The following is a 284,584-nucleotide window of genomic DNA, read 5'->3' as shown; positions in this document are numbered from 1 at the left end:
CCTCCTCCTCCTCCTCCTCCTCCTCCTCTTCTTCTTCTTCTTCTTCTTCTTCTTCTTCTTCTTCTTCTTCTTCTCCTTCTCCTTCTTCTTGATATGCTTTGTGCTGTCTGTTGGACTCCAGTCAGCTGTCACCTGCAGCATGGAGGTATGGTGCATTAACACACTGTTTAGTCAACATTTATTCATGGGGTGTGGGCTGGGGTCACTGATGGATAAATATGTCTTCTGTCATCCTTGGACAGTGTGGTAGTTTGAGAGTAATTGGCCCCCATAAGCTCATAAGAAATGGCATTATTAGGAGGCATGGCCTTGTTGGAGTAGGTGTGGCCTTGTTGGAGAAAGTGTGTCACTGAGGAGGTGGGTTTTGAGGTCTCTTATGCTCAAGCTATACCCAGTGTTTCAGTTCACTTCCTGTTGCCTGTGGATCAAGACATAGAACTTTCAACTACTTTCCCAGCACCATGTCTACCTGCATATGACCATGCTTCCCGCTACGATGATAATGGACTGATCCTCTGAAACTGTAAGTTAGCCCCAACTAAATGCTTTCCTTTGTAAGAGTTACCATGGTCTTGGTGTTTCTTTAAACCAATAGAAACCTTAAGACAGATGGGTTGTGTTGAGAAGATTGCATGGGATGAAGTAATCAGTCGTCTATGGTGCTGATCAGCTCAATTCACAGCCCCCTGGTAGTATTGTTTGTTTTCCATTTACTCCCTATATCTCTTTCTCCAACTCTGTCCTCTCTGTCTCCCATGTTCCCTTGTGATTTTTTTCAATTAAAAACCTTACTCAAACCAGGCATATATATCTTTAATCCTAACACCAGGGAGGCAAAGGAAGGGAAGTCTGTGAGAGTTCATGGCCACTGTGAACTAGGCTAGCCAGGCTATGTAGTGTCTCAAAAATAAAAATAAAAGCCAGCACCCTACTCAGAAGTATTTGTTTCAAACTTTGCTTTCAGGAATACAGAAATTATTTAATCTGGGTCTCAGGTCTTTATCTGTAAAACAGGGCATATTTGTATCTATTTCCAAGATTGGGTTGAATCTCAGATAGTGTGATGATTAACACAGTTGTGAACTTGTTTGGATTGAGAGGTGTCTATATTAGTAAAATCCACTGGTGGATGTGTCACCGGGATATTTCTAAGGACTGTTGGTAGAGAAACTGTCTGAGGGTGGGTGTCGATGAGATAAAGGTAGAAGAAGGAAGAAGCCAGCCAGCTAGTCCAAACCTTACTTTTCTAGAACGATTTCATTGATTATCATGTACCATAGGGAACAAATGCCCCTGGGATTGTTGCAAAGGCTTCCCTAGAAAAGACAGAGTTCTGAGTATCAAATTGACACTGATTCTCAGTTCTCCTCCAAGACCACATCAAATGCAGCACTGAGTTCCACAGACCCTTCCCCGGAAATGTCTCCCACACTTGACCTCCCCTTCCATTCATCTCTCCTTCTTTTTAATATTTATTTTGTGTGTGCGCATGTGCCATGTGCATGGAGGTCAGAAGACAACATCCTGGAGCTGTTGCTCACCTTCCAGCACGTGGGCCCTGGGGACCAAACTCAAGTCATCAGGCTTGGCAGCAGTACCGTTACCCCTGAGTCATCTCAATGGCCCTCACTCACCTTTTATTTTGTCATACCTTAGACTTTCTTCAAACTGTTTTCCTAGAACATCTCTGCTCTGCTCTGCTCCGCATCTGTCTAGTCAGAGTCATCCTTTTATGCAGTTCCTTCCACCTCCTCCCTGTCCTCTTCCTGGAGCTATCTCAGGTCCCTGTTCACCTGTTTCTTCTCTTGCCCTTTTTGTCTCCACTCACAGTACATTCAGAATAACCTCTTCTGAAACTCCTTGCTGGCTTAGGAGATGCCCTTCTTCCTTCTCTAGGACTAGTGCACAAGCATCTGCCTCAGCCAGTGACAGTCCCTTTTCTGAAACTCCATCTTCTTCCAATCCATACTTACAAGTCACCTGCAAATCTTAACAACATGGTTACACAAAGAGAGGGCACCTAGACTCTGTGAAGATAAGAGACAAAGTTTACAAGATAGAGTATCAGGGGAGAGAGTTATTTCTATCTATCTATCTATCTATCTATCTATCTATCTATCTATCTGTGGCTTTTTGAGACGGGGTTTCTCTATGTAACCCTGGATGTCCTGTAACTTGCTCTGTAGACCAGGCTGACCTCATGAGTGCTGGGATTAAAAGCTTCACTGGGGAAAGGGATATATATATATCGTGTGTGTGTGTGTGTGTGTGTGTGTGTGTGTGTGTGTGTGTGTTCCCAGTGTGTGAAAATGTCCATGGAATCCAGTGGGACACTGAAACCCCTGGAGCTGGAAGCTGGAGTTACAGGCAGTTGTGAGCCACCTGACATGGGTTCTGGGAACTGAACGGGCCTCTGGGAGAGCAGTAAGTGCTCTTAACTGCCAAGCCATGTCTGCAGCCCCCACAAAAGAAAGTTTTACAGAGACACTATTCCAGAGATATTCAGAGGGTTTCCCTTGAGTACTTGGCCATATATTGATCAATGTGTGCACCTTAAATAGTTTCCCAAAGCCAGGTGAAGAGCCACTAAAGGGAATAGAGATAACAGTAGCTGGAATTCATGCAGAACTGAGAATAAGGTTTTCCCCCATAGGCTAGGGTGATGAAATTTATGATTCATTAGATCTTGACCAACATACAAGGTGTACCCTCAATGGAAGAACAACTAGCTCTGAAGTCTGCACTGGTCTGGTCTCACCTGACAGATCATGAAAGCAAGGTCCAAAATGTCAAGCTGTTTCCATGGAAAAGCTGCACCCAACAGCAGAGCTTGCTAGCATATAGCATGCTGTGTCCATTAGCCTTTTATCACCCTAACGCACATCTGACACAATCTTACAAAGAGAAAAAAGTTACTTGGCACAAGATTTGGGAGGGTTTCACCAGTGATGGGTTGACTCTGAGCCTGCGATGAGGCAATTCTGCAGCAACATGTGGCAGGAAAAAGCTCATGGCTGGGAAGAAAAGAGACCAGAAGTCAAGGTCAGTGTCTTCCTCTGTTCCTCTCTATCTTATTATTATTTGAGACATAATCTCTTTTGAGGACATATCCCCAATGACCTAAAAACCTTCCACTGGGCTCATCCATTAAAGGACCTACTATCTCCCAATAGCATCACCCTGGGACCAAACCTTTAAGAAACACCCACAGTTAAACACTGAACCCATGGAACCCAGTGACAGAGAGAGAGGAGTGATGAGCAAATTGGCAAAGAATGGGCTGGTGAAACCAGCAGAGAAAGCTGATCTGAACAGGGGAGAGCTCTTGGACCCCAGACCGACAGCTGGGAGGCCAGCATGGGACTGATCCAGACCCCTGAGTGTGAGAGTCAGTGAGGAAGCCTGGGCAACCTATGGGGCCCTGGATAGTACATCAGTATTTATCCCTGGCATACACAAAGAGGGATGCTGTCTCAGCCTGAACTCTTAGGGAAGTGCCTGGATCCTGCCCTGAGCAAAATGACAGACTTTGGATATCCCCTATGTGGAAGGAAGTGGGGATAGAGTGGGAGGCTGAGGGGGATGGTGGGGGGTGGGAGGAGGGGAGGGAGAGGGAACTAGGATTGACATGTGAAGCAAGCTATTTAAAATTAAAGTAATAAAAAATTCTAGAAACGCCAGGTTCAGGAAGATCTTCTGAATTCCTTAGGCATCTGCAGTCACCTGTGAACACACACACACACACACACACACACACACACACACACGGGAAAGAGAGTGTGTTTTAAAAATTAAATTTTAAATAAAGAAGACAAGAATGGAGAAATGTTTTAGAAGCCTTGGTTTAGACAATATTCTCCAACAGCTCCCTAACTCTGAGAAATGAATATAAATATGACATCCAACCTCTGTTTACAGTAGCAGAATGAGGTACCAAACTGAATTTATTGGCCAGATATTTTCAAAACGACTCACTGTTGAGGAGGGAACACATGTTTGAGACTGGAATGTTTTTGATTGAATTTAGCAGATAACTGATTGCTAAGTCACCAGGTGATTGGTAGCTCCTGTGTGTGTGTGTTTTGATGTCTGTGATTATTCTTTTGAGTATTAAAATTCCTGGGATAAAACCCCTACTAGAGCTACAGTTAGTCTTAAATAAAAATCCTATGTATTCTTGCAAAAAAAATTCTAGAAACGGAAAAAAAAAGTAAGGCTTTGAGCCAGGCATTGGTGGTGCACACCTTTAATCCCAGCACTCGGGAGGCAGAGGCAGGAGGATCTCTGTGAGTTTGAGACCAGTCTGGTCTCCAGAGTGAGTTCCAGGACAGCCTCCAAAATAATACTGAGGAACCCTGTCTCGAAAAAAAAAAAAGAAAAAAAAAAGAATGGCTTTGGAAGATACTCATCCAGTCTTAGTGTTGGAAAAGCAGTTGCTGAAGGAAAAGGCTTGAGAGCAGTCAGAAGAAAGAGGTGCGTTACACACAGAAGCACAGTTATAGGACAGCATCAGATTTATTGTAAAAAAATAATTTGATGTGATAACAAGAGCTAGGAGACGGCCCAGTGGGTAAAGCACTTGACAGATAAGCATGAGAACCTGCGTTTGAATCTCCAGAACTCATGTAAAGCTCAGTACAGCAGCAAGTGTCTGAAATCCCTGACCTCCTAAAACAAGATGGGAGGCTGAACTAGGAGGATCCCCAGAAGCCTGCGGACCAGAGAGTCTGGAGTAAGCAGAAGTGTACAACAAAGAGGCCTGTCTCAAAGGGCGAAGAAGGCAAGAACCAACACCCGAGGCTGTTGTCTAACCTCCACATGTACGTCATTATAAGGACATTCTGTGTCATGCATGTACCCAGCCACACAGGTGAAAATGCACATAGGCATGCCGCACAGTAACTCAATACATAAGTGATGTGGGAAGTCCTGTGATTATGTCAATAAAGCACTGTTGGGCCAATAGAAATCTAGATAGGTGGGACTAGGAGTCCAGGAGAACGCTGGGAAGGAGAAACACAGAGAGTCGAGATGTAACGCCATGGGGTAGGAAGCCCGGAAACTTCTCCGGTAAGAGATATACTTAGATGAACAATTATGGGGTAATTACTTAAGTCGGAGCTAGCCAGTAAGAAACAAGCAAGGCCAACAGCTTCATAATTAATACAGCCTCCTGTGTGTTTATTTGGGACTGATGCAGCTCTAGAACCAGGCTGACGGGAAAGCTTTTCTCTCAAAGAAATAGCTTCTCTTTACACATAAGCACGAAAAATAAACAGAAACAAGTATGGGACAATAGCACATGCAGTTTCATAAATTGATTTCTTTCACTTGGAAATGTATTCTAACTTTTCATTTCTGTGTATACCGTAATCTATGCATGGAAACCTCTAATCTTTTTAGATGGACATTTTCAATATTTGAAATTCCAATGGGAATTGCCAACCATCTTTGGTTCTATGACATGATCCCTCAAGTTATCATAACTGATAATCTCCCTAGGAGAACTTCTGTAAAAGATATTTTAACCACAGGGCAGGGGTATTTTAAATATCTTTGGTATAGTCTCCTATTACCCATCAGAGAAGCTACACGGCCCTCACCATCAGTGCATATATTTTTTCTTCAGAGTACACTCCAAAGGGGAGAGCATGAGAACATGTGTATCCTGTGCCCACTTTCTGTCTGTGAGTAGCCAAACGCAATGCAAATGGGGTAGCGCTGTACATTCTAAACTGGAGTTAGGTGTGCAGTTCATGGTAATTCGGTTGAGGCACATGGAATTTATGGAACTGGGGGACAGAAAGCATCCACCTCTGTATAAAATTAGAAGAAACAAAAGGCCTTCTCAAGGAAATAGGAGACAATCAATAGTGTACCCATTTTTGCTAGTCTTGTAAAATTGCTTTTTGAAATACTTTTTTTTTCTCAAAAGGAGCCAATGGTCATTCCAAAGACGGAGGATGACTGTCCCAGGAGGTGACTTGAAGGGTCAAAGTCAGTGGAAAAGAAGTCCCTGGGTGTTCTGAAGGAAATGTTTAAAAATGAAATGTAAACAACTGTTCTGTGAGACCCAGAAAATGACCTGTTGTAGCTGTATTTTTCATTTTGAATGGACAAGTTTATATTAAGTATAAAACAAGCAAAAAGCAAGAGAACAAATATTGATTGTCAATAGAGAGAAGCAGCAGACGGACAGCATAACAACATCAATTCGTGTGCTCACAACATCCAGCAGAGAAGAGTGGAGAAGGAGCACAGAAGGTAACTTCTAGCAGAAATTGACTGTGGCAGTGGAGGCAGTCAGCTGGTGCTCCCGGAGGAAGGAGGTTTGGGCAGAGGGTCCTTTCTGTCCTCTGCATGGGTGAGCTTCCCATGAGCTCTTGGTTTTATATTCTCACTGTCGGCATTTTTATATGATGGGATAAAAATAGTAACCTTGGGTAGAAACTGTTCACTTTGATGTTTTAAGTATCTACAGTTGTTTGCTTACCTTTCTTCTTGCAGAGGAGTTAGGGTTCACCCTGTCTCGGGGCAAGGGGTTTTGGAGACAAGGGAGAGCCTCCTTCTCCCAGGGTTTGCTTTCAACAATTAAATTGACATAGGAAAATTTACAAATATAATGCACATCACTGCTTATATACTCCTTTATAATTTACCTGATATTTTTTATGGTATGAAGGGACATAGTAGGAGTCTGGCGGAAGATGGAATGGGGGCTTCCAAACTACCATTGTACCAATCATCCCTGAACTTCCTGTGGCTCTAAGAACTCTTTGGTTTTGTTTGTGTGTGGGTTGAGACAGGGTCTCACTCTGTAGCCCTGGATGGCCTGGAATTTGCTTTGTACATCAGGCTGGCCTTGAACCCGCAGAGATCCACCTGCCTCTGCCTTCCAAGGGTTATGATTAAAGTGGTGCACCACCACCGCCCAACTGCACTCACAGTTTTTAACCAGTGTAATGAGTTGTCTTTTATAATCGGTTAAGTATGAGCCTAACTTATTCAAACTATGAGAGAGTTCAAGATTCCCGAGAGAAGGGCGTTGTTGAATACTCTGGAACTAGAACGGATCGGCCTCTCAGGAAAAGGCCAGAGTTAGAAAGCATGGAAATGTTGCCATATGGAGTGATGAAGCAGTGAGCAGTGGGAATTGCCCAGGGGGAGTCTAAACACTAAGGAAGAGAAGAGAGCAAGGCAAGAATTCATGCAGGCGGCGTGGATAGAGCTACCAGGACTGGGGAAGCAGAGGAGGCAGAGGGAAAGGCGGGGAAGGGGAGGGGAGAGGAGAGAAAGAGATGTTCATGTTGTTGTTTTATTCTTTTTCTTTTGGCTCTTTTGGGGGCCCACCACCCAGCTCCCGAATAATCACACAGAGACTTATTTTTTCTTTTTCTTTTCTTTCTTTCTCCTTTTTTTTTTGTTTGTTTGTTTGCTTGTCAAAACAGGGTTTCTCTGTATTGTTTTGGAGGCTGTCCTGGAACTCGGTCTGTAGATCAGGCTGGCCTTGAACTCACAGAGATCTGCCTGCTGGGATTAAAGGTGTGCATTACCAACTCCCGGCGGAGGCTTATTCTTTCTTGTGAATACCTGGCCTTAGCTTGGCTTGTTTCTAGCCAGTTTTTCTTAAATTAGCCCATCTACCTTTTGCCTCTGGGCTTTTATCTTTTTCTGTTATTTACACCTGTCTTTACTTCCTACTCCATGGCTTGCTGTGTAGGTGGGTGACTAACTCCTAACGTCCTTCTCTCCTTCACCTCTTGTTCCTTGACCTTCTCTTCCCAGATGTCTCCTCTTATTTATTCTCTCTGCCTGCCAGTCCCGGTTTTCCTTTCTCCTGCCTTGCTATTGGTTGTCCAGTTCTTTATTAGACCAATCAGGTGTTTCAGACAGGCGAAGTAACACAGCTTCACAGAGTTAAACAAATACAACATAAAAGGATGCAACACATCTTTGCATCATTAAAACAAATGTTCCACAGCATAAACAAATGTAAAATAACTTAAATTAATATTCCACAGAGAGAAAGATGGGGGACAGGGAAGAGAGAGAGAGAGAGAGAGAGAGAGAGAGAGAGAATATGACGTGATACCCTGGAAGAAACTGGTAGTGCTTCATGGGCTGAAGCAAGGGAGGAACAAGGAGGCCAGCCACATACAGTGATCACAGAGATGAGGAGTAGGTAGGAGTGCTTTCTGTGAAGCATGAAGACCACAGTTCAAATTCCCAACATGCACATTAAAAACTCAGGCATGTGCTCTTGTGGGCAGAGAGAAGACGATCCCTGGGGCTTGCTGACCACCTAACTCCAGGTCTAGGGAGAGACCCTGTCTCAAAGGAATAAGATGCTGAGTGACAGAGCTGAACACCCATCCTCCTCCTCTGTCCTCTGCATGTGTGTGGGTGTTCATACTTATATATTCAGGCATGTACACATGGTACACATTCAGTCTCTTTCATCACACACACACACACACAAATATGTTTAAAATATTTTTAAACATATTTGAAATTTTCATATAGAAAAGGAATTAAACTTGTTTAATGTAACAAGTATGCGACAGGTATTTCTATAAGAGGCAGAACAAAACACATAGGTGAAGGATGATGTAAAGGGACAGATTTCAGTTCAATGTATTGTTGCCATGTTCTATTTATCAGAACTGGCAAAACACTTGGTTTCCCTGGATGGTGCGCTGGCAGGGAGACAAAGGAAAGAGAAACAAGGGAGGCAGCGGAGGAAAAGGGAGACTGTAATGTATAACTATGTGAGCGACATGGCCGTTGCAGACAGCTGCCACTCTTACTAGAGTGCCAGGTGATGACACTTATGACTGGAAGTGTGTAACATAGTGCGTGAGCGATATCCCTTCCAGTACTTCCCAGGTCTCAAAGAGAATCACACAAGGGTATTGCTAAGATGTGGAACCAGACTCTGTAGTTCTAGGGTGGTGCTAGTCTACAGACCACACTCTGAGTAGCAAGGAATTGCACCAGACCTCCGGTTGCAACTGGACTGCAACATCAGCCTCTTCCCATCTTCCTGGGGCTTCCAAAATGGTACCGACCTTGCAGTGCACAGAGTCCTGGTTGTGAAGGATAGGAAGACGGGGAAGAGGCCCTCTGTCTCCTCAACGGAGAGGAGAAATGGAGCTCCATTTTACCATCAGGTAATCTGTCAGGTCTGTCTTACAAAGAATGCATTTAGCAGCATGAGGCACGAAGAAAAACTAGAGCAATGAGAGTCTCTATCATCAGACAGACTGTCTGAAAAGACTGAATGGAGGCCTTTTGGGGGTTTGAAGGAAAGTGGATGGATGAGATTTTTAGAAGGCAATCCATTTGGCCTAGAAAACCAGCATGCTATTGTCAGGAAAGAGAGAGAGAAAACAAACAAATAAAATGGGCTCTAGATCATTTTGTTAGTTTTTGGTTTTGAGACATGGACTTACTGCGTGGCCCAGGCTATCCCTGAACTTGCAATCCTTTTGCTTCTGCTTCTTGAATGCTAGGATTATAGGTGTATGCCACCATACATGGATGACTCCAGAATTTCTATCCTGGATATTTGTGGAATGATGAGGGGGTTGGTAACCAAGGGAGTCAAGGAGCTTATGCAGGCAGTGAAATCTATGTCAATCATGCTAAGTTTAAAGGATAGCCTTAGATCTGGGAAGAGTCCTGAGCATCTATTTAGACAAGAATTTGAAACTAAATGGGAAAAGAAGTATACTTATTGGGAATCCAGAGAGTACTGGTGTGGTGACCTTCTTAGAAAGAATACAAGGGCCGGTGTTTACTGAATGGGAGAACCCTAAGATGATGGATGGGTGTGGAGAGACCTGTTTTGGTATCATTGAGCATTGTCCTCTTGAAGTTCAGATGAAATATAAAGTGTTTGCTTATAAGTGGAATGCCTTGCTCAGCCTTGATGCAGGAGGGAGGAGCTTGGTCCTGCCTCAACTTAATGTGCCAGGCTTTGTTGACTCCCCATGGGAGGCCTTATCCTCTGAGGAGTGGATGGGGGAAATGGAGGAGGGGTTGAAGGGGAACTGTGGTTGGTATGCAAAATGAACTTTAAAATTAAAAAAGTAGGCATATACATTTGCTTCTGTAACAAAATGGAAAATATTCCGGAAAATCTTTGGAGTGTATGTCTTAAAAAGCCAGTCTGCATCTTGAGGACTGTCTGAAGGTTCTGTCTCAGCTCAGAGGGCCTAGGAGACCTCAGGGTATCCTCCACCTCTGCTTCAGATGCTGGAAATGTTGTATTGACCAGCTTACACAAACTTCTCTGCTGTGATCGACTACACCCTGTTTTATCTACTTTGTAACTAAATACAGGATCTGATACAAGAGTCTCTTATCTGGTGTGTTTTTGGAATGAGACCAATGAGCTCAATGACCCCTTGGACAATCTGATGATTCTTGGGTGGTCACCATATTGATGTTGACTGTTGTGGAATGTTAGTTCAAAGATATGTTTCATTTGTGCATGCTGTGGAATGTTTGTTTGATGATACAAAGATATGTTGCACTCTTTTATGTTGCATCTATTTAACTTTGTGAAGCTGTGCTATTTTGCCTCCCTAAAACACCTGATTGGTCTAATAAAGAACTGTATGGCCAGTAGTTAGGCAAAAGAGGGATAGGTGAGGCTTCCAGGCAGAGAGAATAAATAGAAGGAGAGAGAGAAAAGGATAAGGAAAGGAGGATGCCAGGGGCCAACCACACAGCCAGACACAGAATAAGAAGGAAAGAAAAGATATACAGAAATAGAGAAAGGTAAAGCCCAGAGGCAAAAGGTGAATGGGATAATTTAAGTTAGAAAGGCTAGTTAGAAATAAGCCAAGCTAAGGCCAGTCATTCACAAGTAAGAATAAGTCTCCCTGTGATTATTTGGGAGCTGGGTGGCAGACCTACAAAGAACAAAGAGAGAAAAACCAACTACAGCTGGTCTTCCTGAGAATGCCTGAGGAAGACAGCATATAACTCCTGAACTCAAGCAACCCTCCTACCTCAGTTTTCCAAGCATCTGAGACTGTAGGTATGCCCCACTACGCTGGGCACAGCTGGTATGTTTATGAACACAGCTCGTGAACAAAAGTTTTCCATGTTTCCTTTTAATGTGGCCAAATAATGTATCTTGGTATGTTAAGACTTTTTCTTAGGTTTTGAAGATTTCACCCTTAATTTTATGGGGAAAATTATATGCAAAATGACTTCCTATAGTTGTGTAGCTGTTTTGCCATTTCGTATCTTTGCAGAGTCGCCTTATGTGTTCATTGTGAGGCTGGCTGTCAATCACTGTGTGATCACAGCCACACATGCATCCCCGTTTACTGCCCTCTTTGCAATGTGGCTTAGATGTGCCTTCCATCCAAAGGTGGAGTCCATCGCTTCTGCTCTTGCCTCTCTGTTGGCCTGTGACTGGCTTCGAGCAGCAGCAGTTTTTATATTTACAGTGATTCGGTGTCACCAGCATCGGGTAAAGAAGCTTAGAATTCAGCCAGGAATGTGGCTTGGTTGGTAGACTGCTTCCTTAGTGTTCAAGACGCTCTGGGCTCCATCCCAGTATGGCATAAATGAGGGCTAGTGGAACATGCTTATGATCTCTGCACTCAAATTAGAAGTTCAAAGTCATCCTCTGCTACCCAGGGAGCTTGAGATCAACTCGAGCAGACAGATAAATTGTTGGAAAACAGGAGGAAGAGAGCAGCAGTGGCAGCAGCAGCTTGGACCAGCCTTGTCACCAAGGTAGACATTTAGAGTGAGACAGGCCAGTCCCCCAGACAATACCCAACACGGACAGTCAAGTAGACCTTGCTTCTAGCATCCCATCTGAATTGGCCAGATTGATTAATGCAGTCTAGTGAGCAACCTCAGGCCAGATGACTTAAAAACCACCCATTGAGACCAGATCAAATCAATTGAATTTGATCTGTGATCAGATAAACTGTGATTAAATAAAGTGGTGGTTGTTTCAGGTCACTAAGTTTTAGATAGTTTTTTTTTTCTGTGTAATATAGATTACCTGACACAATTTGGTACCTGATATTTGCATTCTGATTTCCCAATTAACTCTCTTTGTCACAATATTTCAACATTTGACAGGATGAAAGATAATTTTAAAGGACTGTGTTACTTTACCAATGTTTCCTTAAACTTTTCCCAATGATGGTACATTAGGTTTGTGTAGGGAGAGATCTTAGGCACCTGTACCACTGACTATGCTTGTTTTTATGAATAATATTGTTCCAAACATCTTTCTATAACTGGTTTATAAAGCTTTGCTTGTTTTTTTTGTGTGTGTGTGTTTTGTTTTTGTTTTTTAAAGAACATTATGTATGGGGCTGGGAGATGGCTCAGTGGTTGACAGCACTGACTGCTCTTCCAGAGGACCTCGGTTCCATTCCCAGCATCCACATGGTGGCTCACAGCTGTCTGTAACTCCCATTCCAGGGGATCTGATATTGTTACACAGACATACATGCAGAAAAAAACCAACACACATAAAACAAAAGCAAATCATTATAAATATCAAAATAAACATTTTTAAAAAGAAAATTATGTATGTGTACATTTGTGTAGGGTTTTTTTTTGTTGTTGTTTTGTTTTGTTTTTTTTCTCAGTGCTGGGTACTGAGCCTGACACCTCACACACACTACCTCTGAGCTATATCCTCAACACCATCTTAGGAATTTTGCTTACTAAAGGGGAAAAGCTAGGGAAAGGTATCAGATGTTAATTTTTGTTACACATTGCCTGGTGCTTTCCAAAAAGTCATTTTCAATCTGTGCTCAGTCAACAGTGTACACATACCCCCATCTCCACACAGCAACCTTTTTACATTAGCAATGCTAAATCCAGGCACTCTGTGAGCAGAACCTTTGTGCCTATTTTGGGCTGAAAATCTTGACCCCTGGGGCTTATAGAGGAGAGATGACAGACAGACAGAGACCAGAACATTCCTAGCTCCACAGAACTTCTCTTTTTTCTTCTTTTTTAAATTTAATTTTATAAACAATCTTATTTTACATATCAATTCTCCCATTCCCTCACCCTCCCATCCTCCCATGCCTCTCCAACCCACCCCCCACCCACTCCCCAAGGCCCTCCACTGGGATCATTAAAGTCTATCACATCATTTGGGGGAGGGACTAAGCCCTCTTTCCTGTATCTGGTCTTCAATAGTATCCCTCCATAGGGAATGGGCTTCCAAAGTTCATTTGTGCACTAGGGATAAACACAGGCTCCACTGTTACAGTTCCCATAGACTGCCCAGACCTCCTAGCTGGCACCCACATTCAAGGTCCAATGATGGTTCCCTAGCTTTGTGACTAGGGTCTCTGTGCTCTCATTAGGTCAGGTCAACTGTTTCTGTGGGTTTCTCCAGCACAGTCTTGGTTCTTTTGTTCATTCCTCCTTCCTCTGTACAACTGGATTCCAGGAGAATGCCTCAGTGTTTAGCTGTGGGTGACTGCTTCTGCTTCAACCAGCTACTGGGTGAAGGCTCTAGGAATGGCAACCAAGGTAGTCATCAGTCTCATGATAGGGGAAGGGCATCAAAGGCAGCCTCTCCTCTATTGCCTAGATTCTTAGTTGGGGTCATCCCTGTTGATCCCTGAACATTTCCGTAGTGCCAGACCTCTCTCTAAACCTGACTCCCTCTATCAAGGTATCTCCTTTCTTGCTCTCCTCTATTACTCAACTATCTTACTCTTTCTGGTCTCTCTTGTTCTCCTCCCTCCTCCTCTTCTCCCTGTTTCCTTTCCCCCCCCCCTCACAATTTGCTCAGGGGTTCTTGTCCCTTTCCCCTTCTTCAGGGGACCATGTGTTTTTATCCTCTTGGGGTCCTCCTTGTTTCCTAGTTTCTCTGGTGGTGTGGATTGTAGGCTGGTAATCTTTTGTTCTATGTCTAATATCCATGTAAGAGTGAGTACATACCATGCTTGTCTTTTTGTCGTTGGGTTACCTCACTCAGGATGGTTTCTTCCAGTTCCATCCATTTGCCTGTGAATTTCAAGATTTCATTGTTTTTTTTCCACTGAGTATTGTGTAAATGTACCACATTTTCTTTGTCCATTCTTCAATTGAGGGGCATCTAGGTTGCTTCCAAGTTCTGGATATTACAAACAACGTTGCTATGAACATAGTTGAACATAAGTCCTTGTTGTATGAATGTGCATTTTTTGGGTACATGCCCAAAAGTGGAATTGCTGGATCTTGAGGTAGACTGATTCCCATTTTCCTGAGAAACTGCCATGATGATTTTCAAAGTGGCTGTACGAGTTGGCACTCCCACCAGCAGTGGAGAAGTGTTCCCCTCTCTCTACATCCTCTCCAGCATAAATTAATTGTCCTTGGTGTTTTTGATTTTAGCCATTCTGATAGGAGCAAGATGGTATCTCAGTTGTTTTGATTTGCATTTCCCTGATGGCTAAGGATGTTGAGCACTTTCTTAAGTGTCTTTCACCCATTTTAGATTCCTCTATTGAGAATTCTCTATTTAGTTGTGTACCCCACTTTTTAATTGGATTGTTTGGTGTTTTGATGGCTAGCTTCTTGAGTTCATTGTATATTTTGGAAATCAGCCCTCTGTCAGATGTGGGGTTGGTGAATATCTTTTCCCATTCTGTGGGCTGCTGTTTTGTCCTTTGCCTTACAAAAGCTTCTCAGCAGGTGTCGAGAATAGCCGTGGCTGTAATGATGAGAACAAGTGGAATGGGCAGGAGTGACCACTTCATTGGCGTCTCCTTTTCCTGAAGCTGCACTGGCTAGCTAGACTGTGGAGAGCAGCAGCACTGTTGCTCACAGTACCATCAGGCATGGGAACCATGACGACAGTGGCAGTCCTGAGTGGGCCTGCAGACCTGAACTGTTGAGGATAGAAGTCACTGTGGCGGGGCATGGAGGAAGGGTTTGATAGCTGCAGTTCATTCAGCCAAACTGCCACGCCTGACAGCCTTCATCATTTAAAAAGCCGGAAAGTGGGCTAGAGAGATGGCTTGGCAGTTAAGAGTATTGACTGCTTTTGCAGAGGAGCTGGGTTTGGTTACTAGTACCCAAATGGTGGCTCACAACCATCTGTGACACCAGTTCCAAGGGACCCGATGCCCCCTTCTGATCTCCATGGGGCACCAGGCATGAATAAGGCAAGTAAAACACTCGCACACATAAAAATAACTAACTCTTTTTTTAAAGGGGGAGGGGAAAAGCCGATAAGGATGTTTTTAACCAAGATCCATTGCAAAATTAACCTTAACGTGGTTTAACATCTACCCAGATGCCCTGAAGGAGGGTTGGGTCCTTCAATCTGCCTCAGATAGTTTGAGGAGAAGGCTAGAGGCAAATTTTTAGGTAAAAGACTTCAGTGACAGCGCAGGTGAGTTCTGGGGATGGTGGTAGAGACAGATGATATTAGGTAACTAACTTGGTAGACAGACTAACACAAGACATAGGAGTGGGCAGCAGGAGATGGCATCATGGAGAAAATAACAGAGTCACTTTGGAAATTCTCAATCCAAGGTGTCTGTGGCATGACCAGGTAGAGTTCATTCAACCCCTGGATACTTAGTTCTTGAGTTCTGGAAAGTGGTGCTGACTGAGACAAAGATTTGGGAGTTTGCTGGCATATGAATAGAAATGCCTAGAAAGTGGTTAAGGTTAATTAGGGTCCTGCTGAGGAGGGGTAGATGGTTAATGAGAAGGAGGGACAAAGAAGAAAGGAAAAGAGGTCTCAGAGTTACACAGGGATGTTGTGGGCCTTTGAGGAGAGAAAATTTCAGGATGGGGGAGAAAGCAAGGTTGCAGAGAGTTGAAAAAGTGGAAGCAAGTTATTGTACTTTGCTTTTAAGACATGTCAGTAAAAAGTTGGAGAGAGGGCTCAGCGAGTAAGAGCACACACACTGCTCTTGCAGAGAACCTGAGTTTGGTTCCTGGAACCCAGGATGGATGACTCACATATGCCTATACCTCCAGCTCCAGGGTATCTGAGGCCTCTGACCTCTGAGGACACCCACAAACACACACACACACACACACACACACACACACACACACACACAAAGAAACATCACTGAAGACATAAAGATGACGACAGCATCAAGATCAATATTTTGCTCCCTTACTTAAGTGACAGAGATACGAACATGCCCATGTGAAGAACAAGAGACTGAGCAGGTGGGAGAGCGGGGAGCTGGCGGAATGGGTCTCTGAAGTTGAGAGCAGAACATGAGGACAGTGTGTAGCGATGGGGAGGTGGCTGGATAGAAGGCAGGAGGAAAGAAACTCAGTCTGTGCGGGAACAATGTAGTCAGTGTTGTGGTTTGACTTCGAAGCTTTTACAGCCAGGTATGTTTGTATTGTTGGATTCTCTGGCCATTGATCACAAAGATAATTTCTAGTTTTTCAACATTTTAAGTAATAGCAAAAATGTTATACTTTTCATTAAAAACAACAATAGTACAGGTGGATACTGGATTCCACTTCCTCCCCTTCTCCTTTGTTGTATTGAAGTAGCAGTTGTTCATTATCTAGGAAATGAGACGGCACACAGTGATGAGAGCCCAATGATACCAGCATTTAAAATGTGAATGAAATGGCTCAGTGGGTAAAGGCCCCTGCCCACAAGCAAACAGCACAAGTTCGAACTCCAGGATCAACTGGCAAGGTTCTTGGAGTTAAGTGAAACAGAACTTTACCAAAAATAACATTGCCAGAGCAAAGGGTTGTTGTTTGTTGTTTGGTTAGTTTGTTTTTGAGACAGGGTCTCCCTGTGTATTCTTGGCTGGTCTGGAACTCGCTGTGTAGACCAATCTAGCCTCAAACTCACCGAGCTCCAACGGCCTCTTCCTCCCAAATGCTGGGATGAAAGGTATATACCACCACTGCTGCTCATTCCAAAGGAAATCTTGTTGTATGTCCATCGGGACCTTTCTGGATTTGAAGCTAAGAGGTTCTGCATGTCTCAGTGAGATATGTGCATGGAAAACACAGGAGGACTGTGGGAAGATTTATCAGATCATCTGCTCATCCTGAGGAGGTGACACAGACCAGAGGAAGATGTGACACAATCTTACACACAAGGAGGGGTTTACTGATCTGCCTCTATAAATTCTAGAACTTTATGGAAAAAAGAAACTTATTTATGGAAAAGGAATGGACATTTGCAGAGGATTTTACCTTTTTTTTTTTTTTTTTTTTGGTTTTTAGGAGACAGGGTTTCTCTGTATTGTTTTCGAGGCTGTCGGTCCAGCCCAGCCTCAAACTCACAGAGATCCGCCTGCCTCTGCCTCCCGAGTGCTGGGATTAAAGGCATGCGCCACCACTGCCCGGCTAGGATTTTACCTTCTTAAGTGTGTAAATAATCTTTTTGTTTAAGAAGAAATTGCCAGCAGATATGGTGGCACACTCCTCTCAGCATTCCAGAGGCAGAGGTGGATCTCCATAACTTCCAGGCCAGCCTGGTCTACATAGTGAGCTCCAGAACGGCAGGGCTATGTAGAAAGACCTTGTCTCAAAAGAACAAAAAGATAAAATTTAGTTTATCTTTACTTTAGTTAAAGATAAAATTTTTGTTGGACTAGCAAAAACACAACCACGGGCTTCAATGAAGAGATTCTTTCTTTTTTTAGGTTTATTTCTAAAATGACAGTTTTGGGGCTGAAGACATGTCTTAGAAGTTAAGAGCCCTTGTTGCCCTTGCTGAGGCCCTGAGTTCAGTTCCCAGCACCTCCATGGTAGTTCCCAACCATATGTAACTCCAGTTCTAGGAGATCTGATGTTCTCTTCTGACTTCTGTGGGCACCAGGGATGCATGAAGTATACATATATGCAGGCAAAACACTCATACACATAAAATAAAATAGTCGAAAAAGTAAAACACAAAATAGCAGTTTTAATCCACCATATTACTTTGTTTATAGTTTTAATAGCTTTCCTTCCAACAAAATTGCTGACAAATTTTCATCTTGTAAATGACATTAATGAAAGTCGATTGATGAGTTATATAAATTAATCTACCTCCTCCACTTTCAGGAAAGCCAAATCTCACTTTGTCCTAAGAAAGTAATTTAACAAAAAATGTATGTGTTTTTTTTCCTCTAGAGTTTTCACATTTGATGAAAGGCACTAAGGACATTCATTTGATGAAAGGTAAGCTAATTTTAACTAAATAGCAGATGGCTCAGAGACATTTGAATTTTAAATGAGGACGAGAGCTACAGTTGCATACATGCAGTGTGTATCAAGCTCATCAGAGCCTCCTTGCTCTGGATTTGTGATGATGTCTGGATATATGCAGAAGGTTAAAAAAAGTATGATGGGGAGAAGGAACTGTACAAAATTTTAGCTAAAAAGTTAACCAAAATAAAAGATCCTCTGGGGAAAATTCAAAAGAAAATTGGCAATTATTATCGGATTGTTATTATCTACAACTTAATGATTGCCAGGAAGAGTTTTCCTGAGACTTGGAAATTATTTTAGGGATTCTCCAGACAAAGACTATGCTTAGCCCTCATTGTTGGGCTAAAAGTTGCCTGGTGTCACCTGACCTCAAGACCAAGTATTGTATAAGATCCGCCACTAATGGGCCCTTTTCGATTTTGGAGATAGGGTTTCAAGTGCTTCAGACTTACAGTGTGGCTGGGGACGGACCTTGAACTCCTCATCCTCCTGCCTCTAGATCCCAAGTACTCTAAGATTATGGATATGTACCACAGGATGACAGACTTGCCCAGCCATGCCCTTCTAAAACTCAAATCCACCATGCTTATGAATCCTGTTGTAAACACACTGTGGGAGAGCCTGAGTATCACTAAGCTGAAAATCCCCGATGTTCCAAGTCTAGAATGTTTAAAGAACATGCTACTGCAGGTGGAAGATTCCATATCCCTGTGTGATCGTCCCTGTGTGATGCACTGTGTTCAAGACAGTTGCACAGAGCACAGTTTCTTCAGCATCTCCACCCACCCCGGCTTAAAGGGACCATAACTACTTCCTGTTTTTTTCTTCACTCACGGCTATCTCACGGGCAACAGCCTCTGCCACACACTTGGCTGTGATCTACTGTGACACCATAGGTCCCAAGCCATGGGGTTAAGTAACCGTAGACTAATTTCTTAGAAACCACAAAGCAAAAACCTTTCTCCCTTTTCAACCAATTATCCTCAGGTATTTTGTCTCATGGATGCAAATCTGACCAGTACAAAGCAAAATTTAAAACGCTTCCAAGACTAGCCATTTTGGAAGCCAACCTGAATGTTATAATGTAGAAAAGTGATAAACAAATAACAAAAAGTGTAAATGACATTATCAGTCTGTAAACATTACTAAACTTAGGGTTTTTTTATCTTAAGGATATATGTATACATATGTTATTTTAGTAAATTATATATCATATATATTCAGTAAATATTTTGTATACCTTCAGGGATGTATGTACCTACTTTGGAAGTGACAGCTTTAGTCAGAGAATTCCACAGTTGGCACCTCAGTCAATCAACCTCATTTATTGACATTTATATCTCCATATAACAGCATCAGACTGTGTATTCTTTTCAAGTGTCCATGGTAACATTTATCAAAATATAATTTATTCTGGTTCATAAAGCAAGTGTCAATAAAGTAAAATGAACTCGGATCATACAAAGCATGTCTTGTACCAATGCCTGGCAAAAATTTGCTGGAAACCCTCCAAATACCCGGGAACAAAATAATGAGTCAAGAAGAAATCCAAGTGGAGATTGCAAAGCATTTTTGAACTGGAAGAAAATGAAAACACAATCATTGAAATGTCTGGGGTGTGCTGCCAGCAGGACCTACGGGTAATTTAAAAACCAATCCTTAGATTAGAGCAGAACAAAAGCTCTAAAGTCGGTGATGTCAGATGGTACCTTAAAGCACTGGGAAGAGTTTAAACTTAGAGCAAGGAAGGAGATAATAACAATCAACGCCAAGATGCACTCATTTTTTAAAAATTAGAAAATCAAGAGAAAAAATTAAGTTCAAAAGATTTTCCTTTGGAAAAAAATAATCAACCTCCAGCTAGGTTGATACTGCTAAAGCAATGCTGTCTTAGAGAGTTAATGTGAAGCGAGTTATGAAATTGTACACGCAACCCTGATATGCCAAGGGAAAACTAGGTCAGTGTGGTGGTTTCAACGAGAATGGCCCTCATAGATTCAGGTTTGAATGCTGGGTTCCCAGTTAGTGGAACTGTTTGGGAAGGATGAGGAGGTGTGGCCTTGTTGGAGGAGGTGTGTCACTCAGGGGTGGGGGTGGGGGTTTGGGGGTGGCAGGTGAGGGAGTGGGCATTGATGTTGCAGAACCCCACATCAGTCCCAGTTGCTTTCTCTCTCTTCCTGGAACTTGCAGATCAGGATGTAAGCTCTCAGCTATTGTTTAGCACCATGCCTGCTTGCCGGTGGCCATACTCCCCACCGTGATGATTATGAACCATCCTTTTAAAGCTGTACACAGGCCCCCAAATAAATGTTTTCTTTATAAGTTGCCTTGGTCGTGGTGTCTCTTCACATCAAAGTAACCCTAACTAATAGTCAGTAAAAATTGCCAAACTGGCTCCTAACCTAAACAGCCATGGGAAAGTAAAATTAAGTTGAATTTTCCTAAGTAGCTGAATGTAATCTTCTATTTGGTGGGAAATCTCTGAGAAATTCTGGTTCCTGACTGTAAAATAGAGACTTGTATATTTTTATAACATAACTCTGTATTGAGTCTTTCACATCATGCACCCCAATCCCACTCCCCTCCCAGTCCCTCTGTATCTGACCTTCACCCTTGCACCTCCTCCTCCACAAAAAAAGCCCCCACAAGATTAATTAAACACAAACAAAACAGAAGACCCACCTTGCTCCTCTGTCTTAGTGGCGCTGGGAGCTGTGGTGTGTCACATAGTATACCCTTTTATCCAATCGCCCCACCCACAAATGTTCATTACAATGAGTCATCTGTCTGGTTCAAAGCTCCTGGCTTCTGGCACACCATCATCACTGGACCCGCAGTGAAACTCCCTTCAGATACCTGCTGTTGCCCCGAGTCATAGAGATCCTGTGGCTACCATTCTGCAGGACCAGCTCCTCCACACAATACAACAGATCATAGATGGGGTAGATGTTGGAGTAGACCAACCCAAGGGCTAAGATTTGGACCTGAGTGGTAGCTGAGCTTGTCAGAGACTTGTGTATTTTGTATGAAGAAATGACTGAAGAGAAGAGCTGTGTAGAGAAGCATAGCTTACTTCTGGGCCATGGGACAGTCATTTAAAACAGCTCAGCAGTTGAGAGCACTTACAGCCCGTGCAGAGGTCCTGAGTTTAGTTCCCAGCACCCATGTCTGAGAACTCTAACTCCAGGGGATCTAATGCCCTCTTCTGGCTTCCCTAGGCAACTGTACCCACATACACATCGCCCTACATGGACATGCATACACATAAATAAAAATAAATAAATGGTACTAGGAAAGACAGAAACTGCCCACAAAGCAACCTAGCTTAATTTAAAATAAATCCAAGACATTTAAAAAGCATATTGGAAGTAAAAGAAAGATGAAATAAATCCATACATGCCATAGAAAACATACATACATGCATGCTCATATACGTAATAATTGATACACATACTATTTCTAGCAAGATGCTTTGAAACACGAGTTGTAGGTAACTGTTAATTGCATGTGAATCATATGTCTCTTAGTTGTATTCTGGAATTTTAACTTTGCTACAAGGCCGGCAGAAATCCTCTGTTAATGGAGGAAGGGCATTCTCCTGTCCCTGCACCCTTAAACCTCAAAGATGCGCAACGTTGCTTGCCACCATTGGTGACAGTGCACAGGGCTAACTCCCACCCTGTAACCTGCTTCACCTCTACAGGTCTGAACTTGAGAAACAAATATCCCAAGACATTGGACATGGAAAGGTTATAACTAAACTGGTAAGTAAGTTAATAATCCAAAACAAGGGACTGGAGAGATGGCTCAGGGGTTAAGAGCACTGGCTGCTCTTATAGAGGACCCAAGTCCTATTCCCAGTGCCTATACGGCAGCTCACAACTGCCTGAAACTCCAATTCTAAGGGATCTGATGCCCTCATTGCCCTCTGTGGGTACCTGAACATACATGATGCACACACATATAGCTAACACACACACACACACACACACACACACACACACACACACACACACAAACAAACCTTAAGAAAAAGAATAAGCAACAATCTACAAGAGCAATCCATCGGAGGGTTCACGTGATGTGGGAACTCTCTGAGGATCAAGCAGGATTCAAGAGGGTCTCCTAAGGGTAGGAAACAGAGATGGATCAAGATTATGAGCAAAGAACGCAGGGGGTTGGTTTAAGTTAGAACAGGAAGCTTAAGCTAGAAGCCCTTTCCAGAACAGTAGGTCAGTGATGAATGAGAGGGGCAAGGAAGGTTACTGACTTTAATAAATGGGCAGTGCATGGTGACCACTGAAAGTCATATTTTAGGAGAAAGCACCCCATGGGGTAAGAGAACTCAACATACAAACAGGAGGACCTGGGTTCGAATCGACGGCACCCACATAAAAAGCAGAGCATGGCTGTGCACACCTGTGAGCCCATATTTGAGGGCTAAAGGCAAAAGGGTCCCAAGAGCTCACTGACAGGCCTGTATTCCTAAATGGTAAGCTTCCAGCTCAATGAGAGACTGTCTCAAGGCAACAAGGTGGAGAGTGATAGAGGAAGACACCCACGGTCCTGCTGTGGCCCACACATGCATATACAAGAGTATACACACTTACATACACTCACATGCATGTACCACTTCAACACACACACACACATACACACACACACACTTTTTAAAAATAGTACTTACTTCAAAGATGCCACTAGGACTCTCTCCACTGAAGAATTTTCTTATCTTTCTTTTTGTTTTTCAAAAGTAAGAATGGATCTTTGTCTCCAATAAATGAGGTAACTTAAGAACCTCCCCTAATTTAGATAATGTAAGCCTCAAAAACCCTCAGAGTTTTAATGGAGAAGAAACTTTCTGATCCTCTAGGATTGGAGTAAGAAAGAGAATTTGATGATAATACCATCAAAATACAGCCAGTCCTCCATAAATGTGGGTTCTTTACATGAACTCATTATGGAAAATGTTTGAGGAAAGCATCTGTCCTGAATAGGTACAGACATTTCTCCCTGCCACTATTCCCTAAACAATACAGTGCAGCAACATAGTATCTACATTGCATTAGTAATCTTGAGAGATAATGTAAAGTATGCAAGAGGATTGTCAGGTCATATGGAAATATTAAGGCATTTTATACAAGGGATTTGAGCATCACAGGTTTTGGTGTCCTTGGGAGTCCTGAAGTCAATGTCCCATGGATGCTGTTGGACCTGTTGGTTTAGGTTCATTTCCTTTTCATGGAAATGGATGCTGAAAAGGCTATAGGGATGGCTCAGCTGTTATGAGCACGCACTGCTCTTGCAGAAGACTGGGGTTCCGTTCCCAGCACCCACATCCGGCAGTTCACAACCGCCTGTGGCTCCAGCTCCAGAGTATCCAATGTCTTCTTCTGGCTTCTGTGGACACCTGCACTCAAGGACAAGCAGGAACATGCTTGTGCACATGCTTGAAGGTGCACACACATGCGCACACATGCACACATTTAAAAATGAGATAAATCTTTTAAAAAGGAGAAATGCTTGTTGAAGACCCTTGGCCTGGCTCAGTGCCACAGGAATCGACCCTGTGTTATTTATGTCTAAGAAAACCTGTGTCACAAAGAGAGCTAGGGGACAAAAGTGGTCACTGCCCTCCTCTCACTGACAGAACACTGTAGCTGCAGACACTTAACTAGAGATTGGACCTATGCCCTGAAGGTGGTTGGAGAAGGAGAGATCTCCTTCCGTGCAACAATGTTTTTGTTGATTGAATCTCATTGGACAGCTGCAGTCAGGAGTTGAGTTGTGACACAAAACAAAAATGATCCTCATTACTTATTACTTAGTGCCACCAACCAAAGCAGAGTCACAAGGGGTGACTGACTGACATTTAAGTTGTATAATTTACTTTTTCATCTCCTGCTACATCTTCAGATTCAAATCAAATATGGAAATGAAATTAAATGAGAATATTTAAAATCTGGTTATTAAATCCTCCCCAAAAGTATCAGGATATTTGAATTAACAGAGAAAAAAATCTTGATTATGTTTTCATCTCTAGAATTTTGTTCACATAGCTGGCTATGCTGGTGTGAACTCCTACAGTTTTTTTATATACTGAAATCCATTACCCTTTTCTTCTTTTTCAAATCAGTAAGCACAAAGAGGATCACAGTACCAACTATGAACAGGGTTCAGCTATTCACTACAATCGGGTGAAGCGAGGGGAGACTTTGGAAGGCTGTGTGCTGTGTGTGAGACTGCACTGTGAAACCTCAGGGTCAGGAGGCAGACTGCCTTGAGGAAGGCTCCCTGGGACCTGCCAGTCCTCAATCTTGCTCCTGTCTAATTCTCTTACCTGCCTTGTGGCCTAGACCTAGTGACTGGCTTCTGACAGCTGGCATCCCAGCAGGTGAGTCACTTCTGAGATGAGGTGGTAAAAACAGGTTGTTATCTGACTGGCTCACGCCCTACTGTTTGCCCTACTGTTTGCTCACCCCGAGGGAAGCCAGCTGCCATCTCAAGTGCCCTGCAGAGAAGACTGATTCAGAACAAAGGGCAGCCTCTGGAGGAACTGAGGCAGAGCTCAGCCCCTGTGAGTGACCTCAGCCACAGACTCTTCCCCCGCTGATTGGCAGCCTGTGAGTGTCCCATCTAAGTGCTCCCAGATTCCTATCCCACAGAAACGGAGATGGTGTTTGGTAGGGCATCACACTGTGTAATAACTTCGGAATGACTTAATGAGACAAATAGTTTACACCATGAGGCTGATAAAATGACGCTGTTTGGGGAAGTGGTACGGCCTTGTTGGAGGAAGTATGCCACTGGGGGCAGGCTTTGAGAGTTTATAGCTTTGTCCCACTTCCAAGTCCTGCTTCTCTGCTTCACACTTGCTGTTAAAGATGTACCCTGTCAGCTCCGGCTGCCATTCCTGCTGCTCGCTGCTATGCCTCCCTGCCATGACGGACAGTGGACTCTAACCCTCTGAAACCATGAGTCAAAATAAATTCTCTCTTCCTTAAGTTGCCTTTGGCCATGGTGTTTTATCACAGCAATAGGAAAGTAACCGTGCCCTGCCCTCGTGCAGATGGGAGGGCCCATCATGAGTTCGAGAACAGCAACCAAAGTTTTGTACTTAAATACTCTTGCACAAAGTATCCTATTAACTATTTGATAGGGAAATGGGGGGAAACAGAAAAAAAAAAGGAGGATGAAGGAATCAAATGTAGCACAGACTTAATTACTGGAAAAATGAAAGCAGATAACACTAAAAACACAAGTAAGATGCTATCAACACAACAGTTAGGGATATAATGAGTGGTTGCTCTTTCTCTTCCTTGTACTAACTCTTAATATTCTGTATAAAAATGGTTTGAGGACTGGAGAGATATCTCCTCAGTTTAGAGTACACACTTCTTTTACAGAGGACCTGAGTTCAGTTCCCAATACCCATGTCAGGTGATTTACAACCACTTGTAACTCCAATTCCAGGCAATCTGGTGTCCTCTTCTGGCTTTGGGGGGCACCTGCACTCATGTGCACACACACACAATTTAGAATAAAATAAATATTAAAAACTGGTTTGAAATATTTGTATATTTTCATGCATTTTTTAAAATAAAAAATTATTTTGTGTAGTGTGGACATATGGGACAACTTGAGGGACCCAATTCTCTCCTTCTACCTTGTGGGGTTCAGGAACTGAACTTGAGTTGTTATCAGACTCTGAGACAGGCTGTTTGCATGCATTTTAAAGAAATCACTCAAAGAGGCCTGTGTGGTTACTGTAAATGCATGCACATGTGCGGTGTAAGCATGTTCAGCTTGCATATGTACAGGGACTAGAAGCCTTTAATCTCAATTGCTCTCTGTCTTTGCTCATTTGTTTATTTTGTATTTTATATGTAAAAGTGTTTGGCCTGTTTGTATGACTGTGTACCACCCATGTGTCAGTAGAAGTCAGGAGAGGGAATCAGAGCCCCTAAAAGGGGGTAATGGATGGTTGTGAGCCATCACATGGGTCCTGGGAATTGAACCTAGGCCTCTTGTAGAGAAACATGTACTCTTAACCACTGAGTCATCTTTCTAGCTCCTTGACTCCCCTGGATTTTAGAGACATGATCTCTTAGTGAACCTAAAGCTCAATGATTTGGCTAGGCTCCAGGGTGCCCAGCTCCATACCTGCCTCCAGGGCTGGATACAGGAATGTACTATCATTCCTAGCTTTTTACCTGGGATCTGGGGATGCAAACTTGGGTTTGGTGCTTAGACTTTTCCCAACTAAACCATCTCTTTGTCCATGATTTTGATCTCTATGTCCTTACTAATCTTCCTTCCTTCCTTTTTTTCTTTCTTCCTTACTTGCCTTTTGTTTGTTTGTTTGAGACAGAGTTTTTCTTTATAACCCTGGCTGTCCTGGAACTTGCTCTGTAGACCACACTGAACTTGAACTCACAGAGATCCACCTGCCTCTGCCTCTGAGTGCTGGAATTAAAGGTGTGCACCACCAACTGCCCAACTCCTTACTAATTTTCTATCTAGTTGTTAAATAAATTATGGATAGATTGAGAATTATAAATGTATTTGCTTTTTCTTCCTAGTTTTATCAGTTGTTTTTTTTTTTGTGTTTTGTCTAGTACTCACCTATTTTGAATTGCCATGCTTCTCAATGAATTGATCTTTGCCTAATATAAATGCCACCTGTGTCTCTAATACTTTTCTTGGTTCTGAAGATTCTGAAGTAGTATTAACACAGTGATTGTTTTCTTTTTATTAATATTTGCATGATATATCCTTTTACATTCAATAGGCCCTTATCATATTTACCATGAGCACACTGTAGACCCTTATGTAGTTGGTTGTGATTTTCTTTTTTTTTTGGTTTTACGAGACAGGGTTTCTCGGTATTGTTTTGGAGTCTGTCAGGCCAGCCCAGCCTTGAACTCACAGAGATCCGCCTGCCTCTGCCTCCCGAGTGGTGGGGTTAAAGGCGTGCGCCACCACCGCCCAGCAAGTTGGTTGTGATTTTAAATCCACTTTGCCAATTTAATCTCCTTACAGTATTTGTAATGTACACTTACATTTAATGTAATTAGTGATGCAGCTTAAGAATGCCATTTTATATTTTGTTTTCTGTGTTCTATTTTTTGTCATTTAGTTTCTTTTTTGTACCAATCCTTGTGGCTTACTTATGCAACTGTAACCAGGATCTCTTTCTAGAACATTTACTTCATCCAAATAGCAGCTTTGTATCCACTAAAAATAACACTTCCCTTCTCCTTCAGCCTATTTATTAAAGTATCTTTGTGTTGTTGCTGTTGTTTTTGTGGTTTCTCTAGATCACATTATGTGACTCTATCATGGTCCCCTGATGTTATCAATTTACCCATTCAAGATAAATATAGAAACCTCACCTTTCCTGTTAGTTGTTTTTCTTGTTTCTACAACCAACATCTGTCAAGAAGCAACTTAAAAGAGAAAGTGTTTGGGGCTGGGAAGGTGGTTCAGTGGTTAAGATCAGTTGTTAAGAGCACTTACTCCTCTTCCAGGAAACAGGAGTTGGTTGCCAGCATCCGCAATGGATGGCTCACAATTGCCTGTAACTCTAGCGCCAGGAGAATCTGACACTCTCCAACCCCCCCCAAACATACACAGGTGCAATCAAGTTGTCACTCAAAATTAGCTACTACACCTTCCTTTGAATCATCATTCTCTCGGTTTACAACATAACTGTTTTGATAATTTATTCTATACAACTTAGAATAGCATCAGTGTTAAAAAATTATTAACAGTTTAGAATCTTAAGACACCCCCAAAGAGTTTTTCTTTCTTTCTTTGAAACGTGGTCTCAAGGATCCCAGGCAGCTAAGGACAGCTTTGAACTTCTGGTCCTTCTGCCTCCATTGTGCATTAACATGCCTGGTTTATTCAGTGCTGGGGACTGAATCCAGAGCTTTGTGCACATTAAGCAAGTGATCTACCAACCAAGCCACACCCATAGCTGTATGAGGCAGTTTTCCTAATGGTGCTTTCCCTTCCTAACGCCCCTCAGTTCCTTTTCTCATTCTTTTCTGGCTAGAACTGTTCTTTAGTCACTTTCTGGATAGGTTTTCTGGGGGTGAATTTTCTTAGCTAAGATGTCATGATTTCCCTTTGATCACTGAAAGAAATTTTATCTGTTGATGATTCTTTTCTTTTAGTACTTAAAAAAATGTTATAAAAGCCGGACATGGTAGGTAATGCACATCTGTAATCCCAATGTTCTGGAGGCTGAGGCCACAAGTTTGAGGCTATCTTGGGTTACAGTATGAGACCTTGTCTGAGCAGAAAAAAGAAAGAAAAAATACCATTTTCTTCTAGGCCCAGTTTCAGGTACAAACACACACACACACACACACACACACACACACATGCATATGCATGTGAAAAAAATTTGTTGTCACTCACAGTGGCATTTCCTATAAGCAATATCTGCTTCTGCTTTCATTCAATATTTTTTCTTAAGCTTTAGCTTTCAGAAATGAGTGTGTATCTTGGCACAGATTTCTTTGTGTTTGTCTTATTTGATTCAGCTTTTTTAATTTGTAGGTTCAATCTTCTGTCAAATGAGGAGAAAGTTCAGTTCAGTTTTTTTTTTAATACTTCAAGCATCTCCTGGGTCTCCAGCACTGTTTTTTCTCTGCTCAGACTGATTGTATTCTACAGGTATGTCCTTAGAGTCACTGGTTCTGGCCTCGGTGTTTTGAGTCTATACAGCACATTTTGAATTGAATTTTCAGTGCTTTTCAGTTCTATTATCTTCATTTAGTTCATCTCTATTTCTTTGCTGAGGTTTAACATGTTACGATGCTTATTTACTATGTATGTATATATGTATGCATGTATGTATGTATGTATGTATGTATGTATGTATGTATGTATTTGTTGTGTATGTAAGAGACTGAGTACTGCCGAGCATTGGTGGCGCATGGCTATAATTCCAGCACTCAGGATGCAGAGGCAGCAGAGGCAGGTGGATCTCTGTGAGTTCCAGGACAGCCTGGTCAACAGAGTGAGTTCCAGGACAGCCTCTAAAACAATACAGAGAAATCCTGTCTCGAAAGAGAGGGAGGGGGAGAGAGAGAGAGAGAGAGAGAGAGAGAGAGAGAGAGAGAGAGAGAGAGAGAGAGAGAGAGAGAGAGAGAGAGAGAGAGAGAGAGAGAGAGAGAGAGAGAAAGGGAGAGACAGAGACAGAGAGATAGAGAGAAAGAGAGTACTGAATGACTCTCAGAAATTAATTCTCTCATTCTATCATGTGGAGCTCAGGCTATCAGGCTTAGTGGCAAGTGCCTAAGTCCCCAAACCCCAAAGCCAACCCATTAGCCCTCCAATAAATTTTGAACTTTTGATTCAGAAGAATTTCAAATTATTGCTGAAGGCTTTTATTGTTATTTTTAGAAACACTCTTATTTACATACCCATCTCATCATTCCCTCCCCCTCCCATGTTTCCCACCGACCCCACCCACCCACCACCCACTCCCCAGGGATAGTGAGACCCTCCATGGGGGATCATCAAAGTTCATCACATCATGTGGGGAACGGCCCAGGCCCTCCTTTCCGTATCTGTGCTGCAATAGTTTTCCTCCATTGGGAAAGGGCTCCCAAAGTCCTTTTGTGACCTAGGAATAAACCCTGGCTCCACTGTTAGGGGTCCCATAGACTACCTTGACCTCCTAGCTGGCATCCACATTCAGAGGGCTTAGTGTTTGGTCCAAAGGTGGTTTCCCTGGCTTTATGACTAGGGTCTGGGTGCTCTCATTAGGTCAGGTCAGCTGTTTCTGTAGGTATCTCCAGTTCTGTCTTGGTTCATTTGGTCATTTCCCCTCCCTCTCCACAACTGGATTCCGGGAGTATGGCTCAGTGTTCAGCTGTGGGTGCCTGTGTCTGCTTTGATTAGCTACTGGGTCAAGGTTCATGTTTGTCTTTTTGTGACTGGGTTACCTCATTCAGGATGGCTTCTTCTAGTTCCATCCATTTGCCTGCGAATTTCAATATTCCATTGTTTTTCCCACTGAGTAGTACTCCATTGTGTAAATGTACCATGTTTTCTCTATTAATTTTTCAGTTGAAGGGCATCTAGGTTGCTTCCAGGTTCTGGCTATTACAAACAACGCTGCTATGACATAGTGGAACATATATCCTTGTTGTATGAATGTGCAGTCTTTGGGTATATGCCCAGGAGAGGAATTGCTGGATCTTGAGGTAGACTGATTCCCATTTTCCTGAGTAACTGCCATACCGATTTCCAGAGTGGTTGCTGAAGCCTTTTATGATACCTATTTTAGTATCACTTTTAGGTAATTCAACATTCAGTTTATCTCATAACTTAATATGTGTTGATTTGTCTTTTTCATACATTGTTTTCCTGGTTCTTGGATGGTTTTTCTTTCATACCCTGAACGTTTTGGGTGGCTTGTTGTGAGGTTTTGTTCCCTCCTGCTACCTCTGCTCCCTTCTCCTTCCTCCTCTTTTGTGGGAACACCAGACCTTGAGCAGAGACCCACTTCCCCTTCTGCCTGGGAGTAGGCAGCTGTAAGACAATGTTTTTCTCCCTCCCAGAGTAGGTCTTTCTTTCCCCACTTGGGGCCGAATGGCAGCAGCTAACACTTGGCCCTGGATGAAGTTTCCATCAATGTCCCTACAGATCCGGATATAGTCATTTAGACTTTTATTGCGATAGGGGCGAAGGGCTTCCTTACAATACTTATTTGCATTTTCAAATGCCATCTGCTTGATGACTGGCATCGCAGGCCCAATGCCCCCAAATAGTCTTTCTACTACCTGACTGAGACGGTCTACGAAGTCTTGAAAAGGTTCAGAGGGTCCTTGAAGGACTTTGGACAGATGATCCCCTCCTTCCTTGGAAGGCAATGCTTTCCAAGCCCCTTGGGCCGCTGCTGCCACTTGGGCATAGACTGCGATGTCATATTGCATTTGTTGCTGAATGGTGGCATATTGACCACTCCCGGTAAGCATCTCCACATTTCTCTGGGGCTGTCCGGCCTGTGCATTTCTTTGGGCTGTCTGGCTGCATCTTTCCTGAAACTCACCTCTCCAAATCAAATAATCTCCCCCGATAGAGTCGCTCGGCAAAGCTGCTGCCAATCGCCAGGTGTCAAATTAAGAGACGCAAAAGATTCCATTAAGGAAAGTGTAAAGGGAGCCTGTGCTCCATAATTTAAAGTTGCCTCCTTAAGTTGTTTTATATCCTTAAAATTTAAAGGGTTATGATGCCGAATGACCTGTCCAGAATTGTTCGGGTCTGGAACTTCCATTACTGGGGCCACCACCGGGCAGCATTGGACCCCTCCTCTGGGTCTGCCCTCCAGGTCCAAGAAGGACTGGGTTATCTCATAGGAGGAGTCCCTTTTTTCAGAGTATGGGGAAGGGTTTCTCTCCCTGTCCTGTCTTTCCTTAATTCGAATCTTTTTTAGTTCTTTTTTAAGGGCCGCGATCTCAGCAAGTAACCGTTCCTTTTCAGACTGTGACAAGTCTGAATCTGAGCTACTTCCATTTTCTAGGTCTGATAGAGAAGGATATAACCGATTCTGACCGAAGTTCTTCTGTTTGGGTCGCGCCCGGAGATCTCTACCCGTTTTTTGTTGTTACTAAGAGACTCCTCCTCATCCTCACTAACAATGGAGCCTCTAGCTTCAGTCAGGGTCTCTTCAGATGATTCATCATCACTCTCTGCCCCTGAACTCAAGGAGGCTTGAGTCTCAGTCTCTTGTAATTCTAAAAAAGCCTCTTTTGTGTCCTGAACTACCTGGCGGTGACGAACCTTATCTGTCAAAAGTGCTCCCCTCACTAATCTCCATAAGGAGAATGTCGTAGGGGGTAAGGACTCAGATCCCTCTTTTCGTAAAAGTCTATGAAGATCACGGCGAACCTCCTCCCAATCTGGAATATTTAAGTTTCCCCCAGTAATGAACCATGGACTGGCTCGTTCGATCGATTTTAGAAAGCCTTCTAGGGTTTTAGACTTGACTGCAGTCCCATGTTCTTTAAGTAACTTTTTTAGTTGATACTGTAATGATTCTAGCTTCCCGGAACTATTCCCCATAGTTTCTTAACCCCGTCCACTTACCTCGCTTTCACGATCTCGGTAGGACCTCCAATTGTCACGTCTGCTGCGCGGCCTGTGTCCGAGAACTTGCGGAGGGTGTCGGGGATTGACAACACAGAGACTTGTTCAACGATGTAAAGAAAACTTTAAACAGGCTCCAAAAAGGTTCAAGAAAACTTCCTAAGAAAGGCTCCCACCAGAGAAGCTTCTGCTCTCTCCTCTCTCCTGGCTGGTCCTGCTCTGACACCAAAAACTGATCTGGGCGTGGCAGAAGAGGCGGTTAGTCTTTGGACAAGGTCGAGGTCAGGGTGGTTTCTGTGGGCAGGCCTTTTCCAGGAATTTAATGCCCCCAGGCATTGTATTGTTTTTAGTAAACATGTTTTTAGTAAACATTGTCTTACAGCTGCCTACTCCCAGGCAGAAGGGGAAGTGGGTCTCTGCTCAAGGTCTGGTGTTCCCACACTCTTTCCCCTCTTTATTTTAACAACCAGTGGCCCTCTGGGCCATGCTGACACAACTTTGGCAAAACTGGAGGGCCCACGCACCCACCGTATAAATGGTGGTACCATTGTTCAGCTTCACCCTTGCTACTACACTGACCGATTCCCAGCTAAGTGGAATACTAACTCCTACCATCCAGTTGTCTCTGACTTGGGTGTGCGTGTCAGTTTCTACAGCTGACTCTGCCTGTTAGAACTCCCGAGCACTTCCTGTTTCTACTAGGCAGGGAGTGAGAGGTCAGCTCCGAAGACAGGTCTGCCAAAACCACACAGTTGGGAGCTGAAGTGCTGCCTCCCACTGCACGAGTGAAGGGGTCAGGAGGCACTAACTAACACCCACTTGTGCCACTAGGGGAAAACAACATTGGCCTTGCTTTCTGCTACTGGGCCACATTTCTCCATTCTTTGGTGAGGGATCTTTGTTTTGTGACATCTGCTTGTGGAACTGGGATGGAGGTGCCCTGTTAGGATGTGGGAGGAGTAAAGGAACCCATGGAGCTTACCAGCATGCCTCTCCTTAAGTCCTGGGATACCTAGGATACCCAACCTTATATCACCTCTAAAAAAATCATTTATTTTTATGTTTGTGGGTGTTTTCGTGCATGCATGTCTGTGCATGTGCATCCCAGGTGCTCTCAGATGCCAGAACTGGAGTTACAAATGATTGTGAAAAGCCTTGTGGGTGCTTAAAATCTAACCTGGGTCCTCTGGAAGAGCAGCCAGTGCTTTTCGCCTCTAAGTCATGTCTCCAGCCCCTTGCCTCACTTTTTGAAGTCTTGGTACTCTTGTGATGTGTGTGTGTGTTTGTGCACACGCATACACATGAGTGCCTCAAAGGGATGTTTGTTTGTGTATCTGGTCCTGGCTAGCCTGGAACTTTCTATGCATCTTAGATTGGCCTTGAACTTCATGTGACCCTTGGCCTCTTCCTTCCTGTTGGGATTATAGTTGTGTAACACCCTGAGGAGCCCCTCAAGCAATTATAAGGCACTTGTTTAGTTTAGCAACTGGAGTCCTCTGCAGGGTGTCAATACCCATGAATACTTTACTTAAGCAGCACACACCCTAGGCCCCCCTCCACAGAGATGCACACAGAGATGACGGTCAATATAGAGAATCACACAGTACTAGAGAAGATGTGAACAAATGCAAGCCTTTGAGGGAGATAGGCATGGTGGCTCCTGCCCTAGTCCCAGCACTTGGGGGTGGGGTAGGGGTATGGAAGCAGGAGAACCAGGAGTCTTAGGCCAGTCTAGCATACATGAGACCCTGTCTTAAACAAAACAAAGACAAAAAGGAACAAAACAAAATATTACTTTTAAAGGAAACAGGTTTTGACGGGAAAAACGTAAAGTATAATAGAGGAATTGCTGAGACTGTGTTAAAGGTCATCCTCAGCTACAAAGCAAGTTTGAGGACCAGTGTGGGATACATGAAACCCTGTCTCAAAACAAAACAACAACAACAACAAAGCAAAAGAAAGAGTGAAGGGAGTAGAGGCAGGAGAATTGAGAGTTCAAGGTCAGCCTCAGTTACAAGAGGTTCCAGGCTAACCTGAGCTACTTGTAACCTATCTTACAGAAAAAAAAAATAGAGAAATAAACACTTCCTTAAAAAAAATCATCAACTGGGTGGTGGCAGTGCATGCCATTAATCCCAGCACTCGGGAAACAGAGGCAGGTGGATCTTTGTGAGTTCAAGACCAGCCTGGTCTACAAGAGCTAGATCCAGGACAGCCTCCAAAGCCACAGAGAAATCCTACCTCGGAACTCCCCCCCCAAAAAACACCAATAATCATTCCTCGTAATTGTTACTCATATTGGTTTAATAAAATTCTGATTGGCCAGTAGCCAGGCAGGAGATACAGATGGGGCTGCCAGACTAGGAGAATTCTGGGAAGAAAAAGGCACAGACATGGAGTCACCATTCAGATGCAGAGGAAGCAAGATGAGAATTCCTCGTAATTGCCATAAAATGAAGGAACGGAAGGATGGAATGCGTCAGAAATTCGGATGAAAGCAAAGAAAGTCCTTTGTAAGGAATAGGTGGAGATGAGTTAAAATCTTACGTTTCCTACCATTCTTTAAAAGAATGTGTGTATCCCATACATCCCATGTGTATGTGGATGCAGAGACTGTAAGAGAGTGTGCCATCCCAAGGAGCTGCTGTTGTGAGCCGCCTGATCTGGATGCTGGGAGCTGAACTCAGGCCCTTGGGAAATGTTGCAGGTGCTCTTAACAGCAGACAGTCTCTCCAACCCTCACTTACTGCTCTTAACTGACCTAATAGTTAAGAGTTTGCTCAAAATTATAACAACAATAGCAGTCAGTGCTTTAAATATAAATGTCAGCAACCAGAGGAAAGGATTAGGACTATTGTGTTACTATAAAGTACACATTCTACTACGGAAGTGATGGAGTGATATTTGAACATGAACTTGGGTAGGCTGTAAGCTGTATCGAAAACACGAGGGCGATTGGTGTGAAGGAAGGAGAGGATTAGGAGGAGAAACAGAACCTCATTCTATGGGTGTGACGCTGTACAAAGCGTTTACACAGGGAGGGAGAGAAGAGAGAGGCAGAACCAGAGGAAGACAGAGATTACAAACTAGCATAGGGATTTGGAGGTGTGATGTTTGTTCTAATTCAAGCTTCGTTTGCTTATCCTTCTTGCCTAAGGTCCAAAAGCTGGAGTTATAATTGTGAATTTTAGCCTTGTGCTCTTATTACAAGATCATAGAACTTAGGATAAACAATCTCCTATTTACTGGAGAGCACATGCTTCACAGTTAATTATACAAACCTTTGCTTTCTTGAGATAGTCACTTATCTGAAAGACTTGAACTCAAATTCTAGCTTTACTATTTTATCTGCTGTGTAATCTTGTGTGTGTGTGTGTGTGTTCATGTGTCTCAATTTATGTATGTGCAGGTTCACTTGGGAAAAGTTGAAACTGGATGTATTCCTTAATTATTCTCTCTTTTTTGAAACAGGGTCTCTCAGAAAACCTGGAGCTCTCCAGTTTGGTTAGACTAGCTGGCCGGTGGACTCCAGGCATCAGTTTTTAGCCATCCAGTGCTTGGGTTACAGATGCACTTGACTACCCCACATTTTTAAAGGAAATTTTCCATGCAAAGTCTTTTGACCTTGTTTTCCTCTTACCCAATTACCCTAAGATCCTCCCCTGATCTCTACCCACCCAAATTTATGTTCATTGTCTCTCTTTCAAAAAAAAAAAAAGAAAGGAACAAAAACTCCATTGGAGAAAACTGCTTTCCCTTTCCCTGTGGCTATCGATTGTCGATAGCTTCTCAGTTAGGGGTAGGACTCCGGGTCCTTGTCTCAGGGCAGGCACCACATATGGTTTAAATCTGTGAAGGCATTATGCATACTTCTGTAGTCTCTGAGTTATTATGTGCACTAGTCTTGTGTCTGGAAGACACTGTTTCCTCGGAGCCATCCACACCCCTGGCTCTTAACAGTCTTTCCCCTTCCCCTGAGCCTTGAAGGAAGGGGTTTGATGAGCGCATACCATGTAGAACTGAGTGCTCTGTATCACTGTGTGCACATTGTCCAGTTGTGGGTGTCTATGTTAATTGCCATCTACTGCTAGAAGCTTCTTTGAGGGAGGCTGAACGAGGCACCGATCTGTGGGTATAGCACTATGTCATTAGGAGCCAGTTTAACCTTGTGTCCTTTTAGCAGAATCATAGCAGTAGGCTTTCCTTTAGACCTATGACCTAGCTAGTCTCTTGTTCTTGCCCGTGTTAGCAGTGTCAGGTACGGCCTTCATTTCATGGAGTGGACCTTAAATCCAAGCAGAAAGTAGTCGGTGGCTCCTGTAATGTATGTGCCACTATTGCATCAGCATACTTTTACAGGCTTGTCACTGTTGTAATGTGTGGGGTTTGTAGCTGGGTGATATTGATGATTGCATTTCTTCTCAGATAAAACATGCAGCATACTGTCCAGTACCATGACCCTAGGACAGAACTTCTGGCAGGGCTCCAGCTGAACATCTCCAAGTTCAAGGACATAAGTGTTGTCTTCAGCAATAAGGCCTTAGTGCCAGGTTGGGGGAAGTAACCAATAGGTTTGGCAATAATCTGTGAATTTTGGGGGTTTCTGTAGGGTCCCTTTGGCCGACAACTCAACAAGATATAACATCTTTCCTAGAACTGCAGGTTTTACTTGATGGTTTAAGATGTCTAGTTGGGGGCTTTGTCTTCCCTGTTATTTGGTGACTCCGTTTAGACTCCTTCCACATATGTATATATTTTAGGAAACTTCTGCACTAGTGGGTTTCCATATGGTTTTTCAAACCGTCTTTAGCGTTAGTTGTCCCTCCCATATTCTCCCTTTTCTCCCATCCCCCTTCCTGTTTAATGCTCCTATTCTAGTTTCTCCTTTTTCTCTCCATAACACTATATTCTATTATTTCTGTTTTGGGAGATCCTCTTTGGCCCTTTGCTAACAAGTACCTAACCTCTGTGGTTATTTGGATTGTAACACATAAATCATAAGCTTAAAAACTAAAAAACTGAATAAGAGAAAATGTGCACTATTTGACTTATGGTTTCCAATTTCTGGTTATTATGAACAGAGTGACAATGAACTTGGTTGAGCAAGTGTCTCTGTGGCAGGATGTAGAGTCTTTGGGTCTAAGATGCTCAAGGGTGGTGTCTTAGTTAGGTTTTTATTGCTATGAAAAGACATCGTGACCACAGCAACTCATATAAAGGAATCATTTAATTGGGGGTGGTTCGCCTACAGTTTCAGAGGTTCAGTCCATTATCATCATTATGGGGAGCATGGTGGCATGCAGGAAGACGTGGTGCTGAGAGTCCTATCTCTTGCAGGCAACAGGAAGTCAACTGAGACACTGGACAATATCCTCAGCATAGGAAACCTCAAAGCCTACCCCCAAAGTGACACTCTTCCTTCATCAAGGCCACATCTCCTAACAGTGCCGCTCCCTCTGAGATTATGGGGGCCAAGAACATTCAAACTACCACAAGTGGATTTCCAAAGTGAAGGTATAGGTTTGTACTCCCACCAGCAGTGAGTGTTTCTCTTACCTCTACGTCCTCTCCAGTATGAGCCATCATTTGTTTTATTGATCCTGTACATTCTGACTGGTATAATATGAAAAGAAATCTCGGAGTAGTTTTAATTTGCATTTCCACGGTGGCTAAGGCTGTTGAACATTTCTTTGTTTCTCCGTCTTTTGTGTTTCATCTTCTCTTTTGAAAACTTTTTAATTTTTTATATACCCTTTTATATATTCTCTTAGGTATCACTGCTCTGTCTGCATGTATCCCTGCAGGCCAGAAGAGGGTGTCAGATCTCATTACAGATGGTTGTGAGTCACCATGTAGTTGCTGGGAATTAAACTCAGGACCTCTGGATGAGCAGCCAGTGCTCTTAACCTCTGAGTCATCTCTCCAGCTCTTGTGTTTTATCTTTTGAGAACTCTCTGTTTGGGGCTTTGTACACCATTTTTAAATTAGGTTATTTATTTTCTTGATGTTCAGTTTTTTTTTAGTGTTTTACATGTTTTAGATATTATCTCCCTATTGGATGTGTAACTGGTTAAGATCTTTTCCCATTCTGTAACATGCTGCTTTGCCTGAGTGATGACATGCTATGCTGTACAGAAGCGTTTGGCTTCATGGGGTCTCATTTCCTAATTATTGATCTTTGCGATATTTGTGTCTGTTTAGAAAGTCCTTTCCGTGTCAGTGAGTTCGATTCAACCCCCCACTTTCCCTTCCATTAGACTCAGAACACCTGGTTTTATGTGGAGGCTCTGATCCCTTTAGAGTTATATTGAGAAATACAAGTCTGTGTGCACACTTCTGCATGCAGCGATCTAGTTTGACCAAAACTATTTTTAAAGGTGCTGTCTTTTCTCTGGTGTGTATTTTTGGCTGCTTTGTCAAAAATCAGGAGTTCATGCCAGGTGTAGTGGCACGTGCCTTTAATCCCAGCACTCAGGATGCAGAGGAAGGCAGAACTCTGTGAGTTTAAGGTTAACCTGGTTTACAAAGTGAGTTCCAGAATAGCCAGGGATATTATAGAGAGAAAACCTGTCTAGAAAAAAAGCAAAACAAAACAGGAGTTCATAGTTTATGGACGTATGTCTGGGTCTTCAATTTAATTCCATTGAGCAGAGTCTGCTTTTATGGCAATATTATGCTATTTTTATTACCATAGCTCTGAAATCTGGATGATGATACCCCCATAAATTTTTTAGTATCCAGAATTGTGTTTTCTTTCTTCCTTTCTCTCTCTCTCTTCCTTCCTTCTTTCTTCCTTTGGTATGTGTGTTTGTATGTGTTTCCATATGAAAGTGAAAGTCATTTTACTAATTTCTGTGAAGAATTGTGATATAATTTTGATGGTGATCAAATTGAATCTGTAGGTTGCTTTGGGTGATATAACCACTTTCACAGAATTAATAATACAGATCCATAGGCATGGAGATCTTTCCATCTTCTTCAATATTTTTAAGTTTTTATTAAACAAGTCTTTAACTATCTTGAGTTATCTCAAGATTAATCTTTTTTTAAAGCTATTGTGAAAGGTTTTGTTTTCTCGATTTCTTTCTTAGATTGATATATATGTATATGCTTTTGTTTTTGTATGTGTGTGACTATGGTTGTTAATTTTATATCTTGCTACTTTGCTAAAAGTATATACAAGCTATAGAAGTTTCTTGGTAGAGTCTTCAGGGATTTTTATGTATAAATTCTTATCATCTTCCAACAAAGATACTTTGACTTCTCTCTTTGCTGTTTGTGTCTCCTTCAGTTGTCTTATTTCTCTGGTAAGTACTATATTGGACGGTATGGAGAGAATGGACATCATTGTCTTGTTCCTGTACTAGTGGAAATACTTTTAACTTTCTCTTTATTTAGGTTAATGTTGGCTGTGAGCTTGCTGGAAATCACATTTGTTGTTTTGGTTTATGTCCTTGTACCCATAGTATCCAGAACTATTATCCTGAAGAGATGCTGGAATTTGTCAAAAGCCTTTTCTGCATCTAACGAGATGATGATTGTGTGGTTTCTGTCTTTCAGTCTGCTTATATGATGGGTTATGTTTATTGGTCTATGTATGATGAGCCATCCCTGAATCTCTGGGATGACTCCAACTTGATTGTGGTGGATAACCTTTTTGATGTGTTCTTAGATTTGGCTTGCAAATAATTTGAGAATTTTTGCATCTCTATTCATAAGAGATATTGGTCTATAATTTTCTTTTTTGTTCAGTCTGTGTGGTTTTGGTGTCGGGTGATAGTGGTTTCATAAAAAGGACCAGCAACTGTTCCTTCAGTTTCTGTTTTGTGGAAGAAGTTGAGGAGTATTGGCATGAATTCATCCTTGAAGGTCTGATAGTATTCTGAGTTGAACACATCTGGTCCTGGGCTCGTTTTGTTGTGAGATTTGTGATTACTGTTTCTATTTCACTAAAGATTTGTGATTTGTTTTTTTTTTTTGTTTTGTTTTTGTTTTGTTTTGGTTTGGTTTTACGAGACAGGGTTTCTCTGTTTTGGAGGCTGTCCGTCCAGCCTGGCCTCGAACTCACAGAGATCCGCCTGCCTCTGCCTCCTGAGTGCTGGGATTAAAGGCATGCGCCACCAATGCCCGGCGATTTGTGATTTGTTTAAGTTACCTATTTGGTCTTGATTTAACCTTCATATCAACTAATTCACCCATTTATTTTAGTTTTTTCAATTTGTTGGAGTATGGATTTTTGGAGTATGTTAATCTTATGATTCTCTGCATTTCCTTGATGTCTGTGGTATTGTGCCTCTTTTATCTCTAATTTTATTAATTTGGCTTTTCTCTGTGTGCCTTTTGTTAATTTGGCTAAGACTTTGTCACTCTAGTTGATTTTCTCAAAGAAGCAAGTCTTCTTTAAATCACCCATTGTAAGTTTTGTTTGTTTGCCTGTTTAGATTTCATTTGTTTCAACTCTGAGTTTGATTATTTCTTGCCTTACCCTCTTTTTAGGTATTATTTCTTCTTGTCCTAAAGCTTTCATATGTGCTGCTAAGTTACTGAGAAGAGTTTTTTTTTTAATGTAGGAACTCAGTACTATGAACTACTTTCATATTTTTATTCAGTTCCAAAAATTTTAAACTTCATTCTTGATTTTTGTCCTGATCCAGTTTTCATTCAGTTGTCAGTTGTTCAGTTTCCATGAGTTTGTAAACTTTCTGTTATTTCTGTTGTTGATATCCATCTTTAATTGGTGGTGGTCAAATAGAATGTAGGGTGATATTTCAAGGTTTTTTTTTTTTTCATCTGTTGAGACTTGCTTTGTGTCCGTGTATGTTGTCAGTTTTGGAGAAAGTTCCATGAGATGCTGAGAGGAAGTTATATTCTTTAGCATTGGGGTAAAATGTTCTGTAAATGTCTATTAGGCCGATTTGATTTATGACATTATTTAGCGCCAGTGATTCCCTGTTGAGTTTTTGTCTGGATGGCCTGTTTATTGCCAACAATGAGGTATTGAAGTTACCCACTATCACTGTGTGAGGGTTAGTATGTGGTTTAAGCTGTTGCAAGTTTTAAAAAATGAACTTGAGTGCCCTTGTATTTGGTACTTTAATGTTTAGAATCACAATATTTTCTTGGTGTACTTTTCCTTTAATGAATATATAGTGTGCTTCCCTACCTCTTCAGATTAGTTTTGGTTTGAAGTCTATTTTGTCAGATATTAATATAGACACCTGTTTGTTTTGGGGATTTATTTGCTTAATGTATCTTTTTCTATCTTTTTATTCTGAGGTGATGTCTATCCTTGATGGTGAAGTCTTTTTTTTTTTTTTGGATGCACCAGAAAGTTGGATCCTGTTTTCTAATCGAATCTATTGGTCTGTGTCTCTTTATTGGAGGAATAGAGGATATCTGACTTGGGGTGTGGTTACTTGATCTTTTGTGTTTTAAGGAGGTAATGACACTTGTTTGTTCTGTGTATCATGGTAAGGAGTCTTTTGCCCCCCTTTTGATTGGGGTATATAAGAACTTGGAGCAATAAACTTGTGACTGATAACAGTATTCACTGGGCGATGCCCTCCTGACTCTGTCTTCTGTTTCTTTCCTCAGTCCTCACTCCTCCTCTCAAGCACAGGCAGACAAGTCTGCTGGACTGAGCAGTTTTATCTCAGTTTGGCTTTTCTTTAGTGATTCGGTTTCTACTTTCATGTCTTAAAATGCTTTCGTTATTTTATTCCACTGTTTGTATTTTCTTTCTTTTTTAAGTATTTTTTTATTTTTTTAAATTTAAATTAGAAACAAGAGTGTTTTGCATGTCAATCCCAGTTCGCTCTCCCTCCCTTCCTCCCCTGCCCTCCACTGGGTCCCCTATCCCATCCCATTTCTGTTCCCCAGGGAGAGTGAGGTCTTCCATGGGGGATCTTCGAAGTCTGTCATATCATTTGGAACAGGGTCTAGGCCCTCCCCCATGTATCTAGGCTAAGAGAGTATCCCTCTATGTGGAGTGGGCTCCTAAAGTCCATTCATGTACTAGGGATAAATACTTGAGGCGCCTGTGCCACGAGCAAGGCTAAAGTATCGGCGAAAGCTTGGAGATTTAAATAAAAGACAAGATATCTAGCCGTTTGTGCTAAGAGGGAGAGAGAGGGAGAGAGAGAGAGAGAGAGAGAGAGAGAGAGAGAGAGAGAGAGAGAGAGAGAGAGAGAGAGAGAGAGAGAGAGAGAGAGTTTATTGCAAGAAGGGAACAGCCTTATATATAGACTTACAGCACAATGGAAAAATCCCAGGTGAAAGAGTTCGTGTGTTCATAATTAGAGGTTGATGCTAGTGGGGCAAGGCCAGGGCTGTAAACCAGGACTAGAAAACAGGATGCACCTGTGGTTATTGGCTGACAAGCAACTCACAGAGACCCCGTGGAGGCTGGGGCCCAACAATACTGATCCACTACCAGAGGCCCCATAGATTGCCCAGGTCTTGTAATTGACACCACGTTCAGGGGGTCTGGATCGGTCCTTTGCTGGTTTCCCAGCTATCAGTCTGGGGTCCAGGAGCTCCCCTTGTTCAGGTCAGCTGTTTCTGTGGGTTTCTCCCACCTGGTCTTGACCCCTTTGCTCATCACTCCTCCCTCTCTGCAACTGGATTCCAACATATCAGTTCAGTGTTTAGCTGTGGGTGTCTGCTTCTGATTCCATCAGCTACTGGATGAAGGCTCTAGGATGGCATATAAGGTAGTCATCAATCTCATTACTGGGGAAGGACATTTAATGTATCTTCTCCACTATTGCTTAGATTGTAAGTTGGGGTCATCCTTGTAGATCTCTGGACATTTGCCTAGTGTCAGATTTCTCTTTAAACCTATAATGGCTCCTTCTATTATGGTGTCTCTTTTCTTGCTCTCCTCTATTCTTCCCCTGACTCACTCTTCCTGCTCCCTCATATCCTTCTCTCCCCTCCTTTTCTCTCCTTCTCTTTCTCCTAACTCCCTCTGCCTTTCCCTCATGCTCCCAATTAGCTCAGGATATCTTGTCCCTTTCCCCTTCTTCAGGGGACCATGTATGTCTCCTTTAGGATCCTCATTGTTTCCTAGTTTCTCTGGTGGTATGGATTGTAGGCTGGTAATCCTTTGCTCTATGTCTAATATCCATATATGACTGAGTACATACCATGCTTGTCTTTTGGTGATTAGGTTACCTCCTCAGGATGGCTTCTTCTAGTTCCATCCATTTGCCTGTGAATTTCAAGATTCCATTGGGTTTTTTTTTCCGCTGAATAGTACTCCATTGTGCAAATGTACCACATTTTCTCCATCCATTCTTCAGTTGAGGGGCATCAATGTTGCTTCCAGGTTCTGGCTATTATAAACAATGCTGCTATGAACATAGGTGAACATATGTCCTTGTTGTATGAATGTGCATTCTTTGGATTTATGCCCAAGAGTGGAGTTGCTGGATCTTGAGGTAGACTGATTCCCATTTTCCTGAAAAACCACCATACTGATTTCCAAAGTGGTTGTATGAGTTGGCACTCCCACCAGCAGTGAGAAGTGTTCCCCTTCCTCCACATCCTCTTCAGCATAAACTGTCCTTGGTGTTTTTGATTTTAGCCATTCTGATAGGAGCAAGATGGTATCTCAGTTGTTTTGATTTGCATTTCCCTGATGGCTAAGGATGTTGAGCACTTTCTTAAGTGTCTTTCGCCCATTTTAGATTCCTCTATTGAGAATTCTCTATTTAGTTGTGTACCCCACTTTTTAATTGGATTGTTTGGTGTTTTGATGGCTAGCTTCTTGAGTTCATTGTATATTTTGGAAATAGGCCCTCTGTCAGATGTGGGGTTAGTGAATATCTTTTCCCATTCTGTGGGCTGCTGTTTTGTCCTTTGCCTTACAAAAGCTTCTCAGTTTCAGGAGGTCCCATTTATTAATTGTTGATCTCAGTGTCTGTGCTATTGGTGTTATGTTTGGGAAGCGGTCTCCTGTACCAATTCATTCAAGGGTACCTCCCACTTTCTCTCCTAAGAGGTTCAGTGTGACTGGATTTATGTTGGGGTCTTTGATCCATTTGGACTTAAGTTTTGTGCATGGCAATAGATATGAACCTATCTGCAGTCTTCTACATGCCAGCATCCAGTTATGCCGCACCATTTGTTGAAGATGCTTTCTTTTTTCTATTGTACAACTTTTAGCTTCTTTGTAAAAAATCAGGTGTTCATAGGTGTGTGGGTTAATATCAGGGTTTTCAATTCAATTCCATTGGTCTACCTGTCTATTTTTGTGCCAATACCAAGCTGTTTTCAGGGCTATAGCTCTATAATAAAGCTTAAAGTCAGGGATGGTGATGCCTCCAGAAGTTCCTTTATTGTACAGAGTTGTTTTGACTATCCTGGGTGTTTTGTTTTTCCATATAAAGTTTAGTATTATTCTTTCAAGTTCTGTGAAGAATTATGCTGGTATTGTGATGGGGATTGCTTTGAATCTGTAGATTGCTTTTGGCAAGATTGCTATTTTTGCTATGTTGATTCTACCTATCCAAGAGCATGGGAGATCTTTCCATTTTCTGGTATCTTCTTTAATTTCTTTCTTTAAAGACTCAAAGTTCTTTCTATACAGACCTTTCACTTGTTTGGTTAGCATTACCCCAAGTTACTTTATGTTGTTTGTGGCTATCTGTAAAGAGTTATGTTCCTCTGATTTCTTTCTCAGCCCATTTATTGTCTGTATATAGTAGGGTATTGATTTTTTTAAGTTAATCTTGTATCCTGCCACATTACTGACGGTGTTTATCAGCTGTAGGAGTACCTGTGTAGAGTTTTTCGGGTCACTTATGTAAACTATCATACCATCTGCAAATTGTGAAAGTTTGACTTCTTCTTTTCCAATTTGTATCCCCTTGATCTCCTTTTGTTGTCTTATTGCTCTAGCTAGAACTTCAAGTACAATATTGAAGACATATGGAGATAGTGGACAGCTTTGGCTTGTTCCTGATTTTAGAGGAATCGTGTTGAGTTTCTCTCCATTTAGTTTGATGTTGATTGTTGGTTTGCTGTATATTGCCTTCATTATGTTTAGGTATGTTCCTGTTATCCCTGATCTCTCCAAGACCTTTATCATGAAGGGATGTTGGATTTTGTCAAAGGCTTTTTCAGCATCTAGTGAGATGATCATATGGTTTTTCTTGTTCAGTTTGTATGTATGGTGGATTACATTGATGGATTTTCATATGTTGAACCCTCCCTGCCTCTCTGGGATGAAACCTACTTGATTGTGGTGGATGATTTTTCTGATGTGTTCTTGGATTCAATTTGTCAGTATTTTATAGAGTATTTTTGCATCAGTTACTGGTCTGTAGTTCTCTTTCTTAGTTGTGTCTTTGTGTGGCTTGGGTACCAAGGTAATTGTAGCCTCATAAAAAAAGTTTGGCAATGACCCTTCTGCTTATATTGTGTGAAACACTTTGAGGAGAATTGGTATTAGCTGTTCTTTGAATTTCTGGTAGAATTCTGTGCTGAAACCTCTGGCCCTGGGCTTTTTTTGGTTGGGATACTTTTGATGACTGCTTCTATTTCATTAGGGATTATAGGTCTATTTAAATTGCTTATATGCTCTTGATTTAATTTTGATAAGTGATATCTATCCAAAAAATTGTCCATTTCCTTTAAATTTTTGAATTTTTTGGAGTACAGCTTTTCAACTTATGACCTGATGATTCTCTGGATTTCCCCAGTGTCCGTTGTTTTGTTCCCCTTTTCATTTCTGGTTTTGTTGATTTTTATGTTCTCTCTCTTCCTGTTGGTTAGTTTAGATAAAGGTTTGTCTGTCTTGTTGATTTTCTGGAAGAACCAACTCTTCGTTACATTGATTCTTTGTATTGTTTTCCTAGTTTCTACTTTATTGATTTCAGCCCTCAATTTGATTATTTTCTGGCATAGTTTGCTTCTTTTTATTTTAGAGCTTTCATTTGGTCTGTTAATACTCAAGCGTGACTATTCTCCAGTTTCTTCATGTGGGTACTTAGTACTATGAACTTTCCTCTTAGCACTGTTTTCAAAGTGTCCCATAAATTTGGGTATATTGTGTCTTCATTCTCATTGAATTCTAGGAAGTCTTTAGTTTCTTTTATTATTTCTTCCTTGACCCATTGTTCAATTTTCATGAATTTGTAGGGTTTCTGCAATTTGTGTCTTTGTTGAATTCTAACTTTAAAGCATGATGGTCTGAAAAGATACAGGAGGTTATTCCAATTTTTTGTATTTATTGAGGTTTACTATGCTGCCAATTATGTGGTCAATTTTAGAAAAGGTTCCATGTGGCGCTGAGAAGAAGGTATATTCTTTTGTGTTTGGATGGAATGTTCTATAGATGTCTGTTAAACCCAATTGGGTCATAACTTCTGTTAGTTCTTTTGTTTCTTTGTTAAGTTTTGGTCTGATGTTCCTGTCTAGTGGTTAGAGTGGGGTGTTGAAGTCTCCCAATATAAGTGTGTGAGGTTTTTTTTTAATGTGTGATTTGAGTTTTAGCAATGTTTCTTTTATGAATATGGATGCCTTTGTATTGGGGGCATAGATGTTCAGAATTGAGACTTCATCTTGATGGATTTCTCCTGTGATGAGTATGAAATGACCCTCTTCATCTCTTTTGGTTGATTTTAGTTTAAAGTCTAATTTGTTGGATATTAGGATTGCTACACCTGCTTGTTTCTTGGGTCCATTTGATTGGAAAATCTTCTCCCAACCTTTAACTCTGAGGTACCATGTCTGTCTTTGAAGTTGAGGTGTGTTTCTTTTTTTGTTTGTTTGTTTTTATTTTTGGAGACAGGGTTTCTCTGTATTGCTTTGGAGACTGTCCTGGAACTCGCTCTGTAGACCAGGCTGGCCTTGAACTCACAGAGATCCGCTTGCCTCTGCCTCCCGAGTGCTGGAATTAAAGGCATGTGCCACCAACACCCAGCTGAAGGGTGTTTCTTGTATGCAGCAGAATGGATTCTGTCTTTGTATTCATTCGGTTAGCCTGTGTCTTTTTAATAGGCAAGTTAAGACAATTCATATTGAGGGATATTAACGACCATTGATTGTTGATTCTTGTTTGTTTTGGATTTGTTTTTGGTGGTGGTATTGTGTGTGGATTCCCCTTCTCCCTTTTCTTTTGGCTTTTGGTAAAGTGGGACTATTTATTGCCTATGTTTTTGTGAGTGTGGTTAGTTTCCTTGGGTTGGAGTTTTCCTTCCAGAACTTTCTATACTGCTGGATTAGTGGATATGTATTGCTTAAATCTGGTTTTGTCATGGAATATCTTGTTTCCTCTACCTATAGTGATTGAAAGCTTTGCTGGGTATAGTAGTCTGGGCTGGCATCAATGGTCTCTTAGTGTTGGTAGAATAGCTATCTAGGACCTTCTTGCTTTCAGAGTTTCCATGAAGAAGTCAGGTGTAATTCTGATTGGTTTGCCTTTGTCTGTTACTTGACCATTTTTCCTTTGCTGCTCTCAATATTCTTTCTTTATTCTGTATGTTTGGGGTCTTGATTATTATGTAGTGAGGGGACTTTTCTTGTGGTCCAGTCTATTTGGTGTTCTATAAGCTTCTTGTACTTTCATTGGCATGTCTTTCTTTAGGTTGGAAAATTTCCTTTTATGATTTTGTTGAATATATTTTCTGTCCCCTTGAGGTGGTTTTCTTCACCTTCTTCTATACCTATTATTCTTGTTTTTTTTTTTCTTTTCACAGTGTCCTATATTTCCTGGGTATTTTATGTTAGGGATTTGTTGAGCTTAAGATTTTGTTTGGTCAATGAATCTATTTCTCCTAGTGTATCTTCAACACCTGAGAGTCACTCTTCCATCTCTTGTATTCTGTTGGTTATGCTTACATCTGTAGTTTCTGATCATTTACCCAGATTTCTATTTCCAGAATTCCTTCAGACTGTGTTTTTATTTTATTTGTTTTGTTGTGTTTTTTTCTCTATTTCAGCTTTCAAACTTTGCACTGTTTGAATTGTTTCTTGCAATTTTTGGTTTGTCTTTTCCTCCATTTCTTTAATTTTTTTCTTTCATTTCTTTATGGGATTTTCTCATTACCTCTTTTAGAGTCTCTATCATTTTCATGAAGTTGTTTTTAAGGTCGTTCTCTTCTGCTTCATCTGTGTTGGAATGTTCAGGTCTTGCTGGTATGGAATATCTAGACTCTGGTGGTGTCATATTGATCTTTCTGTTGTTGAATGTTTTCTTACGCTGTTGTCTTCCCATCCCTTCTTCCAGTGGATACCGGTAGTGTCTCTCTTTCCTAGTGGTCATGGTATCAAGGTTCTATTCCGGTGGGTACAAGCTGGTCCAATACTCTGATAGCTCTCCTCTTCCCACTGGTGAAGGCGGGACTAATACCTTGATGTTGGCAAACTCTGGATGGGCTATGTTGTGGTCCTCCCCCTACGCTACCGCCCTGTGCATAGGAGTCTCCAAGCAGGGCACCAGAAGGTAGGCAGGAAACAGGCCCATGCTTACCTCCTTCCATGGGAGGAGACTAGGATGCCCCACTGTTTGTATTTTCATTGAGGAATTTATTCATACTCTCTTTAAGGTCCTTTAACATACTGATAATTAGGGGCTGGAGAGATGGCTTAGAGGTTAAGAGTACTATCTGCTCTTTCAGAGGTCCTGAGTTCAATTCCCAGCAACCACATGGTGGTTCACAGCCGTCTATAATGAGATCTGGTGCCCTCTTCTGGTGTGCAGACAGACATGGAGGCAGGCTGTTGTATTCATAATAAATGAATCTTTTAAAAAAACATATTTATAATTGATATTTTAAAGCCCTTGTCTTGTGTGTCAGCTAAACTGCCTTTCTCAGAGCCTATTGCAATAGAATTGCTTTTTTCTAGATGGGACACATTGTCTTGGTTGTGTTTTGGAGTTTGGACCTAGGCATATGGAGTTATAACATTTGTTTGAGGTATCTCTTGTTGTAGATATCTGGTCTTATCTTTTTTAGAGGTAGGTGTTGCAGTCTTTGGATGCTGTTGCCCTCTCTGGATTCTAGGAAATTGTGGTGGCCATGGGGTCCCTGGTAGAGAGTGCTTCTATGGTCTTGGATGACACCAAGGAATTAAGACCTGCTAGTAGGAAAGGCTGAAGGAATCAGTGGAAAGAGCTGGGGGCCGTGGGGCTGCACCAAGAGTGGAAGTCTGCAGGGAGTGAAGGTGGGGTGGGAGGAGGGACTGCAGCAGGATGAGGTGCTAATCCGGAGAGATGTGAATAAGAGAAACATTTTTTATACGGTTTCTGGGCACATGGACCCAAAGCATCATACTATGCATAGCAGGCTGAGTCATCTCTCCCCAGCCCTCAACTTTGTAATGTTGAATAATTCTCTCTAGGCTTCCCTGTATTCTTCATACAAATGGGGCTAAAAACAGAAATACTACTTGCTTTGATTGAGTTAATGAGATAACTGAATATTTTCATTGTATTTATTTGTGTGTGTGTGTGCGTGTGGTGTCTTCATCAGTTTTTGTGTACCACAGGTGCCTGAGGAGGCTAGTGAACATCAGATCTCTTGCAATTAGAATCATATGCAGTTGTAAGCCAACTGATATGAGTGCTGGGAACCACATCCTCTGCAAGAACAGAAAGTGTCCTTAACTGTTGAGTCTTCTCTCTAGGCTGAGACAGTACATATTTAAAACAGAGCACATTTTATATTGCAAGCACTGTGTAAATGGTAGCTGTTATTTGAGACATGCAAAGCCCCCCCCCACACACACTTCAGTACATTCAGGTAAAGAGGAAGTAGTGATTCAAACTCAAACCTTTCAAAACCAGAGAGGATGCGTCTTCCCATTCCTGCTTCATTGTGTAGCACCTCGTGTTACTTACTAAGCGTTGACATTTCTGCCATTCAGAGCTGGCTGAAACGAACATGCGGTTCATCTAAGTTATCCATTTTATAGATAAGGAGACTGAGGCTTGGAGGCGTTGAAAGAATGACTTCAAGGTTACAGACTCAGCACCCTTCCTGTCCTGTTCAGCAAAGCACACAAAGGAGAGGTCAGGAAACTAAGACATCCAGATTATTGAAAGAAAATGAGTCAGACCAATAAAACCTAGACGAACAGTTCCACAAGACGTAAGCAGTGGCCAGGGACCATCCTCACCGGAAGTCTAGAGGAGAGTAGCATTTTTGCTTGGTAGCCAGATTAGAACCACTCTAGCCTGAAAAGTAGTGAAGGCTATGCTGTGAGCGCTCGGCTGCTGTGGAGGGGCTAACTTCTGTGAATGGAGCAGAAAGCAGGGAGATTGGCATAGAAGAAACATGCTAGTTTCTGCACTGCTCACTGACCCTACAGAGTCGGTCACGATGCAAACAAACATCACCCACCTGGCAAATGTCAATGCGCCCCACACCATAGAGTGGATACAAACAGAGCATTCACACTGTCAATAGGTGACACTATACCTTGTGCTTTCATTCACTTCCTAAGCTGGTCTTAGTGGTGATTTCCAGAAATGAATATGATGAAAATTGATATTGTGAAATATTGAAGAGGAATATTTTCCATGATTCAGTATTTCTTAATAGCACATTTGTCAGTTTGCCCTTTCCTTTTTAGCTGTCAGCTATAACAAAAATCAGGCACTTGCTCCAAGATATGGGAAAACCTTGCTGATTTGTTTTCAAAATCGTGATTGTGGTCTTTCTTATCCTTATCTCAAAGTATATTTTGCATAAAAATATTTTTAAGGAAGTAAATTCAAACTATTTCTCAAATCTGGGAGATGAAATTTAAGGTTTTGTGTGTGTGTGTGTGTGTGTGTGTTTCGTTTTGTCTTCTATCTCGTTTCCAGATTCTAAGAATTAATCAATCTGTTGTTTTATGTCCTAGTTTTATTTCTTTTGTTGCATTAAAGATCACGATCAAAAGCAGCTTGGGAAGGAGAGAGTCTATTTCCTCTTAAAACTCTGTCACAGTCCATTGTTGAGGGATGTCAGGATAAGAACTCAAGGCAGAACCCTGAGGTAGGAGCTAAAGCAGAAGCCATGGAGGAATGCTGCTTGCTGGCTTGTTCCCCATGGCTTGTCCAGTCTGCTTTCTTAGACACCCCAGAACCACCTGCCTAGAGGTAGTATCTCCCTCGGTGAGCTATGCTCGACCACCCCAACCAATGGCTAAGAAAATGCCCTACAAAATTGCCTACAGGCAATCAGATAGGCAATTTTCTCAGTCTCTTCCCAGAAAAATCTAGCTTGTGTCAAGCTGACAAAAAAGTGGCATATTTAATTTCCATTTTAAAATGTTGTGTATGATGTGTGTGCTCACGTGTGTAAGGATATGTACACATAATGACTTGTGTAGATTGGGGGACAACCTTGGGTGTCAGTCCTCACCTTCTAACTTGTATGAGGTGGTTTGTCTTGTGGTTTGCCACGGAGTGCACCAGGCTAATTATCCCATGAACTTGTAGGCATTCTCCCATCTCCACCTCCCCAGTCTCTCAGTAAAAGTGCCGGGAGCCCAGACACACATGACTGCATTCAACTTTCGTAGGTTGTAGGCACCCAAACTCTGGCCCTCAAGCTTGGGCAGCAAGTGCCTTACTGAACCTTCTCTCCAGTGTGAAGTAGTTATTTAAAAGAATAAAATTTTGTGGGTTTTTTGTTGTTGTTGTTATGGGACAACAAAAGCATTTTATAAGGTAGTGAAATGGACGCTGGGCGTTGGTGGCACATGCCTTTAATCCCAGCACTCGGGAGGCAGAAGCTGTCGGATCTCTGTGAGTTCGAGACCAGCCTGGTCTACAGAGTGAGTTCCAGGACAGCCTCCAAAACAGTACAGAGAAACCCTGTCTCAAAAAAGAAAAAAAAAAAAGATAGTGAAATGGAATTAGTGATAAAGCTCTGTTGGTACAATGCATAAAACCTTGTACCCCTAGTACCATGTGACACCTGCTATGGTGGCATACACCTGTAATTTCAGAAGTGCCAGCACCAGGGACATAGAGATAGGAGAACAGGAGTTGAAGCTCATCTCTGGGTACATTATGAGCTTGAGTCAGCCTGGAATACATGAGACCTTTTCTCAACGATAAGATAGGAAAGTCGTAAATATAATGAAATCTCTTTGTAAAACTGCACATGGGGGTGTCTGCAGGGAATAACTATGGAAAATCACCTCAAAGCTCTTCTTCCCAACCCTCATCCCAGGCCTTGGGATTTCAAAGGATTTTATTTTTGTTTTCTTATTTGTATTTTCAGTTTTCTTAACATTAACATGGATTTTGATCAATCGACAAAAGCTCCTCACCTCCTTATCAGCTAGCTGCCTTGTTGTATTGTCCAAAGAGATGCAGGGAATGGTGTGTTTTGGCTCAAAAATTAAAGGTACAGCCACATAGTAGCAAAGTCAGCAGCAGGAGTGTGAGGCAGCTGTCACCTTGAAGCCACAGTCCAGAGGCTTCTCCTCTTTGTGCAGTCTGGGGTACGCCTCAAGGAATGGTGCCTGCTTACATTTAAGGTGGTTCTTCCTATGCCACACAACCTAATCCAGATACTCTCTCACAGACATGCACAGAGGCTTGTCTCCAATGACTCTATAGCCTGTCAATGGACATTCAATATTAACAACCATACACCATTCCTTTAATTTAGCTCGGTATAGGGATCAAATATAGGGTCTTATGCACCCCCATGCTTTTCTACTGAGTGACACCCTAGCTCTCATTTACCTTTTAGTTAATGTTTATTTACATGCCCCAGAGAATCAGGTTTAGAGTGGGGGGGGGGCAGAGCAAAGTCCAGAACAACTGCAAAGATTCTCTATACGGAACATCATGTGATCCCAGGAGTCTATTCAACACGGCAATTGCTTTCCTTAGTGTGTGTATATATGTTTGTTCTTACGGTAAAATGTAAAAATCGTAGGAAAAACAATTTGTGGTTGCTCTGGAGACTGAATTCTCTCTCTTCAGGGTTCGTTACTTGCCCTCATCACTGTGACAAAATGCCTGCCACCAACAAAAAAAGCTTTTACTTTGCTGATGGTTTCAGAGGATTCCCTCTGGGCTTGCTCTTCCTCGTGTCCCTAGGAAGAACCCCGCTGTGGTAGAAACATGTAATGGAGGTTCTTCACCTCATAATGGGTAAACAAGTCAAGGAAGGGGTTGGGGACCAACCACAACTTTCAATGACTCAAATTCAGGATCTGTTTCTCCCAAGGAAACTACATATCCTGCCGTTCCCAGAAACTCCCTAAATGCCGCCACCAGAGAGAGGCCAGGTAATCATCACATGAGCCCATGGGGAACACTTCATAGCCAAACCGTAATCCTTTTTTAAAAGTCTCATTTATTTTTATGTCTGTCCTCAACCATGTAAGTTTAGTGTGTGCAGAGGCCGGAAGAGGGAATCAGATTCCCCGGAACAGGAGTTACAGATTGTTGGCTGTCAGCTGCTGGGAACTGAACCCAGGACCTCCCCAAGAGTAGTAAGTGCTCTTAATCACCAGACCATTTCTTCAGCCACTCAGTACTTCTTGCTTCTAAAGATCCTTCTGTGAGAATTCTGTGCTCGGGCTTAACACAGCTATGAACTGGGCGAGAAGACCCATGCAACCGGAACATAAAATCCTCTGACGGTCTGAGTACTATAGGTCCCCACTCAAGCCGGAGGCTCGTTCCACCTAATGTATTACTCTCCTTTAACAAACACTTGAGAGCACTTCTTCTGTTTAACTCAAAGAGGAGGGAAAGAAGTCAGGTCTGATCTTGGACTTACCAATGTGGTTACATAAATGTCTTAGGGCTTTAATTGTGATAAAACACCACAACCAAAAGCACCTGGGGGAGAGGGAGAGTTTATTTCAGCTTGTAACACTCCATGGCTGAGGGAGGGCAGGGACTGAAGCAGAGGCCATGGAAAGATGTTGCTGACTGCCTTGCTCAACCTGTTTTCTTAGACACGGCAGGACCATCTGCCTAGAGGTAGCACTGTGAGCTTGTCTTTCCCACATCAGTCATTAATCGAGAAAATATCCATTAGGCAATCTGATGGAGACATTTTTCTCAGTTGAAGCTCCTCTTCATAGACAACTTTGTCAGGATGGCTATAAATTAGCCAGGCCAGTACACATGGTATGGTCAACTAGAGACTGAGGTAGAAATACAGGGCAATGTACATGTAGGTGTTGGATGAAGTCCTAGTGGTTTTACTGTGGTTAAAGTCTCAATCAGCCCTCCTAGAAACTTCCAAAAGGGAGGAAACTGTTCACTCTCTACTGCTTAGCACAGCAGCCATTAGTCACAGTTTGCTTACTGAGGATCTGAAATGTGGTTATACAGTTAAGGAACTAAATTTTGATTACATCAATTTTAAGTATGGACTGGTATTATATCTGTGCAGGCTCAGGCGTTATCAATAAATAAAATTCCTCCTGGCTCAGGGATGGAGTGGGGGTGGCATGAATGAGCTGTGCTCAGCTCACCAAGAGTGTGACAATACTGGGTAATATGATGGGGCCGTGACAGGTTACACTGGGCACCATTGCAGCTCCCTGGATTTGAAGCTGCAGATAATGAACAGTCATTGTTTATTTCTGATGTGTGGCTAATAATAGCGCTTACCTGCGCCAGGCGTTATGTTGCAGGCCTTCCGTGGATTATATCGTTTAGCTATTCTACCAATAGGAGGGGAAAGAGAAAAAATTAAGGTGACAAGTTGTCAAGGAGATTGTTGAACAAATAGGGGCACAAGTGCGGATCTGTCTGTGCAGTGTGGCAGCGAAAGGGAACCGGCTTCAGGGGTCGCAGGGAGGGTTGCCCACACTTCCGGCTAAGTCAAGTCCACTCCAGTCCCGAAGGAAGAAGGAGGAACCGAAGCATGACGGCCAGGAAGGTCTAGGCAGTTATAGGATGATGCCCAGTGCCCTCCAGCTTGTCTGAGAAAGGAAGAGGGCCTTTTGTTCCTCTGGGTGTCTGAGACTTACCCAAAATGGATGCTAGCTAGAAAGGCTTTTGAGGAGAATGGTAAGGTTGCTGGAGCTAAATGGTTTTTATCTTCGTGAGGCAGGAATCGGGACCATCCGCCAAGAAAGAGGGGGAAAACAAATGGCGCGATAAGGGGTAGAAAGGAGCTCTGGAATACCATCAGCTGGGGCGCCTGAATACCCAGCACCGTCATCCCAGGCCATCATGTATTATCGCTTTAAGGCTAACCACACAGGGAAGCCACCCCCCCCCACACACACTTGCTTCCACATGATGAAAACGGAAATCGAAGTTCAGAAAGGTTGCCACCTTAATTAAAGGAAAACAAAGACTGTCCACTATGGTGCAGGCGTGTTCTAGAAAACAAACAGACCACAACAAAGGGGGTTGCCCTTCAGAGCTTGAGTGGTGCAAGCAAAACAAAATGAAACTCCAAATAACTATTACTTAAGACTTTGACAAATGATGTGGGGGAAAAATGGTGCCATAAGAGATACGGTGGACTGATGGGGAAAATGTGGGGAGGCAGAGGTGACAATCTTGGTGGAAGTGGAGGTGCTACACAGGCAAGCCGGGAACTTCGGGACCTGGAAGGAGGACTCTCTTCAGGCCCAGCCATGGGCAAGCGCGGAAGCTGTGAGGCATGGACCTGGCGAAAGGCTAGTGGGGTGGAAGCCTGGTGAGCGGAGAGGCAGCAGCCAAGGCCGGAACCCGTGGTAAAGCAGGGCAAAGACAAGGTAAGGGCATGGAGCGAGGGCCAGGTGGCCCAGCTCGCCGACGCCTGCTCGTGACCGCTGCCAACACGTCCGGCATGGGGACGAGGAGACAGGAAAGGCCACTCGCAGGCCGAGGCCGGGGGACTGCGGGGAAAGACAGCTTGGCGACGCAGGGCGCCGGCCATCCCTGGAAGAGCCACCACCTTCCACCGGGTGAGCGACCCCACCCGCGCCCTCCGCCCCCAGGCGGCCTGACTGACTGCCTTTCGTCCCGGGAGGCGGGCCTCAGTGCCGGAACTCTGGTCAAGATGCCACGGGGAGAGGACATGAACTGCGATGAGGGTGAGATCCCGTGGAAAAGAGCCCCGCTGGTTTCTGCCTAGCTTCTCCTCGCGGCTTCCCGGTAGGAGAAGCTCCTCGCTTTGCTCTCCCTGCCACCCCCCTCCAACAGCGGCCGCATTGGTTTGGCCCCTCCTCCCGGATTGGCTAAAGCTTTACGCCTCGGCCGGGGATTGGAGGCCGTTCGTCTCTCTCCTAGCCCCCGCGTCCATTGGTCCATCTTCCGCTTCTGGGCGGAGTAGCCGGGGACGGTTTCCACCCTCTTGTTTACCGGCCGCGTCGCTGACGCGATCGCTAAAGTTCCCCGTGGAGCTGCGCCGGCCAATTGCGTCGCTCGCTCCACCCTCGCTGCGCTCCCTCGCCGCCTCCCGCGTGGTACGGCCCACGCCTTCAGAACGCCGGCGCGTCCCTCCGCCCGCGCTGGCCCGCTGCTTCCCCCCACACACCCCGCACCGAGCCGGCGCTTGGTACGGCCCGCGCCGCCTCCTCCGCTCCTGAGGGAGGCTCGACCCCCTCCCGGCCCGCGGCTCTTGGTGCCGCCCGGGAGAACCAGGTCATCGGCCGGTTCCCGTGAAAACAAAAACAATCGGCGGCGCCGCCGGGGGGCAGCCGAACGCGGCGTGTCGGGGGGCCCGGGGCGGGACGCGGCACCGGGTGGGGCGGCCGAGAGAGCGCGAGCGGCGGGGCCGGGGCGCCATGGGGCGGGCGGGCACGGGCTGCGCGGGGTTACCCCGGCGCCGCGGCTAGCGCGCCCGCCTTGCCTTAGCCTCCCGCGCCGCCCGCCGCCTTGGGGGACGAGGAGCAGGACGCGGCCTCGGTGGGGCCCGGGCCGAATCGCTGCGGACCGCCGAGCGCCGGGGAGCCGAGCGCCGCGGTCTCCGGCATGGATCAGTGCGTGACGGTGGAGCGCGAGCTGGAGAAGGTGTTGCACAAGTTCTCGGGCTACGGGCAGCTGTGCGAGCGCGGCCTGGAGGAGCTCATCGACTACACCGGCGGCCTCAAGCACGAGATCCTGCAGAGCCACGGTGAGGGCGACCGCTCGGGGGTCGGGGCCCGTCGCTGCGTCTGCCGGTCCCCAGGCCGCGGCGACTTTCCCTCCTCTCACGGACCCACCCGGAAACGCGGTGGCCTCGGGGAGCAGTCCGCTGCACACGGCTCCGGGGTCTTGTGTGGTGGTGCGGGCCGCAGGTGTGCGAGGGATAACGATGGTCTGTGCTCAGGGCTCTGTCCAATTCCTCGGGCTCGGAGACTTTTCTTCCCCCCCCGGTGGTTCTGGGGTTAGAGAGTTGAATGTTGGTAGCTGTGGGCTTTCTCATCAGCCGCTCCTGCAACTTCAGAGTTGGACTGTTGTGAGCAGGCGGCAGCTTTTCTGAACTCGATTCCTAGGACGCTGGCCGAATCAAACCGTTCAGCTGTAGCTTCACTGGAGACCGATGGGACACTTGTCGACTGGTTAGTTACTTGCCTTAACCTGGTCCAGTTTGTACTTGTTAATCCTCTCAGAAAACGGGTTTTCCGTGGAAAGCGCTTTGTCTGGATTATTTCATTAATTGGCCTACGTCTCGGAGGGCAAATGCCAGGGCTAACTTGAGGAAGGGTTTTGTGTTTTAAAAATAACATTAGAGGTCTGGTACTTGGGAGCCACAATGCTGACTCTTTGAGAGGTAAAGAGACCGAGTCCTTGTCGGTTAGTGGGCTGAACATAAATTAAAGGGATGCTTGCTAGCCGGGGAGAAATGCAGATGTAGCCCGGGAGATGAAGGCAATGTTAGCCTTGCCCCTCTCTCCTCTCCGCCTTCCTTTCCCAGACAGTTCAGTTGAGGGTGACTGTCCCTCCCTGGTAAAGGAGTCTGACAACTTCTGACACAGCTGTCACTCTGGAACTCTGGGAAAGAGCTAAGCTGGAGCCATCGGTTGAAACACTGTTAGGGGACGATGGTGACTATTTTAACTGTAGTAAGGGTTTCTACATAAATATGTGGAAGACATATTGGTGACTGCATGGGAAAAGACATCTGACTGTTTTGGTTGTGATAATACAGTTGATTCGAACAGAATAAGGTGGGGTATGAGGGAATCTGGAGACGACTGGTCAATTTTGATTCGTGAGCTAAAGTTCAAGGGTTTGCTGAAGATACAGCAAAGGTCTTGGGATATATGTGAGACTAAAACTTGTCCTCTTTCGTGTGTGGTGCTTTGAGATAGTCTCACTGTGTGACCCAGGCCAGCTTTGAACTCAGTCCTCCTGTCTTTATCTTCCTAGTGTTTTCCATTACTGGTGTGCTTGCTACCTGTGTTGTCTGATGTTTCTAAGATGGCAGTTGAGATCCGAGGCCCTGAGATAAAAGATCTTAGGCTCAAAACACAACCCAGGTAGAGTAGAAGTGAAAAGGGGAGAGGCAGGAAAAGAGGCTGCCTGTCTGTTCTTGGTCACACCAGATTACTGGAGCTCCCCGGAGGACATCTTTGTGTTTTCTCCAAAAGAAGAAGCCAGTAGGGAAAGAGTGAATATAGGGCTTCTACTTGGAGAGGTGAAGGAATGTTTCCATTTTGGGACCAGACCATAGACTGGGGGGCTAGACAGGGAGGATCTGAGAGAGAAGATGAAACTTAGGGTTCCTAACAGAAGAATGAATACAGTAGAAGATGTGAGTGTCAGGCTTGTTTTAGCAAAATTAGAGCCAGTCTCAGATGGTTAAAATGATTGTAAAGATTGCCAAGGCAGGGATTTTAGGTGTCTTTGCTTGGTAGGGGAACTTTTCACAACTATGGTGTGAGGGTTAGTAGCCACAGTATGCCATGCTGTTAAAACACACAGTTGTGTGTGTTCTCTTGATTTTTTTGCCCCATCTCCCATTTTAAACCTTCCTGTGAACCAAATCCCTGCCAGTCCTCTGTGGCAGCTCTTTTAATTTCCTTTAATAATTGAATAGGATTAAGTGATGAAAGGTAGTGAAAAAAAACATCAAAGAAATACATATACCACAAATCACAAATACTGGGTCTCCCGTTTTTTGTTTTTTGTTGTTGTTTTTTGTTTTACGACGAGACAGGGCTTCTCTGTATTTTGGAGGCTGTTGGACCAGCCGGGCCTAGAACTCACAGAGATCCGCCTGCCTCTGCCTCCCGAGTGCTGGGATTAAAGGTGTGCACCACCACTAGCACCGGGCGGGTCTCGTTTTTTTTTTTTTAAGGTAGCCTTTTTTTGTTTCTCTTGGTGTTCCTTTGGGTGAAGATAAACATGCTTTGGTATCTGGTCACGGTCTCTTTGAAGCAACTAATTTCAAATAAATATTTCATGCAGGTGATAGGTGGTGGATATTACATTGAGTCTTAAGTATGCCCCTTTCATAAGTATGCCTACTCTGTCTGGGCAAGTGTTCTGGTAGGCTATTTACTGTGATCTGAGAGAGGGGCTGCATTGGGGCTCTTTTGTCAGGGTTCTCTGGACCTTATGCTCAGAACTAGAGTGGTAATGTTCTTGAAGAAGAGAATGAGTAAAGCTTCCATTGGGGGCTGTACACACTAGCTGACCAGACCAGATAAAGGACAGATCACTGTACATACTGGCTTCCCCTTTCAGAAGCACTTGTGCCAGTAGTGGGGATTAGTCTAATTTTAAAAAGCTGTAATTTTGTAGGTTTGATCTGAGTCTGTAGTGGGGTGTCTGAGGTAAGACGTATCACAGACAACTGTAATAAATGAGCATAGCTCTGAAGGTTGTGTTGGAAACTGGTTGTTGCTCTTAGATATAGTTAGTAAGCTCTTCACTGTGCTCCAGGTTGTAAACACTACCCAAGGGAACTGGCCTGGAACTAGTCCTACTGTCAACTCTAAATTGCCTCTCTGTAACCTAAAATTGTTTTCTGTGAAATTTCTCTTAGCTATCTCTTTAAAATGTCGCTTTCTTAATGCATATTCTTCAGGAGGATGAGGGTGGTGTGGGATAGTCACTCACATCTGGTGAATTACTTTATGCTCTGCCACTTTATTCATTCCTAGTTTATCAACCTGGAAAGGGGGGTGGCGTGGTGTTTTTTTTTTTGTTGTTGTTGTTTGTTTTTTTGTTTTTTTTTTTGGTGAAGTGTCCAGCTTCTGCTAGAGGAGTATAAGACTCAGAAGGAAATTGAGGCCTTGAGTTTGGGTGGTTCTAGGGCAGCTAGGAGGACAAAGGGGCAGTAGAGGTTAGAGTGAGCTTGGAAAAGTCTGGTTGAGCCTGGCCATTACTTTTCCTGGAGCCTGACTCAAGAGGTTTCTCTTGATGCTTTGGATAGGGCCTGGAGGCAGGAGGATAGGCCACACTTGGGTGCCCAAAGTGAAAGGAATACACATAGTTTTATTCATGACTAATGGAAAACAGGGAGCAGTATGTTGGTCTGGGACAGTAAGACCACTTTAACCTATTTTGTCAGAAGTTCAAAAGTTGCATTGTGCTCTGCTGCTTAGCCTGAATTATTCTGATTGAAGTTCATGAACTTCCTTATCTGACAGGAGAGGAGCACACACCTGCCCTTTAGCTGTGTCCCCTTTCAGTGGCAGTTTTCTCAGAAGGGAGAAATCGGGTCCAGTAGAAGATCATTGTGGCTGATGCCGGCTGGGGATCTTTTCCAGTATGCCCTTGGTTTAATGTGGGTGATGTTTTACTCATACTTGTATGTGCACTTAGTCTTCACATTGGCTTGTAGATACATACGTGGATTTATCCTTAGTGCCAGACGCTGGTACTTGTGAGCTTATAGACTGGATATTAGGTATAATAAAGCAAGGCACATCAAGGTAAAGATGGCTGATCTGAGCTTAAAAGACAGAAACATGGCCAGCATTTCTGCTTTTGTGATCTGGCTTGTGATAATTGTACCATCACCCCCTTTAGCATTTTCCTAGTGGAAAATATATTAATTTTTTCTGGTTAGCATTTTGTGGTAGAATGAAGAACAAAAGAGGCTTGACACAATTTTGGTAACAGTTTGACAAAATGCTTAAAATGTAATTGGGGAATTGCTATATTACTTTTTGGTTATTTCTAGACTATTACTAAAAGGAATTTGGCTGTACTAGGAGTCAAACCCAGGACCTTATGAATGCTAGGCAAGCTCTTGACCACTGAGCTGTGTGTGTATATCCAAAGGAGTTAATTTTGTCTTTTTAAATTTTTATTTATTTTGAGTAGATAATACATGCAGATAGTTTGAATCCAAACAATAAATAGACTTCCTGGGAACGAGCTTCCCTATTACTCTTGTTCTAGAATCTCCTCGTTGCCTAATTGACAGACAACGGAAATGCCAGTTTTCAGAAACGCTAAAAAATTTTTTTTGACCAGGTGGTGGTGGTACACACCTTTAATTCCAGCACTCAGGAGGCAGAGGCAAGAGCTAGTTCCAGGACAGCCTTCTAAACCTCAGAGAAACCCTGTTTCAAAAAAAAAAAGCAAGCAAAGAAAGAAAGAAAACAAAAGGAAAATAAAAGAATTTGGAAATGAGGCTCAGTGGTAAATTGCTTGCCTAACACCTCAAAAAAAATGGGTGCAGTAGGGTAATGTGTTACTTTTTAAAATGGCATTGGCTGTGTAGTTACTTATGATTACATTTTGTGAGTTGCCGCTTAAAGACAATATTGTGTATTGAGGGATGAGCACATAAAAGCATCTTAAGCAGTTTTTTGCATTTATTGTACGAGCGCTCGAGTGTGTCTATTCACGAGTATGGCAGAGTATCACAGAACACAGGTGGCAATCAGGACAACTTGCAGGAGTTGGTTCTCTATTTGTAGCCTGTAGGTCTCAGGAATCAAACTCAGGTCATCAGGTTTGGCAGCAAACCTTTATCTGAGTCCTTTTCCTGGCCCATAGAGTAGCATCTTAAAACTCATTTTGTGTGTATTTGTAATCAGTAAAACTTAAACTATGACTCTGTGATCTTACTGTTGAGTCAGGAAATAGCTGAACATTTGGCTATTAGTGTCAAAAGTTTGAGAGTGATCAGATGCAAAGATAATTAGGCAAGTGAGTATGAAAAACTATGAATGTGACATTTTAAACTCACATTTAGACCATGCAGGTATCATTAGGGCCTGGTAGGCTCATTCAGCCTTACTTTTTAGTTAGTTCAGATTAGATGGCATACCCAGGCTCCATTCGTTGAAATTGTGCTAAATATTAGTAAGATACTCTTGAGAGAAGAATGACTTTTGAGCTTTGAATTGACTACATTGTGGTCTAAACTTCATCTAGAGTGGAAAGTAGCATGTGAATGGGTCATAAATAAAAGTTTGGGTGGATGACTGTACCATTGTTAACCACGGTAAAAGCAGAATAGATGGGTTGCCAAGCTACTCAGGCTATTTTAAGTAGGAAAATAAAAGGTCAGTGTGTGTTTCCAGTTGGGCTTAGAAGTGGATTTAACTTTTGTTAGCCATTCCTGTCCAGACTCACGTAGGAGATAATTCTTTGTTATTTGAAACATTATTCATTTAGATTTGTGTTATCAGTATTCCTTGGGTTTCCAGTGTCGTCATAGTTTTAATTAAAATGGAATTTTTGACATACAACTAAATGGGCCCAGGTTAAGCAAGACTGGCTCCTGAGACACAAAAGATGCCACTAGGAAGTCGTTTCTTCCACCATTTATACTTTCGATAGTTACTTGCGTTTTCAGAGTTTTTCCCACATTGAAGTGAAGATGGCTGATGGAGCTCAAAAGACAGAAACATGGCTAGCATTTCTGCTTTTTGTGTCCTTTCTCAATCAGTAACTGGAGCTGGAGTTTGTGGTCCTGGTCACCTTGAGCTCTGCTCATCCTGTGTCAGAAGCCACATGTGTCTCCATTCTGCAGAAGAACAACTCTGGAAAGGCATATTTGTCCATAACATACGTTGATGAAAGTGGAAGAACTCTGAATTATATCAGCCGTAGTGCTCTCTGAGAAGTGTTGGTGACTAGCCCAACCTTTACTACATCCATATAAACCATGCTGGTGAGTGGTAGAGAAAGGAGTCTGCTTTAGGACAGGGCTCTTCATGCCTGTGGCAGAGTTTTAGTAACACATGGAGATGTGGGAAGCAGGAAGATGGGATGGAGAACCAGGAGAAGAAGGAAGCAAGAACACAAAGGTGCAGAAAAGGAAGGTGGTGAAGGAATGTGGGATAAAAGCATTAAAAATAAATTGGAAGCAGTCTATAAAGTCGTGGACACCAGTGACAGAGAAACGGGAGACACTGACATTGAGTTTTGAGGTGACATTTCAGTAAGGATGGGACAGGATGGGTGTGATTGGAGGCCTGATGCTTGTAGTGCTCAGGTGTAGTTTGATCTGGTGATATGGGCCTCTTTGGGTAGTAGTTGTACAAATGTAAAGAGACTTCCTAAGGGACCTTTGAGAGTGACCAGGACTTGTGCAAGGATGGCGTCTGGCAGAGTGGGTAAAGGTTGGAAAAAATCAAAGATTAATCCAAGGTTTTAAGCAGAGGTAGGTAATTATGGAACCAAGGGAAAAAACAGCAAAGTTTAGAAGAATGGATGGAGAAACCTGAGTCTGAATTTTAAAATATGAAATCTAGATTTAAATGTTACATTGGGTTCAGCCGTTCATTTTCAAGGTACTTAGAAATTAAGTATCTATGTTTTGAATATATGGTCTTTAAAAATAAGGATCGTGTAGCAGACATTTAAAAACGCGTGCCTGCATATTTCTTCGTTTTCTCTGTAGTTCTTGTCTTACGTGCTTTGAAGTCTTCCACTGCCACCCACAACAGCCATTGCCCAGTTCTCTGCTCCAAGAACACTGTTGAGTCTACCATGTAGTGAGCTTTTAGATTCAAACTTTGTTATTTCAATTTTCCTGCTTGCTTTTGATGCTCTAGAATTGTGACCCGATGTAGTCCTTATGTCCCTGGATGAGAACACCCCTCTGTGAATCTACTGCCCTGTTCTAAAAGGTCAGGGCTTGATTCCAGAATGATTTCTTTACAGATTTGCTGATCTTGAGTATACCCATAAAAGTGTGTTTTCAGTGTATCACCTTTAGAAAAAAGATGAAGGAGTTTGTTTCCTTCCTGTTTATTTATTTATTTTTTGGTTTTTATGAGACAGGGTTTCTCTGTTTTGGAGGCTGTCGGTCCAGCCTGGCCTGGAACTCACAGAGATCCGCCTGCCTCTGCCTCCCGAGTGCTGGGATTAAAGGCATGCGCCACCAACGCCCGGCTCCTTCCTGTTTATTGAACCACCTGGAAGCCTGGGTTGCACTCAAGGCCCCAGCTCTCCTTGACCACCATTAGAGTACTAACATGTGAAATAGTCCTTTGTCAATTTTAACATCACCAGGCTTAGCTTTTCAAGTTTCTGTCTTAGTACTTTACAAGGAGAGCCATGTTCACTTTGACAGGTGACTTTTTAAGAGTTAGTTCTATATCCTAATGTCTGTCTTCTGTAGGTTCACATCCTAAAGTTCTTAACCTATTTTAGAAACTAGTACCATGAGGGAATGCACCTTGAACACTGCTGGCCAAGGCTTTGACACTCAGTTGTTAATTGAATCCAAATGTCGTTATTTTCCCTCCTGCTTTTGACATTTGTGGGTTTGTTTGGATTTCATTTTATTTTTAAATATTAGGACTCTCTTAAACTGGGTATTGTGGGGCACACCTTTTAATCCCAGCATTTGGGTGAGTTCGAGGCCATTCTTGTCTACATAGTTAAGTTCCATGACACCCAGAGCTATGTAATAAGACCATGACTTGAAAAACAGAAATAAATAAGCAAAAATAAAAGGTTTCAAAAGAAAAACAAAAGACTCTAAAAAAGTGGGATACCATAAAAATTTCCCTCTAGTATTCTTAAAGATACCTAGTATTCTTTTGCCTTGTTTGAATTTATGCTTTAAAACTTAGTGTGTTTATTTTTGAGACAGTCTCATGTTCTAGGTTGGGCTGGAACTTGCTAGGTAGCCTAGCAAGTTGACCTTGAATTTAGGGAGCACCATGCTTCTTACCCCACTTCCACTCTAGTGCTAGGATTACGGCGAATGCCATCTCCATGCTTGGGATCCAACCTAAGACTCCGTGTAAGCTAGGCAAGTACATCCCAGCCCCTGTGGAGTTGTTTGTTTGAGTGATTTGTTTTAATTTTTAGGAACTGATTTTCATTGAATTCTGGCATACAAATTCACAGGGTCTGAATTTTCATTTAGGTGTAGTTAGGATTATGTTTCCTAAAAGGAGTTCTGTTTCTCTGCATCATAACTTGTATTCTGTTTTGTTTTCTGTTTAATTCTGTTAAGACTCTGTCCATTTTGAGAAAATGCAAATAACTCAGAAGAGCTCACATGAAGTATGTGCAATATTTACAAACTATTTTTTGCCTCAAGCATATTCATAAAAATATATAACTAGGGTCTGTGATTTCTAGAGAATCTGGTAGTTCATTTATGCCAAAATATTTTTGTTTTAGGCAGTAGATTGTAGACTTTTTGAAAGCTGAATCATAAGTATCTTGCCTGTTAGCACCTTCTTGTATTTTTTTTTTTTTTTTTTTTTTGCCTCACAGGTTTTAGAATGTTCTCCACTATAAAGGATCTCATTTCATATGACTACTGGGCGGCCTGTGCTTGCTTGGTATATTGGCACATTTAAGCTTCTTTTTATAAACTTAGAACTTTGTCAGCTGATGGGCAAAACTTTCAATCTTGTGCTTGTGGATGCTGCCCATGCTGCCCACTGTCAACTGTGATTTGTTTTTTTGGTTTTGTTTGTTTGTTTGTTTGTTTGTTTTGAGATACTTTCTCTGTGTAGGTATGTAGACCAGGCTGGAATTTACAAAGATCTGATTGCCTCCGCCTCCCAAGTGCTGGGATTAAAGGCGTGCGCCACCACCACCCGGCTCCCAGCCATGGTTTTAACAGTGGTGTATTTTGTTACCAGCATGTCCTTGTGCAATTGTTTGGCATCACCTCCACCTCGTATGAAAATAAGTGCCAGACAGATTTGAAAGTTGCAGCACTGGGTAGGAATTTAGTTTTCAATTTTACTATCTCTTTGACTTGATTGAATGTAGATGGGTCAAACAGTGAATATTACCATAGTTGGGTACGTGTGTTCCTTAGCTTTGTAATGAGTAAGGGGGAATACAGACCATATAAATGGTAGGAAATGCTAAAAATGCATTGGTAGTTTATCAAAACCAGCATGTAACTAGAAATTTTACAGTTTTTAGCTTTGCGATACACCTCTTTAAGATATTTACTATGTTCTGATAGTAGGATGTACTTTTTTTGACATTCATCTCAATTTCTGTTAAATCAAAGTGCATCCCAGGCTGGTGAGAAGCTAGGTGTGTAAAGGTACTACCTGCCAAGCCTGATTACTTTGACCCCTGCAACCCACATAAAAGTGGGAAAGAACGGATTCCCTAAAGTTGCCCTCTGACCTCAACATATGCACACACACACACACACACACACACACTAATATTTTCTTTTTCAAAAAAGAACATCCTAATATCAACATAGTAGAGTACGTATCTTTTTTTTTTTTTTTTTTTTTTTTTTTTTGGGTTTTATGAGACAGGGTTTCTCTGTATTGTTTTGGAGGCTGTCGGACCAGCCCGGCTTCAAACTCACAAGAGATCTGCCTGCCTCTGCCTCTTGAGTGCTGGGATTAAAGGCGTACGCCACTGCTGCCCGGCTTAGAGTACGTATCTTAAAGAGGTATATCACAAAGCTAAAAATTGTAAAACCCAGATTGGGAAGGGATGCTATGGAAACATGTTTTTCTAACATACTGTTTCTGTGAAATCAGTGGGCATAACTCCTGAAATGGTTAGGCATGGAAGCCCACAGTTAGACCTGGAGCCTTAGCTAGGTGTCACAAAAAACAAATGTCAAGTTGGTGATGTCTAATTTAGTTTGGGTTTTTTAATTATATTTTTATGTCTGGATTTAGAGGAGATATTGCCTTAAATTTCTGTATACTGTAAGTAGTATACTTAATTACTATACTTAAAAATCTGTTTCTGAAATAAAGGTGCTAGTCAGGTATGGTAGCTCATTTCTATAGCAGCACTTGGGAGATTGAAGTGGGAGGGTCCCTGAGTGTGAGACCAGCCTGGGCTGCAGAGTGAGATTTTCCAAAGACTACTGTGACAACAATGACAATGATAGCAAAATAATAATACAGATATTATTATTTTTTTCAAGGTGCTGTTCTGTTACATTTGAAGTAATTTTAGGGCTTTTTTGCTGTACTGGGGGATCCTGAATGACAAGTGCCATCACCACTGAGCTACATCGTATAGTTACAGAATGATTTTTACCTTCCCCATTGTATGTGATGTTGGTTTTAACATGCTAAGTAATGCTCAAGCTCATTTAATCAAGTCGTGTTAGATGTGACTGTACAATGTACATGCCATGTCCATGCTGGCAGGGCCACCTCATGCATGTGGGGTCCAGGCAGTTTATGACATTGAGAGACTTTATTCTACTTCAGTTATGGTGAAGATGCTTTTACTATTTCCATTTTATATCTAAAAAGTAAAACTAATTAAATTTTTTGCACAGGAAGGTTCTAGAAGTTGGTTATGTTTTCATGGAAAGATTAAAAAAATCAATTGTCTCTGTCAGGTCATTTTAGTAGTTTTCAAGCCTGTTTGTACCTTTGGCTGCTTTCCACTGAATCCATTTAAAAATGCATTAGTGGATCCTCTCTGATCAGGGCTTTCCTTCAGCTTATTCTATAATAACTTTGTGGGGCTTCCAGATAGGCAGGCATTGCTTAACTGTAAGAATGTATTCTGAGAAATGCCCTCTTAAGGAGTTTCATTGTTGTATGAACATTGTTATATATACTTAGACACATCTAGATGGCATAGCCTCATACACATCATCATATAGGTGGCCCATTGTTGTTGAAACATCTTTATGTAGTGCATTAATGTCTTCAGGTCTCAGACTCCCCTTGGAGCTCACTGATTCAGTTACTGTTTCTGCCTCCCCAGCACTGCGGTAGTTACAGGTGATGGGGGTCCTCATGCTTGTGCAGTAGGTGCTTTACTCACTAAGCCATCTATCTCCCTATCGTCCCCGACCCCGATTTTTTTATTGAATTATCATGTTTTGTTGAGCTGGAAGTGTGTATTTTTGTTTTATTACTACTCTGCTGTATTGAGGATTGAATGTATAACCTTACACAAGCTAAGCTAATATCCCCTACTGAGTTATTTCCCTGTCTTGATACATTTTATGTGTGTGTTTTCTTGTAAATTTAGCTTTGTTTTATTCTTGAAGTATTAAGAGTATGATTTGCAAATATTTTCTCCCGTTCTGTTTTTTTTTTTTCAATTTCCTGAAACAGTTTCTTGTGGCTAAGGCCAACTTTGAAGTATTGATCTTCTTAATTCTACTTTCCAAGTGCTGTGATGACAGGCACACTGACTCAGAAACTTAATTTTAATGAAATTGAACTTTTTTCCTTTGGTTGCTTATGCTTCTTGATGTCATGTTTAAGAAACCATTGGCTAATCCAAGATCCAGACCCCCCCTTTTTTTTTTTGGTTTTTACGAGACAGGGTTTCTCTGTATTGTTTCCAGAACCCCCTTTTTTTCTTACAAAATTCTAACATTTCAACCTTTAGTTTTGGACCTTTATTCTGTTTGAATTAATTTCTGTATATGATGACTCTTTCGCATGTAGCAATTTTTGTCAAACTGTCTGATTAGCCTCATTGCCTCATTGTGGTGTTTTTGTCTTGCACCAGAAGGTAAGTTGTAGGAGAAGGGTTTTTGATAGCTATTACTATGCCCGTGCTGGATTCATAGTAAATATTTGTTATGATTTTGATCCTGTATCTAAGTGAGTTCATTCACTTAGACATGATAGTATAGTTCACAGTCTGTGGTGATGAGATTGTGGAGGAAGTTTGTTTCCTAGGGAAATTTTAATTTTTTTATTTCTAAGAGTAAACAAATTCAGTTTCTTAGTGTTCGCTTGAAAAATAACATCTGATTTTTCATTGTTTTCTCCCATCTTTCTTTATAGGGTTTGCTTTAGTGAATCACCAATATTTCTTTCTTTTTTAATAGGTCAAGATGCTGAATTATCAGGGACACTTTCACTTGTTTTGACACAGTGCTGCAAAAGAATAAAGGACACTGTTCAAAAGCTGGCCTCTGATCACAAAGACATCCATAGCAGTGTTTCTCGAGTTGGAAAAGCCATTGATAAGGTATGGAATTGAAGGAACCGCTTTTGTTTCTTAAGTTCATTTTAGTTATTGTCTGTGTGTACATGTGTGCATGTCAGAAGACAATTTGGGAGTCGGTTTTGGTTTTCTTTTTCTACCATGTGGGTCTCTGGGATTGAACTCAGGTCATGAAACTGACAGCAAGCTCTCTTACCTTCTGAGCCCCTCACCACCCACAACTGTTTGTATTTCTAACATTCTTCCTTTGCCAGTATTGTGACACCCTTTGCTTTCTCAAATTGCTTTAGGCCATTCCTTCCTTCTTTGCTTCTGATAACTTTTTTTGTTTTTGTTTTTTTGAGACAGGGTTTCTCTGTATTGTTTTGGAGGCTGTCCTGGAACTCACTCTGTAGACCAGGCTGGCCTCTAACTCAAAGAGATCCACCTGCCTCTGCCGCCCGAGTGTTGGGATTAAAGGCGTGTGCCACCAACGCCCGGCTGTTTCTGATAACTTTTAAGGTTCTTGTTTATTGTGTTTCTTAAAAGTTCCCTGTTGCTGTTATTTGAGAAACGGAAATAAAAATAAACCAATACAACTTTCTTTTTATGGCTTTACTGTTTCTCCATTTGCTTATATGATGAGAGCCCTGATGAATAAAGGTGCAGAAACATTTTAAGCCACTCTGTGGGAGTTTGTTTATAGGAATAAGCTTTGCTGCTTCCTGAGTGAGTCCCTGGTGATGACCCTGCCCGTTGTGGGATAATTAGAGTAACACCCTGTATCTGTCTCTCCCACTTTATCCCAAGTCTTTTCTTCCTGTAGGCAGGCTAGTTGTATTTCCTTAGTGTTGTCTTTTGTGCAAGTGAGTGACTTAGTTGTCAGAGAGCCAGGCAAGCCACTTTTGTTGGGTGATTTTTTTCTTTGTTCTTGTGACATTTCTTGATTAAGCCATCTTTGACTTAGTGGTTGACTCATAAGCAGTTCCCATTTTTAGCACTGAAGCCATTTTGTCCACTGGGTACACAATCCTAAGAGAGTTTAAGAGGAGCTTCCCAAGGTTTTATCTGTTCCCTCCACCTATTAGGGAAGACTGTGACTGACCATGGCCATTTCTGTTTATATGTTGTGAACTTTTGAAAGAGGAGGCAGAATGGTGAAGAGCTTTTTGTAGCAAACATACTTCCTGAACATTCCTGAGTACTTAGCTTGTATGTACAATGTTGTTCAATGATGGCAGCATAACATATACAGTAGAATAGCCTGGAGAGTGTGTCCAAGAAACTCATAAATTACCCTGTGGAGTAGAAGTATAAAAAGGCTAGGCTTATTGGTGCCGAAATCTGGACTGCTTTTTAAAGAGGTACATTTGCTGGTTGATAGGTACAGTAGGACTGGAAGTGGCAAGTACTCTAGGGATTATGTGACTTAGGGAAGTTTTAGTGGTCTGTCAGAGAGTGATGGACTTGGGTTAGTGATGGCAGAGGCTGGGCAGATAGCAAAGGCTGGGAATGTAGTGAGTATTCTCTAAATACCTTTGAGATTTGAAGCCTGTTTGGTAACTTGATGCAGGTGAACATGGCTGTGGAAAAGTAGGCTTGACATCATGTCATTGTGGCATTAGAAGCTATTAGTCGTACCTGAAGTGGTTGTTTTTATGTATGTGGAGTGGTGAATACTTGGTGAGACAATTTTAATAATCTACGAATGAGCAACCTTGTGTTTGCTTAAGAAGCTTCACATCTCTTTGGTCAAAGCATCCTGGTGGTTGTGATGGCATAGAGAGAACTCTGGGAGGGTCCTGAGGATGTCTGCTGGACCACCGGGCCTGCTGCTCCCTGTAGTTCATGTTAGGGAGTCATTACCTGTTCAACAGTGAAAGTTAATGCTCAAGAGCCCCTTGCTTGGAGTAGGTGCAAATGGTCTCAGCAGTCACCTCAGATTTGTTTGTATGCTGCTATGGGAGGATACTGTATTTCTGTCTAACTGCCTTCTTTCGGTTGCCCTGCTACAATTATCATCAGAATTCTCTTTGCTCTTCCTTCTTGCAAGTGACTTGATGTGCATGACTTCTTCCATATGCAGCAAGTTTTTACAGACCACTGTGGGTTGTCAAATATTTTGACTAGTCTTTGAACAAAGTAGTAAGATGTACTTGGTGCTAAAAATAGTATCTCTTTGAGAATGGGTGTCTAGGCACCACATTATAGCTAATAATTTACATTCTGACTTGGATTGGGAGAGGATATTTAAAACATGTTTCTTATTAGGTATTTTATTTAGTCTTTCACTTTTGAGAATTTTTTTCATGTATTTGGAAGTTCTAAGGACTTCAAATAACTACAATTCTGAAAGAAACAGAATAGTTCCTTCCGGAAATGTGCTTTTGTTTTTAGGAAGATAGTTTAGATTCTAGGTACATAGATTCTTCTCATCCAATATAGGCAACTATAGCAGTTAGTGAATACTCTACTTGCTGGGTTGTAGTTTTCAGGCATCTCTCAGCACATATTCCCTGCATTTTTGTTGTCTCCTATGTTGCCGGGAGAGGAAGCTGTTTCCCAGCGGATGTTCCTAGATGTGAAGAGGGTTTTTGCATGCATGAAGAATTTGTGTAGGCTGTTATTACATAAGACTCCTGACTTGTTAAATCTTACCCACTTAACTTGAACTTGACAAATGTATACAAGCTTGAGAAGATTGTAATAAAGGTGGAGAACATTCGTGTATTGGTGGTGAGTGAATAGTATAAAGCTGAAACCATTGTGGTTCAAGGATTGTGGGATCAAGACAAGCTGATCTGAGTAATAGATTGGAATGCTGTCTAGCTGCCTGTGAATGCCATTTTATGGGCACATGCTCCTCCCTTGGAAAGCTGACAGACAGTTGGTTCCTTAGGAGCAAGCTAGAGTTGTTTTAAAAATCATATTAACAAAGAACAGTCTGTGAACAGTAATGAGTGTCCAGTTTCTACAGATTCAAAACATAGGATTTTGAAACAACATAGAGGAAAACAAATCCTGGCCTTTCTTAAAGGAAAAGGAACGGTTAAAAGGGCCAACCATGCAGTCATCATCTATTAGATGTGTGTGTATTTGTACAAATGAGACCTAGGACACTCCAGTTTGCAATGGAGCCTTCAGGTTAATCATCATTTCCTATCTCAGAGGACTCTTCGGGGATGGTATCTTAAAGTCACAGGCACACCAGCTGAGGTTAAAAATCCTTTGTTCCACAAGCCTGTTACTTTTTTTTTTTTTTTGGTTTTTCGAGACAGAGTTTCTCTGTGGCTTTGGAGGCTGTCCTGGAACTCACTTGGTAGTCCAGGCTGGTCTCGAACTCAGAGATCCGCCTTCCTCTGCCTCCCGAGTGCTGGGATTAAAGGCGTGCGCCACCAACGCCCGGCTCTTTTTTCCTGTTTTTTTTTTTTTCAAGCCTGTTACTTAAAGTGTGTATTTCTAAACACTTAGGACATTTTTTTGACAAGTGGGTAAAGATGAGTGAGAAATTTTTTGTACATTTTTTTGACAAGTGGGTAAGGATGAGTGAGAAATTTTTTGTATCTTTAAAGTGCTAATTGGTAATTTTTTTCTTTAATGTTTTAAGTGGGTTTTTTGTTTTAGTATTAAATTTTTATTTTCTGAAAATGTTAGCAGAAAAGAACCTTGTATTATCTATGGAATTTTCTTGATTATTGTGAATAATAAAAATAAAAACATTGAATTTTTTTCCTTTAATGTGTTGGCTATTAAAGTTATTTAGCCCTTAAGTTCTGCGATTTTTGCGTGTATGGGGGATTGTTTTTTAATTTTCTACCTCCTACTTCTTAGAAATTATTTCTAGGGCTATGGGGGGGCTAAAATGAATAACAATGAGATTTTAAGCTTCTAAAATGTACATTATAGTTAGCTAAAAATAATACATGTTATTTATATGCTAGGAATCTTATATTGTAAAAAGTGCTAGGTTTTCTGTTTTCTTTTGTTTGTTTTTCAAGACAGGGTTTCTCTGTGTAACGGCTCTGGCTGTCCTGGAACTCACTTTGTAGACCAGGTTGCCTTGGACTCAACCACTTGCCTCTGCCTCCTGAGTGCTAGGATTAAAGGTGTGCTACGTTTTCTTAGTACATAAAATAATACAAAAAGTTCTGAAGCAAGTGTTTATTGAATTGCAAGGGAAAGATTCTACCTTTAGCTAATCTAAGGTTTGCAGAGTTAGTATCTTAAATATGACTTGGAAGAATATGTAGGATTTGGAAGAAGAAAGTGATGAAGTGAGATTTTTCTGTAGGATAGATAACTTTGATAGGGTAGGTTGGGAAAGATTTAAGGATTATGGATTCCATCCTGAATTCTATCCAATAGGTGGTGAAAGCAGGGGGAGGATTAGCTTGATATGGTATGGGATGAAATTAGTGGTAGTCACGGGTAGGGAGATGGTAGCTTTTACTTACCCAGTGGTGACTTATTTCTGATACTGAGCTGAGTGATTTACTTGCATTTATGTGTTCCATGAGGTTAGTATGTTGTTTTCATTGGCTTATGAGCAAACTGAGGTGAAGAGATGTTGACAAGATACCCTGAGTATACATCCTGGAGGGCAGACCAAGGTTTGGAAATGTTTTCAACTGAGAATTTGTTCTTAAGCTTTTCTTGAAAACTTGTGAGGCGTAGCAGGGCTGTTAATGTGGGGGTAAAGTGATGGATAAAAAGTTTTAACTGCATTGCCCAAACTGGTTTTCTGCCACTAGATGGAGCAGCTGACATTGGGGAAGCAAAATTCTGATGGTCTGAATGCTGACAGTATAAAAAGTGAAATAGCTGATATTTTTAAAAATGGTTCCAGTTGGAACTGCCTTTTATGTCAAGTTAACTGGTGTCAAAAATGGAAAGAGGTAATGCAACAATAAGATAATTGTACTTAAAGCAGCGATTGAGATGAGTGAGTGGAGCTGAATATAGATTTGACTTAAAGTTGTCGTACATGATGAATTCGTCCTTCTATAGTAGAGGAGTGTTATTAAGAAGAGAACTAAGGAAATTATAAGACTAGATAATTGTCTCTGATTAATAAGAAAAAGATAGTTGAGTTCTGAAGTACAGATGTGGGATGGAGATATATATATATATATATCTGAAAGGGAAATGGTGATTAAAAAGCAAGGAAGGCATTACCTAAGAATAAAATAAAGCATACCATACTCTTCCCCCACCCCAAAAATGCAGTGTGCCATGGCTGAACTGTATTGAGGTATTTGTTAAGGTGTAATAAAATATCTTGATCTTTGAAAGCTCTTGCTATTGACGTTGCATGATTTCAGTAGGAGCTGCTATTGTCTCTTTTCTGTCCACTTGGGTCAGTCCTTGTTCTGAGGATAACCTTTCCCAGCCTGGTGTGTGCAATGTGTAGTGGAAATTCTCATGTTCTTCCCCAGGTCAGGGGCCTGGGGGATTGTTGTTTTTCATTAGAATCTTAGGAAAGGGAGTGTGTTGGGTGGGTTTATGTCAGGTTGACACATGCTGAAGTCATCTGAGAGGAGGGAACCTCAATTTAGGAAATGCCTTCATAAGATCAAGCTGTAGGCAAGTCTGCTGGGCATTTTCTTAATTAGTGATTAGTGAGGGAGGGTCCAGCCTTAGGTGGGTGGTGCCATTCCTAGCCTGGTGGTCCTGGGTGTTTTAAAAAAAAGCAGGTTGAGCAAGCCTGATAGAGCAAGTTTCCATAGCCTCTGCGTCAGCTCCTGTCTTCAGGTGCCTGCTGTGTTGTGTGTGAGTCCTGACCTGACTGCCTTTGATGATGAACTGTGATGTGGAAGTATAAGCCAAATAAACTCAGCCCTCCCCCAAGTTGCTTTACTCCTGGTGTTTCCTCACAGAAGTAGTAATCCTAATTGGGACAGGGAGTCCGGGAGGTGTTATCGGTCCTGGAAGGAAGCTGGTCTGAGGTAGGAGACAAAACACAGGTGCTGAGAAAGAACAGAGAGCATCTCTGGGGCCGTTATCCCTCAGCCCACTGCTTTTCTTAACCCCACCTTGCTTGGATAAAAAGACGGTCTTTTTCTGAACCAAGCATCCTAAGTAACTGCTCCTTACTCCCTGAGCATCAGCACTGGTGTGGAACCACACTGCCTGTGCCCAGTGGGAAGCTGTGTGTGTGGAGGTAGCTATGAGGCGATATTTTTTTTCCTACTAAAATCCTGTTCCAAACTGAATGAAGAACCGTTTATTGAATTATAGTGCAGGCCACAGAAGAAAGCCTAGGATTCTCACTTTATTTGACCCAGAAGATGAAGATGTAATACTGGGCTTCGTCTATCCCTTGGGAAAAAAAAAACCCACCACCAACAACAACCTTACAGGAAATTGTACAAATGAATCAAGGATGTACTTGGATTTAAGTGGTGTGTGTGTGTGTGTGTGTGTGTGTGTGTGTGTGTGTGTGTGTGTTGGTATTATTTTAAGACAGACAATCTTAGCTACGTAACCTAAGCTCAGGGTCCTTCTGAGATTAGACAAATTTGCTACTACACCCATTTTAAGTGATTTTTTTTTTAAAAGCAAGGAATTTGTTAGCCCGGCGTTGGTGGCGCACGCCTTTAATCCCAGCACTCGGGAGGCAGAGGCAGGCGGATTTCGAGGCCAGCCTGGTCTACAGAGCGAGTTCCAGGACAGCCTCCAAAGCCACAGAGAAACCCTGTCTCGAAAAGCCAAAAAAAAAAAAAAAAAAAAAAAAAAAAGTAAGGAATTTTTTTAATGGTTGTTTGTATTTTCTAATGGCTCACCAGATAAAAGTACAAAGTACACAAGCCTGGTGGCCTGAATTTGATCTCTAGAACTCAGGGTGGAAAGAGAGGACTGATTCTTCCATATATGTGCCATGGCACTCACAAGTCTGTGTACACAAAACACATCATATAGACATAGCAGCAATAATAAAACTCTAAAAATTTGTGTTTTGTAATGAAAGTTATTTTAAATGTGGCATCAGAATTGGTGGCAAGGACTGAGTCAGATTCACCTATTGCATGTTGGATATTTATTGTTGGATGAATACTGGTGGAAGATTTCATGTACATTACTTACATCACCTTGAACAACTGTTTAACTTAATCTGCAACTCAGCAAGTGCCATCCTGAGCGTGAGTGTGAAAACTGAGGCTTATGTTAGAGAAGAAAGCTAAGCCAGAGAGAAGAAAGGCTAAGATTAAAACTTCTCTACTAGAATTCCTTGGGAGAAGTGATCTTTAGTGCCTGGGGAGCACCTGCTGGATGCACAGGCATCTCTCTCCTTGTAGAATGGTGAAAGGTCTTTGGGAGGATAAAACTTCCCCTGTCAGGTGGGGCAGCAGATTGGAGTATGAGATTCCTTGGATAGGGGTGTGACAGACGGGAAGTTTGGAGCATGTTTACCTTTTAAGAGCTCAGTGTGTGGTGGGCTTAGTAAAGTAAAAGCTTACTAGTGTGACTCTCTTTCTCTTAACTTTGAAAATCAAAGCAGAGGTATGAGTGCGAATATTGTACACAAGAAATGGATGTCAAGAAAGATGGTGTCAGCATCCAGAGTTCCTAGTTCAGCCCCAGCCATAGCTTGTGAAACCCTGCTGTCTAGTGTATGCCTGAGCACAGGTTTATTTCCTCATACGTCCTGCACCTTATCATCAGCAACAGGGTGTTGCCGATCTTTCCCTAAGGGGTTTGTATCAGTTTACAGTCCTGCCCAGCATGTTTGACAGTCCTGTTCCCTCATTTCTCTTCACATTTGCTGTTGCCAGCTTTTAACATCTTTAAAGGTTAACCAAATGGGTGTGAAATCTGGTCTTACTCACAGTACCTTTCTTATCTTTTGGGGTGGAGCATTTTCGCTTGTGACCATTAGATGGCCGTGACTGTCTTACCAGTTGGAGGTTTGCTTCCTTCTGTATTCTCCTGAGTAATGTTATCTTTGAGTTGAGTGTGAAGCAGCCATCTTGTCCCAGTCCAGGTCTGCTTCTTCTGTTGAGAGTCTGCTCACTCTTTCTAACCAAATTAACTAGATGTTGAGGAGAAAAACAACAACACAAAAACAGTTCCTTGTAGGTGCAAGCCGTGACCTACAGTGCAACAATTGTTGGGGTCATATACCAAGTTTTTTTCAAAGTAGATGGGAAGCTTAAAAATAACACCGAGAGCCGACACTTAGGATTAAAACAATGCTGTTTTTACCATGAACTGCTCGTAACTATGATTTATGAATTTGGTGAGCAACTAGTGAAAACTAGTCTTTAAATTGATTTGGTTTTATTAATGAGCTTTCCAAAGAGATAGCATAGATGGGTTGTTTAGGTCTTATGACTTACTTCATGTTGTTTTTGTGTTCCTCCACCCTTCAGTCTCCATCCAGATTTCATGTGTTGTGGATTTCTTTTTCCAAGCTTTATTGCATACTGCATAAATGGACATGCCCTTGAACATGCATTTTTTCTGTTGGTCCTTGTTTGAATCCTTTCTCCGTGAGTAAGAGCATCGTGTCAGGCTTCTCTTTGCTTTATTGATTGTTTTTCAAGATAGGGTTTCTCTGTGTAGTCCTGGTTCTCACTTTGTAGATCAGGCTCAGAGATCTACAGGCCTCAGCCTCCTGAGTGCTGGCATTAAAGGTGTGTACCACAATGCCTGGCTTATTGTTTGGTTTTTAGTTTGAGCCAGGGTCTTGCTGTGGAAACTCATGCTGACTCTGAACTCAGGATCCTCTGGTCTTCGCTTCCCAAGTGCTACACATAGGTGGTTCTCGTTGTTTTAAAAATGTGAAAGGAAAAAGCAGGTGATGCTATTAATAGACAGGTGTTTCTTCACATTAGCACCTCTGCTAGTTTACAGTGTTGCTGATTTCCTGGGTAGCATGTAAATGTGTTTGTTCACCTAGTAACAGAAGCTGGAAGGAATGCCAGCTCTGATGCAACAGTGAGTAAGAATCTGTATCTCTTCAGCATCCACTTATAATTTATTATATCCAGCCAGAGCATAAACTGTGAAAGGTTTTCCTGTCTTCCTTGGCTGTTTAAAGTGAAAAGTCAGAGTGATAGAAGGGAGCTTAGAAACATGCATTGTTTTTGCCGACTTTCCAAGATGAGCAACTGTTTACAAAACTTCAGTGTGACTAAAGATATTCCTACTGTAAGGGCTGTTCCATTTTTCTTTCCCATGTGTAGTAACCATAGTAAGCCTCTAGGAAGTAGATGTAAAGGGCATCCTTGTAAAACTCTGTAACATTGTTTAAATACTTGACTGTTTTTAAAGTTTTCTCAGCACTTATTTTTAGTATTTCCAAAAAATGGATTATCCAAATACTTTTATTATGTGAGCAGATACTGTTGGTGATAACTGCTAGATTAATTTTAAAGCAGCTGTAAAGGATAAAAGGTGTAAAGAGAGAGGCTTGCTCTGACCTTAGGTAGGACCATGTTTATTCATGGCAAGGGGCATCTTCTTTGCCCGCATGTGTGAATGGCCAAAATGCTTACAGAGGAAGATGGAATGTGGTCTTTTATAGTGGGCAGAAATCACTTTTGTAGTCCTCAGGAAAAGCTCGGAAGTGTAGTCTGTCAACAGGAAACTGTCAGTGACTATTAAAATTCTGACAGTTTGCTAGGCATGGTGCCTGTATACTTGTAGTCTGCACAAGTCTGCAGGAGGTCATGAGTTCAAGGTCAGCCTTTATTACATAGTGTGTTGGAAGCTAGCCTGGGCTACATGAGAGCCTGTTTCTAAAAACAAGCAAAATGATTAATACATATCAACAAGTAAAAATGTCTTTGAAAGCATATTTATTTTCCATGGTTTTCTTTCTTTCCCGGGAAAATACCTGATGACAAATTTATAGGAGGGTGATAAGATTGAGAAGTAATTATTAGATGAGTTATTATTACCCTGGAGACTGTGTTCACAAATCAGTGAAGTGGTTGATGGTTACATAAGCTTAAGCATGTGGAGAATTATAGGCAGATTCCTGAGTTTGCAGTAAATTGCATCATTAGATACTCATTATTTCATTCATTTGAATGGCCTCTGGAGCAGTAAAATAGCCTCATCATTCTTTGGGTTTCTAGTTGAGTTCAGAAGAAGAGCAAAATACTAGCACTCTTGTGTTTTGGTTATTAGAGACAGCATGAGAAATACAAATGACTTTGTTTAAAAGTGTCAGTGACCTGCCATGAATCAATTCTCAAAGGTAGGCTGGCTCTCTGATAAGCAGAAGTAGAACTCAAACATTATAGGTGATGGTGGTTCGTTAGTAAGTTCATATGTTCATTATTTTAGCATTTAAGTTATTTGTGTTTTTTCCACTGGTTAGGTTAAGTTCTAGTACAAGAGATCCTATTAGAAAACAATGAGGGAGGGCTCCTGAGACCTCAGGTGGACTGAGGAACTTTTGGCAGTTAATTACTGCCAGAGGAAGGGAAATTGTTTTTCTTAACTGTTAAATTACCACACTCCAGTAAATAGCCCCACAGTTGTGTTCATGCATGTAACCCCCAGTTTGACTCCTGAGTTGTTAAAAAAAAAGGCATGAAGTAGGAGGGTACTTATTAGGAAGATTTGTCTAGAAGTACCAATAAATGTATGATACAATATATACATGTATAAAGAATAAATAAAAATTGAAAATTAGGGAAAAGTATTATATTAAAGTTAAGACATAATAATACTGAGGCTTTCATTTTGCCTGAGTGATTCTAGATTTTGATATATTTACTTGGGCTCCTGCATGGACACCTATGCAGGAGCCCAAGTAAATATCACTGTGGAAAAATGTGCTCAGTTTTGGAGAGGAGCACTCTATTGGTCATTGTAAATAGTGCTTGCATTGTGATTGCAGGTTACTTAGAGTCTATTCTTTTATATTCTAAAACAAGTGTCCTGTTGGTTAGGCTAGTTAAGCAGTAGTTGCCTAGAATTGTAATTTCACCTATATCCAGATGATCTTGTCTCATTGATTTGTGTAGTTTTTAAACATTAAGTGGTAGGGCTTACTAAAGTATAATGCTTATGCAAGGCAAAGAAGGCAAAACCAGAAAACTTGGAGACCATGATAGAGATTTGTTCTTTCTTCACTCTTTGAGAATGCTTACTTCATCTTCCTTTCCAAGGGATATTTTTACTGGGAATACTGGTCTTTTCTTTTGCTACTAGAAAAATTCTCTTTTTAACTCCATAGTTTCTGTTGAGAAATCTATAATTACTAAAATCAGAGTCCCTCTGTAAGTAACAGGTCATTTTTCCTTTAAGTCTGTATGCATGCATGCACGCACGCACATGACAACCTCAGCTGTTCTTGCCTTTGACTGTATTTGAGACAGGGTCTCTTGTTCCTGCTGTGTATGCCAGGCTAGCTTGGCCTATGCAGTCCTGGGGACTCTCCTGTTTCTGCTGCCCATCTTGCCTTAGCTCTGGTTACTGTATCCAGCTTTAAATGGGTGCTTGGGATATGAATGAGTCTTAGTCCCACTAAACCATATTTTTAGCCCAAGGGGCCATTTTCTTAGCTGGTTGCCTTGGGCTTTGGTTTATTTTTGTTTTGTTTAGATTTTAGTGGTTTGATACTCTGGAGTAAAATTTCTTTGAACTTGTCCTTTTTTTGGAGTTCCCTCAGCTTCTTGTATCTGAGTGTATGTCTTTGGCAATTCTTTTTCCCATCCTCTGATTTTCTGATGGCAAATTCTAAATCTTTTGTTATTTTCCCAGTTTTTGATACTCTGTTCATTTGTGTTTTGTTTTGAGTCTTGTTTTCCTGTTGTTCAGACTGGATAATATATATACTGACATCTTTGTATCTGCTTTTCTGTGTTTGTAGTGATTTATTTTGGTTACTGTGTCTTCTAATTCTTTACTGTATGTATCCTTGGTGTTTCAAGTGTGTTTGACTTTTGGGGCCTGAGATGGGTGGGGTTCAGCCTGTGAAGACTGCTTCAGAATTTGATGACTGGAGTTCTATCCCTAGGACTCATGTGGTAAAAAGAAAAAAGAGAACAAATTGTTTTCTGTCTTCCATAGGGACTCTGTTTCCTTTTTCCCTTCATAAATACATGCAATAAAGACATTTTAAAGGGTGTTTGCCCTTGTTTTGGAAATATTTTTGTAATGATAGCTTGGAAGTCTTGGGTTTCAGCATTTGTCCTTTGATCTTGGTTCTGTCCCTTCCTCTCCTGTACCAGTTGAACTGTGCTTGGTTACTTGTATGCCAGACACATTTGTGCTGCCCTTCAACCATGCAGAGGGCAGTCTTCTGTGGGTTGCAGCTTCAATGCCCTTCACAGTTGTCTTGAATGTACTATTAAGTAGCCAACCTGCCTAACTTCAGTTTTCAAAGTCTATAGTGTGCTCTGTGGAGTTAGAACTATGTGTCCAAGGCTCAAGTGTAGACCTAGTAATATGTAACCTGCTCTTCTCACCACCTGACCATCCCATCTTTTACTCCCAGCCTCAGAACTGCAGTTGTTGGCCTGCAGCATGGCTTATTATTTAGCAGTCCTGTGTTGATGGAGATGAGTATGTGTGTGTGTTTCTGTCCTTTGCATTACAGGTAGTGCTGTTTTGGGCATACTTTTAACAGATTACTATAGTATGCTCCTAAAAATATTGCTATAGTATAATGCTCAGAAATTGGTTTATTGATTGCTGTTTCACAGAAATCAGTGTTAAATCTATACATTTCCCCAAAGTGTTTCTGAAGTTATTTTTATTTTTCTTAATATATGTGATTATTCCAGCAGTAGTCCCCACGAGTGAACAGAGTTAAAAGAAACTACAAAAATTCCTGCCTGTGGTTGTATAGATTAATTGAATTGGCTACTTAATGATACCAAAGTAAACCTTCGTTTCTTTCTGTTAGGTGGGGTTAAAAAAAAAAAAAGAAAGTCATCTATATATGATTCTTTACTATTTTCCCTGCAGAATTTTGATTCTGACATTAGCAGTGTGGGAATAGATGGCTGCTGGCAGGCAGACAGCCAACGGCTTCTCAATGAGGTGATGGTGGAACACTTCTTCCGACAAGGAATGCTGGATGTAGCTGAGGAGCTCTGCCAGGTAACCACGTGCCAACAAAGCATAGGAAAACAAACAGGGCAATGCTGTGGTGTTTGCATTATATGCAGATGAGAGACTGTGTGTACCTCAAACTATACATAGATTTGCAATCTTTTAATTATTACCATGAACAACTCATTTTGCTAGATTTAAGTTCTTAGAAGTTATAGTGCTCTAATTTAATATCTGAATTACCCTTTCCTTAAGAAATTACACTCTTAAAGCTTAATATCTGAGTTGTTCTTATTCTGAATCTGGTCGTGAGTAGTCAAAGTATCAAAAGTGATGTTTTTCCTATGTGACCCAGGCTGTCCTTGACTCCTCCTATTTCAGCCTCCCCAGTGCTGCAGTTATGAGTATGCACTGTTTACTGCACTCCTATTTCCTCTTTTGATAGGAAATGTTAATATAACAGAAGAGGAACAACACAAAGATATTAATGTTTTTCTGATCTAGTAAAACTGGATCAAATGAATTTCTAACTAAAATTGACTTCAGGTGAGCATTGCTGGTCTTATTTCAGCTAGACAGAAACACCATGAAGTCTTAGCTGCTGTGTTTGTGTTTCCTCCAAGCCACACCCTGCTGCTCCTGTCTATCCCACTGTGGAGTAGCAGTTATTGTTGCTGTTCTACACATGAGAAGTGTGAGGTTTGGAGAATCAAGGAATGTGCCCAGGGCCATTCCAGGAGCCTTTGTGAAGGAACTGGACACTCAGTCCCTTATCCATCTTTTCAAACTTCATTCTGTTGCATTTTCTTGTTGAAAAAAAGGAAGAACTCAAAAGATAAAATAATTGAAAGTGAATCATGGGCCAGTCTACAATCTAAATCTTTTCTATTTGAAACAGTTGGAATAAATGGTACTTGGGTCTTTTCTTTGTACCTTCTGAGGTGTGTGTTGGTGTCCATACAAATCTTACAGTAAATTTTATCATTGAGGATTAGTTTGTTTTCCAGCAACAACCTCAAGACAATAGCTTAACAAAAAGTTTGTTTTTCCTATACAGGAAAGAGAGGTAGTAAGAGAAGCTCATAGCATCTATCCTATGAAAGTTCTTAGACAGTCCTTGTAGCTCTGTAGTTTCCAGTGTTTCCTCCTCTCCTTGTGGCCAGGTCTCCAGCTGAAGCTTGTATCCCAGGAAAGAGTGTGTGCTTACAGTTCACTGGCCTGAATGTGCAGAACCACACAAAGCTTTAGTTATGGTCTTGTGCTCAGCCCAGATGTGTCAGAAGCATAGTGATGGGACAGCTTCTGCCACAGAAGCATATGCTAAAAGGAAATTAGCTTTGACAGCCCTGTATTTTATAACGTAGACCAGCCTTTTCCATTGCAAATGAATATACTAACACGTTATTTTTCTGTTTGTTTTTCTTTTCCTTCCAGGAATCTGGACTGTCAGTGGACCCAAGTCAGAAAGAGCCATTTGTGGAGTTGAATAGAATATTAGAAGCATTAAAAGTCAGAGTCCTGAGACCTGCTCTTGAGTAAGTTACTCTTCTCTTTTAGGTACTGTGAGGGGAACTCTGTAAGAAAATATTTGTAAAACACATGAGACATATTTAGATAGGGTTTTACCTGGGGTAGACATCAGAGGATTTGAGAAAGAACACTTGCCTTTCTTTTAGCCAAGTGAAATATGGACTGTATAATATGAGAACCTGGGCAGCCTGCTTAACCTAACAGTTGATCATGTTCCCAGGAGAGAAGGGTTCCTTGTCTTTGCTGAAACACTAGTTTGAGTAGACCAGCATTATAACTGAAGCACCATTGTTTTGACAATCTTTATGTGATATTTGAGCTTCCATAATCTACTTGGGTGCTGTGCTGCAATTCTGAGAAGTGATTTAGTTGGTTATGAGAACTAAGTGATACTCACGAGCAGAGCAAAAGTTCTGTACAAAAGATCTGTGGTGGGCGTGAGGAGGAAGAGGGAGAACAAGTTATTTGTCCCATGCTAAGTTCGCTGACACCATTCTAAAAATTTTAATGTGAAGATTACCAGAATATTTACAATACATAATATAAAATGGAGATAAAGAATAAGAAAATCAAAGTACAGTCCTAGTGTTTTCAAACTCGGAACATCTGAAATCAGTATTAATGGTGTGGAATAATCCATGTGGTGTTTTAATTATTAAAATAGGTGATTATATATTGAGTTTGGGGTGGAGGTTACTGCATAGTTTTCTACATTTGATTAGTTCTTTTAAAAATTTGCTTATTTCTAGAACTAGCCCAGATCAACAGTTCCAGTGCTAATATGCTTTTACGATTTTTTCTGTACAAAAATTAAAAATATAAGTGATTTGTTTACAACTAAGTTTTTTTTAACTGTGTGTTTGTAAGGTGGATGTTACTTTTGTATAGTGTATATGAGGACTGTTTTTAATTTAGTTTTTGGAGAGAGGGTGTTATTATATATAGCCATGACTGACCTTGAATTTGTGGGTTTTTTTTTTTTTTTTTTTTTTTTTTTGGTCTCTTGGTATCCCAGATCCTGGGATAACATACTTGCCATGTTTTGTGGGGGTTTTGGGTTGGTTTTAGATTGTGACACACCTAGGTGGTGAGTTTAAATATCTGTAACCTTTTACGAAATTAACATCTACTCTTAGATGAAGAGGAGTGAGGGAGCCCAAGTACAGAAGTGTGCTGAGCTTCCCAGTTCTACAGTGGTTAGGATATGTAGCTGGTTGTTCTTCAGGAGATACTTTCTCCAGTTGTTCTTAGGGTGTTGACTGTGTGACTGCTCTGAGTATTTGGACTCCTTTACCTTTAGAAGCACTCACCACTTTTCCTTTTGGAGAAAGAAATGCCAAGTGGTTGAAAACTGTCTTTGGAGTTATTCCAGTAACTACATTCAGAAGCAAAGTGCTGTCTCCAGTGAAGTCTGACGCTTTGCTAAAGCGTCAGAAAGAATATAGATTTGAAACAGTTGGAATCTGACTTTAGCTTTGTGGATTTAGAACAAACATTTTTCTTTTTTAAAAAATCCACTTAAGAAGAGTGCTTTTAGAAGCCTTGAGTTGCCTGTGGCTCTGAGACAGCTCATGGGCAGCTCCAAGTAGAAGGTGGTTTAATGTACACTCCATGGGCATGGAGTCAGCGCAAGAGATTATTGTAGAAAAATTTAATAGTCACAAGTTAAAAATCTTGATGCTGGCCTCCCATCAAAAGCATTACATTGACAGTCAAGTGGGTTTCTGTGAGTTCCAGGCCAGCCTGGTTTATAGAGGGAGTTCCAGGACAGCCAGAGCTGTTATACAGAGAAAACTCTGTTTTGGAAAACAGACAAAACTACATTGTTAATCCTTTATTTTATATGAAACCTTTATATTTAGTTTAGGGTCAACATTAATTATCTAAATAGGTAATACATGGACCAGGTTTTAAAAAAATTAAAAGGTACAGTAAAGTAAAAATATAGTGAGGAATCTCTCTTGCTGCCTGTAAGTCACTCAGTGTCTCACCACATAAGCAGTTACTGTTAACCTTTTCTTGTGCGTCCATCTGGATAAGGAAGTCTTCAATGTGATGATAGGTACTCTGTTGGCGTGCATGCGTGTTTGTTGTACAGATGGTTGCATACTGTTCTATATCTTGTGGGGTTTTTTTTATTTGAAAAAAATTTGAACTGCTTGACTGAAATGGAATAGACAAAAATAATTGTTTTGTTTTCCTGAAGTGGCTTCTTAGTATTTTGAATTTTTGCCTGTTTTTTTTTATTTTATTTTATTTAAATAGTTTTGGCTAAATTTTTGGTTAAACTAAAAGTAGTTAAATAAAATCCAGGTGTATTGATAGATATTTTCTAATAATCAGTACAGCCGTGATTAACTAATACATGCTATTTTTATTGTGCCCTGCTCTGTCTACAGGATGCCTTTGTAGAACATTGGGTAATGTTACATTTAAAATTTGTTTTTTGTTTGTTTTTGCCAAATTTTCCTCTATGCAAGTTGTTCCAAAATGAAATGATGTAAAGAGTTCCTTTGGCTGGCAATAGTGGTACAGCATGGGTGACAGAAGCAGAGAAACCCTGTCTTGGAAAAAAAAAATAATAATAAAAAAAAGTCTTTTGCAAGTTTATAAAATGTATGCTGTAGGAAAGGACAGCTTCACAGTATATTCAGTTTGCATTTATCTTACAAGGAAGTTTTACTTGTGTCTTCTGATAGGCTTATATGTTTATGCTGGCACAGACATAATCTTTTGACTCAGGGGAACATCTTTTTTTTTTTTTTTTTTTTTTTGGTTTTTTCGAGACTGTGGCTTTGGAGGCTGTCCTGGAACGCACTTGGTAGTCCAGCCTGGTCTCGAACTCACAGAGATCCGCCTGCCTCTGCCTCCCGAGTGCTGGGATTAAAGGCGTGCGCCACCAACGCCCGGCTCAGGGGAACATCTTAAGGATAACTGCTGATGATATATGACCATCTGAGACCATAAAAGGATTTCCCTGGACCTGTGAAAACATTCTCCCACTGCCTCTGTTAGTGTAAAACCCTCCATGAGACACCTTGAGGAACCAAAATAACTGAATGGTTGTAAGGAGGAAGAGAGAAAAAAAGAATGTTTTTAGGTGAGATGGGAAAATGGTTTATACTGCACAGAAGGATTTTAGATGGGGCAGGCAGGTTAGACCAGGCAGGTTGCCGAATCTCTAAGGCCAGAAATTTAGTAGGGAAGGAAAGAAAAGTCAGAAGGAAGTGAGATGAGACTGCCCTTGTGGTTTCATGGTATAATGTTTGATTAGTGGTCTTATGGATAAGAAAGTCTTTATTAGACTTAATACAGCTTTTTAATAGAAAACTGGTTAGAAAGCGAAAAATAGAAGAAGCAAATGGAAGTACCTAATGATTGCAGGTTTGAATAACAAACTGATTGTACAGAAATTATAGTTTATTGTTGAGGCTGGAAAGATGGTTTGGGAGTTAAGAACACTCACTGGTTGCTCTTTCAGAGGACCTGGGTTCAATTCTTGGTATCCACATGGTGATTTACAACCGTTTGTAACTCAAGTTCCAGGGGATTTAACTCCTTTTGGCCTCTGTGAAAACCAGGCATGCACATGGTACACAGACATTCATGCAGGCAAAACATCCATGCACAAAATAATTTAAAAATTTTAAATAGTGGTGTCTGGCTGGTGTAAAGAGTTCCTTTCGCTGGCAATGGTGGTACACAACTTTAATCCCAGCACTCAGGAGGTAGAGACAGGCAGATCTATGTGAGTTCAAGGCCAGCCTGGTCTACAAGAGCTAGTGAGAAACCCTGTCTCGAAACAAAAAAACAAAAACAAAACAGTGGTGTCTTTTTCTTGTTCTGCACTTTGAAGCTTCTCGCGGGCGTGCAGCCTTTCACTTCAGTTGGCTCTCAGTAGCCACAGATAGTGTGGAGACAGTGGAGCAGGGCGTCCAAGGTTGAACAAGCTGGATTTTTCCCCCTAGAGTTTGATTTTCTTCTTACCCAATTAATTGGCCTTAATTCTGATAAGACCAAAAAAAAAAAGGATGATCCATTTTAAACTAATTCTTTTTATATGCAAAGCGATGGAGAAAGAACGCATCAATTAAACAAGCTAATTAAAGAGTGGGGTGTGGTGCACACACCTGTAATCCCAGTACTTGGAAGGTGGAGGCAAGAGGATCAGGAATTCAAGGTCATCCTCTGCTACATAGAAGGTTATGGCCAGTCTGGGCCACCTGTCTCAGGAAATGGTGTAATGAGGCGCCAGTGACAAGGTTACAGAAAAGATAGAGCAATGCACCAGGGAGGCTCAAAGAAAGGAAAAACATTTGTGATAATAACATCTTTTTCTGTTTAAATTTGCTACTGATGAAAGTTTATAGGAAATTCCAAGCCTGGTCCTCAGGACAAGATATGCATAATCTAACTCTTGTCCTCACAGAGGGCTTAGCAACATTGGAACAAAGTGAGCCTATATGTCTTGAGAACCTCATTCAAAGTTGAGTTTGTGTGTGTGTGTGTTGCTATTTTGTTTTACTATGTTTTGTTCTTATGAGATAGGGTCTTAGGTAGCTTAGGTTGGTCTCAAATTTCTGTTTGTGCTACCTCTACCTCCCAAGTACTGGGATCAGTGGCCAGTTTGTTTCTGTTATTCACATACTCTAGTCTCCCTCTTCCCCTTGTTTGTTTTTAAAGGAAGTTTCAGAGTAAAATTCATTTTTTGTAGTTGTTTTTTTTTTTAATCTTTATTTTATGTGCATTGGCACTATGACTATGGGTGACGAATCCCCTGGAAATGAAACTACAGACATTGTGTGCTGCCATGTGGGTAGTGGGATTTAAACCTGGGTCCTCTGGAAGACCAGTCAGTGCTCTTAACCACTGAGTCATCTCTCCAGCCTCTCCCCTTGTTCTTTTTGAAGCAAAATTTCACTAATGCTGTATAGCCCATGCTGGCATTGGCCTTCGTAGTACTGGGAATACTGGCATGCACCAGCACATATGACTTCAAGTTCTTTAAGAGAAAGATAATTAGCATTTTATTTATTTTGTGCGTACATGTATAGCTTGCAGAAGTTCTTTCTTTTTCCCATATGCACCCAGGAATTTAATTCAGATTGTCAGTCCTAGTGGCAAGTGTCTTCACTCGCTGAGTAATCTTGCCCCTTTGTATGTTTTTAAATAGTTAACAAAAATGTTGAAGAGATGGCTTAGCTGTTAGAAACATTTACTGCTCTCTGAAAGGACCTAAGTTTGATTCCCAGCACCCACACTGGATGGTTCACAACCATCTGTAACTCTACCTCCAGGGGATCTGACACTCTTCTAGATTGTACTCATGCATACATACCCACACATGGATATAATTTTAGAAATAATAATAAATAATAATAATCTGAAATGAAGAAAACATGAATACTTCTAATGTTAGAGTTAGCTAGTAACCAAGACTTCACTGTTTGAATACCCCCCATTTTTTAAAATTTATTTAACTTTATTTTTTTATAATTTGTGTGAAGGTATCAGATCCCCTGGAACTGGAGTTATGGACAGTTGGGAGTTGCCATGTGGGTGCTAGGAATTGAACTCAGGTCCTCTGGAAGAACAGCCATCTCTCTAGCCCCTGAATAACCCCTTTTATGAAAAAAACACTCATACACTATATATTGGTCATGTTGTTCTTCCTCTCCCAACTCCTCCAATATCTTCCCAACCTCCCTACCCATCCAACATTATGTTCTATTTTTCTTTCTTTCAAGAAAACAAGCAAACAACAAAAAAACAACACAAAAAGTATAAACCCACAAAAACAAAGGAAAATCTAAAAAATAAGCAAAAGCCCAATAAAACAAATGCTAAACAGCCTGGCAGTGGTGGCTCACAACTGTAATCCCAGCACTTGAGTGGCAGAGGCCAGCAGCAGATCTCTGTGAGTTCAAAACCAGCCTGGTCTACAGAGCAAGTTCTAGGACTATATAGAGAGACCCTGTCTTGAAAAACCCAAAAGAAGAAAGAAAAAGCCAAGACAAAGCAAAATGAAACCAAAAAAAAGTCTACAAAAATACCATTGAGTTCATTTGTGTTGGCCAACTACACTTGAGCATGGGGCTTTTATCTCACTGTCTGCACATTGTCTAGTTGAGAATTCCTGTGTTCATTTTCATCTAATGAAAGAACTCTGTCTGATGTGGGTTGAATGAGACAGTCTTCTACAAGTATAACCCTGTGTCATTAGATGTCATTTTAATGCTGTGCTTCTGTAGGTCTCTGGTTCTCGGAAGTGTCAGATATGGGTTCCATCTCATGGAGTGGGCCTTAAATACAATCAGTTGCACCCATAACATTTATGTTATTACAGCGCCAGCATGCCTTGCAGGCATATCGTAAAAATTAACTACAAATAGCTCAAGGACCTTAACATTTGAAGTTAAATTTTGTGCTGGTAATAAACGTGGATCTATTTACACACTTCTATGTGCAGCCATCCATCCAGTTTGACCAGCACCAGTTTTGAAAGTATTGTCTTTTCTCTGGTTTCTTTGCTTTGTCAAAGATACGCAGAATTATGTCTGAGTCTTCAGTTTGAGTCATTGGTCACCATGACTGGTTTTACACCAGTGAAACTTTGTGTGAGCTTCAATATGAAGCTGAGGATTGTTTTTTCAGTTTCTGTGAAGAATTGTGATAATGATAATTTTGATAGTAATAGCATTGAATCTGTAGATTGCTTTTGCTAGTATAGCCTCTTTATTGTACAGGTAAAGTCTTTATTGTACAGGTCTTTAACTTGCTTGACTTATCCCAAGAATTTTTTTTTTGAGGCTAGTTGTGAAAGGTGTTGTTTTCTCCATTTCTTTCTGTTTGTTATTTATATAGAGGAAGGCTTCTATTTTCCTTTTTGTTTTTATTTGTGTGTGGGTGTTAATTTTGTATCCTGCTCCTTTGCTGAAAGTGCAAACCAGCTGTAGAAGTTTCTTGGTGGAGTCTTCAGGTACTTTTATGTATAAACTCCTATCATCTGCCAGCAAAGGTACTTTGACTTCTTTCTTTGCTGCTTATGTTCCCTTGATCTCCTTCAGTTGTCTTATTGCTCTAACTGTACTATATTGGACAGTATGGAGAGAATGGATGCCCTTGTCTTGTTCGGGTACTAGTGGCAATGCTTTAAGATTCTCTCTATTTAGGTTAATGGTGACTTCCTAAATGCTTGTTGGAAATCACCTTTATTGTATTGGGGTCTGTCCTTGTACCCATAGTATCCAGAACTATTATCCTGAAGAGATGCTGGAATTTGTCAAAAGCCTTTTCTGCATCTAACGAGATGATGATTGCGTGGTTTCTGTCTTTCAGTCTGCTTATATGATGGGTTATGTTTATTGGTCTATGTATGGTGAGCCATCCCTGAATCTCTGGGATGACTCCAACTTGATTGTGGTGGATAACCTTTTTGATGTGTTCTTAGATTTGGCTTGCAAGTAATTTGAGAAATCTGTGTTCATAAGAGATATTGGTCTATAATTTTCTTTTTTTTTTTGTACAGTCTGTGTGGTTTTGGTATCGGGTGATTAAAAAGAACCAGCAACTGTTCCTTCAGTTTCTGTTTTGTGGAAGAAGTTGAGGAGTATTGGCATGAATTCATCCTTGAATATCTGATAGTATTCTGAGTTGAACACATCTGGTCCTGGGCTCTTTTGGTTGTGAGACTTGTGATTACTGTTTCTATTTTACTAGGGGTTTGGGATTTGTTTAAGTTACTTATTTGGTTTTGATTTTCATATCAACTAATTCACCCATTTCTTTTAGTTTTTTCAATTTGTTGGAGTACAGATTTTTGCATTTCCTTGATGTCTGATGTCCCTCTTTTTTTTTTTTTTTTTTTTTTTTTTTTTTTTTCCTCGAGACAGGGTTTCTCTTTATTGCTTTGGAGGCTGTCCTGGAACTCACTCTGTAAACCAGGCTGGTCTCGAATGCACAGAGATCCGCCTGCCTCTGCCTCCTGAGTGCTGGGATTGAAGGCGTGCGCCACCAACACTGGGCTCTAATGTCCCTCTTTCGCCTCTAATTTTATTGATTTGGCTCATCTCTGTGTGTCTTTTGGTTAATTTGGCTAAGACTGTTAATCTACTGATTTTTCTGCAAGAAGCAAGTCTTTCTTTTCATTGATTCTTTGTAAGTTTTGCTTATTTGCTTGTTTCTATTTATTTCAACCCTGAGTTTATTTCTTTCCTAGTCTTTGGATATTTCTTCTCGTTTTAAAGATTTCAAGTATGTGCTACTATATGAGAACTATCTTCTCTTTTTAAATGTAGACACTCAGTGCTGTGCACTTGCCTCTTAGAGCTGCCTTTATAGTGTCCAGTAGGGTTACCTATGTTGTGTTTTCCGTTCCAACATTTTAAAATTTTCCTCTTGTTTCGTTTTGTTTTGTTTGTTTTTCGAGACAGGGTTTCTCTGTGGCTTTGGAGGTTAAATTTTCTCTTGATTTCTGTCTTGACCCATTTTTCATTCAGAAATGAGGTCTGTTGAGATTTGTTTTGTGTCCTAGTACGTGTTCAGTATTTGGAGAAAGTTTCTGTAGTTGCTGAGAAGAAAGTATATTTTTTAGTGTTTGGGTGGAATGTTCTGTAAATGTCTGTTGGTCCATGTAATTTATGGTATCATTTAGCTCCTAGATTTCTCTGTTTAGTTTTTGTCCAGATGTCTGTCTTGTTTGCTGCTGAGAGTGGGGTGTTAAAGTCAGCCACTATCATTGGGTGAGGGTCGGTATGTGATTTTATCTGTAGTTGAATATGAACTGGATTGCCCTTGTGTTTGGTGCATAAATGTTTACAATTGCCATATCTAGGCTGGAGAGATAAGATAGCTCAGCCATTAAGAGCACTGGCTGCTCTTCTAGAGGTCCTGAGTTCAATTCCCAGCAACTACATGGTGGCTTACAGCCATCTATAATGAGATCTGGTGCCCTCTTCTGCCTTACAGGCAGAACACTGTATACATAATACATAAATCTTAAGAACAAAAACAAACAGCCGGGCAGTGGTGGCGTACACCTTTAATCCCAGCACTCGGGAGGCGGAGGCAGGCGGATCTCTGTGAGTTCGAGGCCGGGCTGGACCGATAGCCTCCAAAACAATACAGAGAAACCCTGTCTCGTAACCCCCCCCCCAAAAAAAACCAAAAAAACAAACAAAGAATTGCCATATCCTCTTGGTGGATTTCACCCTTTGGTGAGTATATAATGTCTTTCCCTAGCTCTTTGATTAGGTTGAGTTTGAAGTTTGTTTTGTCACATGTTAAACTAGCCACAATTGCTTGCTTCTTGGGTTTATTTGCTTGAAATACTTTTTTCATTCTTTTACCTTGAGGTGATGTCTATTCTTGATGATGTATATTTCTTGGATGCAGCCAAAAAATGAATCCTGGTTTGTTTCATTATTATTATTTAGTTTTATAATTTTATGTAGTTTTGCCTATACATATGCCTGTCACCACGTGCAAACTTAGTGGTGCCTTTGGAAGTCAGAAGAAGGAAGTGAGTCTCCTGGAAGTGGAATTACAGATTGTTGTGAACCACCATGTTCGTTCTGAGAATTGAACCCAGATCCTCTGCAAGAACATCAAGTGCTTTTAGCCACTGAGCAACCAATCTCTCCAACCCTAGATGTTGTTTTCTAATCCATTCTGTGTCTTTTATTGGGGAATTGAGACCATTGATAATGAGAGTTATCAATGAGCAGTGTTTATTGATTCCTGTTATTTGTTGTGACGATGTGGGTTGTTTCCCCATACACACACTTTCTGGTTTACTGTTCTAGGATTATTTATTCATTGTGCCTTCTTGGATATAGTTAACCTTTGCTGACTGAAGTTTTTCTTCTGGTGCCTTCTGTAGATCTGGTTTGATAGGTAGAAATTGCTTCAATTTGGTTTTATTGTAGAGTGTTCATTTTCTTTCTCTGTCAATTGTTAGTGGTAGCTTTGCTGTATATAGTATTCTAGGCCAGCGTCTGTGGTCTCTTAGAGTTTGTAGAACATCCATCCAGGTCCTGGATTTCAGAGTCTCCAAATTCTAATTGGCTGGCTGCCTTTATATGTGACTTGGTCTTATCCCTTAAATCTTTCAACATCCCTTTTGTTGTTGTTCTGTGTGTTTAGTGTTTTGATTTATGTGTCATGGGGAATTTCTTTTCTAGTCCCATCTGTTTGGTGTTTTGTTTGTTTATACTCTGATTGGCAACCTCTTTAGATGGAGGAATTTTCTTCTATGATTTTGTTGAAACATTATTGACTTTGGTTTCTTCTCCTTCCTTGATTCCTATTATTCTTAGATTTGGTCTTTGCATTGTGTCCCAAATTTCCTGGATGTTTTATGCCTGGGTGTTTTTGGATTTAACATTTTCTTTGACCGAATTATCCATTTCTTCTACTTGTCTTCAATGCCTGAGATTTCTCCATGTCTTGTAATCTGTTGGCAAGGCTTATCTATAAATCTTTCTTTTGATCTCCTAAATTTTTCATTTCCAGTTTTATGTCATTTTAGTTTTCTTTAGTGATTCTGTTTGATTTGAATTGTTGATTCCACTGTTTGTGTTTTCATGGTCTTCATTGAGACATTTATTATACCCTCTTTAACATACTCATAATTGGTATTTTGAAGCCCCTCTCTGTGCATTGCTTGAATTGCATTTCTTGGGCCCTATTGCAGTAGGGTTGCTTCTGGGAGGGACACGTTGTTTTGCTGTTTCTATTTGTGTTTGGGCTCTGATGTAGGTATCTGGAGTTAGGATGTTTGAGGTGTTTCTTGTTGTAGATATTGAACTTGTCTTTTTAGGGTAGGTATTCCATTCTTTGGTTGTTGTTGCCCTTTCTGGATCCTATTTAATTGTGATGCCAGATCCCTGGTTGATAGTGCTTTTGTGGTTAGGTTGGCAGGACACAAAGATGGGATAGGAGGAAAGGATGAGAGGGACAGTGAGACCTGGCTCCCTACCCAGAGGGCTGATAATACTGCTGAATGAACTGTTAGTAGTCCATTTCCATAGTGAAGTTACGGGGTTGCTAGCTTTTTTTTTTTCTGGAATTAGATTTTTTTTTTTTTTTTTTTTTTTGGTGTTTGAAATTTGAAGACATTTGGGTTGTGCTATTGATAGCTTCCCATTAAGCTCGTACTTATAGGGCTGAGTATTGTCAGTCATTCCCAAGAAACTAAAAAAGCAGGAGTGGAGAAAGTCTCCCTAAAGAAGACTAGAGTGGGAGGGTGTTTGCAGCCTTTAATGCTAGAAAAGGGTATAGTAGTGCATGTTGTTGGACTTGGCCAGGTGCATTTTTCTTTCCTTGTTACCAGAACTAGACACCCATCCCGAGTGGCAAATTTAGGGGAGGAGAGGGAGCAGCAGAGTAGACTCCTGAGGGAGAGCTAATCGGGCAAGTGGAGTCATGTTATTGTTTGGGGGTGGTGGGAATTAGAAATACAGAGCTCTAAGTGTACCATGCCTTTCACAGGGTAAGCAGAGTATAATGCTGATGTTCTACCAGGTGAGTGTCCGTGTGGGCTCCACTGCTTAGTCACCAAGTGGCATTACTTAGGGGGTCTGTTTATGAAAGAGGCCCAAAAAGTTTCTTCATTTGTAGACCCTGGTGGTCAAAGGGGTGTGACATTTACATGCCATTTGACAACAGCACAGGAAGCTAGGATGAGCCCTCAGCACATAGGAAGCTGTAGTGTAAAGAGAAAACCAAGCAGAGTAGCTGCGGTCTCTTTGAATCTGAATTAGCCATGAGCAGAAAACTGACACAGCCTCAGGCCACCTGTGTCCCAAGACAGCTGAGTGGCCCAACACAAAACTTGTAAACTTACTTACAACCTGAATTCCACTCCTGGGCATATACACAAAGAACCTTGTTTCCTACCACAGAGATACTTGATAGTAAATGGAATGGAAAGGTAGATAGAGTTAGGTGTGTGTGTGTGTGCGTGTGTGTATGCATATTATTCAACAAAATTTTCAGTAAAATGCTTAGACTTAGAATATATAATATTAAGCATGATCAGCCAATCCAGGGGTTGGGGAGGTGACCTCTTGCTGATTCTTGAGCATGAACTTTGAGTATGACAACATCGTGTCACAAAGTCAAAAGGGTAGATGTACCTGGTTGGCACATTTACTTCTGCTTTGGATTAAAAACCTTTGCTTTTATTAAAATTTGAATTTGCCTAACTGGCAGCCCAAATGTTGAAGTAGGTTGAACCATTGGGAGAAGACTCTACTCTCAGGAATCTGGAAGTTTTGGTCATTCATTGATTAGTGTTAGGTGACTTGAGAAAGCTAATGGTGGGGACAAAACTGCTGCCAGGAAATTTATTAGTTAAGGAATAATTGTGTAATAAGAGCTACCCAGATTTTATGTCACGTTATTTTGCCTCTACCCCACCCAGCGGTGCTAGGTGACAAACCAGAGGCCGTGTGTATGCCAGGCAAACACTGCCATTGAAACACAGCCCCATCTCAAGTTACTCACAGTTTATTTTCATGCCTAGCTCAGATTCCAGTGGGCTAGCTGAAACAATGTTCACGTAAAGGTCAGTTAAAGAATAGCTTTTCTAGTTGAATCCTTAGGGAAGTAAAGCTTTCCTATAACATTTATGAACTGTGATTTTGATAGCTGACCTGCGGTACATTTCTGTTATCACACTTGACGTGGCAGTCCTAGTTCACTGAGCTAGTACCTGCTTGTGCTGCTGGTGCCTGCTCACTCATGGTATCTCTGTTTCAAACAGAATGTTGTTCTTTCCCTTGGTGATAGTATATGTGTATGTATGCATGCTGTTTTCTTTCCTTCCTAATAAGACTAAAAGTACTGGGGTGCAGTGGTTAAGAGTACCTCTTACTTTTCCAGAAAAGACCTGGGCTTACTTACCAGCACCCATATGGCAGATCAAAACAGTCTGTAACTCCTGTTCCAGGAGGTCCAGTGCCCTCTTCTGGCCTTCAAGGGCACCTGACATGCACACCGTGCATATATACATGCATGGAGACAAACACATTCACAAGATAAATCTTTAAAAAAAAAAGACAGCATGTACATTGAGAAATATGTTTTCTGGTTTTGTTTTGCATATTTTTGTTGTAATGCTGGGGATTGAACCCAGAGCCCTACTGAATGTGTTAAACAAGCTGTATTCATAGCTAGTTTCTAATACTAAACAGAGTAGCATAAATTCTGAGTGAGGTAGTGCAGCACTTGCACCAAGCCTGGATTCACTGCTCTCTATCCACCTTGGCAGAAGGAAAGACATAACATCATAGGCTGACCTCTGACTTCCACATGGGTTAGGGTGAGTGCCCCCCAATAAGGGATGAATGCAGAAATAAATGGGAGAATGTGATTTAAAAAGTAAGAGGTTCCCCTTAAGGTTCATTTACAGATAGCCTGGTTTAATAGGAAGAAGGGTAGGTCTAAGCAATCTAGGTGTGAATCCCAAGACTCATGCTCCAGAGTGTGGCCCTCTTCATACCAGCACTATTCTTGCTATTAAAAAACCTCATTAAAGAAGTAATTGTTCTCTAACGTAGTATGTTTTCCTTTGTGTTCGCATCTTCTAACGGTTGGTGTTACTATAGCTTCCCACAAGATGGCACCAAGACCCCCTTTTTACATGCTAGAAGTCAACCATTTTTTAAAACACCTTGCTCACGCCCTTGATTACTCTTAAAACCTTTCTGTCTTGCTTTAGGTGGGCAGTATCAAACCGAGAAATGCTCATAGCCCAGAACAGCTCCTTGGAATTTAAGCTACACCGACTGTACTTTATTAGCTTGTTAATGGGTGGAACTACAAATCAGCGGGAAGCCTTACAGTATGCGAAAAATTTCCAGCCATTTGCCCTAAATCATCAAAAAGGTGAGTCTGGAGTCAGACAGCTGCCTTCCTTTGTACTGCAGAATGGGAGCCTGGGCAGGGTAGGGAGTGTACAGGGAATTGAGACAGTTTCTCTGTGTAGTCCAGGCTGGTTTCAAACTTGTGATCCTCCTGTGCCAGCCTCCAGAATGCTGGGAATACAGATGAGCACCACCAGCATGGAGAGTCAGAGACTTTTTAGATTTTAGTGTTTGGAAGGAGCCAGGAGCCACCACTTGTGTCTTATCACACTCATTTGCTAGTGAATGAAATTGTTGGGATAACGGGTAATAGAAACACTGCACACTGACACTAGAACATCAGGACAACATTGAAGACATTGCAGAGTTGGGGGCTTCTTAATGTAAAGAGACAGATGAGACCAAGGTGTGCGTGCTCCTTGGACACTCCTGTACCACCACCACGTGTCAGTGTGTTGAATATGGCTACTTCTTCACCAAATACATGTGACAGTTAAAGACTAGAAATTCCAAGTTCGGTATCTCACTGCTTGCCTTTTCTCATCCTCTCCTATGCTGTGTCCTTAGTTTAGGGGGAGGGACTTTACAAAGAAGCGTAGGGACCGGAATGTTGACCTAATTTTAGAATATCTTGCATAGGATGGAGATGTTCTTAGCTTTCTCACCTGTTGCTCACAAGTCAGTGCTGTTGGAGACATGGCTGTGCACACCTCCGTTTGCTGTGCTCTCTTTTAGACATTCAGGTGTTGATGGGAAGCCTCGTGTACCTGAGACAAGGGATTGAGAACTCACCATATGTTCACCTGCTTGATGCAAACCAGTGGGCTGACATCTGTGACATCTTTACACGGGACGCTTGTGCCCTCCTGGGGCTCTCCGTGGAGTCTCCTCTCAGTGTCAGGTGCAGTAATGGCCCTGCTTGCTCTGAAGTGGGCACTATATTGGGCAACTTTTCCTGTTGCCTTTATGATTAAACAGTAGATTATGTTGTCTTTCTGGAGAAGTGTACAGTGGTTACTTAAACTGTGGTGACACAGTTTTAGGGCAGCTGTTCTCCAAGTGTGGTCTAGGAACCGGGGAGTCCAAAACCCCCTTTCCACTGCTGAATTGACAGCACTACCATGCTGGCTGCATAGGAAATGCTTGTTGAGCTTGCAGTGCCTTGGGTAAGCAGTGCCAACTTGCTTTAAGTTGGCATTTGGGTCTACATCTTTTTAGCATACTGAGCGACACAATGGGGCATTTGCATAAAGCACTTAGTTTCATACCCCAGGGTGATGCTTGAGACAAAACACCTGTATATTGAGTTATGAACTGTCTTGTTATATATGGTTTTTGTTGTGGAATATTACTTTTAACTATGTAAAGGTGCATTATATTTGTTTATGCTGCATTTGTTTAACTGGGTAAAGATGTATTACATTTGTTTCACCTTGCCTGCCTAAAATAAAGCACCTGGTTGATATAATAAAAAGCTGAACAATCCATAGCTAAGCAGTAGAGAAGTAAGTGGAGCTGTCGGACAGAGAGGCTAAATGGAAGAAGGAATCTAGGCTCGAGAGAGAAGAGAGAATGAGGGAGATGCTTGGGCCAGTCAGGCAGCTGCCAGGCAGCCAGACACAGAGGATGCAGCAGAGTAGGACGACAGAATGAAAGAAAGGGAAAAAGCCCCAAGGCAAAATGTAAATAAGGAGAAACAGGTTAAAATGAGTTTTTAGAGCTAGTGAGATAAGCCTAAGCTAAGGCCGAGTACTCATAACTAATAATAAGCATCCATGCCATGATTTGGGAACTGATTGGTGGCCCACAAGAGCTGCTACAGGTTTTTACTTGGAACAATTTGCAACAAACACTCCATTGTGATTTTCAATGAATTAGTATGTTTTAATTTCTAACATTAAGTTACATAATCCACAGAGCCAAAACCACAGTTATTTGCATTTCTGGGTTTGACAGTTATTTTTCCAGGTGACATAATGATAAAGGTTAAAAATTTAGGCTAAAGTTGAAATTTTGAGTATGAGCTTGTAAAGAAAAGCTTTTCAAATGAGTCTGATGATGAGACTGTAGATTTTTTTATATTGTAAACTGGAAGGAAAACTTCGCAAAGTTTAATTCATATATAACCTTACCTTGTCACACTCATAGAGAAGAGACTCAGAAGTGCTCTCTCTTTCCTTTACATGTGGAGGACAGTCTGCTGGGCTTGGGGGAACTCAGTACTGTGCTCTCCTCAGCCCTCCTTTGAACCGATGGGAATCGTGCTGCTCCTAATGGTGGCGCCTCCCTCTCAGCACTGATGCCAGAGCTGCCCCTCTTCTGATAGGGCAGAACCAGCTATTCTTTTTTATAATCGCTGAGGAATTAAATGAAAATTAAACTATCCAGTCAGAAAATGGTCCTTTTAATGTTTGCTCATTTTTCCTTCTGCACCCCCCCCCCCATTTCTCCCATACTGGCTAAGCTTATGCGGTAGCACTAGGGTTTATGCTTTGTTTGCAAAGGGTTTCGTAACTACAGGGAATACAGCTGAGGGCTGGGGGAGGGGAGCGATCAGTTCATTTTTCTTTTAGAAGAAACAGCTGCCAGGTTCTGTCTTTGGGGTTGGCCCTGATGCTTGTCTTTTGTCCTCAGTTTCTCGGCAGGTTGTGTGGCACTGCCTGCACTAATCAACATCAAAGCTGTGATTGAGCAGAGGCAGTGCACTGGAGTCTGGAACCAGAAAGATGAGCTACCTGTGAGTTCTATTGATAGTTTGTTTTCCCTTCCCGTCTTAGAAAATGGTGTTTTGCTAGGTGGTGGTGGCGCACGACAGTGCTTGGGAGGCAGAGGCGGGCCGAGCTCTGTGAGTTCAAGACCAGCCTGGTCTATAAGAGCTAGTTCCAGGACAGGCTCCAAAGCTACATAGGGAAACCAAAAGAAAAAAGAAAGAAAATGGATGTTTTAAGAGTTAAAAGTACTCATCGTGCCATTTAATCAGAAAACACTATTGTTAGCCATTCAATGGGTTTGTTTATATTTGTTCTAATGCACATAACATGAGTAAAAACAAGGTTGGGGGTATAGCTTTGGGTCCAGCACCACTCTAAAAAGGAAACAAACCAGTTAACTAATTAAAACAGACATGAGGGAGTTATGGCACACACTAACCCAGCACTCAGGAAGCAGAGGTAGGCAGATCTTTGAGTCTGAGAGCAGCCTGTCCTACAGAGTGAGTTCCAAGTCATCCAGGGCCTCATAATTGAGATCCTGTCTCCACAACAACAAACAAAACAAGACAACAGAGTGGGACATCGTTCTCGTTTGAAAACACTGGAGGAATGTATCCAAAATTTTGTCTTCAAGTTTCAGTTGCAAGCTGATAATGCAAACCTCTGAAGTGGGGAGAGTTGTGCCTTCTCTCAGCACACAGAGTGCTTTCTAGTGAACTCACTTGTGGACAGTGGTTTGTTTATCTGTAAAAAGAGGGCCTCTTCTCGCTATGGGCTACCAAGCCTAGAGGTGTCAGGACATTATGGCTGTCATGATGGCTATAATATGAGGTACAGTGTTACTGTGTGAATTACGCCTGGCAGTAGACACTGAGGCTTTAACTTCAGTTACCATTTCTGGCACAGTTATGTACCCTGAGGACTAAAGTAAGCTTTGGCATTGGCTTCTTTTCTGCCACACCTCACACAAGTTTGTCTGCAGTTGCCTTTTTCTTCCAGCTGTGAGCCTGTCAGTTGGTTGCATCAACTCTTAAGAACTTGTTGAAGAAGGTTTGTGATTAAAGACACAGGTGCCCTCCCAGTACTCCACGTGGTTGGGACAGAAGCAGCACTTGACTCTGCTGCTGCTGAGCAAATGAAAGAACTCGGTTCCCTGAGCAGGTGCCCAGCTCAGGCAGTTTTATTTACTATCATACTGTGAGCATCTTTGAAATTTGCACACTGAAGTAGAGCAATCAGTAGGATCCAGCTGACAGTATACACTTGGGGCTACGAAAGCAGCAGGAGGTGATGGCTGGTAATCTTTCCTCAGGATTGCTTTAATGTGCTTTTGGCATTTGTCCTCTTCCCCCCCCCCCTTTTTTTTTAAAGATGCTTTTACTATGTGTCCCACTTAGGTTTCCTCTGATTCTCCTGGGTACTGGCTTATAGGTCTGTTCCACCATTTTTGTGGTACTGTAGTTTGGACTCCGATCCCAGTGAATACTAAACCACATCTCCTACCCTTTGTCAGTTTTCCTTAAAGGACCTTATTAATAGGTCTATTTTCTTTTTTTTTTTTTGAGTCAGTGTCTCACTGTGTGTCCCTGGCTGGCATGGGACTCTATGAATAGATCAGGCTGGCCTCAAACTCAAATCCCCCTTCTCTGCTGGGATTAAAGGTGTGTGTCACTACAGCTGGCATCGATGACCTTGTAGAACCATAGCTGTTATAGATTGAGAGGAAGGTAAACAATGTTTGTTGAGGTTCTGGGGTAAAGCAGCTGCTCTGCTATATGGTTTCAAGCTTGTATATGATTAGATATGTTTTGTGGCAAAAATGTAATGGTCACACCATGCCATGAGCTTTAATGTACAAATCACAAAAGATGCTTTTGAGGTTTGGCTTAAGCAGGTATTTGTGGTACAAGCTTGTAATTCCAGGTGCCTGGAAGGCCTGCCTAGACAACTTACTGAGATCCTATCTCAGTAGGAAAAAAAAAGCATGTGCATAAGGGATAGGATGGGGAGCTGACTTCAAGCTGCCTAGCCCCATGCAAAACCTTACGTTGGATTCCCACCACTGCAAAATAAGAAATGGGGCACAGACTAAACTTGGCTTACCTCCGAGTTTCAGGTTTTCTCTCAGAGAAAACCACTTCACACAAATGACATAAGAAACTCAGACCTATAGTTCACACAGAAGATAACTATATTTAGGCTGTGCTAGGAGTAGTTGTTTCACTGAGTTTATCACCTAACCAAGTGCTGCCTACAGGACAGTCAGGATGTCTGCTGGTTTTGCCTTTGAGATACGTGTGTGTGTGTGTGTGTGTGTGTGTGTGTGTGTGTGTGTGTGTGTGTGTGTGTGTGTATTCTGATAAATTTTCAAGGTGTTTAGGCTGGGGATATGGCTTAGTGTGGTGGCCACTCTGATCTAGGCTGTGAGTTTTGCCTGGTACCACCAAAAAAAGTATTAACTTTGGAAGCATGGTATCTGATGCTCATAGACCCCAAAATATAGTTTACAAAGTAGTGTAGTTTTACAGACCAGTTTAACTCAACTTGGAATCCTAAGACGCCCCTCTCTGAGACAGTTCCCCTAGAGTCCTCCAAACAGATGTTCTTACTGCGCAGTGCACAGGTGTGTGGAGTTTCCAGGGTTTCACCAGCCTTTCTACATTGTCTTTTCTGAACAGATTGAAGTGGACCTTGGTAAGAAGTGCTGGTATCACTCCATATTTGCCTGCCCTATTCTTCGTCAGCAAACAACAGATAACAATCCACCCATGAAATTGGTTTGTGGTCATATTATATCAAGAGATGCCCTGAATAAAATGTTTAATGGTAGCAAGTAAGTGTCTAATTTCTTATACGTTAAATAAGCCTTCTTGTGTAAAGATAAGATGTAATAAGGATAAATGAATGAAGCTAGAATTATGTATTTATATATTTGATTCTTTGAGACAAGTTTTCTCTGTAGTCCTGGCTGATCTGTAGACCAGGCGAGCGTCAAACTCAGACATTATCTGTTCCTGCTTCCCAAGTATTGGCATTAAAGATGTACAGCACCATGCTCCACACCACAACTAGATTTAGAAAGTAGTTTCTTAACTATTCATCTAAAGTAGATAACATCTAATCTCTTTTGTTAGTTTAATCTGCTCAAGGATTTGGTTTAATAAATGTAGTCTTATTCTTTGAGTAGGCATCCCTTCCCTTCAAACTTTTAAGAGTAATGTAATGTATATACCTTTCTCCCTTCTGTGATTTGCTTTTCTCAATTGAGGAGTTTGTTTATGAGATCTTTTTATATGCTGCAAAAGAGCCCTCTGTTATTGTTACAGTTACCAGAATAGCATGGCATGCTTGTACATGCTTATAATCCCAGCATTTGAGTAGTAGAGGCAGGAGGATCTGGAGTTCAAGGTCATCCTCAATTACATAGCAACTTGGAGGGGCTATCCTGAACTATATGAAATTGTTTCATCCTGCTTCCTGCCTTCACCCCACAAATGGTAGACTATCTGCAGTATGGAAATACTATTATTTAGTCTGTTTCCTATTGATGAATACAGTGCCAGCATGTGTTATCCACATGTGATACATTCCTACTATTGTAACCACAGTTCATAGTATATTGACATTGGTAATTTTTGTAGGTAATGAGCCCAACTTAAAAAAAAAACAAACAAAAAGTCTCAGAGGTAGTCTAGCTTAGGCAGTTAGGGGAGTCTTCACTGGTGCTGGATCTGGCCCATTATGGGAAAACCCTTTCCTGGGAGGTCTCTTGATTGAAAGAAACTGTTCATGCCCTTCCCAGACCATACAGAAACCCTGGCAATGCAGATCACTGGTAACCTTGTTCACATGGAGCCTGTGTTCTTTGTCACTGAAGGATCTGTGGGCTATTCTTGGTGCAGGCTTGGCAGCTCACAACAGATTTGCTGTCATTGAATAGATAATACAGTTCACACATTTGAAATTCATTGTAAGCCTTGGTGGGCTAAGATTAAATTTACTTCTGAAATTCAAGAAGCAGTTTTCAGACAATTGTTTTCCTACAAAACAGTTATCATTGAGGAAGCTTTCGGGTGAAGATCTGACTGAGGTGTTGTTTTCTGTGACCCTTCAAAGCCTGGCTAGCAGTTACGTTAAGAGAGCATAGCTAACCCTTCAGGCAAAGTAAACGTAGAAGCTATGCTTTTGTACATGTTGCAGGTGTGTGTACCTAAGTGGAAATGGAGTGCTCAGTGCTGACATTGTTTGACTCATTCTTTCTATCTTGAATTTAGATTAAAATGTCCATACTGCCCAATGGAACAAAGTCCAGGAGATGCCAAACAGATATTTTTCTGAAGAAATGGGTTTGTTTGCAATTTGTAAGTGAAACTGAATTATGGGTACATTCGAGACAAGAGCGATCCATTGACTGCAGCTATCCAAGAACTGCCGGGTTTATAAGCTGTGCTCCAGAAGCTGCTGACACGCGAGTGTGCACGAGGGAGTGCTCCGGATGGTGTTACATAGGGCTTTTTTCACTCTTGGTCTTCGTTTCTGATCAAGTAAACACACCAGCAGTTGTCATTCAGTGCAGGTTTTTGTACTTACTATATGGTGATTTTTTTTTTTTTTTACTTAAAAGCAGAAACAGAAGTTGACCTTCCTGACATGTGTTTGATATTCCTCCTGCTTTTACTTCTGTCATTTTCTCGACAATTGTAAGCTTGAGCGTGTTTGTGGAAGAACTTTCTTTCTTGTTATGTATACATAATTAAATGAAAATTCTTCATAGTAGTTTGACAGATTGAATTGTGGTTATACAACGAATTTGCTTTTTTGTTTTGTTTTTCTTTTTGACTTAAGGAAGAAAGCTGTGAAAAATTCCAAATTTGTGTTGCTTTTTGATATTTTACTCTGCTCCAGCTCTTGCTTCAAAGTCAGCCCGCCTGCATTTGAGTTGTCTATAGCCCCAGCAGGCTTCCTGTTTTAAATCCCATCATGAATTTAGCAGGCTGATGTGAGAATGAAAGAAATATTACTTACTGGTTCTTTGCTTTTATTACCAAGAGGTGCTTTTTAAAAAAGTGTATTTAATAAATGGAATTCTGAAGTTAGGGTGTTACTAAGTTGATATATGCTCTTTCGGTCTGAGCACCCTGTCCTTTGAAATCTGCCTTCAAGACTTGGCTGGGTATCACATTAGTTTATCATCATAGACACGTGGTGTTGTGTTGTGCATGTGTATATAAATACGCACACCAGCATCAAGCATTATGTATGTGGAAGGGAGGAAGCATGTTCAGTTCTAAATGCAGTTGCCAGACTCATCACTTCAGGTATTAAGGACAAACACTAGTAACTTTGTGTGCCGTGGACCACGTTTACTGCTGTTTTGTGTTGAGTTAGTATATTGTTCATGCCTCTCTTCTGCAGAGTGTCTTATTGAGTTGACTGTGAACCTGTATATTAATCAAATGGCTACAGATAATGATCTTTTCTTTTGTGAGGTATCTTCATTTTAATGCACTGCCCAGAAAGAGCCCTGTGTAAGAGTTATTCTCTGAATGAGGAACTGCATGGAAAAGACTTCTGTGGACATAATTCTGACATAAACCCATGAAATACTTCATCTTGAGAAGAGTGCTGTGTGGAAATCACCAAATATTTCACAACTTTATTTCATCTGACATAGATCTGAACATCAACATAGGAATATCTTCACCAGGAAATGAAGAACATTGTAAACACAGAAGCAGAGAGAAATGTGACTCTTCTGGTTTTAAACTACAGATGGACTCAGTTTAAGGGGATAGGGGTAACAGCTTTGGTGCTAAGTTAATTAGAAATTGCCAGCGTTCACAGTGGTATACTAGTCTGCATGGTCTTTTCTGAAATGTTTACCTGGGAGAGCTGGCATTTGCCTGTGAAGGGGAAGAATAATACTGTAGGAAAGCCCTGTGGCGTGACCATGTGGTCAGTTTCATGTTGATGGCTACTGTTTGCTGTGTAGGTTAGCCAGGATCATGATTAGCCCAGCTCAGAGTGCATGCTTTGTTCAAACGCAGCCTGGCTCACAGTGACTTGTGCTTCAGTGTTGGGATGCTCTGTGGAGTCCCCCATGCTCCATGAAGCAGTGAAAGAGAGCAGAGATAGAAGCCTCTGGACTATAGGAGAAAGGCTTAGTGTCAGGCAGTATCCTGTTGAGGGTGTAAACTCGTTTACTATAATCTTTCCTTTGAATTAAATTCTAGAGTGTCAGGCAGTTTTTTTTTTTAAACAACTTTGATATTCCTAAGCCAAATTTAGTTTTTAGGGTTTTTTTTTTTCCCATAACTTATTCTTACCTTCCAACTTCAAACATCTGCATGACATTTAGACTTTGCATAAAATTTGTGTGATACAGACATGTTCTTGAGGCTGGTGGCAAATCTTTTTTGGAAACAAGACCCTTCATACAGTGGCCTCAGGCCATCTTAAGGACAAAGGCTCTGCCTGGTCCTCCTGGTGCTGGGAATCACATTGGCAGTTTCTTGTGAAGCTCGTGAAACTTTAAAACGAGTTTTAACAAGTATTTGGCCTTACAGCTTCCTCTGTAAAGTAAGGTCTTACAGTCCCAGTGGGCAGGGAGGGCAAGGGCCAAATTCAGAAACTTGATCTGACAGTTTATCGTGGAAATTAGGTCTTAAGGTTTTCTTTAACTGTGTGGACTTTAATCTGTGTGAGATTGACTGCGGCAGAGGTGGATTTGAAGAAGCCAGACCTTGACCAAAGATGCTGAAGTACAACATTAAGACCTTTGTACTCGAGAACTCCCTTCACAGTGGTGTAAAACCATGCCATCACTGATGCCATACTCATGCTAGCATGCAGGAGGATGCCATCTGTCACTTTCGGCCACTTATTAGAGAAGGTAATGCTAGAGGCAAGGGCTGCCAGTCACGTGTACAACAGGCATTGGAAACAGCCGCAGAATGGCTTCTTTGAGAGCCATTTGCTTCCCTGTAGTGCTCAAAGGCTGTCATGGGACTCTGCTAAACCAATAAAACCTTATTAGCAAATCTTTAGATTCTGGTATAGCCAGAGCCTCTCCACAGTGGCTAAGGTTGTCGTTGATCTTTTTCTCCTTTGTGTGATCATCACAGATGCCATTTCTGTTTTATTGATGATTATATGATTAGACTTTTAATACATAAATGAACGGGTATTGGTGCCTCTTTATTTTTAAAAAAAATTGAAAAGAGCCACCTCATATTCATAGAGTATGTATTTTGTGTGTGTGTGAGCTTTTAATTGAAAATAAGAAAGTTAGGAAGTAAATTTTTCGTTGTGCTTTTCCACAGCAGCTAACGTGTAGGGAGACATTAAACCCACACCAAATCATGTGGGGATGAGGATCCCCCAATCGTCCTCTCCAGGTGGCCAGTCCCATAGGCTGTGCAGCTCAGACTCCACATGCTGTGTTTCCACCTCGGGCTGTCAGCCTTTGGGGCAATGCATATCAAAAGCCAAGAACTCTTGGTTTATCTGCACAATTCAAGCTGCTGGTAGACTTCACAAGCCCTCTGGTTTCCCAGTTCAACCTCTCATAAAGTAGATTGACAGCATAGCTATGCTGTCAGTCTGTTTAGTCAGCTGACTCAGGTTATCTTCAGGGAAGGTATGGAGACGTGGGTTGTTCAGTTCATCTCTAGGATGCGTATGGTGAAGGCAAACCAAATATTTCTCACCATTGAACTGTCTATACATTATCTTTGGTAACAATAGAATACTGTGGTCTTGGGGAACACACAGAGGGAACATGTAGCAAGGACCACATACAAAGAAAGCTCAATGTTTCATAAGCCTGCAGCTGACAGGTTGTATGTGGTACTGTAGTGTTCACCATAAGCAGGTACAAGCTTCATGAACTTTGCATACTGAATTATAATTGAGTAGATACCAAAAACAGAGTGGCAAATGTATTTTAGTAGCAGATGAGGCAGTTAGTTTTAGGGTGAATTTTCCACTGTTGGTTTTACTTCAAGATGTAGCAAGAGAAAAATTTTTAAGGTGTTTTTAAGCTGTAGCAGGCATATGCTTCATTTACTTCCAAAGAGGCAAAACGCAGCTAGACTCGCTTGTACTCGTGCTTCGCTCCGTGGTGTGGGTGGATATCTACACTTTCTTAGCAGCGGTCTTAAGCTACTCACAGCCAGGCAGCTGTGGGGCTCTGTAGGACTTAGTGCCTGAACATTTCTTCTGGGAAGGGGCTGGAGTGAATGTACTGGGATGGCGGGGAAGTGGGAGGAAACAGGAGTGTGAGTGAGTGTGCATGTGTGGAATTTCACCATCACCCCGAAGCTAGCAAGCAACCGCTGTTGGCCCTGTCACTCGTGACTGCAGCGTGCATGCATTTCTTCACCGTGTTTTCTAACTACACTAGGAATTCATCAGCTCACCTTGCTCAGATGGCTCAGGACTCTATTCTTTGGCTCACCCCATGCTCCTGGGTTCTATAGTGTTTCTATAATTATGAATAGTGTTGCACTGTAATCTATCATATAGAGCTATATGTATGGAAATTTTTGATCAGTTTTTTAAAAGATGTATCCTGTTTGCAAAGGCACAATAAAATTGCATCTTCTAGATTATAGGCAATAAAGGTAACAATAAACCTTACTTAAATCATACTGATACTCTCTGCTCATTTGATTTTTGGGGGGAAAAAGTCTTAACATATTCAGTAGTTTCAGGGATTTCATTTAACTTAAAAATTCTGATATATTTAATTTATAAATTTCGGACTGATATAACAGAGTTTGGAAAACTATAAGAAATGCTTTGTTAATGTGTGTATTCCTATGTAAAACACATGGCTTCTCCCGTGTATATTTTTTAAGATTAAAGACTTGCACATTTGAAAAGTGTTTTGTGGAGCCAGTCTGTGAACTTGCCAGGTGACAAGGCTGGGTGGGGTGTGGAGGTGCTAATTGTGAGAAGAGAAAGCCCCTGTCAGCGAGTGTCTGTGCACAGGAAGGACAGAGAGTGTCTGTCGACATTGTGCGAAGAAGAGGTGACTGGACGCCCAGAGCTTGAGATGAGGGGACTGTTTCCAGGTTGCTGGGGTCGGGGTGTACCTCGGCACTGCTGGGCAAGAACAGGCTGAATTGTCTAGCCTCAACAAGAAGCTAAATTCTCTTGTCATAGAGCACAAGAACTTATTTGTGTTCCTTTTTCTAGTTTTTAAAGAAATTGAGATTGTTACCAAGGAAAAATCTTGTCTCATGAAATGGCTTGAAAGAGCCCCTAGAGGCAACCTGAGTGTTGAACACTCTTCAGAGCAGAATCGTGCTGTCATAATTCGGTTTCCCTTGGTATCTGTCCTACTTCGTTTTCTATTGCTGTTACAAACACCATGACCAAAAGCAACTTGCCTGTGAGCCAGTCTGTTAGAGGCAATCCCTCGATTGAAGTTTCTTCTTCACATTGGCAAAACTAACCAGTGTGGTATCATTGAGGAAAAAGCCCTAAATAAATTCTACCCTTTAGTTGACTTAAGCATTGCTAGTTGGGGGTAGTGGTACATGTCTAGGCAATCTATTGGCAGCTTCCAATTCTGTATGATATCTTTGCCACATTATGATAACAGTTGCCAAGACTACTTTAGGTGAAGGGTAGGACAGCCAAAACTACTCTTAACTTGGACCTGCGGGTATCTCATGGTGACTGAACTTGATGAAAATGCTTGCTATCTCTTCCTTTATATTGTATCTATGTAGCATGAGTTCTGATGTGTCTTAGTGAAAACCCGAAGTCAGGTATCCGGGTAAATGCTGAAAGGTCAGAGAAGTAAAGGAGCTAGCCACAAGAGACCTTTTACCTCTACTGAATCCTTAGACCAAAGGATGCTATGAGCTCCTGTCTCCTTGTCTTCTCTTGCCTTATATTCCTCTCTCTCTGCCCAGCCATACCATTCCTACCTCTGCCTCCCTGAGTGCTGGGATTAAAGATATGTGTGCCACCACTGCCTGACATCTACGGCTATCTACGACTAGCTCTGTACCCTGACCTTCAGGAAAGCTATCACAAACAAAATAATCACATATCTATTTCCTTCTTGCTGTATTAACCTTTGAGTTGGGTCACGTATGTAGACTTGTTGACCATTTGAGGAATGACCAATGCTGTCACAATACAGGGTTGAATCACTAGACTTGGCTGATTTCTCCCCTGCCAACTCCTACTGAAGACTAATGACACCTACCAATCACTATGACACAACACAGGCCATTGTAGCAGTGGAGAGATGGCTCAGTGATAGAGTGCTAGTTGCTCTTACAGAGATAACCACAAGGTGGCTCCCAACCACCCATCCATTACTCTAGTTCTAGGGGACCTCGTGCCCTCTTCTGACTTCTTTTGGTGCCAGTCATGCATGTGGTGCACATGCAGACAGAACACTCAGTAAAAAGTGACAGTTGAATTCCTCAAAGTACTCCCCCTCCCTGCTGACGAGTCATGAATGTCCCCTTGGGTAGGCCATCTCCCTTTATCTGTGGCTCCCATAAGTCCCAGGAGTGGGGAAACTTAGTTATGAGCAAAGCTCCCTCTTCATTCTGTGGCCATTGAACAAGTCTTTCTACCCAACACTCGCTTCTCAGGCTCTAGTGTCCTATGGGGCCTGAGTCTGATAGCAGTGTCTGGGAAACAATGTAGGTCCCTTCTGGACACATTTGGAACCCGTCTTCCAGGTGATATAGTTGAGACTGGTATCCCACTTCTTAGACCAAGCTCTTGTGAGTGGTTGCAGGGCTCCGAGATCCCCAGGCATAAATGTCCACTAGGATTCATTACTGTTTACCTCGGGAAGTGGTAAAAGTGGGGAGACCCTGGGCACTGGAGAGATGGCTGTGGTAAGAGCATTTGACATTCTTCCAGACGACCTGAGTTCAACTCCCAGCATCCACATCCGTGTTCACTGTTACTGGTATCACACTAGAGGGGGAAAACGATCCTTCCTGGAGCAGTTTAAACGGAGCCCAAATTTGAATTCTCCACTTCTGTCTCCAGTCTGTTCCCAACAAAAGACTTTGTTTTATATTTATTGAACAGCATGGAAAACAAGGTTTGAGAAAGGAACAAGGAATCTCTTAATCATTTTTCACTAGTGTTCACAATGGAAGAAGTTACTTTATGATCCTCATTGACCCCACTTTTGAGTGGATTTGATACCACTCAAAATCACAAACCAGAATCCTAACAAAAGATCACGGGCATGGAAGAACATAGTTTTAAAATCAAAGCTATGCATTTAGCTTTGGTTGTAAAAGCTGATTACGTGAAGTCCCATACTCAGCAAGGTTGATTATATTATTTTCTTGAAGACTAGTTAAACTGAAGCAGGCTTGGTCACAGGCATTTTTGTTGTTTTCTGAGACAGGATTTCTTGACTTAAGTAGCTTTGACTGTCCTGGAACTAGCTTTGTAGAGGAGGCTGTTCTTCTTTTCTTATTATTACATTTTTTTAAAATTAGAAACAAGTTTGCTTCACATGTCACTCCTAACTCCTTCCCCTCCTCCCGCACCCTCCCATCAGCCCCACCAGCCCCCACCCGAGGAGGCTGTTCTTGAATTCACAGAGATCTTCCTGCCTCTGCCTCTCAAGTGCTGGGTTGGACTAAAGGCATGTGCTACCACCGCCTGACTCACAGACATATTTTTTTAACTTGGTTGGAAAGTAAGGTAAAGCTCAGTTTCTGAAGGTAAGAGGTATTTTCAGAAAAAAAAGGACCATCCCCACAGTTAGCAACCACTTGTAACTCCAGTTCCAGTGTGGGTGGGGGCTCACCGAAGGCGCTCATACACATAGATGAAAATGAAAAAGCTGGGGATATCCAGTAAATATGACATTGCTTGTGAAAAATTCAGTAGCAGTTCACTTCTTCAGTATCTATTGTCCTGCAAGCATGGTTCTAGTTCTGCAAGCATGGTTCTAGTTCATTAAAGAAGTCTATAAATACATGTTCCTTCTTTTAGGATAGGGACGATTACTATATTTTACAAGTGGGCTACTCTGTTACCAAGAAATGAAGCCACTTGTGAGAGAATACACATTTGAATAATTGAGCTAGCAAGCAGGGTTCACTGCCTCTTTAACCCCTGCTAGAGTCACTTTTAGTCTTTTCTGTGGAGATGGTCTGCTACAGTTTTGGAAAAAAGGTAAGTGTGGTGATATATTATTTATGATTTATTAAAGCTTGCCTGGGTGTCCAGAAAGCAAAGCCAGAGGTTAGGCAATGGTGATGCACACCTTTAATGCCAGCAGCCGTGCTAGCAAGCCATAGAGCCAGGCAGTGGTGGCACACAGCTTTAATCCCAGGACTCAGGAGACAGGCAGATGGATCTCTGTGAGTTCAAGACCACCCTGGCCTACACAAGAGCACTTTAGAGGTGGATACAGGACGATATGGCTGGGAGGACAAAGGGATATAAGGAGGAGACAGGAACACAGAGTTTTTGCCTCTAAGAATTCGTGGAGATAGCATTGACTCTGAGGATTTGTGCAGACAGAACAGCCCTTTCAGCCTGAGGTACAGGTAAGAGCTAGTGGCCGGCTGCTTTGCTTCTCTGATCTTCCGCTTGAAACTTGAACCCCAATATCTGTCTCTGGGGTTTTTTTTCCCATGTTACAGGTAAGTGCTGCCTCAGGTCCTCAGACTACCAGGAGAATTTGAACATGTGCCGGAGGAGCAGCTGCTGGAAAAGAGTTACCTACCTGACTCACTCACTGGGCAATGGTTCAGGGACCTCCCAGGCAAGCGCTCTACCAACTGAGTTGTGTTCCCAGAGACTCAAGGGCTTCCTATGAATGTGGAAGGCTCTCTTCAAAGCAGTTTAACAGCTAGGGAAAAACTTCTTTCTCTGGTATGTTACAGGCTATTTGAGCAAAAGAAAGTCTAACAAGAAAGACTAGCTACACTGATGTTTTCCTTACACAAAAGTGTATGTATGTATATATATATGTATGTATGTATGTATGTATGTGTGTGTATATATTATAAATATATAATTTTCGAGTGTGTGTGTACATGGAAGGTGTGGGTATGGAAGAGGACTGTGTGTGTGTGTAGGTCAGAGGACAACCTTGGGTGTCACTCCTCTTGGCTGCTTTGATTTGTATAGGTTTGATTTGGTTTAGATTGGATTGGTTCATAGGGTCTCACTGAGACTTGAAGCTCACCTTTTGACCAGGCTGTCTGTCTGTCCAGGGAGTCTCAAGGATCCTTGTCTCTGTCTCCCCAGCACCGGGATTTCAAGATGTATCACTTTATAAGGATGCTGGTGATCAAGTACAGGTCTCCCTAGCCTCCAAGATACATTTTTATTAAATACTTGTTAATGGTGCCATATCTAGCCATTATAGCCTGAGTCTTTACTTCCTGTCCCTCAGGATTCAAGGATTGTACTACAGTCCTTACCCTCATGATTTGTAGAACCAATGCTTCAGACTGGCAGTTGATCCTGATAGCAGTGTGGTACTGTTCAGTGCTCCATGGGCATGTGTGGGACAAACACTGAATGGCTCTCATCATCTGAGAGCCCCAGCCTAAACTCAAAGCCTGCCTTTGCACACTAGGCTGCATGGCCATGGGTTTGACTTCTGTTGCCTCCCAGACTAGAGGCTCTGATGAATGTTCCTTATCTTTAACTAAGTGCTTTTTAACATTTTACTTGTAAGTTGGTTAATTCTCTTGTTGCCATGACAAAATACCTAAGAGAACAATTTAAGGGAGAATTTTTTTAAATTTTACTTTTGTGTATATGGGTGTTTTTCTTGTGTGTATGTCTGTACAATATATGTGTATGTAGTGCCTGAGGAGGCCAGAATAGGGCATCAGACTTTGCTATTGTGTAAGATGTTAATTACTACCCCCCAAAAGATTAGCCATTATATGTTATCCTTCCAGAGTCTTCCAAGTTTAACCCCTCTGCTCCTCAAATTCTGTCTTAGTTAGGGTTTCTATTGCTGTGAATAGACACCATAACAGCAACTCTTATAAAGGAAAACGTTTTTGTTTATTTTCCAAAATCTTGGTTTCTCTGTAGCTTTGGAGCCTGTACTGGAACTCGATCTGTAGATCAGGCTGGCCTTAAACTCACAGAAACCTGCCTGCCTCTGCCTCCCAAGTGCTGGGATAAAAGGAACGCACCACCACCACCCAGCAAGGAAAACATTTAATTGGAACTGGCTTGCAGTTCAGAGGTTTAGTCCATTATCGTCATGGCAGGAGGAATGGTGGTGTGCAGACAGACATGGTGCTGGAGAGGAGCTGAGAGTTCTACATCTGGAACCTTGGGCAGCAGGAGAGCTCAGGTGTGAGTCTGGAGAAGCCCACACCTACACTTGATATGAATTCCCTCCCTCCAAGCACATCTCTTTCTGCTAACCCCTTGAGCTTACATCTGTGCTAAAATCTCTTCCTAATAAACACCAACTGTGCTCCATACTAACGAGTCCTGATGATCTTGTCTTAGTGAAGTCAGGAACACCAGCTTCACCACGGGTGAGATGGCTCAGCAAGGAAAGGCACTTGCTGCCACACAGGACAGCATGATCTCAATCCATGGGACACACGTGGTGGAAGGAGAGAGTCCACTCCCCAAATCCTTTAAGTTGTCCTCTGACTAGCACAATGACAATGACACAGTGCTCACACACACACACACACACATACACAAATAAGTAGATAGATTGGATGGATAGATGGATAGATAGATAGATAGATAGATAGATAGATAGATAGATGTATCAAAATGGGTTGGCTGGTTTGTTTTCCAAACAGGATTTCTCTATGTAGCCCAGGCTGACCTTGGATTCAGGGATCTGCCTGTCTCTGGCTCTTGAGTGCCAAGACTAAAGTCATAAGCCGCCATGCCTGGCCTAATAAAAAGTTTTTTTTAAGGGTATGGCAGCTTTGCCTGAGTAGAAGTCTTTGAGAGAAAGAACTCAGGCTGCTGCAGCAGACAGAGTGGAGTGCCATCTCCAGCTCACAGGGTGTCATAAAAGGCATTATTGTATATGCTGGTTTCAAAAGGAAGTAGAAAGACAATTATTACAGACCAGCGGTAGGAAGACATTGAAACAGGAGAACTACTTGGACCTTGGAGTTTGGGGCTAACCTGAACATGGTTCAGTGGTAGAAGATGTAGTTATTATGCAGTCTCAGGCTTGGTGGAGACAGGATTGCAGTCTGGTGGGAAGATTTCTTCTCCAACCCTGCCCTTTCAATCTGAGGTAGAGGTAAGAGCTGGTGGCCGGCAGCTTTGCTTTTCTGATCTTCAGCTTGAAGCTTGAACCCCATATCTGTCTCTGGCTTTTCCCATGTTACACCACATAAACAGGACATGGTGGCACACGTGGAATCCCAGCACTCAGGAAGTGGCGGCAGGAGGATCAGAAATTCAAGATCGTCTTCAGCTACAGAGGGATTCAAGTCCAGCTGGTACACGAGAGCCTTTCTTGAACAACAAAAACAAACAAACCCCAAAGATGTGTGCAAAGTTCAGTAGTGTAAAAGTAGGGGGAAGTTTGACTCAGTTTGCCGGGCGTTGGTGGCACATGCCTTTAATCCCAGCACTCAGGAGGCAGAGGCATGCGGATCTCTGTGAGTTTGAGACCAACCTGGTCTACAAGAGCTAGTTCCAGGACAGCCTCCAAAGCCACAGAGAAACCTGTCTCGAAAAAAAAAAAAGTTTCATACAGAAAATGGGGGCACAGCCAAAATATGAAATGGTATTATAAATGTTTATTTACTAAAGCCACTTACAAAAAAGAGTGATATAATCCCACTCAAAAACCCATCGTATATCTTTCTTGCATGTATATGCACAGGAAACTATCAGGTCATGGGTGACTCTTAGTTCCTTCAGATTTTTTATTCATAGCATCGTTGTTTTCGATACTGTGAGGGAATCCACACTTGGGCAGCAGTCTTGACAGTCAGCCTCTTCCCCCAAGCCTACCCTGCCTCATCTGCACAGCTGCCTTCCAGGGGTGCTAAGGAGTGCTCTCCAAGGATTTTGTGTGTATAAAGTATAAACGCCTCTGGGACCCCATGAGCACATCCCAGTCCAGATGTTTAGAAATGGGAGAGGGCGTGTCTACAGCTGCTCTGGTGCGCAAATCTTATCTGTCAAACCTCTCCCTCTGCAGTGCAAGGGCTGAGCCCCAAAGGAATCTCACAGAGGAGGTCTTCAGCACAGAGGGAGCTTCAGCACCAGGATTGCCTACACCCCTGGACTTGTAGGAGTTTGGGCCACCTGCAGTCTGACTCCCAGTTCCTTACAAGGAGCCCCGGTGTCCAGGTGCATTAAGGCAGTTCTCCTGTCTTTGCTGTGTGACGTCTGTGCTCACAGCCAGCACTGAGCAGATCACAGGTGACACTGCTGGCTCCCTTGTGGTTTGAGACACAAGCACGCCGCCCCACAGCCTGCATGTTACACAGGCACAGAGCTCAGGGTGTGGACGTCAGTTAGTTCCCTGAGTCAGCCAGGGGTGGGGTTCCTCCAGCTCGGATTCTCTCCTGGCCCACGGATCTTGCCGTCCCCATCTCTGCCGTCCCCATCTGCCCACCTTCAGCCTCTTCTATTTGATGGGCAGACAAGGAACTTAGATCATCAGGCTGGTGCTGATCACCCACTAACCCGAGAACTCGGCCAGCTCTGCTGTCACTGTCTGCTCTTCACCCCATTCTGTGCATGCAACAACCGAGCCGCCACCCTTGTGTGTCCTGTAGACACTTGTGGTGTCCTGTAGACACTATGTGGTCTAAAGTGAGTTCATAAAGAAAAGAAACTGCTCCCACCCCACCCACCCCCACTACAACAATACAGAGAACAATATATAGAAGGTGAGAAATACTGAAACAGGAGGGCTTGATCTCTTGCATGAAGAGGTCTCTGAAGTCATGGAGTAGGCGTGGCCTCCCGGCCATCTTACACAAATTTCTCTGAAGGGCTGGGCTTGCCTCCTTGTCTGACCTTGGGCCTGAAAGAGAGGCAGGAGACTGACCATCGTTGTAGCAAGAGCCTCTTTAATGAGCCTGGGTGAGGATGGCACACACCTTTATCCCCAGCACTCCGGAAGCAGAGGCAGGAGGACCTCTGAGTTCAATGACACCCACCAGTTTTTGATGGCTCTGGGAACTTGTCCCTAGGGTGCCAGCAGGAATGGGTGAATGACCTCAGCTACTCTTTCCTTCAGACTTCAGGGCACCCATATAGGGTGTGCACTGCTCAGGGGAGGTTGGAGAACCTGTCTCAAGTCACACAACTATTTGCTGAAGCAGGATCTGAGTCCAGTTAAGCTTTCCTCAAGCCTTCTGGAGTCCCAGGAAAGTGAGATATTGAAGCTAATTCTTATCCCCACAGCCCAAAATTAAGGACGCAGAGGGGTTAAGGAGCCACCCTCAGTCAAGCAGAGTGCGGACGCTCAAGGTCCTCGAGCTTGATGCCACACTAAAAGTGGGTGCTCTTTCAGGCTAGCTGAGAGGCCCGAGTGGCTCCTCCAAAACCTCTCTGCCTTTCGGCTGGAACTCAGCTCTGTGAATTCCTAGGGGGCTAGCATGCATAGCTCTGGCAGGCTTTTCTGTTTTACATCTCAAAATGAGAGTACTCAGAAAAAGTAAAGAATAAGCGACTGTCTTACAGAAGCAAGCAAGTGCACTCCGGATTGGGAAAATGAGGAAGACCCTTCACAGGCCTTTTGTCCTTGTGTCCTCCGCATGTCACCTGCAACACAGTCACACGGTTGCGTTGCCTTTGTTTACAGTGATGCCTAAGCTGCTGAACACAGACTCCAGCAGGGAGATACAAAGAGCACAGAGTGCAAACCCGGATATGAAATTTTAAATACTTCCACCTAGTGGAGGAAATGTGTACAGTGGGTTGGACGTCTCGCTCAGCCCCAGCTAGCGTGCTGACCAGGGAAGGCAAAAGTGAGTTTTAGGTGGATATTTGTTTTCAGTGTGACCTGAGACAAGTCACCAAAAGTCCTAAGCCTCAGTTTCCTCCTCTGTAAAATGGAGGGCATATTAAATAAAGACTGTTACAAAACCTGAAATGGAAAGAAAAACAAAACATACAGTTGTCCTTCCTAGCTAAAGAGGACTTCAATATTATCCCGGCTTGGAGTACCCACCTTGGATAGCCAAATCTCTGGAATTCCTTTTATATAAAATGATGTGTAGCCTATACACATTCCCCTGCCACACAGATCATCTCTAGGTGGCCTGTAATACCTAACTAAAACTGTAAAATATGTTTATCGTTTAGGAAAAACGACCAAAGTGTTCACGATAGGCATGCCTTCTGATAATGTGGGACCCACGGACACGGGCATGCAAGGCTGACGGCACAGGGCAGGCAGCTGGCACACGGAAGGCTTGTTTTAAGAGGTCTGGTTCTGATCATCTGACTGTGATCCCATCTCTGCCCCTTCAGATGGGTTTCCTTATCTTGCAGCTGTGGTCTGAAAGGGGGTGATGGTATCTACAAGATGAAGCTGTGGCTGCGTTGTAGACTCAGACAGATTCTGGGTGGAACTCCTTTGCCCCAGTGCCAAGCTGGGACAATACTTGTTAGATGATTCCATCCTTGGAAGGCAAGGGCAGCTAGATGCCACTCCTGGGGTGCAGGGGCTGTTGGATGCCACCCCTGGGGTGCAGGAGCTGTTGGATGTCACCCATGAGGTACGGGAGCTGTCCTAGCATAAGGGCAATGCAGAGTGGAAACCGAGACCTCTCTTAGGTGAAGTTTTCTGATCACTTCAGAGTGACTGAACTGGAACTGGGTGGGGCAGATATTTGAGCCACCAGAGAGCTGACTGCCTTTGCTTCTGGTCCTTTTATCCCCTAGGCCCTGACAGGAACTCTAGGCTCTGTGCTCTCGTGGGAAAATTAGGAACTGGGGTCATTGTTTATTATGTTTCGGTAATTAAACTTGGCTTTCTTTAAAAAAAATAGACCAATCAAGAGGGGAAGTAGAGAGGTGTCTTAATGCACCTCCAAAACACCCATATGGAAGTATCTAGAACAAGAGAAGGACCTTATATACTCCTGGAGCTATGCGGAGTTGGAGGGAATTTTTTTTTTTTTTTTTTTTTTTTGGTGGTGGAGGAGGAGATGAACTAGGCTGGACAGCATTGTCAGAAAGTCACACTGCTCTCCCACTAAGCCTTTTGTGGCCCTTTCTTTTCTCAGGAGTGAATTCCAATACCTTACCAGCCTTCTGCTTCTCCTTGTTCAGGGACTGGCTGACTCCTGGACACCTGCCACTAGGACTTCACTGCCATGACCTCTCTCTGGGTACGATTCCCGAACCACCTGCCGCTGGGCAGCCAGGACCACTGGGACCATGGCCACCCCGGTGATCAGGCCAGAGTTCAGAGACTCACCTGGGACATTTGCAAACTCGCCTTCGGTTCCCTAGACAAGGAAGAAGGGAGAGTAAATAGCTCTTCAGAGTTGGAGTGAACACTCCAGTTAAAAATAAAACATTTAAACTTGGTTTGGTGGCCTATGTCCGCAGTTCCAGTACTCCCGGATCGAAGGAAGCTGAAGGATCAGATCAGAAGTTTGGGGTTATCCTAGGCTACATAACTAGTTTTAGGCCAGCCTAGACAACATGAAACCCTGTCTCCAGGTGGAGGAGGTGGAGGGGGGGCACACAATGATTACATTGTAAATGTAGATGTGACTGAATCTGGGAATCTGCAGACCTGGTACAGAACTCAGAAGAGTGAATGATGGTTTGTGGGTAAATCAAGGGTAAATAAATCTTAAGGTTTTGACCCAGCTTTCTTGGGGCCAGGTTTTAGGGCTTCATCGACCCCTTCCCTGGTGGGTTTACACTACCCTGGCTGTGCTAGCTGTGGGCTTAGCTGCTTCTGGCGTTCCGGAATAGGGCTCTATGCTCCAAACATTTCCCAGAGTGTGGAAGGAGCCGCAGGTGGCCTGCCCGTCTTCTGCCTGCACCGGTCCTACAGGGCAGCTGGTCCCCCCTGAACCCGAGCTTCATCTCCCACAAGAGCTATCTGGGGCAAGCACATGAGTCCTCCCACGGGGACTCCCCAGGACTTACTGTGGAAGCAGATGAGAGTGATGATCAGGGACAGCAGAAGGAACCCGCAGATTCCGGCTAAGGGTGCCCAGATGAAGATATTACAGTCGAAGTCCAATCCTCCCTTCTCCACTGACAAGATCCAAGCGGGTGGCATTTAGAAACCCTCTGGGACAGGCCCCCTCGCCACCCCCAGCACTTCTCCCCGCCCAGATGCCCCTCCAAGTAGCCTCCGACCATGAGAGCAGCTAACCTGAGGCGCCCGCCCCGGGCCGGCAAGCTTCTGGTCGCAGGGACCTGGATGTCCCAGTAGTGGCCACTGGTGTGGGGGGTCGCGGCACTGGCGTGGTGGGCTTCTCTGAAGGAGCAACAGGATGCCTGCGGGTCAAGCTGAGGTGGTGGATACCCTGGTGTCCCAACTTCCTCCCGCCTATCTTTGACCCAAGAAGGCGTCTTCTCCTGGCTCTTTCAGAGAGGAAGAAGGGACCCCTGGACAAGTGCTGGGCCACTCCGCTGCTCGCACACGCGGAGCCAAGTATGACTTTGGGCCTTAGTGCGCCTGGACCAGATCCCATAGCATAGCAGATGTGGCCCTAGAATCAATACCTGGTTCTACCCCCAAGCCAGCAAGAACCGGGCAACACACACATTCAAACTCCATCCCAGATCCCAGGCGTTAAGAGTCACCTCCAATCCCACCTGGCACCTTAGCCTCAGTTTTCTGGTCTGTGAAATGGGGATGGTGTGAAAGTAGCCTCCAAGGAGCCACAAGAGATTTATGAGGAGGGTATCTGTGTGTGAAACATGTTCAGATGTGACACCTAGCCCTCAGGGGAAGGGACCTCCTTGCCCAGACCTGGCAGAAAGACTGGTACAAGAGGACTGAAGTACACCACCGAGTTTCCTGTGACAGAGCAGAAATAGTAGCCTTCAAATTCCTTGCTGAAATTCTCCAGGGTCAGGGTGTACTTGTCACCGTTCTTCTTGCCAGAGACCCGAATTGAATGCAAGTCCCTGTTGCGTGTTTCCCGGGTCGAAGAGAGATAGATGAGGAAGGTGGGCTTAACTCCGGAGCCCTCCTTCTGGAAGATCCAAGAGCATCCTTGCGAAATGGTCAACAGCACCTGGCATGACAGCTCCACCTTATTGCCAAGTTGGGTGACCACCTTCTTAGGCGACATTTGGAACTGTTCCAAACCTTGGAGCTCAGCAACAACGTCTGCGGGTGCCAGGTAAAGAGGCTGAGCCTGGGGTCCCCACACCCTCGAGGTTCTCCAGCCCGTATCCTCCCTAGGGTCATCAACTCACCCAGCAGCAGGGTCAGCGACAGAAAGCAGGCCACCCGTGAGGCCATGGTGTGCTCCCACCAGCAGCTTAGGTCAAGCTAGGGCGCTAGGGGAGGGGCCCAGGAACAGGGCGGGCGTGGTGGGTGAGGAAACGTCCCTTAGCTGGTTGCAGACGAGCTCATTTGGTATTTGAGGATATGACATCATCCGAAGCCCCCGCTGAAAAGACTGTTAGCCCCCTTTTCGCGGTTATCACCTCCCAGGGCCCAGGGAGCTCAGAGTCTGGAGCCTTGCAGAGCAGCTGGGGGCTGCTGAGAACTGAGGTTGGGGGAAGAGATAACGCTTGGGAAGCTTGGGAAGCCGCCTGTGGGGATTGTTCTATTGCAAGAATGGCAGAAAAGAGGAAGGAGAAAGATCATATCCTAAAATAATAAAATAAAACGAGAATGACAGGAAGGAAAGGGGAGGAGTGCCACTCTTTTTCCTTTTTCCTTTAGACAGCGTCTCGGGTCGCTCAAGCTGGCCTCAGACCCACTTCGTGGCAAAGGATGGCCTTGAACTCTAAATCCTCCTGCTCTCCCATTTCTTCTGCTGCCCCCCCCCACCCAAGTGAGGACCCGAGGTTGAGATGGAAAGAGGAAGGATCAGACTCACAGCGATCCCAACAAGGCAGACCGGACATAACCAGAGGGCCTTGTGCCTTCCACCAAGGGGACTTCAAAGGGGGTGGTTCAGCTGGAGCCTTGGGGGGCTCTCAGCTGCAGAGGATATCCATTCCTGGCTTCCCACCCCGGGGGCCAAACTCAGCACACTGTCTCCTCCCTTCTTAGAACCATGGCAACAGCCTCCACACCAAACTCTCTCTAATTGGATCATCCAGCCACATACTGTGACCATCATTCTTGTCCAGGAGATCTGACAGTGTCACCCCCTGACCTGCACAGCTGGGTTAAAACAACTCCCTGACTTGGTTGGAGACTGGCCCTTGGGTAGGTGCTGGCTCCGCCCAAGCCTCTGTCCCTGGCTTTGCAGCCACAGCCTCACAAACAGATGTTTCCTTCCCTGTGTACATCCTCCGTGTTTTCAAACCCTTGCTGCTCTCTGCCTGGCAAATGCCAGGGCCCTGCTGTGTGACTCAGACCTCATTTCTCTCCTGCTCTACTCAAAGACAAGCGAGGGAGCCAGCATGCGTGTGTGAATGCTTGCATGCGTGTCCTGGGTGAGTCCTGGGTGCAGGTACTTTACTCTTTTCTGTCCCTGGCACACATCTACCTCATTCTTTCTTGTCCAGTGATGTCCTGAATGCTGCAAGCCTCAGTGATGTGCTCTCCTCTCAGTTTCCCAGGATTTCCACTTAGTAGTGTTTCCCACTTAGAATCCCGTATAGGGTAAGCCTCTCGTGCTACTGTTTGCTAATAGCTTGAGGGAGTCACCTGGCATTCTCTGCCACACACTTGAATCCTGCCCAGTGGCAATCTGTTTGCTATAGCCTCCAGAGTACCGGCATTACAGGCTTGAACCACCATGTCCAGTCTACAAAAACAAATGTTGGACAGTGTGTGTCTTTGATGTCACACCCTAACATGTATTTACTGAACTACATTCCTCTGAAGAAATTTGCTTTTTCTGTTGTTTTTGTTTGAGGACAAGATCTCAACTCTGTAGCCTAGGCTGGCCTGGAACTTTCTCCACAGTGCAAACAGGCCCTGGGTTCAAGGTAATCCTGGTTGCCTCAGTCTCCAGGGTGTTAGGATTACAGGTTGGAGACACCAAGCTCAATATGGCTGACATATGCAGACAAGTATTGGATGTGCTTTTAAAAACAGCTTTGGTTTTTAAACATGAACATTTTACGTTTAGAGCTGTTTAAAGTATTTATGTATTTTATTATTACTGTGTATGACATGTGGGGGGGCATAGGTGACACAGCATGAATGTGTGAGTCAGAGGTCATGATTGTGGAGTTGTTTCTCTCCTCCCGCTTTTACATAGGTCCTGGGGATCGAATTCAGATCCCCAGCACCCACTTGATTCCATTGCCAGGAGGAAGAGATAGGGGATACCTAGCTAGGCCAGCTCTATCAGTGAGCTCTGGGTTCAACTGAGAGACTCGTCTCAGTGTAGAAAGTGGAGAGCAATGAAAGATACCAGCTTTGGGCCCCCACATTCCTGAACACACACACCACATGTATCAGCAGCTATAAATGCCAGACAAGAGTGAGTACAGAGAAAGTCCTCTGTCTCATCACTCCCCATTGCCCTCAGTTCTTCAGTCAAAACCACTGCAACAGTTGACTGCGTCTCTCAGATGTTGTCTGTGCACAGATGTTTAGCATTTCAAATTATGTATTGCAAGGGCAGTATTGTGAATATATATTTTTTCAGCTTTCCTACTTGAGAATCGAAGAAAAAACTTATCACACCTCATTCTTTTACATGGATGCATTCCACACGGCTGTTTTCATAATTTAGTTCTACTAGTGGGCATTTAGGCAGTTTCCCATTTTTGTGTGATTATTGTACCATCAAGGCTGTTGTAGAGAGAGATATATTATTCCTGTAACATTGTGTCATTTAAGTCATCAGGTTCACACAACACTTTCAATTAAAAGAGTGCATTTATTTATTTATTTAGTGTACCCTCATGTGCCTCAGCACTCTAGGTCCGAGGACAACTATGCGGGGAGGTGGGGGGTCGGTTTGTTTCCTCTGCCTTGTGGGTTACAGGGATTGAACCCAGGTTGTCAGGCTTGGCGGCGAGCATCTTTTCCCTTGTAACTATCTCACTGGGGCCTTCAATAGAAGACGAGGGAGCTAGGAAGGAGAAAGCTTTGTAATGACCAACAAGTATGTGTGCATGGCCGTCTGTGAGTGTGTTCGTACGTCTGTATAGTGTGTCTGTATGTCTGTATCGTGTGTCTGTATAGTGTGTGTCTGTATACACATATAGTGTGTCTGTATGTCTGTATCGTGTGTCTGTATACACATATAGTGTGTCTGTATGTCTGTATCGTGTGTCTGTATAGTGTGTGTATGTATACACATATAGTGTGTCTGTATGTCTGTATCGTGTGTCTGTATACACATATAGTGTGTCTGTATGTCTGTATCGTGTGTCTGTATAGTGTGTGTCTGTATACACATATAGTGTGTCTGTATGCCTGTATCGTGTGTCTGTATAGTGTGTGTCTGTATACACATATAGTGTGTACGTGTCCATATATATCTGTATGAATATGGTGTGTGTGGGGGTGTTTGTATCTGGCTGGTCAGACACAGTGCTTCTCTTCACTTACATGAATGAGGATGGCAAGGAAGCAGGCGAGTTTAGGCCACCCACACAACAAATCTTGTTTTAGATGACAGTTTCCTATTCATTGCATGTCCTACTGGAGGATGTTCACAGGACCCTGCTGGCCAAAGGGTATATAGCCAGAAGAATATGAGAGAGGATGGAAAGACACTAAAGTATTTCCAGACGAGGGCCACGTTAACCTTCAGTTATGTGGGTCTTCAGAAGGAGGTCCCCAAGTAGGATGATGGACTGATTTGAGATGAAAATTGTTCCTCTTCAGTCTCCCAGAAGTGCGCTATGACTGGCTTAGAGGGTTTTCAGGTCTCGAAGCTAAAACTGTGAGCCACGGGGGTGCCATCTCCCTTTGCACAGAGCACCATGGGAGGTGAGGGGAATGCCAAAGCAGCATATCAAACCCACCAAAGAGCTTCTGTGACCCCAATAATATTTTTCACAGGAGCTGGTGGGTTCTCAATGTTAACCACAGCGACATCCGCCCTGTAGCAGGCAGCAGAGCTGATGTGCCTGCACCGTTCCAAGATGCTTCTTCGCTGTAGCCCAGGTGTGCAGAGAGCTAGGGTTGAGTCTGTCCATCATAGCATGTGATTTCCTGTGCCCATCCTGTGACATGTACATGGGATAGTTTGAAGAAAGAGGTGCCACAAAGAACAATGACTGCACTCTGTCACACAAGTGTCTTGCCCCGTTTTTAGAGAACAAGTTCTCACTATGTAGCCCTGGCTTGCCTGGAACTCACTTACTACTTAGACAAAGCTAGCCTCAAACTCTCAGAGATCTGTTTGCCTCTGCTTCACCAGTGCTGGGATTAAAGATAGGCACCACCATGGCTGGACCTTTATTTCTTAAGATACGATAGACAGAATAGGTAGTAGCCCTTGTGCTGGTTTGAATGAGAATGACCCCATAGGCTCGTTTGTTGAAGACTTGGTCACCTGCTGGCGGAAGTGTTTGAGAAGGATGAAGAGGTGTGGTTTTGTTGGAGAAGCTGTGTCACTGGGGGCAGGCTTTGAAATTTCAAAAGACTTTCCAGTGTGTCGTTGCTCTGCTTCCCCTTTGTGGATCAGGATGTGAGCTCTCAGTTACTGCTCCAGCGCCAGGGCGTGTCTGCCTGCCCACTACTACAAAGCTTCCTGGCACGATGGTGATGGATTCCTATTCCTCTGGAACTTTAATCCCCAAATAAGTGCTTCCTGTTAAGTTGCCCTGGTTATGGTGTTTTATCACAGTGATAGAAAAGTAACTGAGAGGCACCCTAAGTGATCTTTGTCCTTAGTTTTTAAAACATGGAAGTGAGATAATCTCAACTATGCAAGACCGAATTACAGCAGTGGGAAAGACACCTGTCATTAATCTTCATCAGGACTCTGTGCTACAGACAGCAGAGACATCTGGAATCATGACTCTGACGTGGCCTGTTGCTTCCCTCCTCAGTGCAGGTAACTCACGACCTCATTGTATCTCAGTCACAAATACCTGTCAAGAGGTCCTGTTACGTCTAGAAGTCACCGTTTCAGCAGCCTCTGACTCTTAGAATCCTTCCTCCCCTCTTCCGTGACATCCCCTGAACCTTGGGGGAGGGGGTGATATCGATGTCCCACTGATGGCTGGGCCCTCCACAGACACTTATTCTCTGTGCTTTGACTGGTTGTGAATATCTGTACTAACCACCTTCTACTGTATGAGCTTCTCTGATTAGGGTTGAGAGCTGCATTAATCCGCGCGTTCACTTTTCTTTACAGCTGAATAAGATTCCACTGTGTAAATGTACCATGTTTTCCTGATCCACCCATTCATCAGTTGAGGCACATAGGCTGTTTTCAAGTCTTAGCTATTATGCACAGAGCATCAGTGAATGTGGATGAGCAAGTGCCTCTACAGCAGGATGTGTCATCCTTTGGGTCAGTTCCCAGGAGTAGTATAGCTGACTGTGATGGCTAATCTTGGTTGTTAATTTGGCTACATCCGGAATTGGCTAACCCCAAGTAGCTGGGCACACCTGTGAGGGATTTTTCTTGGTTGCATTACTTGAGGTGGAGGATCCGTCCTAAGTCTGGGCCACATCTTTCTGGTGCAGCACACATTAAAACGGAGGTGGCAGAAGGAAGCTTTTGCTTTTTGCCTGCTTGCCTTCACTTGCACTGACAAGTTCATCTATTCCATCCCTGAGCCATCCCTTCAATGACATTAAAAAACCTACGTATTCAACACGGTCTGGAAACTCTCCACTCCCTAGGTCTTCCCTGGGACTCCAGCACCAGATTGGGGCTGCCAAAACACCATTCTCATGGACATACAACTGCCAGGTCCTTGTCCTCCCTGTCAGGAGACAGCCATTGTTGGACTACTCACACCAGGGGCTATACTCACTCTAATTAAGTCCCGTATATGCGTGTGTGTGTGTGTGTGTGTGTGTGTGTGTGTACACAAATATACACTCAGATATATATACACACAATTGTTAGGATGAATATATATGCATATACGTATATACAGCAATATACATATATATTCATTCTAACAATTGTTTGTTTAGAGACCCATGATTAATACTTGATACACTGGGTCTTACAGTGGTTCTATTTCTAGCCTTTTGGGACATCTTCTCACTGGTTTCCAGAGTAGCTTCCAGTTCATACTCCCACCAGCAGTGAATGTAAGTTCCCCTTTCCCCAGATTCTTGCTAGCGTCATTTATTTTATTTTTAGCCATTCTAACCAGGGTAAGAGAAAAATCTCAAAGTGGTTTTAATTTATGTTCCCCTAATAGCTGAAAATATTTTTTTGCCGCTTACATTTCTTCTTTTGAGAACTCTGTTCAGTTTCATGAACTCCCAGGAACTGTGGCTGCCTGCCTAAAACCTGAAGAAGACCAATCCAGTGAACAAGACAGCATGAGTTGGGGAGGGGTACTTGAGGCCCCCACAATTAGGAGGGGAGCTATGGGCCGTTGATGGCTGCTAGGAGAGGGAGAGTCAGTTTTCTCTAGGGGTGTGGTCCCTGGTAGGTTGACGGTGTGCCAGTGGATGGCCCCACACCCTTGTGCATATGGGCAGCATTATGGGTTATCAAAAAAAAAGAAAAAGAAAGAGTGCATGATGTTGGGAGGAGGAATGGGGAGAATCTGGGAGGAATTGGAGGGAGAATGTGGTGGTGGTAAGAGATCCTGAATTCAATCCTAATACTATACCTGTCTTAGTCAGGGTTTCCATTGCTGAGAGATGCCATGACCACAGTTACTCTTATAAGGAAAACATTTAATTGTGTAGTTTGCAGTTTCAGAGGTTTAGTCCATTATCATCATGGCAGGACATGGTGACATGCAGGTAGACATGGTGCTGGAGGAGCTGAGAGTAGAGAAGGAGCTGCATCTTGATCCCACAGGCAACAGGAAGTGAGCTAAGACACTGGGAGTGACTTGAGCATATATGAGACTGCAAAGCCCACACCCACTCCTTTGTTGGTCACACCTACTCCAACAAAGCCACACCTCTGATAGTGCCTCTCCCTATGAGCTTATGGGGAATTTAAACTAACACAACACCCCTCAAAATCCTACATGCTTACATACACACTCACATATATATATATATATTGCACTATTCATGCACACACATACATATATACACACATACACACATATATGCATACATATATGCATGCACAATATTAGCATGCATACATGTATACACACATACATATGTGCATGCATACATACATACATACATAATAAAAAGAACAATCTCACTTTTTTCATTTTTATGTTCCCCTACTTGGGACACCCCTAGCCCAAGTTCAACTAGGTTGCTTTTTGGACCTTTGTAATGATTTCTGAAATGATCAACCTATTTTTATTTTGGTCTCTTCCAATAAAAATTTCATCCTGGTAGCTCAGTTCATGGGCCCAAAATGGGTTCCCATGGTCCCTTGGAGAATGTTGGCTGGTCCTATATGCTGCCTGTGAGGCCCTGCAACACTTGTCCCCATGGCCCCATCTCCTCCCTTCCTCCTAGTTGACTTCTTCCCTTCTCCTGGGTTTGGTCTCCATTCCTCACTGGAGACTCTGCTCCTTTCTGCCTCAGTGCCATACTGTTCTCTGCTTGCAAACTCTTCTGCAAGACTCAACTCAAGCAGTATATTGTGGTGCATATGTATAATTCTGGGAAGTAGTGATAGGAGAATCAGGAGTTCAGTCATCCTCAGCTACTAGCAAGTTCAAGGCCAGCCTGGACTATATGAAATCCCATCTCAACAAAACAAGACAAAAAAAAACAAAGACCCAGATAGATGAGGTTGCTTTCCTGTTGGAATTATCCTTTTCCAGGATTCCCAATTCTAAGCATGAAAGACCATGAATGTCCCTCTCTGTGTTACCTGGACCTCGAGCATAGCTAATCTTGTCTACCAGACCCATGGCCCATTGAAGAAGAGACATGGTCATGTTCATATTTATACCAGGGTACCATACCTGGTCTTCAAGAAATATTTGTTCAGGAGCTGGTGGTGATATGACTCAGAAGGTAAAGGTGCTTGCTGCCAAGTCTGATGAGCTGAGTGAATCCTGGGACCCACAACTTGTCCTCTGACCTTTACATTCTCATGTCATGTGTAGAAACACCTGTCAGCCTAGTGATCTGAATTTGATTCCTGGAACCCAAAGTAGAAGGAGAGAACCAATTCTAGAGGTTGCCCTGTTGATCTCTACATGTGTAGCATGACAAACACACACAATAAGTAATAAACAAAACTGGGTGAAATTTGATGATAGACCACTGTTCTGCTTGCCTCTTTCTTATTCTTGCAAAAAAGAATTGGCAAAAGTCAAAAGACTAGTGAGTTATAACAAAGCAGGTGTTTAAATGCCAGACTAAGATTTTCGGTGCCTGCTTATACCACATGGCAAACAAACAAAAGAGGAAAACCATAAATGCTGAGCTCAGTCTTATTGTGGAAATATGTAATGATTTCCTATGGGGATCTACCAATTTCATTAAGAGCTGAACACTGTCCCTAGTTATGCTTAAGATAGAGCTTCTTATTGTGAGATGATTATGCACTGGCATTTAGTTATAAGAACCAACACAAGAGACCCCAAGTCTCTCATCCACCATCCCCTAATGCCATCATTCTAAATAACTCTAATGAGATATTGTAAAGAGAAGCTTTTTCCTTGAGAGGAGCCTTCCCACCAGCCTGGTTCTAGAGCCGCATCAGTCCCAAATAAACACACAGGAGGCTATATTAATTATGAAGCTGTTGGCCTTGCTTGTTTCTTACTGGCTAGCTCTGACTTAAGTAATTACCATAATTGTTAATCTAAGTATTTCTCTTACCGGAGAATAGTTCCGGGCTTCCTATCCCATGGCGGTTACATCTCGACTCCTTGTGTTTCTCCTACCCAGAGTCCTCCTGGACTCCTAGTCTCACCTATCTAGATTCCCTATTGCCCAGACAGTGCTTTATTGACAAATGCACAGGACTTTCCCAACAAGATATTTAAGGTTACTTAGGTTTAAATTTTTATTGGCTGGATATAGTGAGCCACATCTTTAATCTTAGCATTAGAGGGGCAGACACAAGTGGTTCTTGGTGAATTTGAGGCTAGCTGGGGCTAAAATAGGTGCAGGGAGAAGGCTCAGCAGTTAAGAGCACTTGTTCTTCCAAAGGACCAAGTCTGGCTTCCAATACTCATGTAGGGAGACTCACAATTGCCTGTAGCTCCACGATATTTGTTGCCGTCCTCTGGGCTCCTTGGGCATGTCCGCAGGTGACATAGGCACACATGTACACAAAAACAATAAATGATAATACATAAAATGAATTGATTTTTAAGTTAGCTTGCAAAGTAATGGGTTTCATTGTGGCATTTTCATATTTATTTGTCATTATACTTTGTTCTAGGCCCACCTCACCTCCTTCTCCATCTCCCCTGCCACCCTCACTGGTCCTTCCTCTCTCCAAACAGCACCCTTTCTGCTTTCATATCGCATATTACATAAAAACAGACGTCTGCAGAGGAGCTGAGGTGAAATTCCCATGTTCAGAGCCAGATGCGGTGGTGCACACCTGTAATTCCAACACTTGGGAGGCTGAGGCAGGAGGATCCCTTCAAGGCCATCCTCGGCTATATTATGTAACTGAGTTTGAATCTAACATGAGGCACATGAGACTCTCTCTTTCAAAAAAAAACATTTAAAAATCTTATATCCAAGAGATTAAAAAGAGCAGTGAAAATTTCCCTGCTAATCTTGTCTACCAGACCCATGGCCCTTTGAAGAAGGGCCATCTTCTGCCTTTAAAATGGATGATGGTTGAGGTAGGAATGGCATACTGTTTGTAGGCTACAAGGTTCTTGAGGTTTCGTTTTAAGACAACAATGTTCATATTGGAAATAGGTACTTTTTGATGATGAGAATCCTGATGTCAAGTTAAAAACAAGTCTAGCCAGGTGGCTGTGGCACATGCCTTTGGTCCTAGAACTTGGGAGGTAGAGGCTGGATCTCTGTAAGTTTGAGGCCAGCCTGGTCTACAGAGTGAGTTACAGAATGAGTTACACAGAGAAACCCTGTCTTGGAAAAACCCAACAAACAAACAAACAAGTTTAATAGCAACATAAGTCACAAGAGCTAAACAGTGAAAGCATTGTCCATGCACAGGTAAACACACAAGCAGAAGATGACATGCATAACAGTGAAATACAGTTCAGGGGACTGGAGAAATGACTCGGCAGTTATGAGCAAAGTTTTGGTTCCAAGTCCCCATGTGGCAACTCACAACCATCTGTAAGTCCAGGTTCTGAGAATCTGACATCCTCTTCTTGCCTCCAAGGGCACCAGGCAAGAATGTTGTGCACATACATACATTCAGGCAAAACACTCATACACATCAAATAAAAATAATAGTGTTCAGCTTTAAGAAGGGAGGGTTTCCAGAAGTGTGCTTCACTGTGGATGAGGCATGAGAACATCTTGTTAAGTGATATGAACTACTCACATGAGGTGAGTTCCTTATGACTCCAGTGTGGTCAACATCAGATAGGAAATAGGATGGTAGTTGCCAGGTAGAATGTGGGGTGGGAAGTTACTGTTCCATGGGGCTGAGTTTCACTTTTGCAAGATGAGAACTGCTTCTGGGAAGGCTGTGGCCATCTGCATAATAGTGTGAATCAGTTTGCTACTTAACTATCTAAAGTTAAAACGTTGAAGATAATGACCTTATGGGTATCTTGCCATAATCATTTTTAAATGAACAGATGGTTGCATAAGCTTTCAAGTTTGAGGTAAAGGGAATACAAAAGTAACAGGGTTCTGCAGGAACTCCACTGTTCACGCATGCATTTCTTTTATGACAGATCTTTAAGACTGGTTCTACTTTCTCCTATTATAATCAACACTGTAAGCAACATCCCTGCATGTGTTATGTAGAGTCCAAATAAAAAGTTTTCTCAGGCTGGGGATATAGCTAAGTGGATAGGTAGGGTTGCTTACTTGGAACACATGAAGCTCTATGTTTGTTCCTTAGTATCATATGGTCGGGCGTTGGTGGTGCACGCCTTTAATCCTAGCACTTGGGAGGCAGAGGCTGGTGGGTCTCTGTGAGTTCGAGGCCAGCCTGGTCTACAGAGCATCATATGAACTGAGTGTAGCAACACATGCCTGTAATCCCAGGACCAGAGAGGTGGAAGCAGGGATATCATAAATTCAAGGCCATTGTTGGCTACATAGAAAGCTCGAGATCAGACCGGACTGCATGAAACTCTATCCTAACTTGAGAGAGAGGGGAAGGGGGAGAGGAAGGAGGGATGAAGAGGACAAAGGGAGGGAGGGACCTGTGCCTTCCCTGTTTGTTAAGGTATGAACTGAATATATTGCCACTTGTTGATAGGCAACTCAGTCTTCCTCTTTGAATCCTCTGCCCACTGTTTGGAAGAGTCTCGACAGGATTACAGGATCTGAGGAACCTTTACATACTGATGTATATTTGAATATGGATACACCTTCCATATTCAAATCTCTTAAAATAGAACTTTGGGTTTATTTTTTTAATTTTTAAATTTTGTTACTCTGTAGCCAGGTTGTCCTAGAACTTGCACGGTGTTGAGATGGCAAGCCCACCAGACCCAGTAAAAGAGAAGTTTTATTGGTGGTCAGTGAATCTGATTTCTTTGCTACCAAGTGTTCCACTAATTTCCGTAACCAAACAAGTCTTCAACTTTCCTTCTAGTTTGATGGTTGTCCTGAATTCTGCCAACTAACAGCTCTGCCAAATCGCTAGGAAAAGACCTCCTACCCACACCGCTGTTTGCAGTCTGTCTTCTTCTTCTTGTGTGGGAGGTAACTCATCATCTTGAAACAGTTTACTCTAAATAGAAACTTTTAAAAGTCAGTGGAAACTTCATTCTTTTTACCCAAGCTTCTTGGCCACAGGCCAAGAAGGCAGTTAGCAACCTCGGTTCAACCCTTCTTGGGTCTATCGCCTGTGACTTCGTTATTGGTGAGAGCCAAGCCCGGGTGACTTTCTGATGGGATCTGAGTAGTCCGTGACAGTGAGGTGAGCTGTGTAACGCTAGAGGGACCCTGGGAGAGGTGGACCCTGCTTTCACTACCCACCACAGCCATGGGTCTAACTCCTTCTGCAGTCGGGAACCATGCGTGGAGCATTTCTTCTCTGGAAGGCCGAAGGAGAGAAGTCAGAAATGGGTACACACAGTGGGGAGACTGAAGAAGAGGAAGGAGCAGGGGCTTTCCCCTCCTGGCCCCTGGTCCGGTTGGTCCTTCCTCTTTTGGTTAGGATGGAGGGAGAGGCTTTGTTGGGAAGCTCTACTCTGTTTCCCAGTTTAACTTCTGCATTTTTTCACACAGAATCCTTTGGAATGTCCCTGGAAGTGTCCAGAGTAAGAGCCACGACCCAGACCCTCTCCATCTCCCCATACTCAGCTTCTCAAGTGCATGCAGCTTGCCGAGATGGGGAAATTTCCAGCGGGCAGATTCTGTAGCTCATGGGATTTGCAGTCATGTGCGCTTAGGGACACCGGAGCTAAGGCAACAACCTCTAGAGAACACGTGATGACTCAATGAGGTGCACCGCTGTCCACGCAGGAGTTGCAACTGGCTACCAGAGTCAGAATCTAAAGAAAGAGCGCAGACTGAATATGGGTGGAGTCAAGCAAGGGAAAGTGGCTAGCCAGCCAGGCAGAAAGGTAGGGATCTTGGTTTCCAAGTACCGAGCATGCCTACTGAAGAGAAAAGGTAGGATTACAACAGCCAGGCTTGGAGGTCCATCCCCGGCCTCTGGGCTAGCCTTGGCAGGGTCTAAAATGCCCACCTCGGTTGATGTAGGACCTGGATCCCGCCCCCCCTCCCATTCTAATCCCCAGCACTTTTCTCCATTGCTGCCCCAGGGAACTGTGGTCTCTGTACACGTGAGGTTTTGGCAGTTTGCAGCTGCACTATGAGGGTAGATCTCAACATACAGCGCCCAGGCAGAAACTGGGAGTTAAGACTGGCACGGGACTAGAGGGTGCATCACCTGAGGGTCCCGATGGGTTAGAGTATTAGAGGGTCTAGAATGTGGAGTTGAGGGTGAACTCAGAGACGGTGAAGGCCAACACGTTTTCTTTCAAGGCAGTGTCTAAAATAGCCTGTGCTGGCCTTGAACTCCTGATCCTCTTGCTGGACCAAGTGCTGAGATTATAGGCGTATACCACCACACCCTTCTGCAATATTATTCCTTTTAAGGAAACAGCAAAGGTGTGTGTGTGCTATAGCACAGTGGTAAAGAGGAAAGATACGAAGAATACAGGAGTCCAGGGAAAATGAATATTCTGCCAAGTCACCCAGATTGGGAATAGTGAATAGCTCAGGGTCTACCATGCTGGCCACCAGTCTTGAATTAAAGGGAGATCCACCCTACAGGGGGCGATGTTGAATCAGTATTGGCAATTTGGAATGGGGGTGGGGGAGAAATTGGAAAGTAGAATGCCTGTCACCCAACTACATGCAAAAAATGAGACCCGTGTTGGCACAAATTAGATTCTAAAAAAAGAGGACAAGAAATTGACGGGGTAGGGACATGGGGACCTATCTCAGAGGAGTTAAGGGGAGGAACTAGGGGTGAACATTCCAGTTTCCAGCCTGCTTTAGAAAAATTATTATATCGCATTTTTAGCTAGAAGCTCACAGGGATAATTGAGTATTGTTTCATTAATTTTGCTTAATTAGGTGTACATTCAGGTCCTGTCTACATTTTTGTTGTGACACAGTGATTCTGAGATAGTCTGCAATTTCAATGTTTGTCAGTTATTCTGAGTTATTAAAATAGGTTTGTAATTTCCTTGTGGATTTCCCCTTCTGTTAGGCCAAAGCAGCACCACCAGGGCCCTGCTGATGGCAATGCCCCAAACAGCCTGCCTCTGGCTGAGAAACAGAAGCCTAAAGGCATTTTTCTAGTTATCAGAAAGCAGGTCTCAAAAGGCAGGTTTCTTTTTACCAGGAACCTTCCTTAATCTGCCTTGGGCAAGGGCATCTAGTTCCGGGTCAATCGGAACAGCTTGTATCAGCTCAGAAACCCCACCCTGTTGACTGTCATATAAATTCTGCTTGCTTTTCTGCCATTTTGTGTTTCTCTGCCCCCCCCACACACAGTCTTGGCAGACTGATCCCTAATAAGCTTTTCTTTCCACCCCTGGTTTCACTTCGCCCTCGCTTATACTCCCTTTCATATATAATTTTATTTCTTTGTGGTCTGAGCTTGTAGCTCTATTTGTGCCTTTTGGAATCTGAGGTTTCTGATTGATGGCAAATTTTGCAAAAACTTTACACGTAATTCTGTGTGATTTTCAGTATGCCCTGAACCTCTGGTTCTGTTCCTCATCTGCCAAAAGGCTCGCTGATGTCTGCCTCATTTGGTCAGAAGGAATAGAAAGCGCTCCCTGGGCAATGAGAAGACCCCGAGCCTGCAGGAGGCTTTGCCATTCCCAGCTGCCTTGTGCTGAGGGAAGCAGGAGAAGCCTGTTTGAGTCAACTCACATTGGGTTTCATACTGCCTCTGTCTAGGCTGGGACATGCTGTGGCTTGCTGAAACCTCAGAAACATCTAGAAGTAGCAGAGACAATTGAGGGGCCTCAGAAGCTGAAAACAAAAAGAGGCACTGTTTTGAAGCTAGTGTGGACCCCGGAGTGGAACATCTACTCTCCTGCAGCAAACGCCTCCAGAACCTTCCAAAAATCAGTTTCACTTTTAGCAAGCCCCTAGCTCAGCCATGGGTAACAGGGGTAGCGCCCCCCTCCCCACCTACATACACAGCTCTCTCCAGTGAGCCTTTGGCTGGCTGGGCTTCGAAAACCTCTACCCCCGTCCCCTGACCTTCCGGTGGGCTTTTCCTGCTCTGCCCCCATGGGAAAACTGATGCTGAGTTGAGCGCTGCTTCAGGCTCTGTCCCGTGACCTGGGTCAGAGCCCTTGCCTCTCCTATATCAGGTCCAGCAACTCTGCACAACCTCGAGTCATTGTGCCCTGATTTGTCCCCGAGCACAGCACAGAACAGCACATTGGGGGCCCGGTTTTAGAGTTCCTGCTGTGTTTACAACATACATGCTCTGCTTCAGCTCTGTAAACATGAGTCTGTATGTTCAAATTAAAGGGCATCCATCTGGGAAATGCACACTGTTAAGATTTTGACAACCTATCCGGAAATCCCACCAAAGTTCTATTAGGACTCCACCTTACTTATCACTATGGATTTCACTAAGAAAACAACGGTCAGGCATGGTGGTGCACGCCTTTAATCCCAATATGTGGGGGGCAGATGCAGGCAGATCTCTGAGTTTGAGGCCAGCCTGGTTTACATAGTGAACCTAGTCAGTTCCAGGACATCAAGGGTCACATAGACAGACTCTTCCTCAATAAAGAAAAAAGAAAAGAAAAAAGGACAGAAAACGAAAAGGGAAAGAGAAAAGAAAAACGAAAAGAAGTAAAACCAAGGGCAAGTAAGATGACTCAGTCAATAAAGGTGCTTGCTGTCAAGCCTGATGTTCCAGCCAACTCCCACAGGTCATCCTCTGACCTCCACACATGGGCTGTCTGTCTGTGCGCGCGCGCGCGCACACACACACACACACACACACACACACACGCACACACACTGAATAAATATAATTTAAAAACCGACAAAAGAAAACAGGCAAGTGCTGGCCAGAACATGGGAGAAAGCAGCCCCTATTGCATATTATTAATAGAATCAGAAGCTGCCGGCCACTATGGAAATCAATATGGAGAGTTCGCAAAACAAGAACGATTGAACCACCAGGTAGCTTCGGTGTCACCCCCTCCAGGGTATATTCCTGAAAATAAAATGTACCTAAATAGCTAAGATATGGAGCCACCTAGATGTGCATCAGTAGATGAAGAAATGTAGTCGTTGTGTACACAGTCATAAAGGAGAGGAAGTGACATCATTCGTGGGAAAATGGATGGAGCTGGGGACCATTGTGTTAAAAAGAATAAGCCTGACTCGGGAAGATGGCCCCACATGCTTGTGCTCATATATAGAATCTCTACTTTTTAAAATGAAACATGAAAATGGAAGGGGGTCTATGAGGAAAAACGAGGGGACAGTGATGGTGGCTGAGAGGGGGCAAGGAAGGGGGTAATGGAGAATGTGACGATGACACAAGCGTGGAAATGCAGAAGGAAACCCGGTCACTCTGTACGATGCATACCTGATCATTTGAAAAATGGGGGAAAGAGCTGTGGCAATCTTATGTGAAGTTAGTTGTATTGGTGCTGAAAAGATGACACTCCCCACCCCCCAACACGGCATGGGGAAGGGTGACACTGTGCGGGGGAGTAGTGGTGGCTCAGAAGGCAAATCTGAAATCAGATACTAAAAAGCTGTGACTTGGACCAGCAAGACCAGGTAGAGGAGCTTGCTGCACAAGCCTGGGTTTGATACCCAGGACCCATATAGAGGTAGAAGGAGAGAACCAACTCTGCAAAGTTGTCCTCTGAACTCCACACAGGTGCATGGCACACTTGCATACACATGTGCAACACACACACTGATAAAATAAAACCAAATGACAATCTGTAGTACAAAAATGGGGAGATGTTTTTTTTTAATATCACCCCCCCCCAACACAGGCAAAAGAACCAAAAATTGACAAATGAATTATTTCAGCATTGGAAACAGTGACGAGGCAGTCTGCAGAACGGGAGAAAATAGCTGCAGAGCTTCCAGCAAAGGACTGATATCCAAAGCAGTAAGGACTCAACCAACTCAGCAACAAACTCCTAGCAAGCGGAGGGAAAAACAGGCCTGGCAGGGCGGTGCCCACCTGAGCTCCCGGCACCCGGGAGGTGGAGGCAGGGCGGTGCCCACCTGAGCTCCCGGCACCCGGGAGGTGGAGGCAGGGAGGTGCCCACCTGTGCTCCCGGCACCCGGAAGGTGGAGGCAGGGCGGTGCCCACCTGTGCTCCCGGCACTCGGGAGGTGGAGGCAGGAGGCCTGGGAGTTCAAGATCATCTTTGGCCACACAGTGAGTTAGAACCAGTCTGGGATACATGAAACTGTTTTTTGTTTGGTTGGTTTTGTTTTTCGTGTGTGTGTGTGGGGGGGCGGTAAGACCCTGTATGCCATAAATTATAATTATTCTTATTAAAAGGGCCAGTCTATGAAAATGTTTGCACCCATGTGCACGGTCGTTCCTACATGGACGTCTGCTCTAGCGGGTGAAATCTTAGGCTCAGCAAGGAGCGGTGCACAGATGCAAACACGGGCAGCAGCTGACGGGCTACCCGAGAGGAACAGCCAGCATGACTCTGAGCATCGGCGTCAAGTACTGGAACTGTGAAAGACATGTACAGAGGTGGATACTGTTTATGGCACATTTCATAAACACCCAACATGGTTATGATGACATGAAAATGCTTTTAAAATGTAAGCTCTTTTGCTTCTATTCCTAAACTTCTACAAGTAATATACAGTGCGTGTTGTTACAATTACTTTTTCTTTTGAGATGGACTTAAACTTGTTCTGTAACCATGGGTGACCTTGAATTTCTGATCCTCCTGCCTCCACCTGCCAGTCCTGGGATTATGGCTCTTACTACTACCATGCCTGAGTTTTGCTATGATTATTTTTAAAGGAACTTCAAAGTTTAAAGAGAATTCACAAGAAGAAATAATGTATATAAAAGGAAGACAAAAGAGCAAAGGAAGCCTGTTGCCTCGCCAGGGAGCTGTGCGGGTGACAGAGTCATACTCCTCCCTCCGGCCTTCACCGTCGCACACCGAGGCGGTGGTCCAGCACTGTCTTCCCCCTTGCCTGGCTTTGTTCACAGGTTGTCACACAATTCAGGGGTTATCTAGTGTTAGTATTTGTATTTAAACACACACAGACTAAGATTCGCCTCGGCTGTGCTAAGTGGCATTAAGCTCCGCCCCCTCCATATGCAGCCATCACTATTCATCACAGGTGGATGAGAACCTCTTCGCTGTCTTAAGCAGGAACTCGGGACTCACTAAACACACATTCAGTGCTCTACCCCATCCTCAGACATCACCTCCATCCATCACAGGTGGATGAGAACCTCTTCGCTGTCTTAAGCAGGAACTCGGGACTCACTAAACACAGATTCAGTACCCTACCCCATGCTCAGAAACCACTATTCTGGTTTCTGTGTCCATGAACTTGACCTCTCTTCATCCACAGAAGTTGGAAGTCTTTTGGTTGTGTATGTCTGTGTGTGTGTGTGTTATGCACATTTTTATGTGTGGGTTTGTGTGTGTGTGCTCACAGGCCAAAAGACCACCACCTCAGGCATTATTCCCTGGGGATGCTGTCTACTTCTTTCCCCCTGAGGCAGGATCTCATAACTTTTCTAACTTCCTAAGCAGAAGCTACAAAGTCAAACTCACTAAACACTAACTTGGGGTTCTCATCTCTCTGTTGTGCTTTTTGTTTCTATCAATTTGACCCCTGGGTATCTTCTACAAGTAGAACCCTATTACATTTGTCAAGACCGATTCTTAAAGTTTTCTGATGTTAAGGATACTGCTTATTGGTGGAGCGCTTGACTACCCTGTATGAGGCTGTAGGTTCAACACAGAGAAGAAAAAGACAAACAGAGCTGTCTGTTGGTCTAAGCCTGTTAGCCTGCCGTCCTCCAAGTTCAAGGCCAGCCCGAGCAACATGAGACCCTGTCTCAAAAAACAAAACAAAACAAAAACCCAAAAACAAAGACAAAAACAAAAACAAACAAACAAAAACCCCAAACCTAATTGGAGCTCTCATGTAGCAAGGACCAAACCCCTATTTGCTGTTTGATGTTGATATATTTATTGTGCACTCATGTGTATGCGTGCTGTGCAGGGTTAAGCAGTACTCAAGAAGACAGTGTGAGCCTTGAGGGTGACGGGTCAGTGAGGCAGAGCTAACTAGAAAGGACAAAGAGGAGAGAATGAGCCTGAGATGGCCTGGGCTCTTGGAGAAGGCTGGGAACTAACTGGGGTAACGGGCATGCCTGCTTTCTGAGCTAGCTCTTTCAGCCCCGACAAGCACAAAGGTTTAGGGGTGTTGTAGGGTGGGGAGCTGCCCTATATAACATCCCCACAATAAAGGCTGCAGGTGTGCAGCTGGGAGCCTGGGGTTTGGGGGCAGAGGCTCTGTCTGACTCCCCTGAACTCCCGGGAGGCAGCTGCTCTCTCCTCCGAGGTCCCTCTCAGCCACTTCCATTTTCATACCCTTTGGGAGTCTAGGCCACAGTGGACTCTTTGGTCATTTTAATGTGACCCCACTTGAGTTGGTAACTGTCACAGTAAACCCAGGCACACAGAGACAGGGCTTGTGGCAGGAATGCTGTCCCTGTGCTAGAGTCGGTCATTGGCTGCCCTGGGCATGTGCCAGGTGAGAAAGAACACAGCAAGCAGATGCTCTGGGCTCAGGAGTGGACCTGGAAGCCGGGGCTGGAGCCTGGTCAGTTCCCTGTACCCCTGATGCCATAGGTGGGGAAAGGGAGACCAAAAGAAAAGTGCATCCTCAACATAAGCAAAGAAAAGCGCTGAGCCTTTTTCTCTCCTCTCACCTATGGGTCTAAATGGCCCTCATGGCAAATGGGAGGCGGGGGAGCCTTCCAGAAAGGACCGCTGCCCTGCCCTTCTGCTCACCCCTTGCCCACATTGTATTGCCATTGCCCAGCCGAGGCAGGCTTCATGGCACAGCCCATGTCTGCCAGCCGTCTATGAAGACACGCATGCAACAAGTTGCTGCTGCAGACCCCGCCCTCCAGGAGAAGACACAAGACATCATTTGGTCATGAACTGAAGCTCTTACCTGAATGGGGTCATCTCTGACCGGAGCTTGTGGAGGGAAATATCCCAGACAGCATCCTCTCACTCTGACAAATCTGGAGACCAAGCAGGTTGAGGCACCCCTATTTTCAGGTGGCTTTCAGAAAGTGTCATTATCTTATGTTAATATACCCCTGAAAACCAGGGAGGAAGTGTGGTCTTGGTGGGTGCTCCATGGTACCAGTAGGAGAGCTTTCTTTCTAGCTCTGCTCCTGCTTCAAGGAGGCTATCTGAGCTTCAGCAAGGGAAGGCATCGAGAGGGGGTTGCCCTTGCACCCTAGCTAGCCAGCAGCTCCCTCCTAGTTGTGTGACTGGGTGACAGAACTATGATGCCAATGTCTGCTTCTCAACAATGAACATTAAAAAAGAAGAACTCTATTGAGCAAAACAACTGCAGTAGTGTCCCCATTGGGAACTCTGAGCGCCCAGCCATGGGCTTATGACCAGGTTTGCAGCAGCGGAAATGAATTATCTCCCGTAGAAAGGCTTTAAATCCAATCAGGAAGTAACTTGTTGCCCTGCAACACTTGTGCCGCTGCTACCCCAGTGTGTCCATCATGCCTGGTATGTTGGCAGTAGACCACACGTGGTCTGCCATCGAGTGAGACTGATGGTGACAATTTTCCCCTGGCAGCCTGCATGGCATGTTCTGGCACTATGGAAGCTATCCATCTGGGAGGAAGTCTCCAGTGAAGTCCTCAACTGATTCCTCTATGCTCTGAAATGGAAATGTGGTAAGTTTTAGTATTTAGGCATTTGTACTGGCCTGTCCTTGGGGTCCAGACAGGATACGCCCTCAGCTGCAGCCACTAAGAACACCACCTGTTCCTATTCACTACATTCCCTTTTAAAAGGACCCTGCCTACCTCCTCCCTCCCTCCCCCTCTCTCCTTTCCTTCTCCCTCTCTCCTCTCCTTTCTTTCCTCTCTCCTGCTGCTCCTGTCCTCAGAGGCTGGTCTCCCCCCTCCCTTTTCCCCTTTTCCCTTGATAATAATAATAATAATAATAAACCCTCTTCTTGAACTCTGTCACTTGAGCTGTCTTTTAAAGTTACAACAGTAGGTTTTCACCATCTGCTTCTAGTGGCAAGCAAGAACAGTGGCAATACCCCCAAATTGTTTTGAAGTAAAGACAAACTCTAAAATGTGGACGTCTTGCAAACAGTGAGCTATTCTGAGAAACTTGGTAAACAGGAACCACTGACCAGTGAGTACACAAGGACAATGTTGAAATCGGCAGGGTTTCTGGGTCTGGGTCACTCATAGGCATTTGGGAAAAGCAAGAGACACAGCAAGAATGACAAGGAAAATTAGATGGATTACCAGAGCCCAGCCACACAGAAAGAATCCTAACTCAGCAGCTTCGCCCTCAGCAAAGATGCCATCTTATGCCCCTGGCCGGGTACAAAGTGTGACAATTAAAAATACCACTTCCTTGAAGCAGAACAGGCTGAACAAAGAGCAGGGTCCTCTTTGTAAAACAGAAGAGTGATATGTTGTAAGGGGTTGGTTGTGGAAGTGCAGTTAAACTACACAGCGCTGGTCACACAACAGGTCTTTAATGAACACAGGCAGGGACTAATGAACGAGACCCTTGTTAGTAAACATTGTCCATCTGGCCACTTTTAATGAGATTACATGTAGCAAGACTTCTCCAACAATAGATGTGTGTGTGTGTGTGTGTGTGTTGTACTTGAGAGAGAAAGCAGGTTTGATGTCTGCCTGTGTGTGCCTCTGTCTGAGAGAGAGAGAGAGAGAGAGAGAGAGAGAGAGAGAGAGAGAGAGAGAGAGAGAGAGAGAGAGAGAGTGTTCGATTGGATTCACAGATATATTTTTCACATGGTTACAGAAAGTAGATGAATTCATTTACAATTTGGAAATTTTTAACCCTACTTTTGTTTGGTGATTTTTTTTTCTTTTTAGGGTTTATTTTCCAGGCATAATAAAATCTGTTGTGTGTTGTGCCTTTTTTGTTTGTTGTCTTTTTGAGACAGGGTGCCCGTATCTTAGACTGGCCTCCAACTTACCTTGTCAGGGAGGGAGACCTTGAAGTCTTGATTCTCTTGATGGGACTTCAGCTCAATGCCACCATGATGGCTGGTCATGACTTTTCTTTTTTCTTTAGCCTTTGATGTCCTGGAACTTGCTCTGTAGACCAGGCTGGCCTTGAACTCACAGAGGTCTGACTGCCTCTGCCTCCCAAGAGCTGGGATTACAGGCATGAACCACCACCACCTGGCTCCCCAGGACTTCTTAAACTCTTTCCAATTGTGACCCCTTTCTAACCTCCACATTTTTCCGGCTTTGTCATGACTTCCCAACAAAGCAATTCTTTTCATTGTACATTTTGCACAGAAAAACACAGGAATGCTTTTTTTTTCTTTAGAACTAAGGTTGCTTTTGTCCTTTTATCCAGTTATAACTATGCTACACTGAAAGGTGTACCATCCAAACATGGGCAGGAAGGTGAAAATCACCTCTCTTCTGTGGCTTCTTAAACTCCAGGACAATCATAGTGCAAGTCTTTCTGCTTGCTCTGTAATCCATTCTTCTCACATGTAGATAATCCCACATAATGTGTAGATATGATATAATATCTGCCCCATCCTCAGGATTCAGTTCATATAAGTATGTAATTGTGTGTGTGTGTGTGTATGTGTCTGTGTGTTGCTCACATGCGGAAGGTGCCCATGGAGGCCAGAAGAGGATCAGATCCCCTGGAGCTGGAGTTACAGGTGGCTGTGAGCCACTGAGAGCATTGCTGGGAACTCATCTCAGTCCTCTGGATGAGCAGCGAGTGCTCTTAACCATGGAGCCGTCTCTGGATCTCCTAGGTGTGTAGTAGTTTATGCTCACTGTTTAGGTTTAAGAGTCCACTGTAGGGCTGGGGCTGTAGTTCAGGTGTTAGTGTCACCAACATGCCCTGGGCTCCTTCCCCAGCACTGTGATCATGGCTCTTAATAAATTTTGCGTGTATATGCTACAACTACAGCACAGTGCTGTGAGAGATGTCAGTCACTGGTCACAATGGTGAGGAAGATTGCATATCTGTCATTGCATATCTTTACCTTTTTCCTGACAAGAATTATTAAAAATCCCCCAAACAGGGAGGGCCTGGGCCCTGCCCCAGATGATGTGACAGACTTTGGGGATCCCCCATGGAGTGCCTCACCCTTCCCAGGGAGCAGAGAGAAGATGGAATGGGGGGCTGGTGAGAGGTGGGGGAGGAGGGGTGGGAGCGGGAGCTGGGATTGACATATGAAGCAGGCTTGTTTCTAATTTAAATTTAAAAAATCCTCCAAACAATACAATTCAGTTAACTGTAGTCCCCAAGCCTGCTCCTCCTTCATGACTGGTGATCTGTGTCCTTTGACAGGCATGGCTCTATTTCCTCCCCCACCCCCAACTGTGGTAACCACTGTTTCCTTATCTATCTTCTTGAGCTTAGCTTTTGTTTCTTGAATCCACATCTAAGTGAGATTATACATTATTTTTTCTCCCATTACTAGTTTACTGAGAATAATGTCCTCCAAGCCCATCCATGTTGTGGCAAACAGTGGGATATTCTTTTTCACATTGCGGTAATAGTCCATTGTGTATTGTATGAACCACATTTTCTTCATCAAGTGATATATAGGTTGCTTCCATATCTTGAGTATTGTGGATGGTGTTGCAATGAACACAGAGACCAAAGACTAGAAGAGGGATTCCTGTGCCACATGGTAAATCTACTTTTAGTTGATTCATGTTATCAGGTTTTTCAGAAGTATTTATTTTATTACCCTTTTCAGTTATGTGTATGTGTTAGGATTTGTGCGTGTGAGTGCAGGCGCCCTTGGAAGTCAGAAGATGGTGTTGGATCACATGCAGCTGGAATTAAAAGTGGTTGTGAGCTGTGCATTGGGTTCTCTGGAAGAGTAGTCTGTGCTCTTAACCACTGAGCCGTCTCTCCATTCCCTTCTTTCTTTGCTCTTTTAAAGAACATATTTAGATATTTAGGTGTGCCCTCGTGCATGCAGATGGAGGTCAGAGGACAGTGTTCAGATGTTGGTTCTCTCCTGCCGTGTTAGGGTTGATAACAAATGGTTTCACCAGCAGAAACATCCTGCCGCCCCTACGTTTTCATCTCCTAAGCACCTCCATACTGTTTCCACAATGCTGCAGCAACCTACATCCCTCCCAACACTGAGATAAGGGTCTTTACATCCTCAGCAATGTTTACCACTTTGACAGTGGCCAGCTTTCGGGTATGAGGCCACACTGTATTGGTTTCCATTTGTCTTTGATTATTAGTGATGTTGATAACTTTTCCACACAGACCTTAGTCTTTTTTTTTTTTTTTTGGTTTTCCCAGACAGGGTTTCTCGGTGGCTTTGGAGGCTGTCCTGGAACCAGGCTGGTCTCAAACTCACAGAGATTTGCCTGCCTTTGTCTCCTGAGTGCTGGGATTAAAGGCGTTTACCAAACCTCCCGGCGATCTTAGTCATTTTTATATCTTTTAAGCCATGTCTGTGTGGTGCCTTTCTTTGTTTACTATTTTACTGTATTTTTAAGCTTTGCTTATTACATTGTGTGGGTAGATATGTACAATGTGTGTATAAGGGTGTGTGTGTGTGTGTGTGTGTGTATTCACACACGTGTGCGTGTACTCATTCACACACGCTATGGTGCTCCCCTTGTGGAGGTCAGAGGAAGACACTGTGCAGTCTGTCTCCTTTCTGCTTTACGTGACTTTCAGGACACCGGGCTCACACCATTGGGTGCCAGGCACCTCTACCTGCTTAGCCATCTTGCTGGCACTTTATTTCATATAATTTTTTGAGACAGAGTCTCATGTAAAGCAGGCTGCCTTAATTTTTGCTGACGTAGCTGAGGATGACTTTGAGCTCCTGATCTTCCTGCCTTCACCTCTGTAGTGCTAACACCACAAGTGCGCTCCACTACACCTGTTTTTATGCAGAGCTACGGCTCCAACCCAGAACATGTGTGCTGGGCAAGCCCTCTCCCAATCGACCTATACCCTCAGAACAGCCTTTCTCTGTCCTGCCTTTCTTCATTTGAAATCAAGTTATTACCACCATTAGTTTTCGTCACTAGGCTTTATAATTTGGGGACCTTAACCCTCATCAGATTGTGATTGACAAGTATTTTGCTGTCATCTCATTTAGCTGATGATGCTTAGACTGTGTAGGAACATCTTAGTTTATAAATGCAGGCCCTGTATTTCTTGTCACCGTCACTGTCTGAGTTTTTTTTTCTCATAATTGAGAAATCAAGACCAGCACAAAGGAGCTTAACTGATGAGTTCTCATCTAGGAATTTATTTTTAGTTTATTTAACTTGTTTACTTTATATGCATTGGTGTGAAGGTGTCAGATCCCCTGGACCTGGAGTTACAGACAGTTGTGACCTGCCATGTGGGTGCTGGGAATTGAACCCAGGTCTCCTGGGAGAGTAGTCAGTGCTCTTAACCACTGAGCCATCATCTCTCCAGGCGCCTCATCTAGGAATTTCATGACTTTGGTATATTCAGTCTTTGCCAGCTGTGAGTTGACATTTAGTGTGGGGTGTTTTTCCAACACTATTTATCGAAGACACTATCCTCCACCATTGTGTGCTCTTGTGGACACTTGTCGAAACTTGGGTGACCCAGGACTAGAGGTGGCTCAGTAGTGAAATGCTTACCTAGATTCAGGAGGTCATCTCGCCTGTCCCTGACTTTCCATGTCACCTTCCAGTCCCTGGCTCTCTTAGTCATACAGCTCCCTTTGTGTCTGGTTTTGTGAGCCACCTTTGATGTCTTTTGGAATTAGAATGTTCAAAAAACAAGCAAAAACATTGTTAGATTTAAGTCAGTTAATAAAAACAAAAAGAGGAATAATTTAAAAGTAAGTGTCCTTTGCTACTTAATGAAATGAAGTTTTTTTTTTTACAGGGGACATTTTGCTTTTTTCTCATACATAGTGTGGCCTTGGGGTATTCCGCTCTGGGTGGCATTTGCCTCCTGGCATGACACTTGGCTGGGGATTCAGAGTTCTGTTTTCTGTGAGTGACGAAGTTTTTTATAAAAATGGGTCATATTTTACATTTTCTGGATCCCTCTTTTCCTCCCTAAGTATTTCATGGTGCTCTTTTATGTCCCAATCAACTTATCCTGACTTGAAAATACCCTAGGTTGAAAAGAATCTTCCTAGTCTGCTGCCCCCTCTCCCCGGCCCCCCCCCGCTCCGTGCAGCTGCACTGTGCATCGGGAGGTGCCGTTTGCTTTCCCTGACGACCTTGTGGCCCACTGTGAGCCACAGCTTGCTGTTGCTGCTCGGCTTCTGAAAAGTGTTATCACATTGTATCTTACTAACCAGGGAAAGACTGGAACTCAAAACTCAAAGAATGCATGCTGTCACACACATTGTATCTTACTAACCAGGGAAAGACTGGAACTCAAAACTCAAAGAATGCATGCTATCACAAAGTCGAAAGACTGTAAATCTAACCATTGGAAGCTGAGTCTGTCTACTCTGGCAATCTTGCTTATTCATTTTTTAAAATAATTTTTTATATCTATCTATCTACCTACCTACCTACCTACCTACCTACCTAGTCTGAGCTCGAGTGTGTGTGTGTGTGTGTGTGTGTGTGTGTATGTGTGTTTGCACAAGTGTATTGTGCACTACACACAGCATGCATGGAGGTCAGAGGACAATTCGAGGGTATTAGTTCTCTCCTTTCACATTGTGTGTCCCAGTGATGGAACTTTGGCCATTAGACCTGAGGACCCTTATGCAATGAGCCATCTCACGGCTCTCTAGTTTTTCCTAAGTAATTCTTTTGGTGGTTTACAACACTTTGGGGTGTGCCTAACCAACACTTACTTAGTGATTCTTTCTTGATGAACTTGGGGTTATTACCAGTTATTTTGCACCACCCCCAAAATGATATCGGGGTGATACTCTTTGTTTAATTCTTATGGAATGATGCTTCTCAGGCACTGGGGTTTCATCCCAGGACAGTTGAGTTAGATGGCGCCTTTCACTTTAACTGTCACAGAGCGTGTAACCAAGTTCTTTTCCGCACAGCTGGTGCACATCTTCCCGGCATCGGCAATACCTTAGTCACTGGCCCCCAGTAAGCAGCTCTTGAGACAGGGTCTCTTGTCTCCAGTTCAATATGAAGTTGAGTCTGACCTTAGACTTCTGATCCAATTGCCTCCACCTCCTAAGTGCTGTGATGATAGGCATGCACCACTGCACCTGGCTGGCTTTACCCTTTTAATACTTCACTTACCCAGGGACGTATGTATGCCAATGACAGTTTTCATTTGTCTCCAACATTTGTTTGGGAAAAGGTGTCACTGTGCTAACCAGGGTGTCGTCTTGGAGCTTGCTATGCAGCCCAGGCTGGTTTCTAATTTGTGGCCCTCCTGCCTCCAAGTCCTGAGTGCTAGGATGACAGGTGTGTATCTCTCCACACTTGGCTATTCTTTTGCTTTTTTGCTTTGCCGAGACAGTGTTCCTCTGTGTAGCCCTGGCTGTCTTGAACTCACTGTGTAGACCAGGCTGTCCTCTCAGAGATCCGCCTGCCTCTGCCTCCTGGATGCTGGGATTAAAGGTGTGTGCCGTCACTGCCAGGCTTAGAAAAGGCGTTCTTGACTGGGCCCAGGTCACAACTCATGCTTTGAAAATGAGCTCGGCAGGAGGGCATGGTGGTGACTCCAGTGCTCAGGAGGCAGAACCATCATCACCAGCTTGGGGATAGCCTGGGCTATACAGTCACAAAACAAGCTAACAACAACAAACCGAAAAAAGATTTGAAGTAGACAGAAGTCATAGCAAGAAGAATGAGTCAGCCTTCCTCCCTTCAACACAGACACACTCGGGGTCTTAATGGAGGTTGGATACTAAAACGAGAGAAGATTAGAGTGGACATGTTTGGAATTAACATCCAACAAGATTGGCCAGGTTGAAATCTAGTGGTTCACTGAGACGCCAGTGTTTGTGATAATCAGGAAAACTTTCCCTGGATCCCACTTGTCTGTGTGCAGACGTGCTCACCCTCAAATTCTATAGCTAAAAACATGACGAGCTTATTGCCTCTCCCATGACGACTCCTTTGTGTCCTAGGTAAGCTGTCAGGCTGCCTGGCCCAGGAGAACCTGGCTCTTCCCTAAGCCCAGTCTTTGTCCTTGTCTCTGCTGCCTCCTACAGCATCAGGCAGACCAGTATGGGATGGAGAACCCACCAAAGGTTTCCCACACCAGCCTGCTTGCCTACGGACGCCATTCTACTTCCGCATGTCTAAGTACGGCTTCTGGGTGATGGAGGGGTCGGCTTCAGACTTCCCTTCTCTTGTCCAGGCTTGAAGGCAGGCAGAGCTTTAGAATGGTTGAGTTTCCATTGTGCTCCCCTCTGCATGTTCCCTGCGGGTGCCAGAAGCCTGTGGTAAGGGTGGGGTGGAGCACTGGGGTCATGGCCTGCCGTGAGCCTGGCTTCAGGTCTACAGGATGCTGGAGGTGCTGGGGAGGGGAGTGTTGGGGAAGGTGGGCCTCCACCCCCAACCCACACCAACTCAATTCTTCCCCTCATGTCTTTACCCCCACCCAACCACAGAGACCTTCACAAAAATCTCCCGTGAGAGTCTGCTGAGACTCCTGGAAGCCAGTTTATGCCTTCTGCCTCAGGCCATCCTATCCGGGCATTTTTCTGTTCATTTGTCCAGGGCTGGAACTAAGGGGTAGTCAGTGACACATCTAGGCAGGTTATTCTCAAATGCTGGCCTTGAGTCAAAGTCCTCCATGAATGTCAGTTCCTGGGGTTGAGGGAAGTGTCTGTGCCGAATCTTCACGGCTGGGATACGAGTGCTCCATGGACAGCTGTGTCGCTGAGCTTGTGTTCTTTCTATGGTCACCAAGCTTGTGTCACTCATGCTGGGTAGACTGGGCGCTGCCAGGTACCTGATGGCCTCGGGAGCACAGAAAGCACATGGGCGGGGAGCTGCCAGAGGGGCAGCCACAGGAGGGAAGTGCTCGGGCTCACTCAGTAGAATCTGCCATTGGGATTATGAAGACCTCTAAACAGCATTTTACTCGGTTTCTTTGCTTAGTTTTCTGCATCAGGACTTAGGCTATGTGAACAGATGACAGGAAAAAGCCTGTGGGCTGCTATAGGCCATGGCTCTGGCTAGTGAAAAGGACACTGAGAAGTCTTTTTGCTAAGTGCCTGTGAGCAAGGCCCTAGGGCCCTGTTGGCTTTGCCTTGTCCATGTTATACCCCTGGCCCATGCACAGGGAGAGCTGTGGAAGGTGACCCAAATAAGTATATTTGAAGATCCCCCCACAAGGAACAGACTGTCTCAAACCAAACAGCCAGGCACGGGGCATGCTCCTTGAAACAGCGCTCCTGAGGTGGAGGAAGGGAGACAGGGGACTCTGCAGTTCAGTGACATTCAAGGCTGCACAGCACATTGTCAGCCAGGACTACAGGGGACCCAATCTCAAAAAGACAACACAAGCCAATACCAAAGGGAATAACAACCTCCCTAAAACAACAGCAAAAACACAACAATAACAAAAACAGAGGTGCCACGCACATCTGTCCTCTACCCTAGATTTGAGGCGATGGATTCAGATCTGAGTCCACGCACCACGCGATGGGAAAACTCCAAGAAACAGTGACTCATGTCCTGAAGAGTGTCAGTGACGAACCGAGGAGGTTTCCCAAGAAATGACAGAGGCAATCTCTTTGTCCTTTACCACCTGGAGAGGCCTGCGAACCCAGGGCTGTTTCTCTCTTTCTCTTTGACTGGGTGGTAGATTCGGATCTGCTGCTCAGCCCACAAGAGCTGGGGAATCTCTTTCTGAAAACAAGTCGCCCACTTCCTATAGGTGCGGAGGAGCTGCTGTGGTTGGGAGAGCGATGAGTAAGGATGAGAGAGGCCTGGTGTGGGAGCCCCCTTTCCTCCTGTGGACAGGCCTGGGAGGCCAGCACACCTGCAGTTGCTTTTCTCTGAAGGACAGAGGGGGAACACCAGAGCTGTTTCCAGATGCTTCTCCTTGCTGTTGTCAATCCAGACCCACCACAGGGCAGAGGGGCAGACGCTACTAACATTCTGGATCCCAGCGTACAAGAGTTATGTTGTGCAGCCAAAGCCATTTAGGCTGCCAGCAAGGGGACTGCTGTGTTGTGGCCTCAGACACACTACAATAATTTTCATGCTACGTTTATGGAAGAATTGCTTGTATTTGGATATTCTGGGATTTTTTTACATTGCAATAATTCTTTTACAAATCATAAAATTAATATATGAAAGCATAGATCCATAGAAAATTGGCTCAACTACTAATCTTACTCATTTGTGCAATGTTCTATACTTGGGGCTTTATTTTTATTGCATTACTTTGAGATAAGGCCTCAAATTTATTATGTAGCCAAAGACGGCCTTAAACTTCTGATCTACCTGTCTCTATCTCCCGAGTAGAGATCACAGGCACGCACCACTGCTCTGGGCTTGTGAGGTGGTGGGCATTGAACCCAGAGCTTCGTGCACTCCAGATAAACCCTCTACAGCTACATCCTCAGTCCCTGGATGATGGTTTTACAAAGTAGAAACAGAAGTCTCCAAAGTCACTGCCAGTAACAGCTTAAAATAAATTCCTTTTTAAAGATTATTTTTATGTATATGGTCTCTTGCCTGTATGAATGTCTTTGTGAAGACTGGAAGGCAGCATTGGGTCCACCTGGAACTCAGTCAGTTACAGATGGCTGTGAGCTGCCATGAAGACGCTGGAAACTGGTCCTCTGGAAGAACAGCCAGTGATCTTAACCCCTGAACCATCGCTTGCAGTAAATTCTTCCAGGCCCTTTTCTATGTGTACGAAACATATGCTTGAAGGCTGTGTAGACTATTTGCAGAACAGTGGGGTGACATTTTGTTTCTTCTCTCTCTCTCTCTCTCTCTCTCTCTCTCTCTCTCTCTCTCTCTCTCTCTCTCTCTCTCTCTCTCTCTCTCTCTCCTTCTCTCTGTTTCTTGAGATAGGGTTTCTCTGTCCCGGAATTCACTCTGTAGACCAGGCTGGTTTCAAACTCACAGAGATCCACCTGCCTCTGCCTCCCAAGTGCTGAGATTAAAGGCGTGTGCCGCCGCCGCCACCACCACAAGCTGGCTCATTTTTCTTTTCTTATACATTTTGTATTATAAATATATAGTATATATACTTTGAGATAAGGCCTCACCATGTGACCCTGGCTGGACCTGACCTCACAAAAATCCACCTGTCTTTGTCTCTCGAGTGCTGGGATTAAAGGAGCCCAGCTAACACATTTCTTAACAGTAGCATAAACTCATATATAAAGCTGGACCATAGTCTGTCTAACTGCTTCCTCACCACCCCACCCTTTTGTTTTTTTAACATTCGGGGTGTCGAACCCAGGGTTTTGAGATTATTTTTGGTGGACCTTTGAGTGTTTCCAATTTTAGGCTACCAGGCAGAAGCACAAGGAACAGTTCACTGTGTTTTTCTTTGTGCACAGCATTTGACAACTCAGTTCCCTCTTCTGTACAATAGTCAGTTGCTGGGTACAGACCTCCTCACCACAGCCCCCAACCCTTGGCAGCCAAGCCTGATCCAGCTGAACCACCAACCATAGCAACTGCCTGCTGCACGCCGTGCGGCCAAACCCGCTCCTGCCAGCCCAGCCCCACCTGAACTTGTAAACAAGCAAATGCGATTGCAGAGACAGAGGCAGGTAGATGCTCAAATAGCACAGCTGAGGTGGCCTGAGCGGCCATGAGGCTGTGCTCTTCCTTCCGCTGCGGACAGGGTTTGAGCCTTCAGGGAGCAGCCGCTGCACGCAGCCTGGGTCTCAGCCTTGCCATTTACATGGTGTGACTAGGGCAAGAGACCACCTTGATGGTTTTCTATTCTCCCATCAGTCTCGGGACACAGTCGTCATTTGCAGAAATCTCTCGCTTCCCTGGAGGACCTCCTGCACCTACCCTGCCTGACCTACCACACCCAGGTCCTGCCTCAGTTGCACCTCTGGAGCCGTCTTCTCTCTGTGACTTTCAGAGACCTCAGAACACAGCCCAGTTTGCCCTCACCATTCTCTGAAGTGGCCATGAGGAGCAGGCAGGATGAACCAGGTCACAATGCCTCTGTGAATGCTCATGCCAGATGCAGTGGTTTTTGCCTTGCCAGTCCCAGACTGGTGGAGGCCATGGTGGAGGTAAACGGACAGAGGGACTTTTTAAAACTTGGGATACTTCCTCTCCTCCCTGACTCCAGTTCAGCGGTTGGCCCTCTTTGGCCACAGAGGCTAAAACATGATTAGCAAATGAATCGATCATAACTCTGGTTTTACACCTTTACTTTGGTACAAGCTTGTCCTGAGGCAGGCCTCCCTGGAGCTTAACCTCGGAGAGCAGTGCTGAAACAGAAATAGGAGGGACACATGGGGACGTGAGGTGACAGGTTTTTATGGCTCTCATCTGTAAAACCTGCTACCCACCAAAAGTTCCTCTCTGTCATTGTCAGCAGTGTATGGAGTATGTCTGTTCTTTCCCCCTTAGCGTATTACAAGAGAAAAAACAAACAAAAAAAAAAAAAACACAAAACTTTACCAGAATGTCTCCATGAGGACTACTGATCTGTGAAACCTCATTACACACCATGAGAAGCTCATTCTTTAAAAAAAATTTTTAAAAATGTTTTAAAAGTCGGCAAGGATCATCTGGTAAGATGCCTCAGTGAGTAAAGGTGAAGGCCCAGGACCTGGGTTCTATGCCTGGAGTCACCACAGTTCAGGGACAGAACCAACTTCTAAAAGTTGTTCTCTGACCTACCTACCTACCTACCTACCTACCTACACACACACACACACACACACACACACACACACACACAAAATACTTTTAAAATTGTCAGGTGTAGGGCTTACACCTTTAATCCCAGCACTTGGGAGTCAGAGGCAGGTAGATTTCTGCAAGTTTAAGGACAGCCTCATCTACATAATGAGTTCTATGCAATCCACAGCTACAGTCTCAAATACAAATAAATAAAACCACTCTCGTTTTGCTAACAGACTCCAAAGCCCTCCAACGGCTGGAACCAACACCTGTTCTTTCTATCAAAACAGCTTCTAGTATCACTGCAGGTGAGAGCACTTGGGCGTGGGCGTGAGTGTGCTTGTGTGTGGCCTGGAGGTAGCATAGCCTGGCTTTGGGAATCCTGGGTACCTCCTAACTTTTTCATCCACAATCCAAGAGCACATTGTGTGACCAAATGAGGGTCTCAGATGTACGATGAGCACACACAAAATGACCTTGCCACCCCTGGACTGGTGACCTTGTCATTTAGGCTGCTATTCTACACTCCCAACTCTTATTCTTTTGACTAGCATCACCTCTTTGCTGTAGAGGGGCTACCCTCGGATGCCACGGAACCACTGGTGTCTTTAACACAGGACTTTATTTTTACAGCCATGACATTTTCCATAAAAACAGCAAACACTGAGAGGAGAAATATCCAAGTCACAAGAGAGAAGTAAAGCTTAAGAACTTCCTGCCAGGAGATGAAGTAGAAGTCTGTCTCCTGACCCAACAGGTTCCCAGGAGAGACTTAGCCCTGGGACGCTAAGATGACCACCGAGAGCCCAGGCTGCTGTTTGCAGGAAGCTTCAGTCACAAGCTGGCTTCTCCCTGTGAAGATGGGCAGTCTTCTCTGGGAAGACCCAGGGTTGGTCCCCCAGCTCTCTCCCATTAGAGGCCAAAGAGCCAAAACTGCTGCCCTACCAAGCAGTTTTCAAAGATGGTGGCTGGAAGGCCACCATCCACGGTCCGGTCCAAGAAGGGTACAAGAACCACAAGGGTGTCATGATGGGAGTTCTTGGTTCTTCAGCACACTCTGTGAGTGGTTCTGGATTCTGGAGCCCTCTCTGTGAGTCTCCAGGTGAACATTCAAGAGGTTCCCATGCATGAAGTCACAGACAGGAACTTGCAGCGCGTTTCAAAGCAGACGGCTTGAGCAAGACAGTGGACTCCTCACCGTAGAATGAAACCCTCTCTCATTTGTCCAGATCTTGCTTCTTACTGAGCACTGTCCTTTTGTGGCAGGATATCAGCATTGTGGGCACTGATCACTTGTGAAACCTGGGAAATGACAGCAAGTCGTAAGACTCTTATTTTCGGGCTAGGGACACTGGCATTTCTTATAGCAGAAGCAAATAGCAGATGGAGGAGGAAGTAGGCGTGCCTGGGGCTGAGAGCTTTATGCTACAGTGTTTTTTAGGGCCCGTCTCTGTCATTAAAAAGATTAAAAAGCAAAAATCAAAGTAACAACAGTGAAAACCAAACTACAACAAAATAACACACAAATATAGCTCAAAACCACTCTAGCTTTGCGGCCAGTAGGACGGCTCAGTGGGTGAAGGTGCTTGCTTCCCAGTCTGATGATCTGAGTTCAATATCCAGTACCAGCTGTTCTGACCCGCCATAGGGCACATGTTCACACATGACAAAGAAATGTTTTTAAAAATGTCAAAAGCCCCTAGCTTTGAACGACGTTGCTTCTTGAAGCATTTTCTAAGTGCACACAGGGGGCCAGAGGTGCTGGTCCTTGGTGGGAGGACACTCTGTGACAAGAGAAGGTTGGGGATACCTGCCTAGAATTACAGCTTGGGTTTGCCAATAGCTGATCTGTGAGGCCCAGGGGCTGTTTTGAGCATACCTGGGCCATAACAGCAAAATTTTAAGGGGCTTTTAAAGGTTTGAAAGCCACAAACCAACTTCACAGGGTTAGGAGTTTAAGATGACCTCAAGTCCGGCCTTTGAGGTCCTGTCTCAAAACACACACACACACACACACACACACACACACACACACACACACACACAATCCTCAAGTAAATAAATCCACAAACATTTTTGTTCAAACCACTTTCTTTCTGGTGTTTTGAAACAGGGTCTCTTTACATATCCTTGAATCTCTGTGTAGACCAGGCTGGTGGCCTCAAAGCCCCAGAGATCTGCCTCCTCTGCCTCTGCCCTCCAAGTGCCAGGATTAAAGGTGTGTACCACCAAGCCTGGCAAAATTACTTTTTTTTTTCTTTTTGAGACAAACTGGCTGTGATCTCAGACTTCTGATCCTCTTGCCTCACCTCTCAAGTGCCTGCATTACAGATGTTTGCAACCCTGCCAACGGGCACATTTTATAAGTAAATGTAAAAATAGATCACTGATGCCGGGTGTTGGTGGCGCTTGCCTTTAATCCCAGCACTCGAGAGGCAGAGGCAGGCGGATCTCTGATCTCTGTGAGTTCGAGGCCATCCTGATCTACAGAGCAAGTCCTAGGGCAGCCACCAAGACATACAGAGAAACCCTGTCTCAAAAAAACAAAACAACAACAACAAAAAAGATCAATGATGTGAGCAGAGCTGCCCCAAGCAAGGAGGAGGACTCAGGATACACACACACACACACACACACACACACACACACACACACACACACACACACACACCCTGTGCATGCTCTCTGCCTCACTGGTCCACAGAACTCCTGGTTGCCAAATTTCAGAGTCCCATCTCCAGCTTCTTCAAAAATGGCATTATCAGGTCACTGTGGAGCAGTTGACAATGAGAGGACATGCTGGGACACATCATAGGGAGTGCCAGGGTTAGACTGACTTTCTACAACAGGCCACAAAGAGGGGCTTTTTGCACGGAACTATCTAGAGGTCTAGTCTTAGAAGCGCTCAAGCTGTGGTTCTTGTTTGTTAGATGAAGGTGGTTTCTAATTCCAGCCCACAAAGCAGAACTTGCTTACCATCTGAACTAGAGCTGCAAATGGCTCATAAAATATAGCAGGCGGTGCTGGAGAGATGGCTCAGTGGGTAGAGATGCTTGCTGCCAATTCAGATGTAGGCCTATGTCTCCCTTGAGCACAAGGTTCTATTGCCCTCTTCCATTTGGAGACATGGTCCTTTCTGTCTTCACACCTGCGTGCGTGCGTGCGTGCGTGCGTGCGTGTGTGTGTGTGTGTGTGTGTGCGTGCATGTGTGTGTGTGTGTGTGTGTGTTCTGAGGATCAAACTGATATGTATGGCCAGAAGATGTGAAACAGTCTCTATGCCTGGGGCTCAGGCAGCAGAGCACTTCCCTGTGTGCACCAAGCCTGAGTCTGATCTTCATCATGTATGTATGTACTTCATGAATGTAGTGCCAGCACTCAGGAGGTAGAGGAGGGAGGACCAGAAGCCAAAGATCAGCCTTGGCAAATAGCAAGTTTGAGACCAGCATGGGATACAGAAGACCCTGTCTCAGAACAACAACCAATCAAATCCAAGTACACTGTCTGAGCCAGAGGATGGGATCCTAGACCTGAAGTCAGGAAGTAACCACAGCCTCTGTCTGGTACAAGCCTCGGCTCTTGTTAAGGGATGATAGGTAAAAATACATGATCGTATTTTCATCTTTTTAAAAATTTCTGTAGCTGGTAAATTATTTCTGAAGTAAGGTTTGTAGCCCAGGCTAGCCTGGTACTATATAGAAAGGAATGACTTTCAGCTTCTTCTTCTTCTTCTTCTTTTTTTGTTTGTTTGTTTTGTTTTTTGTTTTTCAAGGCAAGATTTCTCTGTGTAACAGCTCTAGCTGTCCTGGAATTCTGCTCTGTAGACCAGGCTGGCCTCAAACTTACAGAGATCCTCCTGCCTCTGCCTCCCCAGTGCCAGAGGGGGGGGGATTAAAGGGTTGTGTTACCATAGCCTGATGACTTTGAATCCACCTCTTAGTGGATTTCTAATCCACTTCATTTTATATTTTGTTTCTGGTTTCTTTTGACAGTTTCTCTACATAGTCCTGGCTGTCCTGGAACCCACTATTTAGACCAGGATGGCCTCAAACTCATGGAAATCAGTCTGCCTCTGCCTCTCCACGTGCTGGGATTAAAGGCATGGACCACCATCCCTGGTGACTTTGAATTTCTAATCCTCCTCCTAGTGCTGGGATTATGGGAGGAAACCACTGTACTTGGTTTACTTGGTGCTGGGGACTGAACCTGAGGCTTTGGCATTCTAGACAAGCGCTCTTCCAAGTCATCCACACCCTCAGGCCCCATATGTGACTTTTTTGGAGAACAGCACTTACTGTTTCATGAAGCGAATTCGGGCTTTCCTGCGAAGGCCTGGAAGAGCAGAGCAGAGAAAGGCAAGTTAGCGCTGGTTGGTTGATCACTAGCATCAAGCCTCAGAGCCCAAGAGGAACGCCCACGACTTCATCTGGGGTGCTAGGGTGAGCCCCGAATTCTTCCCATTTCACACTTGTTGTTTGCTTATACAGGTTTAAAGTAGTTGAGATTAGTCATTCATTCATCCACTCCACATTTTAACAGCCTTCACGCATGCTACTCGATCCTAACACTACTATATCCGTCTCACGTGTGGAAACTGTGGCACAGAGCATGCAGATTGTCAAATAACTTGCCCAAAAGTCATGTAGCTCGTGGCAGAGTTTTAATGAAGTTCATCTACTCCAGTTTGTACCTTAAATAAGCTTTCCTGGGAACGAAACTTGGGGTAAAGGGGCAATGGCTGCACAGTGGTGGGACTCAAGGCCTTAGGTTCAAATCTCAATGGTGCAAAACAAATGTCATTGCCTTAACAGCAGGCCAGGCCCCAGAGCCCAGAGGGCATCCAAGGCGTCACAGGCATGCACTCCTACTGGGATGCCGCAGGGAAAGAGAAGGGGGCTGTGTTTATGTCCACAGAATGTTTTTGTTTTTGAAACAGGATCTTAGGTGGCGCAGGTGGGCCTCAAACCTCAGATTCACCATGTAGCCATGGCTGGCCTTGAACTCCTGAGGTTTCTTCCTTTACCTCCCGGGCACTGTGGTAGAGATTATCCAGCATGCCCTGGGTTCAAGTCCCTGCGTTCCCTCAAAGACAGAAAGAGTCACTTGCAGAGCCACAAGGTTTGTTGGGCGAATTTACCGTCTGCTTTGCTGCCCTAGGGAAGAAAGTATGCCTAGGTAGACTTAACGTCCTGTATGCATCAACTCACAGTGAAGGTGGACCGCCACACTCAGGGACACCAGCAGAACCAGGAGGGAGGCCACCAGCAGGCTGAGGGTAATGAGGCCACACGTCAGGCCTGAAAAAGACACACATGACACATGACATGGATTCAGACACAGGCAGGGAGCAGTCCCTCCTCCCGGAGTGTGTCACTGGTTGGCTTGCTACTCTTTGTTTTTGACACAGGGTCTCACTATTCGGCCCTCATTTTGTAACCCTGGCTGGACTGGAACTCACAGAGATCTGTCTGACTCCCCTTCCAGGAGGCAGCCCCACTGGTTGCATTTTTATCATACTTCCTTCTGGTTGATTTTAAAATTCGCTTTAAATATCACTGAGGTAATTTTATATACAAATGCCATGTTACATCTCTATTTTTAAAATGTTAATAAAACTTGGGCACTGTTTATGTGCAGAGGAAGTAGACACATCTCATGCCTACTAATAACATTTTGCTATTCCTTTTTTAAAAAATCCTTTATTTGAATTTCACAAAAAAAATAGACACCTATATTTTCACTGTACTTTTCTCAATGTTAGAATGGTCACAGATCAACACTGATAATTTCAAAATCTTCCCCTTTACATCTAAACACACAGTTTTCACGGGCACGTGCAATTTTCATTGTTCATATACATGTATGTGAGTGTGCATGTGGGGCGTGTAGGCACATGTGAGTGGTGTGGAGACCAGCGGAGGCTGACAGGTGTCCTGTCCTGTCATTTTCTACCTCTTTCCCTTGAGATGGTCTCTCCCTAAGCCTGGCACCAGACTGGGGGCCGGCAAGCCCCGGAGGTTCTCCGGTCTCTACCTCCCCCAGTGCTGGGGATCCAGGTGTCTGTCACCAGGCCCAGCTTTTTATGTGAGTGCTCATGATTTAAACTCAGGGCCTGTGTTTTCACAGAAAGCATTCTACCCTAAAAAGTCATCTCCCTAGCCGCTGTCTTTGTGTTTTAATTTTAAAGATAAGGTTTCCCAAGCCGGGCGATGGTGGCGCACGCCTTTAATCCCAGCACTCCTGAGGCAGAGGCAGGAGGATCTCTGTGAGTTCAAAGCCAGTCTGGTCTACAGAGTTAGTTCCAGGACAGCCTCCAAAGCCACAGAGAAACTCTGTCTCGAAACCCGCCCCCTCCCCAAAACAAAAAGATAAGGTTTCCTGTATCCCTGACAGGTCTCTAATTCACGGTGACCAAGGATGATCTTGAACTTCTGATTCTCCTGTCTCCATCTCTCGAGTGCTGGGATCACACTTGTGGGCCACTGCGACCACGTATGCCGGGCTAGGGATTGAACCCAGGGCTTTGCGCATGTTGGGCAACTCTATCAACTGAGCTACGCCCTTGGCCCCTTAGTTTTCTCCTTTTTAGCACAGTGGGTTGTACTGTGCTCGTTTTCTTCTTTCCGCGAATGCCTTCCTCCCCATCCTTCAATCATGCCAGCACACTGCGTTCCTCGGTGGAGTCACAGGTGGCCCTGCGGATGCACCGTCCTTTATTTAGCCACCAGCGGGAATCTTAGCTGTTTCCTGTGTTTTGCTTTTATAAACAGCCCCAGAGAACATTCTGGCACCTTTCTGTATGCAGGTGCCTTCCTGAGGCAGACGTGATAATGGGAGCTACTAGACCACAGACTTTGCCCATTTTGGTTGTAGTAAACTGCCAGGTGTCTTCGTTTTCTCTCTCACCCAACGGGACACCTAACCGGCTCAGTTAATGCGAGTGCATCTGCGCGGAAGAGAGAGGAGCCTCATTGGCCGTACTTCAGTCCCCAGACTGTGTGGGCTTCAGACTATTTGCTTGCACTACCTACTTGACTGATTGTTCTTCTGTGACCCGGGTATCTATTCACTAGTCTAGCTTATTTATTTATTTATTTATTTATTTATTTATTTATTTATGTCTTCGTTTGAAGGCTGTCCTGTAGACCAGGCTGGTCTCGAACTCACAGAGATCTACCTGTCTCTGCTTCCTGAGTGCTGGGATTAAAAGCATGCGCCACCACCGCCCAGCCACTTGTCTAGTTTTTGAATGCTGTTTAAGCTGCAGGGCTTCTGTTTTTAATGTTCTAGATCTTTCTTCAATACTCTGGCCTCAGATCAGCCCCATAGTGGATCGCCCTAAAGGGCTGAAGTGCAGAGCCAAACCCATGCATGAAAGGATAGAGTGCAGGCTTGGGCTCTTGGTTGAGAAGTCTAGAAAGCCCTCTGCATGTGAGGGAGGAAAAGAACTCAGCTAGATGCGCCAGGGACAGTGCTAACTGAAAGCCTCTGAGGACGGAAGACACGGAGTTGTTTTATTGTTCCCTCTCACTTCGTAGTTCTGAGAAACTGGGGCCTGGGCTGGGGATCTAGCTCGGGGGCAGAGTGCTCACAGAGATGCTTGCACAGCTTGGCAAATCGACTACGGCTCACCCAGTTGGTGAGGGTCAGGTGAGGGAAGCTGACAGCATCCAAGTTATCCGTCCCGGCTTTCAAGACTAGTTGCAGAGCAGCAGAGGAGGAGGGGCAGGGCACTGTAGAGGGACCGCACTGGAAGGGAAGCCAGAGATACTGTCATGGTTGAAGAAGCATGGTTGTTTATTCCAACTGATTTCTGCCTCTCTCTGTATAAAAGGTCTCTCTATCTCCTTTCTGACTTCCTCTCTCCTTCCTTCCCTTCCTCTCACTCTTCTTTTTTGCCCCCTTTCTCCCTCCCCTCTTCCCATTTGTGTATGTGTGTGTATGTATATGTATGTATGTATATATATGCATATGTATATATATGCATATGTGTATGTGTGGGGTTTTTAAAAATTTATCTATAGACGGTGTCTCATTCTGTAGATCAGCCTGGCCTAGAACTTACTATGTCGTCCAGGCTAGCCTCAGATTACACTGATCCTGTTGCCTCAGACTCTTGAATGCTGAGATCATATGCAAGAACCACCATGCCTAGCTTATTTATTTTTGAGACAGTCTCACACTGTGTTGCTTAGACTACTCTCAAACTTATGAGTTCAAGTGATCCCCCTGCCTCAGCCTTCTGAAAAACTGACCAACAGGGGCTGCATTTTGTGAGGTTTGTATTTTTGTTGCCTGCCTCTCCGTCCTTTTAACTAAGCTTTCAGGGCACAATATGTTATATAATGAAGTCACTCTGTCTTCCTCTTCATATTTATAACAGAAAGGCTTTCTGTTTGCGTTTTCTTTTTTGATTAGTGTTTTGATTTCCTTGAGGCAGGGTCTCATATAGCTCAGACTTGCACTGTAGCTGAGGATGACCAAGAACTCCTGATTGTTGGCCTCACCCTCCCAGGTACTGGGATTACAGGCATAAGGCACCAAACCTCCGTGGTGACCTCAGGAGGCAACCCTCTCCCTGTCTCCATGACCCTTCAGGGAACACCTCCTCTGGGGCTTTTGTATGCTGCAGTGAGGCAGCACAAGCTACCCCAGCGGTGCGCTGGCGGTGTGGTTTGTTCTCCGGGTAGTGGCAGCTGGAACTCTCTGTTTGTCACCACTAACTTTTGGGGGTGGAAGTCAGTATTTTTCCAGAACACGTTTGAGGGTATGGCTTCAACAGTACGTATGTGCCTGCTCCGGCTGAGATGCCTGGCTTTCCCTCGTTAGCTTGTCAGAGTCTGGCAAAGAGTGAAGTGCTGGGCCTTTGCCTGGAAGCCTTTGTTTGTTGACAGCTTGATTGTGATATGATTTGCAAGCCAGAAACTCTACCTGTTGTATATGTCTATAATCCCACAACCTGTCAGTCTAAGGCTGGGGCAGAAGGATTGGGAATCTGAGGTCAGCCTGGGTTAAAGTTAGTTCCAGGCAGCCTGAATCTACATGGAAAGTTAAATGTATACTCAGTGATTTTTAGAATCTTCTTGAAGTGTAAAGCCATCACATTGTCTGCTTTGGGGGCATTTTGGTAGTTCTAGAAAAACAACAAAACACAGCCTCTGTGCTGATTAAGACTTTTTCAATGTTCCCTATGCCTGACCTTGAACTCATAGAGATCAACCTGTCTCTGCTCCTGAGTTCTGGGATTAGAGGCATGAGCCACCCCACCTGGCTAAAATGTGTGAGATTTATTTGTTTGTTTGTTTATTTGTTTGTAACTGACCTTTCACTGTGCATTTTCAAGATCCATCCAAACTTAAGCAAGTGTCAGTATATTATTTGGGGGTAGGGCATTGAGGCAGGGTCTTACACAGCCCAAGCTAGATTCAGTTGTGACATGTAGTTGAGTATAGCTTTGAACTCCTGATCGTTTTGCGTCTACCTTCTGAGTGCTGGGATTACACATATATGCCACCACATCTGGGCTCTTTCTTTTTTAATCAGGGATTCTCTACGTAGCTCAGGCTAACCTTGAACTTGTGATCTTGCCTCAGCCTCCTGAATGTTAGGATTATAAGCATGGACTGCCATACCCAGCCAGTACTTAACTTTTTAAAAAAACTGCATTCATTTATTGATTGAGTATATGGTGTGGGCATTTGAGTGCCATGGTACACATAAGTTAAAGGACAGCTTGCAGGAATCAGTTTTCTCTTTGTACCATGTGTGTACTGAAGACAGCAGGCTTGGCAGCAGGTGCGGCTACTTTCTGAGCCGTCTTGTGAGCCCAGGACGTCATTCTCTGGGTCCTCGTATTGCCTGCACCCTGCCTTGTTAGCCTATGCACTAGTTGGGGAACATCGGGTTGTGTCCACTTCTCTGGCTATGATGAGTTGCGCTGCTGCGAGCACAGGGTCTGGGTGGCTGTATTTTCCTGAACGTCTCATTCTGTGATGAGTTCTGAGTGTGGCCTCACGGACTGTGACTTGTGGTACTCAGTGTCCCTTTTGTTGACACCTCCTTGGAGCTAGAGAAATAGGCTACGGAACAAAGGCTCAGCAAGTGTTTGTACCAGGGAGGAAGGAAGGGGAGAAGGAAAGCAAGAGAAAGAGGGAGAAGGAAAGGAAAGTGGGAGCTGCCTTTTTTTTCTGTGAGTGCAGCCATGGCAAACTTACCCTTCTGGGCCTTTGGGTTGGGGACTGGGCACTGTTTCTTCTTGAGGATAGTCTTCTTGGTGGTCTGGGCAGGTGTAGGAAGGACGTCAACTACAGAAAGAAGTAATAACCCACATGTCAGCCAGGTAAGCAGCAAGACTCACCGGCAGACTGTGTGCCTTGCTTCCAGGCACTGACGGCTGCCACAGGACTTCAGGTCACAGAGCACAAGGATTCAGATCTGATGCTCAGTTCTCAGATAAATGTTGCGCCTGTGGGTGGGGATAGCTTGGTGTCCCGGAGAGAGGCTATGAAACCACCAGACATGAGCAGAGCCTTGTGCCATAATTAACAACTGTGAAGCCTGGACTATTGTCTGTTCCTCAACTTCCCATCTGCTGTAAAGAAGATGACTTTCTGCCAGGTGGTGGTGGAGCACACCTTTAAATCCCAGTACTTGAGAGGCAGAAGCAGGCAGATCTCTGTGAGATCCAGGTCAGCCTGGTCTACAGAATGAGTTCCAGGGCAGCCAGGTCTACACAGAGAAACCCTGACTTGAAAAATAACAATAACAACCAACAACAACAACAACAAAAAACCTGAAAAGCTAACAAACGAAAAGGACAATGACATCTTGTGAGAATCAAGAGAGAGGCATACCTAGCAAAGAACACAGTAGGCATGACCTTGGGTTGAGGTTGTTGGTCCAGCCTGGCATGGTGGCATACACCTTTAATACCAACACTTGGGAGATGGAGGCAGGTGGATCTCTGTGAGTCCAAGGAGGCTCACCCAGTCTACATGAGTATTAGGACAGCCAGGGCTATGTAGAAAGACCCCGTTGCAACAAAACAAAACACAGAAGACTCCTTGGTCCTTTGGCATGACCAATCTCTCAGCCCCCTAGCCAGTCCCTAAGTCGATAGTTGTCCCTCCCCTACATGAACACGGCCAGCTGGGAGAGGTGGATAAGTGACAGACTGGGACTCCAGACCCTTCTCCTTCCCTGGATGGCCCTGCCTCTCCTCGGTTTTGATTCGGTGTCTCACACTGAGGGGTTGGGAGAGGGGTAGGAGAGGACAGTGGGACTGATGCTCTGAGCGGGGAGACCACGAGGTTCTGAGGTGTGGACTTCCGGACCGTCTACCCTTAGCCTTTGCTGACCAAGGAAACGGATCTCCTGCATTCTACTTTCAGCGAAGTAGTAGGAGAGGAGCTAGAAAAACCAAAAGACCATTTCCCGTACCATCTCTGACCAAACATTAACCACATTAGGTCATCACAGGCTTTTGACCATTGGTGCTAAGGAGCTGTTGTGAAGTGACAGCTAATAGCAGTGACAAGATCCAAGAGTCTGGACCTGCTGGGTGTTGAGTCCTTTAGAGCTCATGACTCCTAAACTGAGTCCATTTGCCTCAAAAACGTAGGAGTCTCTCAGCTGCTCAGTGGCGAGCATGGGGGGGAGCTGTAGCCTCCGGGGCCTTGGCTGGCACAGTAGCAGCCTAAGTCTGACGGGAGGGGATGGGGACAAGAGGAGGTTGCTCTGTTTAATTTCATTTCGCTCTGAGTCAGGTCCCCGCAATTCCTCCTGAATTCGATTTCTCCTTCTCTGTCTTTTTTTTTTTTAAGAGGGACAGGTCCTTGGAACCCACAGTGTGCTTGAGTGCCTAAATAAGGCCTGTATTCCCCCCAACACTCTCTATATTAGCCAAGCTTCTCCTCCAAGGCACTGGAATCCTCCAGTCCAGCAGGTAGGCTCAGACTTTGGGTGTCCTTGTCACTGGGAAGACAGATTGTGGACCCTGGTCTGCTGGGCAGCACACAGGGCTTGGAAACATGGAAGCCAGGACAGGCAGAGATGGAAACCACCTGCTCTTATTTCACATCTGCCCTTCTCAGACCCTGAAGCCCTGGGAAGGCATGGAGCTCACAGAAACAAAGGTAAGAAAGCAAACACAACAGACCTTAACCCACACCACCCTGTCAGATCAGACACTAGACAGGCCATGGAGACCTCGATCTGTTTTTGCTGTCCTTGCTGTTTTCCATTATAACTCTGGCCTCATCCCCAACTGTCTCTGTACCCCTTAGGCCGAGTGACCTAACTTCTGGGGGTGGCTGGGGTGCCTTTGTGACTTTCAGTCCCCAGGTGAGTGGGAAGCAAGACAGTGAAAAGCCCAGTCCTGGGTTGAGCTGGAGAAAGAACTACAGCCAAATGTTGACCCGAGAGAATCTACAATGATCGCTTTCCACCCCAAGTCTAGTGTGACTAGTCTGAACAGAGATATGCTGTACACATAAAATACATACCAAATGCCATGTATGAAAAAATAGGTTACCTGTTGAAATGCTAATACTTTTTGGATAAATTGGGTTCGAAAAAATGCACTGTGAAATTCATTTCACTTATTTCTTCTTACTTAGATGATTCTGGAAGGCAGCTATGCTCACCACTATACCACCAATGCAGGCACTTAGATGATTCTTAGAAAATAGAAAACCGGGCCGGGCGTTGGTGGCGCACGCCTTTAATCCCAGCACTTGGGAGGCAGAGGCAGGCGGATCTCTGTGAGTTCGAGACCAGCCTGGACTACCAAGCGAGTCCCAGGACAGCCTCCAAAGCCACAAAGAAACCCTGCCTCAAAAAACCAAAAAAAAAAAAAGAAAAAAGAAAAAAGAAAAAAGAAAAAAAAGAAAATGGAAAACCGTGTCTATGGTTTGCAAGGTACTTCTACACGACCATTTAATTAATGAAACTGCAGCTTCCAAGAACTAGAGGTGGGCCAACAGCTGCTTTGTACAGATAGGGAAACCGAGGCTGTGGGAGGGGACAGGTATGTGATGTATTAGTAGCCTGGCTAGGCCTGGGGTCCAGTTATTTTATCCCCTGGGCCCCTGAGTGTGGGTTTGAGCCATAGAACCCCACAAAGGATGCTAAGGACAACTGCTTCTCTGCTGCCTCAGAAATGCGCTCTCTGTGTGTACCCAGGCAGTGAGAGTTTGTATGTGCACTCAGGGTTCCTGAAATTGCTGTCCAGGCAAGGACACTGTGTGTCTGCATCAGAATCACAAGCGCCCATGGTTAACCGACCTATTCCCACTTCATCTGCTTCCCATCCAAAGTAGGAGTGGAGTCTACCATCTGCTGGCAGCCTTAAGGGACACAGCTACGTGCAACCCTCAAAGGTGCTCGACCTGGGCAACTCTCAATATGCATTTTCTTTCGATTAGTCTTTAGGTGGTGTGATTATCAAGGCTGCAGAGTGAGGCTCACTGAGAGCAGGCAGCCGCAGTGCCTGGTGTGTGTGTGTGTGTGTGTGTGTGTGTGTGTGTGTGTGTGTGTCTGTGTGTGTGCGTGTATGCTCCATATCTTTAAAGCCATTCTTACCCACTCTCAGCTCCGTCCCTGTCCCAAAGATCAGCTGAGGGCTCCCGATCATCATGCAGAAGTAGGTGCCGCTGTCTTCCAGCTTCACGCTCGTCAGATTGAGAACGTACCGGGTTATATCTGAAAACATGATTATATTCTCCTTCTTCACCCCTTCACCGTATGTAGCAGCTGCTTTGGAAGGGTTCCAGGAGGCCAGGAACTCAAAGTGCTTGTCCATGGTGGGTCCCCGGCGCTGTCTCAGCCAGCTGATGACTGTGGTCTTAGGGAGAGTTTTTGCTTCGCAGGACACTTTTGCTATTTGATTGGTTAGAACTGTCAAGGACCTAGGGGTCTGAAGGAGGGCAGAGCTGCTCCAGAGAGCTACAAAAACAAACAACAAATGAAAAAAAAAACAGAAGAAATAAACCAGGCTGCTGATAAGCACATGTAACCTTAGCACTCTGGAGGTTGCAGCAGGAAGATCAGAACTTCAAGTTTGGTTACATAGTGAGTTCAAGGCTAGCCTGGGCTACATGAGAACTTGTCTTTAAAAAAAATAAAAGAGTAGGGGGGAAGGCCTGTAAGCTAGCTCAGCAGTACAGAGTTCAAACCCTAGTGTAGAAGCCATTAGCAAATGTGTCTGTGCACAGTGGTGGGGCCTCAGAATCACAATGAGCTTGTATGGGAGGCAAACTGATGGAAAAGCCAGGGTGTTATCAGCAGTCGGTGTCTTTGAACTCACAAACATTGACTGCAGGTCGGTGTCCACTGTGCTTGCCTTTACCAAAGCACTGGATGACGACCTACGTCCACCTGTGGTCCTTGGCGTAAGCCATCTTAGCCAAGTATCAAACTAGCTCCAGGATGTTTATCCCCCTCCCCTAGATGAGAAAACACAGGCACGAAGCTAACTTGCTCGGCATCTCACTGAATTCAAACCCAAAGAACCAATGTCAAAAGCCAAAGCTGGTTGCTGGCCTCTCCTGGCTGTGCCTCTGAGTAGAGAGGCCTTTCGTGGCTCTAAGCCGCTGGAAGAGACCTGGGGCAAGCTGGGAGAGGAATCTGGAGTCACGGGCCCAGTGCAAGGCTGGTTTGGACAGTGTGAGATTTCCAGACCCAGTTAAAGGAGCTGACCCTGGTGGGTCGTTACTTCTCAACCCTGCACGGGACCTGACATTAACTTCTCACCCCTCAGGGCAGGGCAGCCATTACAGAGACAAGGCTGAGAGTTAATTTGTCTTAGATGAGAAGACTGGGCGGTTGGAGGGAGTTACAGACTTGATGGTGCACATAGCCTTTGTCCTGTGGCAGCTGTGGGACCTCAGAAGTCACCAAGTATGTGGTCTCCTGTGAAAGGAGAGCTTGGCTTGCCGCGTTGTCCTGCTTGCTACTGAGGGTTAGAAAGAAAGGCAGGCAGGCATAGTTGTGCACACTTAGAATCCTAGCACTTGAGAAGTTGAGGCAGGATTGCTGAGCTACACAGTGAGTTTCAGGGAGAAGTGAGATCGATGAGGCACCCACGCAGGTAATCGGATGGAGTGGAGGTGCCCGTGTGAAGCCCGCAGGTAAACTCTGCTGGCAGGTCTACGCTCTCAGGGATGTTCTGGGCACCAAGTCTCAAGGAGGCTCACACTAAGTTTCTTTCACATCCAAGACAATGTGGGTTCATTCCCACGAACTCAGTTTGATCCAGAAAGCCTTTTTCTTTGGCTTGGAGCAGAGGGCCATGGCCAAGATATAAATAACACAGAGGACAGGCCTGGCTGAGCAGAGGACGGAGGGTGTGTGATCCCGGGAGAACCAACTGCCTGAGTTGATGGTGATCACTGCCTATAATGTGGCTCAGGCCTTGCGGGCCCATCACGGCCTTCCTGAGGACTGATGAGATGAGGTAAATCCAGAGTCCACCCTCAGAGCACTCTGAGCTTCCCCTTGCATGGAGAGAATGAATATCCTCTCACCTCAGGCCGCTACACCTCCCTGGCCGTGAGTACCAGGCTACCATTTCTGTGCCATCGCAGCCATTTTTATTGTTTTGGGTCATTGTCCTCTTTGGGGAAGCAAATGTGAAATGATGATGCTGGTCTATATTGCAATACATCAGGCACAGTGTGTGTGTGTGTGTGTGTGTGTGTGTGTGTGTGTTGTCTGATTCAGTCCTCACTAATCCTACAGGTGACAGACTCCTTTTACACGAGAGCAAACATAGCTCAAGAGAAAGGTATGCTCAGGATCACACAGCCTGTGCGCAGTAGACTCACACTCAAACCCAGGCCATAGGACTTGGGCGAATGAGCTCAGAGCCACCGAATTGAGGAAACCTACACAATGGTCTCCTTTGATCTGTTTGGTTGCCCAGGATTCCATTTTCAGAGGGACCTAGAATTTCTAGAATGATCAGCAGTAGCTTCAGTGGCTCAGAATAGCCTTACCTTGTTTCCATTTGTGATGTAGTGGAGTTGACCTAATCAGATGTAGGGGCCGGCATGCCCTGTCTCTCTCAACTGTGTAATCAGTTTTGAGCTTTAGGTGGTACCACACCAGAGGAGATTTGAGGGGTCTCCCTCTAAAAAGCACTCTCACTGGGTCTGATCGCAGTGATGGACTTTAGGTCACATGTCTGTGCTAGCTAGCCCCAGTAACCCATCTGCAGTGCCCAGAGCCGCTTCTTGGGGGAGCCATGCTGCATAGGACCCTGACTCCAGAGGACACTGGACAGTGATGGGGGGTCATAGTCGTCCTTGAGTCAGCTACAGCAGTGTTTGTCTAATTTACTAGACACACTTGCCCGGAAGTAATAAGAGTGTGTCTACAGACCCTGGCCTACACCAGACTGGGCCTCTGGGAACTGCATGGGGCACAACCCTGTGCGCCCTGAATAACTACGTTTCCCCTTCAGTTTTACATTTCTCTCTCCTCTTTTGTTTCTTCCTCTTTCCCTCTCTTCCCTTCTAGTTCAGGCTGTGGGACAGGCGGCTTCTGCCCTAGGTGCTGGGAAATGAGCTCCTGGGAGGAGTCCTCTTCCCATGACCAAGGCCTGTGCCTACCAAGCCTGCCCTGTTCCCACAGCCCGGCTCCTGTCTGTGCCTCCTGCTGCGGAGACCGCCAGGTCTGAGTTCCCCGCCCTAGCGCAGACCAGTACTAGTCCACTCTGTCTTACCTGCCAGCTTCACACTGAAGACCAGCCAGAGCCGTGGCTGCATCTTGGCGGTCGGTTGTGGGGACACCTGCTCCCTCGGGCCCCCGCCAGCCGAAGGGTGGGTTAGGAGCCAGGGCAGGCGGATGGGGCACCCTGAATGTAAGGGAGGTGGGGTGCTGATGAAGTCAAAGGGCGGGGCCACCAGGGAGGGGCAGAGTCATGGTGAGTGTGTGTGTGTGTGTGTGTGTGTGTGTGTGTGTGTGTGTGTCCTATGGCCTTTGTCTTCATTCTCGACAGCATCAAAGGCTTTGACTTTTCAAAGAGGCCACCAGGACTCTGTTTTCTGGTCGGGGAGTGACAGCTGTCAGTCACATCAAGCAGCTGCACCTGTGTAATGCCTAGAGCCCCTGGGGAGGGCTCAAGACAGAACCCCCGATACCCTGTAACAGAGGTCCGCTTGCTCACGGTCTCACAACTTTGTGAAGCTGGGCTCTAATCCAGACACTCCTTCATTTCTTTCTGGGCAGGCTGGAGTAGCCATTTTTAGTTTGAGGCCAGTCCGTTGTGGTTGCTAAGACGTGGTGGCCAGAGACTGAGGCTTCACATCTGTGTGGCTCGGGCAGGAGAGAAGCTGTGGAGAACCTCCAAGTGCTGGGGGAAGGAAGCTAACTGACGGAGAAATGAGGGCGAGAGGCGGTCTGGAGTGCTGCTAACTTGCCTGAAAGTGAGGCAGCGTCAAATCTCGACCTTCAGAGCCCTAAGGACTGGGGCGTGTGAGTGCCCGTGTGTCTCCTCTCTCCTGTTCTGCCTTCGAGAGCTGTATGCTGCCCCCACCCCGGTTTCTTTACTGGTTTTGAGATCAAAGCCCCATCAAGAACCTGAGAAGAACTCTTACCGGGGAGGCCGGGGAGGCTGGTGGAGGTTGGCAGAGGTGAGTTGGAGGATGCCGAGCAGGGAAACTGGACCCTCTATGATCTGTCTACCGGGAAATGGGAGGATGGAGACGGGCCATGAGAAGACACAACACAGAAGGCTGCCGGTGTCAGCGGGCGTCAGGCAGGCCATGCACACTGAGAGCTCAGGCTCCAGAAGAGGGGATGGGGCATCACTGGTGGCTTAAGCTGGCAGTGGGGTGGAGGCACTGTCACTTCAGTGTCCAAATCCATTATTCCTCTCATCCTACTCCTTTGGGTTCCTGGTGACAGGTATCAAAGAACTGAGTCTGGAGAGGTTCTGGAGAGGAAGAAATGGTCATGTCTTGAGCCCAGCTTTCTGACAGCCCGGCTAGTCTCTGCCATATTGTCCTATTGTCATTGTTCCCAGGAGAACCTGCTAAGACCCAGAGGTACACAGGGTGGATAGTTCTAGGAAAACCACACAGTAGTAGTTCTTAAACTCACTTATCACAAAGTGAATCGTGTGAAGGGACACAGTATGTCGGTTGAAAAGTAAATGGTACAGTCACTCCCCAGTTGCTCCTTGTTCCAGCATCTGTTTCTTTGAATTTACTTCTTCTTCAGAATGGAACTGTATGACATATGTCCTTAGTAAATGTTCTCTCTGGTTTTTAAGAAGATGGTTTAAGCATGATTTTGAACTCTTGATCCTCTAGCTTTCTCCTCCCCAGGGTTTTGTACTCTAGACTGAGTTTCTCTGTAGTTTTGGAGCCTGTCCTGGAACTTGGTCTGTAGACCAAGTTGGCTTCAAACTCACAAAGATCTACCTGCCTCTGCCTCCCTAGTACTGGGACCAAAGGCCTGAACCACCACTGCCCGGCTCCCCAGAACTTCATAAACTCTCCAATTGTGACTCCTTTCTAACCCCCCAAATTTTCCATGTCCCCAGGTATAGGTCTGTGAAACAGATATATAAAACAACCATTTACTGATGACAACTAATCATAAATGAACTTGTTTTATTCTACTTTTGAAAAACATATTTTTGTGTGATTGTATGGGAGGATGTGTTTGTCCTCAGAGGCTAAAAAAGTGCATCAAATATGGCTGCAGGCATAGGACTTTATGAGCCACCTGATGCAGGAGTTCGGAGTCTAACTCAGGTCCTTTAGAAGAGCACTGAGTACTTTTAGCCTTTGAACTGTCTCTCCAGGTCCCAATAAAGATGTTTAAATAACTTCTTTGTTATACATACGTTGTTACCATTTATTAATGATGGAAGCAAATTTGCATACCACAGAGATGGATGCACTTGCTTAGTTTTACATAAAGGATTAAATCTGGCCTGGGTATTTGATACTGCAGGACATATGACATCAGAATTGAATGCCATTTTGCTTTTATAATTGTCAGTTTAGAGAAAGATTCATATAAATAAAGCACAAAATGGCAGAAGTATGTTTGGGAAGACTTCAGAAATTGCTGGCCTAATCCCAAACCCAAATCTTTTTTATGATTTAAGACATTTTTTGAAAGAATGTATGATTTTATGTGTATGAGTGTTTTGCCTGCATGTGTATCATGCACATGCCTGGCACCTGTGGCAGTTAAGAGAGTGTTGGCTCCCCTGGCACTGGAGGTACAGATGGTTGTGAGCTGCCAGGTAGGTTCTGGGAACTGAGTCTGGGTCCTCTGTAAGAGCAGTAAGTGCTCTTAACCACAGAGTCATCTCTCCAGCATGGGTTTTCTTGTTGTTATTGTCATTGTTGTAAATAAAACCCAAGTCAGCAACTCAAACATCAATTTAAAATAATTAAATTTTCTAGCTGGGCAGTAGTCATGCACACCTTTAATCCCAGTGCCTGGGAGGCAGATGCAGGCAGATCTCTGAGTTTGAGGCCAGCTTGGTCACAGAGCAAATTTCAGGACAGGCTCCAAAGCTACATAGAGAAACCCTGTCTCAAAAAAACCCCAAAACAACCAAACAAACAAAAAACCCCCACAAGCATTCTAATGCAATACAATTTAAAAAATACTAACTCAATATTTAAGTGATGATCATGAAAAAAAATACTGAAAGTTCTTGTTTCTGTGATTAAACCATGGTATTTCCGAAAGAGAGCTTACTTTGTACATCTAGTACAAACACACAGTTCACAACATGGAATTGTCTGAAATCAGACTTCAGATGCTCACGTTTTGTGACGTGGCATTACATGCAGGGCTAAGAGCTCACATCTTGTATTCAGAACCAAGGCTGCAGTGCCATGTGATGCAATGGATATGAGGGCTGGATTCATCACCCGTTTGATTTTGAGTTACTGTTTGGTTGGTTGGTGCACATTCAGAAACCCTTATCACAGTCAAATTTTGTGCAACCTCTACATTCAATTCTGGGGTTGTGACGTACAATTTAAACAGCTGGAAGTGCCCAATTGCTGGGTAACAGGTACATGCACTAGACTCATCACAAGCATGTGTTTGAAGCCGTTTTTAATCCTTTGGGGTATATGTACAGGGGTGAAACAACTGGGTCCTTTGGGAATTGTCTATCTGTCACCTATAGTGGCGATGTCAGTCTACAAGGGCACCAGTGATGGAAAGAGCTCCAATTTCCCCACAGCCTGGCCAGGGCCTGTTACTTGTAGTTTTGGGTTTTCTATCTAGCCTAGTATTTGGAAGGGCAATCTCTTGGGTACTTCGGTTTGCATTCTTACTGACTAAAGTTACATCAAGGCCTTTCTCATTGCTAATTGGCTATTTGTATGTCTTTGTGTGTCTGTTTAAAATATTTGTGATAAGCCGGGCATTGGTGGCGCACGCCTTTAATCCCAGCACTCGGGAGGCAGAGGCAGGCGGATCTCTGTGAGTTCAAGGCCAGCCTGGACTACCAAGCGAGTTCCAGGACAGCCTCCAAAGCCACAGAGAAACCCTGTCTCGAAAAAATAAATAAATAAATAAATAAATAAATAAATAAATAAAATATTTGTGATTTAGAAGACACATTCTACCTCTTTCAAGGGACATCTGTGCTGCTTGCAGTCGGCCTCCTTGGTCCTCCTCACTCTCTACCGCTCACATAGAATCGTCTCAATCAGTTGAGCCAGCGTGTCACTGAAAAGTCCCTCGCTTCAGTCAGCGTGCCCTTCCCTGTGTGCCGTGTCTCTCCACCATGTCACGGGTGCCCGGCTGTGCTGGTGAGTTCTACCTGTTCACGGGACACAGCCTACAACCACCTTGGAAGGGTTTCAGTGAGGAATTCCCTAGATCAGGTGGGCCTGTGGGGGACTGGATGGAGGAAGACCCAGGCCACTGCGAGCAGCATGGTTCTCCAGGCTGGGGCTTGAAGTATGTAAAAGTAAAGACGGCCAGCAAGAGATCAAGCAAGCAAAGGCGAAATTACTCTTTTTGTTGTTGACTGTGGGTGTTATGTGAGTAGGAGCTTCGAGCTTTGGCCTCCATGTCTCCCCAGCGAGAGACGAAACCTGGAACTTTACACTGGTATAAACCCTTCTCTCCCTCAGGTTGCTTTTGATCAAGGTGTTCTTTCACAGCAACATAAGAGAAACCAAAAGGTAACAAGGAAACAGCTCTCTCGGAGAGTGATTTAAAGTAACTGTTTTATCAGGGGTGTTACTTAAAACCACAGAGAGGGAATTCCTGAACACTTAGTTGGAAACGCTCACTCTTGTGATAAATTAACCTCTAAATACTGGTGACTTAACTCAATACAAAGCCAGTGAGTCATTTGGTATCATTCAAATGCAATTTGCCAGGCTAGAGAATATGTGCTCCATTCGGTCTACACAGGCCCATGATCTTTCTGTCTTGTGAGTCTCCATATTCAGTTCAAGGCTCCAGGAATCTCTGAGGAAAGTGAAGCCAGTAGATGACTTCATGGTGAGCCTAAGTCACATGGCCCCTACCAAACCGGAAACATGCTAACACATGAGTCCAGCTGGGAACCTGAAAGGAAAGAGAAGTGAAGTCAGTGAACACATGACCACTCATCCACCATACTTGATACGGCAGAGAGGGTCCTGTTAGCTTTGATCCTCTGTTACTTACTTGTCCTTAGGCCTTGGGCCTCAATAATGAGGGTAACACCAGGCAAAGCATTTTGGAAGTTTTTTTTTAATGATTTACATGCTATTTGAACATCTATGAGCTAATTCGGTGGCCACATTCATTCTTCCTTCTCCTTGGCCTCTTTCTCCTTCTCACCATTAGACAGTATTTCACTTTTTTTTTTACTTATCACATTTTATTTACTTGTGGGGAATGGGCACAGCATGTGTGTGGAGCTCAGGGGACAACTTTCAGGAGTTTTCTCTTTCTACCATGTGGATCCTGGGGATCCAACTCATGACCTCGGGCTTGGGGGCAGGTGCCTTTATCTGCTGAGCAGTCTCACCAGCCTGTGGTCACATTATGCTGCCCACACTGACCTTTAGCTCATGGTCTCGAGTGGTCATTCCCCACTCAGCCCCGTCTTTCTGGGTAGCAGCACCTCTTGGCGGTGTCACTTGCTTATGGGGGCAGTTTGGGAAGACACTGAGGACACTCGGACAGCCACGTAGACAGGATGTGCTGTGGGAAGGTGTGAGTAGGGTTAAAAGAAGCCAGGTGCACAGTGCGAACCTTTCCCGTGACTTTGGAGCATACAACTGGAGCTTCGGTCATCATCAACAATTATCAGAACTTGTATTGCATCTTAAGTTCATCTTTCTCCCTTAAGGTTTTGTAAAAGCCGCTCTGTACCTCTGTTCTCCCACATTAGTGCGCAATATGCTCTCTGCTTTACCTTCAGTCAGGATCTGCTCAGCACAAGTCAGTGTGAGTGTGCGGGGACCTCATTCAATGGCAATTGTGTCAGAGATGCCTGTGTAAAACACACATCGATATATCGATTTTGTTGCTGTTGTTGTTTTGAAGTAGGGTCCTGCAATATACCCCTGGATGGCCTCCTATTAGAGAAAATTCTCCTGCCCAGACCCAGCTAGGTTTGTTTTGGAACTGCATGAGTGATATATAGGGCTTCTCATATGTGAATTTTGTTTCAATATGGTAAACATGTCATCACAAAGAATTGTTAATAAGCAATGACAACCAAATAAAACATTATATTTATTATTGTTGTTGTTGCTATTGTTTTTGGAGACAGGGTCTCTCTACATAGCGCTGGCTATCCTGGAACTCACTCTGTAGACCAGGATGACCTTGAATTCACAGAGAGCTGCCTGCCTCTGCTTCCACCTCCCAAGAGCTGGGATCAAAGGTGTGTGACACCATGCTCAGCAAAACATTTTAACTCGTAGTGGATCAAACCTGTAAGTTTGGCACTTGGAAGGTAGAAGTAAGAGGATCAGGAATTCCAGGCCATCTCTGCTACACCCCAGTACACACTGAGATAGAGGTGAGCCTGGGCTTCGTCAGATGAAACGAAGCAAGAATGGTTTGGTAAAGGGTGCTGGTCTGACGAGGTTGGGTCTGCTCCAGGCTGTGTGACCTGCTCGAGCGCAGAAGGAATGACTGACGGGTGAAAGGGTGAGTGTAGATATAGGCGCTGAGGGTGTTGTTCAGTGCTGTAGCATGAACTTGTGCAAGGTGCTGGGTTCAGGCCCTACAGCAAATCAAACAATTGTTAAAATACGGCAAGCAGAAAATGTCCGGCTGATCGTACCTCAGCCAGTCAGAGAACACTTTGGGCTGTGTGAGGGGGAAAAGATTATTGGGTTGGTGTTCATGTTCCGCTTGGAAATCTCACACTTAGGTCTAAACCAAATTAAAGAGATACAATCTAGATTGTTTTCTCTAGTTCTTAGGAAAAAGTTGAAAACGCCACCACCAAGAGGAAATGAAAGAAAAGAGTAAAGTCTTCAGGAAAAGGGTTAATGATACCACCGTTAGCACAAGAGAAACGAAACTCCTCAGAGTGCGGGTGAAGGCCTGAGACTGGAGGAAGAAAGTTCCAGTTGGGCCAGGACTACAGAGAGAGATAACAGTGGGAGCTTGTGGCTGGAGAGACGCACAGGCCTTAGAAAATATGTGACCCTGTAGAGGCCCGGGTTTCATTCCCAGGACCCACACAGGCGGCTCAGGGCAGTCTGTAACTCCAGCTGCAGGGATCTGAAGCCCTCTGGCCTCTGCGGCATCTGCAGAAGGCAAAGGGGCTAATCTCTGCACTCCAGCCCAGTCACACACAAAAACCACCCCCAATTTAATCTTCGTAGTGTGTTTATTTCAAAAGCCTTAGAAACATCTAAAATACTTTTAAATTGAAAAAAAAATATCCAAGAGATCAGACTATTCAAGGGGAGCATGTGGAGGAGAAAGAACCGGAGAGAAGGCAGAAATGTGGGGACAGGAGGGAGAGCAGGGGTGCAGGGATGGAAGGGAGAGCAGGGGTGCAGGGATGCAGGGATAGGAGCATCTAAATGCAACCCAAATGCATTTTGAACTGCTGGTTTGACTGGCTTCAATGCCTCCAGCAACTCCTAGGCTGTCTTTTAGGAGTCAGTGGTCTCTACTGATGACTTGGGCTGGAGGACATCACCAAACCATTCTTCAGTGCTTTTTGGGTAGAGCATGTACAAGGACACACACACACACACACACACACACACACACACACACACACACACACACACTGTCAATCATGATGACTGGCTGGCAGGGTGGTTGCTTATAGACCAGAGTTTTCCAGAAGGCATGTACCCAGAGTTTGAGACCAGTTTGTGCAACATAATAAATTCTTGTTTCAAAAGAAAACATGATAAAGACCCCATATGCAATGAATGAATGAATGAATGAATGAATGAATGAATGAACACCAGTGCTCACTCCCTCTTCCTCATTCAGTTCGTGGCCCTGTCCATGAAGTGGCACTGCCCACATTCAGGGTGGGTCTTCCCATCTCACCCCAATTAAGATAATCCCTCATGGCCAAAGCCAACCTAATCTAGACCATCCCTTGTAGAGATTTACTTTCCTAGGGATTCTACATTGTGTCAAATTGCTAACCTCCTGTATCCAGGGGGAAGATACTATTTGATTTTCTTTTTTTTTTCTTTTTTCTTTTCTTTTCTTTTTTTTTTTTTTTTTTTTTTTTTCGAGACAGGGTTTCTCTGTAGCTTTGGAGGCTGTCCTGGAACTCACTTTGTAGACCAGGCTGGCCTCGAACTCACAGAGATCTGCCTGCCTCTGCCTCCCGAGTGCTGGGATTAAAGGTGTGCGCCACCAATGCCGGCCTATTTGATTTTCTGTTCACTATTTAATCCAGGTTCTCTGGTTTTGACTTTTAGAAGGTTAAATATCTGCAAAGGAGGCTGGGCAATACAACTCATACCTGTCATCCTAGATTTTGGGAGATGGAGGCAGGAGGACCAAGGGTTCAAGACTAGCCTTGGATGCATAGTGAATTTGATGCCAACCTGGGATACATGAGACTCTTGTCTCCAAAACCCAACTAGTAAAACCAAAAATAATTAACTGTGTTACAAACTGTCTTTGGAAGAGAAGCAAAGGTTTTGATGGAGTATAAACACTGACCTCAAAGCTATGGTGTAGCCTATGACACAGCAGATACTTTTCATGTGTGTGGGTATTTGTCTAAATGTATGCATTGCATCCTGTGTGTGCAGTGTCCTTGGAGTTCAGAAGAGGGCGTTAGATCCCTTGGAACTGGAGTTGCAAATGGTTGTGAGTTACCGTGTGAGTTTTGGGAAACAGACCCAGAGTCCTCTGAAACATCAGTCAGTGTTTTCAGCAGCTGAGCCATCTCTCCAACCTCATCCAGCAACCATCTTTGTGTGTTAAGGGAAGCCTTCCCGCCAGCCTGGTTCTAGAGCTGCATCAGTCCCAAATAAACACACAGGAGGCTATATTAATTATGAAGCTGTTGACCTTACTTGTTTCTTACTGGCTAGCTCTGACTTAAGTATTTATCCCATAATTGTTAATCTAAGTATTTCTCTTACCGGAGAGGTTTCTGGGCTTCCTACCCCATGGCGTTACATCTTGACTCTCTGTGTTTCTCCTTCCCAGAGTCCTCCTGGACTCCTAGTCCCACCTATCTTGGTTCCCTATTGGCCAACAGTGCTTTATTAAGTAATAACAGGACTTCCCCCATCATTTGTGTCTGCACCAGTGTACACATTCCCACGCAAATCTGTCCCTGGATACTTTCCACAGCCGCTCCACCACCCAGTTTGGCCTGTCCTCTGCACCCAGGCAGGGACAGAAGGAAGACGTGGCGGTGTGTGCCGCAGGCGCTGCAGGCATTCTTAGTGTTAAAGGATCAGGCTGTGCTCAGATCCTCAGCTGGTGGAAGATGTGTCCACCTCTATTACATCATTGTTTCTCTCCCTATCTGTACCAATGTCATCTCCATCTCTAGCGACATCATCTCTACCTATAGCAAGGCATTTATAGTAATACTACATACGTATGTGCGTATGAGGTTCTGTTACTTTACATAGCTCAAAATGCTCTCTGAGGGGCTAGTCTAAAATCAACGCATGTTCTGAGAGAGTTTGCACGGTGGCTGTGTGTCTTCAGCTCTGCTTTGCAGTCAGCCTTAGCTCTTCGCTCTAACCTAGCAAGCAGAGAGGAGGCTAGCCGCCAACCACCACCTACCCCCTTGCCTGAGCAGCTCTACCATGCCCTGTGCCTGTCTGCAAGGCAGCAATCTGCACCTGCGATGGACCCTGGCTCATAGTGTAACACTCTGTTTTCTACTCCGTGGCAGCACATGTGGTTACAGGGCACATGCTCTGCTGTTCCAGACCCTGCACATTCCAGGCAGCTGCTTGTTGTATTCAAGAGCTGGACAGACACAATTTCTGTCCACAGGGAGGTTTTTTTTTTTTTTTGGTTTTTATGAGACAGGGTTTCTCTGTATTGCTTTGGAGGCTGTCGGTCCAGCCCAGCCTGGAACTCACAGAGATCCGCCTGCCTCTGCCTCCTGAGTGCTGGGATTAAAGGCGTGTGCCACCACCGCCCGGCTACAGGGAGTTTTATACAGCCTTTGTGGGACAGACAAAGAGACACTATGAAAATTGGGCAATTTGTTCAAAATTACAGTAATGTAAATAATGTTTGTGGGGACTGAGGAGATGGCTCAGTCTTTAAAGCACTTGCCTCACAGTATAAGAACCAGAGTTCAGATCCTTGGGATATGTGTAATGACCAGTGGGTGTGGCTCTATTGCCAGATTGAACACGGAGACATGGGATCCCCAGAGCAAGCTGTTGAACGAGACTAGCCACATCAGTGAACTCTGGGTTTGATTGAGAGACCCTGACTCAATGAATAATGTGGACTAGTAATTCATCAGTCTCAGACTTCCACATCATGCCCCCACTTGTGCCCAAACACGCATGTGCCAGCAGACATGAATACACAGAGAGAGAGAGACAGACAGACAGACAAAGAGACAGAGAGACAGAGAGAGATACACATACACCACACACACAAAAATGGGAAAATAAAAATAATATATTAAGATTCATATTTCTTTTGAGACAATCTCATGCATCCTAGCCTGGCCTTGAACTCACCACACAATGAAGATGATTTTGAACGCATGATCCTCCTGTCTGTTCCTGCCAAGTGCCAGGGTTACAGATGTGCATCACTGGATTATCTTCTATTCCAGAATAAACAACACTTCAATTTATAAAGCAGAATTAGTGAGGCTGGGTGATGGTAGCACATGTCTTTAATCCCAAACACTCAGGAAGCAGAGGCAGGTGAATCGCTGTGAATTCGAGGCCAGCCTGGTCTACATAGCAAGTTCCAAAGCAATATAGAGAAACCCTGCCTTGAAAAAACAAACAAAGCAAAATAAAACAAAAAATCAGAGTTGGTGTTCCTAAGGTCTGAGGTGAGGCTGATCAAAGCCACGAAGAAACAAAACCAAATCTGGACCAGACGATTTCAAAGGCACTTGTGTTCTAAGGTGGGGACAGGAACAATGGAAAACTGACTGACTAGTGAATGTCTGATTATTTCAGAGTTTTGTTTGCTTGTTTGTTTTGTTTTGGGGGCGTTGTAATGATTAAAGGATGCAAGAATGCAAGAAATAAGGCAGAATTAAAGTTAGCTCGCTGGGGGGATCTAGAAGTTACCTCTCATTTCTTTGGCTTCTTGAAATGTTGAACAAATGGCTTAGGATTGGTTGATGACATGGAACTTTGGCAAGGTGACTTCCCTTTGATGTTGTGTGTGTACGTATGTATCTTGTGTTTCTTTGTATGTATGCATGTGTGCAGGTGCACATAGGGGCCAAAGGTCACCACTGGGCATTTTCCTCAACCAATTTCCACCTTACCTTTTGAGACAGTCTTTCAGTGAAGCTGGGGTTTTCAGAGACTGGATGGTCAGTAAGCCCCAAGGCCTCTCCTGCCCCCACTTCCTCAGTGCTGGCCTTACACGCAGGAGTCCACACTCAGTTTCTATGTGGGGCTGAGAGAGAACTCGGGTCCTCAGGCAGGTATGGCAAGCACTTTACTGACTGAACATCTTCCCACGCGCCCCCTTTGTGACCTCTAATCTGTAGTATGGCCCACAGTACAAAAGCCTAGTCTAGAACAATGACCTCCTGCGATTTTTACTTAACAAATCAATGAGCTGATCAGAAAATAGACTCATTTTGTTCAAGGCCACAGTGTGTGCTCGTGCACGTGCGCATGCATCCATGATTGTGTTCCTCACTGTGATTACACATGAAGACACATGGACTTGCATACACATGCTCGCATGTCTCACTAATTAATGTTCTGCATATAGACACCCTGACCAATACTCACATCTCAGCATTTTGTTAAATAAGGTGAAAGCAGACCATTGGTTTATACTCAGCTTCAGTCTTAAACCAAATCATGCTGACGCTCCATGCCAAGCTGACCAAGGAGAGAAAAGAACCCAATTCCCAAAGCCGGCAGCTGTAGCTGCCATGGTAAAGAAGCCATGGTAGCTTTTTGCTTTTGGCTTTTCCCACCCCTTTTCCGCTGTTTATCCACCTGAGCCTTCTCACTGCTGCCTGGACGACACCATAAAGAGGGGCACCTGCAGTCTGGCCTCTCTGTTTGGCATCTTTATACCCATTATATATAGAAATGTAGGCATGTCTGCGGATCTGGGTACCTCACCGGAATTAGAACCAGGGAAAAACCCCTGCTAGTGGAATCTGCCAGAAATTCCTCAGCAGGTCCTGCAGCCTGAGCCACCTATGAGGTAGGAAAGCCAGAGTGGGATCTAGGACCTGTGTCTCCCCAAAGCAACACAGACATGTGTCTCCCCGAAGAATGCAGGCATATGTCTACCCAAGGTATGTATCCTTGTGTCTTTCCAAAACATGCAGGCATGTGTCTCCCCACAGCACCCCTGCATGTGTCTCCCCACAGCACCCCTGCATGTGTCTCCCCACGGCATGCAGGCAGGCTTGGGCAGCCACAAGAACCAGCCCCCACCTCACCTTGGATTCCTTTTCTCCACCCCCTGCTTACTTTTGGCCTCTCTGCCTTGGCTACAATTCTGGATAGCGACAAAATTTTTAGTCCTGGCTTTTTGATCCCAAGGAGGATAAGGATGAGTTCATCTCTAGAAGTTTCCTTTTCAGCCACCTTGAGTCTCCACTGCCACAGTCTCCTGGGGTTTCAGCCCTCAGTCTGGTGAAGCCAGCCAACTCTCCCTCTGTGCTCAGTTCCTGCTGAGGACACCGAGGACACCACTCAGCATGTCCCTCCAGACACACATGTGGTGCTCTACATGCAGAAACCCTCTGGTGAAGTTAGGCAGCTCAGATGATACAGGCACAGCTGAAAACAGCTACCCTCACACCAAGTGCTTCCTGATTAGACAAGGCTAGCCTGGACCTTTTTGGAAAGCTCCTAAACACTTCAGCCTTGATATCCAGATGTGGATGTAATCAATACAACAGTGTCTAGATTTCCGCTCAATTACCTTTTAACCTATACTCCAAGCTCTAGCTTTTTAGCTTGTGTTTGATGGGAGATGGAAGGCCTGGTATGTTATTTAGGTACTATTTATGGGCCTCTGACCACTCACTGTCATTTTAACTTTCACAGAGCCTTGCTCTTTTTATTTGTCTTTGAAACAGGGTTCTCTGTGAAACAGTCCTGGCTGTCCTGGAACTAACGCACTCTGTAGACAAGGCTGGCCTTGAACCCACAGAGATCTGCTCGCCTCTGCCTCAAAAGTGGTGGGATTAAAGGTGTGTGCCACCACCATGCTGCTAAAACTAGGTCATTGACTCTTGTCATACTTTTGTTCTTGTGACCAGTACTTAGTAAGGAGGCTATTAATTTCTTTTTTGCTACCACATTTATTTACTTTGGTGAGACATACATACCACATTTGGAGGTCAAAGGACAACTTACAGTAGTCAGTTCTCTCCTTCCACTTTGTGACCTCAGGGGTCAAGTTCAAATAGTCAGGTTTGGTGGCAAGCACCTTTACCTGCTGAGCCGTCTCAGTGGCCAGGAGGAATCCTTTATGGTTTGAGAAGTCTTAGTCCACCATGGTGGATTGTAATCGCCCACATCACAGAAGGCCAGAAGCAGAGTGGAAGGGACCGGAGTACACGGGGCATCAGGGGTGCATTTTCAGGGGCCTCAGTCCACCAGTGGAGGGAGCCATGCATTATGTCATAGCACTCATGAGACAAGCCTCTCCAGGAACTACTGACAGACACTCAGAGCTTCACTGATGAATCACCTCTCAATTCAGCCAAGCTGACAGCCAAGATTAACCACAATAACTCTTTGAAAACACTTAAGTAATAAAAACATACGCAAATTCATCTCAGAAAGAAATGTACCAGTTTCCCAGAGGTGGTGGTGTGTTGGGGGGGGGGAAGTCCTGTGCATTTGTCAATAAAGGACTGCTGGCCAATAGGAATCTAGATAGGTGGGACTAGGAATCCAGGAGAACTCTGGGAAGGAGAAACACAGAGAGTCGAGATGTAACGCCATGGGGTAGGAAGCCCGGAACTATTCTCCGGTAAGAGAAATACTTAGTTTAACAATTATGGGATAAATACTTAAGTCAGAGCTAGCCAGTAAGAAACAAGCAAGGCCAACAGCTTCATAATTAATATAGCCTCCTGTGTGTTTATTTGAGACTGATGTGGCTCTAGAACCAGGCTGGCGGGAAGGCTTTCCCTCAAAGAAAAGGTTTCCCTTACAAAATGGTGATCAGAAGTGGGATGTGGGAAGGCTTCTCTCAAGGAAAAAGCTTCTCTTTACAGTGGTGCACCCTTTTAATCCCAGCACTTGGGAGGCAGAGGCAGGCGGATCTCTGATTCGAGGCCAGCCTGGTCTACAGAGCAAGTTTCAGCACAACCTCCAAGACAATGCAGAGAAACCCTGTCTCAAAAATAAAAAATAATTTTAAAAAGCTTCTCATGATAGTGCTTACCCTAACATAGTAGCCCAAATCACGATTGTATGGCTCAAGAGACTTTTTGCTTTTTAGCAAATAACCACTATTCAGATTTTTTTAAGTGTGTGTATACAACTTGTGGGAGTCATGTGTGTGTCACAGCAGGTGTGTGGTCTCAGGTGTCTGTCTTTTCCCCACATTTGCTGACTAAATAAACAGGTGAAACTGTTACTCTTCCTTAGTTTATGATTTAATGGCTAGAAATGGTTTGTCTAGTAGGACTTTATCAGTCAGGGACAAATCAAAACCACAACAGATTTCAGCAGAGAAAAATAAATATAAAAAGTAACTAATAAAGCTGGGCGTTGGTGGCGCTCGCCTTTAATCCCAGCACTTGGGAGGTAGAGGCAGGCAGATCTCTGTGAGTTCGAGACCAGCCTGGTCTACTGGAACAGGCTCCAAAACAATACAGAGAAACCCTGTCTCAAAAAACCAAAAAAAAAAAAAAAAAAAAAAAAAAGAAAACAAAAAACAGGGCCTTACACAAGGGGCCTTTGCTCCCCTTTTCCTGGCTTGCCCTTTTCCTGGTAAGAAAATGGCTGAAATTTCCAGAGTGGCCAGGGACTGAAACAATAGGAAGCAGAGGTCCTGGAGACAACAGAGAGCCACAGAAGGGAAATGGGCCCTGATCACAGAAGAGTTTCAGGGAGACGTCAGGTGTCTGAATGTCCCAGCCCCCAGAACTATAGCCCTGGCCTGTTACAGGAGCTGAGCTTTCCAACACACAAGACCACTGGAGAGCTGGCAGCTACTACCCACTCCTGCTCCCTGCTGCTCGGAACCAAGGACAGCGATTGCTGCCAAGTGCTAGGGCTTCTCTGGTGACAATGTCTCCAGCTCAGTACCTAGAGCTGCCTTGATTGACTGGCTTCTAAAGGCCCTGGCATTTAAAGTCCCTGCATCTGTCAACACAGCCCAAAGGCCTTGGGCACTAAAGGACCTGTCACTACCAGTACCAGAAGAGTGTCCCCATGCAGACTCACTATTTCTATACAAGTAGAGCAAATGGACCATGGCGGAAGACTGGTATCTATCGCTTCGAGGTCATTTAATCCATCCTTATCAACAGAACCAGTCTTTGACTTTTGGGACCCTAACTGTCCAAACATCAGTAGCAACTGCCCAAGATAGCTTCATCCCACAAATCCCTCTCCTCTGGTTCCTTCTTCTCTCTGTGGGAATGGTGCCTTCCGTTATGGCGGGTCCCCTTTCTGTGCTTGGACTTCTCTGAGCCCGCTGACTCTGCTGAGGCCTTCTTTCTTCTGGGGCTCCTGTCTTTGAGAGAACCCCTCTCTCTGTGGTGTTTCCTCTTGGGCGCCCCTTGCTCTGCTCTGGCGCCTCCTCCCTGCTCCTGGTGCCATGTTCCTTCCCTTCTGTCTTGAGTGACTGGCTGGTTCTGATGTCTTAGACATTCCAGTCTTCGTCTGCTGTGAGGTACCAGGTGTTCCCCTGCCAGCCCTTCATAAGAGGGTCTGGGGTGCTTTCTGAATGAGAGCATTGGAACTCTGGAGCTGACACAGTCTCTTTCTTGGTGGATGGAGTTCTCTACCACATCTCTAAAGTAGACCCTTGGATGCAATCCCCTAACTTTCTGCTTTCTAATGAAATCTTCAAGCTCACATTGAAAAGAGTCACAGGTCTGAGGCTTTTCCATTATACTGACCATGAATGGATTTCTCTAGAAAAAATGGGAGAAGACCTTCTGTTAATGCATCATTTTGCTGAAGACATTTTCTCTGTCCTAAAGGAGACTGTTGTGTACGTATTATATAGTCTGTAGCGAACAGTCACTGATGTTGGACATGAGTACTTTGACATACTGGGGATGGGAAAGAATAATGGAGGAGGAAAATGATTGCCCTTCTTTGTTTTAAAATTTTAATTATGTGTACACGACTATGGATTTGTACATAGTGTCCACAGGCCAACGGTGTCCGATGTCCCTAGGGCTGACAGGTGACAGCTTTTGTTTTATGATCTCAAGAGTCCTCTGCTTTCTCTGAGAGGTAGTCAAGCTCTCCTCTTTTCTTTTTCCTTTGCTAATTTCTTATTTTGTTTGTTTTTCATATTTTTCTGGCGGGCAAGTTCTCTATGATTTCCTTGGGCCATGCTGACCACCAGCCAGAGCCTGGAAGACACCAACAGGGAGAAACAACAGCCGATTGCACAAGCGGCAGACTTTGCTGCCCGGCACTGAGGAAGGCTGCCGAGACCATGTTTTTTTAAAAAAACAAAACAAACAAACAAAAAAAAAACCCACATGTACTAGAATGAAGACCAGCAACATTTGATGGGTCACTGGTGGCCTCTTCTGAAAACTTGACTTAATTTTTACTGTACGGTTTTCTTTCCATTTAGCTAAAGTAACTGTTAGTTCTAACAAAAACCTGCTGTGTGACAGTACCTATTACACAATCTAATCTCTGCTATTCTACCCTTCTGGGCTAATTGTTTTCCTGTTATAAGTAGAATTATAAATACAACTCACTAAGAGTTGGCTTGATATTTAGTCTCCTTCTTCTAAAAAAATATACAGTCATGTGCTACACCACATTTTAGTCAAGGACAGAATTCATATATGCAATGGTGGTCCCTTAAGATTGTATTACTGGCTCAGTGAGATGACTCAGCAGGCAAAGGCACTTGCTGACAAGCCTGATGACCGCAGTTCAATACCTGGGCCCTACAAATTGTCCTTTGGACGTCACATGCCCTGTGGCATCTGTGCAAGTGTGTACACACACACACACACACACACACACACACAATATAATAAACTTTTTTGAAATGAAACAACACAAAACAAACAGTCTGTGTGGCACGGTGACCACGCAGCTGTCTTAGTTGGAGTACAAGCGCCCCCCCCAACATTTCTCAATATATCATCCTCATTGGTAAGCAATGCACAGCTATGTTAAGATCCGTTTCCTGTTCCTATTTCATAATGGATGCACATAATTAGAGAGCTGCCTGGCATGCTGGAACAGCTTTGGAATGTGGTTCTATTTTAACCGACTCTCTAAATTTAGGTTATCTGTGGTTTTTAGGTTTGGCTAATGAAGCATCAGTGTTCTGGATACAGTTTGCCATGGACATAGGGTTCAAACCCGAAGACAGGCTCTGGGGTCAGGGCCCCATTCGTGGAAAGGTCTGACAGCCTAAGTCTAAAGCAGATGCAGAAGCTGGAGCTCCCACCAAGGGCTTAAGTCTGTCTCCCTTTCACTGGCCTTTCCTGTCCTCCCTCCCCTTTTTGTGAGAAAGGGTCTCTTGTAGCCCAAGCTGACCCAGAACACTCTGTACTCAAGGATGACCTTGAACTTCTGACTTCTAGCCCCTCAGGTCCTGAAGCTCCAAGCCACCACCACCTCTGCTTTGTGTGGTGCTGGAGGGCAAATCCACAGCCCCGCGCTCACCACCAGCTGAGCTTCAAAAATAAAATAAAAAAGCCTTGGGTTTTATTTTTCCTGTGGAGGGATGATACTGAGTTCAGATTTGGCTGAGGTGAAATGATTTTTGTTGGCCTGGGGTCGTTTCCTCAATACAGGAAGATGAAGAGTGAGCTATTGACAGTAAAGGCCCTGTTAGTAATGGGAAGCTGTTTAGCACCCTGGTGCTCTAAGGCGCCAGGGAGAAAGGACAGTGCCCACCCACAGGAAGGAGCCGGTCCAAGGGCACGGGTGGGGCTGGGTTTCACTTCCTCATCCTAGTCTGAGCCTCTTTGAGCAGGCCACACAAGATGTGACTTAGGAGCCACACTGTCATGTACTCATTTGTCACCCTGCTGGACTGTCTGGTTTTCAATACCTCAGCTCCTCCCGTGGGAGGGCCCCATGGTGAGTCAAGCTGGCATTTACGGTGTGTTCCTGCATACGATGTATTTGCTGGGGTTCCTTTGAGCCAGGTACTAGGCTTGGCCTTGAGCACACACCGGAACTTCCAGTTTGTTTGATGTTCAGGTAATGTATAATCTTTGTAGGGTGGCCATATTTAATCTTCGGCACTCACTCCCCAAGAGAAGTAGTTCTGATAACAGGAAAGGCAGGGCTGTTTTTTGTTGTTTGTTTTGGTCTTTTCAAGACGAGATTTCTCTGTGCAACAGTTCTGGCTGTCCTGGAACTCACTCTGTAGACCAGGCTGGCCTCGAATTCACAGAGATCAGCCTGCCTCGGCCTCGAAAGTGGTGGGATTAAAGGCGTGTGCCACCACTCCTTGGCCAGGCTGTTTTATTGGGAAGAGGATGGGAGGAGAGCAGGGTCAGTGAAGCTGTGTGGAATGGCTATGCCTACTTTTTTCCTACTAATGACCTTCTTTAAATAGGACTTAGACACTGGCAGAAATAAAGACACCTGAGCTTTACCCAGCCTGGCCTGTCTGCCTCCTGGAATTTACCTACTGCCTTCTGTTTTGTAAATCCGTAATTCAGCTCCTCAAGTTTTCTTATTGCATTCATTTTCATTTTGTGTGGGCATACACACACACACACACACACACACACACACACACACACACACACATATATATATATATATATATATGGGGGATACACATTCTGTGGCACATGAGTGGTCAGAGGACAACTGTGGGGAGTTGGTTCTATCCTTCTGCCAAGTAGGACCTAACTCAGGTCATCAGCCTTGGCAGTGAGGGACTGTATTCACCAAGCCATGTGGCCAGCACACCCCTTGTAAAAGGGCTTTGCCTAGGTCACTTTACCTCCACTTCAATTATGGAATTACAGGCTTGGGTGACCTCATCCATCCAGTCCCTTAGTCTTTGTTCTCCTTTGACCCTCCTACAAGCCGTTTTCCAAGAAGCAACAACAGAATCTATTTAAGATTCATCTGATTGTGTCATTGACAGCCAACCCCCCCCCTGCTTCCATAGGTGTTGGCAGCCCAAGCCTTTAATCCCAGCACTGGGGGGGGGGGAGGCAGGTGGATCTCTGTGAGTTCCAGGCCACCCTGGTCTACAGAGAGTTCCAGGATAGGCTTTAAAGCAATACAGAGAAACCCTGTCTTGAAAAACAAAACGAAAGGAAACCCCAACAACAAAAACATGTTTCTCTTTGGTTTAAATGATACTTATTAAGCCTCAGAGCCACCGGTTTTGAAGTCTACTTATCCATAGCATTTACATCTCACCCTGTTTAGGATCCAGGCTTCCTCTCACTGGTCATGACACATGAAGTAGGGGTTGTCAGAATTCCTATTCCCAGTGCTTGCCTAGTCAACATGAGCTAGACTGTCCTCTCCCTGCTGCCTAGCTTTCTTGTATTACAAAGTGAATACTGCGCACTGGGCGGTGTTCTCCTTTGACCCTCCTACAAGCCATTTTCCAAGAAGCAACAACAGAATCTAAGATTTATCTGGCCGGGCGTTGGTGGCACACGCCTTTAATCCCAGCACTCGGGAGGCAGAGGCAGGCGGATCTCTGTGAGTTCGAGGCCGGGCTGAACCGACAGCCTCCAAAACAATACAGAGAAACCCTGTCTTATAAAACAAACAAACAAACAAAGTGAATACTGCTATATGTACAACAGAAAGAAAAAAAGGCAAGAAAAAAAAAGCCTAAGAAATACTTAATTGAGAAAATGAAGAAAGGAGGGAAAGGAAAAAATGCCATGCTGAGACCAAATGTTTCCTTCTGCTCAGAGTTCTCCCTGGATGCAGGAGACTCCACCAGAAGGAAATCTCATCGGTCAGGAGAACCTCTTCCCCAGCACCCATCTGTCCTCACACAGTGAGAGCTCCTTGCTCCTTCCCCACCTCGAGGCAGCACCATCGGTACTGGCTTTCCCTTTTGCTTTTGAGACAGGGCTTCATCTAGCCAAAGCTGGCTCTGAACTCCTTGGTGACCTTCCAGCCTCTACCCCAGACGCTGGGATTATAGGCATGCCCCACCACACCCAGGTTTACGCAGGGCTGGGGCTCCGTGCGTGCTAGACAAACACTACCAACTGTGTTATAGCCCTACCCCTTTCGGTATCCAAAATGCTCCGTCCAGGGTCAAACTGCCATGCATGCATCACTTGTGGATTGGGGACACTTACTTGGCTCCTGCTCTAGCTCACCGAGTCTGTTTCCCAACCCACACTCAGAATAATCCTTTTAGTTTCCTGGTATTTGCTCTCAGGTTTCCCTCCTTCAGAGGGAAGCTCCGTGTCCACTGGTCTCGCACAGCCCTGGGGTCCCTGCATCCTCAGGACTAGTTTCTCTTGCTCTGGCCTTCCAAACACTCTGTCTCTGCCGGAAGGGCACACACAGGCACACTGGTCTCGGGGCCTTTGTGCTCCAAGTCTCTTAAGCAAGCACACCAGAAGCTTAATCATTACCCGGGGCTTGGTTGGAATGCTTCCGCGGCTTTGATGACCTCCACAACACCCCTCTCCTATCCCTTGCATTATCATTCCCTAAGGTTCCCCGTGTGCAAGCTTAATTGTCAATTCCGATATGGGGTATGATGGCGCATGCCTGTAACCCCAGGACCGGGGAGCCTGAAGCAGGATTTTGACTTTAAAGCTAGCTTGGCTTGTGTGTCCTAGTTCAGCTTGGGTTACAGTCACGAACAGCTGATTCCAACTCTTCCTTTCTACTCGGCTCCCTGCTGCTGTCGGCTCTTCTTTCACCCAGACCACACAGAGCAGCAAGAACTAACACTTTCAGATCACGTGTGTTCCAACTGCCCAGAGGTGCATGCAAGGTCCTGATGAGCAGAGATTCTCTGGTCACCCGTTTCCTCGCCCTAGCCAGTTGTGTCTGGCATCAACTAGGTGTTTCACAGAGAAACCAGCGAAGCAGGGGCCTGGCCTCTCCCTACGTGTTGAGGTCCACTAGGAACCCCAGACCCAAGGAGCCCACCCTTCCAGTTCCAGTGTCCCCTTGTACCTGAGCCATGGTCCTTACAAGCATCAGAGAACGAGAAATATGTTTGGGTCAGTTCTTATCTGGAACCATCACCTTGTATAGTTTACTGAGAAAACTGGCCACACAGAGATGGATTTCTGGCCTTGCGATCCTCATCAACGCGGAAAAACCTGTGGGTACCACAGAGCACCAATGTCTACCTGGCTAGAATCTGCAGTAAGGGCCTCACTCGGGAGTTACAGTGAGCTCCTGAAGAGTCCCAGGCTCGTAGCTGTAGTGCTCTTCTGGACTGAATGCCTGGGAGCCTGAAGTAGGAGGTCACGCCCCTTCCTTTGTTTTGGGTTCTGGTGCTTTTGGCCTTCTCGACCTGAAGTTCTAGATTACAGGGGAAAATAAATCCTTAAAGGGAGTGAGGAACGCCCTCACTTGAGCTGTGAATGGAAAAACCAGAATGTAGCCAGATCAGCACTAGTCAATCCTGTCTGGGGTTTATCTTTTTTTTTTCTCTCGAGACTGAGTCTCTGTATAGCTTTGGAACTTGTCCTAGGACTCACTCAGTACACCAGGCTTGCCTCGAACTCACAGACTGCCTTTGTTTCCAGAGTGCTGGGATTAAAGGCGTGTGCCACTGTTGTCTAACTTCTTTTTTTCTTTCAAGTTCAAATTCTGTCTTTATTTACAAAATGCTCTGATAAAATAAAACACCCATACTTACAGGTCTCTTCCATGGAGTTTATCTTGAAAAAGTACATAAAATATCCAGTTTTTAGCATACCGCAGCCCACACCCACCAAGCACCTCCTCTCCCTCCTGGTCTTTCTCCTTTTTGAGACAGTTTCATAGCATTGGTTGACTTCAAATTCTGTCTGGAGGGGCGTTGGTGGGGCACGCCTTTAATCCCAGCACTTGGGAGGCAGAGGCAGGTGGATCTCTGTGAGTTTGAGGCCAGCCTGATCTACAGAGCGAGTTCCAGGATAAACTCCAAAACAATACAGAGAAATCCTGTCTTGAAAAAAAAAAATCTGTCTGGAGGATGACCTTGAATTACTTCCGGATCTTTCTGGCTCCACTTCTTGGGTGGATTTCTGGCCTGTGCCAACATGTTGGATTTCTGTGGTACTAGGGATGGAACCCAGAGCTAGCCAGCCAGGCAAGCATGCTTACCAAACGAGCTACAATCCTTAATGCTGTACTTTAAAAAATAAAATAATAAAATCCATATCCTATCGTGGATGCCATACTGGGGATAGCTGTGCTGAGACACTCCGACTGCACAACACGGCTATGCTCAGGGCAAAGTCACCACCGTCTTCAGGCAAGATCATTACGGTGTCAAAAGAGTTAATCCTAACAAACCCTAGTTGCAAATGCAGATGCCAGTGTAGGGTGGGTGGGTGGCCATGCTTGGCATTTCTGACACAGGGAAAGACTGTCATTGCCTTGAAGATAGACTAGTGCTAGTCACAGTAAATTCCAACTGCAACTGTTCCAGTATACCATAACACTGCCCACTGTGCCACAGCATAGCTAATGAACTCTACTTCGGAGTTCCTCTGTCTTCCATGAACTCACTGATAGCCTGTATCTCTGGTCCCTGGGGCTGTTCCTGCATGGGAGTACCCCCTTTTAACTCCCCTCACCCCCACTTGTCTTCTCCACCCATCCCTTTCCTTTCTGTAATAGTCCTTCTTGAATTTTCAGGTTATTTTCCGGCAGTGGTGACACATGCGTTAAATCCAGCACCCAGGAAGCAAAGGCAGGTGGATCTCTGAGTTTGAGCCAGATTGGTCTACAGAGTGAGTTCAAGAACAGCCATGGCTACACAGAGAAACCCTGGCTCAAAAACAACTCCCCCCCAAACCGAATTCAAGTTACAAAACAGGATATAAAGGTAATTGCTTTTTAGTTCTATCTCTGCTGTGACTTTTTTGTAATTGTTTTTGGTTTGGGTGGTGGCTAAGTGTATAAAGATATATTTGATAGTGAAGTGTAAAATAGAGAAGTTCAAAATGTCTGCTTCAATTGTACTGAAGTTCAAGAGCTGTAGTCTTCATGTCCAGTTAATTTTGATGTGTGATTTTTTTTGTTTTTGTTTTTATGAGACAGGGTTTCTCTGTTTTGGAGGCTATCGGTCCAGCCTGGCCTCGAACTCACAGAGATCCGCCTGCCTCCGCCTCCTGAGTGCTGGGATTAAAGGCATGCGCCACCATCTCCTGGCGATGTGTGATTTTTTTTTAACTGCTTTCATAATAAAGTTTCAGAAATTAAAAAGCAAAATCGGGGGGCTAAAGAAATGACTCAGTGGTGGAGCACTGACTGCTCTTTTCAGAGGTCCTGAGTTCAATTCCTAGCAACTATATGGTGTCACACAACCATCTATAGTGGGATCTGATACTTTCTTCTGGAATAAAGGTGTACAATCAGATAGAGCACTCATATAAATAAATAAATCAAAATAAAATTGACAGTATATTCTATTTGTTTGTGTGTGAATGTGAGTGTTTACATATCATGGAGTGCTTGTGGAAGTCAGGCTGACATCTCTCCTTCTACCATGTGAGTCCTTGGGATTTAACTCATCTTATCAGGCTTGGAGGTCAGTGCTTTTATCGACTGAGTCATTTCCCTAGCAACAAGTCTGAAACAAGTTTTATTCTGAAGCCTGGAATGGTCTAGAACTCACCACGAAGCACAGCTGACCTTGATATTGCACCAATCCTCCTGCCTCAAATCTCCTAAATACAGGGATCAGAAACACAGCGCTCATAATCCAGTGCAGTCCTCCCAAAGACACCTGCTGTAGCTGTTCTGATAAAAGTTAGATGGAATCTCATTGTCACTTTGATTTGCATTTCCCTGATGGCTAAAGAGATCAAATAGTTTTATTATGTATTATTGGCTGTTTGGATTCCTTTTGAAAAGTACTTCTAAAATTATTTGCCTATTGGTTAAATCACTCATTGTTTTGTCGTTAAAAAATAATCTTATTTGAGAGTGGTCTTACTCTGTCATCCAGGAAGGCCCTCAGATACATACTCTTCCTGCCTTAGGTTTTTTTTGTTTGTTTGTTTGTTTGTTTTTTGTTTTCTGAGACAGGGTTTCTCTATGTAGACCTAGCTGTCCTAGTGTCTTGGAACTAGCTCTTATAGATCAGGCTGGCCTCAAACTCCCTGCCTTAGTCTTAAAACTTTAAAAAGCTGGGATTACAAGAATGTGCCACCTTGCCTTATTTAGAATTAGTTTTAATATTCTGGTCATTTCATTACTCATCTATGGGATAAATAGCTGGCAATGATTTTCTTATTCTAGAGGTTTTGTCTTCATGGATGGCTTCTTTCTTTATGCATGTTATTTAAATTCTGATATAGTCCTCTGTACCAATTCTAAGTTTTATTTCCTAAACTAATGAAGTCCTATTTGGAAATCATTTCTTCCTCTGAAATCTAGAAGTGTTTCCCCTATATTTTTCCTCTAATACTTTCAAAGTTTCAGGTCTTATATTAAGGCCTTTGATTTATTTTGAGTTTTTTCTACAGAGTGCAAAATAAGGATCTAGTTTTTATCTTTTTATACAAATATGCAATTTTAACCAGCACATGTGTTAAGAAGGCTGTGTTTTTTTCACTGTGTATTTTTAGCAATTTTATAAGAATCAAATGGCTGTAGACACATAGGCCTATTTCTGGACACTCTAGGCTGTTCTACTGGGCTCTGCTTCCATCTCTGTGGCAGTAGCAGGCATTTTTGTTACTATGGCTCTGTATGACATGAGGTATTATGATGTCTCAGCATTGTACTTTAAAAAAAAAAAAACAAAAAACAAAGTCTGTCTACGTAGCCCTGGCTGTCCTGGAATTCACTACATAGATCAGATTGTCCTTGAACTCATATAGAGATCTGTCTGTCTCTGCCTCCCAAGGGCTTAGAGATTAAAGGTGTGTGCTACTAGGTCTGGCAGCAATGTATTTTTGTCTCAGAGTCCTTTGGTTATCAGGGTCTTTTGTGTCCATGTGTAATTTTTAGGATTGACTTTTCTAGTTCTGTGAAGAATGCCATTGATGTACTGTACTCAATCTGTAGATCTATCAGCAGTATGACTATTTTACAAAATTAATTCTCTCAATTTATAAACATACAAAGCCTTTCCATTGTCTAGTTTAATTTAAAAAGTTTACTTTTAGTTATATGTATGTGTCTGTACGTGTGAGTGCATGTCTGAGGAGGCCAGAAGTATCTGGACCCGTGTGCTGCACTTAGGGAGATTGTGAGTTGCCCTGTATGGGATCTGGGGACTGAACTCAGGTGTCTTCAACAGCGTACAGACACCTCTCAACTGCTGAGTGAATTCTTAGTTCCTTTTAATTTCTCTTTAATATTTTACTGTTGTATTAAAATTTGTTTTTACATTTGTGTGTGCATGTGTGTGCTCTAGCGAGCAGGTAAAGGTCAGAGGACAACTTGTGGAAGTCTCTCCTTCTCTTCCTTATGGGTTCAAACTCCAGTTGTCACTCACGCTGGCAAGTGTCCTTGCCTGCTAGGCCATATAACCAGCCCTATTTTACAATTTTTATTGTAAAGGTCATTTACTTCCTTGAAATTTATTCCTATTTTTGAAGGATACGTTGAATAGAATTATTTTCCTGACTTCTTTCTTAGTGCTGTCAATATTGATGTATAAAAAACAGGACTTATGGGCTGGAGAGATGGCTCAGAGGTTAAGAGCACTGGTAGCTCTTCCAGAGGACCTGGGTTCAATTCCCAGCACCCACATGGCAGCTCACAACTGTTTGTAATTCCAGTTCTAGAGGACCTGACATCTTCATAGAGACATTCATTCATGCAGGCAAAACACCAATGCACATAAAAACAAACTAAAAAAAAAACAGGACTTATTTTTGAAAAGTTTCTTTTTGAGATGACATGTTCTTGCTATGCATTCTAGGTTTGACTTGAACTCACAATTCTTAGCCTCCCGAGTACTAAGATACAATATACAATATACCACCACACCTGACAACTATGCGCTACTTCTTTTGAGATCTCATGTAACCCAGACTGGCCTGGAATTATGTAGCTAAAGCTGGTGTTGGCCTCCTGACTTCCTGCCTCCATTCGCCACATGACACAATTGCATTCACCTGCTTAACCCCTTGGTCTTTACTCTTCACCCTCTCTGACTGACCCTAGAACCATTCTTCAGGAAGCATCTTCATCTACATCTCAAGTCTGGGGGGAGCACTATCATGTCCAGACAATCACAGTTTTTTTTTATTTCTGTTTTTATGTGCTGAATTATGCTTACTAACTTGTGTATATTAGATGATCCTTGCACTTCTAAAACAAAACCAGCTTGATCATGTCTATCTTTTTGTTTTGAGACAGGGTTCCTCTGTGTAGTCCTAGGTGTCCTAGAACTAGCTCTTGTAGACCAGGCTGGCCTTGAACTCACAGAGACCCACCTGCTTCTGCCTCCATACTGGGATTAAAGACACGTGCCAACGCAGCCGGCAATCATGGTTTTTTTTTTTTTTTTTGAGACAGGGTTTCTCTGTATTGCTTTGGAGGTTGTCCTGGAACGTGATCTGTAGACCAGGCTGGCCTCAAAATCACAGAGATCCACCTGCCTCTGCCTCCTGAGTGCTGGGATTAAAGGAGTGTGCCACCAATGCCCGGTTCATGTCTATCTTTTAATGCTGTTTAATTTGTAATTATTTTATTATATTTTGCATTTATGTTCATCAGCAATACTGCTCTATAGCTTTTTTCCCTTTATCTCAGAGAGGGTCTCTACATAGCCCCAAATATCCTAGAACTCACTTGGGATGCCAGACTAGCCTTGAGATCATAAAGATCTACCTGACTCTGCCTACTGAGTGCTGGTATTAAGGGCAAGCATCACCATACCATGTCTATCACTTTCTTTTTGTGTGTATCATTTATCATGTTTTGGTAGACATAATACTGCACAGACATAATTTTGTCTCCCAGCAAAGCAAGCTAGGGACCAGATGGATTGAGTTAAATTTTACCAGGCCTTTGAGAAACCACTATGAATGCTTCTATTAATTATTCTGTGACACAGAGAGGGAAGGTACTCCCCCTAAATTAATTCTATAAAACCAGTACTAAACCAACCAAAACCCGATTAAGACGCATTATCAGTTGGGTATGGTGGAGCATGCCTGTATAATTCTAGCACTTGGGAAGTAGAAGCAGGTCTTCAAGGTTTTCTGTAGTGATCTGAACTACCTGAGACCCTTTATTCTCATTTATGTTATGTTTTTAAAAAATCTTTTATGAGCTGCATGGTGGTGGTGCACGCCCTTAATCCCAGCACTTGGGAGGCAGAGGCAGGTGGAACTCTGTGAGTTGGAGACCAGCCTGGTCTACAAGCGCTAGTTCCGGGACAGACTCCAAAGCCACAGAGAAACCCTGTCTCAAAAAACCAAAAACCGAAGGAAAAAAATTTATCATCCATCCATTCATCATCATGCATAGGGTCAGAAATGATACAAGTAACCTGTGAAGATTCTGATAGGTGTAGGTGTCCACACTATTTGTGCTTCTCTCTCTCAGTGCTAAGGTTATATCGGGTGTGGGCCTTCAAGTTATGCTTGTTTGGGGCTGGGTCATCAGCTGCAAGCTTTTGTCTTCTCATTAGTTTATGTATATTTTCCCTGTGCACTATCTGTATTCCTGGCACCTGCAGAGGTTAGAAGTGCGTTGGATCTCCTGGGACTGGAGTTAGACTGCTGTGAGTCACCCTGTGAAAATTGAATCCAGGTCTTCTTCAAGAACAAGTGCTCTTAACTGCTGAGCTATCTGTCCAGACTGTCTTCCATACTTACCAAAGTCCAAGCGGGATTAGGTTGTAGCATACAGTCTACAACATAACTTGTATTTTTCTTCAGGTAAAATGAGGGAATTTATGTCCCCAGAAAGGTTTTATTTACTTTTGGAAGTTTTAACTCTTGGAGGCAGTGTGAAAGCAGGAGCTGTCTCATTGTCCAGACCAAGGTTTGTTAGTATGTGTAGCAGACAACAGGGTGCACACTCACTCCAGTGACCCTCTGTGTATCTAGATGTAGCATTACACAAACTGGTGGTGTATCCCTGGAATGCCTTTGAGTTGAAATAATCAAGTCAATTTATTTGATGGAAGGGGTTCATAGGAGCCAAACCTGCTGTGGGATAATCCTTTTGTATACTGTAACGATGTGTCTCTGCCAAGGTTCCTTCTGATTGGTTTAATAAAGAGCTGAACGGGCTGGGCGTTGGTGGTGCACACCTTTAATCCCAGCACTCGGGAGGCAGAGGCAGGCGGATCTCTGTGAGTTCGAGGCCAGCCTGGTCTACAGAGCGAGTTTCAAGACAGCCTCCAAAACAATACAGAGAAACCCTGTCTCGAAAAACCAAACCAAACCAAACCAAACCAAAAAAAAGGAGCTGAACGGTCAGTGGCTAAGCAGGAGAGGATAGGTGGGACTTCTGAAAAGAGATAGGAACTCTGGGAAGCAGAGAATTTGCCAGCAAGACACAGGGAAATGGGATGTAGTATGGAGAAAAAGGCAATGAGCCATGTGGCAGAATATGGATTAAGTTATAAGAGCTATTTGGGGGCCAGAGAGGTGGTTCCGTGTTTAAGAGCACTTAACTGCTCTTCCAGAGGTCCCCAGTTCAATTTCCAGCAACCACATGATGGCTCACAACCATTTGTAGTGGAATCAGATTCCTTCTTCTGGTTTTCAAGAAGACAGAGCAGTCATATGTGTAAAACACATGAATAAATCTTTTTTAAAGAAGAGCTACATGGAAACAAGCCTAAGTGAAGGCCAAGCTCTCATAATAAAAAGCCCTTTGCCAACTCTGGTCTTAGGCTCTAACCTAGCCCCACCCCCACCACATATGAAACCATGTGACCAGTCTTGATTCTTGTCACAGGACTATCAATGACCATGTGCCTTGCTCATCTCCTCCCCACAAACCAAATTCCCCATTGGATTTGAGACAGACATTCCTCCTTATTTTCAGCTGTCCTTCAAGGAAAAATCACACACCCTTTCAGTGCAGCAATATATCTACAGAGACCCTGAATTGTGATTGTTCACTGTTTTCTGATCCTCAGAGCAATCAGTCCTGGATGAAGCACTTCTGATGGGCACTTCTCAAGACAGTGCATAGCACTCTGAGGTTTTGCTGGGTGGCATAATGGATTTCTTCTTCAAAGCGGGCTTGTCTGGGCGACAGTTTCAGGCTAATCATCCTGACAGACTTAAAATTGTCTAGGAACGAGGTTTTTTTTTTCCTGCAGTTAGGACTGTGGTTTGTTACTGTGAGTGACAGGCACCCTCTGGCTTACCTTACGCTTGTGATCTTCAGTTCTCCTTCCCCCTGACTTGGGGAGCAGGGACAACTAAATTGCAAATTGCTTTGTACTTCTTTGCATTTCTGTGCTATTTAAACTTCTTCCTGTCCTCTTCATTACTCTGATTCTTCTCACTTGCAGAGTTGAAGGATAATGTTATCTTGTCCTTTGGATTAGTTTTGTTCTTTTATATGATACTTAGGATATCTTCCCAACTTTTGACCAGGGTTTCTCCACGTCTGCTAATTTGGTTCAGTTTCTTTGTAGTGGAAGCTGTCCTGTGCACGTACGATATTTGACACCAGTGTCAATGAAGGCTCAGTTTCAATCATTTTAACATACTGTGTTTCAATATTGAATGGGGCTGGAGAACAGGGGACATTTTAGGACAAAGGGCTTCTGTCCAGATTTAAAAATTGTGCTAGCCACAGTGGCTTCCTCAATATGATCAAACCACATATTTATAGTCTTCTTTTGCTCAATAGCTATGATTAAAATGTATTAGTTTCAATTATTTGGAAAAACTATGGTGAGCCATAGATTTTTATTATAAAATGAGTAAGTCTGATGCAGTAGGTAAGGAATTTTTATAACTTTTTAGTGTTATAAAAATTTTTCCTCTTCTAAAAGAAAATCACTAGAACAGAGCACTGACACAAAACAACATCCAGAAGTTAAAATACTTTATTATAAACATTTTCAGAATATAAACTGATTTTGTGTGAAGACTCTGAAACTTTTAAAACTATGTGTAAGATAAGATTATTATAATGTATTTCACTTTCCAACTCAGAAAATAGACTGCAAGTTAGATCTAAAAAAGGATATCTAAATTGCTTCATAGAGAAAGCCAGTGAGCATAAAAATATGTGACTCAAAACTAAAACAAACCCAACCAAGAAACAGATTCCACAAAGTCTGTTAATCCTCCAATTTTAAATAAATGATCTCCCATGGAAAAATAATTCCACTACCACAGCAATTTGGTGAATCAAAGCAGAGCCACACTCTTAAAGGGAAATTCTATCATATGTAAGAAAAATTAATAAAGCTTTTAGAAAACAGGAAAGTAATCTCCATGTTGGAAAGCAAGCATACTGAATTCCTCATGTTCACGTCGTTAGAAGTTGAAACTTCTGTTCACACAGGAAAGTGACATGAACATGAATGCATATAACCAAGCTCCTTGGATGTTATTTCAGTTGAGCCTCAGGAGAACTGACTAAGGAGCTTCAAAACCCAAGGATAGACTGGTCCCAAAGCATCTCCTCCTCCGTCCTTTCTTCACCTTGTTCCTTTTTTTCCTTTCTACGCTTACGGTCCTCTTTCTTAGAGGCTACATCTCGGCTTTTTCTCTCTTTTCGATTCTTAAGTTTTTCTGTACTGTCCTGTACAGTGTCTGTTTCTGCCTTTGTTTTCTTTCTTTGGATGCTCCTGTGTTTGTTTAAATCCATTTCCTCTGAACTCCTTTTCCTCTCGTGTTTGGGCCGTTCTTCTTCTTTTTCTCTGCTCTCCTCTAGATGTCTTTTCCTCTTCTGGTGCATTTGTCTATGACTGGCTTGAGGGTCAATGGTACTGTGTCCTGAGTAGAGGTGCTTGTGAACTACAGATTCTACACTATATGAGCCACAGTTGTATTCTTGCTGACTAAGGTTCAGGGGAACTGGTTTTTCTGAGAAGCCATCCCTAGTAAATTGACAGTAGCTCAGAGAGTCTAATCTCAGCTTTCCATGAGCTGGTAACCACTGGGGTAAGCGGTCTTCTGTCTGTGAACTACTGAAGGATCTTGGGTAGGTATGGTTGGTTCCAGATGGGAATCTCTGATCAAACATCCTATATCTGGGACTGGAATCAAACTCCTCTCTGTACCCACAGCTTTCCAAACAGTCCCCTCTCATCCTTCTGAAACACGTCTTTGGCTCTAAGCCTCTGGCTTTCTGTACTTTAATATAATCTTCAAGTTCATCTTGAAAAGAGTCATATGACTTGTTTGAATGCTTCATTAGGTTGACAAAAAGGGATTCTCTGTAGAAAAGATGGGAGAAAAAAACCTTACTAGATTATTTGTTCTGAAAAATTCGTTGTTCTTAGAAAGGTTAAAATAATAAAAGACCAAATTAAAACCAACTTCAACAAGTACTAAATATTTTGATAATATATATCAAAGAGCAGTATCACAATGGTCAAATATGTCACAAAACAAACCACAAATAACTTTGCTATGCTTCTACACTGGGAGAAAAAGTATAGAAAGAAGCTGACACATGGGATGTTATCATTCAGCTAAAAATGTAAGGCAACAGGGATGTGTGAATTACACGTCTATGGTAGTGGCCTGATCGAAATGTTAGATAATTTCTAAAGCTGTGATGACTTAGTTTCCTGTATTATTGTTTTCTAAGACAAGCAACAGAACCACAATAAAGTAATTTAATTTTTAAAATCTTTACTCAAATAAATGAGTACTTACCTGACTACAGTACTCTAAGACTTACTAATGAAACAATGTGATGTTTGTAAAGTGATTTAGGAATGCTGGAAATGATAAACTCAGCTACAAGATGAGAACACTCTTAGGGTCAGGGTATGAGGGAGGATGGAGAAACAGAATAGAGTTGTGGGGCATCTGTATAGCACTTGGATTCCCCTGTTACTTCTAACTGGTATAAAGGCATTCTAGAATGCCTTCTGGTTTGTTCTCTCCAAGAAGAGTTAAGTATGAGGTGGAAACAATAGGGACAGAACTCATGTAGAAGCGTTTCAGAAGAATCTCACACATACCAGAATTATATATTTTTTCTTGTTAGGAGGGAACAACAACTATTCCTGATTTTCTTTCCCCCACATCAAAATACATTTCTGAGGATCCATTTTCTTTATAAAATTAGGAGGCAGCAGCAAAACCTTATATACAATTGAATATTCCTTCCACTTGAAAAGTACAGTCTAACAAAGCACTCCAGAGTCACGAATAACCAGCGATTATTCTGAAAATCGGAAAATGACCTGAAACCTATTTTCGTGAATTAGAAAAATTGGTGCCATTTTAATTTGAGAAGCATAAAAACTCTAACTAGGAAACCAACAATAAACAGGATAAAACAAAGGCATATTATTTTGATACCTCAGAAGAGCGTGTATACAAATGATCAATAAACACAGTATAGCCGGGCGTTGGTGGCGCACGCCTTTAATCCCAGCACTCGGGAGGCAGAGGCAGGCGGATCTCTGTGAGTTCGAGGCCAGCCTGGTCTACAAAGTGAGTTCCGGGACAGCCTCCAAAAGCCACAGAGAAACCCTGTCTCGAAAAACCAAAAAAATAAAAAATAAAAAAAAAATAAACACAGTATAAGGTGTTGAGGATCACTAGATATAAAACAAGTGTGAATTAAAACCACGGTGAGGGATCACTACACATTCACTGGAATGACTGAAAGACTGACAGTGCTTGGTGAGCACTGCAACTATGACAGCTCTGGCAGGAATGGTAAAGGGGACAATCACTCAGAAAACAAGTTACATACACACTTATGTACTGACTTAGTCATACCATTCAGAGGCATTTACCCCAAAGAGAAGGATGTCTACATAAGACTTAAACATGAATGTTTATAGTAGTTTCATTTTTAATAGCCTCAGAAAGGAAAAAGAAAAAAAAACACAAAACATCCAAATGTAAACCAATAGGTAAATGGGTAAAGCAACTGATGGTCTAACTTACCTAATGGAATAAACATCAGTGATTAAAAAAAAATCCCAGCATCCACCCATTGACAACTGGACAAAGAGGATGAAACTTGGAGAGACACTATGCCAAGCAAAACAAGACAGTCCCTAAAGATCTCAGATGGAATGTAAGTAAAACCTTACCGTTATCAGGCTGAGAACTTGATGGTGAATGATCATATTCAACCATTAATTGCTTCAGTTTTTCAGCATGAATGCTCCACAAAGTGAAGACTACAACAATCAGGGAGCTAAATCACCGAGTAGAGATTACATCTATTTTTGTCTAATGCTCAACTCTCAATCACCTGAAACCAAGCACAATTTTGTCCAAAGATTAAACATTCATACACACTCAACCAACACAGATCAATACACAAGATAAATCTTTATTGTTTTGTTGTCAGCCTGAAACTTTTTACATTTATTGTGTGTGTGTGTATGTATATATAAAACATTTTTATCTACTGAACCATCATGCCAGCCACTAAAATCTTAAGGTTTTTTTTTTTTTTTTTTTTTTGAGGCAGGGTCTCTCTACATAGCCCTGTCTGGCCTGGAACACACTATGTAGACTAGGCTGGCCTCAAACTCACAAAGATCCAGCTGTCTCTGCCTCCCAAGTGCTGGGATTAAAGGTGTATACCACCATGCCTGGTGAGCATTTTTTTTAAACCTTGAAAAAACTATTTTGATTATTAATGCACTGTGCCTATTATCACCCTTCTTGTCCTCCATTCTGGTTTTCCCAGACTTACTTAGACTTACAGGAGCTCCTCTTTCCAGTATACCTTAATCCCCTATGGACCTCTTGGTGCTGATATAGTGACTACCTAACTCTTTTCTACCACCTTCTAGTGCATCTCCACTCCTCTATGACACCCAATAACTTGCAGAACCACTCTCTACTAGGGACCCCCAGTGGTCACACTAGGCTAGGTTCTCAGATCAGTGCACTGCTCTGATCATGCCTCTCATCAGAGAAGCTTCTTGCAGTAGGTGAGTCAGAGAAACACAACTGGACATGTGTGGAGAGTGACAGACTTTGGAGAACTCAGTCCTAAATAATGTCTTCATTAAACTTCTATCTTTAAGGTTCAGGGATCAATGTGGAAGAGAAGACACATTGTAAGAGTCAGAGGTGATGGATGACTCCAAGAAAACTCCTTCTAGGCAGTATCAGGACTGATGCACATATGTATTCAGACTGTGGCAGCATGTATGATATCTGCATAGGTTCAAGCCAGATGGGGTCTCAGCACTGAAAAGGGAAACTGGACATAAAGTTCTACCCCTAACCAAGAAACTATTTGTAATTGATTCCTGCTTGGAACGGGAAAATTAGTTTTCTCCAATGGAGTCATATTGGAGATACACCTGGAGGTGTATCAACCACACTCCAGGGCAGGTCCCATGCCCAGGAGTACTTGCCTAACAAAAAAAAAGCTCATTTTTTTTTTACATTACTTGTTTTGTTCCATGTGTGTGTCAGAGACAGAGACAGGGAGAGAGATAACATGAAGTTGGGTATGTAGGAAGGTAGGGAAGTTCTGAGAGAGGCTCAAGGAGGGGAAGAACATGGTCAAAATATTGTGAAATAAAAATTTTAAATGTATTATCACAATGGTGAGATGGTTCAGTATAATGGTGCTTGCCACCAAGCCTAAGGATCTGAGTTTGATAATTCATGGTAGGAGAGAACTGACTGGTTCTTGTTGAGTTCAATTCTCTCTAACCTCCACATACTCACACGATGGCACACATGACCCCCCCATTATGATGTTGGCTCAGTGGGTATATGTTTGTCACATAACTACAAAGACCTAAGAGTTCAAATCTCAGGAACACATGTAAAGGCAGGTATACTAGCATGTGCCCATAATCTATTAACTAAAAAAATTATTACTATCTTGGGAGTTTTAATCAGGTCAGAATGCTAGCATTAAGAAAACAATAGCTGGGTAGTGGTGGCACACACCTTTAATCCCAGCACTCAAGAGGCAGAGGCAGTTGGATCTTTGTGAGTTCTAGGCTAGTCTGGTCTACAGAGCAAGTTCCAGGGCAGACTCCAAAAGCTACACAGAGAAACCTTGTCTTAACACAAAGTCAAGGATTTTGAGGAAGGGTATGTATTGCTGGTAGGAATATAAATCTGATCAGACACTAAGGAAATGTATATGAAAGCACTCCAAAAAACAAACAAACAAACAACAACAACAACAACAAAAGCCCTACAGCCTGGTCTACAAAGCTACATAGAGAAACCCTGTCTCAAAAAAAAAAACAAAAACAAAAACAACAACAACAACAAAACCACTAAAAACTAGAACTACTGTATAATCCAGCTTTCTCACTTTTGGGTATAAACCTCTTATGACTCAGGTCAACATATTTACTACAGCACTTTTCACAATAGCCAGGTTACAGAATCAAATTATCCATCAACAGATAGACAGATAAAGAAAATGTGCTATATACTGCATAACAGAATTTCATGCAGTTATAAAAAAGAATCAACTGTTGTTTGCTAGAAAATGGATGCAAACTAGAGATCATCATATTAAGTGAAATAGGCCAGGCTCCTGGGCGAATATGGTAGGCAAAACAGAGTCATGAGAATAACTTCAGGTTAAAAAAAAACAAAAACAAAACTCAAGTGCTGTATGGGGTTATAAAACATAGCCCTCCTGCTGCTGGAATAATTTTAGTCATCATAGAACATGAGAAAGTGAGCCAGTGACTCAGAGCAAAAACAAAGATGCTCTGGTCTTCTCTAATCACATTATGAAGATGTCCTAACAGACTTGCATTGTCTACCTCTAAATTCGTGTAAGAGAAAATAATCTCTGAATGAATTTAAAGCTGTTAACCTAATGAACGAAGCTTGGTGGCACACACCTTTAATCTCAGCCCTCAGGAGGCAGAAGAAGGTGGATCTCAGTGAGTTCAAGGCCAACCTGGTCTATAAAGTGAGTTCCAGGACAGCCAGAGCTGTTACACAAAGAAACTCTGTCTCAAGAAAAACAAAAAAAAAAAAAAAAACTAAAACAAAAGACAAAATAAACACCAAAATGTTGGTACAGGGAAAAATCAATAACATTTATGAGTACAATCATAAATGATTTCTCTTGAATTTACATTTATCTTTTATTTATTTATTTATTTATTTTTTTGGTTTTTATGAGACAGGGTTTCTCTGTATTGTTTTGGAGGCTGTCAGTCCAGCCCGGCCTCGAACTCACAGAGATCCACCTGCCTCTGCCTCCTGAGTGCTGGGATTAAAGGCGTGCGCCACCACCGCCTGGCTTACATTTATCTTTCTAAGTATTACTTTACAATCATAAAAACCAATTAAAAAATTCAGCACTACACAAAGAACCAATAAAAGTTAAAAGAATTAAAATTTTTTTAAAAACACAACTCAAATGTCAAAAATAACACTTTGACTACCTAATACTTTTCTAGAGAATTAGAATAAACAGTTGGGTGCCTGATTTTACTTAATTCTTACAAAAATGGCAAACAGGGCATTTTGCAGATTTAAGAAATAGAGTCAAAGTGACTTGCCCAACAATTAATGGCAAAATTGAGACCTGAATCCAAGACCCCACAACCCAAAGCTGAGAAATAACTATAATCTTTGATAACTTTAAACCACATATGAACTAAGATGTAGTTTTAGACAAGATTACCAATGGATAACACCAAATGAAATGGTTGGCAAGATGGCTCAGTAAAGGGCACCTAAGGCCAAACCCAGTCACCTATGTCTGATCCCTGGGAACTGACTCTCAGTTGTCCTTGACCTCCCCTCAGTGCTGTGGCAAGTGTACACCCACACACAAAATAAATACATGCGTGTATGTGGGAACCACTTAGATGCGGTCTTTAAAAACAGCACAACTGACTTTTATGTTTCATTAAAATAAATGTACCTAGTACTTTTGCATCCAAAATACCAAGCTAGAGAGATCAAGTTTATCCAGGTCTCTAAACATTAAGAGACCAGAGTAGGAAAAGACTATTGTACACAGACAGTAGTGTTTAATGGCTGCCATCAGGACACCATTATTCAGACAAGATACAGAATGGAAGTCACACCACCGAGAACACTGAACAGGGACTCAGACTTCATGTAAAGCAGTGATTCTCCACCTTCCAAATGTTTTGACCCTTTAATATAGTTCCTTATGGTGATCCCAACCATAATATTGTTTTCGTTGCTACTTAACTGAAATTTAGCTACTGCTGGGAATCATATGTAAATTTATCTATGTTTTCTGATGGTCCTAGGTGACCCCTGTGAAAGGGCTGTTTGATCCCACAAAGAGGTCTTGACCCACAGGTTGTCAACCACTGATGTACAGCCATAGTCCCACCTGTGACTAGCTGAGTCACAACTCATCTGGGTCAGTATCTTCATCTGACTGAGAGGCAAGCCCCACTAAATAGTTCCCAGCTCTCACTTTCTGTGACTTGAAGCCTCTATTTAAAAGGCTGTCAAAGGTAAAACTACTACTTACTTACTACTACTTTCCACATCAGCAAAAGCAACTAATGAGGTGGATACAACGAAAATGGGGGAGGGGTGAGCCTCAGAGTTAGAAAGACCTGAGTTTAAACTCTAATTATGCAAATATGTCAGCACATTATTTCTTTTCTGAGTTAGTGTCTTCTCCCATCAAAAGGACAATAACATTTACCACATAGGGTTCTTAAAAAGATTAAGTAAAATGGCACAGTTGAGGTTTATCTGCTACTTTTAAGAGCTTCCAAAAGATAAGGTCTCTTTAATTTTCAACCTATCTCATAATGAAAAATCTTTGTTCAAACAGCAGCACCTCTACGCAGATGCCTTTTATTTAAAAACCTGTCTGCATTAATTCCTGGCTATCTACAGAGAAAACAAAGGAAGGCAAAACACTGGAGGAGCTTGTGTTTTCAATCTTCAGTTAGCAATATCATTTCACATAACATCTCAAATTTAAATTTTCCAACTGCCTACAAGGTTATATAGTAATAGCCTTTTGCTCATGATAATGTCAATTTTGACATGAAAACATTAAGCAAGTCTAATATTTAATATGGTAACATTCTTTCAAACTTTTAAAAAATTAATTTATTATATGTGTTGGGTGTACATGCCAGAGCAGGTGTGTGTGTGTGTGTGTGTGTAAGTTGGGGTATAACTAACTGGAGTTGGTTCTTTTGCCTTCCAACAAGTGGGTTCCAGGGGCTGAACACAGGTCATCAGACTTGGTGGTGCAAATCTTTATCCACTGAGCCTCATGGCCTCAAATTAGCAATCCTCCTTGCCTCAGCCTCATGAGTAACTGTAATTACAAATGTGTGCTATCAAACTGGATGTAACATTTTCCTATAGTTCAGAAAACATCACTCTAAATGAGAAGGTACCTGGAAACCAATGATTAGGCCTTATGGAAGTGGTCTGGGGCACAATATTGAAATAAGAACATCAAACCTGGGCACTTTTTGGTAGCAAACAACCTCAAGAAATGAAGCCAATTCTATGAGTCACTGACTCTAAACTAGTTAGACCCTCCATATGTCCCTGTGCTCCAAAATTTGGGATTCAATCAGCTATTAATAAAATTTTTAATAGAGAGTGAGAAGACTTATTTTCCTTGTCATCATTCCCTAAACAATACAGTGTAACAACTTCTTATGTAACGTTTACACTGTACTGGGTTACTGGGTATTTCAAATAATCTAGAGATGACTCAAGCATATAGGAGAATATATAAAGGCTGTATACAACTACACTAATTCAGACTTGGATATTTGCATATTTTGTTACAAGAGGTAGGGGGTCTGGAATCAACTCCCTGCAGATAATTAAATATGACTGTATGTCACTAATGGTCTATGAAAATCACAGGGAGGAACCACAAACCATCTTCACCTATGGCAGGCAAACTTCTACAGTTGGGAAATATTTAGGTCAAGGGGTCATTACCTTAAGATTGGATTAATGCCAGTTGTAAGTGCTTGAAACTGCAAATTTGATTTCTCTCCACACACATACCCTTGCCTTCCTCCATTAAGGTGGCTTTCACCAGATGCTAGCATCTTAAAATAGAAATCACCAGCCTCTACACCTGTGAGAAATCTTTTTGATAAAATAGTGTGGTATTTGGTTTTATCAACATAAAATGGACTAAAGACAAATGCCAACTATTTAGCACTAAAATTGTACTTTATATGCAGGTATTTATTTTGTTGTTTGAGACATAGTCTCCCTACTTTAGCTCTTGATAAAATGGAACTATTTAGGACAGTCTAGCCTTAAAGTTGAGAACTTCCTGTCTTTACCTCCTGAGTGCTAGGATTATGGGTATATGCTTTTTTTGTACCTACTTAAATTGGAAAAGAGGTGTTATGAAGAAATGTCCATGGTATATTATAAAAGCTATATACTTCCAATTTTAGTATCAACAACCCAATACATACAAGAAAAGGAATTACTATAGCTGTACCATGACCCATTTACTTCTTTCCCAGGGGTGGGGGCTGGGGGGGTTATGGTAGAAGGCAGGTAGCACCCAAAACTGAATAAAGCCCTGAATGGTATTTTCTGGGAGAAAACTCATCTTTAAAATTCCCTTTTACGATATCCTTGTCCTAGGATTACTAATAGTAAACACAGCCCATAGCTAGGAGACATAGCATCCTGAAGAATGCCATAAAAGTTACCTAACTCCCTCAGGTACATGGATATATTCAAAACCTGTGTGAAATGGCCCAGTGAATCACTTAGAAACTATCCATTATTCTGGCTCAGAGATAAAAGTTTGAAAAACGTCTGAAACATCTTTCACTTCCTAGACACTACTTTATTTCATTTGGGTTTCTAAATGAACTTATCTTTGGATGAGTTACTTATTCTTGATACTGTATAATATTGTTGACTCATGGAAGTCTGATTTGGTTCAACCTTGTTAGTTATACTTCATTGAAAATAAACTGGAAAAGCATACCTTGAATGGGGATTGTTACACAAATCTGTACTATAGTTTTTGGTTTTTTGCAGAAATGAAAAATTCTGTATTTATGCTGGTTATTTTCAAACTAAGCCTGACTCCAGTACCAGTATGTAGATTTAAAAGATTTGCTTTAAAATGGGTGCTCAACAATCTGTTAAGAAACATTTTAGAGGGCTGGAGAGATAGCTCAGAGGTTAAGAGCACTGACTGCTCTTCCAGAGGTCCTGAGTTCAATCCCCAGCAACCACATGGTAGCTCACAGCCATTTATAATGAGATCGGGTGTTCTCTTCTGGCTTGCAGACAGACATGGAGGCAGGATGTTGTATTCATAATAAATCTTTAAAAAAACATTTTAGAAAGAATTTGAAGATACTTTCTTGCAATTATTTTGAGTTGTTTAAAAATATGTAGTTTAGCTACATTTGACTGTAAAGTCAGTAAGGTAAAAAGGTTAATGTAGTTTCCACAACTTCCCTTGATTCCAAATTAGTGCACACAAACCAACCATAATGATACCGACTCGTCTTTGGATATGATCTGTGTTCAAATTGGCCCCAAATTCTTGGACTCATGTGATCCTATTTCATCAGCTTCTGGCTTAAAAAGTTTTACTGGTCCTATTTTGAAAGTGAGGATGGAACTGTAATGACTGGAAGCAGAATAATTCTTTTGTAACTTTTGGAGGGGTTTCCCACTATGGTCTTAAACAGACACACACATTTAAATTCCAAGCATCATCTTAAAGTCTACCAGCAGAACTACTTAAATTGGAAAAGTGGTGTTATGAAGAAGAAATGTCCATGGTATATTATAAAAGCTATATACTTCCAATTTTAGTATCAACAACCCAATATATACAAGAAAGGAATTACTATAGCTCTACCATGACCCATTTACTTCTTTCCCAGGAGTGGGGGTGGGAGGGGTGGTAGAAGGCAGGCAGCACCTAAAACTGTTTGTTTTAATAACTATTCAGATATTTTCTTTTCCTAAGATAAGGTCTTACAGGGCAGCCCAGGCCAGCTTTGGATTCCCGAGCTTTCTGCTTTAGCCTATGAACACTGGGATTACAGGCATGTATTACATGCCCAGTCCAAATGTTTTAGGGAGTGGGAGTAGGTGAGGGGCAGTTTCTCTATATAGACCAGACAGGCCTAAAACTCAAGAAATCTGTTTGTTTCTGCCTCCCAAGTGTTGGGATTAAAAGAAACACCACACCTGGTTCTAGCCTACCTTTTATAACTATCAAAAATAAAATATACTGAGTCCTAAATCAGGATGAATGATACATTCCTATAATCCCAACACTTGAAAGGTGAGAAGATTGGGAAGGAGTTCCAAAGGTAGTTTACCTGTAATAGTGACTAGGTAACTTTTTCAACTGTTTTCTCTCTGCTTTTTCAAATCTTACTGATTTTGATCATAACTCAACAGATTCTTTTTGAATGTCATCAAATGGCCACTAAGAGTCCAAACTTCCATGTTCTATTACTGTCTCAGCACACAGCCACAACATGGAAGGAAAACAACCAAAAACAAAAAAAAAACTATTAAAACCAGTCCAAAACTGTAAGTCTAGTATACACAGGCCTTCAGAGGTTCCTCAACCTTGACAATACTGCTATTCTAAATAGAATAATTCTGTTGTGTGTATAGGGGTTGTCTTGTGTATTTAGAAATGTTTGTGGCATCTCTGACTTATACCAAATTGATTATCTATAGCATTTGCTTACCACGTTCTTCTGTCCAGTATGACAACAAGCAACAGTATCTCTAGACGTTGCCAAATGGAGGATGGGGAGCTTGACACAGACACATTGTTGGTTGAGACCACTGGGCTAGTCTAATTACCCCACTCAGTAGATGACATAACCCAAAACCATAAAGTGTGTGACTTTCTCAGGGTCATACACTTGTAGAAAAACTAGCAATAAAACCTATTCTTGGTGAAGACTATCTCACTAGTCTCATTTTTACCACCTATGAGTAGTACAGAGGTTATAGCTAAATAGATTATCACTTAGTCTTTTGCACATATTAGAATCATTGAAAAGAAAGTAGATGAGAAAACTGGCAGAAAAGTTGGTCTTGTTTTTCCATGAAGAACTGATTCTAAATCATCCTGTGATCTGACTTTAGAACTAAAGAGAACTTCAGTGTTGACATACTTCGTGATAGGCAGTAAGTTTTAAAGGCAAAAATTAGAAAAATAATAATTTAGGTTGAGCGCTGGTGGTACACACTTTTAATACCAGAACTCAGGAGGCAGAGGCAGGTGGGTCTCTGGGAGATGCAGGTCAGCCAGAGCTGTTACACAGGGAACACTGGCTTGAAAAAGCAAAAATTAATAAATGTTCAGACTTTAAAAAAAAAAGAAAAAATCTCAGGACTGAAGATACTTATTTTATTGTAACAAATTTCCAGCATCATCACCACTGACTAGAAGTGTTCATGAAAATGTTTTAAGGATAATACTATTGTACTGCTGTGCTATTTCTCCAAAGTGAAATGTGTAAAAAAAAAAAAGAAAGGACATGAAATAGATATCATGAAAAAAATTACTTTTAGCGTTATGTTTATGGAAATTCTAGAATGCAATCTAAATTATACTACAAATATTCTGACTTCTATTATCTTTCATGCTGAAGATAAGGAACAATATAAGGCAAACACATCAAGTACTAAAAATGTTTGTTTCCGGGTGTTTTACTGAAATGCAGTGGGGATCATGTGCCATGATATAAAATTATTTCCAAAACTGCTTTAAAGAATTATTTCATAGGTGTAGGCTTTCTGAAGGTGTGTAGTACCCACAAGACCCCACAGATTTCTACTGAGATAGTCAACAGCTTTTTGTATTTTGGTAAATGTGTTGGTGAGACTACCAAACTCTCCAAACCTCCATCCATATAAAGTGACTTAACCACACTTTAACATGGTCCCTAGCGGCCCACAAGTCCCCAGCCCCACATTAAGGAAAAGCTCTGGCTGTCAAGTTTTCTGTTTATTTTAGCCCTCACTTGATGACAGGTCTCTGGACTCTGGGTTTGTGATGCTCAGGGCCTCAGGCATGTTAGACAGGTGTTCTACCCACAGCAGGGATCACCCTTTTATTTACTTTAAAATGTTACCCCCCCCTTTTTCCTTAAGTAGTGTCTCACTGTGTAGTTCTGGCTGAGCAGGAACTCTCTTATGTAGACCAGGATAGTTGGTCTTTGCCTCTCCAGGGCTGGGGATTAAAGTCGGGCAGCACCATACCCAACAAAGGCTCTGTCCTGTCAGCTTATTTCCCACAGCTCAGCAGGGTCTTCCAAAGACTATAAAATCATTTCTTTGAAATGCAATCAGGATGGCAGAGGTGCCTTCCCAGTCTCTGTGGGAGGACAGGCGCCTAACTTCCATAATTCCCAGGTGGCAGAAGCAATGACTAACCCTTTGCAATTTTTCACCTCTCCAGTCTACTTCAGCTCGGTCTTCTCTTACACATTTTTTTTTTTTTAAGGCCCGTGTCATCCCCGAGCATTTCAGGACACAGCTCAGCTTGGCCGCTAGTCAGTGGGTATGGGATAAAATATCGCTTCTCACCGCTCTCACAGGGGCAGCACATCCTAAAACTCGAAACTCCTAAAACTCGTCAATGTAGGTTTGTGCGGTTTTTTAAAAACTCGTCTTCCGGGGGTCTCCAGAAGCCTAGAAAAGTTTCAGGGTGACCCCCCTCCCACCTCACCTCTCCACTTCCTCGAGCAAACGTTCAGCTCGGCAGCAGCTCCCACGCTACTATTTTCCAGAACCTTCCTAATTGCCTACCACCTGTCCCTACGTGGCCCGCCGTGAAGTCTACACTCCGCCAGACCGAGGCTGCCCTCTCCGGGGGTGGCTTGAAGATTCCTCTCGGACCCCCACTTCCCTCGCCCTCTGCCGGGCCGCCTCTTATCCTGGCCCCCTCGGACCTGGGCTTCGGCGCCAGGCGGTGGCGTCGCCTGGCCGGGGCGCGGCGGGTGCTGAGGGGGCAGTGGGGAGAGGGGCGCTCCGCCCGCCGCGCCCGGGTCGTCGGCCATTTCGCAGGCGGGGCCGAGGCTCGGCCTTCCCTAGGCCGCGGGAGTTGAGGGCTGAAGCTCGGGCCGCCCCCGCCGCCGGGCGGGAACTCACCTTCTCTGAGGCAGGGGCGGGCGTCTACAACTACTGTCCCCCTCCCCGCCAACAACGCCGGCCGGGGGTCAGAGGCTGCGGTGGAGGTGGCGGAGAGGCAGGAACGCCGCTGCCGCCGCCGCCGCCTCCGCCGCAGAGCAGGCGCGGTGGGGGAGGAGGCGGAGACCTAACTTCCTGAGGGGAAGTCGCCGCCACCACCCGCGGCTGACTGGACGACGCCAGCGCCATGGCGGCGTGGCGCGCAGGCGCGCGTGCGCAGCACGGCGGCCTCGCGTGCCCGCCGCTTCCTAGCCCCGCCCTCCATCTTTGCTCCGCCCCTTCCCGCCATTTCGGACTCTAACCGGCCCGGTTCCTAAAAGTAGTTATCTTGGTGGGTGTCCTTCCTTCTTGCCATTGGAGGAAAGAAACCTGGTGACGCAGCTCACCCAGAGGGCCAAAGTGAGTCTGGAAGTGTGTGGATCCGCAGGCAAAGTATCTAAACAACGCACACCCGGCTTTTCTCTTGTTATTAAGTCAAGCACAGCCCCTGCTCAGGATACATTGCCAGCATAGTCCCTAAATCCCTTCTTTCCCTCTCAGGTTATGCACACACCGTATAATCATCTGGTTATGCCCAGTCTCCCTGCCCCTAGATGACTACATTTGTTCGCACTTACTTTACTAAAACACACACACACACACACACACACACACACACACACACACACACACACACACACGCTCCTATCACATGGATACAACATCTCACGCAAGCACTGCTAAAGTATATTTAGTTTTCTTTACATTGGTCCTGGGGCTTGGTAGCAATCTTTACACAAAGAACCTTGTGTAATTGGGTCTCACTTTAGCCCAGGCTGGTCCCAAACCAGTGACTGAAGGGTTAATCACCTAAAAGCCTCCAGTGGACCCAGAAGCTCAGAGTTGACTACAGCTTCTGATAAGGCTACCCACAGATCCTTCTTCCTGACCGCCGAGGAGCTGGCCTGCAGATGGAATCTTCCATTCTCAAAGCTCCCCACTTTCAGAGCCAGAAAACCCGAGGACCCCAGCACCATATTGCCTCACATGCACAGGGTCTCACTTCCCTGAGAGCCTGCAGCCCTTCAGATTAAAGACCAGTTCTGTTTCTGGAGAGGCCTGTCTTCATTTCCACTTGCTCCCATCAATCCTTATCTAACAATAACAACCCTGTTGGAATCACAAGCGTGAGCCAGAGCTCCCCTGGGTTTGTTGCTGTTGTGGTTGTTTTTGTTTGTTTTTTTTAGGATTGAAGACCGGGCATGGAAAACAGGGCCCTTCTGCCTCAGACTACCAAGTGTTAGAATTATAAGCCCCTACCCACTGAGCCATCTCCAAAGGCCCTGATTCCTGTTAATACTACTCTCTTGTGTAACTCAACATGCTGCATTTGTTTCCTTTCCCAGAAATTGCCACTTCCCTACTTCCTAATAAACTCCAGTAGGAGGATCACCTGGCCTACACACAGGTAAGCGATCCATCACTGGATTCACCATTCTTCAATAACACAGGGAGGGGAGAGAACATGAGATTTTTTTGTTTGTGCTGTAATTAGATTATGATGGGCTATTTATGTGAGTGCTTGTTGTACATATAAATTTTTCTGTCTTCCCTCCACCTTTGAAATATTTACTTTCAAAATATTCTTTATTTTGCAAATAAATGGAAGCATGATGTTCTTAAAGATTTGCTTTTAATCATGTGTTTGGGAGGGGATTGTTTGAGTGTGTGGATGTCCAAGGAGGTCAGAGGCACAGCCAGTTAAATATGTTCTGCTGTGGATGTTGGGAACCTGACAGGTACTTTGTAAAAGCGGTGAAGAGCTCTTAACCTCTGAGCCATCTTTCCAGCCCCTCACCTTTATTTTCAATGCCATTCTCCGTTTATATTTAGCACCCCTTTTATTCGGCCTCTGAACTTTCCTTTTGTGTCTCTCGCCTTGCTTATGGAATGAATGAAGGAGACTGTGAGAACCGGGAGGCAACGAACTCCTCCTGGCCTGTTTAATGTTGCCAAGCATTCTGAGCATTCTATTATTAGCCTCAGCAGTGGCAGGCAAATGCTTTCTGCAAAAGGTCAGCAATAAGCACTTCTGGCTCTGCCGGTCATGTGTTTTCCATGGGATAGGGTCTGACATTGTAATATGTATACAACTATAGAAGACAGGTAAGCATGTAAACGTGTTTGTTTTCTGGTACGGTTATATTTACAACAACTGAAATTTGAATTTTGTCTAGTTTTTTTTTTTTGCCACAAAATTCATTTGATTCCCCACCCCACCCATTGAAGACAGTAAAACTATTTTTAGTTCACAGCTGTAAAGGGCCTGGAAGTCTTTTGTCCTGAAAGAACTTTGACATCAAGTAGAAAGGAATTTGAAGGGCTGTCATTTTCACTAAAGAGTTGAACAATGTACACGCTTGCAGCCCCCTTGATTTGCCACTAGATGGTAATCTTTGCGAGCATGTATCTCAGCCAGTGAGTCTTCGGCAGAGGGGACATGATAGCTTTTCCAGGGTGAGGTAGCATTCCTGAATTTGTACAGGTACACCAAAAACTTATCACAAACCGTATTGGCCCCTTTTTCCCCTTCTGGCTTTCCTAGCTATCCATGCATATTCTCTAAATTGTAACATATACAACCTAGGGAACACAATCAGGACTTCTGTGATCAGTTTAAAGGGTTAGGACAACAAAGCATATACATAGGGTCACAGCTAAAGCTTTCAGCGCTACAACAGGCATCTGGAAACAGATCCTACTCAAAATCTCAGCTCAGCAGGACAAACTCCTTCTTACATTAAGTGGCTACTTTAGCAACTTGGGAGGTTAATGTTGGACAATCACAAGTTTATGTAGTCAGCTTGAAATATATATATATATATATATATATATATATATATGTATATATATATATATGCACTGTTACAAAATGGCGGCAGCATTAGCAGCATAAGTAGCAGCAGGTATCTGAAGTCATGCCTAGCTCTTTTAATGATCCACCAGTCTCTCCAAACACAGCCAGCTCCTTGTATATGGCATCTTCACACTACCTTTGTTTACTTTTAAGGATATAGTCCAAGCTGACACCTCTCCACCACCAGCCTGGGAGCTAGTGCCAATGCCCACTGTTTCACTGATGCTAGGCAGCCTTAGACAATGAAGAATCTCTGTTCATCTCCAAAACACAGAGGGATATTTCAGGTAGGTGAAAAAGCTATCTAGGGTCACCTAAGTCTAGAACTTTGCTCTTTAATATATATTTTTACTAGAGTCGCTCATGATGACACACACCTTTAATCCCAGCACTTGGGAGGCCAGTCTGGTCTACAAAGTAAGTTCAAGGACAGCCAGAGCTACACCGAGAAACCCTGTCTTGAAAGACAAACAACAAAAGAACAAACAAATAAACAATATTCATTTTTACTAATTTAATATTACATTTGTGTATCTGCATGTAGATATGTGCACATGTGTCCAGGAGCCTCTGAAGCCAGAGGCATAGGATCTCCCAGGAACTAGAATGAGAGTTAGTTGTGAACCTCCAAATATAGGCGCTGGGAACCTAGTTAGGATCCTCTGCAAGAGCAGTATAGCATTCTCAATCCCTGAGCCATCTCTCTCCAGCCTCTAGAACTCTGTATGTTTTCATGGAGAAGGCTTTAATATATACCGGAATTTTTAAATAAATGTCTTTTTGTTGATGAAAGGAACATTATATTTCTTTTGTTTAGCACTCCACAAAGATGATCTCTGTATCATAAAGTCACGTTGTAGGCATCAATTCCCATGAAAGATTTGTGTACCCAGGATCAACCTACATTTTGAGTTTTTACTAACAAAATACATTTGAAAGTGCAAAGATCTGGTCACTTTCTGCCTTCTAATGTAATTCTTCTTCCCAAACATCTGTAAATGAGCCCATTTACATACATTCATCTGCAACACATTTATTAGCTTATTGTAAGTTAATTTTCATTGTCTTCTCTATTGGTGTAAACTAATAGTTTGTTTTTAATGTGAGCTAGTAAATAACATTCTTCCTGAAATTCATTTCAGATTTGTTTGTTAGTTTTGTTTTGAGACAGGAACTCACTGTGTAGTCCTGTCTGACCTAAAATTCTCTATGAGAAATGGTTAATTATGTTTACTATAGTAAGAGACACATGTTAGATTCCTGTTGATGAAGTAACAAATTATTACAAACTTAGTGATTTAGAATAATGTAAGTTTATTATCATCTTACTGTTCTGGTGAGCAGAGGTGGAAATGGGGTTCCCTTGTCAATAGGGCTGAGTTCCTTCTAGAAGCTCTGGAGTGGGAATCTCTTTCTTTCCCTATTCTAGTTTCCACACATCTCCTGGATTTCTTGGCTCATGACCCACCCACCCCATCCCTGAAATCATCAGAAAAGTACTCTGCAGTGTCCCTCCTCCCTCCATGGTTATTTTCCCTGTCCCTGCCTTCTTCGTATGAGGATCACTATGATTACATTGTTCCTACCAGGATACTCTTCTCCTGTCGGGGGCCCATAAAAATGGCTCTGCTCCATCTTGGCTTAAGGTCAAAGAGTTCAAAACTATGCTTACTCTTCCAAGGTTAAAGTCATAAGACCTAAAGGTCTAAGGCATGGCTACTGAAGGATTTGTTTTGTCTAAGATGTGGATGTCTTACATGGATAACAAGAGATTTGCTCTAGGGTGTGGTTGCTCTTCATCCTCAAGGCCAGATAACAGGACATTTGGTCTAAGGTGTGGTTACTAAATGTTTGGAGAATTAAGGAAGAAAGTCTGTTTGCTCCTTGAATCAAGGTAAAGAAGTCTTTTTGCCTTTTTCCCCTTTTTGGTTGGGGTTTATAAGAATTTTGAGAAATAAAACTTGGGGCATTCAGTACTCACTGGAATGTCCTCCCGACTCTATTCTGTGTGTGTCATTTTCTTAGTAATGTTAATTTGTCTACGTGCCATTTCTCAGTCCACACTCCCCCTCTCAAGTATGAACCAGGCAAGTCAGCTGCATCTGACTGAAGCCCCCCAAATATGGGTTCCTACATCCTTCCTGAAAGATCCTAATTTAGTTACACTTGAAAATTTCCTCCTGGCATGTGTCACAGTCCATTTGCTGAATATCACGGATCAGATTATAAAGAACAGTCTTTTGACTCCTGATACTGGAGGCTGGGGCAGTCCATGATCAGGTGTCTTTATGTGGAGAAGTCCTCTTGTTGGCAGGCCTTTATGCAGAGGTGGACGGGACATTGCGTTGTAGGACAGAGTATTCCTGATCACATCTTTCCTCTTATAAAGCCACAGTACTGTCAGATTAAGTATCCCTGATGGCCTCATTTAACTTTAATTACTTTCCTCAGACCCTTCAAATACTGTAACTGCATTATGTTTACACCCTCTATAAACCTCATGAGTTTATTTAAACGTGAATTTTGGTGGACTCTATAGATATGAACACTTGTAAGGTGACATATATAGTTCTGGGGACAGGGACTTGGACACCTTCTAAGGGCCATCTGTCTTCCTACCACATAGCTGTACTGTGATAAGATGAATAACCACAGATGAAGCTAAAGCTCAGAACCTAATGTCTTTGTCTCTCATCTCAGTCTCAGGTCCAGGTAGATTTGATCATGGTTTAGGCTGAACATGCCCCAGTACAGCATCTAGAGTAGGTTTGAGTTCTTGCCAGACTGAGCACTATCCTCAAAGCAAAGGCTGTGAGTTACAGAGCAGGGTTGATACAGGGCACTTATTGGAACTAACTCATTCATACTTTTCTTTTTCACTCTTTCAGTATCAGTGGTATTTAGCTTTTTGTTTTTTGTTGTCTTTCTTTTTTTTTTTTTTTTTGGTTTTTATGAGACAAGGTTTCTCTGTATTGTTTTGGAGGCTGTTGGTCCAGCCTGGCCTGGAACTCACAGAGATCCGCCTGCCTCTGCCTCCCGAATGCTGGGATTAAAGGCGTGCACCACCACCACCACCACCTGGCTTTTGTTGTCTTTCTTATTCCTCCTCCTCCTCTTCTTATTCTTTTCGAGAGGGTCATACTTTTTAGCACATGACCTCAAACTCACAGTCCACCTTCCCTAGCCCCTACAGTAGCTTGTGTGGTGGTTTGAATGAGGATGGCTCCACAGGCTCATGTTTGAATGCTTGGTTCCCAGTTGGTGGAACTGTTTGGGAAGGATGAGGAGGTGTGGCCTTGGTGGAGGAGGTGTGCCATTCGGGGTCAGCTTTTGAGGTTTCAAAAGCCCACACCAGCTGAGTGGTGGTGGCTCACAGCTTTAGTCCCAGCACTGGGGAAGCAGAGACAGGCAGATCTCTGTGAGTTCAGGTCAGCCTCGTCTACAGAGTGAGTTCCAGGACAGCCAGGACTGTTTCACAGAGAAAGCCTGTCTCAAAAAAAACAAAGCAACACAAAATAAAAAAGCCCACATCAGGCCCAGTCTCTCTCCTTCTGCCGCCATCTTGCAGATAAGATAAAAGCTCTCACCTATTGCTCCAGCACCATGCCTGCCTACCTGCCACAATGCTTCCTGCCATGATGGTCATGGACTAACCGTCTGAAACTGTAAACAAGCCCCCAAACTAAAATCTTTCTTTTTTAGGTTACCTTGGTCATAGTGTCTCTTCCCAAGGATAGAACAGTGACTAGAACAGCTGAGTTGCAGGTGGGTATCACCACACCTGGCCCTGATGTTTACCTTTTCATGCACTAGTTTAAAATGCCTTTGAATTGTTTTGCTTTTCATGATATATCTGAAATCACTGAGATTCTCTAGCTCTCATGTTCCAAGAATCAGGACTGCTATATGAAAAGGGGATTATGTGTTTTCAAGGGTCAAAGGAATTTTGAGACATGCAGTTTGGCTGAGGATACACTGGAGCTTCTTGGCTGAAAATACTTCTGGTACATCCTGATACTGGAGGAGGTTGTGACAGAAAAAAGAAAATAAAGCAAAACAGCCATCACTGAGTGGATGCTTTGTGGCATGCCAAGAGCTGTGCTGTGGACATATCACCTCGTTTAATGCCCCCCCACAACTCATCGAAGCAGAGATTTCCACGCTTGTTTCGTAGGTCCCCTTTTTAGGTGGTAGTAGCAGACTCAGTTCTTGTGAGCTACAACATTTGTAAAGATGTAGGGCAGAGGGTCCTCCAGAAACCAGTGTGTCTTGGTTTGTTTGTGTTGCTGTAACAGAATGTCAGAGACTGTGTAATTTATAATGAGCAAAAAATGTATTGACTCATGATCCTGGAGGCTAATGATAGACCTTCTTGCTGCATCCCAGAATGGCAGAAAGTTCCTTGTGGACAGAGGATGTGGTGGGAGAGCCCAGACTCATCCTTTTCAGCAGGAATCCATTCCCTTGACAATGGGATTAATTCATTTGTGAGAGCAGAGTTCTAATGAACTAATCATTCTTGAAGGTGCTGCCTCTCCACACTGATTATGGTTAGGTCTCAAACTCAGGGTGAGTCTCACTCAGAACCTGTGGCTCCTCCCAGTACTCCTCACCCTGTTCCCTCCCAGGGCTGGCCTCTCTTGCTCTCTCTTCCCTTTTCTCCTTTCATGATCTGGTTAAATATGCCAGCCATGTTCAGCCTGGACTCTTCTTTTTGCCTGCTTCCTTCCTTATATCTACAATAAAAATCTTCTCCATACTTTAGGAGTAGTCATAGCCTCCTTCCTTCCTTCCTTCCTTCCTTCCTTCCTTCCTTCCTTCCTTCCTTCTTTCCTTCCTTCTTCTCTACTTCCTTTCCTCCTCCCTTCCTCCCTCCCTCTCTTCTTTCTTATTCAGTTACGTTTTCCAACACTTAAACTTTGAGGGTCAGACTCAAACCATAGCAATCTAGAGTCTAAGCATACCCAGAAGCTAGGCCACAGCGCAGAATCCACAGGGGCCTTTCCCTCAACCTCGCTCAATGAGATCGGCCTGCTGGTGAGGGAGTGGTGGTGTTAAGTTCACAGGGATTTTAGAATTATCCCTATGGTGTCCTTCCTCCTGGGTGAGAGGGAGGGCAGAGCACACTGATACTTTCCTGGCATCAGACGATGGCTTGAGGGGAGTTGGTAGAAAGACGGGGGTGGGTGATGTCAGTTTCAAAGCCTGCCCCTCTGTATCCTGCTCTCTGCACCATCAGCGACGCTCTAAGCACAGGGCACCTCTGACCCCCATGCCATGGGGTGCACTGCTGGGAGAGATCCAGGGAGAGCTCTGGTATGTGTATGCCAGAGCCCGTTTTAGTTTCTGCTGTTTATTTCTTGCCATGGGGAAAGACTGGGTGGGGACAGGGCAAGGGGCCCATCTCACTTGAGAAAGCCTGCCTCTGACAGCTGAAGGGCCGCAGAGCAGCCAACATCACCTTGCCTCCTCTCCCTGTCTCCTCCAGTTGTCTGCTTTTGATTGACAGAGGCATCTGGAGGCTAAAAATATCCTACTGACCAAGTGCTCTTGATTTCAACTCAAGATGAACGTGACTGCAGTCCAGAACATACCACATGCAGGGATTATCTTCAAACCGGTTTTCATGTCAGGACTACACTAGCCTGTGCTCATTTTCTGTCTTGGCATCTTTTCCAAGTGGTGAATGAGACCCTTGTCAGGTCACTGTTCCTTTTCCCTCTCGAAACATGAAGGGGGAGGTGAGGGCCTAGTTCTGGAGAGGAGCAGGGAAGGGGAGGTGGCCTGTCCATTTATAGTCCTGCTCTCTGGGACACGAAGGTGCTAAATAGCAGCAAGGACAAGAGGCTTGGCTCAGTGTGAGCTACCCACGCCACAGGCCTGACAGACTCTGAGATGACAGTAGGCAGCATGGAGAATGTGGAGGTCTTCACTTCAGAGGGCAAAGGCAGAGGCCTGAAGGCCACGAAGGAATTCTGGGCTGCGGATGTCGTCTTTGCTGAGCGGGCTTATTCTGCAGTGGTTTTCGACAGGTATGGCATGCAGGGGGTGCCAATCTCTCAAATTCTGAATCCCAAAATTATCAGGGAAAGGAATAAAGCTCAAGAGGTCCTTAATTTGTAATTTAAATTTTTATTACATTTATTTATGTGTGTGTGTAGAGCACACACACCACAGTGTGGAACATATACTTGTCACGGTGCATATGGGAAGGCCAGAGGATAATTTTCAGTGTTGGTTCTCTCCGACCATGTAGGCTCCAGGGACTGAACTCAGATAGTCAGTCTTATTGGCAAGCATCTCTACCAACGAGCCATCTTGCTGGCCATTCAAATTGCACTTCTGAAAGCTCTCTGTTGGCATTTCTTTTCTGCAAAGCTGAGCACATTATCCTAATCACAGAGAACGTGGCTGGGAGGCTGTGCTGGGGGTGGGTGGGTGGATGTGGTGCAGTGAGAAACATTTTCTTACAAAAATCTCTTTCAGATTTTTGGATATACAAAAGAGGCTAAAAGTCTGTATAAACCCGTTAGACTATAAAACCTTTGTTGAAACTTTAAGAAATCAGTCTGTTTGTAAGTAATATAAAGATACATTTACTTACAAATATTAGAGTCTTGCCCAATGTCTACCTCAGGGGTAACTTGTGTTTTACTTTAAATCAACTTTTTCCAGAACATTCTTGAGTTATCTCATACACTGATTTGTACTGAGCAAGCTGGATAGCCACAGTTTGTTTGCTTGCTTGCTTTTGTAGAAATGACATCCTTCAGGGTCAGATGAGCTTGCTTTTTGCTTTAAACAGTGTTTCTGAATCTATCCTTCTGAGGAAAACAGTTTACAGATACCTCATTTGTTATTATTACTTTAAAAACTGTGTGTGTGTGTTCTTGCATGTAAATGTGCATGTGCCATTATATACATGTGGAGGTTAGGGAACAATTTCTGAAGTCAATTCTCTCCCTCCCCTATATAGGTTCCAGGGACTGAACTCAGGTCTTCAGATTTGGCAGTGGGCACTTTTGCCTACTGAGTCATCTCACCGGTCTTGATACATCTTATAAATCCCCAAACATCCAGTTACTTTAACTATGTGTTAAACTTTCCATATTGATCCATAAACTACATGGGATATCATGTAGTAATATTACTGTAAATATTCACCCTGTAAATATATGTGTAACATTATACTTGTCTATTTTCCAATCAAGAGACATTTGATGGGTTCCTATTTATCATAAAATCAAACATTCCTGCAATTAAAATGTGTTCCAGTGTCCACAGGCACACAGTGTGATTCTTCTCTAGGCAATTGGTGTGCACAGGAACACAGTGTGATTCCTCTCTAGGGCATGTCACTAGAAGGGACTTGCTGTTTTCAGCTTTAAAAGGATCTGTTAAAGTTGTATTCCCATTTCCCTACAATCTTGCCTATATGGAACTATCAAAATTTTAAAATAGTACTTAATCTTTATTTTAAAACAAGCAAACAACCCCCTTACATAGTGATTACATTAGAATGACAGTATTTTCTGATAACAGAGTGACATGTCTGGTGTTTGTGTGGCTTGAATGAAGACAGTGTCTGATAAGCTGGGCAGGCGAGCAGCTACAGCATCAGCTGTCCTGGGGTGGGTGCTTCAGAGATAACTTGGTTAGCATTTGAATTCTCTTTCCTCTGACTGTACCTTCCAAGACCTTCAGGAAAATGCTGTGAACAAGGGCATGTGGCTCATTGTCATTCAGGGAGTAATCAGAAGCCCAAGTGACATGAATAGCAATTCAGAGAAGTGTGTGCATGTGCATGCTGAGGAAAGGTATGAAGTCAGCTAGATTTAGAGTTAAAATATAAAAATACAGCAACACACAGATGGCACCTGCTGTTCTTGGTTTGGTCACTACCATCGTGAACCTCAAAGTCCCCAGAGCCAATCTAGCCAGATTCTGTCTCAAGACTTTGGAGTTGAGTGGGGTTTTCCAGTATTTTTTTTTCTTTTTTCCTTTTCTAGAACAGGATCTCACTATGTAGTCCCAGCTGGCCTGGAGCTCATGGAGCTTGCTTCAGCAACACTGCCCCTCCCTACCTAATTCTGGATTGAAGATGTGCACCACCACACCCGGTTCTTGTAGAGTGTAGTCTTCCTTGCCATCTGCCTGGGCCCTGCCACAGTTGTCTGAACCCCCAAATAACACAAGACACTGTATTAATTATGAAACTGTTGGCCGTTTGCTTGGTTTCTTACTGGCTATCTCTGACTTAAGTATTTAACCCATAATTGTTAATCTATGTATTTCTCTTACCGGAGAAAAGGGTCCAGACCTCTTACTTCTCTGGCCACCTACATGGTGTCTGACTCTGCCTCTCCTTCCCAGAATCCTCCTTGACTCCTAGCCCCACCTATCTTGCTTCCCTATTAGCCAACAGTGCTTTTTTCAACAGCCAATGAGAGAGACAGATTTACAGAATGACATCTCCCATCAGGTTCTCAGTAGAGAGTTTTTATTAACTTGCCAGGCTCCTCCCTCTGGCTTTATTTCATTCATTTTACTATGCAGTGGAGCTTTTACTAGAGGATTTTTTTTTCTCCGTTTAATAACTTGAACCTCTTCCATGTTTATCTTTGGGTCTGTGTGCACGTCACGTATGAGTGTGGGCAGGTCATGCCACGCTGGCGTGTGTGGGTGAGTAGACAGTATGAGGTGTTGGTCCTCACCTTCCACCTTGTTTGAGGCAGGGTTTTTTGGTTGTTTTATTTATTTATTTATTTATTTATTTATTTATTTATTTTTGAGACAGGGTTTCTCCGTGTAACCCTGGCTGTCCTGGAACTTGCTCTGTAGACCAGACTGGCCTTGAACTCAGAGATCCACCTGCCTCTGCCTCCTGAGTACTGGGATTAAAGGTGCACCATGACCACAAGACAGGGCAGGATCTTTTGTTTCCTCTGTATATGGCAGGTTGAGTGGCCTAGTTGCTTTTAGGGATTCTCCAGTCTTCACCTCCTAGGACAGCTGAGATTATAGATGTGTGCCATGACATCTAACTTCATGTGGGATGTGGGATTCGAACTCAGGTCCTCATGCTCTGTGAGCAAGCACTTTGCTTGCAGTGCCGTCTCCCCAGCCCTTATTGTGTTCATTTTCATGGTGATACCTAAACTTGAAGTTTCTTTCTTGTTTGTTTAGTTTTATTAGTTAGTTTTTATTTTTGCGTTTCTGGATATACAAGTTGGAGTGTGGGTGCATTTGTGTGCATGCATTTGTGTGCATGTGGAGGCCAGAAGTTGCTGTTGGGTGTCTTCTTCAATTACTCTCTGTGATATTTTTTTTAATGTGCATTGGTGTTTTGCTGCATGTATGTATGTGTGAGGGTATAAGACCCTGGAGTTACAGATAATTGTGAGCTGCCATGTGGGTGCTGGGAATTGAACCGGGTTCCCTGGAAAAGCAGTCAATGCTCTTAACCACTAAGTCATCTCCCCAGCCCCTCTGTATGATATTTTTGAGACAGGATTTCTCACTGAGCACATAGCTCACCAACTCAAGTACTGGTGATCTTCCTGTCTCTGCCTCCCTGATGCTGGCATTAAAGTTTCTATGGGAGCTTGCTGTGATCATTCATCTGCATAAGCGCTTTGCTGACTGCTCTGTCTCCCCCACCCTGTGTTTCTTCATTTTACTTTAGTTCCTATTGACATTGCTCTTCTTAATTTTTCTTGTCCAGCAAGTTAAGTTAATTCTGTGTCAAGCAGAATGAGAAGATGAATGCTTTTATTCTCAGCAGTGACTTGGGCTTTGGCAAGGAGCTTATTCTGATTATTATTTTCATTTATACTAGAAAGGCACAGTGATGCTGACAATAGGCAGTGCTAGGAACCCCAAAATCTCAATTCTAGCTCCCTTTTTTGAGATAAGGCTTCACTATGTAAAAACCCAATGTTGTCCTCCTGCCTCAGCTTCCTAAGGCTCCATACCTAGCTCAATTGTGTACATGTGCATGCGTGTCTGTGTGCATGCGTGTCTGTGTGCCTGTGTGTGTGTGTGTGTGTGTGTGTGTGTGTGTGTGTGTGTGTGTGTGTGTGTGTGTGTGTGTGTGTGATGTGCATATGAGTGCAGTTGCTAGTTCAGATGAGGGCTTCAGATTTCCAAGGAGTGGAGTTATAGATGGTTGTAAGCCACCTGACATGGATGTTGGTCTGGCCTTTTGGAAGAACAATAAGCGCCCTTAACTGCTAAGCCATCTCCTCCGTGCTCTCAACCCTTCCCCCTCAACAACAGCAGCAAATAACAATGCTAATGTTGCAGATGTCTGTGTTTAGAGTCAATTTAGCCTCTGGGTTCTCCACAGATCCTAAGCTAGGGAAACATCTGTAAGTGGGAGATCCAAGTTTGTGTGAATGTGCATATGTGATTTTTATTTCCAAGGAGAAAGTAGTAGCTTTCGTGGCTTTCAAATGGTCTTCAGTAGAGAAGTAGAGACCCACTGAGTTTATGTATTCCTTTCTGACAGATAGGGAAACTGAGGCCTAAAGGGATATTAACCTTTCCCAGGGCACGGTCACAGGGCAAGCTTGAGTGCCTCCATTGTGTCTTATCCAAGTCATCACTACTTACTGCTCAGACAGCTTGCCTAACATGTGCAGAAAAAGGATATCTACTATTAACTTCAGAAAAATCAGAAGTTGATTCTGGAGCCAGAGAACTGTTAGGCCCATAAACCAGGTAAGAAACAGGAATATGGTGGCTGGTGGCAGGACAGTTTAGCAGGTCAAGGACTAGCAATGCAAGCCTGAGGAATTGAGTTCAGATTTCTACAACCAGATGTGGTAGTGCATCTGTAATCCCAACTCCTCTGAGATGGGAGGTAGAGGCATGAGTCCTCAGAAGAAGCTCATGGGCCTGAGGTTGTCCTGAGAGAGAGAGAGAGAGAGAGAGAGAGAGAGAGAGAGAGAGAGAGAGAGAGAGAGAGAGAGACTTTAAAAAACAGGAATATACATGCATTTTTAAAGGGGGGAAGTGCTGCAGTAACAAATAGATACATTATACTCTCTTGTTGCTGTAACAAATTACCATAGCCCTGTGACCTTAAGACAACACAGCTTCTCTATACACTCCGGTTAGGAGTCTAAAATGGGGTGATGATTCTGTTTGTGTTCTTTTCCAGCTTTCAGAGGCTACTCCTAGATAGAAAGAAGGCTCACAGTTTTCTTTCTGCATCTTTTATATTTTTAAAATTTATGTGCATGAGTGTTTTGCCTGCATGTATGCTTGTGAGCCATGTGCGTGCCTGGTGACCATGGAGGCTAGATCCCCTGCGACTGGAGTTACAGGCAGCTGTGAGTCTCAGTGTGGGTGCTAGCAAGTGAACCCAGATCTTCTGCAAAAATAACAAGTGCTCTTAACTTGTTGCTGGAGAGAGATGAACCCTCTCTGCAGTCTGAAAGTCCTCCATCTTAACTACATCTGCAAAGTCCCTTCAACACATTACCAGATTCTGGGAATTAGGACCTGGACATTTTCAGAGACCTTTCCCAGCCCTCCACAACCATACCCTATTATATAAATTTTCCAGATTAATCCACTTCATCACAAAAATATGTTAAGAAGCAAGGACGGTTACTGGATTTTTCTTTTAAATTCTTTCTTTTTTCTTGTGCTACAGAGTGAACCAGTGTCTGCACTTACTAGGCAAGCATTATGCCAGACAGGGCTTCTCTGTGTAGCCCTGGCTGTCCTGGAACTTGCTCTGTAGGCCAAGCTGACCTTGAACTTACAGAGATCTGCCTGCCTCTGCCTCCTAAATATTGGTATTAAAGAGGTGCACCACCACTTGGCATCTCTTCCAAATGACTCTGGTTAAGAATTGAAAGTAGCCGGGCGTTGGTGGTGCATGCCTTTAATCCCAGCACTCAGGAGGCAGAGGCAGGCGGATCTCTGTGAGTTCGAGGCCAGCCTGGTCTACATAGTGAGTTCCAGGACAGCCTTCAAAACAATACAGAGAAACCCGGTCTCCAAAAACCGGAACAACAACAACAACAAGAATTGAAAGTACCCAGGGGTTGTGCATATTTCTGTGTGTAGGTAAAATGAAAAGGAGAACTTGAGGAAAAGTCAAATACTTACAAAGAAACTGATGTCAGGCTGTTTTTGAAAATCAAACCACTTACAAGCTTTCTTAGACCCAGTGGGGACAGCTGAGTTTTTAGTCAGTGTTTTCAGTGTGAACCCGTGGGAGAGACAGGATTAGCCCTGTCATATGTAATGGAACACATGTGGCTTCTAATCTGATAACAGCTGGTGAGTGGGTGGTAGATGACAATTGATGTTATAAATGGAAAATTTTTATGTAGAAAGTTTATTGGGGGAAGGGAAGAGAAGAGAGAGAGAGAAAGAGCATAAATGGAAACAATTTAATAACAGGATTAGAGAAATTCTTAAGCAATTAGTTTGGGACATGAAATAAGTGTTTGCTAGATTATTCAGGCTTCTCTGTTCAACGTTTAAACTTGTTGAGAATAACTGATAGATTTAGGATTATGCCTTTTATTTGGCCATTTTGGAGTACAGAGACAAGATATGTTACCATACCACACAGACTGTTGTGAGTTACATTGCTAAATTTTACTAAATAATGATCCAACACAGAAGTTTGCAAATAATTGACATCTTATTTTATTACTGGCTTTTGAAGACAAGTCTTACAGAGCTCAGGCTGGCCTTGAACTCTCTGTTGGAGAAGGCAAACTTGAGTCACTGAGCTTCCTGTCTTTTCCTCCAAATGCTGATGATAGGCGTGTGCCACCATGTTTAAGATGATAGGCGTGTGCCACCATGTTTGGCCCTATTTTTTTTAGCGCTTTGAGACAGAGTTTTGACAGGGTTTTACTATGTAGCTCAGACTGTCCTGGAGCTATAGCTCCTTCCCGCTGCATTTGCCTCCCTACTGTTTGGAGTTACAGACCAGCAATGACTGCCTTTAAAATCCAGAATAGAACGGCAATTTCCTGGCAGAATGAGGTCACTCATTCCTTTCTGAGGGTGTGACTTGAATTTAGAATGAGGGGTGTCAACTGGTATATATCCAGGTATGACTATGAGTGTGTGCATCTCCTCCTGTGACGCTGTTGTGGAGCAATCATTGAGAACTGTGGTCGACTTTTTTTTTAATTTGTGTGTGTCTGTGTGTCTCTCTGTGTGTGAATGTGGGTGCGTCCATGCCGTGATACACAGGTGGGAGTCGGCTATCCCCTGATCTGATTCGGAAGTGCATCTCTCTGCCCAGCAAGCCTTTCCTGGTGTTTGTCAAGGGAACAGCCTGTGGGCACACCTGACTTGAGGGATGCTTCTCTGGAAAGCCCCCTTCCAAGTCAGCTACCTCTTCAGATCCTGTGGATGGAAGGGCCTGGGGACCACTGCCTGGGCATGTCTTTGGAGGGAAGACTTCGGTTCATCTATACCCTGGCACATTTGGAAAGGGATAGTTTTAAAGAGCAACTATTTCTAGTCACATTTTGGGAAAGGGCGTTCAGGTTTGTCATATGTTGGTGTTTTTCAAAAGAATGGTTCTCTAACACTGCTTCCTGGTTCTCAGAATAATTTTTTTTAAATATTCAGTTGATCTTTACTTATATGGGTGTGGGGGGTACCCACAGAGGAAGGTGTTAGATACTTGGTGTTGGCATTGTGTTGCAGGATCCTGATGGGTGTCCCTTGGGGGTGGGGGAAAGCAGCTCAGTTTATTCCAGGAAGGGGTAAACCTTATGTACTCCACAATCCTGCCCGAGGGGAGGAGATCCTCTGAGCGGGCATCTGCTGAGGTGATGTGGTCCCTGTCCCTAGGTCCACATCTCTCGTCAGTCTCAGCTGCTGTTGTCAAGGCTGTCTGGTAGACCCAGGCTGGCTGTCAGGAAGCATCTACTGTGCATGCTCTAGGGCAGGTGTCAGGTCCACTGAGGGTTAGTTATCCCACAGTGCTGTGGTTACAGGTCGTGAGTCACATCCAATGATGTGAGTGTTGGGAACTGACCTTGGGTCTTCTGGGAGTGCCAGCAAGTGCTCCTAACCACTGACCATCTCTTCAGACCCATTTAAAACTGTCCTGACGTGTTTCAGAGCAGTGTTTCTCAGGCACGGCTTTTAAGGAGAGACTCGGAGCAGCGGTCTCCCGTTGCAGACAGACAGATAGGACCTTCTCTGTGGCTGCTGGCGCTTTCTCATCGTTTCCTTTTCTCTTTGTGATGGAGGCTCTACCCTTGGTTTGAATTTGGCCGTTTCCTTTGGCTTCTTTGATTTTATTTTCGTCTGTTCTCCAGGAGCTGTGGTGAGGTTTGCTTCTCTAGCTTCGCTTTTCTTTCTCTGAGCTGTCCTGTTGCACAGACTCCCAGGTTCCAGGGATGGCTGAAGCGCACTCTTCCCGAGGGGAGCGAGGCATGCGGTAGAGCTTCGTTTGAACAAGGTCCTTTCCCAGTCCACCCTACTGTAGCACCTTCCGGGTAAATGCTCTGATTTCTACAAGCAGCCTTTCCCCCTGTTCTGGCTGTCACACTGTGAGCGTCTACAGCTGCTAAGGTGCTGTGTGCAGTACCCTAAGGCAGGGGAGATGTCTCCTCAGGCTCCTGGCAGCTGTTACGGGCTGCATCTCTCTTCAGCTGCTCCTGACATCATCTTTTTGTTTTCTTCCCATGGAAGGAAGTTTTATTGGGGGGAAAGGAAGGAATTCAGGGAAGGGAAGAGAGAGGAGAGAAGAGGAGAGGAGAGGAGAGGAGAGGAGAGAGAGAGAGAGAGAGAGAGAGAGAGAGAGAGAGAGATGTCTGCCTCCTCAGAGAAATGGTGGAAATAGAGCTGCTGACATCATCTTTAGTGGCTGTGTGGGAACTCTATGAAGCACTACTAGTGACTGGTACTTAATCTGCTTACCGCCACTCTTACAGCTTATGGAAGTTGGTGTTTTAATAAAAAGTGATGCTGAAAGTAAATAGCCAGGGCCGGGGAGGGGACTCGGGGTTAAATGCTTGCCGCATATACACGAGGACCTCAGTTTGAATCCCCAGCCCCATGTAAAAGGATGGGGCAGCACCTTGGCTCGTGTAGGGAGAGGAGACAACATCACCAGTGCTTGCTGGCCGTCTAGTCTATATGAAACAGTGAGTTCCAAGTTCAGTGAGAAACTGTCTCAAACGTAAGGTGGAGAACAATAGAGGACCACACTGGATGTTGAATTCTGTCTTTCCATGTACCATACATGCATACCACACACACACACACCACTGACCATGGTAATACCAGCCTATAATTCTAGTATTTGAAATGTTAATGCAGGAGGATCACACATTTGAGACCAACCTGGGCATTGTACGGAGATGGTTTCCACAAACAAGCAAACAGGACAAGATTAACAAAGCCAGACAAATAGACCATCCTTATGCTTGAACAAGGAAGTTGCACTGCCTAATCTGTGCCTAGTTAGATATATAATAGTCAGTGTAACAGTCAGTACAAACCTGGGCCCAGGAATGCCTCAAGGATTGACATGGACCACTGATCACCTCACACTGTTCCTTTCTGCCAGTGCTGCAGTGACTCCCCATTGCCTGCAGGGTGAGGACGCAGTACTGAGAGCGGCCTTCCCCGGGCCTCTGCACTGTGGTCATCTCTGGACATCATTTCCCAGAACGGAGCATCCTATGGTCTCACCTCCCTACATGACTGCCACCTATCCTCAAGCCCTTGACTTCCATCAGCGCTTCTTCTCAGAAGAACTCCACCTTCTCTGAGTACAAACTCAGTCCGCCTTTAGAGAGTTAAAACAATGCCTCCTCACTGTCTCGTGGATTGAGTTTCTGGGTGTCTTGCCTCCCCCCATTGGTGGGAGGAGTCTTCTTTCCTTGATTCTTATTGCAATTCACCTCCATCTTCATATGTGTTTATGTGCCGGCTCATATATGCCTGGGGTCTACTGGGCAGCAAAGTCTATGTGTTCTTTAAGTTCCCCCCTATGACAATCTGAATGGGTCGTCCCCATATTATGGGACATTTAAATACTTGGTCCCTGTTAGGGGATGCTTAGGAAGCACGACCTTGCTGGAGTAAGTATGTCACTGGAGGTGGGTTTTGAGAGCTTGAAAATTTGCTGCATTTGAAGCTCACTTGTGGTTCAAACTGTGAGCTCTCAGCTGCTGCTCCAGTCACCATGCCCGCGTGCTGCCATGCTTTCCTGCGGTGATGGTGATGGGCTGTTACTCTTATGGAATGGACTTTTCCTGCGTGCTAGACAAGCATTCTATTAATTGAGCTACATCCCCAGCTCCCAGGCTGAATTTTTAAGCAGTTTGAAGACACAAAAGCATTAGCTCAGCCCTATTGCCTCCATAGTATTTTTGCAGGGCTGTTCATTCACCATGCAGACACCTTGACTCTGCATTTATCTGCTATGGCTGCTTATGCCCGTACAAGGAGCTGCACACAGCTGCCATTCTAGTGCTCTTGACTCTGACAGACGACAGACCCCAGGACACGGCTGCAGAGTGAGGAGTGACTGGAGACATTCCTCCAGGGTGGAGAGAGAGTACTCCAAGCCTCTGGCAAAGAGGTGCCTGCCCTATAATCTGGGAGCAGTGTCTGGGAGCGGGGACTTAGGAGACCAATGTCCCCATGAAGACAGAAAGAGAATAGGAGGGCTGGAAAGATGGTTCAGTGGTTAAAAGCACTACCTGCTCTTCCTTAGTCCTGGGTTCAATTCCTGGCACCTGCACAGTGGCTCACAACAGTCTGTAACTTCAGCTCCAGGAGTTCTCACACCCCCCTGGTACACAGACACACATGCAGGCAAAACATCCATACATACATAAACATTAGCAAGGGTGGCTAGAAACATCACTTTGAAAATTGTGAAGTTTGGTGAAGTTGGGAATTACTATTTCCTGTGAACAGGAAGTTGGAGATGGAGGATGATTCTGGCTGAGGGTCACCTGGCTAGAGTAATTACTCTTTCTTCTGGAATTCAAAAGGACTTTGTGGACCTGGTGTCTTTTGGACACTCCATCACTGGGAAATAGGGTGGGGGTATATGTGTCAGGGAAGTGTCCTTGTTCCCAAATAAAGGTCCCCCTCCCAGATGTCTTCTTTTCCCATGTTTCCCTGAGAATGTGAGGGGGCTGAAGGAGAGAGAACTTGAGGTCCCTACCCAGTGCTGTCGTGGAACCTAGGATGGGTAGGACAGGATGATGTCTGTGGAGCTTGTGTCCAGAGCTGAGTGCTGCGGCACCTGCTTTGCACTTGTTATTCTTGTTGCTCCTTTTAACTCTTGATCACCTTGACAATGGGGAAATTGGAATTTCTGTTATTTATGTATTGTGTCTATGTATGTGTATACCGTATGGAGTTGTAGGCAGTTGTAAGCTGCCTGATGTGGGTGCCAAGAACCATTTACGTCCTCTGGAAAAGCAGGAAGTACTCTTAACCAAAGAGAGAGAGAGAAAATTCCACTCTTGTATGACAGAGACCAGAAGGTGTTGGATCCCCTGGATCTAGAGTTTCAGGTGGTTGTGAATTGCCTGGTGTGGATGCTGGGAATTGTCCCTGGTTCTCTGGAAGAATTGCAGGTGCTTTTAACTGCTGGAGTATCTCTTCAGTCCCTGGAACTGCTTTGTAACTTTCTTCTTGACTAAATTTTTTGTGGTTGAGTTTTGGGATTTTGGTGAAGGGCAGTTTTTTTTTTCACCCAGTAGCCAGCTTTGCCACATTTAAAGCAAGCTCCAGGTAGAGTTGTTCTGTGCCCATTGGCTTCTTTGGCTTTCTTAGGGGTGCTGCCAGGAGCTGGCACCTCTCTCTATCATAAAAGCGTATTATTGTTGTTGTTGTTAAACATTTTAAATGTCATATTCAGCAGATCTCCAAAGAGTCTGAGGACCATCTATCTATTAAGTATATCTATAATAAACAAACTTAGCTTGTTTCTAGTTACTTGTTTTAGACTTAATTTTAAGACATGCAGGCTAAATAAAGCTTATTCCTGTAATTAATTGCATTAGTACTTAGCATGACTACAAGTATAGTCTTGAACATTAAAGAATTTCATCATTTGTAAGTGATTGACTATGAATTTGCATTTCTTAATTACCTTTAACGGTTTAAGTTGGCAGCTGTTATGAGGCTGGGAGTTTACATTTTGTCCCTCTTAGGGTTAGCCTTAAAAAAATAACAATTTTTGAATTGAAGCTCTTTTAGTATCAAAATAAAACTTTTAGTCATACTGTGAAACTGAGTAGACCTTAGGAATTTATAAATCTTATTTATCAAATACACCTTTTATCTGGGGGTGGGGTGCTGCAAGGGCAGAGGGATGGGAAATGAATGGGATCAGGATGCATGGTGTGAAAGACACAAAGAATAAATAAAAAGGAGGGCTGGAGAGATGGCTCAGAGGTTAAGAGCACTGGCTGCTCTTCCAGAGGTCCTGCGTTCAATTCCCAACAACCACTTGGTGGCTCACAACCGTCTGTAATGAGATCTGGTGCCCTCTTCTGGCCTGCAGCATACATGCAGAAAGAACACTGTATACATAATAAACTTTTTTTTTAAAACAAAGGATAATCTAAACATTAAAAAAAGAAAGAAAGAAAATGTCTGAGTGTGAGAAAGGAATTGAGTCCAAGAAGAAAAGGAAGAAGGGTCACGAAAAGAACCCTGCCATTGGGAGGTTAAGCAGCCAAGAGACGGAGAACAGTGCAGCCATAAGGGACAGAGAAGAGGCAGGAACTCCACCCAAGGGAGGGTTCCAATGTCATAGAAGCCACCAGGGGACAGGGAAGCTGTGGAACTTAGCGGGCAGCTCCTAGCAGGAGGCAAGGAACCTGTAATTAACAGGCTCAGGAGGGCACAGAGAAAGATAGAGCAGGTAGAGAGATAGAGAGATAGAGCAGGTAGAGAGATAGAGAGAGCAGGTAGAGAGATAGAGAGATAGAGAGAGATAGAGCAGGTAGAAAGAGAGATAGAGAGAGATAGAGCAGGTAGAGAGATAGAGAGATAGAGAGAGCAGGTAGAGAGATAGAGAGATAGAGAGAGCAGGTAGAGAGATAGAGAGATAGAGAGAGATAGAGCAGGTAGAAAGAGAGATAGAGAGAGATAGAGCAGGTAGAGAGATAGAGAGAGCAGGTAGAGAGATAGAGAGATAGAGAGAGATAGAGCAGATAGAGAGATAGAGATAGAGCAGATAGAGAGATAGAGAGAGATAGAGCAGGTAGAGAGATAGAGATAGAGATAGAGAGATAGAGAGAGCAGGTAGAGAGATAGAGAGATAGAGAGAGATAGAGCAGATAGAGAGATAGAGAGAGATAGAGCAGGTAGAGAGAGAGATAGAGAGAGATAGAGCAGGTAGAGAGATAGAGAGAGATAGAGCAGATAAAGAGATAGAGAGAGATGGAGCAGGTAGAGAGATAGAGAGATAGAGAGAGCAGGTAGAGAGATAGAGAGATAGAGAGATAGAGCAGATAGAGAGATAGAGATAGAGCAGATAGAGAGATAGAGAGATAGAGCAGGTAGAGAGATAGAGAGATAGAGCAGGTAGAGAGATAGAGAGAGATAGAGAGAGCAGGTAGAGAGATAGAGAGAGCAGGTAGAGAGATAGAGAGAGCAGGTAGAGAGATAGAGCAGATAGAGAGATAGAGAGAGATAGAGCAGGTAGAGAGATAGAGAGAGAGATAGAGCAGATAAAGAGATAGAGAGAGATAGAGAGCAGGTAGAGAGCAGGTAGAGAGATAGAGAGATAGAGAGATAGAGCAGATAAAGAGATAGAGAGATAGAGAGATAGAGAGAGCAGGTAGAGAGATAGAGAGAGCAGGTAGAGAGATAGAGAGATAGAGATAGAGCAGATAGAGAGATAGAGAGATAGAGCAGGTAGAGAGATAGAGAGAGAGATAGAGCAGATAAAGAGATAGAGAGAGAGATAGAGATAGAGCAGGTAGCTCCATGGGAAAGGGGCAAGGCAAGGAAGGGTGACCCAGGAGCTTGTAGAGAAGCTGTGGAATTTAGCAGGCAGCTCCTAGGGAGAGGTGAAGAAGTTCCCAGAAGGAACTGAGAGGAGAACCATGAGGGAGCAAAGAGAGTCAGTGTTGTAGTAACCAGAATTTCAATCCAGGGTGTCCCCAAGTGGGCTGAGAGACTGTTAGAGAGAAATGTCCCAAATCACTGAGGAGAGGCATCCCTTTCCATGTGATTGGGTTCCAGTAGGGTAAGAGGAAACCACCTGCCACACAGGTGTGGCTTTCATGGTAAAGCAAAACGAAACAGGGAACTCTGTGGCAACACTTATGGTAGAAAAAGAGAGACGAGTTGCTAGAGCAGAAAACAGCTGGAGAGGCGCAAGGGTCTTAGTAAGTAGAATTGCCCGTGTGGAGGGTCCCTGAAGGGCCTGGCAGGGAGATGCCTGTGTGATGGGTGCCCACCTGGTGGGTGGCCCAAAAGGGTATAGCAAGGAGATGTCCATGTTGTGGGCAGCCCAAAAGATCAGAGTAGGGAGAGAAGACGCTTACCTAATAGGTAAGGAGAGATGGATGGATAGTTAAGGTGGAGGGAAGAAGTGGCTGAAGAAACAGACTCTAGATGAAATTTGATGGTGGCAAAAGCCAGCAGAAGCAAATGATCTGTACATACCTTAGGAGAGTCAGATCAGCCACTTGGTTCAGAGCAGCCGAGTTCCTTGGGGAGGGAACTCATTTAAGCCATTCTTCTGGTTTTGGCACCAGATGAATGGAAACAAACAAGCAAGCAAACAAATAGGAAAGGAAAGGACCATAGCTGTCCCTAGGCATGGTGAAGAAAAAAGTTTATTATAGATAAAAGAGTCTGAGCAGAGACAGGCACATCTGGGAGACTGGGGAAGAGGAGACAGGGAACCAAATGCAGCAAGCAGCCTGGAGGTCGACAGTACATAAAAGGGATGGGTAACTGATGGGGAAGTCCTGTGTATATGTCAATAAAGCACTGTTGGCAAATAGGGAAGCAAGATAGGTGGGACTAGGAGTCGAGGAGGATTCTGGAAAAGAGAAACACAGAGAGGTATCATTTAGCCGCCATAGAAGTAAGAGGTCCAGACCCTTTCTCCGGTAAGAGAAATACTTAGATGGGTTAAATACTTAAGTCAGAGATAGTCAGTAAGAAACAAGCAAATGGCCAACAGCTTCATAATTAATATAGCCTCCTGTATGTTATTTGGGGACTGCAACTGTGGCAGAGCCCAAGCAGCTGGCGGGGGAAAACCAAAGTGGCTGGCAGAGGAAAACTACATGTTACAGGTAATCAAAAGGTCTGGATTATATAAGGAAGAGCCTCTGGGAGAAAGGCAGTCCTCGGGCTTGAGAGTTCAGGGTAGAGGGAGGACAGGCTAGCCATACCCTGTAACAGTTAGGGGCTGAGGGATGCTGGAAAAACCTGGAGGTCAGGTCCGCTTTGATATGCTAGTCACTTCAGCCATTTGTCCCTGGTTTGAAACTTAACAGTATCCTAGCTTCATTTCTGTTGCTATGATTAAAAAATAACATGGAGGAAGAAGGGTTTATATGGCTTAAAAATTACAGGTCCCAGCCCATCATTTCAGGAAAAAAAATCAAGGCAGGAATTCAGTCCCATCACAGTCAAGTGCAAAGAAGGTAAACACATCCTTGTTTGCTTTCAGCTAACTGGCTTCACTTTTGTAATGTTTGGAACCCCCAGTCCCCAAGGGATGGTATCGTATACAATGGTTATGTGTCCTTACATCAATTAATTATCAAGATGTCCTCCACAGACTTCTCCACAGGCCAACCTTATCTAGTCAATTCCTCATTGAGACTCACTTCCAGGCGAATCTACATTGTGTCAGATTGACAGTTAATACTAACCAGCAGGATTAGGAAATATTCTTGAGTTGGTAGGGATCTTGTTTCACGGCTTAGTGAGTTTTCCTGTTTCTCAGCCACGGGTGAAGATTTTACTGTAGGGACTTCAGGGATCTACTCACAGCTTTCTTCTGATAAAAGTGACTCTGAAGATGCTTGGGCCCGGTAGCTGGATCTTATTTCTAGGGATCTAATATAGTGACAGTTCATGGCAAGCAGATCGTTTTATAATTGTGCTCTATTCAAAGAATATTAAGTCAGTTCATAGACACCTAGAGACAATGCCAGTTAAGGCACGCTCCTTCCTTCTGTGTCACTGTGGGAAACCTTGTCCCAGTAAGCCAGAGGTGAAGTGGACCAGAGAAGTGCAGGTCAGGACATCCCGTTCATCCTTGGTACAGGCAACAAGTACAGAAGTAAAAAGCACGTTGTAGTGGGTCAGAAATTCAAGATCACCTGTGTAGGTTAGCTTGGACTCTGAGACCCTGCCAAAAAACAAAACACGAGGTGGAGAGGTGGCTCAGCAGTTAAGAGTGTGTACCACTTTTGCAGAGGACCTAAGTTCAGTTTCTAGCACCCACATCAGGTGGCTCACAAATGCCTGCAGCTGATTTGATGCCATGGCACACATGAATTCTAGTGCACATACTCACACAGAGGTGTGCATGTGGGGACACACACACACACACACACACAAACACACACACACACACACACACTACATACAATTTCTTAAAAAGCAAAGCAAAACAAATAAAAATGATAAAATAAAAGTAACCCCTTTTAAAAATCGCCACACTGCAGTGATTCTTATAGTTTTGGCTGTGAGCCTAGCCTTTAACGGCTGAGCCATCTCTCCAGCCCCACGGCAGTGATTCTAAATAATGTCAACAATAGTATATGCTGTCCCTTGGCCAGTAATAGCATATGTCCAAGTAACTGCTGTTGCTTGAATTTCAATGGTCACCTTTAAATATTACTTATCCTTGAAAACGTCAATTTTTTTTCCTGGAAGTTAGTTTGACAGACTCAGGTGGACAGTTATCTACTAACACAATGTTGCCTCGTCTACATGAGTCAATTTAAGAGTCACTTCTGAGGGTGCCAAACTGCTCAAGCTGCCTCTGGTCACAGAGCATAATGCCAATCCCTGTGATACTCCATCCTCCAGTATTTTAAGTGGATAAGAAATGAACAGCCACTGTAACAATGAGAAAATGGGGCTGTAACACTTGTAGCTTCCAAGGGAGCATTCCAGGTTTGGTTTGGTTTTGCTTTTGACAAAGTCTCACATGCCAGAGGTATGAAGGAAAGGGGACAGGCAGTCAGAACAGGTACTCTCCTTTGACCATCTGGAACCAAGGGATGGAACTCGGATTATCGGGCTTAGTAGCAAGTGCCTTCCTGCATCATCCGAGCTTCTCACCAACCCTTAAATTTTACTGAAAAAAATTAAAGTGTGTGTACTGCTATTGAGTTATACCCACAGCCCCTAGTATTTAACATTTGAAGCACAGAAATTGATGAGAACTGTGTTCCATAATTTTTTGTTTAGTACACAATATAGGTAAATTTTTGAAGAATGAAATACAAATATGTATATATGAATAAAAATATGAGGAGATGCTGTTAGAATGTTCTAAAATATCAAGTTGGAAGTGAGCTATCAGAGCAGTCCTAAGGGACCTCTGAACAGAGATATGTGGGGTTACAAGTGACAGACAGCATTATTGTGCCTATGTGTAAAGGGAAGCCTTTTTCTTGAGAGAAGCCTTCCCGCCAGCCTGGTTCTAGAGCCCCATCAGTCCCAAATAAACACACAGGAGGCTATATTAATTATGAAGCTGTTGGCCTTGCTTGTTTCTTACTGGCTAGCTCTGACTTAAGTATTTACCCCATAATTGTTAATCTAAGTATTTCTCTTACCGGAGAATAGTTTCGGGCTTCCTACCCCATGGTGTTACATCTTGACTCTCTGTGTTTCTCCTTCCCAGAGTTCTCCTGGACTCCTAGTCCCACCTATCTTGGTTCCCTATTGGCCCAACAGTGTTTTATTGACATATACATAGGACTTCCCCAACACCTATGTCTAACCTGTCCCTCTTCAGATCCTGTCCTAGTCCATTCCTTTTCCTCCCTGGCTTAAGTCTGTGTCTCTGAACCTGAGGTGGACACTTGTCCCTCTTCTTTCCCAACTCCATTCAGGCTCGCAGACTTGTGGAGCACTCCAAGCTCAGGATACCAGTATAAAAGATGACCAGATAGTTCAAAATGACTTTGAAATTTTGGAATGCCACGCTGAGAACAGCTGGAATAAATGTGAAGCCTATACTTCCAGGTAGACAACCAAGTGCCCTGAGTGGCCCTCTGGCAGTGAGATATCTTAACACAATATTTGTCGGAACCTATCATAGAGGTGGCCTGGAAGCTTTGGGAGACCGACATAAGCCTTTAAGGGGCACAGCAGAATTCTACAGTTTAGACCTCAATTGCACCTCAAAAGGCCCACGTTTTGAAGGCATGGTCCCAGCCTGTGACACTGCTGGGAGTAGTGGGTCCTTTAGGAGGTGGGGCTTGATGGGAGGAAGCAAAGTCATTGGGAAGTGTGCCTGTGAGGGGGTATTGCTTCCCAGCTGCCAGGAGGTGAGTGACTTCCTCTGCCACGCACTCTTGTCATGGTTTACTGTCTTGACACAGGCCTAAAAGCAAGGGACCACCAGCCAAGGACAATAACTCTGAAGCCATGACTTAAAATTTTTCCTCTTTGTAAGCCTTTCTTCTTCTAAAATGGATTATTTGGGGGGCATCTCAGCACTCGGAAGACAGAGGTGAGGGTGGAGAGTTTGAAGCCAGCCTGAACAACAAAAAGAAGAAAACAGATTTACTTTGGCTCACGGTTAAAATGTCTGATAAAGAATTCATTTCATCCAGAAGAGACATTTAGCATGAGACCTTCGTTTTGAAAAGTGTAAGTCTAAAATTCAAAATGGTAAAGATTGCCCTCCGTCAGGCTACGTCTCTTTTCTTTATGGCGTACCTAGTCTGTGGTAACGTGTTATTTGCAACAAAATATGGGCAAAAGCACCCCCTGCTTTTAGAAATTATTTAATTTTTATTTTTTAATTATGTGAATGTGTATTGCCCAGGCTGGCCTCAAACTTGTAGTCCTCCTGCCTCCATCTCCTTCAGCAAATGCTGCCAGCATGCACCACCACAACTGGCGTGAATGTGTGTGTGTGCTTGTGAAAGTGGGGGGTGGGGCTCTGCCACCAGAGGCATTAGATCTCCTGGAGCCGGCATTACAGGCTGCAATGAGCCACCCGCACAAATTCGGGACCCAATGCCTGTGCAAGGGCAGTGCTTGATCTTAGCTGCTGAGCGGTGTCTCCAGCCCCAGCACGTCTTCGTGACTTGCTTTTTTTTTTCCTGTCTCCACTTTCAGCCTCATTAATGTCGTGTGCCACACCTGCTTCAAGAGGCAGGAGAAGCTCCACCGCTGCGGCCAGTGCAAGTTCGCCCACTACTGCGACCGCACGTGCCAGAAGGATGCTTGGCTGAACCACAAGCACGAGTGTTCCGCCATCAAGAGATACGGGAAGGTGCCCAATGAGAACATCAGGTCGGAGCTGGTCCCCATGACAGGGCTCGGGATGTCCAAATGTCGGGCTGGGATGGCAGAGATGACAGCAGCATTCCCAGCCCTCAGGATGCCAGACTGAGTGCAAAGGTCTCAGGTCCTTTATTGCCCTCACTCCCTCAGGTCTGAGAGGGACACTGGGTGTCTAAAGCAGTGATTCCAAATTGGGACTCCTAGAGAGGCCTATAGGCCCCTGCATAGCTCCTCAATGTTTAATTAAAAAAAAAAAAGTGGTCTTCCAAACTTTGAAATTGGGAAAGTTACATGTTGTGGAGAATTAGGGTTTCTGGCTTCTCTGGAGAACAAGAATAAAAATGAAGCTCTGACAGGATGCACTGCAGCTCAACAGCATGCGTCTCTTTTAAGAGGTGGTTTTGCAGGTTGGTGAGCTCACTGTACAATGGCCTTCTTGCAGCCCAGACACCCGCACATGGAGCCATTGCTAGGAGCCTCAGCCAAGCATGAGAGTTCCAGCTGAGAGCTCCCAGGTGCTGATGGCCCTGCCGGAAGTTGTCGGTGCTGGGATGTGGTTAGGTCTGTAGGAAGGCAGGCTGACCTAGGAGCAAAATGAGTGAGGACACTGGTAATTAAAAGCATTTGCAGGGTGTGTGTGGGGCATGCCAACCAAGAACGGGGCCATCCCCTGGAAACTTTTAGGAATCTACAGGATGAAACTCTGTCAGCCTCAGCAAACTACTTGTTCTATCTGCGGAGTCATATTCTTCAAGACCTGAGTCTCCCTATCTCTTTCCTCTGCTCAGCTCCCACCGATCATATCTGTTACTGACTTGAAATCTGTCACCGTTGTTCTGTCTTCTTGGGGCCATATCCATGGATACTGATCTTTCCCACACCATATCCCGAACCTTACTTTCCCCATGCTGCCCTGGACTCTGTGTAGAAACTTTTGATTCTCAGGCACCTGGATAACCTAGAAGTGCACATTTTTTTGTTGTTGTTGTAGCTTTGGAGCCTGTCCTGGAAGAAGCTCTTGTAGACCAGGATGGTCTTGAACTCACAGAGATTCGCCTGCCTCTGCCTCCCAAATGCTAGGATTAAAGGCATGTGCCACCACTGCGTGTGGTTAGAAGTTCAGTTTCCTTTTTTTTTCTCGAGACAGGGTTTCTCTGTGGCTTTGGAGGCTGTCCTGAAACTTGCTCTGTAGACCAGGCTGGCCTCGAACTCACAGAGATCCACCTGCCTCTGCCTCCCGAGTGCTGGGATTAAAGGCGTGCACCACCAACGCCCGGCTAGAAGTTCAGTTTTCTAAGAATAATTCTTACCAAAACAGAAAGAAGTAGGGCCTGCACTGTGCCAAGCAGGAGGAGAAATCTCTCCCTGCAAGAGCATGTCTGCCTGGACCACCAATCCCCAGTCAGCAAGTGACACTGTGACACTAAGGGTCTTTGGGACACAGAATTCATTTTGTAGGAATGTACCACCTAACAGTCAACAAGGAAGCCTTGGGGTGAAGTACACCCCTCTGTGTTAGACTCAAAGGCCATTAGGGTCACTTCCTGACCCATTTTTGCCTTGCCTCTCTCAGGATTTAGGCCTAAGACCCAGGATGCTGCATGTCTTTGTGTCCCAGGCCCTGTGTGACTTGGTTTCTGCCCATCTGTCCAACTACCTTTGGTCCCTACTCCTTGTCCTCTATGCTGCTGTCACCAAGCTTTCTTGCTCTGTCTGCTCTGCCTTCAGTCCCCAGAGCCAGATCCTCTGTCCAGTCCAGTTACTGCTCCCATGTGTTTCCTGGTTCACTGCCCTGATGACCTTAGCTTCCTCTCCCAGCCACTCTGTCACACCACTCTTTTATTTTCTGAATAGCACTTAGCACCGCTTGAAAATGCTCTTGTTTACTGAAATCTCGCATGGTACAAGAAGCATCTTGATAGAAGTCTGTCCCTAACACTGTGCCCGGCATGTACTAGGCGCTGGTGCTTGCTGAATGGGTGAGTGTAGCGACCGGTTAGGTTATGGGGCGACAGCACTTCAGATCCGAGCGAAGGGCTAAGGATGTAAATGAAGACAAAGACAGCGGCTCATTCTTACAAGGAGAATGGCGTTTATTTCAACAAGAGCATTATACACCAATAGCAGGCATGGTGGAAAACCACCAAGGTCAGAAGCCTACGTTCCCAGGGCCCTCCCGCAAAGGATGGACCAATAAGAGGAATTAGCATTTAGACAATAAGGATGGACAGAAAACAGGAACTTACATGCAGTCCTTACTGGGAGAAGGGGACAAGAGGTGTTTTGCTAGAAGCTCCTAGTCACAAGCTGGTCAGCAGACCTCCTTGGGGGAGGGGTGCAACAAATCCCCCTTTTGTATATAATTTAAAAATGAGCATCTGGTTTAGGTTGCCCGGGACGTTAACATCTATCTTACCCGTCCCATCATCGAGAAGTTTGTCCAGGCCTCACAGACCCTCTGTCTTAGGTTACTAGATGTCCCCCAGAGACTTACCTGTCAATTGATTGCTCATTTGTCTAGCTGGCTCAACCAGGCCTGCACTGAGGGGTTATCTGCTGTCAAGGAATGCATGATCTGTTTTGTATAAAAATGGCGCTGGGCTTGTGGCCTTTCCATGTGGCAAAGGCAAACTAGAGCTAAAGACTGTGTTGCCCAGGGCCATAATCCCGAAGGCTAGCGACCCACTCTGTTTCTTAAGTAATAGACCTGTCTGCTGCAGTCCTGTTAAGAGGGGGGGTGCCAAAAGCCAGGGGCATTGGTGGCACACGCCTTTAATCCCAGCACCCAGCAGGCAGAGGCAAGCAGATCTCTGTGAGTTCGAGACCAGCCTGATCTACAGAGCTAGTTCCAGGACAGCCTCCAAAACAGTACAGAGAAACCCTGTCTCGAAAACAAACAAACAAAAAAAAAGGGGGGGGGGAGGTGCCAAGGGGAGGCACCCTGGTCTCAGTTAAAATAGCCAATCAAGTCGTGTAATTATGAAATTGCCATTTGATAAGATTTAAAGTGCCCAATTGTAATTAATATAATTTTGGGAACTTAAGGTAGAGGCATCCTCCCCCTGGGGATTTTTCTAGCAAGCCTGCCGTGGCAACTGGCTAAGAGATAGGGAAGCCAGAAACTGCAGCTGCCGTGATGTCAAAATCACTCCCGTGTCGTGTGAGGATGAGTTGGTTCTCTCCTGAGTGTTACACTGGAATAGGCATGACACCTGGAACACGACCACCAAGGCTGATATTTCACCATTCCAACAGCTTCTCAAGTGGCATTCCTGAAGGAAATAATTAAGCATTTCTCCCGAGGGAGTGTCATTGAATATAGGCAAATGTTTAAGCAGGCAAATCCTGACGGCTGCCTTTCCTAGGCTATGGTTGAGTCTGTTTATAGCTGGATACACCTGACTCCGAAGACCTGCAGGCATCAGGACAGGCTGGTTCCTCGTTAAAGCCTAATGGGTCTATTGACAGCTGATGAGTATCAGCAGCAACAGAGTGCACACAATGCTCTGGAACCCAAATTGGGGACTCACCATCTTGTGGGAACACACGAACAGACCCATGGGCCCATACCAAAACCAGATCTGGTCCTTTCCAAAGACCCGAGGTTAGGTCTTTTCATTTAACTAGAGGTTTTTGCTGTACAGTGGACCGCCAATGACAGTCTGCTGCAGAGTTACCAGAAGCATCCACAATTAAAAAATTTAAGACATAAAGGATAAATGATAGAGTAGAGTGAGGGGAGCCAAGGTGGCCCCCAAGATCCCCCTTCTTTACTTTAGCTAAATAGGCTTTTAGGGTGTGATGAGCATGTTCCACAATAGCCTGCCCTTGGGGGTTGTAAGGAATTCCAGTTTTGGGGGAGATATCAAAATCTAGACAAAAGTGATTGAAACCTCTGATGACATAGCCGGGGTCATTATCGGTCTCAATTTGTTTTGGGACCCCTACGTAAGCAAAAGCCTGTAAACAGTGGCTCTTAACATCTTTTACTTTTTCACCAGACTGGGCAGAGGCGAATATCAGGTGGGAAAAGATATCTATGGAAACACGGACAAATTGTAATTTACCAAAGGATGACACATGTGTTACATCCATTTACCAAATGTGATTGGGCAAAAGTCCTTGAAAATTAACTCCCAAGTGAGGCACAGGAAGAAATTCTACACAAAGAGGGCAATCCTTAACTATTTGAACAGCCTGTTCTTTGGTAATCCCAGTATGAAAGCGCAAAGACCCTGCACTAAGATGAAAGCGCTTGTGCAGGGATTGTGCTTTAGTGAGCCCTTGTAAAACCACACCGATTTGAGCATACCTGTCAGCCATGTGACTTCTTTTGCTGAGGGGCCCTGGGCAAAGGGGTGTGGGCCCTAAGATGTCCCACAAATATAGGTTTGCTCCATTGCCATAGCAGACCTTATACCTGTAATAAACTCTCTTGTATCCTAGAGATGGGAGCAACATAGGCAGCAGTCTCTAAGAGCTGGATAATATAAGCAACATATTGACTATTCATATAGATGTTTAATGCTTCTGTGGGGAAGAGTTGTACAGCCAAGGTCAGGGTTGAAAGTTCGGCCATTTGGGCAGAAGTTTCAGGAATTCTGGCTGTCTTAATGATGGGATAAGACACGACTACAGCTGTACCAGTCACCCCTTAGAAATAGGCCAAGAGACTACGATTTTTGGGAAAATCAAAGGAGGCATTTTAAAAAAGGAAGCAAATTATTGGATGGGAAATGACTATCAAAATAACTCTGGGTAGCAGAGACAAAAGTGGCCCAATCGCAATTATTATTTTGCAGCCATCCTATTTGTTTACAGGACAAAGATATAATAACCTGATCTGGTTCCTTACCAAAGGTTTATAAGGCAGTTTTTGTGCTTTAAACAGGAGCACAACTATAGCTTGCAGAACAAAACACTAACAATTTTAGAGGCTGGGCATAGTCTATATAATCCAATTGAGCCCTTTCTAAGGCTTTTCAATCAAATGAATACACTCCTGTCCTGCCGTAGTGAGGACTCGAGGAGAGTTGGGATCCAAATCCCCTTGTAATATATCAAAAAGATGTTTAAGTTGCCCAGTAGTAATTTTCAAGCTAGGTCTGATCCAATTGATATCTCCCAGAATCTTTTGAAAATCATTTAACATTTGAAGGGTGTCCAGGTGAAGACTGACTTTTTGAGGGAGCACCCCATTATGAAACAAGCAGTGTCCTAGATAATGATATGAAAACTCCTTTTGTACCTTCTCTGGTGCTAATTGTAAGCCAACCAACCCTAAAGTGGTCTGAAGACCCCCAAAGGCAGATAGTAATAGTTTTTCTTTTGGCGCAGCCAACAGTAAATCATCCATATAATGAATTATATATAATTGAGGATATTTTTGTCTGACTGGCTCTATAACCTGAGAAACATAAATTTGACACATGGTAGGGCTGTTAGCCATGCCTTGGGGCAAAACTACCCACTGATATCTCTTATAAGGCTCTCTTAAGCTCAAAGATGGAACACTGAAAGCAAAACACTATCAACAGGGTATAAAGGAATATTAAAAAACAATTCTTTAAATCGATCACAAGCAGATGCCAGTCTTTAGGGATGGCCACAGGGGTTGGCAACCCTGGCTGGGTGGCACCCATGAGTGTCATGGTCTTATTAACCTGTCTCAGATCTTGTAATAGCTTCTACTTACCCGATTTTTCCTTAATAACAAATATGGGGGTATTCCAGGGAGAGGTAGAGGGGACAAGAGGTGTTTTGCTGGAAGCTCCTAATCACATGCTGGTCAGCAGGCCCCCATGGGGGAAGGGTGCAACAGGTGAGTAAATGAATAGATGAATGAATGAATGAATGAATGAATGAATGCGTCTAGGTCTCTCTTATGCTGTTCTCCCCTCTTTTCCCAGGCTGGCAGCCCGCATCATGTGGCGGGTGGAGAGAGAGGGCACTGGGCTCACAGAGGGCTGTCTGGTGTCGGTGGATGACTTGCAGAACCACGTGGAGCACTTTGGGGAGGAGGAGCAGAAGGAACTTCGGGCGGACGTGGACACATTCTTGCAGTACTGGCCGCCACAGAGCCAGCAGTTCAGCATGCAGTATATCTCACACATCTTTGGCGTGGTATGGCCTTGTGTCCCCTCCAGCAACCCTGCTCTTTCCTCTGTGTCTGTCTCCTCCTCCTTCCCTTCTTCCCTTTGGGAACATAGAGTTTGGCTTCTATTTTCATGACAAGGACCACTAGCCCAGGCAGACAAAGACATGAAGTCTGCCCTCTTGTGTCCCTAGAATAGCAGGAATACCTACTTCTCCTTCTGCTTCTGAATAGAGAGGCAGATTCCTAAATGATCACATTAGAATAAGCCTAGACTCTTCCAGTATGATTTCTTATAATAGAAGGGCCATGGTGACACTGGGTATTATCCAACTAAGGAGCAAACCAGCCAGATTCAGGAGAGAAGGCCAGAAGTCTGAAAGTGACAGGGACTTAAGATGATGCCATTTCATCCCACCATATTTTTCTCACTTCATTTTTCTATCTATCTGTCTGTCTGTCTATCTATCTATCATGGTATCTTGCCATGTAGCTTAGGTTGGCCTTGAATTCCTAAACCTCCTGTATCCACCTCCTAAGGGCTGGGATACAGGTGTGTGCCACCTCTCGTAGCTCAGAGCATTTGCTCTTAGTTACTTTGGACACACACACACACACACACACACACACACACACACACACACACACACACGGAGAAGTAAACAACATGGATATTGAAGAAGTAAACCAATATGGATATTGAAAAGGACCTACCTGTGGAATTCAGGAGCAAACATTCGTATCTGTGGTGTCTGTAGGCTAGAACTATGGGAAGCGTCAAAATGGTAGTACTTTGGTAAACATGGGACTCCCCTTATGGCACTCATCTTGGGGATCATTTGAAGTCACACAGGAAACATGAAAGGGACTGCAGACTCGAGGCATCTTCAGGATGAGAAAGGGCTCTCTCTAAAAGAAATTGATCAATTTTATTTTTTATCAGCTTCATACATGCACATAATATATTCTGATTACTCTCTCCCCAGTCCTATTCGTTCCCTCCTATCTAGGTTACCATCCTCTCCCCCATCCCTCCTTTCCCAGACTCATGATTTTTGGTTCTGTTTTGTGACTCATTTGGTTTAAACAGAGGGCCCTCTAGTTTTCAAGCTCTCTCAGCAGCTAGGGCGATATTTTGTACTGGATATGTGTCTGTTGACTGATGCTTTTCCTGTCCTCTGGGTAGATCAACTGCAACGGCTTCACCCTCAGCGACCAGAGAGGCCTACAGGCGGTGGGCGTGGGCATCTTCCCCAACTTGGGCCTGGTGAACCATGACTGCTGGCCCAACTGCACTGTCATATTCAACAATGGCAAGTGAGTGCTCCTTTATCTGGACTTGTGCAATGGGGATCGGACATAGTTTTCCACTTGACTTCAACCAAAGACAAACTTTTGAACTCAACCTACCATGGATATCCAGTGTTCAGCATCCCAGGGGCTCAGTGCAGACTAACTGTCAAGAGAGGTAGTCTCTGAGGTGGATGTCAAAGGATTCTAACTGGTCAATTCCTTGAGACTGTCTAGATGTGTTTGATAAATCATTAACGACTGTTCTAAAACTTGAACTCTGGGATTACTTACCTAGAGTCAAAGCACCAAGAAGGTTTCTATGCTGGCTCAGGTCTCATGAGAAATTAGAAAGCACATTCAAACAGTTTACTCAAACAGAATTTAACAAAAGGACAATCTACTGATGTATGGGCAGGATTTAGGAAGGATCAGCCAAGGACTGTTGAGGGGTTCCGTGCTGAGCGAACAAAACCATTCCTAGGCTTAGCAGGCCAACAGAGATGCTGCAGCCATTGAACGTCTGAGCCATGGTAAGGTTTCTTTGGCTGAACTTCCTCACAACTGTGCCTGCACAGAAGCTAGTCACTGCTGGGATTGGGGGATAACGACTCCAACCGTGATCTCCTCCCCTTGGCCAACCTCACCCAGAAGCCAAAGAGCAAAGGAACCTGGGTGACGCTGTCCAGCCCTTTGCCCCCAGGAAGGCACAGATCAAAGACACATGGGCAGACGCTTGGATCTTGGGAGCAGGGCACAAAAGGAAAGGGATCAATAAATAACCTGGGGCCTGATTGTGTGTGGCTCAGGCTGGGGAGATTTGGAGGATGAAACCTGAACAATATGCATTGCCTTTGCTCACAAAGATGGTGTCTTATAACAGAAGAAAGCCAACTTTGAGCCATCAGTCAGCAGCTTTCTCCCTAAAACTTCCTGAAGCCAGGGACAGTGATTTCTGGGTCTCAGCTGAGAATCAGGTTGAAGTGACAACGTAGCCAGGACCATGATTTCTTCCTTCCTTCCTGTTTCTGACCACAGCATCTAAAGCCATTGAGAAAGATGACAAAGATCAGGAAAGTTTATTTTGGACTCTGAGGGTAATGTTTTCTAGCATGTTGTATTTCTCTGTCTAAGCCTCCGGGCACAATTGACTTTGTGGAGTCTTCCTACGAGGGTATGTTGCTCAGGGTTAGCCTGGTTAGTGGAGTGAATCATATTTAGCCAGGCACAGCTTCGAGATGACCCTGCTCTAAGTGCCAGTTACCCAAGGTCCCTCTTGTCACTGTGTAATGATCTAGGAACCTAGGACTCCTACTTCAGGGCATCTCTGGTGTCTGCTGTAGCTTCTTTGCACCTACTAATTGTGAGTGGCCATGTGCTCCCTGGGTTTGTTGGCTTTTGTGCAAGAGAGGAGATCATTACAGTCACTGCCTGTCTGCCTACCACACTGGAAATACCCCTGGATGTGGTATTAGTGGACCAGTTTTAACCACAACAATATGCAAGCTCTACATAATATGCAATTCAGAACACTCCCAAAAAGAGTCATCCAAAAGAGGCATGTTCATCCATCATGCTTGTTAGTGGGACAGTAACAACATCCCTATATTTTTTTGGCAGTCTGTTGTCAAATGTGTTCACTACTGGATTCTAAGTAGAAGACTGAGGACACGGGAAAGGAAGTCAGTTGTTCATCAGTGAATCCCCCCATAACCTCATGTTGTAACCCGGTTCCAATGCACTTTCCACCATACCAATGGTTTCCACCGTACCAGTGTGCTCTCCGCTGTACCAGGCAGCATCCTGGCAGGGGAGGGATGGAGTTGGTTGTGACCTTCAGTGCTCTGATTGCATCAGCCCGGAATGCTGTGCGCTCTTCGGGCTGTAGTAGAGCAGCCGATGGTATTGATTTCCTTGTGGGTGTCTGTTTTGTCTTTCAGTCATGAGGCAGTGAAATCCATGTTTCACACGCAGATGAGGTGGGTCAGTCTTCTCACACACCCCTGTTTCTCTGACCCATCTCCCTCACTTGCCTGGCTTCTGGGACCAGCCCTTCCTGAGTCCTTGGCTGTTGTCACCACGTGTCATGCCCTGCATGGCAGTGTCTTGGCTTCTTTGAATGGCAATTTTCTATGCACTTGAATTCATGATTTCCTCCTCACCCACCTACCACGTGGCTTGCCTTTGTTTTATTTTGTTTGCTTTCTCCTTCCCCCACCGCTACCTTTCATTCCTGACTTCTTTATTTTTACCTTGAAATCTGAACCTTCCTAGTTATCATTTCAGCCCCAAACTCCATTGTCTCCTTACCATTGTCCTTACCCCATTGTCTGCTTACCCCATTGTCTCTGCTTACCATGAAATAAGAATGCCTATTACTAACCAACCAAAGAACTGTGTGATTGTCTGTAGACCCAGCTTTTCATTCAAGCCAACAGTGCCCAGAGCTGGGATATTTTGGTAAATACATATTCATAGTATACTTTTTACTCATCAAAACTATGAGAATGTGGCTTAGGAATTATTTTACTTTGAACCCTTTGATAGTTTATTCTGGAACCATTTTGAGTGACCGTGGCCCAGGAACATAGATTTAGGTTACCCTAAATTCTATGTTCCAACATGATAGGAGTTTCTTGAAGGTTTTGTTTTTGTTTTTTTATATAGTTTCTCAGAACCAAGAAGGTCATAGACCAAGGCAACTTTAAAATACATTGGTGGGGACAGCAGAGAGGCAGGTACGGTAAGATGGGGGGGAGCTTTTCTATAGGCCCAAGATGCTATCTAATGCTATGCTTGCTTTTGGATCCATAGAAGCTAATAGTCTGCTAAGTTAATAAATTCGAAAATGTTTCTATCTATAAGTCACAGGGTAGTTCTGACAAGACGAGGCATGGTTGTTCTGGAGGGCTAGAACTAACTAACCTAGATAAGATAACCTCTGGATCTGCAGCGTTCCAACTGCTCTCCACAACCCTGAAATGCTAGCCAACCAGTCAGTCCTTGTGGGGGTCACATATTATTTATTAAATACTATGAGGTCTCTCATAGCTAGGGGAGCACTCGTGCCTAGAATCTGCTGCAGATGAGGTTGAGTAATGAGCAGGGCAGCATTCATTAGGAGAGAGGAACAGCTGGCAAATGCCATTAAGAAAGTAACTCATGGATCATATCAAAACTAGTACCCACCGCGATCTGAATCTGAATTTCTTTTTACACTCCCTGTGTCTGACATAACTTGTAACATAGGATGACAATACCTAAAATTAAATAATCAAGAACACAGTTTGGCCTAATGGGGGTAAAGGTAACATATGAAACAAACATTTCTAAAATGATCAAAATTTACATATTTTAATGAGATTGGCTGCAGAGTTCCTCCTGTGTTTACAGTTATTTGTACTCTATGAACTGTCTTACTTACATTGAAATGACTTGAAATGGGACTTTAGAATAAGTCACTGCAGGATTGTCTCCCTTTTATTAGTAAAAAGTAAATATTGTTAAATTAATTTTTAAGCCTGGCTAATTGTACTATTGGACATTTTAGATATGAATTAAAACAATAAACATCAGTGCCAAAGGTTCAAACCATCATGGATGTTGCTATTAGAGATTGATGTCATTTGTCTAATTTGAATAATAACAGTCAACCCAAACCTTTGGATATCTTTAGCTAGAGTAAGTAGAGTGAAAGTTTAATTTAAAAACTTGATCACTTTGTTTTGTTCCTACTATACCGAGCAATGAGAATATATGTATGTGTATCTATAAAAAAGTGAAAAACTTGAATCTTTCAAACATTAATTTTGGATAAGGTAGGATTTAGGATAAGCAAATAGTCACAACAAAAAAACATGATCAAATGAAAGAACACAATATTAACTTCATTAAAACCAAGATTAGTATTGTTTTATCCCTTAGGAATATATCAGGTAGAATAATGGATGCCATAAACAATTTTTTTTTTTTTTTGGTTTTTCGAGACAGGGTTTCTCTGTATTGTTTTGGAGGCTATCGGTCCAGCCCAGCCTCGAACTCACAGAGATCCGCCTGCCTCTGCCTCCCGAGTGCTGGGATTAAAGGCGTGCGCCACCACCGCCCGGCTGCCATAAACAATTTTTAACAGCTAATTACAAAAATATGTAAGAAACATAACAAGTGAGAGAAATGTTTAGTAGCTTGGACATGAATATCACGTAGCGTTTTGAAGTCCTCATTAATGACATGCAATGTTCTCAGTTGATGTGGGAAAGTTTCTTGTCTCCTGGATTCAGTCCTGATCTTTAATCAGAATGGAGTCTTTGATGTGATGTCCTTTTTTCTTTCAGTTGATTGAATCGTCTGGGTTTTTGTTTTTTGGAAGACTAACTAATTTTGATTTTTTAGTTATTAAATTTAATTAAAAATTATTCTCTCATATATTACTAAAATAATTATTTTACAATATTATGCATTATTTGTTAATCTGCTAGGTCAAGTTTGATTGACCTGGATTCATTCACATGTCATTCCCAGTGACAGGCTCCTAAAGGGGAGGACCAAATGATGAGAAGCTAAAGAAGATAGAAAAGCTGGGGTCCGGTGATGTCTCACAAACTATGTCTTATGCCAAGCAAGTTTATTAAGAAGTACAGACTCTTATAAACAGTTTGTGGGAGAAAAATAGGGCAGAGTCAGCAGAAAGCCACCATGCATTGGGACAAAGTCAGCAGGAAGCTAATCAAGCAATATTGCACAAGGGGAACACAGGATATCTCAGGGCATCATAGACCCAGCATGCGGCGGTGGCTTTGGAACTGATAACTCCCGGATCTTCAGGGAGAAAAGCCAAGTACCCAGGAATAGAAACTTTGACTCCTTTGAGGTTCTGGTCCCAGCCCCAGACTGTTCCTTGCTAAGCCTGCCCTTGGGCAGGGACACAGACTAGATTCCTTCTGCCGTTTCATCAGGGCCTCTGAGAAAGCCTTGGGCTGCCTGGCTCTCACCATTTCATAAACAGATTTAAACATCTGTCCATGGAAATAAGTTTCTTAATCACTATTTAAGAATATTCTAAATAGACATAACTCTCTAGACACAAACATATATATATTTAAAGCAATGACTGATTATTCAAAAGCAAAGGCTTTTGTCCAGTGGGAAACATATTAAATCACAGGCTTTAAATGTCCATGTAGTAAAAGGCTAAGAACAGATCAGTCCTTGAGAGAATATCATAGAAAATCAAGCATTAATTTTAATCTCTGGGTATTGAATTAATCTTTAAACTTTTATAAGCTTTTATATATACTGTTTATAACTAAGTCACAATTATATATATGCGTGTGTATATATATATATTTTTTTTTTCAAGACAGGGTTTCTCTGTATTGTGTTGGAGGCTGTCCTGGAACTCACTCTGTTGACCAGGCTGACCTCGAACTCACAGAGATCTGCCTGCCTCTGCCTTCCGAGTGTTGGGATTAAAGGCGCGCACCACCAACGCCCGGCGACAACTATATTTTTAAAACAACCTTCTACAGCATACTTTAATCTTAACATTATTATTATTATTATTATTATTATTATTACAAAATTTAGGAAAACAATTTTAGTGAGATAATTTTAAATGAAAGTTCAGCAGGCTAAATATAAAACACAGAAATCATATGATGTCTTAGATATCTAAAAGTTATAAAAGCAGGTAAAGTACATTAACCGTTTTCTTAACCAAATCTAAATATTACTTGTTGAAGATCCAAGTTATTATAACATGTAGCTTGAAATGCTTTTTTTGTTAGTAAAAGCATCTACTTTTCACTAGTGTTTGTGAGGCATTAAACGTACAAGGCATCTAGAGCAGGGTAAAGTTTGGCATTTATAACGTAGTAGAACAGAATTGGGATAAGGATTGAGGCGATAACATCTTGGCCAGATTATGTCTGGTTTGATTTGTTTGATTATGTAGTCTTATCTGTAAAAAGCAAATTTAAAATTTTATTTATTTAGTATTTTTATGTATATGGATGTTTTGCCTGTGTGTATGTCTGTGCACTGTGTTCATGCAGTGCCCATAGATTCCAGAAGAGGGCATGAGATCCTGGGACTGGAGTTGGAGCTAGTCTGGACCAGCCATGTGTGTGCTGGGAGTTGAACCCAGCACCTCTGGAAAAGCAGCCAGTGCTCTTAACTGCTGAGCCATCTCTTCTGCCCAGATTTAAATTTTTTAATTGAAAAATTTGCATTAATTATCTCAAAGAAAGATTTAGGGCCATTTTTCATCTTTGTTGGTTTTACCTATGTGGGTACATCAATTAAATATACTTTTTGTCTTTTATCATTATTCTGTTTCTTAAACTTTTAGTTTGACTATGAGCCAAAATGAAGCTTAGCCAAGTTAACAACTTTAGTTTACATAAGTATTTACTTATAAGCCAATTTGGTAGTAAGTATATTATGTAATAATAAGCAAACCATAGCCTTGTATGTATAGACAGATAGTTTATATAAGTAGTCAGACATAAAATATATTTTAATAAGCAAAGATTTTAAACATTATTGTTTGTTGGGTTTATATTTTCTATAATTATCATTATGAAAAGGAAACAGCATAGAGATCTTTAGTAGACACATATCTAATAATTCATATATAGTCCAACCATAATAAAAACTTATGTTTAACAGTTTAAAAAATATTTTGAAGATCATATGAATTTCATGTTACTCCTTATATAAATGGAATAAAAATGTATATGTATTTAGTATCTGGTTTAGAATTAAATCCTTGTCAAAAATCTATGCACATATTAATAAAGGTTTATGAAACATTCAATATTCCTAAAATATCATTTTAATAGATGTTTAGAGTGCTCACATTTTTTCATTTAAATTAGAAACAAGCTTGTTTTACATGTCAATCCCAGTTCCCCCTCCCTCCCCTCCTTCCCTGAGAGTGCTCACATTTATAAAATAGTATAGTATATATTTATCAGGCCTTAATATATGATCACAATATTTCAATTTAATCAGCACCTGCACTTTAATTGGGCACACAAAAAATAATTTTAGTATATAACAATAATGAATTAAAAAGGAAAGTGAAGTGTCCACAGTTTGTTAATTTTTTTGACACAGACATCAAATGAAGACAACAAAAAAATACAAAACCAATTATGATAGATAGACTTACAGCACAATTACATAACAGTAAGTGCTTCCAATTTAAAAAAAAAAGAAGTTTCTTTATTTCATCAAGATGTGAGAAACACTTTAGTAACACAAAAGATTGAGTCACATAGTCTTAAGATTCTCTCTCCCTTTCTTTAGATAGCTGAGGTGTAGTGTTTTGTTTTGTTTGTTTTTAATGTATCCCAGACTGCTTTCTAGCAGGTGTCTTGGGTCATAGCTTGTACCAAGTCAGGTATGGCCACCCTTTCACAAAAAGTCAATTAAAATAGACAAATTCAAAATGGAAAGCAGAAAAAAAGATTTATTTTATTCAGGTCACATTGTGAAGTTTGAGGAGAACAAAGAGATCCCGCAAATTTGCCAAGTCCATATTTGAAGTCCTGAAGACCAAAGTTTACCTAGAGGGATGAGATATGCATGTCTGAGCAGTCCTGGTCAAGGTGCAGTTCTGCCTTCCTCAGGGCGTGGTTCTGTCCTCCACTGATTCATCATCATCTGAGTCTCATCCTGTACATTGTTAGAACTCTGTGAAATCTCTTTCAGGGAGATAAGTTCCCTTTGTGGCCCTTCCCTCTCCCAGAGAAACTCCCATATCTTTTGGGTCCACCCTTGGCGACAGTCTGATAATCAGATTGAGAGATATGAGTACATCTAGGACATCTTTCTATCTGCCAGCTCTACTATGAGGGGGAGTCAAGTTTCATGAAGCTGTTCCCCAGAGAAGCCATGTGTTACTACATCTGATCCAGGAGCAGAGTAGGGATGGGTCTGGGAACTTTCAGTGGGCTTCTTGTTAGAAAAACAGATGCAAAGGAACACAGAAACCATGTCTAACAAACCCATCAGTCAAATAACAGACAAGGAAACTCAACAATATGCTTGAAGATAGGTCTCAGCATAGATCCCAAGGAGTGATGTTGAGGGGATGCAGGAGTTACCGTTAATGGTCCTAGGAGTTCCCTTAAGCTGTAGGGAACAGCTTAAGGGAGATTTTTAACTGAGATTTTTGCATTTAAGGCTGACAGGAATGTTAGGACTGGTTTGTATAATAAAGACACCGTGAACATGAGAATTAAAGGAAAAAGCTGCCCAAGGAAAAGTGTAAGAAAGACAAAGCAAGGCCAGAGAAAGAGGAGAGGAGACACCTATACTAGAATATACCTTTTCTTTTTATATAAAAATCTAAAACAGGGCTGGAGAGATGGCTGAAAGTTAAGAGCACTGGCTGCTCTTCCAGGGGTCCTGAGTTCAATTCCCAGCAACTATATGGTGGCTCACAACCACCTATAGTGACATCTAATGCCTGCTTCTGGCCTGCAGGCATACATGTAGGCAGAACACTATATACATAATAAATAAATCTTTAAAAAATGATGTCAATCAAAAACTAAAGCAATAATTTTTAACTTTAGCACCTAATTTAACTCACATGTAGAGGTTTTTGAAGACCTCTTTATTATAAATTACCAATGTTAGTTTTGACAAATATTTTATGTTTTAATTAAAGCAGGGTGCCTGTTTGTGATTTTTGCTTTTTAAACTTCATTGCCTAGGACTTTGTTAAGCATGCAAAATAAACCAGTTTGGAGGTTGTAAACTCTTTGAACGAGAGTGGCCACCACTGGCCATATACTTGAATGTTTGGTTCCCAGTTTGCAGAACTGTTTGAAGAGGATTCGAAGCTGTGGCCTTGTTTGAGATGTGTCATTGCGGGTAGGCTTTGAGGTTTAAAAGCTCATGCCAGGCCCAGTTTTGTCTCTCTTTGCCTGCTATTTGTGGATCAGATGGGAACTCTCTGCTCCAGCACCGTGCCTGCCTGCCACCATGCTCTCTGCCATGATGGTCATGGACTAATCCTCTGAAACTCTAAGCAAGCCCTCACCTAAATGCCTACTTTGTAAGTTACCTTAGTCATGGTGCATTTTCACAGCAATGGAATAGTAGTAGTCTTCTCTGGATCTCCCCATTTTCCAAATAGTTGAATGTTAGTGACTATCACCTGACAGCGAACATTTCCTCCTATTTGGAAACCTTTTCCCCACATTTTATATATATGCTTTTCTTTTCTCCTAAAAAAAATTGCCTGTCCACGGTAGCTAGAGAATACGTGTTTTGGATCAGTCTTACCTGCTGCTTTTGCGATTGATCTTTTCAGGTTTTACCCCGGGACCTTTCCCACTGAGACTTAGGATGCCACATGTTTACAGAAATGCGAGGGTTTCAAGACACTAGGTGGCCAATCCTTCATTGTGTGTCTTCCTGAGCAAGCCAGTACAGTTCCTCCAGCCCAGGAATGTTTCCCTAAAGGTCATTGTATGGGGCATTGCCCCTGACATCACCACACTTTTTGGGGGGAGGGAACAAGTACCCCTTGTCTTTGGCATCTTTACTGACAGGTGCTCATAAAATTCCCAATCTAGCCGGGTGTTGGTGGCACACGCCTTTAATCCCAGCACTCGGGAGGCAGAGGCAGGCGGATCATTGTGAGTTCAAGACCAGCCTGGTCTACCGAGCGAGTTCCAGGACAGCCTCCAAAGCCACAGGGAAACCCTGTCTCGAAAAACAAAACAAAACAAAACAAAACAAAAATTCCTAATCTAAAGTAAAGTCACAGGAGAAACATCAGAGAAACACAGCTGTGAGTTTGAGGAGTGTCAGGAGACAAAGGCCAAATAATAATAAATACAAAACATTTCAAAGACAATGAAAACAAAGACAGACAAAACAAAAACCAAAATGCCTTCAAAGTTCCAAAAAGGAACAAAATACTGAAAACAAGCCAAATTCAAAATGCTTTTGGAGATCCAAAAGCAAGCAAACAAACTAAATACTTTAACGAAATACTTAGAAATCAGGCCCAAAACACATCTTTCAAAGAAAGATCCTTGTTAACCAGTTCAAAATAAAGAAAATGGACCATTGGCCAAGCCAAGGGAGGTCCAGAACTCCCCTCCCCACTACTCAAGAACTCACCAACAATTCACCTAAGGAAGTTTTTAATTCCAGAGACTTGAGGGTAAAGACCATTGACCCAAACCATCATGGCCAAATTAATTACAGCAAGCAATTAATTAAAGTAAGCTTTTATATTCCTGTTTACAGGCTGCCTCCCCCTAAGGTGGGGTTTGAGAGGTGAGGATGTGAGGAAGAGAAGGCTTTTATAGCTCAGGGTTTTCCAAGGGGGGAGGGGTAAATACTCAGGATTATAGGAGCAGAATGTAAGCATAGTAAGTTGATCATAACAACCTTTTGAAACAAAGACATGATTGCAAGGCGGTTCTAACAGGGTAATCACTGGCAGTGGTAACAATAGGAAGTCATAATAATCTTTTGAAACAAAGGTTGGGTTGCAAAATGGCCATTATGGCTTCTTGAAACAAAGACATGGTTACTATTTCCTGGAACAGGCAGTACAGAACCATTTATAGTTAGGATTGCAGGTGGGGCATAGCCCAGTCCTTGAGAAACAGATTTAATCATAAACAGGAATGAACCTAGTTTGTCTTTACTATAAGATGGCTTTAAAGTCTAAGATGGAGGCAGGTTGGTTCATCAGAAGTAACAGCAGATGGTCTGGACAAAAAGGGTCCTTGTCTGTGCCTGACTTCTGTTCAGGTGATTGCTTTGGTGAAAAGTGGAACATTTTAAGAATCTCATGTTGTGGCACCATGATTATTGATTCAAAATTCACGGCTTTTCTCTTAAAAGGAAAAAGAAAAACTTTATTTTGGAGTAATTTTGAGTGACTATGACCTGGCTATCCCAAATTCCATGTCCTCTGGACTTTTTTTATTTTATTTTATTTTATTTGTTTTTTTTTACGAGACAGGGTTTCTCTGTATTGTTTTGGAGGCTCTCGGTCCAGCCCGGCCTCAAACTCACAGAGATCCACCTGCCTCTGCCTCCCGAGTGCTGGTGGCACACACCTTTAATCCCAGCTCCTGGGAGGCAGAGGCAGGCTATCTCTCTGAGTTCAAGGCCAGCCTGGTCTAGAGAGCGAGTTCCAGAACATGCTCCAAAGCTGCAGAGAAACCCTGTCTCGAAAACAACAACAAAACATGTATTGCAAAGTTTGGGCTTTGGCATGAGGGACAGGAGTGGTTGGTTCATCTGTGTTTGTGTGTACTGCTTGCGACTTCGAACAGCTCTCCCCATGTCCTGGGCTGGGGTTCTAAACTTGTAATGTGAAGGTGAAAAGTGCATAATTGAACGTTTGGGCAGTAGGGCAGGAGAATTAGGAGTTCCAAGTCATCCTTGGGTACAAAATGATCTTGAGACAGCCTGGGCTATATAAGACATTGTTTCAAAACTAAACAAAATAACAAAATAAACAATAGCAAAAAAGCAACTTTCAGGGCCTCCCAGGTTCTAAGCCTCCTTTGCTCCAGCTGTGTTCCAAATGTCTGCAAGAAACACTTGGATGAGCTGCTTGCTTGCAGTTTGGTTAGCTCCATTAGCTCCATTATTCAACTATGGCCTATTAGAGATGGAAGGGGTCTGCGGCTTGGGGTGAATCAGACTTGCCCAAGGAAGCTGGGTGGAGGAAGGCTAAGCCTTCAATTCTTGGCTCCTGCCGTGATTGTTTTAACCACGGTTCATCTCTCAGCTCATGATTCTGAATATAAATAGTTCCTAACGCAAGGTGGCTTGACTTAACAGCTTTTATGTTTTATGGTGATAACAAACATGTAAGGATATAACTATGATTTTCTCACCTTTAGTATAAAGATAAGCAAACCGGGAGACATTCATCCCTTCATTATAAAACAGGCTTTGTACTGAGTTTTGCCTATGGCCTATTGGATACGATTTGAGCACAGTTAAGGCAGGCAAAGCTAAGTGCATTAGATGTGTTAAATACATGCTTATAGTGTTTTCATTGTATCATGGATTTATTGGGGCATACACTGCTATGTGTTGAGAAGCATCTGCAGAAAATGGGATGAGATCTATGTATCCTCTCCCGTCCCCTCACCTCTTCTCTCTCTTTTCTTCTTTCCAGTCCTAGGGATGGAACCTAAAGCCTCAGCTCTTAGACAAGGAATCTAACCCCGAGTTGTATCTAGTCCCATTTCTAATTTTTATTGAGACCATCCATCACTAATCTTCCCAGGCTTTCCTTGAACTCTGTTATCAAGGCAGGCCTTGAATTATTGCCTGTGTCTTTGAGATTATAGGCATACTGTCGTACTTATGTGACATAAAGTTAATTCCTTTTTGGAAATCTTCTATTTCTTCTCTTCCCTCCCTTCCTGTGCCTTTTCCTTCCTCCTCTTTTCCCCTTTTCTCGTTGTCATCCTTCATTTTTCTCTTCTTCCTTTCCCCCTCTCCCTCTCTTTATTTCTTTCCTTCCTTCTTTCTTTCTGGTTTTGGTTTTCCCAGACAGGGTTTCTCTGTGTAACAGCCCTGGCTGTCCTGGAACTCACTCTGTAGACCAGGCTGACTCACTGAGATCTGCCTGTCTCTGCCTCTCAAGTGCTGGGACTAATGGCGTGCACCACCACCGCATGGCCTTCTTTCTTTCTTGATAAAGGGTCTTGCAGCATAATCCCGGCTTTCTCTGTAGCCCAGGCTGACCTTAAATTCATAATCTTCAAGAGTGCTGGGATTGCAGCATGCATCATCCCACTCTGGTTTTGATCCCCCCCCCACATTACTTACATAATCAGAGATACCTGAGGCCTTGCATGGAATCAGAGTTTCTGGAAGTACCAACCAATTTGCCACTGAATCACACTGGATCATGACATGCCACTACGGTGGCCAGCTCTGTAAGAAGGGTCTAGTGGGGAATGCATATTCCCCCAAATATGTCATGCCCAAAACACAGAACATGGAGGCTGGAGATACAAGTCAGTAGAAGAATGCTTCCAATTTGTCCTCCTTGTGCACTCGGGCACTAGCCTCCCGCTGTCCTCACTGGCCCAGGAGTGGCGCCCATAGGACAGATTAGAGCATTAGTGCAGCCCTAAAAGCAAGGCCCTTTTCCATGTGTCACAGACCCCAGAGACACCTTAAAGCCATCTGTTGTCAGGCCGAAGGGCACAAAGGGTTCCTGCGTTCTAATCTTGGCCTCTGTCTCCATAGTGCTGTGGGGTCTTGATGGAAATGACATTTCCCTCACGTCGGCAGCCTTCTTGGTGAAATGAGGGTCCTCTGCTGCTTGGAAATGCCAGGGTTTCCAGCACAGGGTCATGTGACCTGCCTCCCCACCTGCCTTTTATCACTTCAGTTACAACTCTGAGTGAAAATTGGGAAGTGTCCCTGGAACGCCAGAGCTCCGTCTGCCTGGCACCGCCAGGGATTAACATTTAAACTGTGCTCCAGCCAGACAGCCAACGCATTGTCTGCGAAGGCAGTAGACTACATCTTCTGGTGCCATCTCTGCTGGGAGATGATAATGTGGGCAGGAGGAACAGAGGCGGGCAGTCACTCTGGAGTTCAGTCCTGCCCTCAGGTCAGTGGTCAGCCTTGCCTCTGGTGGTGTCTGTCTCTCTGGCTATCATTCCTTGCACTCTTACCTCAGCCTGTGGATGTTCGAGCCTAGGCACTTCATGAAATGCTGGGTCTAGTTAGTGTGTCAGTATTGACCTTGTTCTGCTCAGTGGACATCTGGGCTGTGTGTGTCGGTAGTGGTTACCTCAGAATGAACAAACCAGTGTTGTCAGTAATATGTACATGCAGATTCCTTTCTACAATATGGAGTGTAACTGTATCTTCTAAGACAGAATATGAGTAGAGCCCCAACCCTTTCTTCCTGCCCCTTTCAAAGGGAACAAGGGAGCAAGAGGGGGTGGCATTCAGGCTTTCCAAGGCTCCATCCAGTTGTTGTTACACACATTCATTCTTTTTCTCTTTCCCTGACCTTACTGCTGGGAGCCAGCCTAGGACTTATGCATGCTTCGCATAACTCTTCCACTGAGCTACACTCCCACCCAGCCTGCAATGTTATCACATGCCCTCCACTTACAGGAAAGGCTGTGGAACCTGAAGTAGTCACCTCAGATATCTGGGCCCACATATCCCTGCCACTCAGCAGTTCCTTCTTTGTTTATCTCTCTGAAGACACGGAAGGGGGTGCCTCTGAATCTTTCTGGTGTACTGGGATCTTGAGTGGTGGTGACAAAGAATCCCTACCCATCAGTGAGACTCCAGGCTCCTGGGGATACAGGAGCACAGTTGAGAACCGAGCTCACAGACCTTGCCATTACTGCTCCCTCCCCCACTCCTCTCTTGTCTCCCCTCCCCCCTCTTATTTCTCCCTCCCCCTTCTCCTCTCCCCTTCCCCCTTCTTGCAGTCTGACTTTGTGGTGGAAAGTGCATGGCTGAGAGGCACTGAGCTGGCTTTGCTGGATGGATGGCAGTTCAGGGGCCTTGTAACTTCGGCACCTTCTGTACTATCAATACAGTAAGGTGGGTAGTTTTCTGAGTAACTAGAGAGAGGACCGTGCTCAGGCTGAGGGGAAATTTAAAAAAAAAAAAAAGACTGCTGCCATTCAAAGCCAGCCTGGTCAACAGAACAAGTTCCAGGACAGGCAAGGTGGTTACACAGAGAAACCCTGTCTCAAAAACAAACAAAAAACTGTTGCTAACAACCACTCAACACCACTTTCCAACAAACACAAAAGTGAATCAGCTAACAGTCCCAGCCTTTTTATATTCAAATTCCTTTAGTGGTCTCCAGTGAGCATAAATTCCCTGCTTAGCGTAGGCCTGAACCATTGAACAGAAGCATAAAGTTCAAGGAGGGTTAAGGTTTAGTACAGAACGTGCCAAGATGGCGGCAGCCCAGCATGCGTATTACAGAGAATGCAGTCTCCAAAGTAAGGAAGTGATTTAGATCTCGTCTTGTTTTCTCTGTGTTATTATTCTCATTCTGTTACAAATCAGTAACTGAGTGTACAAAACTGGAGGTACATGCTGTGCAGGGCTTTACAGCCAAGCCTGGTTCTTTATGGGGTTTCTATTTGAACTGATTCCAGAAAAGTTAACTGAAGGGAGCAGATGTGACATTGAATGTGTATGACAACTCTGCTTTAGGTGTGAACTTTCTGGAGGGTACGGGCATTTTCTCAGAGTCTTACCTGAAGCTGTTGTCTTTGAAACTGGGTTCCTGGAACCCCTGGAGAATGCTGATCATAGTTCTCTTGATTCCTTTTTGTCCTGTTCCAGAATTGAGCTCCGGGCCCTGGGCAAGATCTCGGAAGGTGAGGAGCTGACAGTATCCTACATTGACTTCCTCCACCTCAGCGAGGAGCGCAGGCAGCAGCTGAGGAAACAGTACTACTTTGACTGCTCCTGTGAGCACTGCCAGAAGGGACTGAAGGATGACCTCTTCCAGGCGGTGAAGGAAGACCCCAAGGTACACACACCTCTGCTTCAGGGTCCGAGGCTGCCTTCTCAAGAGCTGGGCAAGGATGGGGCTCCTAGTCTTGAGGAGATGGCGTGGGATGGAGCACTGAGCAGGGCAGGCAGGTCCCAGCTGGTACTGGGGAAAGCTGGAAGAAGCCAATCTTCTCCGGGAAAGGAGACACTGGACAAGAAGACCTGTATAAAAGGGCAGTCACACTGGCACTCCGCAGGGTTCAGTTCCCCACCCTGCCCTTGTGCTGGGTAAGTAATGTGGAGAACTTCAGAGATCAAAGTCCAATAGGCAAAGGGATTTGAATATGGCTTTCCTAGTTTTGTAGAGATGGGTACTATGGAGATGGGGCAGGCTTGCCAAGGGGATGCCAGGAGCTCAATTGAGTTGGGAGAGAGCCGAGTTGCCAGGAGACAGAGTATCCAGTTAAAGCCACATGCCAAAATGTTTAGACACTTACAAACAGTATAGACAAGAAGCAGAAACCAGAGAGGGTCCAATTCCTGCTCATCCATTTCCTTCCTCGGAGCACACACGGGTGGAGGGTGGGTCAGCACAGGCATGGCGCCATTGTTTGCGCTGTCCAGAGAACTCTGTCAGAAGGTTCCCGCAGTTTTCTAGATCTGTGGTTAGAAGAACAAGGGGTAAAAGCTCAGGGAACAAAATAACTGGCTGTCAGGTCAGAGTGGGGAAAAGTGTCTTCAAGGCTTCCTCTTCCCCAGTAAGGAGGTCTTAATAGCAAGAGGTTACGTGGGTACTGCCGTATAACTGGTACTCCACTACTGTCTGTGGGATGCCCATGCACGAACTTCTAAACTCCCTTCTGAATGCTGTGTGTAGGAGGAAATGTGCTCCTGGTCAGAGCAGAGGTGCTAGGTGAATTCCAGGGTGCTGGTCACATGACCTAGCTCATGGCTCCTTTCATTAATGTTTATAAAACACCCTCTAATTCCCTACCCACCCCCATGCACATGTCACTCCAGTGCAGTCCCCCCTTTTCATACCTGGGCTTTTTACACAATTTTCTGGCCAATAACTTACTTATATTCTTACTATATCATATAAACACTTTCACCAAGTAGTTCTGCTTCTGAGTGTCTACCCAGAAGAGACACACACATACATTTGCAATAAGATACATGGGTAAAGATAGACTGCAGTGGTGCTTTTAGGAACAATAAATTACTGGGAGGGGGAACCTCAAATTAATATACATAGGGAAATATATTAAGAGAAGAAATGTTCTAAACCATTCAAACGCATGGAGCAGTGTCTGTATGCAGCTCTTCAGTGAGATCTGTTCAAGGAAAAAGACTTAAGGGGCCCAAAGATGCCATGTGCATATCCTAGAATGCTAGAGTTGTTATAGCTGATGCCCTAAACTTGGTAGTGTAAACCTCAGTGTGACCAGCCTTCAGATTCTGAGAGCCAGAGGCCCAGAGTCCAGCCATTGGCAGGCTCTGCGGGAAGGATCTATTCTAGATGTTTCTCCTGTGTTTGTAGAAAGCTATCTCTCCTGGTGTCTCTTTACATCTTCCCTTTTGCTTCTCAATCATCTTCAGTTGTGTGGGGTTAGGAATCCACCCTACTTCACTCAACATGACCTCATCTTAAGTAATTGTATCTGCAAGGAAGGCTGCACGCTGAGGTGTTGGGGCTTAGACTTCACTGTATGAATTTTGAAAGGACGACATTTAATTCATAACATCATGTCTGTTTACCATGTCACGAAAGTTAAAGGGCACATGTATGCATACTTTGGCATGCAAGCAAAGTCAGTATCCATGCAGAAAGAAATAGAAGGAAGCTGTGACCGTATAATTAAGGTCAATGAAGCATGGGGTGGAGAAATTAGGTCAGTCCTCGAACACAGGAGATAAAGTATTTGGGGCCAAAGATCATGGGTTTTTGATTTTTGATTTTGCTTTCTTACAGAAGCAATCTCTGTTTCACAGAATCAAAGTTATTGTAACCTTGGACTTGCTCTGGGCACTACATAGAGAATAAGAGTCCACCAGAGGACTAGAGGATATTGAGTTTGTCCATGAACCTTGGAGCCTGGCCCTGAGCATGTGTTTCTTAACTCAATCATTCTGCTACTTAGTTATATGTTTTCTAAGTAGACAAGATCTCTTTTCCCACCTTCAAAATTATACAACACATAGTAGTTTGAGTCTTTATATATTTTTGATGGGTTTCCACAGTCCAGAAGGTGATGGGTGGGCTTAGGCCCTTCTCTGTCACTATAGATAGGTTGTTAGTAGTGATAACATGCCAATGTCTCTCAGGTTGACATGTCTCTGATAAAAGATATATGATTTCTGCTTGAACTTAACTAGATTTACAGAAAAATCTTTCTAATATTTCCTAAACACCACATTGGGCTTTCTATTTTTAAAAATCTAAGTTGTATTTATTGACTGGGTATGGTGGGACATGCCTTTAGGTTCAGGGAAGTAGAAGCAGGTGGGTCTCTATGACTTTGAGGCCAGCTTGGTCTACACAGTGTGTTCCAGGACAGCTAGAGCTACATAATAGAGACACCCTGTCTCAAAACAAACAACCCTTCCAAACAAACAAAAAACAAAAACCGCATTTATTTATGTGTGTGTATGTATGCATGCATGTATGTATGCGTGTATATATTTATGCAAGTGTGTGTGTTCATATGAACAAAGAATGTGCAGGAGTCGGTTCTCCTCTTCTATCATGTGGGTCTCAGGAATTAAATTCAGCTTCCCAGGTTTAGTGGCAAGTTCCTTTACCCATTGAGCCATCTTGCTGGCCTCTTATTTTGGGTTCTTAATTAAAGTTAATAAATGAACCCAAAATAAAAGTAACTCAGCCTGGGCCTGGAGAGATGGCTTGGGAGTTAAGATCACTGGCTGCTCTTCCAGAGGTCCTGAGTTCAATTCCCAGCACTCGTGGTGGCTCACAACTGCTTGTAGTGGAATCCGATGCATAAAGACAGTAGTCAATATACCAGTGTGGACGGGGAATTCTTATGAGGCACTGCCTCTAGATGAAGAACTACAGAACTCATGTCTGCCGAGAGAGGGAGAATCAGTTTTCCCCAGGGATGAGCTTCCTGGTACGTTATTCAAGCCAAGTGGTCCTCCCTAAACATTTGTGAACAACATTGAGGGAGTGGAGAAGCATGGGAGATTGAAGTAGGGACCAGGGATGGAAACGATATGAACACAGTGCTCATGTGTGAAATCCTCCAAAACCAAGGAAACTTTAAATGAAGAAAGCAAGAAAAAGAAGCACGAAGAAGCAGTTGGAAAAGTCACAGGTCTTTCCACATTAGGAGAAAAGAGGCAATCATCGTATGGAAGGCTCTGTTCCTGCATTCCAGTGAATGTCAGAGAAGTCAGACCCTTGAAGATAGTTTACTTTTGTTTCTTTTTTGATAGTAGTGGGATTGAACCTTGGGTCTTATGCATGCAAGGCAGGTGCTCTGCCATGGAACTACATTCCTGGCCTTCAGGTACTCTAGGATAAAATGGGCTGCCCCATGAGGTGATCTCAAACTGGATGCCTCTCTCTTTCCCAGCCCTCCCCAGAAGTGGTGAAGGAGACGGTACAGTTCTCAAAGGATACACTGGAAAAAATAGACAAGGCTCGCTCTGAGGGTTTGTATCATGAGGTGAGAGCACTTTTAATAGAGGATAGCGGCGGGGAAGTGGGTGGGAGGTAAGGGAGGTGTGTAAATAGAAGGGGAGACCGCTGAACAGGTTGTGCTTCCAGAAACGCCATTTCTCCCATGCCCTTCAAAGCTGTATTCTCAGTGACTGCTCAGCCCAATGAATTCTGTCCAAGGAGAGCGCACATGCATGGATCCATGTGCTAGGGGCCGGGAGAGTGCCCGTGACAGTTCAGGTGGCATCAGAAATGAAAGAATAACAATGGCTTGGGCGGGGGGGGGGGGTGCTCTGAGATTGGCCTGCTTGCATTGCCATCACTGAGCATGCGCCTCTCACATCCTGTGGCTGCCCACTGAAACTTTAGCATCTAAAGCCCCACAGATTCTCATCTGGCTCTATCCTATAATCACCTGTGCAAACATTTCATGCTCCTCCTCCAACCAGGACATCTCTAAAAAATCTCTGCTAGAGGGATCTAAGCATCAAGATTTCGTAGCTTCCGTAGGCTTTCAATGTACTACCAAGTGGCCTGCGGTGATATTGCTGTGTTAGTTTTGGGGGACACGGCCTTGATATGTAATGTAGGCAGACCTTGAATTCTCTGTCCTCCTGAGTATAGGGATCACAGGCATACACCACCATACCTGGGAAGTTGCTTTGAATTACTCTCAACAGCTTGCTGGAAGTCAATTCTTGTGTCTCACCTTCTAAACTGGGATCTATAATGAACATCTAAATTGTCAGTATAATAAAGACTTGGGAGTCAGAAATTAAGATAAAAACTTACTAAATGCTAGGACAGCTGACCTTCCCTCCACATTTTTTTTCCAAAGCACCTTTCCCAGAAATCCTCCCTTCTGTCTTTCTGCCTTTTTTAGCAGACTTCCTCAGTCTTCCAAGAACCCTGTGGCTAATCCCAGTCAGCTAATTGCCGCCTTGGCCCTTTGATCAAGGTGACTTTACTGGGATGATGGAATGGCTGTGAACAATTCTCCCCAACAGCGATCTACCCATTCTAAAATAGAACAGAGGCACCATGACTCAGTGGCTTTCCCCCAAGCTCATTACTCAGCTTGGATGAGCCAGGTGTGGATGTCGCTAGGGCATGCTAGTATGGCCGTTAGCTTCACTTCATATCTGTCCCATTTCCCTTCTCTTCCTCCTTCTCCTTTACTGGTTCATCCTTTGCACATGCATTGACCCTCACTACGGTGACCAATGCAAGGCATTCTTTTTATTCCCTGAGTTCTGTCAGGTGAGAAGAAGCCATGAAAATGAAGTTTTGCACATAGTAAGGAATCTATGGCAAAGGCACGTGTTAGGAGCCAGAGTAAGTGGTGGGGTCCCCATGGGCTCCATGTCTCTTCACTTCTACCTCCGAACAACACCACAGGCTGACGACTAAGCCTTGAGCACATAGGCCTCAGGGGCGGGCACTTACCCAAACAGTATCAATATATTTACATTGTGTATATCTATGTATATGTATGCACATGTGTACACATATACACATGAGTTTAGTGTATGTGTAGACATGCACACATGCATGCATATGTAGTTTCCATGGCTCTGCTGCCTACTGATGTCCAGCAAGAAAACTGCCTCAGGTTGCTGTATCATCCTTATGTCCAACCCTACCCTTTCCCAGGCCAGTGTTTTAGCCAGGAAGACCATTTTGTTAGATCAAATCGCAAATCTTGTCCCTCCCACCCCCCTCTATCTCTCCAGCTTTCAAAGAGTGAGCCTAGTGTTGCCTTGATGTTCCACCTGTCAGTTAAGCATAGACTCTGGTATAGTGATGATGGATGAAGCTGTGTCTCCCTCCAGGTTGTGAAGCTGTGCCGGGAGTGCCTGGAGAAGCAGGAGTCAGTGTTTGCCGACACCAACCTCTACGTGCTTCGACTGCTAAGCATTGTGTCAGAGGTCCTCTCCTACCTCCAGGCCTTTGAGGAGGCCTCACACTATGCCAGGAGGATGGTGGATGGCTACATGTAGGTGATGGTCCTGAGTCTCAGGCAGTTTCCGGGAAACCCTCTGTTCAGGGATGCCAAAGAGATAGCACATGTTTGATTATTCCTCCTGTACCTACAAAGGCCATGGTCACAGTCCACATAACTACAGACTACAGTCACAGTCCTATTTCTCCTTACAAATTAGGCTTTTATCATGGTGCCCCAAGCAGTAATGATGAAACAGTCAGAGTTGGTCCTCAGATGTTGTCATCTCTGGTGTGTTTGTTTGTTTTTACTTCCTTATTTGTCACTTGAGCAGAATCTTCTGCTTTGGATTTTCCAAAATGAAGCTTGATCTTAAATGCTTGGAAAGTTTTTTTATTCTCTCTTTAACAATCTTTGACCAACCCTTTAGCACACGGGCCTTGGGGGTAGGCACTTACCCAAACCATAGCAATATATTGGTATTGCGTGTATGTTTACATATGTATGCATGTGTGTGTACATACTTACAAGTATAACGTGTGTGTGGATATACACTGTACATGCATACGGTTTTCACAGCTCTGCTATGGAGAGATCATTCTTGTTTATGAATTATAATACGCTGCTTTTTCATCCCTCCTCCACCAATGCTCTCTCTTGTCTTCTATGTTCACATTAGCCTAGGAATTTGTGTTTCTTGTCAGATGACTAACTTGTCATAAGAAGGCTTTTCTTTAGAGATGCTTCTCATTAAAAAATGCAGGTGAATGGTCCAGCATGCTAGGCAGGAACCCTGCCAAGAGAAGAAAAATACAGTGCAGCCCCAGGCAAGACAATGAAGTTATATTTCCCACCTTGAGCTCCTTTTCATGTCCCCCAGAGAACTGGGGGTGCTCCAGATGGTAGCTAGCTCCCTATGCTCATGCTCAGAATACAGCTGTGGCCCTCTTTGTCCATGAAGCCTTGGCTTGGTGGCTCAGGTCAGAGTCCCAACTCTCTGGACTTCACTGTGTAGAACATTAGCCAGCTCTGGCTTTCTCTACCCCACAACAAGTCGCTGGAGCCTCACAGCAGGAGTGGGAAGACTAGAAGGACTTGCTCAATAGCAGTACTGGCCTTGGTGCCATTTCCATTTGCTGTGACAGAATACCCTGGCTAATCAGCTTAGAGGAGGAAGGGTTTCTTTTGGCTACAATTCCAGGTCACAGTCCACCATTTCAGGGAAGCTGATGTCACATCGCACCCAGGCTCAAGAGCAGAGAGGAATGAACAAATGAATGCAAGATTGCTCTCAGTTTGTTTAGGATCTCCTGCTCGGGGAATGGTGCTATTCAAAGGTCCTCAAGATGGCTGTCCACAAACACACCCATAGCCAATCTAATCTAGAAGACTCCTCATTGAGACTCTTTTCCAAGTGATGCTAGGTTATGTCAAGGTGACAACTATAACTGCCAAGAGTGCTTTAGCGGTTATTCTGTGCTGTACAGATGTAAGGAAGGTTAGTAATCATGATGAGTCATGATTACTTTCTGTGCCTCTGCAGGAAGCTCTACCACCATAACAATGCCCAGCTGGGCATGGCTGTGATGCGTGCAGGGCTGACCAACTGGCATGCTGGTAACATCGAAGTGGGGCATGGGATGATCTGCAAAGCCTATGCAATTCTCCTGGTGACACACGGACCCTCCCACCCTATCACCAAGGACTTAGAGGTAAATAGCATCCTGGAGGTGGGCAGTCCCTGTCCTGCTTGAAGGTCTCTTGAGGTGGGAGTCCTGGTTCACCTGGACTTTGCTTTATGGAAGTCTGTAGACTGCCAGCTAGACCAGAAAGAACTTTAGGATGCATTAACCTTACCCCTTGATTATGTATGAGGAAACAGAGGCCCAAGGGAGGGTAGTACTCATCTCTAGTTATTCAGTAGTTGATGGTAAGGTCGAGATGGTTAATTTTATATCTAGTATAGAAAACTTAGTAAAGGCAGAGTCTCTGTCAATCTTACTTACCATGGTGTCCTGGGCCTCTTGACAACTAGCTCTTCTGGATAAGCCCTGAGGGGTTTTGTGGGAGGGCAAAGACTTTGTTTTGTGTTGTGCAACTATAATCTTCCCAACCCGCTGTGGTTAAGTCCCTTCACTGAGGTCCTGTAAGTACAGAGGTCAGGATCTATGGTTCAGACTTGGGTCCTCAGCTGACAGAGGGAAGAGGAGTTCTATGCTAAAAACAACTCTTCAGCTGCTGTCTCAGGGTCCAACTCTCAACTCCCTCTCCCTGTGCTGCTAGGCCTGCTGCCACACCATCAGTCCACCGTGGTGCCCCCCCCCCAGCTCTCTCTCACACACACAAACACACACGTGTTTCTGAAGGGGTAGAGTTGATTCTTACTGACCACTCATCGTTTATCCAAAGATATGTTAGGACCTTGTCTTGGGGACGTGTCACTCTCAGTGCTGTTATCTGTGTCCCACAGGCCATGAGGGTGCAGACAGAGATGGAGCTGCGTATGTTCCGCCAGAATGAGTTCATGTACCACAAGATGCGAGAGGCTGCCCTGAACAACCAGCCCATGCAGGTCATGGCTGAGCCTAGCAATGAACCAGCCCCGGCTCTGTTCCATAAGAAGCAATGAGGACCTTGTTGGAGAGTAGGGGCTGGGAGCTGGGAAAATTACTGTCTGTGTCCCTCACTGTCATTTTGGTTCAATTCAACTCAGCTTAGCTCTATGTCATCCCAGACCAATTCTCTCTATATGTGTATCGGGTGCTAGATTCCATCATCTATTTCATGAAGAAGCCCCAAATATAATGGGGCTAGAAGGAAAAAATGTAAACAAACAAGGCACAACATAATATTAAATACAATGGCAAACTCTATGGAGAGGGGTCCAGAGGAGGTGTGTGTGTGTGTGTGTGTGTGTGTGTGTGTGTGTGTGTGTGTGTGTGCATGCTGACACATGTACTATGGGAGGCAGGTACCTAGACTCTCAGACGACTGCCTGCCTGTCTGTGCAGGTCTCTGGGGCTGCTGGTCTCACCTGTGGCGAGAATATTTAGGGTTTTGCAGACTGGGATAGGTGATGTCCTATATCTTCAGGCTGGTATGGAGTTACTAACAAAACACTGGGGCTGTGTTTGGCTCTTTGAGATCCACTCAGAGACATTCGGGATGGTGCCTAGAAAGAGGCACCCTGTTCAGACCACCTGTCTTCCCTAGTGTGAGCTTGAAGCACAGTTTGAGAGATAAATCTAGAACACACAGAGAAGGAATTTTTCCCTCCCTGGTCCTACTCACCAAGCCTAAGCTCCTTGTTATGTGGGGGCTACTTGAAGAAAAGCTGAGGTTTTTCTGGCCATTGACTAGTAGGAGTGAGAAGGCATTTCAGGGTGGAGCTGAGGGTGTGCATGCCTGACTGTGGTGGGCCCAGTGGAAGCGGCTTGTAGGGGTTCTAAGCCCGGGTAGTCTGCATCGGTTTAGGTTTCATCCTTGGCCCCAGGGAGTGTCTCCTTTGTAACGAGTGACTGTTACTTCCTATGCTTAATTTCTTTATTCTGTCCATTCTCTGGGCCTCTCACTAGCGATCTCTGCTCCTGCTCTGGACCCCTTGCTTCCTGCGACCTCCAGAGCTTACTCCATTATCACCCCTTCTCCATTCCCAGGCCTTGCCATTTGCCCCACACAGGACTTCTGTTCTTTTTCTTTCTTTTCTTTTCTCCCCTTCTTACATTTTAGAGACAGGGTCTTTCTACTTAGCCCTGGCTGTCCTGGAATTAGCTCTGTAGACCAGGCTGGCCTCCAACTCACAGAGATCTGCCTGCCTCTGGGATTAAAGATGTACTCCATCACACCCATCACCACTGGGCTTCTTTAATGAAGTCAATAAATATGCTGAGGGCCCTTGGATTTTCACAGCTGGGAGTTCTCTTCAGTTTTATGGTGTTTTCTGTTTCTCTTTTTCCATTTCTTCTCATACCCACTGCCCACTGGTTTCTACCTTTGCCCCTCCATTAAAATGGCTCTTTTCTAGTTCCTTATATTATCCAGGCTCTCTGTTAGCAGCACACCCCAAACTTGGTTTCTGAGACCCCATTCCTTTGCAATGAGCTTCTGATGTGGTTTCTCTGGCTTTCCCTGGTGTTGTTTCTCATCTGCCCCCAACATGACCCTGAGTTGATTTTGTCCTTGGCTGATTCTGTTCTTGCTCAGCACCCTCCTAGCATGAATTTAGGTGACGCATTATCTAATGACTACATTGAGGTTTCTGGTTCTCAGGTCTGTTATCTGATCTTACAACTTGAACTCCAGCCCCTCACATCCTCTTGGGTGCGTGTTCTTCAGGCACCTCAAAGTCAGTATGCTCCAAGTGAGACTCCCCAACACCTCTCCTAACACCTAGTCATTCTCAGAACACTACCCAAGAATGCCACCTCCTCCATCGTGTTGTGGGTTCCTGAGGACAGGGCCACATCCTTCTGTGCGTCCTTCTGTCTCTAGCACAGGTCCTGGAACATGATAGTGCTCATGAAGTGTATATTGAGTACGTAAATGAATGAAATACATATGTCAAAGTTAAAGAGTTACACAACTGTGTATTTTGAATATGTTTGTTGTAACAGTCAGCAAGACCCATTCAACCCTCCATGTTTGTGGGACACAGCTTCTTTCTTTCTGACAGTCTTTCCAGAGAAACATGATCTCATGGCTTGTATCTGTGATGTCCAATTTAGTAGCCACTAACAGCTTGTGACTACTTGTCGCGTCTGCTGCGCGGCCTGTGTCCGAGAACGTGCGGAGGGTGTCGGGGATTGACAACACAGAGACTCGTTCAACGATGTAAAGAAAACTTTAAGCAGGCCCCAAAAAGGTTCAAGAAAACTTCCTAAGAAAGGCTCCCACCAGAGAAGCTTCTGCTCTCTCCTCTCCCCTGGCTGGTTCTGCTCTGACCCCAGAAACTGATCTGGGCGTGGCAGAAGAGGTGGTTAGTCTTTGGACAAGGTCGAGGTCAGGGTAGTTTCTGTGGGCAGGCCTTTTCCAGGAACTTAATGCCCCCAGGCATTGTATTGTTTTTAGTAAACATGTTTTTAGTAAACATTGTCTTACAGCTGCCTACTCCCAGGCAGAGGGGGAAGTGGGTCTCTGCTCAAGGTCTGGTGTTCCCACAACTATTGAGCCCTGGAATAATATTAAGGAGATGAAAATTTAATTTTACTTAATGTCAGTTTATGGGCTTTTATTGTTTTGTTTGATTTGATTTGATTTTCAAGACAGGGTTTCTCTGTGTAACAGTTCTGGCTGTCCTGGAACTCACTTTGTAGACCAGTCATGATACTCCTGCCTCTGCCTCCCAAGTGCTGGGGATAAAGACATGTTACCATGACCCGCCAACTAATTTATGTTTAGCTAGGGAAGGTGGCCAGTGGCTGCCGCATTGAACTGTGATTTTAGAGAAATGCCTTAGTGTTGTTTGAGAGCAGGGATCTGATGAAAACCATTTAGGTTCGCCTTCTTCACAGCTATCCTGATACCAGACTGGTTACTTCACTCCACCTCAGTTTCCTCATTTCTCCATCTGCCTAGGTTGGCAGTGAGGCCTGGATTTGTAAACTGTAAAGCTTTTAGGATAGCACCAGGACCATCGGCACTGTTTAAAGAGAACTCCATAGTGTTATACCACATTTCTGACAGGGTCTCCATTTTCCTAATTAGAAAGGTAAGGAGTGGATTGTGGTGCGCTAAAATTGACTTTGTCAGCTGTGCACCTGCCTACCAATACCATGTTTACTGGTTTCATGCTGACAGGTAACTTGAAGTTGGCCATGACAGGAATGTTAAGCCCGTGCCCATTGTTGTAAGTTTAGAGCATCTGTGTTAACCTATCAAATGGGGAGATCCAGAATGGATCCTTAGAATGTTAAAGTGATCTCTTCTTAAACTGAGTGGAGACTGTACTCCCAAGCCTCTACCCACCTCAGAGCAACACTGAGTATGTCTAAGAGTTCTGTGTGCCAACCTCACCATGGAAGGCACCTGCATCAGCCCTGTATTGGTGAAACCAGACATTGTTATCACTTACCCAGACATAGCCATCACCTGGCGGCTCTCTCAGGGTCTGCCTCTAAAGATCTGAGATGGAAAACTGTGATGGGACCTTCACCATAGCCAGATGATTTTCCTACTGAGTATTTCATGCCATTTCACTTACAGCATGTGAACCCCTCAGTAAGTACCTGCTGTCCCCTGGGTCAAGTGCAAATCCCTTTCCAGGGTGCAAAGACTCACTGTATAGACTCAGTTCTGTCTGTGTCCTCTCATGTACATCCCTTTCATCATATCCATCTGCAAAATAAATACCTCCTGATGCTCTCAGACCTCCTGTGATTCTTTTCTTGTGTGGAAACGGAAAATTGTGCATGCTCAACATGTATACAAAAAGTGATCCAGGACCAACCAGGAAGATGGCTCGGTGGATAAGTGTGCTTGGCATTAAGCCGGACAACCTGAGTTCAATGCTCAGATCCCACAGAGTCAGAGGAGAGAACAGACTCCTGCAGTTGTCCTGGCCTCCTCAAGTACACCATAGCACCTGCACACCCCCTTCCCCAGTAAGTAAATAAAATGTAAAAATAAATAGACAAAAATGCACCCAGAAGCTCGGGCATAGACCATGTTAGAGTCTCCCTTCCTTTACCCTGTCAAACCACTTTCTTTACCTAATACAGACAATCTTGCAGAAAAACAAAAAGGAGAGAAACAAAAACAGAAAGAAATGGGGGGTAAAAAAGGAAACAGTATTTGGTGGACATACTTAATGTGCATCGGACATGAAAGTGTTCTCCCAGGACTGAGAGCCCCTTGTTGGTGAAATGTCCACAGGCTAGACAAAGGCCAGGGCACTAGCGTGTGTGTGTGTGTGTGCTGCCCACAGTGTTTGAGTGTGTGAGTGTGTGTGTGTGAGTGTGTGTGCTGCACACACAGTGTGTGAGTGTGTGTGTGTGCTGCACACAGTGTGTGAGTGTGTTGGGGGTGGGTAAAGAGAGGAGGGGCCAAGGTGAAGATGGCAGGTCCCATCAATGGCTGTTTGTTCAGGTACTAAGTTCTCTGGGCACCTGTACAAAATCCAAGTTTAGCATCTTCCAGGGCAAAATATATAACCCCTCCCCTCCTAGAGCAAGATCCTGTTAGGAATGATTTTGGGAAATACTGTGTGATCCCTAGAGATTTTGCTGAAAAATCTTGGAAATACTTTTTCTTGCTTCAGAGCCAAGGACTTAGTTTTCTGCTGGTGGACAACGCAAGCCCCCTTCCCCTGTACTGGCACTCAGCTTAGCTTCTTTGGTCATGACAGTTTCTGTCAGCGCTCTGAGTATCACGCTGTTCTAGCTCTATTCTGATGCCACGCCAAACACCACAACAAAGAGCAATTCATGAAGAAAAGGGTTTATTTCAGCCTGCAACTTCCAAATAACTGTCCATCACTGAAGGAAGTCAGGACAGGAACTCAAGACAGGAACCCGGAAGCAGGAGCTGAGGCAGCGGTTGTGGAGGAACGTTACTCACGGGCTTGCTCTCTCTGGCTTGTGTCCAGTCAGCTTCCTTATACAACCCAGCCCCACTTGCCTAGGGATGGTGCTACCCACTGTGGGCTGAGCCTAGTTCAATCATCAGCCTAGATGACTCCCTACAGACAAACCCACAGTCCAATCTGATGGAGACGGTTCTTCAGTGAAGGTTTCTTCTTCCTACGTCACTTAAAATTTGTGTCAAGTTGATAAGAAAACCAGTATACACACCCCGGTAGCCACCCCTGAGGAATCTGAGAATGTTATTTGCTTGCAAATCATTTCATGGCTCCTTACATAAGCCACGAGAGAAGGACCTGCACTATGCACTTTTTAGGAGCTGTAGCTATGATCCAGAATCATAAGTCAGTCAGCTCGGCTCTATCTTCAAGTCAAATACTTGTTAAACAGCCTCCTTATCAAACACATAATCCCCAAAATTAGTTGCTTGCAAAAGAGTCAGACAACATAAATTATGTAAAAATCTCTCAACCTCCCGATTCTGTTCCCATCCCAGAATCACCGTCATCTGATGGACCAGTTACAGCTAGGTTTTTCCCTAGGCATTCATGGGTGTGTAGTAACGGACAGCTTTATTTCCTACATCAACACCATTTCCATGAAAGATATTACATTGTCAGTATCACTCTAAAACTTATTCTAGACAATGTGGTTATAGGGTTGTAATCCCAGCATTTGGGAGATGGAACCAGAAGGATCAAACATTCAAGATCTTCTTCCATTACCCAGTAAGTTCATGGGCTACATGAGACCCTGTCTTTTTCTATAATAGTTAGAAATCTTTCCATCTCAGTACGTGTAGACTGATACCATCATTTATAGCAGATGATTTCAAAGAGCATGAATCTACCACATTTAATCTAACCCTCCTTTTTAAAGATTTGTTCTATTTTAAACTTTGTCTCTGTCTCTTTCTGTCTGTCTGTCTCTGTCTCTGTCTCTCTGTCTCTCTTTCTCTTTCTCTCTCTCTCTCTGTGTTTGTGTGTGTGTGTGTGTGTGTGTGTGTGTGTGTGTGTGTGTAGACATAAGTGCAGGTTCCCCCAGAAGCCAGAAGAGGACATCTGATTCCCTGGAACTGGAACTGGAGTTAGAGGTGGTTGTGAGCCTCTCTACCTGGGTTCTGGGCCCAAACTTGGGTCATCTGCAAGAACAGTAGATGCTCTTAACCACTGAGCCATCTCTCCAGCCCCTTTGCTCATCTTTTCCCTGTGTGGGGAGGCACATGCACTTCATGGCACATACGTGGACATCAGAGGACAACCTGACGCATTGGTTTTCACCTTCTGCCTTGTTTGAGACAGGTAGCCCATGAACTGGTCCATGACCGTCTGCGGATTCTCTTCTTTGCCTCCCTCTTCCTGTGTGGGTGCTGAGATCATAGATGCGTAAGCCACTCTGTTGGGTTTTATGCAGGCTTTGGTAATCTGAGGTCAGGATGTCAGGCTTGTGACAAAAGCGCTTTGCCCACTGAACAACCTCCCCAACCCTATCTAGCCAAAAGACATCTGTTTCTACTTTATGTTTCTGCTTTTCCTTTCAGATGCAGAACTGTGTGCACACCAAGCAAGTGCTCTACCACTGAGCTGTGTCCCAAGTCTATTTTCTTTCTTTCTTGTTTGTTTACTAAGATCTAGTCTCACTGTGTAGCCCAGGCTGATCCTCCTGTCTCTGCCTTCTAAGAACTGGCATTACAGGAGGGTGTACCTTTCTGTTTTCTGTACACGTATACTGTACTTCCTCAGGAAGATGCACAGTGGTGTTGCAAGGTGCTGGGGACTTCACTGAAAATGTTAAGGGATGCTGTCAAATGGTGTCCAGCAAGGGCCTCACCAGTTTATGTCTCCACCACTGAAGGTAGAGTCATTCACAATATTTTTACAAACTTGGGTGTAAGCAACGTCCACTTTTCCTGGCTCTTTTGTATTTGGGCACTTCATCTTACATTCCCACCTCAGTTATAATTATGGCAAAAATAAACAGATTTTATATTAGGAGTGGCCTATTAAATGTCCTTGACCTGCCTGTCCATTGACTTGCTGGTCATTTATTTTAATTTGTGGAAGTGTTTAATATTCTATAGCCTTCACTACATAAGCCACAAGTATGCTCTCCCACAGTACTGCTTCTTACGAAAATTACATTTACGTTATCTTTTTCACATGTAACCTTCAAATTTTGATGGTTAGATTGGTGAAATCAAATTTATTCATCTTTTCCTCATGGTCTTTGCACTTTATATAAGAAATACAGTACTAGGGAGATGGCTTGATAGAGTGCATACTGCTCTCACAGACTGTAAGTGTTACAGGTCTGAGGGGAAAGGCTTCCCAATGGAGGTGTTGTAGTTCTGAGGTGAACAGTTTTCCCAGTGCAAGTGCTATAGCTCTGAAGGGAAAAATATCCTAATAGTTGAGAGCCAAGGAAAACCACAAAGTCATACTGCACAACAAACCTCACACAAGATTTATTGGGAGGGAAAAACCCAGGAGAATGGCTGCTTCTGCTTGGGTGAGAAGCAGCAGGAAACAGGGTTTATATAGGATTTCTTGGGAGGGGAGGGGGAACTTTCCAGGGTGAGGATTGGTGGGATTTCAAGTCCTGAGCTTTGGCTTTTGACTCTGTAGGGCAGATCTTGGCCACCTGCATCTAGAGGGGCTGGGCCTGGCCGTTACAGCCTCTAGAATGTTCTGTGGGCAGAACCTGGCAGTTGGAGGCCCTCGGCGGCAGGACCTGGTCACTTGAGGGGCTTACACAGAGGACCCCAGTTCCTAACAACTACATCAAATGGGTCACAATGGCCTATAACTTCAGCTCCAGGAGATCTGATACCTTCTTCCTACCTCTGAGGTACGCAGGCACACACAGATACTCATAATTAAGACTTTAAAAGAAAGTCTTGTATGTTAGAAGCTATTCACTGCTGTGTCTCTCTTTTCTTTCTATTTCCGTTTCTTCCTTTTTTGTTTTTTGTTTTTGTTTTGAGACAGAAGTTCTCAGTGTATCCCTAGATGTCCTGGGATTTATTATATAAACCAGGCTAGTCTTGAATTCACAGAGATCCACCTGGTTCTACCTCCTAAGTGCTGGGATTAAAAGTGTGAATAAAATCACCATCACCTAGCTTCTTCCTATTTCTTAGCTGTTTTGTTTGGAGGTAGGGGCTCATCTAGCTCAGGCTGACCTCAGACTCCCTGTGTAGTTGAGGGTGGCTTTGAACACCTTAAACTTCCTGCCTTCACTTTCCAAGTGCTGGAATTACAACCATATATTATCATGCCTGACTGTTATGTTTACTTGGAACATTTCATATTTATTTACTTTGCTTTTCAGTCTAGAATTTATTTCTGTGACTGGAAAATTGGTTCATGCTATTAGTTTTTATTTTCCACTGTAGCTGCTAGCTCTTTACCAAGGCCAGGATACTTCTGGTACTAAAAGACTGTGCAGGTGGTCATGGCAGAAATGGGCAGTAATTTGGTGTCTGAGAATTGGATTACTTTGTCATTGTTCCCCAAACTGAGTGGCTTAAGGAACAGAACTCATAGTTCTGGAGGCTGGAAGTCTGAGATCCAATGTTGGCGGTGCCAAGTTCCCTCTGAGGGAGTGGAGAAAGCATCTGGTTCGAGGTCCTGCTGGCTTCACATAGATGCATCCTGGGTATGTCTAAATAAAGACATTGGCCGTGTTTGAATTAGGAGCCCACCATATTTTCTCTGTGGTCTTTGATGGGTGCAATAATATGCTTCTAAATAAGGTCACGTTGTGAGTGACTGGACATTAGGATTTCAGTGTGTGACTTTCTACTGGTTGCTGCTCAACTCATATAAGGCTAACAGACTGGGGCAGAGTAGTGTTCATGGGGTTGCTTCCACTTCCTGCTTCCTGTTTCTGCCCACATTGTGGGAGGAATTCCACCTGAGCTGCTTCATAAACCCGCCAAAAAGAGAAAAACTTGATCATCTTGTAGCTGAATGCCCAACCTTTTAGAGCCTGTCTACTGATGCGGGGGTCATGTGTCACTGTGCTCATGGCAGTGGCTCTCCCTTGCCGCCTGGTCTTCACAATCCCTGTTCTTCTGCAGAGACACCCTCAAACCCACTGCATCCTTCTAGCTCCAGCTTCTTGCCCGTAGGGTTAACAGAGAGGGTATGGCAGACACTCTCCAGATCTGGCCAGGCTTGGCATTCCTGTCAAGGACACCTGAGACAGAGGTTGGTATCCAGGGTGAAAGTTATAGTGCAGATCTGAGCTGGTATAGTGACGCACAAATTATAATCACAAAGTCAGAGGTGATCCCTGCTCACTGAAAACATCAGGACTGGGGATACAGCTCAGTGATAGAGCTAATGTCTAGTCACTTAATTCCCAACACACACACACACACACACACACACACACACACACACACACACACACACACACACTAAAAAAGAACAGTGCCATAATGAGAAGCCATCAAGAAGAA

The 284,584-nt window shown here is 43.8% G+C and overlaps 5 protein-coding genes and 4 long non-coding RNA genes across 13 annotated transcripts; 5 read left to right on the top strand and 4 right to left on the bottom strand.

Annotated features, from left to right (window-relative positions):
- The first annotated feature begins 57,003 nt into the window (after window positions 1–57,003).
- Window positions 57,004–109,480, top strand: Rmnd5a (required for meiotic nuclear division 5 homolog A). 2 transcript variants are annotated; one of them, XM_040739015.1, is made up of 10 exons: window positions 57,004–57,326; window positions 69,375–69,517; window positions 82,400–82,534; window positions 83,921–84,021; window positions 97,740–97,906; window positions 98,620–98,785; window positions 100,519–100,621; window positions 103,274–103,428; window positions 104,870–104,956; window positions 106,085–109,480. In XM_040739015.1, the coding sequence occupies exons 1-9, from the start codon at window positions 57,185–57,187 to the stop codon at window positions 104,931–104,933; spliced, it is 1,176 nt and encodes a 391-aa protein (XP_040594949.1). In that variant the 5' UTR covers window positions 57,004–57,184; the 3' UTR covers window positions 104,934–104,956; window positions 106,085–109,480. The 2 variants fall into 2 exon arrangements, with proteins under 2 accessions (XP_040594949.1, XP_040594948.1); XM_040739014.1 differs by having other exon boundaries at window positions 57,005–57,326; window positions 104,870–109,480.
- A 6,039-nt stretch (window positions 109,481–115,519) lies between these two features.
- On the top strand, window positions 115,520–120,121 carry LOC121136955. Its single transcript, XR_005874144.1, has 2 exons — window positions 115,520–115,857; window positions 119,862–120,121. It is a non-coding gene; the product is annotated as an uncharacterized LOC121136955 (long non-coding RNA).
- Window positions 117,432–122,277, bottom strand: Cd8a (CD8a molecule). Its single transcript, XM_005076083.3, has 6 exons — window positions 121,983–122,277; window positions 121,531–121,893; window positions 120,928–121,032; window positions 120,696–120,806; window positions 120,010–120,040; window positions 117,432–117,603 (listed from the first exon to the last, which is right to left on the bottom strand). Exons 1-6 carry the CDS (start codon window positions 122,026–122,028, stop codon window positions 117,552–117,554), a joined length of 708 nt encoding a protein of 235 aa, XP_005076140.1. The 5' UTR covers window positions 122,029–122,277; the 3' UTR covers window positions 117,432–117,551.
- A 32,778-nt stretch (window positions 122,278–155,055) lies between these two features.
- Cd8b (CD8b molecule) lies at window positions 155,056–171,316 on the bottom strand. 2 transcript variants are annotated; one of them, XM_040737612.1, is made up of 6 exons: window positions 171,175–171,316; window positions 168,033–168,395; window positions 164,666–164,755; window positions 159,659–159,748; window positions 158,747–158,783; window positions 155,056–155,754 (listed from the first exon to the last, which is right to left on the bottom strand). In XM_040737612.1, exons 1-6 carry the CDS (start codon window positions 171,215–171,217, stop codon window positions 155,742–155,744), a joined length of 636 nt encoding a protein of 211 aa, XP_040593546.1. In that variant the 5' UTR covers window positions 171,218–171,316; the 3' UTR covers window positions 155,056–155,741. The 2 variants fall into 2 exon arrangements, 1 of the variants encoding a protein (XP_040593546.1); XR_005873784.1 differs by lacking the exon at window positions 155,056–155,754 and adding an exon at window positions 162,084–162,200 and having other exon boundaries at window positions 158,752–158,783.
- Window positions 171,317–171,531: 215 nt separating this feature from the next.
- On the top strand, window positions 171,532–177,182 carry LOC121136714. Its single transcript, XR_005873783.1, has 2 exons — window positions 171,532–172,084; window positions 175,071–177,182. It is a non-coding gene; the product is annotated as an uncharacterized LOC121136714 (long non-coding RNA).
- A 16,932-nt stretch (window positions 177,183–194,114) lies between these two features.
- Window positions 194,115–222,326, top strand: LOC110342004. The gene is made up of 4 exons (XR_005873781.1): window positions 194,115–194,270; window positions 217,050–217,111; window positions 218,714–218,847; window positions 222,263–222,326. It is a non-coding gene; the product is annotated as an uncharacterized LOC110342004 (long non-coding RNA).
- Krcc1 (lysine rich coiled-coil 1) lies at window positions 201,413–215,842 on the bottom strand. Of its 2 annotated transcripts, XM_005076082.4 has the most exons (3): window positions 215,626–215,839; window positions 204,615–204,778; window positions 201,413–202,769 (listed from the first exon to the last, which is right to left on the bottom strand). In XM_005076082.4, the coding sequence occupies exon 3, from the start codon at window positions 202,745–202,747 to the stop codon at window positions 201,977–201,979; it is 771 nt and encodes a 256-aa protein (XP_005076139.1). In that variant the 5' UTR covers window positions 202,748–202,769; window positions 204,615–204,778; window positions 215,626–215,839; the 3' UTR covers window positions 201,413–201,976. The 2 variants fall into 2 exon arrangements, with proteins under 2 accessions (XP_005076139.1, XP_021086296.1); XM_021230637.2 differs by lacking the exon at window positions 204,615–204,778 and having other exon boundaries at window positions 215,626–215,842.
- Window positions 222,327–224,154: 1,828 nt separating the features above from the next.
- On the top strand, window positions 224,155–277,119 carry Smyd1 (SET and MYND domain containing 1). 2 transcript variants are annotated; one of them, XM_040737609.1, is made up of 10 exons: window positions 224,155–224,592; window positions 243,875–244,051; window positions 249,952–250,165; window positions 251,323–251,453; window positions 253,367–253,405; window positions 266,769–266,958; window positions 270,515–270,607; window positions 272,433–272,596; window positions 274,086–274,254; window positions 275,013–277,119. In XM_040737609.1, exons 1-10 carry the CDS (start codon window positions 224,456–224,458, stop codon window positions 275,169–275,171), a joined length of 1,473 nt encoding a protein of 490 aa, XP_040593543.1. In that variant the 5' UTR covers window positions 224,155–224,455; the 3' UTR covers window positions 275,172–277,119. The 2 variants fall into 2 exon arrangements, with proteins under 2 accessions (XP_040593543.1, XP_040593544.1); XM_040737610.1 differs by lacking the exon at window positions 253,367–253,405.
- Window positions 258,880–266,801, bottom strand: LOC121136713. Its single transcript, XR_005873782.1, has 2 exons — window positions 266,681–266,801; window positions 258,880–259,103 (listed from the first exon to the last, which is right to left on the bottom strand). It is a non-coding gene; the product is annotated as an uncharacterized LOC121136713 (long non-coding RNA).
- Window positions 277,120–284,584: the final 7,465 nt, after the last annotated feature.

This window comes from Mesocricetus auratus, unplaced genomic scaffold (assembly GCF_017639785.1).
Source record: "Mesocricetus auratus isolate SY011 unplaced genomic scaffold, BCM_Maur_2.0 Super-Scaffold_100676, whole genome shotgun sequence".
Taxonomy (NCBI): domain Eukaryota; kingdom Metazoa; phylum Chordata; class Mammalia; order Rodentia; family Cricetidae; genus Mesocricetus; species Mesocricetus auratus.
The sequence above is the reverse complement of the archived record's forward strand: the minus strand, read 5'-3'. Positions and strand labels throughout refer to the sequence as shown.

What these genes read in the sequence shown, in the direction of transcription:
- Krcc1 (XM_021230637.2), bottom strand. Translation starts at nt 202,747, where the DNA reads ATGAAGCATTCAAACAAGTCATATGACTCTTTTCAAGATGAACTTGAA.
- Smyd1 (XM_040737609.1), top strand. Translation starts at nt 224,456, where the DNA reads ATGACAGTAGGCAGCATGGAGAATGTGGAGGTCTTCACTTCAGAGGGC. An exon ending in TCTGCAGTGGTTTTCGACAG is followed by an intron (nt 224,593 to 243,874) that starts GTATGGCATGCA and finishes CTCCACTTTCAG; the next exon opens with CCTCATTAATGTCGTGTGCC. An exon ending in CTGAGGGTTTGTATCATGAG is followed by an intron (nt 270,608 to 272,432) that starts GTGAGAGCACTT and finishes GTCTCCCTCCAG; the next exon opens with GTTGTGAAGCTGTGCCGGGA.
- Cd8b (XM_040737612.1), bottom strand. Translation starts at nt 171,217, where the DNA reads ATGCAGCCACGGCTCTGGCTGGTCTTCAGTGTGAAGCTGGCAG. An exon ending in CTTCAGTGTGAAGCTGGCAG is followed by an intron (nt 168,396 to 171,174) that starts GTAAGACAGAGT and finishes TTGTTTTTGTAG; the next exon opens with CTCTCTGGAGCAGCTCTGCC. An exon ending in AGGGACGGAGCTGAGAGTGG is followed by an intron (nt 164,756 to 168,032) that starts GTAAGAATGGCT and finishes TTCTTTCTGTAG; the next exon opens with TTGACGTCCTTCCTACACCT.
- Cd8a (XM_005076083.3), bottom strand. Translation starts at nt 122,028, where the DNA reads ATGGCCTCACGGGTGGCCTGCTTTCTGTCGCTGACCCTGCTGCTGG. An exon ending in TGTACCAGTCTTTCTGCCAG is followed by an intron (nt 121,033 to 121,530) that starts GTCTGGGCAAGG and finishes TTGCTCCTTCAG; the next exon opens with AGAAGCCCACCACGCCAGTG. An exon ending in CACTCTCATCTGCTTCCACA is followed by an intron (nt 120,041 to 120,695) that starts GTAAGTCCTGGG and finishes TTCCTTGTCTAG; the next exon opens with GGAACCGAAGGCGAGTTTGC.
- Rmnd5a (XM_040739015.1), top strand. Translation starts at nt 57,185, where the DNA reads ATGGATCAGTGCGTGACGGTGGAGCGCGAGCTGGAGAAGGTGTTGCAC. An exon ending in TTGGAAAAGCCATTGATAAG is followed by an intron (nt 69,518 to 82,399) that starts GTATGGAATTGA and finishes TTTTCCCTGCAG; the next exon opens with AATTTTGATTCTGACATTAG. An exon ending in AAAATGTTTAATGGTAGCAA is followed by an intron (nt 103,429 to 104,869) that starts GTAAGTGTCTAA and finishes TCTTGAATTTAG; the next exon opens with ATTAAAATGTCCATACTGCC.